At 39.5% G+C, this 288,358-nt stretch overlaps 7 protein-coding genes and 1 long non-coding RNA gene across 8 annotated transcripts; 4 read left to right on the top strand and 4 right to left on the bottom strand.

The window, feature by feature from the left end:
• Positions 1 to 104,402: 104,402 nt before the first annotated feature.
• On the bottom strand, positions 104,403 to 108,313 carry mrpl22 (mitochondrial ribosomal protein L22). Its single transcript, XM_056262360.1, has 7 exons — positions 108,264 to 108,313; positions 108,124 to 108,166; positions 107,824 to 107,959; positions 107,610 to 107,675; positions 106,427 to 106,504; positions 106,201 to 106,270; positions 104,403 to 104,681 (listed from the first exon to the last, which is right to left on the bottom strand). Exons 1-7 carry the CDS (start codon positions 108,289 to 108,291, stop codon positions 104,473 to 104,475), a joined length of 630 nt encoding a protein of 209 aa, XP_056118335.1. The 5' UTR covers positions 108,292 to 108,313; the 3' UTR covers positions 104,403 to 104,472.
• A 537-nt stretch (positions 108,314 to 108,850) lies between these two features.
• On the top strand, positions 108,851 to 142,455 carry gemin5 (gem (nuclear organelle) associated protein 5). Its single transcript, XM_056262308.1, has 28 exons — positions 108,851 to 109,065; positions 109,152 to 109,306; positions 110,818 to 110,999; positions 111,103 to 111,254; positions 112,862 to 112,963; positions 113,066 to 113,198; positions 113,284 to 113,446; positions 115,261 to 115,473; positions 115,566 to 115,651; positions 115,863 to 115,945; positions 116,300 to 116,436; positions 116,518 to 116,591; positions 118,612 to 118,793; positions 123,475 to 123,614; positions 124,108 to 124,279; positions 125,519 to 125,734; positions 125,877 to 125,993; positions 126,414 to 126,536; positions 129,217 to 129,312; positions 129,414 to 129,551; positions 131,022 to 131,169; positions 131,262 to 131,381; positions 133,583 to 133,793; positions 135,525 to 135,779; positions 137,926 to 138,088; positions 140,376 to 140,826; positions 140,908 to 140,986; positions 142,199 to 142,455. Exons 1-28 carry the CDS (start codon positions 108,924 to 108,926, stop codon positions 142,367 to 142,369), a joined length of 4,404 nt encoding a protein of 1,467 aa, XP_056118283.1. The 5' UTR covers positions 108,851 to 108,923; the 3' UTR covers positions 142,370 to 142,455.
• Positions 142,456 to 145,348: 2,893 nt separating this feature from the next.
• On the bottom strand, positions 145,349 to 156,846 carry cnot8 (CCR4-NOT transcription complex, subunit 8). The gene is made up of 7 exons (XM_056262307.1): positions 156,726 to 156,846; positions 155,852 to 156,048; positions 154,666 to 154,859; positions 152,332 to 152,493; positions 146,433 to 146,577; positions 146,238 to 146,348; positions 145,349 to 146,154 (listed from the first exon to the last, which is right to left on the bottom strand). The coding sequence occupies exons 2-7, from the start codon at positions 155,966 to 155,968 to the stop codon at positions 146,026 to 146,028; spliced, it is 858 nt and encodes a 285-aa protein (XP_056118282.1). The 5' UTR covers positions 155,969 to 156,048; positions 156,726 to 156,846; the 3' UTR covers positions 145,349 to 146,025.
• A 4,219-nt stretch (positions 156,847 to 161,065) lies between these two features.
• Positions 161,066 to 161,351, top strand: LOC130095545 (uncharacterized). Its single transcript, XR_008808124.1, has 2 exons — positions 161,066 to 161,187; positions 161,233 to 161,351. It is a non-coding gene; the product is annotated as an uncharacterized LOC130095545 (long non-coding RNA).
• Positions 161,272 to 214,448, bottom strand: wwc1 (WW and C2 domain containing 1). The gene is made up of 22 exons (XM_056262294.1): positions 213,483 to 214,448; positions 202,565 to 202,674; positions 201,261 to 201,464; positions 199,039 to 199,115; positions 198,722 to 198,801; positions 194,856 to 194,985; positions 191,868 to 192,014; positions 191,674 to 191,744; positions 190,425 to 190,667; positions 188,622 to 188,711; positions 186,567 to 187,135; positions 184,571 to 184,688; positions 184,318 to 184,485; positions 175,200 to 175,392; positions 174,974 to 175,114; positions 173,989 to 174,053; positions 171,318 to 171,465; positions 171,041 to 171,205; positions 170,837 to 170,929; positions 162,676 to 162,906; positions 162,465 to 162,583; positions 161,272 to 161,585 (listed from the first exon to the last, which is right to left on the bottom strand). Exons 1-22 carry the CDS (start codon positions 213,599 to 213,601, stop codon positions 161,519 to 161,521), a joined length of 3,348 nt encoding a protein of 1,115 aa, XP_056118269.1. The 5' UTR covers positions 213,602 to 214,448; the 3' UTR covers positions 161,272 to 161,518.
• Positions 214,449 to 217,164: 2,716 nt separating this feature from the next.
• On the top strand, positions 217,165 to 220,991 carry arl10 (ADP-ribosylation factor-like 10). Its single transcript, XM_056262306.1, has 4 exons — positions 217,165 to 217,359; positions 218,392 to 218,572; positions 219,434 to 219,609; positions 220,773 to 220,991. The coding sequence occupies exons 1-4, from the start codon at positions 217,222 to 217,224 to the stop codon at positions 220,938 to 220,940; spliced, it is 663 nt and encodes a 220-aa protein (XP_056118281.1). The 5' UTR covers positions 217,165 to 217,221; the 3' UTR covers positions 220,941 to 220,991.
• Positions 220,992 to 225,187: 4,196 nt separating this feature from the next.
• On the bottom strand, positions 225,188 to 227,413 carry nop16 (NOP16 nucleolar protein homolog (yeast)). Its single transcript, XM_056262305.1, has 5 exons — positions 227,239 to 227,413; positions 225,774 to 225,882; positions 225,630 to 225,684; positions 225,424 to 225,530; positions 225,188 to 225,325 (listed from the first exon to the last, which is right to left on the bottom strand). Exons 1-5 carry the CDS (start codon positions 227,343 to 227,345, stop codon positions 225,188 to 225,190), a joined length of 516 nt encoding a protein of 171 aa, XP_056118280.1. The 5' UTR covers positions 227,346 to 227,413.
• A 1,560-nt stretch (positions 227,414 to 228,973) lies between these two features.
• Positions 228,974 to 288,103, top strand: grk6 (G protein-coupled receptor kinase 6). The gene is made up of 16 exons (XM_056262302.1): positions 228,974 to 229,175; positions 242,743 to 242,838; positions 268,193 to 268,305; positions 272,271 to 272,348; positions 272,591 to 272,691; positions 273,782 to 273,874; positions 274,426 to 274,489; positions 275,968 to 276,108; positions 276,654 to 276,844; positions 276,940 to 276,977; positions 282,385 to 282,474; positions 282,559 to 282,767; positions 283,663 to 283,800; positions 284,287 to 284,424; positions 286,115 to 286,249; positions 287,932 to 288,103. Exons 1-16 carry the CDS (start codon positions 229,124 to 229,126, stop codon positions 287,980 to 287,982), a joined length of 1,728 nt encoding a protein of 575 aa, XP_056118277.1. The 5' UTR covers positions 228,974 to 229,123; the 3' UTR covers positions 287,983 to 288,103.
• The last annotated feature ends 255 nt before the right edge of the window (positions 288,104 to 288,358 follow it).

The following is a 288,358-nucleotide window of genomic DNA, read 5'->3' as shown; positions in this document are numbered from 1 at the left end:
AAAATCGTCATCGGATGGTGTGCGCGGAGGCTCCTTGTGGACGTCCGTGTGCCCCCCATTTTTTGTGACCGCGCAGACAAGTACGCGCAGTCATTATAGGTTAAAACCGCGAAAGTGCTGGAAAAAAAATGGACGTCCAATTTGAAGAGAGGCTGTGAAGAAGGCTGTGTGTACTGTGCATGCGTGGAACGCGTTCACCGAGTGGACCTCAGCAGACAGTATAAATACAAGTAGTGCGTGTCCGTGCTGTCCATATTTGTCCATGTACGCGTCTAAACTGGAGTATAACCGAGCCTTAAAGAGGACATCGCCTAACCTAGCTCCTGCGCTGTAACCTCCATAGCCCGGAGGGCACAGTTGGTTGCCGAATGCAGTTCCTGCAAAAGTTCTGGGTCAGGACTACCCTCGTGCGGGTCTTTTAACGCTTTGGCTAGGTGTACCTGGAGGATGGCTATAGCATGCAGGGCGGAGGTGTCCTGGGCAGCAGCAGTGTAAGCCCTCGCAGGTAGAGATGAGGTAAACTTACATGCCTTGGACGGGAGTCTCGGCTGATTCCTACAGGTGGTGGCATTTTGTGGGCATAAATGCACCGCAATCGCACGCTCAACCTGTGAAACATCCGAGAACACCCGCACTACCCCACTATCGAGGGTAGCGAGGACGGAGGAATGGGGCGAGGTGGAGCGGGGCCCAAGAACCAATCATCTAGCATCCGCGAGCGCTTAAGTAAGGGCAGTGGTATGTACTTGTGGTGGAAAATTTAAACTATACATATATTAAACTAACCAGGTTAGACTAACATCTAACCTAATTTAACATCTAACATTTGTACAGAATGTACTGTACGAAACCAATGGAAAACTTGTGACTTTGAGTGTGTGTGCGTGTGTGTGTATAAATAACATAATTTGGGAAATTAAACTAGACAGGTGTCTAAATTCGAAACTAAAAACAGAGTTTGGTTACCTAGTAACCAAAGGGCTTGTCAATGAAGAACCAATCAAATTAAGTAAAGTTTCATGTTATTTTGCCATACCTCCTTATTCTATAAAACTGTTGTATTTGTGTTTACTGGTGGGATTCTTAATGGGATTTGTCTGAGATCCACCGGCCATGCTTATTGCTTCTTTTTGGGAGATTCTCTGAGAACTGCTCGAGACTCCCGGCCGTAATAAAGAATATTTAAAGGACAATTACTCAAGTCTGTCTGTCATTAAAGCTGCGCAGCAAGAGAACAAGTAAGTTAGAATGATTGGCTCTAGACGCTGTAGTCGACTGGAGACTCGCTGGAGATTTAGACGGATGCTGTAGTCGACTGGAGACTCTCTGATGTTAGGGAGCGGATGCTGTAGTCGACTGGAGACTCGCTGATGTGTGAACGTAGCTAACGTCAATTATATTTAGACGCGCTAGCATATAAGTTATACTAGAATAGTTAGTCTTAGGGAGACGCATCTAAAATAGTTAGGTTTGAGGATAGAAAATCCATAACATACTCAAGCCCATAGTCTTCAGCATAAGAAGGCATAAGCCCGCCCTCCGATGCTGCAATTGATAACTCATCATTTCTGCAAGCCCCAAATGAGATGCTGCATACACCCCACAACGCAACGTCATGTGGCGTTACATCGAGTGATGCAGCGTCAAACTTATCCAGAAACCGGAGGAACTGAGCGTGCTGGGGAATGGGAGGTTGGTGGGGATTTACCCAGCGAAAGCACTGCCATTGAACTCCCCAGATCACCCTCAGTGCTCGCCGCCGAGTCCTCGTTCCCATGTGTAGAAGGACCAGGAAGAAAAGCGGCTGAGGAGGCTCTCGGCCTCTTAAAGAGATACGAGAGCCGGAACCGCAATGTTCCGATGGACAATCTCACAGCGAGAGCATGAACCACCCACGAACACTGAAAACCAAACACTGAACACAGCGATCTTGCCCGTCAGAGGGAGAGAGAAATCGCCCACAATCCAGTTGGATACGGACAGAACGGCATTTTTTAAAAGATGCGAACCTCAGTGTAAATGCTCTTTTAGAGAAAATTTGCTCTTAAATAAGGAAATTTCTCTTTTAGGCTGCTGAAGCACCCAGGGGAACTGTCTTGCACTTATCGGTGCACAGTCGAGAGAGACCGCTGTATGTGAATATCCAGTGTACATCCAGCAGACGAGGTTAAAGGGAAATCGCTTCTCATGCAAAAGATGCACTACTTCGGCTCAGAAGAACAAAGCTGAAATGTGCATTGTATGCTGGCCGCCTTATATACCTGTATGGGGTGTGGCCTTGCATGCAAAATTTGCATACAAATTTCATTGGCCATTTCTGATACTCTCAGAGGTGATTGGGGCTCCCAAAAGTGACCCCCAACCTGTCAGTTCGACACAACGTCAAACGTGACCGACAGAAAGGGAACTGTAAAATTACTGTATAAATTTAGCAAATTGCTTCCTTATTCATTTTTGTATTAGGTTAGGATTTGAACTTAAGTTTAACAGTTTTGAAAATCGTATGTAATGGTGCAAATTGGTGATACATAGTGTTTGTGTCTGAATGAGAAAATAATCCATGTTATTTGGAAGATGAAGTCATTGAATGTGTGAAGAGTTTTGAAAAAGTGACCTAAGGATTGAAAAATGGGTCCTAATGACTGTAAAAATAAAAAATAAATAAAAACACTTTAGGAGACTCCTGCACTACAGTACATATAAAAAAAAATCTTGGATTGTTAGCCACAACAAAATAAATCCAAGCATCCAGAGAGTTACATTCCATGTATTTGATTTAGGTTGTAATAGGCTTGTCGTTGAACAAGGGAAACAAACTCTATATTTTCTAGAAAGTGAGATCGATTATGCCATGAGAAGTTGTTGTAGCCATGGTATGCCACTCAGAATATAGATAACAGGAATTTGCATGTCTGTCCAGATGTTGGGAAAAGTTTATTTGATTTATAGACAATGGAGTTGTCATCACGAGCCGTTCTGTTTATTTACTGCCGTGAGCAGATGCCGAGATTCTGGCAGTTTGAATAGTGATGATCAGACAAAGTTTTGCGCTGCAGCTCAATGTGAGCTATGGTATGGAAATTAGAGATGAGGACATACTTTATATTATGCAAGTCTGAATAACATGGGTGTTCCTAATAAATAAAAAATGCATAAAAAGGTAACATAACTTTTGAAAAAATATGTTTTAAATCATGTACACTCACGTGAGATAAAGTATAATGAAATTGTCATGTGCCGGCAGAGTAGGAAATCCAGGAGAGATGGATCTAAATGCAGGTTTACTTTAATAATATAAATGAAGGTAATTACCAAGTAACACAAGGAAACATGGAGATAAAACTGAAAACAACTACACACAACATGCATGGAAGGACAACAACCGGCAAATACACATAGGAAACACTGGGAGCAAGCTAGAAACTGTCAGGGTTCTGTCACTTCTATCTAGTCTATTTCTTGGTTTTGCGACAGAGCCCTGACACTCCTGTTTTGTCTTGTCTGTGCCTTGTTTCATGTACTTTCATGTCATGTTTTGTCTTGTGCTGTGTTGCATGCAGCTTGTGTGTATCACTGGCTAGACTAGAGTTTTGGGTGAATAGACTTTCAATGGAGGCACAGAATCTTTCAGATTGTATTAAAAATATCTTCATATGTGTTTCAAAGATAAATGAAAGTCTTAATGGTTTCGCAATGGCATGAGAGTGAGTAAATGATGACAGAACTTTTTTTTCTGGGGGGTTCTTGGCCCACACACACATTGCAACCACCCCAACTTACCCACCTCATGTCTGACCCAACTTACATCTTAGATACGGAGCAGTGCCTGGAAAGAACCTGGAATTAAAACAAAATGTATCCTATTTAATAGACATCTTCAATTGTTTTAGTATGTACGGTCTAGCTTGTATGAACGTTTACACCAGTGCCAAGTTTATTTTTTAACTGCAAGAATAAAATTGTCAAATGTACCATATTGAGGAAGCGTATGAAAATCCACATGGCAGAATTCAATCTGCCACCCGTCATCCATCAAGTGGACAGGCTTCTAATCAGACAAGCGACCTCATCAGCTCCATCCACCAGTCTCTCGATCTCCATCGCATTGGGCTGTAGGGAAAATGAGTGGCTTGGGGGAGATATAGACATCGAGATATGGCGACTGATTATATCTCTCTCTGTCTGAAAGCGATGGAGAGGGAGGTGGCCCTGGTTGAGACAGACCAATCTGTAATTCCCCAGGATGTTAATGAGGCCACTGGGCTGGTGATGAATGCTGAGGTTAAGACCAATGATGAGCCCTTGCCTTTATCTCCCGCCCTTGTCGCACAAAATACAGCATGATCCTTGCCTTCTCGCCACTCAAGGCCCTACATAGATCCATCACGGCCTTTGATTATTGATTGACTGTCGGCGGCAAACACCAGGGCATCGAGAGGTCGTGCCCTTCTCATCTGCCACCACGCTGGCTCCATCAAGATAAGCCTCATTCTTCACCATTCACCTCCCATTGTGGGGCCTGCAGTCGAGCGATCGTACCCTCCCACCCTCTGGATAACCTTGCGGGCCGGCTGTTATTCTTGATGTCACGGCACTGGAAAAAGGTGATATTTCAATTCGATTGAGTGGTTTTAATGAGAATGTGTTGGGAGAAACTGGGTGGATTGATTTGTTTTGTCTTTGGTTCGCCCTGTTTCTTTTACTGAATGAGGCACGTAAATGGACAGCACAACAGAAGCATTAGGGGGGGGGAATTCTAGATTATGATGAAAAAGGAAGAAACATAGTTGGAAGAAAATATGAGGTTGAACATTTTATGGCACACAGGAATAAATATTTGAGCAAATCAGAAAATATGAATGTCACATAGAGCACTGTTTAAACTTTTACATTCATTACCTACTCATAAATGATCCAGAATGAAGGTTTGTAGTGGTACAAATTTATGTTACTTGACATTTATGGCCCTCTAAATGAGATCTTTATGACTAACTATTTGCTGGGTTTATGATAGCCTATGTGTAACACGCGCGCTTAGCGGTCTTAGCACAGAATTAATTTCTATATCTCGGACCAGATTCAGAAGACTACTAAGTTCGAAAGCCTGTGTTGCAGCAAGACAGAGGGAAAGAACCACATGAAACAGATATAGTATAAAAAAAGGTAAGTATTTTTCTTTCTTTCCTTTTTACTTTGAAATGATTAATTCAGATTAAGGGAAATAGGACAAAACAACAAGAAAACAACAAAAATAAAACAATAGTTTCAAGGTAAATTACACAGGAAAACCTTCAAAATAATTCCTGGAAATCAGTTTCACTCAAAACCAAATGAATACTTAACTTAACTCTTTTGACTCTTTCAAAGAAAATTTCAAAAACAAATAGAAAATAACAAAAAAACAAAACAATAGACTTCAAAGCACAATACTCAATGACACGCTGAATAATATCAGGATTGACTCAAATGAATAGAGTTCAACTCAATGTTCAGTTCACTCGTTCAGTGTCCTTTAGGAACTGCAAGGCAATTCAAAGTGAACAAATGAAATGGGAAACTCCTTCACTGATGCAACGATGTCCTTGAGGAAAAACAAAACACGAAGGCATATACACGTGGGGTCCTACCACCTCGATGAATGTGTATGGAAATGTCCAAGTTCAGAAAAATCAGGGCTGGCTCGCCAGTATCCACCAACACCGAGCTGACCTCGTTGACGGCAGAGACAGATTTCAGCTCAAACTTCTCGTTCAATTCCACAAGTCATCACAACAGGAACTCGACATAAGGGAAAAGCAAGACAACAAACAAAACAAAACAAACAAAAAACCCAACCTTGCAACACAAGGCAGAAAGATACAATTAGTCACAATCAATTCCCTTTTCACACATTAACATTTCAACTTGACCAATTTCTCATTAACAAATCCTTTAAAAGGACTATATATACACATATCACTGCTTGTGGCTTCTTTACCCTTAAATAAATCCCACAAATGTGAAATAAATTGGAGAAACGACATTTGAAAATGACGTGCACTAGGTTAGCTTATAGCTCGCACCACATGGCTAGCAAAACCTCCACGTGAGCTACATTACACTCATTACGTCAATGAAATGAAAAACCATAAATAGCCACTTTTAGCAGTAGATTAATTCTCAATAAATCACTTTAAATCACATTTCTTAAACACATTTCTCAAAACTACAACAGTATCATTTAAACCCATAAAACACAGAACAAATGTATATTATGGCTGATCAATAATTCACTCACCAAGAACGGGTATTAATCAATCGGAAACAAATCCTAGACAAGCTAGGAAACTAGGACAGATGCGATCCTCTGCTGAATCCGCAGGATTTCTTATCTAATATTGTCTTTTTATCAGAATCTACATGCATTTCACTCACGCAGCCATTTCACTCGCGGCTTTCTGCGACAACTTTCTTTCTCACTCTCCCTCGCGCTAGTCATGACGCGACAGCTGAGGGCGGGGCAAATCCGAGTTAATCGAATTAATTTATTTTTTAGTTTGTCACATTTACATGTTTTATTATTCACATTTAACCTCCTTTTCATTCAAATAAAAGTAATAATTTACTTATAAAAACCTAACTTCTGTCTTTTTCTTCCTCTTTCATAGGTTTGGTGTGCGCTCTAGTAACCTGGGTTACACCCTCCCCTCTGGAATATATGCAAGTCCCGTTGCATCTAGACGTGGATTACAGGGGCGACAACTGACTCTTCTAAGGAAGAACTAAAAGCCTCATTTAGGCCCTGCAACAAAGACTGGATTATTAGGGTGAGTGGATTCCCTAACTGGGGATATTCAAACTTTTTAGGGGGACGTCGCTCTCTCTGTGAGCGTCTGAGGGTAGATGTGTCTTCAGGTTCAGCACTCCTTTCTTCAGCTTTAGTGTCTTCAAAACAACTCTCTTCATTTGAGATCAGATTTCTTCCTACACTACCTAACTCAGAACTACTTGGCATTGTCTCAACCAATTGAGTAGGGTAGTCATCCAGAGATCCAGGGGATTGTTCTGGTTCTGGTCTCTGCTCCACTGAGACATCTGATTCACTACAACTTGATTCAATCTCATCTGCACATATTCCTCCTCCAACAGGTTCATCCGATTTTTCCTCCACAGGTTTCCATTCAGGTAAGTATTGTCTTGCAGGCTCTCCAGAGTTACTCTCCACAGAATCTTGAGCAGGTAAGTTCTCCCTAGCAGGATTAGGGACAGGCAAGTCAGATACAACTTCTCGAACACAAGGTAAGTGTTCAATGCCCGTAATAATTTTAGTTTCAGAGCCCAATGTTCTTCCAGGTACATAACAGGGAATTCGCTCATCTTCAGACTCTGAGCATTCAGAAGCAGACTCGGACTCCTTTATCCCTTCATCAGGACAAGCTCTGGTTCTAGGCCTTCGAACTTCTTTCTGCTTTGGTCGTTCTTCTGAGTTGTTTGACTGCAAAAACCCACAGGGCAGCAATAAATCTCGATGCAACGTCCGGAGAGGACCATCTTTCCTTTCTGGTTGGACAGTATATACTGGTAGATCTCGAATCTTCCTGACAACCACATGAACATCGCGTTCCCATTTGTCAGCCAGCTTATGCTTCCCTCTCAATCGCACATTCCTTACAAGAACTCTGTCACCCTCCTCCAATGTTGAAGCAACCACACGCTTATCAAATCTCCTTTTGTTACGTTCAGCTACTTTCCCTGCATTTTTGGTAGCCATCTCGTAACTCTCTCTCAACCGACTCTTGAGATCTCTCACATATTGAGAGTGAGACTTGACGGGAGTATCTGCTGGCAATCCAAAAGCCAGATCGACAGGTAAGCGGGGTTGTCGTCCGAACATGAGTTCATAAGGAGTATACCCAGTGGTGTCATTGCGGGTACAATTATAGGCATGCACTAAAGGCTTTACGAACTCCTTCCACCGAGACTTCTTTTCATTTTCCAGTGTCCCCAGCATCTGAAGAAGGGTACGATTAAATCGTTCCACAGGATTGCCCCTCGGGTGGTATGGGGTAGTTCTCACCTTGTGAATTCCTGCAACCTTGCACAACTCCTTTATTGTGTGGGACTCAAAGTCTGCCCCTTGGTCACTATGCAGTTTCTCCGGAAACCCATAGTGTACCAAGAAATTATCCCACAAGCTTTTTGCAACGGTTTGGGCAGTTTGGTTTCGCGTTGGTATTGCAATGGCATACTTAGTGAAGTGGTCTGTGATAACTAGAATGTTTTTGGTGTTGCTCCGGTCTGGCTCCAAGGACAGAAAATCTATGCACACCAGCTCTAAGGGCCTGCTAGTTTGGATGTTCACCAAAGGAGCTGCTCTTTCCGGAGGTGTTTTTCTGCGGACACAACGCTCACAAGTTTTTATCCTTTCCTCCACTGCCTGTGACATTTTCGGCCAGAAGAACCTTGACCTGACGAGATCCAGGGTCCTGTCAATACCCATATGACCCATGTCGTCGTGGAGGCTCCGTAACACCATGTCTCTCAATGTAGTGGGCAGTGCCAACTGATAGCAAGAGGCTCCACACTCCTGTCTCCTCCTATACAGCACCTCACTTCTCAGCTCGAGACGGTTCCACTCTTTTAACCACAAACCCATGGTAGGGGGTTGATCTCTCAGATTACGAGGTTTCACTCCACTCTCCAATGCTCTAATAACAATCCTCATTTCCGGATCTTTCCTCTGTAATTCTGCTAAGGATGTTTCTGAGAGATGAGGAAGATCTGGAAGACCATGTTCCTCTTCATACTGGAATTCGTTTGGCAGAGCGTCCTCATGTTGAGCAATGGTTTCAACCAAGGCAAGAGAAGAGTGAGAGGGACTGGGACTTTTAGATGATCCGATCACCTGATGCCTTTCACAGATAGCTTTTATTGTGTCTGCCATGAAAACAGATGACTCATCTTCTGGCTTCATGAGATGATTAAATGTGAACTGCCTTATCCTTTCTCTCTCCTTTTGAGAAATCAGGTCATCCAGAAGTTCACCATGACATCGTCGGGATAAACCATCAGCATCCTGGTTTTGATTACCTGCTCTGTACTGCAACTTAAAGCTGTAGGTTGACAAGCTGGACAGCCAGCGGTAACTGGTGGCATCAAGCTTCGCTGAGGTTAGGATATACGTCAAGGGGTTGCTATCCGTTACCACAGTGAACTCTACACCATACAGGTAGTCGCTAAATTTGGAGGTGACAGCCCATTTTAGCGCCAGAAACTCTAGCTTGTGAGCAGGATACCTGCTTTCACCCTTGGTCAACCCTCTACTGGCATAAGCTATGACCCGCATCTGCCCTTCCTGCTCCTGATATAAAGCTGCACCGAGCCCGGTGGTACTGGCATCGGTATGAAGCACGTAGGGAAGCTTGGGGTTAGCAAAGCCCAACACAGGTGCAGACGTGAGTTTGCCGATTATGGAGTCAAAAGCACTCTGACAATCTGGAGTCCATCGATCACCGAACTCTTCCTTGGGATTGAAGTAGCTTCCCTCCTTCGGTTTCTTAATACCTCTCTTCCTGAGTGGAGGATATCCCGCTGTAAGGTCGGTGAGAGGCTTAACAATCCTGGAGTACTCTCGCACAAACCTCCGATAATATCCAGCGAAACCTAGAAAGGACCTCAACTCTTTCAGGTTTGTTGGCTTCGGCCATGTCTCCAAGGCTTCGACTTTTGCCGGATCCGTTTCTACTCCATCTCGTGAGACTATGTGACCTAGATACTTTACTGACGTCTGGAAGAATCGACACTTATCGGGTGACAATTTCAACCCATACTCCTTCAGTCGGTTTAGAACTTGCAAAAAAAACCGGGACTCATGTTCTTCCAGAGTTTTTGAAAAGACTATGAGGTCGTCGATGAAAACCAGCACTTGCTTCCTGTTCAGGTCTCCCATGCACCGTTCCATCAACCTCTGAAACGTGCTTGGTGCGTTGGTAATTCCCTGCGGCATCCGGTTGAATTCCCAGAATCCCAGTGGGCAGACAAAGGCGGTTTTACACTTATCAGTCTCTTCCATTCCAATTTGATAGAACCCGGATTTCAAGTCGAGCACAGAGAACCAATTTGAGCCGGTAAGTGTTGAAAAGACCTCCTCTAGGTTTGGTAAGGCGTATGCATCCTTAATCGTCTGTGAGTTAAGTTTTCGAAAGTCAATACATAGCCTTACTGTACCATCCTTCTTGCGGACTACCACTATGGGTGACGCAAATGGAGACTCAGACTCGCGGATCACTCCGGCCTCTAACAGTTCTTGAAGGTGCTTTCTCACGGCGTCAACATCTTGAGGATGTATAGGTCGAGCTCTGTGCTTGAACGGGGTGTTGTCATTCAACTTTATCTGATGTTTGACTTTTTCAGTGCTGCCATAATCAAGGTCGTGCAGAGAGAAGACTTCAGGCATGGAGTTCAACAGCTTTGAGATCCTCTCTTTCCAGCTCGTGGGCAAGGGAGAATCACCAAATTCGAAGGTAAGGTTAGCACAGTTGGGCGACGGTTCCTCAGCTGTGAATTCTAAACTCTGGTGCTGCTGATCTATGATCTTCTGAACTGCATGAACCTCTGCAAGCACAACTTTAGGAGGGACTTTTATGTCGGTTCGCGTTCCATTTCTCAGCAGAACTGACAATTTGGAGAGTCGTTTTCGAGGTAAGGTATGCAAACAGTTTGCAATCTGTAGACCACTTGGTAAAGGAATAGATGGAGGCTCAAGAGTCACCCACTTCTCTGTGTGGGGACCATATAGGTGAACAAAACCATCCAAGACTACTGTGCTTCCTGCAGGCACAACTTCAGGGGAATTTCCTTTCAACTTCACATAACCCAGAGTCTTACTACTGGCTTGTCTCCATCTAGCTTCTAGAACTTTGAGTACGGCTTGGTAACCATGGAAACTTGACTGAAAGCTAGCTGCATTCTCTTTAGCACATTTGCTGTAAAGCACATCTAGGGAATTGGTTCCAACTAGAATCTGGGAAAGGCTGGTTAAATCTGGAACCACCAGAGCCAGAGTGGGAACCTCAACTTCAGTACCAGTGAGCACTTTGGGAAATTTCAGTGTTAGCTCAATGTACCCCAGATATGGCACAGACTGTCCATTAGCTCCTTCTACCTCCAGCAAGTCTTCCAACGGCTTCAGGGGGTAGTCTGGCAAATTGGCTTCATAAATCGACTGTGGAATCGTGGTCACCTGTGACCCTGTGTCCAACAGGCAATCTACTTCTCTTCCTTCAATGGTGACCTTAGCTGTGCATTTTATTCCCACTAGTCCCTTTGGCAAGCGTTTCAATGGTGGTGCTTCACGGCTGCTCGTATCTATCAATTTGTAACATTCAGGGCGACAGTCTGAACATCTGGTCTCCATATGCCCCGCTACAGAGACCTTCTTCAGTTTAAAGGCTGGGCTGGCCTCCCATGCAGAGAGTCCCATTGGCTTTGTCGCTCTCTTAATTCAAGTCGCTTCTCTTCGACTTTGGCAGGATTTGGAGCGTTTTCGCAGTTGATAGCTAGGTGCCCATCTTCTCCGCACCGGAAACAGTACCAGGGTCGTGGTCTGTTAACTCTCAGCTGGCCCATCCTGGGACCTCTATCCGTTTCTGTGTCAAGCGGTCTCCGACTGTTAGGAGTTTGAGGCATCTTACGAGTGGCACTTTGCGCTTGTAGCTCTGCGATTTGACGCTGCAGCCTCGCAACTTCTGGTTCTTCTGCATTGTTCCGTTTCAGTCCCTGAGTAACCGACACTTTTACTGCTGCTACTTGAGTACACAATTCTCCCACCATCTTCTTCAGAGCGGTCAATTCTGCATTTTCGGAGTGACTCTTGGGATTTCCCCGATCAGGAGACTGCTTTAAGGCAATGACTTGGGCTTGGATTTCTGCGACTTGCTTCTTTAGAAGGCTAGTTTCCGAGCCATCAGAACTGGGCACATCACATGAACAGGCTGATACTCGGTTAGAGAGTGCTCGTGACTTTGGGTAGGCATTAGGGGGTTTTGTCATCCCAAGATGCTTCCTCATCCGTTCCTCCTTAGAGGCGTGTTTGTCTTCGTGGGTTCGAATAAGCACTGCTAGTTCAGCAAAAGTGGGTGGTTGGACTTCTCTTTTGTCAAGCTGAAGGTCGGCAATGAGACGATTGTCCCAACACCCTCTGCAGAATTGTTTCAGAAGGTAACGGTCATGTTCACTTTCTGCTATGCCACCTCGCCTGATTGCAGCACTCAGAATAACTTGCAAACGATGTAGGTAGTCTGACGGTTTCTCACTCTGATTTTGTAAAGTGCCCATGAGTTTGGCCAACAACTCGTCTCCGTCCTCGACAGAACCATAAACGGACTCTAAGAGCTTAAGATACACAGCAGGTAAGGCTGGAGGGCGCACATGTTTTACAATGTCGGCAGCTGGAGGTAAGAGACTGTCGAGGATTTTTCTTGTTCTGTGCAAGTCAGAAATGGACGGATCATTTAGCAAGAAGTCAACGCTCGCACGCCAGGTGTCGAAATCGGGTTCGTTGGGAGGGCGAGGAGACCTCCCTGAGAAGACTCTCAGACGGATCGAGGTTTGCTGTGACAGGGTAGCTTCACTTGTTTTCACTATGTGTTCAACCACCATTCTCTGAACACTGGGTGGGTCCACAATGCTGGTGGGGAACACAGGGCAGGTTGTCACGGTAATACCTTCAGTGGTAGTTTCTGGAGAAGGGGGAGGAACAAACGTTGTTCTGTTCTTGGTTGGGTTTTTAGGTTCTGAGCTTTGAGTTGGTGTCACTTTCAAATTAGTCATGGGGCTACTTATTGACGATGGGGCGGTGGCCTCTGCACTCTGTGAGTCACTGCTAGAACCATGACAGCTCGCTTGCTGAGATTCTGCTGGAGCTTCATTTTCAGAATGGGTCTCTCTGAGTTTCTCCAATTCCTCTTGAAGCACACTTTGGAAGGACATTCCACTTTCTTTAGCAATGGCCTTCAATTCCTCAAGATATCCTTCAGTGGCAGTGCAGATAGAAGGTTGAGTGTAGACAGTGGCTAAGGCACGCACTCGGAAAGTAACGCCTGGGTCAGTGAGACTCCCCAAAGTCAAGGGTAGGAAGGAGAGCAAATTTTGGATTGCTGAGTTATGATTATACTCTATGATGGCATTTTGGTGAAACTCTGAAGCTGGGTCATCAATGATAATGTTACGGCTAATTGAACCAAATCTTTCTAGGTACATTTCTAACTCATTGTCTGTTTCAGTTAACGTAAGGCCTCCGACTATGAGCGCGTTTGCTACGTTAACGTTCTCCCGCTTCACAATATCCATTGTAACAGTCGAAGTTTTCGATAAGTGGTTTCTCTTGTTCTAATAATTTCCCCCTTTCTGTCTCTTTAACAGTTACCCTTGCTGCAAGACTGACTCCTGGCTGGCTCGCCAACTTCTATGTAACACGCGCGCTTAGCGGTCTTAGCACAGAATTAATTTCTATATCTCGGACCAGATTCAGAAGACTACTAAGTTCGAAAGCCTGTGTTGCAGCAAGACAGAGGGAAAGAACCACATGAAACAGATATAGTATAAAAAAAGGTAAGTATTTTTCTTTCTTTCCTTTTTACTTTGAAATGATTAATTCAGATTAAGGGAAATAGGACAAAACAACAAGAAAACAACAAAAATAAAACAATAGTTTCAAGGTAAATTACACAGGAAAACCTTCAAAATAATTCCTGGAAATCAGTTTCACTCAAAACCAAATGAATACTTAACTTAACTCTTTTGACTCTTTCAAAGAAAATTTCAAAAACAAATAGAAAATAACAAAAAAACAAAACAATAGACTTCAAAGCACAATACTCAATGACACGCTGAATAATATCAGGATTGACTCAAATGAATAGAGTTCAACTCAATGTTCAGTTCACTCGTTCAGTGTCCTTTAGGAACTGCAAGGCAATTCAAAGTGAACAAATGAAATGGGAAACTCCTTCACTGATGCAACGATGTCCTTGAGGAAAAACAAAACACGAAGGCATATACACGTGGGGTCCTACCACCTCGATGAATGTGTATGGAAATGTCCAAGTTCAGAAAAATCAGGGCTGGCTCGCCAGTATCCACCAACACCGAGCTGACCTCGTTGACGGCAGAGACAGATTTCAGCTCAAACTTCTCGTTCAATTCCACAAGTCATCACAACAGGAACTCGACATAAGGGAAAAGCAAGACAACAAACAAAACAAAACAAACAAAAAACCCAACCTTGCAACACAAGGCAGAAAGATACAATTAGTCACAATCAATTCCCTTTTCACACATTAACATTTCAACTTGACCAATTTCTCATTAACAAATCCTTTAAAAGGACTATATATACACATATCACTGCTTGTGGCTTCTTTACCCTTAAATAAATCCCACAAATGTGAAATAAATTGGAGAAACGACATTTGAAAATGACGTGCACTAGGTTAGCTTATAGCTCGCACCACATGGCTAGCAAAACCTCCACGTGAGCTACATTACACTCATTACGTCAATGAAATGAAAAACCATAAATAGCCACTTTTAGCAGTAGATTAATTCTCAATAAATCACTTTAAATCACATTTCTTAAACACATTTCTCAAAACTACAACAGTATCATTTAAACCCATAAAACACAGAACAAATGTATATTATGGCTGATCAATAATTCACTCACCAAGAACGGGTATTAATCAATCGGAAACAAATCCTAGACAAGCTAGGAAACTAGGACAGATGCGATCCTCTGCTGAATCCGCAGGATTTCTTATCTAATATTGTCTTTTTATCAGAATCTACATGCATTTCACTCACGCAGCCATTTCACTCGCGGCTTTCTGCGACAACTTTCTTTCTCACTCTCCCTCGCGCTAGTCATGACGCGACAGCTGAGGGCGGGGCTAATCCGAGTTAATCGAATTAATTTATTTTTTAGTTTGTCACATTTACATGTTTTATTATTCACATTTAACCTCCTTTTCATTCAAATAAAAGTAATAATTTACTTATAAAAACCTAACTTCTGTCTTTTTCTTCCTCTTTCATAGGTTTGGTGTGCGCTCTAGTAACCTGGGTTACATATGCAAAGCTTGTAGCTATAATCAACATGCTGCCACATGCGTTCATGTGAAGCAAGGCTATTTAACTAGCTTATTGTGTGTTATATTTTAGCTTTCAGTTCAGTTTAAGTTTGTGTGTTTTGAAAATGACTATTTTGTTCATTTACCATAATACCACAAATTATTCAGTCTGCTCATGATGACATTTGATCCTCACATGCTTTATTTTGCGATAAGGACCGACTAAAATTTATAACATTACTCCACTATCAAATATATAAATAACACAAAAGTTTGAGGTCAGTACGATTTTTTTTTTTAAAGAAATTAATACTTTTATTTACCAAGGATGCATTAAATTGATCAAAAGTGAAAAAAAAAAAAATTGTTATGAAAATTTTTTTCAAATAAATGCTGTTCTTTTGAACTTTCTATTTATCAAAAAATTCTGAAAAACATGGTTTCCACAAAAATATTAAGCAGAGCTACGGTTGATAAATAACAAGAAATGTTTCTTGAGCAGCAAATCAGCATATTAGAACGATTTCTGCAGGATCGTGTGACACTTAAGACTGCAGTACATTTTTTTTGTTGAAATTATCGTATCTTACTTCTGGAGAGCTGGAACATAGACACAGTTGGAAACAGATTTCTCAAATGAGCAGTCAGTTATGCAGACTGTCCTTCATTGTGTTTTTTAGACTTACGGTAGAACATGCCTGCTCTCCCAATTTCAGATTTATCTCTGCACGGGTTTGTGGCAGAAGGAGCACTCACATGATAGCATCTTTCATACAGTCTCCTGTATACATCTGGTGAACTAAGGCACCGGTGCTTCTCTGTGCCGCCTGCAGCCAAGGGACATGGTCATAGGAAGGGGCGGGGGTGTCAATTTCCTGTTTTATCGCTTCAACAACGAAACCTACACATCTCCAGCGACATCTGGGATGAGCTTAACCAACCCATGCAGAAAAAATGTCAGCCTCCTCCCTGTCTCAAACAGATTTCCAACCCCTCTCGTTCCTCAGAACTCCCCTCCTGCTTATTTACACACTAATAGCAGGTTGGCGGAGTGAAGAAAGAACACCTACAGTCAGTGGTGTGACCCGGTGAAATGCAATAGCAGAGTGTAATATCCTCCCAGTGTGCCATTCACCCAAATGGAGCTTGATGCGGGTCGCAGTATCCACAGGAAGGTTCTCAGTGAGCAGTAATGCTGGGCCAGATTAATCGCATCCTGGAGGAGCAATAAAAAGATGCTGACTGACTCACATCTCTGAGTCGGCGTTCATTCAGCTTTGACATTCAAATTCACCGTTTCCGAGCTGCTTTCGTTTGCTCAATGATTGCGAGGATTCATTATAAAGTTCCTGAATATCTTTCATGGGTTGCTTACAGAAAAACAACACATTTTTTGAGCCCACCGCCTTATCGTCATCCAAAGCTTCACCATCAGATCAGTAGGCTTTTTCGACAAATTTTAATTAAACTTGATTCATCATAATTGCTGGCAAGGTACAGTAAGAGGCCACCGTTGAACATGAGGAAGTCGAGTGTGATTTGACACCCCCCACAAAAGCCGATGGAACTGACTGCATTTTGACTTACAGTAATTTAGTAAAATTGCATCCCATTAATTGGCAGGCTACAACAATTTAACTATGGCTATTCATCTAGATACATAAAAAAATGGTGTTTTCATTTCAAAATGTTTTCCATCCGCACTAGTGTTTTCACACATTTTCCAAAAGCATTCGAAAATGCTTAAATCATGCATGCGTTAAACATGATAAAAGCTCCCTGAGATGATACATGGATGTCTCATGCTATTCTTCTGACATGATCATTTTATAAGCAAAATACCCCACTACTTACCGATGCATCCAGGACACACACAATCGCCATTCCATGTATGCTATAAAATGCAATTACCCTCATTTTTTGAGACAAAAATGAGATACTCATAATTGCAAGAGAATTTTCAGTCATCTTTGCAGGAATGTAATAGAAAGATTGTACAAAGTAACATTTATCTTTAGCAACACTGTGAAAGTAAATAGCACATAGAAGGCACATGCTGGTATAACCATAGTTTTATATGGGTACAATATGAGTCACATGACTAAACATGCCTCATCGCTTTCGAATACTACTGTTTTCACATTCAACACTACAACATGAAAACTAGGTTTTCTGATTTATCCACAGATGTTTCCAGTTCTTTAAATAAAGTAATAAGTATGTCCAACTTTATCCGAATACATACAGTATATTGTAAACATTAACACCATGAAACAATGTGTATTGTAAAAAAAAAAAGTGCTACAAATGAATTTGACTTGACTGTACTTGGCAAAAGATTTGTACTCAAAAGAATTGTGTGTCTTTGTTTAGTCAGGAAACAGGCCTGATAAGAGCCAAACACCATAATTCCACTGCAGGCACATGGTCATATTTCACTCCAGACACACACCATGGAATTTCCTCTTCTCTTTATTGACTCGGTTATTTGTCATTCTCTTTGCAAAGGTGCCCGGCAATATTTCAGCAGACGTGTTGTTACTTTTTTTAATAAAAATTCTAGGTGCGAGGACACAGAGGCCCATGAATACATATAAAGCAGGACTTGATGTTCTTTGATGCACTGATAATTTTACTTAGGCTTGAAAAGAGCTCACAAAGCGTAAAAATATTCTTAGCAGGCCCTAACACTCCATGCCCAATAATTAAAAAAAAAAAAACACGGCCATATAACAAAGACGAAAGCTCTTACAACAACAACAAACCCTCAATATGCTTTAATGTGCTTGAGTTAAGACCGAAATGCAAAACGTTTTTCATTTCGGTGTAAAGAAAATGCTGCCTCTACGAATTCTGGAGCCATTCTTCACTCTGCATTATCATTTTGATGCCCGCCATCTGTTCCCCTTTCCCTTCACATCTCTCACCAGGTTTGTTCCACCAGAGCGCCATAAGGCGAGAGAGGTAGGGAGCAGGTGAGACTGTGGAGGATACGTGGAAATAATGAGAGCTTAGGTGAAGAGGTGGAAATTTGCTTGTGTGGGATGCTTCGCTCCATGACCTTTTTATTATTGGTATGTTGTGTTTGGATTACTTACAGCGCTTTGTCAGACATGAGCGTTCGTCTGGTTATACAAATAATTTGAGCAAAAGATTAATGTTTAGCACTTATTTCAACATACATACATAAATTCTTCTGTAATTCTTGCATTATTTTAGTCCAACATCTTAAAGGAGCTGGAAGCGATGCTATCTGTTTTGCTAATGCAACCACATGTGCTCTTTCCAAAACACCAATAATGTCTGAACTGTACGTAAAAACTTTGGTTTTAAACTGTAACCATATACTTAAAGGGTTAGTTCACCCAGAAAAAAAAAAAAAATCCCATAATTTACTCCACCTCAAGCCATCTTACTGTAGGTGTATATGACTTTCAGCTTTCAGCCAAACACAATCGGAGTTACATAAAAAAATATCCTGGCTCTTCCGAGCTTTATAATGGGAGGGAATAGTAACTGAGATTTTGAAGACCAAAAAAGCACATCCATCCATCATAAAAGTAATCCATACGGCTCCAGGGGGTTAATACATGCCTTTTGAAGCGAAGAGATGTGTTTTTTGTAAGAAAAATATCCATATTTATATATCCAGGTTCCTTAAAAGGAATAAATATCCAGGTTTGTAAACTATAATCACTGGCTTCCGGTAACGGTTGACGCAAGTCGAGTTCTGGTGGAAGAGTGACCTCTGACCCCGACATACATTTTTTTTACAGTGAATTTCTGGCAAACAGAATAATATAGAGAAGTATAAATTTTAAACTGACATGAAGAATTTGATCATATTTTCTAAATATATAAGTAGCCTATATATAGTTAATTCAATATGTAGTTAATTCAGTGATGCCGTCTTTCTCCCATGGTTAAACTAAACATTAACATTTTCAGCCTCAGAGCGGGAACATTAATCATGTGTAGGAAACTACAGTAGTGTTTCATTCGGTTCAGCTCCTCCAGCTGACTCGTATTCTTCACATAAGGCTATAATCTAATGAGACTGGCTTGTTACACTTTTCTAACTAGATCTTGCTGTTTCCTGCTAGTGCCTAGATTTTGATGTTGATCATATAAGATGTAATGCGGCTATCCTGTTGTTAATAATTGTCACCTTGTTTGTTTTGTTTTTTCTCACTTTCATCCTTTTTTTATGGCTGAGTATGTTTATGCACAGATTTTTTTATAGTGAAGGAAAACAAATATTGTCATGTCTAACAATCACATGGTGATTTTTTTCCCGCATGCTAATAATCTGCATTAATAAGGTTAAATCATAGAAATGAAATATGACAAGACATCATTTCATTGTAGCAACTACAGGACGAGAAAAAAAAGCGAATAAAAAAATCAACTCACTTCTGTGTTTTTGTCACATGTCTGTCCTGTCTTGTGATGCACATGGGTGTTTTGTTATTTTGAGCCATGTGCTCTTGTCATTGTTTGATCCCTCCCCCTTGTTATCTGGTTATTGGTTTATTTGTTCCACCTGTCAGCCTCGTTACCCTCCTTTGTTTGCCTCCCTATTTAGTCTTCCTGTGTTTGTTGTCCTGTGCTCGTTCGTTGTTTATGTTACTTGGGATTTTGAGTTGTGTGTTGTTCTGTTCCTGCCATGTCGTGTTTCTGGATTTAGCAATTAGTTTATCAACCTGGATTTCCTTTGTTTGATTTATGTTTTACTTAATTAAAGGCTTTCACCTCTGCATTTGAGTCCTCGCTCCATTCTCCGCAACGCACCCGTGACAGAACGAACGAGCCATCATGAGGACTCAGCGGAGGAAGAATTCAAAGGAACCACCAGTCTTTCCTTCATCATGTCCGCAATACGAACGGATTATGAAATTCAGGGAATTGACCTCTCTTCGGCAACAGGGGACTAAGGTGAGGGACTTTGCCCGGAAGTTCTCTGCAGTGGCAGTGGGACTGAAGCTTAGTGAGGGGGCTCTGAAGGATCTACTTAATTATGCACTTGATGACCCCATACCTTTTGGTATTATGAGAAGTTTGCAGAGTTTGACGTTTGGGGAATTTATAATACTCCTTGAACGTCATGAAGTTCCTCCTGATTCAGTGGCCTGGGAGAATCCATCCTTGGTGGGCCGAGGGGATCTGACTTCGGTGGTCTCAAGCCCGGTGGTCCAGGAGGATCCGGCGCCGGTGGTCCCAAGTCCGGGGGTCCCAAGTCCGGGGGTCCCGAAGGATGCGACTTCGGCGGTCCCAAGTTCGGTGGTCACAAGCTCGGTGGTCTCAAGCCTGGTTGTTCAGGGGGACTTGACTTCGGTGGTCCCAGGTCCCTAAGGAGGTGACTTCAGTGGTCTCAGATCCGGTTGTCCCAGAGCGGTTCCCTAACCCTGCAGCGCCACCATTGGTGGCCGAGGAACCTATAAAGACCGTTCGCTCACGTAAACGGAGAAGGAGGAAAGCTTCCAGTCAACCACGAGATCCGGAGGTTGTTCCGAAGCCTTCAGCCGGGACCTCGAAGCATCCAGTGGGAACTGCAACCGAGTCACCCAAACGCCTTGCTCTCCCGGCGCCACCCAAGCGTCTCGCCCTGCTGGCGCCACCCAAGCGTCTCGCCCTGCTGGCGCCACCCAAGCGTCTCGCCCTGCTGGCGCCACCCAGACGTCTCGCCCTGCTGGCGCCACCAAAGAGTCTCGCCCTGCTGGCGCCGCCCAGACGTCTTGCCCTGCCAGCGCCGCCCAAGATCCTTACGTCTGTCGAGCCAGAGACTGTTCGTGTCAGTCACGCCGAGCCGGCGTTTCACGTCAGTCACGCCGTGCCAGAGACTGTCCATGTCAGCCACGCCGTGCTAGTAATTGTCCACGCCAGCCACGCCGTGCCAGAGATTGCCCACGTCATATCTGCCCAGCCAGAGCCTGTCCCTGAACCTGTCTCTCTCCCCAAGATTTGGTTGCGGGGGGGCTATAGGTCACCACCCTGGCCGCCCGAGGGGTCTTCGCCGCCCTGGCCGCCCGAGGGGTCTTCGCCGCCCTGGCCGCCCGAGGGGTCTTCGCCGCCCTGGCCGCCCGAGGGGTCTTCGCCGCCCTGGCCGCCCGAGGGGTCTTCGCCGCCCTGGCCGCCCGAGGGGTCTTCGCCGCCCTGGCCGCCCGAGGGGTCTTCGCCGCCCTGGCCGCCCGAGGGGTCTTCGCCGCCCTGGCCGCCCGAGGGGTCTTCGCCGCCCTGGCCGCCCGAGGGGTCTTCGCCGCCCTGGCCGCCCGAGGGGTCTTCGCCGCCCTGGCCGCCCGAGGGGTCTTCGCCGCCCTGGCCGCCCGAGGGGTCTTCGCCGCCCTGGCCGCCCGAGGGGTCTTCGCCGCCCTGGCCGCCCGAGGGGTCTTCGCCGCCCTGGCCGCCCGAGGGGTCTTCAGCTTCGCCCTGGCCGCCCAATGGACTGTCCGCTTCACCCTGGCCTCCCATTCCCCCCTGGTCTGTCCCACCTTGGTCTGTCCCTCCCGTCCCGCCCTGGTGTTTCCTTCCTGTCCCGCCCTGGTCTGATGGAGCGTCTGGTAGCCGCTCCGTAGGGAGGGGGTAATGTCACATGTCTGTCCTGTCTTGTGATGCACATGGGTGTTTTGTTATTTTGAGCCATGTGCTCTTGTCATTGTTTGATCCCTCCCCCTTGTTATTGGTTTATTTGTTCCACCTGTCAGCCTCGTTACCCTCCTTTGTTTGCCTCCCTATTTAGTCTTCCTGTGTTTGTTGTCCTGTGCTCGTTCGTTGTTTATGTTACTTGGGATTTTGAGTTGTGTGTTGTTCTGTTCCTGCCATGTCGTGTTTCTGGATTTAGCAATTAGTTTATCAACCTGGATTTCCTTTGTTTGATTTATGTTTTACTTAATTAAAGGCTTTCACCTCTGCATTTGAGTCCTCGCTCCATTCTCCGCAACGCACCCGTGACAGTTTTGCGTCATTCAAACGCAAGTTAACATCTAAAGTTTGCAGAGGCTTTGGCGGAATCCTCCAAACACAGATATAAAGAAAAACGTTTTAATGGCGCAGGATAAAAGTCTCCAATTCAACATTTCTCTTGTGAAACTGCCCTGGATGAGCAATCCTTAAAAACCTTATTTTAAAAGTCTTTATAAACTTTATCTATAAAATTCTGATGAAATCTGTGATCGAGACTGAAATAAACTCTTTCCCCCGTCATTTCCTTCCCAAAAATGAAACTCCATGACCCTCGTGAACTCATCCAGACAGAGGAAAAGCTCTCCCCCTGGGATTCACATTCCCCCCACTTGTTTTATCCGTAAGCAGTAGGTTAATTTAATTACTTTTTGATAGAGAGCAGTCAATTTCACAGTCAGGCACCTAGCAGAACCTAAAAATTGTGGCCCCATAGGTATGATATATGAGGCAATAACCTATAATGTAATGAAGTCACCTTCAGAGCAGGACCTCTGTCAGTGAAGTAATAATGAATTATAACAAGCATAATAGTATTTGGGTTTGACATGGCAGGCGCTGGGTAAAATGAAATAAAAAAAAGAGTGAGTTACACTCTCTGGAAACCGAAAGTTCACCGGCAAATCCATCAGGCTGGCACTTTCATTGTGGATCCCACAGAAAGACATATGCTAGGGCAATGGATCAGTCGTGATCCTCAAGGTGGTGTTATTTGAATGTATAGAACCATTAGCATAATACGTTTAAGGGTTTCTTGCATTATTTATCTTCACCCAGGTGCCAAACAGGGCCTTTTATAGGACCATACATGTATACATACTGTAGTATAATTACAATATCTTTTGAAGAACTTCTTTATTATTGTATTGTATTATATTATTTCACATTAGCTATAATTGTGCTTTTAGCAAACAAGTGATGCAATAGTATTTTACTCCTACTTTATTCTACTATGTATAGATTTACCTTTCTGTTGGCTGTTTGTTTAAGCTTGTGATATTGAGCCTAAATTATACAATACACTCAGCTCTTGTGAGAAAAATGTCCAGATGATATTAGAGGTGTATCTATTTGATATTCATTGGCATGCTGGTGGCCAAATTACCCTCACCCATCACTAATTAGACTCTACATGTCTCAACAACCATGTGTTGAATATTTCTGGTGTGTCCAGGCTTCTATGTGTCTCCCTCCCTTTCTTTCTGTGACAAAAAATTGTGGTGTCCATATCATATTTTATTCCACCTTGATCTGCTCTTGGCCTTGGCATCACCATCCAATCATTTGTGTGTAAATTATGAATGGCGGGAGGGGTTTTGTAGGTTCCAGTTCCACCCACACCTGGTGTGGTGCAAAGAAGCAATTCTGCGAATCTTCTGAAAACGAATGGCTTTACTGATAAAGTCCGATCATTAGCGCATTTCTTTTTCCTATTTACAACATGACAGCAACTGCAAGTTAATCAAAAATGAGTGATATGTCTTGGTAAAATGGGCTGAATAAATTCAGACAGTTCTCTTATCTATTCAAACTAATAAAAGAAAGTAGCAAACAGCATCTAAATAGGCATATTTTAACCTTTTTTTTCTATCATTATACATCTGCCGACTAATCTAATAACAATTCTGCAAATATTTGTGTCAGCTAATGTCTCTCACTTTTCAGCTAATAAATAATGCAGTGTATTTACATGTTTTGAAGGCAATTAGTTTGCAGAACTAGAAAGGCCTTCATTCAAAAACAGCACAGCGGTAATTACTGTGCTCCGACTCCAAATCAAGAAACGCTTTTCCTTCTGAAAGGAATAACAAAATGGAAAGCATATAGATGTGACGGTCATATAACAAAGCGGGTAGAGTGTTGTTATGAGCTGAGAGGGCGTCAGATGAAGGACCGGTGGCTGCTTGAGCTGATAATGAGTCTCTCAGCTGTCTGAGTGGACCTTTGTTGGGTTCACAGAGACTTATTACAATGTCACCTCACTCTCATCTATATGGAGGACAGGTTAGGACATCACATCAGTGTAGCCAGTTAAAAAAACAATATTCAGTGCCTCTCTGAGTGGAAAGTACAATGGTTTTCATTTAAATATTAAACAAATATTGGCTATCATCAGATATGATAAATAGCTTTGAAATAAAATAATTGGCCTGTTGATGACACCCAGAATCACATGCTCCCTCCTATTTACATTTATGCATTGCATTCGGCAGACACTTTCATCTTAAATGACTTGCTTTCATTTACAGTGTGTTGATGAAATGATTTGATACTGCTACTGTCACACGGCTGTAGTAATCGCTCGAAGATGAAGAAGTATTCAAATAGCACCGTTTTTATTAATCATTCCACAAGGAAGGAGTAATAAACAGAGACACCGGTGTTGGGAAAAGTTACTTAAAAGAAATGCATTTCAATATTGCATAACTCCCTAAAAAAATAACTAATTGCGTTACTTAGTTCATTTTAATGAAAAGTAATGTTTTACATTACTTTTGCATTACTATTTCTCACTTGGGCTAGACTTTCTCATTTGCTTTATAACAACAAATATATTTTTGGCAAATGTAAAGGTCCACTCCTTTCACACCAAAAGTAAAACGAATAAGCCTCAGGCTGCAGTAAACGCAAATTCACGCCTGCACAGTAGAGGGCGCAGCTAAAACAAACCTTTCAGTTGTGCTGCCGTTCTGGATTGTAGAATGATAGGATGCAAAAGTAAAGCATTAAAAAGTAAAGTATTACTTTACTCGTTACCTGAAAAAAGTAACCTGATTACGTAACTCGCGTTACTTGTGATGCGTTATCCCCAACACTGAGAGACACAACCACATAAAACCTAGCCGATAACCGATTAACTCAAAGTGCAAACTAAGGGCTATAAATGCAGGGAACAAACAAAGGAAAATAAACAAGACACAGGTGCAAATAATAAGTAACCATGGTAACAAACAAGGACATACAGTAATCGGAAACCAAGGAAACAAAAACTAAACAGAGATGGCAAACAGGAGCTGACAACAAAGGGTGGGAGTCCTGGTGAATGGATGTGGTCGAGCTGACGGAGGACGGAACCCTTGGGAAACCAGCGGAGGAAGAACACGCGGCGGAGCAGACAGAGGGAGGAGCCAGAGTGAAGCCTTGGTGAACAGTGCAGGCAGAACCTGGGGACCGACTGAGATGGAGGCCGGCGAGGTGAAGACCCAGGCGGAGCCGATGGGACGAGGCCCAGGATAACACGGCTGGTATGGTAGGCTGAGGCAAAGCCGGAGGGACGAGGGAGCCTGGTGGAGCCTTAGGGTTGACAGACCACGTTGGAACCAAGGTTGTGCTGAGCAAAAAGGGGGATCCGACAGGCTGACCGGCTGAGCTGGAGTCATGGGCCTGAAGGCCCGATTTGAAGCCGGGGAATCCGCATCTACGAGCCGAGCTGGAGATCGGGAGGCCTGAGGCGGAGCGGGAGAGCTGGACGGAGCCAGCTGAGAAGGGGAAGAGTCGAGGAGCTGGACAACACCAGTAAAGTGGACGGGAACAACAGAGGAGTAAGGATTCCGGACGGGACTGGGTCATCAAGGAAGCCCGATGGGTCAGGCTGAGGAGGAGAAAGTTCGGGGCTTGGGAAATTGTTCCGTAAACCACAAATTAATTAGGTTAACGGAACATTAACCTAAATGCTAAACTAATATTTAGCATTAAAAAATGAATACATTTTAAACAAACAGATGTAATGCTATTAAACAGTGTAACCATCATGTAAAACATTTCAGACACAGCCTTAGTTTCCTTGGTCCTCATTTATGAAATAAGAGTACGACAGAAAATTGACCGTTCGCAAAGACCCGCCCCCCTTAGTTACTGTCGCTATGTCCGACAAGCTACGCTGCTCTCACACACACACACCATGTTCTCATGCAGTGAAAAATACATTGTGGACTGACAACATGCTGACAGACAGGACAGACCAGGTTACTTTTCGGTTACTTTTGAAATTAAACATATTAAACAAAATCTCACCTTTCAAATTTGGTCATTTTTTTAAAAGAAATTTAAACAATAAATACCATTTTGTGGCTCTTTAATGTGTCATGACAGATCGCTGTAGAGCATCAGTTAAAGCTGCTCGTGATCCGATCATCTCTTCCTTCTAGTTCATTTATAGCATCAAATAAACATGAATGAACATAAGAAGGAATGTTGTTTTAACCGCAGAAAGGCATCTGTACATTCCGTTTTTCAATTTGAAATCCTCCCATGTTAATCTACTAACTCTCCTGACTGCTTTGTCGGACAAAATGGCGCATGGCGAAGTATGATTGGTCAGATCACCTGTCAATCAAGCTTCCTGCGAAGGGTCAATTTGGGTGTACGGTTGTTTCCACACAAAACTTTGCATTTATCAATCTGGACGTGAGAGGTTGCTACCACACCGGAGCTCATCAACTGCTCATTAACCCTTAAACGACAAGATTAGAATGACAAATTAAAATTAAATTAAATTAAATTAGAATATATGGTTGTCTGTGACCCATCTTCGGTCAGTTTTCTGTTTTGAATTTTTTTAAATCACAGTTTCATCGGAATGGTACAAAACTTGGTGACTTTTATTGCATTTGGAATGTGAACACACAAATAAATTGAGGGCATGACTCGAGCAGGCTAAGTGGTCATGAAAAAAATAGTCACACTTGTGCTCTTCGGTCAAAAATGACCGACTATAGGAAATGAATGGGAAACTGACAAAAACTCAAAAATTCTAAGAAATTTTGTGTGTACAATACCACGATGCAGGAAAAAAGTGCTCAGTAATGAAGGGGTGAAACTCTAAAACATCAAGAGTGCAAAACACACACACACATACCCACTCACACACACAAACATACACACACACTTATACACAAACTCACCAATGAATTAGTGTGACTGTAATAGAACAAATATGTAAGATAAAATCAATAATTCAACCACAATGCAGTAAAAAAGTGGACAGCAAGGAAGGGGTTACACTAAAACATCAATAGTGCAAAACAGACCCACCCACTCACACACACACACACACACACACACACAAACACACACATACTCACACAATTATACACACAAATGAACTGGTAGGGCTATTACTTTACAGCATAAATGAGTCAAAAGACTGAAATAATAGGTTGAAATTAGATCAGAAGCTGTGAAAAAGCATTCCTGTTTATTTTTGTATTTTTTTCTGTATTCAGGTTTGACTGTAATAATAATAATAATGCAAAAACGTGTACACTTCAAATAAACATAAAAAAAAAAAATTATAAACCTTGACAAAAAGTATCATTTGAGAATTTCTAAAAAATACATTCAAATCCACATCTTAAAAGTAAGTACTTTTGTCCAAAAACTACTAGAGAATTCACAAGTCTCTCCATAGAGAGCTATACAGCAGTAGTGTAGCCAGAAAATCATATCTGGGTGTGCATAAGAAAAACTGGGTGTGCCACATTCATTTATTGTCAGATTAATATGCAACAAAAAACCTGACCCGGCATATCACTAACTTTACAGAATTGACTGGGCTGATGTGTAAGACTACTCAGCCTCGCCACATAACCATAATACTAGGCCTATATACAATATAACTCAGGGCTCAACATTAAGGCTTTTCATGTGCTTGTCCTTCGAACAAGTAAATCGGTCATTCACTTGTCCAAGTAAAAAAATTGCTTATATAGAAAAATATTTTTTTGTGTGTGTTGTAAATTATAATTTATTCTGAAGCAATATTCTCATCAGTGTTCAGTCAGCTTTTACATATTTAAATCTGCATATGTATAATTTTTTTATATATATGTATGAGCATTTTTCCCTAAACGTTTTAAATAGGCTATATGTTTCATCTTTCATTTTAAATTCTTTATTTTGATCAATAAATTCAATTGGAATAACAAGACACTATATGGCTGTTACCAATCAAATTAATTAATTTACACTGAACAATTACATCTGCATTAAATAATGTTATGAGTTTATTTTAGATATTTTTTGAATATACAAATATGAAATATGGAAAATAATGATAGCCTTTTAAACACGAAACTAAACCACCAGTAGGGGGCGGCAGGTGACCGTCTTAATGAGTGAGTTATTGAGTCATTTATTCAAATGATTCGTTCAAACGACTGAATTGTTCAGGAATGAGGCAGTTGTTTAATGGGCCATTGAATCTTTGACTCAACCGATTCTGTTAAAGCGCTGAATCATTCAGTAATGCGGTTATGTATTCCGATGATATGCGCTGTGGTTCTGCTGTGATCTTTGATTGGAACTAATTTCGCTGCTCAAATAGAACAAAAACATTGTCTAAAATGTAAGTGACTTGATATTAATTACTTTTTTATTGAACTGTCATATGAAATCAGTGTCACATTTTCAATCTTGATGGACCTGGTATTCACTACTCGTGGTCGTGTTTCTTTGTGTGAACTGCGCTCATTTGTTTTCATTTCTCCTCGTGAGGCTGCGCGAGCCTCAACAGCGCAACCGTTACCATCAGACAGTCAGAGGCTGTTTGCGGATTGGTTGGCAGTCCGAATGTCGGCAGATATTTTGTTAACGATAATAATTTAAAAAAAAATTTTAACTTACAAATATTGTAAGTAAATGACAACAATAGTCCAAGTTTAGAAAAAAAAATTTATTACGACTTTAAAAAATAATTCTGCATCTACTTTTAGGTGTGCCAGCTGCCACTGTGGGTGGCACCTGCACACCCTGGCACACCCGTGGCTACGCCTATGCTATACAGGCATCTAGTGGTAACACCATGAAATTAAATGTTTTATTTTATTTTCTCTCAACAGATGGCGCTAATCTGACTCCAAAAATTGGATTTAAAAGGCCTAGTCTCTATATTAATCTGAAATACTGCATTAATTGAAAAAAATATTGAAAAAAATTTTCAATGGCAAAAATGAACCATAATTATTGCATAAATATTAATAAGTACAATCAAATCCTCTCAAAATACCAAAAAATATATATATTATTGAACACAAATATTTATGGAACGTTCTATTGAGTTTCGCCTCTTGGTACTTCTATACTCTTTGCCCCAAGTGTGTGCCTGTTAGTTACCATAGCAACCTATTCTGTCCACCTGCCCCTTGTTCATTCACTCATTTAGTCTTTGGCTGTGTCGGAAATCGCCCCCATATACCCTCATTCACTATTCTCTACATTAGTATAGAACTAATATAGTTCACTTGAGGGAGTGAATGAAAAACAAGAGAGCGAACACTGGTTGTGCCGAAGGGCTGCCGCTTTTGCATAGTTTTTTGAAGTTTTTTGAAACTTAGCAAACTGGCCCCTCCAGTAGTAAGATGAACATATTGTCCTGACCTCTGTCATGGAAAATATGTATGAACCTTAATTAAACAATTTAATAATCAAATAAAAATGACTTTATTACGCTGTGGCCACATTAACCCTCTGGGGACCAGAGTGTTTTTGGGGCCCTTTGGATGTTTTGACATGCTCTGACATTTGTGCTTTTTTCAGTTGCTTATAAACATATTAATGGCACAGGTGAAATTAAACTCTATTTAGCACAAACAGGTCTACCATAATGTGTGAGCAACATGTATGTACATGTTTGTATTTTTGAGAGAATATTGTTTATGCGTGGTTATTGAAAAAACTAAAAAATAAAGTTTTTGAAATAAGGACACAAAAAACATACTAAATATGAGTCCACAAGACTTTTGACTAATGTACGTTGTTGCCTAGAGTTTTTGCTTCAAAATGATCTGAAAATCATCCTTCCTAATCATTCACATAAAACAATAGATTGTTTTAAATTGTGAAAAACATTTTTTTGTTTGCCAAGGCAATATGCGGATGGGCGGAACGGCCCAACCCCTATCATGAATAATTAAGTGGTTCTCAGACAGTGACCCTGCATAATAATGAGCCTTTCATTCAGGGGTGTCACACAAGAAAGAATGTAAGGACAATATATATATATATATATATATATATATATATATATATATATTGTCATTGCATTCTTTCTTGTATATATATATATAGCCTACATGTATATATATATATATATATATATTTTGTCATTGCATTCTTTCTTGTATATATATATAACCTACATGTGTATATATATATATATACACACACACACACACACACACACACACAAACACACATATATATATATATATATATACAAACAATCAAAATATAAATGAAAGGCAGAATCACATTTTTATTCATACCTGGAAACAAATCCTGGTCAAATGCTATATGGGCCATTCTACAGAATTGGTTCAAAGTTACAGTTGGAAACATCTTGAAAAGAAAATAGTCTTTTCCCATAAATGTCTTATAAAGTATTATTTTTTAAAGTAGACCAATACAATAAAAATTAACCAGTCGCATTTCAAAGTCGCTCGCGAAATGACCGCCAGGTGGCGCAAAGGGACATTTATCAAAACGTAAGTGGGGCTAATGTCAATTAACAACAGTAAGGATGAAATTCTACAAGTTATGGTAATTTACAAATAAGCCTACAACAAACATTTATTTTTAAACAAATATTTTTAAATATGCAACATGCACGTTTAAACAACAAACAATACAATCTGAACCAGCGCTCCTGTATTGAGACATGCAGCGCGTTTCAGTTACGATCCTGGTTCCAGTGGCCTTAATACATTCACGGCTTTTTAAAATGTCACAAAGCGTTTTGAGATGGTTTTGAATGAAATATTGAAGTTTATAATTAGGGTATTTTGGCACACCACGCCGAGTGGCTATGCATTATTCTAAAATCTGGCTTTATTCTGGCATGTTGAATTAGAGTTTGACAAACGCGGCGGCGCGTTCATTTGGATTTATTTTTCTCATAACAGCTAAAAGAACTTACTGCGTAATTGTTGGTCATACAGATAAGATATCATCTTTTAAAACTGTAAAAGGTCTACTTTTATTCATGTAGGTAGGCTAAAGTAGGCCTACACTCACACAGGCTAACGACAAAACGTTTTCTCGCTCATGTGAGAAACAAACGTTTGGGCATTTCTCAGTGAGGAAATTAATAGCCGAGCGGTAGAACTTACGATTCATCATCAAGATGACACGGGTTCAAATCCCGATCAAACATGGTCTACTGCAAATTTTATATTTATTAATGCAGAGAGATTTGTCTAGCTCTAAAACTCTGTTACGCCATACAGTTTTTTGGTTATATTTATAAAATAAAATTACCATGCATTTCCATTTTACACTAGGAACAATAGTATCGAACACAACGACGTTGCATCTGTACCAATCGTACGAGGCTACCAATCGTAATTTCAAAAGCAGTTCTGTAAAAAAAGTAATTTTACATATATAGCCTATATATATATATTTTTTTTTATTAGGCCTATTATTATTATTATTATTTTGATTCCCTACAACCTAGAGTTTTTAAAAACATGGTTTTAAGTAAAGTGTGATTTGCCAGAGGGGACGGGGATTTCCTTCTGGTCTAAACATCCCTGCTTCTGCTGAATTATTTGAATCCCCACACCCCTCCCTCCACAGTAATCAATGCTATAGGCTACTTCACCAATAGACCATATCAAATATAAAATAGAGATATGCAACAAGCACGTTTAAACAACGACAAACAATAAAATCAAAACCAGCGTTTCAGTTGTTCATTAGTTCAAGTGGCCTTAATGCATGCACGGCTTTTCAAAATTTTACAAAGCGTGTTGAGATTATTTTGAATGAAATATTGAAGTTTAGAATTAAGTGTTTTGGCAGACCACGCCGAGTGGCCCTATGCATTTTTCTAAAGTCGGGTTTTATTCGAACTTTTGCTAACGACAAAAACAGTTTATCTGTCGTCTCTGTCTCCGGGAACTGCGCGTCACAAAAATGAACCGAAAGCCACTTCAGCTCAGTCACTATAAGAAATCGGCTCTGTCTCAAGCCTTTAAATGTCTAAATATTCTGGCTAATAAATGTTATCTGATTATGTAATCCATATGAAAACGAGAGGTACAGAGGATGTACTCAAACATGTAGCCTGTAAGCGCTTCCCAATGAGAAAATGACAAGGGTGAAAATCTCGCTCTAATTAAATGTAGCAGGCTAAATCGCCCTGAATTAAAATGTAAAAACAGATCAAATAATGTATTTGTCGAAATGTTGCGATATTGTTTCATTTAAGTTCATAATTATTCAATACATGTTATTTAATTTAGCAGCATTACCACAAAGCACCGTGGTTCGATATTTATTTGAATAAAAAAATAAAAAATAAAAAACTTAATTCACAAATTGCATGCCTGGTTGAAAGGATCCAAAGATCCATGTAGACTTTAATATTGAGTTGAACATTTTGTTCATGAAAACAAATTAACATGCGTTTTTTTCAGATTATATTTAGTTTTGCTTGGAAAAAGCTGGCCCAAACCAGTTTTATTTCATCAATTACTGAAATAATGAAATATTTAGTAATAAACTTTTATGATAGAAATATCACTAGGCTACATGTAACTAAATCATTTAATTCCTTCATTATCAACACTGTCTAGAATAGCGATTTAAGTGTGAATTGCGACTTCTCTTTGTGTTAAGTCAGCCTCAGACTCCGATAGCCTGTGGGGGGTTGGAGGGACAGTTCAGTGCTGTATCGAGCGCGCAGGACAATAGGCATAGGTGTTAATGTTCCTCTTTCATATGGAGAGCGAGGGAGACTAAATAAACTTGTTAAAAAGAGATTCAGCGCGAGAGAGGCAAAGAAAAACGCATGTTTTAATTTAATTATGTTGCTTTGGACAATTTTCGTTTTGTAGGCCTACTGTTTTAATTGTTTAATATAGCTGTCATTTCTTTGGCAATACAAATTTAAAATGTCGCAAGAATAAGATTAGCCTAGTGTTTCTTATTTTGCATCGCAAAAGAAATAAACTCTAAACCCGATGCAACCCTGTTTTAAATTAAAAAAACTGTCCCGACACTTTATTTAAACCTTGAAATGTTCGAACTTGGTTTCAAACTTAAGTAATTTTAGTGTTCTTTTACATTACACAATAATTTAGCAGACTAAAGACGAGCTTCTTCATTTTCATTTTCTGATGCAATCGGCTGACAATCTTCCTTCATCAGTTTTTGTCGTTTGTGCAGCGGCTGCGGTTCTACAGGAATGTAGCAAATTTATGTTGTAATAATAATTAAACAAAACTCTTGACTTTAAATAAGTAAACAGTTATAAACAGTTAGCTATTTAAGCATCAAGAAGGTTAAATATAAACGCTGTTGGCCAACATCAGTTAACAACATGTATGCTACATTGAGATTCGATCTCGAGTCGATTGAAGCTCCTCGAAGCTCGTGTTGTTGCGTTAACCTCTGAGCTATCGTCTGTACGTCTATAAATGTTTTTATTGCAATGTTTTACTTTTTCATTATTTATTCAATTTCATTTCAGTAGCCTAATTTCAGTATTGTGATTATGAATTATTTTAACTATACGTTTCACTTGTTGAATTCATCTGCTACCAGCTTTCAATCGCTCTGAATCAGTGCGGTGCGGCAGCAGATTACGCATTAGAGAGAATAAACAAACACTTTTCAGAGTCTATGATTGTAGCGCCTCTTGGCGGTAAAAGGCAGAAAATACACCCCAAATTTTACCGCCGCGGTGGAACGGCTGATGTGGGCGTTGTCATGGCTTGCCTCACATTTGCGTTTGAATAGCGCGCGTCCTCCGTGGGCGTGTCAGATTAACGCGTAATGAAGTGTAATGAGCTGGGGAAAAAAAATCTGACAGCACTCTCTTTTCGTACAGATTACATAAACTGAGAATATTTGTTTTTTATATAAATTACATCATTGAAAAGAAGAGAATTCAAGCTTCATAAAGAAAAATCTCTCGTGCCTGTATGACAAGTATTTGCAGAGTTAGAGTTAATTTTTCGGACGTGTTTCAGAATGGACTGCACTGACAGAGAGAAGGCAAAACTCGCATCATGTTTATTTTTCTTTATTTGACAAAAAGCACAAAACTTTGTTTTTATTGTGAGTATACAGAAAAATAATAGACAATTAACAAGATCGATTGATGTATAACACTTATATGTACGATCAAAATCAACAGAGTATTTTAAGTCTATTTTTCTGCTATGTGAAAAAAAAACGGCAAAACGCGCGGGCGCGTTTCTGGTCCCCAGAGGGTTAAACAATATTACTTCCTGTATTATTTATTACATTGTGGCCACATTATAGACCAGCGTTTTGGAAAATGGATGGATGGATGATTCAGCTGCAGACGCCATCATCTGGTCAGATGCGGGAACTCATTTGGCACACGACTCTCACAGTACATTATGAGTATTCCCTAGCTGTTGAGAGTTCATCGATTGTACACTCGTATTTGCGGTGCATTGTGGGATTGAATGAGTGCCTTCGAAAATGTCCACTATGGTTTCGGACACCACTACTAATAGCTGTCCCCTCCAATAGAGCCCTATTTAGGGGTATGGGACAATTTTTGACACAGCCTGTGTGTATATACTCCCTGTTCAGTTCAGCTTCTTGTCCGCTCTTACATCTGTTAATGGTTAGTGGTTGTTTATCTCCTGCTTTTTATATCCTCCCGTTATCCTGAGTGTTTGTTATTTTCATCTATTGCTAATTAAAGTTGAATTCTGCATCTGCCTCAACTAATCCTTGCTGCAACCATACGGGACATTAACGCAGCACTGGGAAATTTTGAATCTGAATGAATATGGTGAAGTTTTCCTGGGTTAGATGTCTGAAAACCTGAACTAAACGTGCCATGTTATTAAAAACCTGTCAAAATATTACATATTTTAAAGAATTTTTTTGACTTGGGGGTTTACAAAGATCCTTTCTTTAATATCATTCCTGTTTTATGATAACAATATGTAAAAAAAAAAAAAATGAAATTTTAGCCTTTTAATTTACTGCAACCTCTTTTTTTTAAGCTCGATTAAAATTTTGAATTTTCTAACCTTTTCATCTACAGTATAAGAGGTGTGCTCAAGTTACATGTTGTCCATATGCATTTTACTTCATAGAGATCTGGTCAAAAAGTGTTATTGACTCTTACGTATATTTTTCTCTTAAGTATTTCCATGTTTGTACATGTATATATGTGTACAGGAAAGATAGAGGAACGTCTCAGGTTACTACTGTAACCATAGTTCCCTGAGAAAGGGAACGAGACGATGCGTCACTTGACGCTTTGGGAACGCCCCCAGCGTGAATGCGTCTGAGCATCAATGTCAACTAGTCCAATGGAAAGAATGAGCGTCACGGGCGGGTGACGTCATGACCAGGAAGGCATAAGAGCACATCCGGTGAAACGCGGCATTAGCTTCAAAAAGTCGAAGCAAGCCGATCACAGGGATGCAGGAAGTATGGCAGGGTGACGCATCGTCTCGTTCCCTTTCTCAGGGAACTATGGTTACAGTAGTACAGTGTTAATTTCGTTGACGAAAATAACGACGAAAATTATTCGTCAACGACATTTTTTCACAGACGAAAACGAGACGATAACTAAATAAAACCTAGTTTTGAATGACAAAGACTATGACGAAAATCTATTGACATTTTCGTCAACGAATAAAAACTAGACGAAAATGTTAGATAGTGACGATTTGGGAAGCGATCCGTCAGAACTGATGTCCTGCGTGTGTGGAAGATGCGCACATTTGTAGGCTACTGTAACGTGATCTACCCATGTCATAAAACGTTAAAAAATGTGAACGTATGAGAGAATGAGTAGGGCAGACATATAGATCTCTGAATAAGAGTGACGATGCAAAAAAGAGCTCTATTCGGTGCGGTTTTCTGTGCGCACACACCTAACCCGAAGCGTGCAGTCATGCACAATACACCTACAGCGCGCGAGTAGGCTACTGAATTGAGCTCTCTTTCGTGTCTGAATGGAGAAATACACAACAGTATGTCTAAATGTCCGTTTTGGAGAGTATTCATGTAAACTATGCTGGTTATGTCTTAAACTGTGAGTGTGTCGGATGTGCATCAGTGCAATTGTATCCGCATGTCATTGGACATGATCCGACGTCTTAAAGTGACAGTGGCAATAAACCTAATGCGGTCTGTGTCCTTAATTTTGATCAAGCAACAAAAGAAAAAGAGAAAAGCATTCACTGTTTGTTAATAGCTTTAATAAGGATTAATTATATTTAATTCATACAAATAAATATGTCTGCTTGAAAGAATAAAGAATGATGTGTAAGTAGTTATAAGGAATGAATATATCATTCATCGTAAAGAAGACTGTGTTGTACTTTAGGAAAAGTGGTTTTATTTCATTTTAAGATATTTTTTAAGTCACAGTAGTTAAATCTGTATCTGTATTGCATGTTCAAACTTAAAAATCATTCATATTAATAGGTTAATAGATGTTTTCTCCGGGAGTATGGGTTTGGAAATTTTAGAGAAATTCTAAATTAACGCATTACAATTGAACTAAACCCATTATATTTTAGTCGACTAAATCTACTGTAGATTTAGTCGACTAAAATGTTATTGTATTTCGTCGACTAAAACTAGACTAAAACTAAAACAATTCAGATGACTAAAATATGACTAAAACTAAATGGCATTTTAGTCAAAAGACTAAGACTAAAACTAAATCAAAATTTGCTGACAAAATTAACACTGCAGTAGTAACCTGAGACGTTCCCTTTCGAGGGAACTCGCGATGCGTCACTTGACGCTTTGGGAACGAGAAAACCCAAAACGCCAGAATTCCAAGTACCTGAGTGTCAGTCTGTTGGAACTAAGCACTAAGCACCTGAGAACCTGGGGCAGCATCCAGGTCCAAACTGTAAAACCTGACGAATGTGAGCGGTGAAGACCAGCCTGCCGCATCACAAACGTCTTGGAGAGAAACCCCAAATAACAAGGCTTTAGAGGCCGCCATACCCCTCGTTGAGTGAGCTCTGACCACCAAGGGACACGGATGGTCAGAGTACTCGTATGCAAGTGAAATAGCCTCGACTATCCACTTACTAACCGTCTGTTTAGAAGCAGGAAGACCCTTCTTAGGTAATCCAAAGCAAATAAATAACTGGTCGGACTTCCTCATTGAAGATGTCCGATGAACATAAGTATCCAGTGCTCGCACTGGACACAAGAGGTTCAGCCTTTCCTGGTCCGCAGATGTAAAAGGAGGACAGAAACCTGCAGCACAATAGGCCTCGGAATAATGGTAGGCACCTTTGGAACATATCCATGTTTCGGGTAAGAATGCCTTGGCCATCCCCGGTGCACTCAAGGCAGGTGGGGACCGAAAGGGCCTAAAGGTCTGACTCTAATAGGGACGAAATAGCTAGCAGAAAATAGTCTTAAAAGAAAGGAACTTCTCTGAGACCAAATCTAAGGGCTCGAAGGGAGGCCCAGATAGGCCTTCTAGAACTATTGCAAGGTCCCAAGCCAGCACCCTAGTGCAAGTTGCAGGCCTCAGCCTCAAAGTGCCACGAAGGAAACGAGTGATCAGGGGGTCTCGACCCAAAAATGTACTACCCACCAGGGCGTGGAAAGCCGCAATGGCCGCCACGTATACCTTAAGCGTGGAAGGACATAGACCTGATACAAAGCGTTCTTGCAGAAACTCGAATACTGTGTTTACTGAACAGTTAACCGGATCCCACTGACGCTGGTAACACCAAGAAGTGAAAAACTCTCGAAATAGTGAATATAGTTTCCTCGTAGCGGGAGCTCTGGAGCTTAGAATGGTCTCAACAACCTCGGTTGAGAGACCACTCTCTATGAGTTGGGCCCCCTCAGAGGCCAAACCCACAGTTTCCAAATCCCCTGCCGGGGGTGCAATATTGCATCCCCTGCCTGAGACGGAAGGTCTCTCCTGATCGGGACCTCCAAGGGAGGTCCGTCGAGGAGAAAAATTAGGTCCGCAAACCAAATTCAGCTCGGCCAGGGTGGTGCTACTAAATAGGCTTATTCCATCCTGGCGGAATCACTCCAGAACTCCTGGGAGCAGAGCAACAGGGGGAAATGCGTACAGACGTAGCCTCAGCCACGTCTGCACCATAGCAACCAGCCCCGAGGGGACTGGTTGAGTGAGGGATAACCAGAGTGGACAGTGCGTCGTATGCTGAGACGAGAACAAATCCACTTCTGCCTGGCCATAAAACTCCCATATTTGCTCCACCGCCTCGGGGTGGAGTCCCCTGGCCTCAGCCCCTGCCTCGACAGGGTGTCTGCTCCAATATTCTGGCCCCCCTGGAATATATACTGCCCTCAGACAGCGTAATTTCCTGAGGGACCAAAATAATAGGCCACCAACGTGTTGTCTGTGGGTCAAGAACCAGAGTTTCCTCCATATAACCAAGGCGCGGGGATACTGCCGCGTGATCTTGATCGTACGGAGTGGGTTTCCCCTCAGGGAGAACCCTCTGGTCCTGAGCCACCACTGTAAAGGTCTCACGTACAGCAGGTCAAAGGGTACCACATTGAACGCTGCTGCCCTGAGGCCTAACAGTCACTGTTTCAGAACAACACATGATGGCCCCTCAGGTCTGGGAGGAGATGTCTCAACGCATTGAAGACGACCATCATCTCTAGGCAATTCATGTGCCAAGCAAGATGATGACTCCTCCCAAGCCCTGAGCTGAGCGGCCTTCCAATACCGCTCCCCAGCCGGTGAGGGAAGCATCTGTCGAGATAGCAACTCGATGGCAAAGAGCTCCCAACACCTCGGGGAGAACCCTCTGGTCCTGCGCCACCACTGCAAAGGTCTCATGTACAGCAGGCCAAAAGGTATCCCGTTGGACGCTACTGCCACAAGACCCAACAGTCTCTCGAACTGTTTTACAGTGCGTGAATGGCCTAGCCTCAGCTCTTTTGTGGCTGTTAGGATAGCAGCTACACGAACGGGCGACAGAGTGGCCCGCATCGTCACTGAATCCCATACCACACCAAGGAAAGTGGTTCTCTGTACTGGAGAAAGCACACTCTTCTTGGCATTGAGCCTCAACCCCAACATCTGCATATGAGCGAGAACGACACCTCGGTGCCGAACCGCTAACTGTTCTGATTCCGCTAGAATCAGCCAGTCATCTATGCAATTCAGAATGCGTATACACTGCAGCCTGGCGGGGCCAGAGCTGAGTCTATACACTTCGTGAATGTGTGGGGTGATAGAGCTAGACCGAAAGGAAGTGCCTGATACTGGTGTTCTTTGCCCCAAAGAAAACCTCAGGAACCTCCTGTGCTGAGGGAGGATGGAGATATGGAAGTATACGTCTTTTAGATCTATCGTGACAAACCAGTCCTCGGATCTGATTTGAGTCATGATCTGTTTGAGTGTCAGCATCTTGGACTTGAGTTCCAGCACCAAACACTCCAACAGACGAAGATCTAGTATGTGACGCTGCTCTCCATCCTTTTTTGGAACAATGAGATAACGACTGTAAAGACCCGACGCAATGTCGGGTGAGTACACCTGCTCTATAGCTTTCTTTGCTAACAGGGCCTTTACCCCTTGCTCCATTACCAGAGAGATTACCATTACCCATAGAGATATATTTGGCAGTAGCTTCCGCGCTGCCAGAAAATCTACCAAGGGAACCAGCCCCTCGAGGCTGGCCTCTGGTGTAATAAAGACAGCCAGTTCGGGGACCTGAAACATACTGGCAGGAACCACCCGAACTGACTGTTTTCGAACCCCCCTCAGAGGGCGCGAGTCCGACGCAATGTCGAGTTGACGCTGCGCCAGAAGCTCGCTGGAGAACGCTGCGCCCCGAAGCACCAAGGGTGGCGGGGTTGGCAGAACGGTCCCCTGAGGGCACAGAGATGGAAAGGGCACCGTATAATGAGGTGTACACCATTCCACCCCGGTTGGGGCTGCCCTCACCGGCCCTCACCCAGACCTTTTCTTTTGAGCCGCAGCCTTCTCAGCATGAAGAACGGTCCTCGGATCCGGCTTCTGCTTTGAAGGCTTTGGCTGCTGTGTTGTGTATGAGAAACTAGCCGGCTGGAGCTGCTCACGCCCAGCAGCCCCAGTGGGTTGGACATAGCGAGGGAGAGATTATCTTGTATCTTTCTCCATGATTCCCATCAAATTGAGCCAGAGGTGTCTCTCAGTGACCACATTTCTTTGGCTGCCATCCCTGAGAGATAAATCTGAGGCCCGACGGAGTTCTCAAACCCCATCGGGCCAAACTCCCTCACTTCTGTCCAAATACCACAGCAGGTCAGCCTGATATGCTTGCAGCACTGCTATAGTGTGCAAGCAGGCTCGTGCTAGACCCACTGCCATATATGCTTTTCCCACTAGATTAAAAAATAGTTTTCTTTAATGGTTTAGTGAGAGAAGCCGACGCCTTCAGGGACGATACTGAACCGGGAGACATAGCTCGCAAGTGTCTGTTCTACCCGGGGTATTGCCCCATAGCCATACTCTCTCAACCCCCAAATATCTGAATATACATGAATGTGGGGCTAAAAAATGAGTAAGGCTTTTTCCATGATCTAGACAGCTCGCTGTGCAGATCGGGAAAAATGGAAGGCCCCGTGATGGAGGTGGAAAAATAGAGGGAAGGAAACTCGTTCAATTTATTTTAAGGACGAGTGCCCCCTTATTTCTGCTGGCCATTAAATATTTAATTTATCTACAGCCTTAGTAAACACCTCCACCAGCTTATTATTATATATATATTTTTTTATATACATTCTTTATATATATACACTTTATTTTATATATAATATATAAACTATCATATGTATATATATATAGGCTATATATAATTCTCATACGCTGGGGAAGAGATGGCAAATCCACTTCCCCCATGATTGTGTACACTTTCAATGCCCAGCACATCTACCTCCTCGGAGGTAGAGCACTGAAGCATTGATTTCTCTCCCCGGGCGGAAGAGACCGCAGCGCGGGCTTCCGAGACCGGAGAGAGAGCACTGGATCCCTCATGGAAAGGTTCACGAGTTCACACTTACATCAATTAAACAGAGTAAAGATTATGCGTATTTGGCGTGCTGTCCGGGGGGAGGGCTCCGAGCTCGGAATTTTGCCCGAACCCAGAGTACTCCCCCCGTTGTTGTAAGAGTATTAGGACTATAAGTGAGGAGATGGGGTGGTGGAGGGATGCTGTTAAACTGTCAATGAACGGAGGTAAGTTTGCTGTATATATGCACAGCGCTTAACTCGTTGATTAAGCACCACTCGTGTCTAATTAGGTTTGATTATCTGAATGTGCTCCAGGTGTGTTTAATTAGGTTTAATTATCTGAACGTGCTCCTCCCGAACTTTGTTAATAAAACATCATTTCACGAGTTCACACTTACATCAATTAAACAGAGTAAAGATTATGCGTATTTGGCGTGCTGTCCGGGGGGAGGGCTCCGAGCTCGGAATTTTGCCCGAACCCAGAGTACTCCCCCAAAAAGGCAAAAAGAGCAAAGAACAGCCGCCAGACTAAAGACCCCCCAAAACGCAGAGAATTTGGCGGGCTGGCGTTTTGAGAATAAGCCTGGTTGCTTGACCAGGAGGGCCTGCTGGCTCACGAACGGGGAGCAGTCGTAATTTGGAACAACAGTCGGGAGGGCTCGCACCGTTTCTCGACGGGAGTAGCTCACAGCGTCAGACAGGCGAGCTCTACCGGCCGATGAACAGCGTGATTTATGCCGCCTGACCAGGAGGGCCCATGTTGCTTCTGGCGGAAGCAGCTCACTGCGCTAGGCGGACGGGCCCTATTGGCTGACGAATGAGGAGCAGCAAGATTTGGGAATGATGGGTGATCTCTGCCGACCGATGGGCGGGGAGCAGCGAGATCTAAGATGGCCGACCGATAGGGCCCATGTAGCTTCCGACGGGAGCAGCTCACAGCGTCGGACTGGTGGGCTCTACCGGCCGACGGCGGAGTGACAAATTTTGGAAGCCCGGCCGGGAGATTTCTTGCTGGGTCTGCTGGGAAATCAATACCTGCTGGATGGGAAAGAGGAAACATAGATGAATGCTACGTCCGCTGGGAGACCAAAACTTGCTGGACGGAGAAGGAATAACAGATGCATGCTATGACTGCTAGGAGACCAATGCTCGCTGGACAGAGGAAGAGGAAACAGATGCATGCAACGTCCGCTGGGAGACCAATGCTCGCTGGACAGAGAAAGAGGAAACATAGATGCATGCGACGTCCGCTGGGAGACCAATGCTCGCTGGACAGAGAAAGAGGAAACAGATGCATGCAACGTCCGCTGGGAGACCAATGCTCGCTGGACGGAGAAAGAGGAAACATAGATGCATGCGACGTCCGCTGGGAGACCAATGCTCGCTGGACAGAGAAAGAGGAAACATAGATGCATGCAACGTCCGCTGGGAGACCAATGCTCGCTGGACAGAGAAAGAGGAAACGTCTCGGTTACGTATGTAACCCTAGTTCCCTGATAGGGAACGAGACGCTGCGTCAAACGCTGCGGGAACGCCCCTGCGTTGTGCGTCATGAAGCACGTATGGAATCAGCCCAATGGAGAGATGAAACGTCATAGGCGGGTGACGTCATCGACCAGGAAACTATAAAGCACCCCAAAAACACAAGCGCATTAGCTTCTGATAGGCTTGAAGGAAGCGCTAACGGGAGTGCCGGGAGTATGGCGGAGCGACGCAGCGTCTCGTTCCCTATCAGGGAACTAGGGTTACATACGTAACCGAGACGTTCCCTTTCAAGGGAACTTCGAGCTGCGTCAAACGCTGCGGGAACGCGAATACCCACGTCGCCATAGGACCAAATGACCGTCATGTGAGACTAGCGCACAGAGGACGAGAGCACCTGTGCCCCAGGGGTAGAGCTTAAGTCTAGGTCATAGAACTTAATAAAAGTATGCGGTGAAGACCATCCAGCCGCATCACAAACATCACTCAGGGAAACCCCCGACAAAAGAGCTTTAGAAGCAGCCATACTCCTGGTAGAGTGAGCTCGGACAACCAAAGGTGAAGGCTGGCCAGCCGACTCATAAGCAAGTGAGATAGCCTCGACCACCCACTTGCTCATTCTCTGTTTAGACGCAGGACACCCTTTCCTGGGTGGCCCGAAACATACAAAAAGTTCTTCTGATTTCCTCCACAGGGCAGCTCTGTGGACATAAGCGTCTAATGCCCTAACAGGGCAGAGTGAATTAAGTTTCTCCTGGTCCGATGACATAAATGGAGGAGGACAGAAAGCCTGCAGAACCGTAGGTCTAAGGATATTAGTAGGGACCTTAGGAACGTAACCTGGTCTAGGATGCAGAAAAACTTTAACCATGCCAGGTGCAAATTCCAGGCACGAGGGTGAAACCGACAGAGCCTGCAAATCTCCGATTCTTTTTAGTGAAGAGATAGCAAGTAAAAAGATAGTCTTAAAAGTGAGAAACTTCTCGGGAACTTCTTCGATAGGTTCAAAAGGAGCCAGGGAAAGACCTTCTAATACAATGGCCAGATCCCAAGTCGGCACCCTCGTACGAACTGCTGGCCTCAGCCTCAAAGTGCCACGGAGGAAACGAGTTATAAGCGGGTGTCTCCCAAGAGAAACTCCACTGAAAGGGACGTGGTAAGCAGCTAGTGCCGCCACATACACCTTTAGTGTGGAGGGGGATAACCCTGTGGAGAAGCGCTCCTGCAGGAATTCCAGCACTGCACCCACTGGGCAGTTAACTGGGTCCTGCAGGTGTTCTCCACACCAAGAAGTGAAAAGTTTCCACTTCAAGGCATAAAGCTTCCTCGTGGATGGAGCTCTGGAGTTAAGAATGGTCTCAACAACCTCGGTTGAGAGACCGGAGTCTATGAGCTGGGCCCCCTCAGAGGCCAAGCCCACAGTTTCCACAATTCTGGGCGGGGGTGAAGTATCGTGCCGCCCGCCTGGGAGAGTAGATCCCTCCTGACCGGGAGCTCCAAAGGAGAACCGTCCAGGAGAGAAATCAGGTCCGCAAACCATACTCGGGCCGGCCAGAACGGGGCTACTAGTAGTAGACTGACCCCGTCCCGGCGGACCCTCTCCAGAACTCCTGGTAACAGAGCAATCGGGGGAAAGGCGTACAGACGTGACCTCGGCCACGGCTGCACCATAGCATCCAACCCCAGGGGGGCTGGATGAGTGATGGAGAACCACCGATGACAATGCGTGGTCTCCTTGGAAGCGAATAGGTCCACCTCGGCGCGACCGAAACTCAACCAAAGGAGCTCCACCACCTCGGGGTGGAGTCTCCATTCCCCTGGCCTCGGCCCCTGCCTCGACAGGGAGTCTGCTACCACATTCAAATACCCAGGAAGATACATTGCTCTCAGAGATAGTAGCTTCCCTTGGGACCACAGGAGGATCTGACGGGCCAACTTGTAAAGCCGGCGAGACCGCAGGCCCCCCTGATGATTTATATAAGAGACCACCGACGTGTTGTCTGATTGAACTAACACATGATGGCCTCTCAGGTCTGTTAGGAAGTATTTCAGAGCCTGAAACACAGCCAACATCTCTAGACAATTTATGTGCCACGATAGATGATGATCCTGCCACAGACCTTGGGCTGGGCGACCACTCATGACCGCCCCCCACCCTGTGAGGGAAGCATCCGTCGTTAGCGTTATGCGACGACAAAGAGCCCCCAGCACAGGACCTTTGGATAGGAACCAAGTTTCTCTCCACATGACCAGAGCACGAAGGCAGCGCCGCGTGACTTTGAACGTGCGGAGCGGATTTCCCCTCGGGGAGAATCCCTTGGTCCTGAGCCACCACTGTAGCGGTCTCATGTACAACAGGCCGCAAGGTATAACGTTGGACGCTGCTGCCATCAGACCCAACAGTCTCTGAAACTGCTTCACAGTGAGTAGCTGGCCTAGCTTCACTTGTTTCACAGCTGAGAGAATCGAAGCGATGCGGGTCGGAGAGAGTCGCGCCCGCATCGAGACCGAATCCCAAACGACACCCAGAAAAGTGGTCTTCTGGGAAGGAGATAATACACTTTTCTTTGCGTTCAGCCTCAACCCCAACTTTCTGATATGAGCGAGGACGACATCTCGATGCCGAACCGCCATCTGCTCCGTCTGAGCTAAAATCAACCAATCATCGATGTAATTGAGAATACGAATGCCCTGAAGCCTCAGAGGCACTAGTGCTGCATCCATGCATTTCGTGAAAGTGCGGGGAGATAAAGCTAGGCCAAACGGAAGAACCCTGTACTGGTACGCCTCGCCCCCGAAGGCGAACCTCAGGAACTTCCTGTGTTGTGGAAGGATGGAAACGTGGAAGTACGCGTCCTTCAGATCTATCGTGACAAACCAGTCCTCGGATCTGATTTGAGACACGATCTGCTTGATAGTGAGCATCTTGAATTTTAGCTTCCCTACTGAGCGATTCAATATGCGCAGGTCTAAAATTGGACGCAACCCCCCATCCTTCTTTGGAACGATGAAATATCGGCTGTAATAACCTGACTCCAAACTGGGAGGAGGAACCCGTTCTATAGCCTCCTTTTGAAGGAGCATTTTCACCTCTTGTTCCAATACCAGAGCCTGCTCGGGGCCCACCACTGTGTGCAGAACCCCTCTGAATTTTGGTGGACGACACCTGAACTGGATAGCATAACCCTTTTCTACTGTCTGCAGGACCCAATGAGATATTTTTGGAAGGCTTTTCCACTCTGCCAGAAATTCTACTAAGGGTACCAGTCTCTCGAGACTGGCCTCTGGTGTAACTTGAGCAGCAAACGCAGCGCCCTGTAACGGCGCACCGGCAGGGAACAACTGGTTTGACCGCTCTGAGACCCTCCTCAGAGGGAGCGAGCGTCCCTCGGGAAACCGCTCGCTGGGATCGTCTGTGCCCCGGCATAAAGGCGGGGTTGGCAGAACGAGCCCCTGAGGGCACCGAGGAGGAATGGGCACCGTAAAAAGAGGTGAACACCTTTCCGCCTCGGTGGGGACCACCCTCAGTATCCTGAACGCCTTGGCGTCAGGACTTCTTCTTAGCCGAAGCCTTCTTAGCCAATATAACTGTCCTCAGATCAGTTCTATTGCTAGAAGGCTTCGGCTGAGAGTGTCGCGGCTGAGCCCACTGTCCAGCAGGGGGAGCACGAGACGCGACACTCTGCCTCTGCTGCGCTCTATGTGATGAGCTCATAGACGGCCGGGGCTGCTCCCGCCCAGCAGCCCCAGGGACGTGAACTTTCAGGGGAAGAAACTTTTTAAAAGCTGCAGTTTGTTTCTTTTCTTCCTGGAATTTATCGATAACGGAATTTACAGCATCACCAAACAAACCCAGGGGAGAGAGAGGAGCATCTAAAAGAAAAGCTTTTTCTTTCTCTTTAATATTGGTTTGATTTAACCACAAATGTCTTTCTGCGGCCACCAGAGCTGCCATAGAACGACCCACTAGCTTGGCCGATTCTCTGGTGGCACGCAGGGATAAATCAGCAGCCTGACGCAGTTCGCGAACTACGTCAGTACTGACCTCCTCACTCTCACTCACGTCCCTTAGCAGATCAGCCTGGTATGCCTGCAAGATTGACATAGTATGCAGGCATGACGCAGCCTGACCTGCTGCCGAATATGCTTTACCCACCAAAGCCGAGGTGTTTCTTAAAGGCTTGGTGGGTAATGCCGGTGCCTTAAAAGATGATGCTGCTTCGGGGGAGAGATGGCTCGCAAGCGTCTCTTCCACACGAGGCAAAGCACCATAACCATGAGCCTTGGCTCCCATTATATTTGCATATGTTGAAGTCTGGGGACTAAACACTCTATATGACACCGGTTTTCTCCATGATTTCGACACCTCGGTGTGGAGATCATGGAAAAACGGCAGGCACCGGCGTGGAGGCTGCACACGTGACGGCAAAAATCTCTCATCCAACTTTGATTTAGAAACAGACTCCTGTCTAGTCACTGGCCATTCAATACTGAGTTTTTCAACAGCTCTTGTTAAAACCTCCATAAGCTCATCACTTTCGGGAGTGTGGGGTGGCGAATCCTCCACATCTCCCTCAACACTGACAACATCCAGCTCCTCAGAACTGGATAGCTGCAGCATTGGTGCCTCTGCCCGAGCGGATAAACCGCAGCGCGTGCTTCCGAACCCGGGACTGAGGCACTGGATCTCACAGGTGAAGGGAGAGATAAGGCAGAGCCCGTCTCAAACCCCGCTGTGAGATCCATCTGCGATCCCCACGATAAGCGCCGCCGCTCTGCCTCGGCAGAAGCGGGACCCGAACCGCGGGGAGCGCGCACCGAACCGCTCTCCTCAAAGAGGAGACGGCAGACGCTCGCAATGCTCACAGTCTGCCCCCTCGAGAGCAGACTGGGCATGCTGAACTCCCAAACAAACAACACAAAGATCATGTGTATCCCCGCTCGTTAAATAACGCGAGCAGGGAGGAACACACTTCCTAAACTGTTGTTCGTCCGCCATATCTCTCAATATAAGGATAAATTGTTTGTGTGGTGCAGGGTATGTAAAGACAGACAATATCACACAGGGACAGATTCACATGTAGCGCGACTGAAAGCACAGAAGCTAATGCGCTTGTGTTTTTGGGGTGCTTTATAGTTTCCTGGTCGATGACGTCACCCGCCTATGACGTTTCATCTCTCCATTGGGCTGATTCCATACGTGCTTCATGACGCACAACGCAGGGGCGTTCCCGCAGCGTTTGACGCAGCTCGAAGTTCCCTTGAAAGGGAACATAGATGCATGCAACGTCCGCTGGGAGACCAATGCTCGCTGGACAGAGAAAGAGGAAACATAGATGCATGCGACGTCCGCTGGGAGACCAATGCTCGCTGGACAGAGAAAGAGGAAACATAGATGCATGCAACGTCCGCTGGGAGACCAATGCTCGCTGGACAGAGAAAGAGGAAACATAGATGCATGCAACGTCCGCTGGGAGACCAATGCTCGCTGAACAGAGAAAGAGGAAACATAGATGCATGCAACGTCCGCTGGGAGACCAATGCTCGCTGGACAGAGAAAGAGGAAACATAGAGGCATGCAATGTCCGCTGGGAGACCAATGCTCGCTGGACAGAGAAAGAGGCATCAGGTAGGGGTTTTAACAGGAATATTAATTCTGAATAGTGAGGTACTGGAGAGGAGACATCACTGCGGCGGCAGTGGAAAAATAGCCAGAGAAACAGAGCTCCTGCGGGAGCAGAGACATCACTGCAGCGGCAGTGGAGAAACTTACCTGGAGAAAAAAGGAGCTCCTGCGGGAGCAGAGGAGACATCACTACTGCGGCAGTGGAGAAAATAGCCAGAGAAACAGAGCTCCTGCGGGAGCAGAGGAGACATCACTGCTGCGGCAGTGGAGAAAATAGCCAGAGAAACAGAGCTCCTGCGGGAGCAGAGGAGACAAAACTGCTGCGGCAGTGGAGAAAATAGCCAGGGAAACGGAGCTCCTGCGGGAGCAGAGGAGACATCACTGCTGTGGCAGTGGAGAAAATAGCCAGAGAAACAGAGCTCCTGCGGGAGCAGAGGAGACGTCACTGCTGCAGCAGTGGAGAAAATAGCCTGAGAAACAGAGCTCCTGCGGGAGCAGAGACATCACTGCTGCGGCAGTGGAGAAAATAGCCAGGGAAACAGAGCTCCTGCGGGAGCAGAGGAGACGTCACTGCTGTGGCAGTGGAGAAACTTACCTGGAGAAAAAAGAGCTCCTGCGGGAGCAGAGGAGACATCACTGCTGCGGCAGTGGAGAAAATAGCCAGGGAAACAGAGCTCCTGCGGGAGCAGAGGAGACGTCACTGCTGCGGCAGTGGAGAAAATAGCCAGAGAAACAGAGCTCCTGCGGGAGCAGAGGAGACATCACTGCTGCAGCAGTGGAGAAAATAGCCAGAGAAAGAGAGCTCCTGCGGGAGCAGAGGAGACATCACTGCTGCAGCAGTGGAGAAAATAGCCAGGGAAACAGAGCTCCTGCGGGAGCAGAGGAGACGTCACTGCTGCAGCAGTGGAGAAAATATCCAGAGAAACAGAGCTCCTGCGGGAGCAGAGACATCACTGCTGCTGCAGTGGAGAAAATAGCCAGGGAAACAGAGCTCCTGCGGGAGCAGAGGAGACATCACTGTTGTGGCAGTGGAGAAACTTACCTGGAGAAAAAAGAGCTCCTGCGGGAGCAGAGGAGACATCACTGCTGTGGCAGTGGAGAAAATAGCCAGGGAAACAGAGCTCCTGCGGGAGCAGAGGAGACGTCACTGCTGCGGCAGTGGAGAAAATAGCCAGGGAAACGGAGCTCCTGCGGGAGCAGAGGAGACATCACTGCTGTGGCAGTGGAGAAAATAGCCAGAGAAACAGAGCTCCTGCGGGAGCAGAGGAGACATCACTGCAGCGGCAGTGGAGAAAATAGCCAGAGAAACAGATCAGATTATTTTATTTAATGCCATGTCGGCATTCAGAGCTATTTTCATGGCAAAAATTCAATTACAAAAATACAAATATCATATAAATACAATAAAAACAAAGCAAATATAAACAACAAGTCATATTATATAATTTTAAATTAACATGATAAAAAAAATCCAAAACCTTTTCAGGCATAATCTCATTAAATATGTCCTTCAATGAAGAACTTCATAAAAGAGCATTCTGCTTGCGGTAAGGCCAGAACAATCTAATAAAACAGGTTTGACAGATAAGGGAATTTTACAAAACATACACAAAGTTGGGTCTTCAACTTTAAGCAAAAAAGCATGGGTCAAACTTGTGTCCAGAGAAACAGAGCTCCTGCGGGAGCAGAAAACTTACCTGGAGAAATGAGCTCCTGCGGGAACAGAGAAGACATCACTGCTGCGGCAGTGGAGAAAATTACCTGGACAAATTGAGTTCCTCTGGTGTGAGGCTGAGCAAAGGGAGGAGTAGATTGGGGCCTGGTGGGCCGATGCTCGTCTTCTTGCGCGTTAATCAAAAACGCGAAGAGGAGGTGAGAGATTAAATCCTTGCAGGATTATGCGCATCTGAAGTTTAAGTGGCCGAGCAAAGATAGCAGTTCGCGTTTTAGAACAGTGGGAAGGTGGACGAGATCAAAAATATCCTATCGATTTTTTCTTGTGCAGTGAGGCCTGGAAAACAACTGTATCCAAGTTAATGCCCAGAATTCAAATGGACGAGGCTGAACCCATGGTTTTAACCTGTGCAATTGGAATCCCGAGCTCAGCAGAAACTGTACGGGCTGAGAGATCGATTATTAAACGTACGAAAATGTTCTTGTTTTCTCAGTTTATTTTGATCATTTCCATGGGTCATATTCCCTGCCGATTTGTTCGTTCTGAATCAGAAAAACCAATAGTGAAACTGTGGGTTTAAACTAGCCTACCTACTTTGAAAAAAATAAAAATAAATACCTTTATGCTATAACTTAAGTTTCTAAGCGATTTTTGTAAATAAATTGCAGGACAGTGTTAACGAAAGGTTCTTAATGATTCTGTGTGCAATCTGCACGTAATGTGCGACCTATTGTTTACGTGTGAGTTTACAACAAGGAAGCATCGCGTTAATGAACGGCAAATCATTTGTACGGAAACTATTTAACGCGTGTTCCCCCGATCAAAATTAGTATCCAGATAGCATAACTTGCTCGTGATTCAACAACTGAAGTGATGCGAAGTTCAATTAGGGACAGAAAACGAAAAGGTTTTGAGCTGAGCACTCACAGTTGACCCGGCAGATGTTGAGTGTGGACTGACCGGGACTGAATCTGCAGCGCGGCTTACTTAGGGCGCCCTGAGGCTGGAGGAAGACCCGTTCCTTCGAATTAAGAGGGCGGCATTGCCTTATGACCATTTCTCTATGGCAGGAATTATTGAATGGTCCGGTTTAAAGAAATACGCGGAAGTAGATTGCGGATGTTTCGCCCGCGGTGGCGAGGACCCGTTTGTTTGGCCTGACGCCCACGAGATAATACCAGAGGATTGTGGCAAAGATTCCTAATCCTGAAGGACGAAAGATTCTTCATCAAACGGGAAGAGCTCGATTCGGACATGTTAGGAAGGTACTGCGGGGCCAAATGCTGTTAAACTGTCAATGAACGGAGGTAAGTTTGCTGTATATATGCACAGCGCTTAACTCGTTGATTAAGCACCACTCGTGTCTAATTAGGTTTGATTATCTGAATGTGCTCCAGGTGTGTTTAATTAGGTTTAATTATCTGAACGTGCTCCTCCCGAACTTTGTTAATAAAACATCATGAGGAGATAAGATCCGCAGATCCTATTCGCGATCCACAGGAATGCATTCTCCGCACTGCCTCGGCAGACGCGTGTCCTGCACCCCGAGGATCGCGAGCCTGGCCACTTTCCTCGAAAAGTGACAGGCGGGAGTGGAGCATACGAAGCGAAAGCTTCTCACAATGTTGCAATCAGCCCCCTCGGAGGCTGATACCGCATGCTCCACTCCCAAACAAACTACACAAAGCTCGTGTGTGTCCCCACCCGTTAAATAACGCGGGCAGGGAGAAGCACAGAGTTTGTAAAGTTGTTTCGCCATAACTCTTCCCAATAATATCGAACAGACAACAATAAATAGACAGAGACAGAGTAACACAGATCGCTTGCTGAGACACAGAAGCTAATGCCGCGTTTCACCGGATGTGCTCTTATGCCTTCCTGGTCATGACGTCACCCGCCCGTGACGCTCATTCTTTCCATCGGACTAGTTGACATTGATGCTCAGACGCATTCACGCTGGGGGCGTTCCCAAAGCGTCAAGTGACGCATCGCGAGTTCCCTCGAAAGGGAACTAGTATATTCTTTCTGTACTGTGTATCCATTCACCCCCAAAAGTAAAACCCTAAATCTCACACAGCATATTTAATCTACTGTATGTGGGACCCATCCCACCCTCCAGTTGCACTGAACGTCATCATTAAACTCCTGGGATCTACTATCTCACTCGCCTCTGTGGTTCCTGTGGGCTTAAACCAATTAGCGAATCCTCTTTATCTCAAATGACCAATAAATCAGTCGGCCGGTGGACTGTGAATTGGCCGCACACCCAAATCTATAGAGCATGTACGAAGGACGCCAGAGCTCATGATTAATACCAACCGAGCAGCCTCCATAATGGCACCGAATATATGAATAGGATGTGTATGTATATATTACATTTATATGAGCCCATGCTTCATAAATCACCTGTAATATGTGGTAATTTGTGGCCAGTAGGATGCAAATAATGCAGAACCATTCAATGGTATTGATGTTTTTGTGCAGCTGATTGCATTGTCTACATGCCATATGAAATCTGGTTGTTTTTCATCAGCACAAAAGCTTGTAATTCACGGTTCCATTTTATGTTTGAGTGGTATGCAAAATTTCAAGGGGTATTAGCGAAAGCCCCCGCATCTTCCATTTTACAACTCAATTAAACGAGACGAGAACTGCGGCGGTGTATGTGATTAACTTTTTAATCTGGCCACAAACTATGAGAGGCATTTTTGGAGAGCAAATTAAAGTGACAAGAATTTGCCCCAAGCAATTTCTGCTGATTATCTACAAAGTGAGTGCAACACAATCAGACAGTCAAACAATGGTTCATTTTTCTCATAAAAGGGAGATAAATGAAGCTTTGATGACTGAAAATGATCACGAATGTGCTATTTGCAGCTGCAAAAAAAAAACGGCTCAGATATACTGTCGCATATTCTGAGGATATCTCGTCTTACGCCAAAGATAGAATTTTTTTGTGTCACTCTCCAGATGCCAGGTCTCTAAAACTTAACAAACAATTCCTTTCCAGAGAAAAGAGAGTGTTGGGCACTTCTCAGAATCGCAGCTGCCATTGATTAAACTTCTGGCTACATGAAATAAATGCTTGAATACAGGTTTTAGATCTTTTCTGTACTCTGAATGCATCCAGCCTTGCCACACAGGGTCAAACACTTTTACAAGCAGCTGGAGGGAAGGACGTTACCGAGTGGCACTTTTCTGGAGGAGTTATTGTGTTATCGCTTATCGTTTCCTCTACATTCATGCCAACAATAAGCCATTAGCTGCCACTCTGCAAAGAGAGACACTTTTATTTTATTGTTTATCAAAATGTTTTGGAGTATGACAGCTGACCTCTTGGAATTGAATCAAGTGGACATGGTTTGAAAGCATTGAAAGTCCTTACTTTCCTTCATTGAAAGCTAATTCTAGGACTATTAAACATGTACATGTCTTAAGTGATGTACAACTGGTGTCATAATAAAAGCATAAAACCTGGTATGGTGATCAGAATCTTATTTCACCTGAAAAGAGGTTTATTTAGCAAAAACCGACTTGAAGTTAAGTCAAATTAATTGCATAGCACCTTTTACAATACACATTGTTTCAAAGCTGCTTTACAGAAAATTGTGATGCTAATATTTATATCTGCATGCCTTCTAGTCACATTTAACAGATTAGAGCTGTTATAATATTGGTACTGATTTCTGGTACAAGCTAATTGTGGTTTATTATGATATTGTTAGTTATTAATAGCAATCATGTTTAATTTTAACAGGAAGTCCATTTGTGCATGCATATTATTTTGCCACTGGTGACAATTATGTACACAAAAGAATATTCTTATCAATGGATGCATGAAATGAGCAAAAATTCAGAGATAATGCCTAACCACTTGTAAGTTAAGACTGTATGATATTCTAATCATGCTCATCCAACTTTATAATTTACAAATGATTAAGTCGCATTCCATATTTGTTTCTTCCCAAGAACATTTCCCTCTAATTGTCTTATGCAATTACCCATAACGGCAGGGGGAGAAATATCATTTTTTTAATTGTATTGTTTTCTCTGGGGAAACTAGTTGAGTATGATGTTGTATATAATTTTAAGATTCAAGCCAAAAACCTCTTATGAAATATACTCTTCAGGGCTGCACGATATATCGGAATTATCGAATTATCGCAAATGTAGGCTATATTGTGATATGCATAGCAAAGGCTTGTGATAACTGCATTATTTTCATACTTCAAAAGATTACAAAAAGTCCAAGTTTTAGGTCGTCGCAGACGGCAGAAACTAAGACTGGGCACTTGTTTTCATGTTATCACTGTGAAGCGCTTTGATACAATCTGTATTGTAAAAAGCGCTATATAAATAAAGGTGACTTGACTTGACTTGACAATGACTTGTGACATGCTTAATGCTATTACTAATAAATGCAGTAATCGAAGTACTCATACGAGAAAGCCGCCTCTCGGACAGCATGTGATCCCGAATTCAGTTATCTTATGCAGATTATATGGCCACATGCACACAAAAATGATGTCAAAATGCCTGTCTTGGTGAGTATTCGCGTAAACACAGTCAGTTATGTCTTAAGTGGAGTAAAAAGTTGAGAAAGGTAGTGCAACTTGAAGTTGGGTCCGTGCAGCTCTTAAAGTGACAGCAGCCTAATAAACCTGCTTCCGTCTGTGAGCTTAATGTTATCAAACAACAAAAGACAAAGAGAAAATCACTCACTGCTCTTGACGAATAACTTTTGTCGCTTTAATAAGAATCAGTATATATTTAATTCGTACATGATTTGATTTGGAAAATTATATTTTTTGAGATAATTAACATTTATTTTATACACTTAAAGCATTATCGTATCCCATAGCGAATATCGCATTAACGAGTTATCGCATATCGCATTTTTCTTCAGTATCGTGCAGCCGAACACTTATCAGGAGGTTAGTGAATCATTATTATATGCTTTACATCCATCTTCTCCGAAAAAAAATCCCTAAAAATGAATCCTGGATTACCACTGAAATGATGCTGATTTTGGGATACTAAATGTTTGTACATTATTTAATGAATTTCCTCTTTCCTTCTTGATATTTAAAAAAAAAAAAGCATCTTTAGACAAAATCCTATAATGGATAGGGATCCTGTTTATTTTAGTCTATTTTATTTAATTTACAATCTATTCCGCACCACATCTCCTATCCACTTAAAAGCACAATAACACTTAACCTCAGGTTAATGACTGCAACCAAATTGGCCATCTAGACTTAAATATCCCATGTGTCGCAAAACAGTAAGCACACCAGTTTTTGGATTTATAAACTTGTAGAACATATAGTGATATGTTCAAGCCAATGATCATAGGAATTACAAATATATCTTTTAATTTGATTATGTTTTTATTTCACCCAAAATCACTTAATAAATTCATGACATCATAATTGAAAACCATTCACAAAAGGGCTTTGTTCCAAAAGCTAGTAATCTGCTGCTTTGTCCTCCATCTTAGATGAATTTAGTCACTGAGCTCATTGCAGTCCATTATGGGATAGCTCTCAACAAAATTGGTAGTACTGCCATCAAATGAAAAGTTTGAGGCTAAAAGCAAATGATTGCTAACTGAAGCAGTGTAATACTTTAAGAAAACATAGCATTGCAAAAATGTTTCGTCATTCTTTTGGTTTTTAGACACATTTATTCAATCTTATGTCTTACATTATTAAAGCTAATGCATAAGAATTTGGGATCTCGGTAAATGAATGTGACACTGTGTTTGTGTAAACATGTCGTGCCTGTAATATTTAAATAGCTGTATTTTTAGCCCTCTGGCCTAACTGCATCTTTCGGATCTTGCTAAAGTGTTTCTACCGGGTATTGGTTTTAATCTGGTCTTTATTTTGATTTCATTCCAACTATTCTGAATCATTGTTTTGCTGCATGGCCCAACCGTGTTTTAGCTCACAGACATTTAAGTGACAGTGCAGTGTTTGCAGGATTCTAGATTCAACAAGTCAAATGGAAATGTTTAAATGTCTCTCGAATGTGTGGAAAACAGGGATGTTTCATCCAAGGAGGCAGGGGAGGGAATGCCTCATCAAAAAAACTGAGATGAGAAAATAATACAAAAATAAAAGCATAAATATTACAAAATTTGACATTTAAACATGTATAAATCACTAGTTTTTCTAAAGTAACACTGTGCAACAGCGACACCAGCAGGTAAAGTTACAGCGGGAAGCAGCATCTCTCTAGCCTGGGAAAACCCAGACAACTTCCGGCAAATTTAGATTTGCTCTGAAAGTTAGTCTGGCAAAGAGCTCATTCAAGCCCATTTCCAATCCGTCGAAATCGAGGCACCAATCAGAAACGTTGGGGCGGCCTTTACACGATGAAGACAGCGCTGGGATTTTGAAGCAGATTCTGTAGCCTACATTACAAAGATGGATGCCGCCGTCAAACATCACTCGTTCGAATCAGCTATCGCATCTGTTTTAAGCGATTTGAACGTTTCCTTTTTGTTAAAAACCGAGCAAAGAACAACACTCGGAGTTTCACCGCCGCTCTGCGTACGTCATCTCCTTCGTCGCTCTGATTGGTTTTAGGTCTATCCGCGATGTCCGTTGGTGACGCCCCTCTGGAAATGATTTGTCTATGACGCTTTGCCAGACCATAACTCAGTTACAACTGAGAATGGTCTGGTTTTAACCAGGCTAGCGTCTCTCTTGCCTCCTCTGAGACCATTGAATTTTAGGCTGTGCCCCCTATACCTTCATTCACTATTCCCTATATTACTCCACCAATATAGTTCACTTGAGGGAGTGAATGAAATCGAGTGAGCGAATTCAGACACTGAGTGTGCCGGAAAGGCTGCAGCTTTCGCATAGTTTGTGTTTGCTGTTTAATAATTATTTGAAACTTTATTTAGCAAACTGGCAGCAATTTAATAATCAATTAAAAAGAAATGTATACCTGTATGACGTTATGCTGTAGCCACATTGGACCAGTTTAAAGAAAATGCATGGATGGATGATTCATCTGTGGCCGCTATCTTCTGGTGAGGCGCTGGAATTAATTCGGCGCGCGACTTTCACAGTGCATTATGGGTATTGAGCGTAGATCAAAGACTATACATATGTATTGTGTGTATAGATACACACAAACTAAAGTTAGAAAAGTGAAGTTAGAAAATAATGTTTATTTAACCAGGAAAATGTGACAACATTAAGTGTAACTGGGACATAAATTTACATTTTATTTTTAAAAAACAAAACTGTGAGGACCTTGCCTCCTCATTTCAGTACACAACTGCATGCCACTGGTGGAAATACAGCCAGACAGCAGCATGTAGGATGACTCCTCACCTATGTAGCGCCCTCTCCCTGAGATTTAAGCGGGAGGGGCCCTGGGTTAGTTTATTGTTAGATCTCTCTAAATAGCCCCTGAAGATTATTAACTTTATTTCAATAAACCCCTATCTCAATATTGGTGTGCTTAGTAACAGACTAGAATAACCACAACTCTTGTAAATGAAATAGAAACTTTTAGTAGTTTACTCAAATAAAATAATGAAATTCAAATAGCAATTGAAAATAAAAGTTAACCCTTTAAAGTTTTACAATAAAAGGATCTTTCCTCCTTTCAACTCAAATTCACAAATACAACACTGTATTAATATTCCCTGTGGAAAATAATATATCACTCTGGTGTTTTCTCAATATAACAGGAAATAAGATGGACAGTAAATACACAAACTGCCCCAAATATAACCAAGGAGACAATGTGTTGATTACTACTCAAGTCCAACGAATCTTTGTTGTCTCAACACAAAGGTTACTATTCACATTTAAACGTCCCACAAAAGTAATCAAAACACCCGGGTGTTAGCGTTCAAAATTGCAACAAATAAAATAAATACCCCGTTGCAGGCCTGATACGATGCTGGGGTTCGTTGAGGCACAAAACAGATTGCCGCTTCGCTCAATGAGCAGGCAAAATAAAATGCTGTCTTACCAATGTTAGTTCGAGCCGGCTTTCATATGACGCACTTTCAACAAAAGAGATTTGGTCCATGATGAACTGACGGCAGATCGGCGAACTCGTCCAGCGTTGCCAGAGGAACCACTGAGAATTCCTGGTATCTCAGGGCGCTATCTGGGATGTCTTCTAGGTTTGGCAAGAGAAGCGGCACACAGTAGTTTTTCACCAACGCGACCTCGCTAGTCTCTCACATGCATAGCACGGTTTCTTGAGAATACGTGCGCTACTCGGTCATTCGACTATCAAAGGGGAAATTTCTATCCCCTCACGTTCAAACAACCTTATACCAACATTAAATCAGTTCTCTTATGGACAACCGTCATAGGATGGTATTTTTATACTCACTCTAACACTCAGACACGTTCTAACTTTTCGACCTCACTTCTCCCTCCCGGATCTTCCTTTTTTTCATCTCTCCTCCCTCCCCGCCAGCCTTTAACCAATCACAACTCTTAACAATGGCAAGTACTTTTAACATAACACTTAATCATACATGTTTCTTTCTTTTCAATCAAAATAATATTATACATACAATTAGGGGAAAACAATAAATAAAATATTAGAAAATAATATTACCAATCTAATTGAATAACTTCAACCGGGCTTCACCCTCCCCCTTTTAAATGTCTGGATGTCCCCATACAGACTGGTAGACTACCTAATATTTCCTTTTAGAATGATACCTACATTACTGCTTTACGTTTCTTGTGATTGACTTTCTTGCCTATTTGAATGATTACTCCTCTGTGAACAATAGTTAGGGGCTGATCTTTTGACCTCCCTGGCTCATCATAGGTGAGTTTAACAACTGGCTTTACTCTCCTTTTTTCCCTAACTGGTTCACTTTCTTCCACTTCCTCGCTTGAGTCTTCTTGACTTTCTTCATCATTTTCTGCAGATGAACTGGGCGAACTTGAAACGTCGCTCGATGCATCCTCTTCATGTAACAAGTCCTCTTCCTCAGTACAAAGGCCTTCCTGGATCAGGTTCCTTTCCTGGCATACAAATTCTGACTGTCTGGGCAAAGTATCATTCTTTTTCAGCGTTCCTTCCAAATAGGATCTGTAAGATTTTGAAACATTGTATTCAAACTCAGATGAGGTCTCTGAGGATGATGCATCTTCATTTGTCAGTACTGAAGCATCAGCATTAGTTATTTTCTTTCTCCTCACCGGGTTTGTTTCCACTTTGTTTTGAGGCCACCGCACCAGTTGCCCTATGGGTAACAGATGGTCTCTGTGAAGTGTTCTCACCCTTCCGTTTCCTGTTTCAGGTTTTACCCGGTATACTGGTATATTTGGGAGTTTTTCACAGATTACATAGGGCACTGGACTCCATCTGGTTTGAAGCTTGTGTTTCCCCTTCAACCCTAAGTTCTTGATCAGCACGCGATCCCCAGAATTCAAGGATTGAAATGACACTCGCTTGTCATATGATCTTTTATTTCTTTGATGGACTTTGTCGGCCTCTTCCATTGCTAACTGATAAGCCCGTTTCAGATCTTTTTTCATATTGCTGATGTACTGTGAGTGTGACGCATCATTCAACCCATCTGGTGAAGTTCCAAAACAGATGTCTACAGGTAGCCGGGCTTCTCTCCCGAAAATCAGGAAATAGGGTGAGTACCCGGTAGCATCATTCTTGGTACTATTGTAAGCATGCACCAAGTATGGTATCTGTTGGCTCCAATTTCGTTTCTTCTCAACACTCAGGGTTCCAAGCATGGCTAAGAGGGTACGATTGAACCGCTCAGGCTGCGGGTCACCCTGAGGATGATATGGAGTGGTTCTTGATTTTCTTATATCAAGCAGGTTCAACAACTCCTTTATCAGTCGACTCTCAAAATCACGACCCTGATCTGAGTGAATGCGTGCTGGTAGGCCATAATGAATGAAGTACTTCTCGACCAGTATTTTAGCAACAGTAAGAGCTTTTTGATTCTTACTGGGAAACGCTTGTGCATAACGTGTGAAGTGATCTGTAATTACTAACACGTTGCCTAAACCTTTTGAATCTGGCTCCACTGAAAGAAAATCGATACACACCAAGTCCATTGGTCCACTACTCGTTATCTGATGCAGTGGGGCAGCTCTTTGACATGGACTCTTACGAGTAATGCAAGCTCCACAGTTCTTGACATATTCTTGCACATCAAGAGACATCTTGGGCCAGTAGAATCGATTTCTCAAAAGTTCGGTAATCCTTTCTACCCCTAGATGACCTAGATCCTCATGCATAGCTTTAAGAACTACTTCTCGGAACTTGGTGGGCAAAACCAATTGAAAGAATTCTCTATCAGACTTTTTAGTTACTCGCTGAAGCAATCCATCTTTCATCAGTAATTTTCCAGCTTCATGCCTCAATGCCACCACCTCGGGGTCTGTTATTTTGGTTGACCATTTTCGTTCCTTCAGGGCAGTTATCGCCTGTCTCACAGTCGGATCTTCGTTCTGAGCTTTTATCAACTCCGGTTGAGACAGCAACTGTAAAGAGTTAAGCTCCAACCTGGTGGGATAGGCATAAGCTTCTGGTATGGACTCTGGAGGGGCTCCTAGCTGTTCCACATATCTGGGATTGGCTTCAAAGTACATCTGAGGACTCACTCGCTGACATATGGACTTTACACCAGACACAGGTATGTCCCTCCACTTATTAGCTTCATCCTCATCCACGAATCTTCTGGACAACAAATCAGCATCTGTGTTGTTCTTTCCAGGTCTATACTGAATGCTAAAATCATACGTAGCAAGAGCTGCTAGCCACCTGTGGCCTGTCGCATTCAGCTTAGCAGATGTCAACACATATGTGAGTGGGTTGTTGTCGGTTCTAACATGAAACTTAGCCCCATACAAGTAATCGTGGAATTTGTCCACGACTGCCCATTTCAAGGAAAGAAATTCCAGCTGATGAATGGGGTACCTTTGTTCTGCTGGTCTCAATTTTCTGCTTGCGAAAGCCACTGGCGGCAATCCTTCCAGGTGCTCTTGATATAACACAGCCCCAAGGCCCTTCAAGCTAGCATCCACATGGAGGATGTATGGCTTACTGGGATCTGCAAAGGCTAGAACAGGAGCATGTGTTAAGCAATGAATTATCTGCTGAAAAGCGGACGTGCAAGATTCATCCCATCGATCTCCAAAGGGCTCTGATTCCTTGAAGTAGATCATACTCTTTTCTTTTCCTGCCTTCTTTCCTTGTTGTGTCGGCGCATAGCCCCTAGTGAGCTCAGTCAATGGCCTAACGATGGAAGAGTAATTAGCAATGAACCGACGATAGTAGCCACAGAATCCTAAAAAGGACCGCAGCGCTTTCAGGTCCGATGGTTGGGGCCAACTGATCACAGCCTCAATTTTGTCAGGATCTGTTGCTATCCCCTCGTTGGATACTATATGTCCAACGTACTTCACTCGGTTCTGGCAAAAATTACATTTGTCAATGGATACCTTTAACCCTGCCTCCTCCAAACGATCCAGTACTTTCATGAGCCTCTCCTCATGCTCCTCCAGAGTCCTTCCAAAGACTATTAAATCGTCTAGATACACCAAGACTTGGAGTAGGTTCATGTCCCCGACAACCCTCTCCATTAGTCTCTGGAACGTCGCTGGCGCTCCAGTGACCCCTTGTGGCATCCTCTCGAATTGAAAAAATCCTAATGGACAGATAAAAGCAGTTTTTTCCTTGTCGGCTTCTGCCATGTCTATCTGATAATAGCCACTTCTTAAATCGAGAACAGAAAACCACTGACTACCTGCTAGACAGTCCAGGGCATCATCAATTCTGGGTGTTGTGTATTGATCGGGGACAGTTCTTGCATTCAGGGTTCGATAATCAATACACATCCGGACGGCTCCATTCTTTTTCCTTGCAATCACGATTGGGGATGCATATGGGCTGCGTGACTCTTTAATAATACCAACAGTCAAGAGGTCTTGGAGATGTTTCCTCACATCGTCTATATCTGCAGGTGCTAGACGCCTAGAACGCTCTCGAAAGGGTCTTGAATCGGAAAGCCGTATGTTATGCTCTACTCCCTTAGCGAGTCCTACATCCCACTCGTGAAGCGAGAATACTTTGGTTCTTTTGCTCAACTTTTGTTGGAGTCTCTCCCTCCATTCTGATGGAATGGGTGAATCCCCAAAGTTGAACAGTGTTGGATCAATCATCTCATCAACAGTCTCACTCACCGAAGAAGGGCTAACCGGGTCTGCTAAGTACAAATGGCCAAGGACAGTCCCTACCGGAATGGTCACTTCCTTCATTGATTCATTCTGCAAGGGCACCAGTAACTGACTGTTTTCCATTGCCTCACTTGGCACTATAACGGTTTGTACTAACACTCCAGCCGGAAGTGAAGTCACAGAAGACGAATCTATCATCAGTACACTTTTCTCAAGAGGCTCTGTTATTTCCACCTCACATTTTGCGCACCACTCACCTCTGGGCGAGAGACTCAGGGGTTCTGGACCAGACCACTTCACACATCCAATAGCATCATCCATGTCAAAAGGTATAATAGCTGTCGAACAAGATGGAATATCCTTCTCTAAGGTGGGCTCAATTTTAATACCCAAGGTATGTGCAATATCTGTTCCTGTTGACTCTTTACATAACTGGGCCAAACGGGTGAACAGACTGGCGTTGGTGCCGATGATCACAGCAGTCTGGTCAGGGCTTGTGGGACCAGGACAAATCAGTGCCAGAACTGAAAGACTTTCTGAGCCACCCGTAGCTTTCTCTAGGAATTCAATGTTCACTACTACATACCCTATATACGGATAACTGGAGTCACTTAAGCCCCATACCGCCAATCCAGACACAGGATGGATTGGAACCTCAGGTAGATATTTTCTGTACCAATTCTCAAAGATTATGGTCACTTGGGACCCACTGTCCAATAAAGCAGAGCATGGCTGTCCATTTACACGCAACTGTACAGTAGAGGGGGGTCCAATCAGTCCTTCTGGAATTTGCTTTCCACCAACTGAACTAACAGCACTTTTTTTCGCTGAACAGGAGGTATTACTCTTTTCTGTTTCTGAGGGCATTTCTTTTTGTCCCCATTTCATTTTTCTGTTTGACCGAATCAATTTCTGAATGACTTTATCCTTATTCTCAGGATTTTGACATCGTGGTGCAATATGCCCTTCCTCTCCACAGTTGTAGCAAAAATACTCTTCTGAGTCATTGTACTGCTTTCTTGGATTTACCAGTGGTTTCATTGGAGTACTGGCATTCAGAGTGAGCGCTGAAACCCCATCTTGGTGACAGTTTTTCCCTGTGACTTTACGTTGTAGGCTCTTCACTTGCTTCTTGAGAACAGCGATTTCTCCTTCCTGTTGAATGTCACTGGCATTTGTTTTAAGACTGGAGGTGGGTTTGTGATCTACCACAGGCTGCGACTGAGCTACCATTGTGGCAAACTGGGCCTTTAACTCTTTGATCTCAGCTTTCAGAGTTTGAATCTCTTTATGCTTACCATCCGTATCCACACTTGTACTAATTTTTTGTACCCTTGTGGTCAACTTTGCACGAGAAGCTTCATATTCTTCTTCAGCCCGGATTTCACTTAACAGCTCAAGAAAATTAGGAGGTTTTGCCTTTCTTTCTCGAAGTCTCAAATGAAGCATCATCATGTCAGCGCCAATGGCACCTCTCAGCAATTGTTCAACACGTACTCGATCTCGGAAGTCCGCCGGTATGCCACCCCTCTGAACCACTTTGGTAAGGGCACGCTCCAGTCTCCTTAAGAAATCTGACAATTTTTCTCCTACTTGCTGCTGTAACGAACGGAAAGCGAAATACAAGTCATCACCTGACTCGGCAGATCCAAACGCTCTTTCGAGGGCATCCAAGTACTCCTCTGGAGTGACATCAGTGTCAGAATCACGCACAACTTTGACGATTTCTAATGCAGGCCCTCTTAAACTCTCAATGATCCTCCTTTTCTTTTCTTTGACCGGACACTCACTTTCTTCTACCATCAAACATGCTTGTTCCATCCAGTGTTCAAACGGTTCCTCACCTGCAGGGGTAGGTATCGCTCCAGAGAACATCCTCAAACGTCTATAACCTCCTACTTCACTTGAAGTCTTTCCAGTCTTTTCTAACAGATCTCCAACAGCACGGATAATAGCATCAGGCGAAGAGTTTTCGGATGCAGAGGATGAGAACATGGCCTTAATATCCTCAACTTTTCTCCCTTCACTCTGCAGTAGGGTGTGCACTTTTCTAGCAAAGTCCTCAGAACTAGTATCATCTCCATTTGAGGTGACAATTTTCCAAGGTTCTGCTCCAGAAACTGGCAAGACTTCAGGGGGTACTAATTTTGGATCAATTTTCTCTTTACTCTCACAGAGAACCAGGAAACACTTGAGATTATCTCTGAACATCCTACCTCTTACTCGTATGCGACCCAGGCACTTGATTGTCTGCATTGTCTCTTCAATCTGTGCTACATCCAGATCCACAGGTACAATAACCATTAAAGCATGGTCTTCATCCAATGCTTCTCCCCTGCACCAGCCCCTAAGCTCTTCTCTAAACTGCTGCATTTTGATTGTTGTTGTTTTTTCCCCCCAATTTAAATAAAGCTAAATAATATCAGAGAAAACTATAAGATCCCAGCGGTGCCTCCATTTATGTAGCGCCCTCTCCCTGAGATTTAAGCGGGAGGGGCCCTGGGTTAGTTTATTGTTAGATCTCTCTAAATAGCCCCTGAAGATTATTAACTTTATTTCAATAAACCCCTATCTCAATATTGGTGTGCTTAGTAACAGACTAGAATAACCACAACTCTTGTAAATGAAATAGAAACTTTTAGTAGTTTACTCAAATAAAATAATGAAATTCAAATAGCAATTGAAAATAAAAGTTAACCCTTTAAAGTTTTACAATAAAAGGATCTTTCCTCCTTTCAACTCAAATTCACAAATACAACACTGTATTAATATTCCCTGTGGAAAATAATATATCACTCTGGTGTTTTCTCAATATAACAGGAAATAAGATGGACAGTAAATACACAAACTGCCCCAAATATAACCAAGGAGACAATGTGTTGATTACTACTCAAGTCCAACGAATCTTTGTTGTCTCAACACAAAGGTTACTATTCACATTTAAACGTCCCACAAAAGTAATCAAAACACCCGGGTGTTAGCGTTCAAAATTGCAACAAATAAAATAAATACCCCGTTGCAGGCCTGATACGATGCTGGGGTTCGTTGAGGCACAAAACAGATTGCCGCTTCGCTCAATGAGCAGGCAAAATAAAATGCTGTCTTACCAATGTTAGTTCGAGCCGGCTTTCATATGACGCACTTTCAACAAAAGAGATTTGGTCCATGATGAACTGACGGCAGATCGGCGAACTCGTCCAGCGTTGCCAGAGGAACCACTGAGAATTCCTGGTATCTCAGGGCGCTATCTGGGATGTCTTCTAGGTTTGGCAAGAGAAGCGGCACACAGTAGTTTTTCACCAACGCGACCTCGCTAGTCTCTCACATGCATAGCACGGTTTCTTGAGAATACGTGCGCTACTCGGTCATTCGACTATCAAAGGGGAAATTTCTATCCCCTCACGTTCAAACAACCTTATACCAACATTAAATCAGTTCTCTTATGGACAACCGTCATAGGATGGTATTTTTATACTCACTCTAACACTCAGACACGTTCTAACTTTTCGACCTCACTTCTCCCTCCCGGATCTTCCTTTTTTTCATCTCTCCTCCCTCCCCGCCAGCCTTTAACCAATCACAACTCTTAACAATGGCAAGTACTTTTAACATAACACTTAATCATACATGTTTCTTTCTTTTCAATCAAAATAATATTATACATACAATTAGGGGAAAACAATAAATAAAATATTAGAAAATAATATTACCAATCTAATTGAATAACTTCAACCGGGCTTCACCTAGAACCAAGGCTGTTTTCTGCTCCAGCACAACCGTTGCCTGCTATTGTCATTATGAATAATGTCGCATTGATCTCAGTGGGCTCTTGAAGTGCGCTCCACGCATTAATGAAATTCGCAGCTCCACTCATGTCAGGATCCAACGCAAACAGCTCGGAGATGAAAGTCGTGGTATCACTGAAAGCAAATTCTCTTTGGTTTTCAACATGCGTCTACGTTTAAAACATCAGCACCAGAGTGTAATGGCATGGAGAACCGTGCCAAGACAATCGCTTTACAAATTTATTTTAGATAACTTGCAGGATCAGACAAATATGAGCGTTGCAATCATGAAAAATAACATAATTTACTTTAAACCTCTGTAGATCTTCACAACAGTTTGGACCTCTGTGAAAGTGTTTCTTCAATTTTTAGCATATTTTTATGTCCCAGGGGGTTGCTTTTTACGCTTTTCTTTCTAGAGCCCAAATTTTATCTTGTTATTTGATTAGACCATCATTTACCTTTGCTACTTTTCAGTAACTTTTTTTGTTACATATGATATGTGAAGAAAAAGAAAAATCCAATCTGGTCTCATTAGAAACTATTTTTACGATTTGGTAAATTTATTGGTGAATTCCTATGAATTTGTATGACTTGATTCATTCAAGAACATACATGCATACATAAAATAAAAAAACGTAAGCATGAATTTTGTCATATTCATATTTGTGAGATTAAGTCAGCCGAAACAGTTTTGAGGTTAATTAATCTAATTTTGTGTCTCTGGAAAATATACATTGTATTATGATGAATATTTTTTTGTGTCTTTTTGTTAATGAGGGATTTGTGGACACAATGTTTTTGGATTTATGGAGTAAAAGTTAGTAATAACGTCTCGGGTTACGACTGTAACCCTTGTTCCCTGAGAAGGGAACGAGACACTGCGTCGATGACGACACTATGGGGAACGGCCCTTAGAATAAAGCGTCTGAAGCATGAATGAAACTAAGCCAATCCTATTGGCGTTGCGTGATGCACACACGGAAGCTACAAAGGGACGCCGGCACACAACAGCGTAAGCTTCGCGATGAAGAAAGCCGCTCCCTGGCAGGAGGAGGAATGGCAAAGGGGCTTTGCCACGCTGTGTCAAGTGTCTCGGTCCCTTCTCAGGAAACAAGGGTTGCAGTCGTAACCCGAGACGTTCCCTTTCGAGAGAACTCGCACTGCGCCGATGACGACACTATGGGGAACGAAATGCCCACTATGCCACAACGAAACATGCCTGTCCCAGTGTGAAGCTGTCTCAGGCACAACTAGGACGAGAGCACTCGTGCGCCGGGTGTAGAGGGGAGGTCCAGACTTTAAAATCTCATGACTGTGTGCGGAGTGGCCCAGCCAGCCGCATCACATACCTCATGAATAGGTGCCCCTAAAAGGAGGGCTCTAGAGGACCCCATGCCTCTGGTAGAGTGAGCCCTCACGAAAAAAGGTTAAGGCAAACTGCGCACCTGATTGTCCAGGGAAATAGCCTGAACAATCCAGTTACTGATGGTCTGTTTGGATGCGGGAAGCCCCTTCTTGGGCGACCCGAAACACACCAGCAACTTGTCAGCCTTCTTCCCCTGAGAAGACTACTGAACATAGATGTCTAGTGCTCTGACAGGGCAGAGTAAATGAAGTCTCCCATCTTCCGCCGTCACATGTGGTGGGGGATGAAATGCCTGCAGAACCGTCGACCTTGCCATATTAGACGGCACCTTAGGGACATAGCCCGGTCTAGGATGCAAGATGGCCTTAATTCTCCCAGGAGCAAACTCCAGGCACTGCAGAGATATGGAGAGCGCCTGGAGATATCCTACTCTCTTAAGAGAGGCGAGACCTTAAGGCAAGGCGAAAGACCACCTTAAGCGACAGGTTCTTGGCCCATAGCCGACTCCAGAGGTTCGAAGGGGGACTCAACCAGCCCTTCGAGAACCACTGCCAGGTCCCATGTGGGAATTCTGGTCCGAGTTGCAGGTCTCATCCTCCAGGCCCCACGGAGGAAACGTATGACCAACTGATGTCTTCCAGGAGGCCCATCACTCAGAGGAGTGGGGAGGGAAGGAATCTGAGCTATCAGATGAGGACCAGATGAGCCGCATGGGCCAGTCCACTCGGGGCCATCCCCGGGCCTCGGCCGACCTCTCAAAAAGGTCCAGGAATGCCTCCGGATCATCCTGGGGCCCCATTTTATTGAGAGGCAGGGGCGGGGCCGAGGCCGTAGCTGGATCGGTGACGGCCCGAATCTCCTGGTCGAGCCAGCTCCGGAACAGCTCGCGGTCTTCTTGCTGGCCTTGGAGAAGCAGCTGGAACCGCTGATCTTGCTCCTCCTTCACGGCCAGCAGGGCGTGGTGTTGCTCCCTGTGAAGACCCGCGAGCGTTTGGATGAGGTCCGCAAATGGCGTTCCTAGCGAGTTCTGCATGGCGGCGGCAGTCTTCTCCTTTCCGCGTTTCGGCACCAGAGTAGTCAAACTCAGCGTGTAGGGTGGAGGAAGAAGAAGACAGGGTCGGCAGAATTGGGACTCGCACTTCATTCAGAAAATAAAAGAAACAAAAAGGTACGCTCGTGCGTCTTCTCCGTAGTGCAGTACTACAGCAAACATATAAGAAACACTCCGCCTGCTGTACCAGCTCACGCTGTATGTCTCCAGCTCTCAAGGTTCAGTCAAACGATCACTCTTCCCGTTTCATCAATAACTCCGTCCATTCGGTCAAAACTCTTTCGCTCTCTCATTCCTGGCAGCTTATATGCGGTCTCCACACCAATCACTGCAATCAGACACAGGTTTTCATCATCTGCACTTGACCTACTTACCGCACAGCTCGCTGACTCGTCTCTCGCTACAGACTTCGCGAGACCACGCCCCCCTCGCCACAATTATAGACAGATAAACATAAATAAGGCTTCTGGGGGGTATTCCAGAAAGCCGGTTGGGTATATTTAAGGGTATGTAGGCGGATAACCTCAACTTTCGGTTCCAAAAACAGAGGTAACTTTCAGTGTATGTAAGTTACTCTTCTGAACATAACCTGCTCCACTGTTAGTAACCTGTAAGATCTTCGTTCATCTCAGGAACACAAATTAAGATATTTTTAATGAAATCCGAGGGGTTTCTGAACCAGCCATAGGCAGAAACGTCATTGCAATTTCAAGGCCCAGAAAGGTAGTAAAGACATTGTTAAAATAGTCCATGTGACTACATTGGTTCAACCTTAATGTTATGAAGATAAGAATACTTTTTGTGCACAAAAAACTAACAAAAATAACGACTTTATTCAACAATTTCTTCTCTTCCGTGTCATTCTCATACGCTGTTGATGTAGTGTACACAGTGCAGAGCTTCTGGGTTCTACTCCAGAACGCCGGCTCATTATTGGCCGACGCTGTTCACGTGAGAACCACGACATATGCGTGTGATGCTGACGCAGACCCATCACCTAAACTTCATATTTCAAGCTGCCGCGACTTCTGTCTCCTCTTCCCGGTGGCGGAGGGGGTAAAGAAGTGAGCGGACAGCTTATTCGTTTCCATAATATAAGAGATGTCCTACTCACCAGACTCTGCAGGGGACGGTAATCCAGGCACCGTCCGCTGAAGAGTGTACCTCAAAGGTGAACTATAGTTGGCTTCTCGAAGCATAGCTGCGTGAAGGAGAAAGATTCTGAAGCAATTGGCACACAGCGCTGGCTATATAGAGGCTAGGCCCGCCCACCGCCGGACGCCATTGGCTATTACAAGTACAATAGCTTGATTCTATCAGGCTTCAGGAATTTAGGAGAAAGGAGTTTCCCCAAAGCGTAAGCTATTATGCAATGTCTCGTTCCTTCCTCTCAGGGAACCACGGTTAAGTTGAGTAACCAGAGACTTTTTCACTTTGTGTCATTTTTGAAGCCAACTTTGGAGGTCCCATCCACTTCCACTGTAAAAACTCACAGAGACGGATTATTTTTCAAAAAATCTCAATTTGTGTTCCACAGAAGAAATTAAGTCATATACATCTGGGACGGCATGTGGGAGTAAATGATAAGAGAACTTTCATTTTTGGGTGGAGTATCCCTTTAAAAAAGTAAATAGGCTTCATTTTGATTTTATGTTGACTTTCACGTGGGTCACCTTAAACTCTGGGCCCACCTAAACCTCTAAACCTACCTACGCCCATGTACATTGAGTGTTTGCTCACCTGTCACTGAAGGGCTTTCTTTCACACTAGCATCTGTAACATGACATGCTGGAGAGAAGCTCTCCACTGCCATCCTTCCCAGGGGGACTGTCTCATTTGCTTGATGCTGCTGCCGCTGAGGTTCTCTGATAATAAAGGACAATGTCACAGCCCACACAGCTCCACTACCCCGCCACCCCAAACACACACACACTTAAACTCCTTCTTCGCAGCCGGACCCGCCACTCAAATTAATCAGCCTGAAACGGCATCATCCCCGGCAACTCTGTCACCACACGAGTCGACAGAGATGTTCCAGACGCTTCTCTGCTGCCCGTCCGGCCCGAGTCATCATTAGTCCCAGCAGCCACAGCTGCAGCCGAGAGCTCCACCTGCCAATTAGGGGCACCTGTCCAAACACCACTGCCAGTCACTCACTGCTCACAGTGCGAACACACCCCCGCAGTTCACACTGAGCCGGGGCACTTTGACATTCTCTGCCGTTTTGGTCTGAGATTTTGCAGAGGAGGACAAAGTAATGGCTGGATAAATAAACGACTGTAAAGTGACAGATAAGTCAGTTATTTATGAGTAATATGCATTCAGAGGTTTTTAAAATGCCTTGCATAAAGGTAATTAAATATCATGTTGCACTTTGTCATATGTTTACACCGTGGTTCCATCTGTAAATCATGTTCTGTGCCAATAGGTGTGTCATGTAGAATAGATGACATTGAGCTGTAATAGTTGAGTTTTTGGTAAATCCTGCGACACCTGACTCTGTTACAGTGTTTTCGTGAATGCTTGGAGCAGAGGCAATTGTAACCGTGATATCACCATGAAATCAAAATGGACAATTTTGTCATTTTGTTTTGTCTGTTTTGTCATTTTTTTTTAATTCACGTGCTTTTGAAATCTTTGAACAAAAAATGTTCCCGCCCTCTTGCAGCAATAGGTGTGTTCGACTTGAAGCAGCGCTACACTGACTGATCAGTGTATGACATCAAAGTATCGCAAGAGCAATTAGAGAGCAGACGGTTCTGTATGTTTTTGAATCACTCTTGCGGTATTTTGATGTCACACACCGATCAGTCTGAGCAGTGTCGCTTCAAGTCAAACACACCTGACATCTCTTCTCTGATGACGTGTTTACTGGCACGAGGGCGGGACAACCTGTTACTCACATAATATTGACCAATAGCTAACCACAACAATCCAATCAACTCCCAATGGACAAAATCAAGTCCCGCTTTACATTTGTTATTTTTTGCCAGTGTCAGGTCCAACAAGCGATCAGGTAGTTTCAAACTCAGAACATTGTGTATATAAACGTAATCTATAGAAGATTATGAGAGAGTCATTGAAGTGTGTTCAATTTATTCTTGGTTATCTTCAAAAGCTCTCGGCTGTCATGAGCTGTTTCTCTGTTTATCTCTCTAAACAGGGGCTACAAACCTGCCATTAGAAGGTGATTGAGTGAGACCCCCAGCCTCCCACCCATCACCTTGTGTATTCATGCTGTGTTGTGCGGAGGTCATCATCCTAACCTGAAATCATCTTTATGGCCTCCTGCACGCTGTGGATGTCAATAAAGTGCACTCTGAGTCCACTGTATTGGGACACTTTCATGCTCTGTGAATTTAACCCCTAAAATGGCTCTTGGAAACCACTAGTGTAATGGACAACTCATAAACCAGCTTTTAATGGGTCAGAAGCTTTCCTGCGATGCAAAGTATAGATTATAGACAGCCACTCAAATCTAGAATCTTTTCTGCAAATTTTTCCCTTTTATTTACATCATTGTCAAATTTATAATTGGTCCAAACCCCTATTCAAATCTTTAATTTTCAGAAATGTTCTTTTTAAATCGTTTCGAGTAATTGAGAGGAAGAAAATTCAATATGAATTGGATTGTCCAGTGTTACATTTGAGAGAAGCTTTTTGAATATTGCTTCAGCTTGCTTGGCTGTCAAGTCAAGTCACCTTTATTTATATAGCGCTTTTTACAATACAGATTGTATCAAAGCGCTTCACAGTGATAACATGAAAACAATATAACAAAGTTTGTTTCTAAAAGAAATTGCGTCAACGTCCACCTTAAGTAAGGCAGATCAATAATATTATTGAATATTAAATGTCCCCAACTAAGCAAGCCAAAAGCCAAGGCAACAGTGGCAAGGAACCAAAACTCCATCAGGTGACAGAATGGAGAAAAAAACCTTGGGAGAAACCAGACTCAGTCGGGGGGCCAGTTCTCCTCTGGCCAACGGAGGAACAGTGCATGATTCGGGCAGCATAACAAGTCAGATTGGATCGGAACATTTAGAGTATTTTTTGGAAGTCCAAGTATGCACGCCGGTCTTAAGACGAGTTGTTGAGGCTGTAATGCTGACGAAAAAATAAAATGTACAGTTTGTTATGCTACACCATTGCTTTTTGAACAAAGTGTGTTGTTACTGTAAAAGCTACACTATTTTGAAAGCAGCTGAGCTACTGGCAGGCTAGCATCACTACTTTTAGTTATATAAGGAAGGCTAAAAATCCCAATCCATGACATCAGAGACATTTTTGAGCCATGACTTATTACTGATATAATTCACAGGACAGTGATTTGACTCTATTTTACCTGGCCATTTTGCTGTATAATCATGAATATTTTAAAGAATTATACCCTATAGAACTTAAATCTAATTTGACCTAAATCTTTAATTTTAGTTCAATTTAAGTATGTTTATGAAGGAAGTCTCTTATGCTCACCAAGGCTGCATTTGATCAAAAATACAGTAAGAACAGTATACTTGGAAATAGTATTTGAATTTAAAAATGTTCTATTTGAATATATTTTCAAATGTAATTTATTCATTTGATGGCAAAACTGAATTTACAGCAGTTATGACTCCAGTCTTTAGTGTCACATGATACTTCAGAAATCATTCCTTTATGCTGATTGGTAGATGTATGTTTAGTTTGTTTGAGTTTAGTTTTAAAATCTTTTAAAGATTTATTTTGGGCGTTTTTGCCTTTTATTAGGATAGGACAGTAGCTAGATAGGAAGTGAGGTAGGAGACAGGATCGGGAAAGGTCTAATACAGAACTAATACATGAGAAATATGAGAATGTGGTGGAAGAAACATAGAACATCTCTTTATTGTCTGGCTGCAATCTCTTTCAAGACTCCATGTTTTATTGCTGAGAGGTGGCTCTTTTTAAGCTCAGGAGATTCTCAAATATCTCTCTTTTTAGTATCAACAGTGTCTCAGATATCAAATAACTTCACTCTTAATATAGGCTTAAACTCTAAAGAAAAACAAATATGAGCACAGTGAGTGATGTTGTTGAGAAGACAAATGTGAGCGATCCAGAGTCTCTAGCTAAGAAGAAAAATCTGAGCACCGGTCGTGTGTGATGTTTTTAAGATCTCTTCTAAAACTTTAAAGGAGACAAATGTGAGAGTGTTAGAGTTTTTGTCTCAGGAGACAAGTGTGAGAAGCAGGAGACTTAAGCAAAAGCCTCCATTTGATGTTAAAATAACCTCATTTTTGTCTAGGAGAAACGTTTGAGATGTTAAAGAGATCTCTTTTTTTCTTCTTCTTCTTCTGGGATTCCCTGTGTATAGGCCTAAGCCTTTAAGCTTCATTCAGACTATCAGTCCAAATCTGATTTTTGGGCATATCTGATTTCTATACAAATAATAGGATTTGGACTGACTGTGCCCAGCAAGCAATTTTTGCGTTTAAAAGACGTCTAATAGCCGTCCAAACACAGCCCTGACGTCTAGGCTAAGACAAGGCAAAAGTCAGTGAGAATTGAATAGACGTCTAACCATAGCTCAAGAATAGACGCACAGGCTACGCATAGAACATGTCAAAGAAATGAAACGAAACACTGTTGACTTTTTTCTTGATGGAATATCATACATCTCGACCTCGTAAGTTATTTTGGCAAAAACAACATGTAATCAAATTCAAGGTTATTTTGGCTAGAAGTGGGATACTCATAGCTGGACTATATCGGGTCTATATAGTTAACCTAGATGGTGAAATGACAGCTATTGCGTGCTGGGTGTGAACGTAGCCTTAGTTCTTACAGTTCTTTGTTCGGTGTCATTATTTTATGTGGTTTTGCTATTCTGTTTCCCTAGAGATCTTGTGCATATTCCTTGTTGGGTTTAATGTTAAATACTGTTTATTTGATATTCTCCTGCATGCATCGCACAATGTAGCACTTTAGGATGATTTGGGGTTGGAAACATTCAGACTCACTATTGCAAAGACAAGAATTGTTCATCAAAAACACATTTTTTTATCCACTGTATATTTAAGAGACAGGCAGCTATGGAACTGTCTCTAGTGGTTGCAGCACTGGGATTTTGGAAAAATATAATTTCTTGAAAATTCAGCAGTAACCTTTTCAAATGAAATGATAAGGGTGCGACTGAGAGGTTTTCATGCACAAACTGCACTATTTCCTATAAATGACCTGTCACTACAAATGGCCAGAGTCCATCTTGGGTTTCTTGGGGGATTGCCATACAAAACTGAATCTTGAATCAATCATGACAGTGGTTCTAAATGAAACATTTTATTTCTACTTAAATAATTCATGTAGGATGAACTTTATTGAATCAAGTTATTTTGACACATGCAAGTTTAGTTGAGATTACACCATTTAGTTTAGTTCATCCTACAGTATGTTTCCATCAAACTCTTTTAAATACCTGATAGAACATTAACAAGTCTCCCCCTTTTCTCATCTTGCTAAAAATGCATAAGATAGCACTTTATTTCAACATTTACTCTCCCTATCCAGCCCTGTGCAAAGCATGATGGGAAGAAACCCTGTTTCATATTTGATCGAGATAATAAATGTTCTTTCAACATGAAAACCTTGAGTTTTGAGTACAAAGAGTAAAGGTCCTTGCACACTGAGTCTGAAATTCTTTTCCCAAGATAATGGACCCAATATTTCCTCTTTCTTTTTCTCTTTTTAAGAAGAGAGAGGACAACAAATTTATCCTCACTGCTTGAAGACTCCATTTTGTATTTTTTTGCGATTTTTTTCGCAACGGATTAATTAATGCGCAATCAGACTCAGTGTGCAAGGTTTCTGTGCGTGACGAATTTTTACTACGACGAATACGAAAAAATGCATACGAACATTTCGGACTCAGTGTTCAAGGACAAACTGTTTCAAGTCAGCTTACCATGAGGCAATCGTGTTTGAACAGGAAAACGAATACAATGGTGTTAAATCAAAATTAATTATTTAAATAAAGTGAACAGTATTTTAATGAGTATTGTCTGAATGTTAAACTCATCTTTTTAGATTAGCCTATCCTGATTGATTTTAGTTATGTTATTGGGTAATTTTACAAATCACTTTTTACTTTTTTGGTTGTTTGTATTGTTTACTGTGTTGTTGTTTTTCCTCTGTACATTTATGTATTTTATTATTGTAAGGTGTCCTTGAGTGTCTTGAAAGGCGCCCACAAATAAAATGAATTATTCCCAGATAGCATGTAATCATTGAAACAATGTTGACTCAGTGTTGATGCGTCAACGCTAATTGCATTGAATTAACGTTACAAAGTAATGTTGCTTTAGTATCACTCTTGCACCCTCATGAGTTAATGTTGAAAAAATGTTGGGAATTCAACCAAAAATCAATGGTAATAGTATTGATTCAACATTACAAAGTGATATTTTATCAACATCACTTTTGCACCCTCAGTTATAATGTTGAAATAATGTTGGGAATTCAACCAAAAATCAACGGTAATAGTATTGATTCAACATTACAAAGTGATATTTTATCAACATCACTTTTGCACCCTCAGTTAATGTTGAAACTATGTTGAACAAAAAATCAGTGGTAATGCTATTGAATCAACGTTATATGATTGATTATACATCACTGCTGTTGAATCAATATTGAAATTAACAAAAATAATCAATGGTAATATTGTTGAATCAACGTTACACTGTGATGTTGAATCTACATCACTGCTGTTGAATCAGCTCTGAAATTAACAAAAATAATCAATGGTAATATTGTTGAATCAACGTTACACTATGATTGATTCTATATCACTGATGCTGAATCAATATTGAAATTAACAAAAATAATCAATGGTAATATTGTTGAATCAACGTTACACTATGATGTTGAATCTAAATCACTGCTGTTGAATTAACACTGAAATTAACAAAAAATAAACTTTGGTATTATGGTTTGATCAGTGTTACAATGTGATGTTGATTCTAAATACATTTTGTTGAAAGACTGAAAAGGAATGTCAAACAATGTTGCCATCTGATGTACCAATTAATGTTGAAACAGCATTAATATTTCAATCACACTTCAATGGTGCGTCAACAAATTCCTGACCATTTCAAAATTTGTCGAAAACCTTTTCAAATATAAATGACACCTTTCCAGCAGTTGAGTCAATTTATTTTATTCAATCAATCAATGACAACAAATATATTAAAATATCATTTTTTTTAAAGAAAGGGGGAGAAATAGGACAAAAGCATTTCAACCTTTGAAAATAAAATTGGCTTCAGAAGTCTGATGTCATCATAACTACAGGTCCAGCGGTTCAGGTTTTTAAAAATCTGTCTTGCATCATCAGATTCTGCCTCTTTTCCTTTGGGTTCTCTGGAATCTGAAAAAGAAAGCATGATGTTACTCAAGAACGAATCAATTCAGTTGTCATCCATACAGTCACATTCATTAATGTTAATATACTAAACACAATATGATTATTTTTGAACTTTTTTTTTTAAAGTCACTGAAAACAAAATATTCTAACTACGATTATAGTATCGTAAAATTCTGTTTATTTATTTCTATGAATGCTTTATTATCAAAAGAAAACACTAGGGGTGTCGGATTTATCTCCAGCCCTAATTAAACACACCTGAGGCAGTTAATCAAGGTCATCAGATCAATGAACACTTCCAGGTGCTGGAGCTAAACTCTTCATGAAGAGGAACAAACACCTCTGAGCTATAAGCATTAAATATCTCAGGCCCTGTCCACACGGACACGGGTATTTTTATAACCGTGACTTTTTTTACGCGGTTCGGCCGTTCGTCCACACGAAAACGCACTGAAACCGAACATTTTTGAAAACCCCTGCCAGGGTGAGGATTTTCAGAAACGCCGGTTACAGTGTTGTCGTGTAAACAGTGAATCCGGGGTTTTTGCCTTGCGACGTCAGAGTGTGCGCCGTTATCAGCTGTGTTTGACACCAGATTTGCGCTTCTGATTGGCCAACGTGGCTTTAGGGTTAAGGTTTATATCGCCGCCTGCTGGCGTGGCATGCTCTTGACCGCGCTTGATTGCGTGTTTTTACGTTTTCATGTAGACGGAGACCGAGCATGTGTGGACGGGATTTTTTTTTAAAACGCTGTAGGAAAAACTCCGGTTATAAAAATACCCGTGTCCGTGTGGACATGGCCTCAGTTCATTTTCTGTGAAACTACAGCATTCAAATAACACTTTTTGATCTTGTAGAATAAAAAAGATCTTAGTTTTTTTCAATGAAAATTTATTTAAAGAGATAGTTCAGCCCGAAATGAAAATTCTGTAATCATTTACTCACCCTCAAGTTGTTCCAAACCTGTATGAGTTTCTTTCTTCTTTTGAACACAAAATAAGATATTTTAAAGAATGTCGGTAACCAGAAAGTTGACGGTGGCCATTGATTTCCATAGTAGGAAATAATTACCATGGAAGTCAATGGCTAACATCAACTGTCTGGTTACCGACATTATTCACTCTATCTTCTTTTGTGTGCAGCAGAAGAAAGACATTCATACAGGTTTGGAACAACTTGAGGGTAAATAAATGATGACATAATTTTAATTTCAGGCTGAACTATCTCTTTAAAGCTGCAGATTCACCTTATGTAGACCCCAATCTCTTTAAATATCACAAAATAGCCATGTCAGTCAGTTTCTTAATAAACACTAGATGTTTTTTTGTTATTGTGTTTCAGTGGAAACAAGCTAAACTGAATGGAAATCAGTTATTTCTCAAATTTGATACAGATTCAGGAATATGAATGATTACCTGTGAAAGCAGTGATAAGATACAGGATATCATCAAGTCCCAGGTCAGGTAATTATGCTGTCGACAACAACTCAATGTATGATCAATGTCAGCATTATCAGGAGGGTGCTTTTTTAATTGTCCAGCTTCATCTGCCTTCACTCCTACTAAAGGAGCAATGTGTTCTGCATGCAAACACTGACCGATTCAAGACATGGGCTATGTTAACATTCTTGCTCATGTTCATGTCTCTTGCACCTTAAGAAATCTGTTAAATGACATAACTTTATTCAGGAAATTCCTAATAAACTTTACTAAAGCAAGATACATTTTTTAAGAATGTAGAAAAATAGATGCTTTATTCAAACACTTTAATAACTTTGTAATCTAATTACAGTGAGTAACAACACAAATCAAACGCAAATAAGCATGCAAAACAAAGGAACAGAGAAATAAGGTAGATGCACCATTGTTTGAAACTGTGCTAGAGAAGTCATGTAAGTATGTCAGGTGATTCAACAAACAAGACTTCCGTATAGGATGCACCTGTTTTCTCTCTAATGAGGAAGCATTAGACTATAGAGGGTATGCGCATGACGTCACCGTCGGCCGGAGTGAATGCGGTCACGCCCACAAGTGGCAAAAAGACTGAGCGGCAGCATTTGTTTTCAGCGTGAATGCCGTGAAAATCACACAAAACACATCTAAAATGGGAAAGAGCTTTGCGATTGACTGTACAACTAGATTTGACCAGAAATCTGAGGTACTGTATATTTTTACAGACTGCAAAAAGCTACAGAACAGACTATATTCTGCATAATTGGATGTTTTTAAATAAACACTGACAAAAAACTATACAAGTTTTAGGGCTGGACGATATGATGATATACAGTATAACATTAATGTAAGTGATCACTCGGATTTAGACCTATCTATATTGTATTTATATAAAACGTTTACAGGCAAATTTTCTACATTTATTTCCCCGGCGTCGAAATCACATATAAATGTCAGGAAACACGATTCCTGGCTGCATGTCAATATCCATGGATCACTGGATCTTTGATAAGTTGTAAGGAACACTATATCGAGTCCAACTTTTAGTTTAAACTGATAATAGTTTGTTTTACTCGCGTTAACGCAGTTTCCCCTATTAACTCCAGTCACGCAGCAGCTCTTCTGCCACTCAGTCCCGCTGAGGGGGGCGTGTCCCGGCGGGGAAGTGACGTTAATGCATTCCCTCTATAGAGTCTAACAAACTATTATCAGTTTAAACTAAAAGTTGGACTCGATATAGTGTTCCTTACAACTTATCAAAGATCCAGTGATCCATGGATATTGACATGCAGCCAGGAATCGTGTTTCCTGACATTTATATGTGCCTGATTTCGACGCCGGGGAAATAAATGAAGACAATTTGCCTGTAAACGTTTTATATAAATACAATATAGATAGGTCTAAATCCGAGTGATCACTTACATTAATGTTATACTGTATATCATCATATCGTCCAGCCCTAAAACTTGTATAGTTTTTTGTCAGTGTTTATTTAAAAACATCCAATTATGCAGAATATAGTCTGTTCTGTAGCTTTTTGCAGTCTGTAAAAATATACAGTACCTCAGATTTCTGGTCAAATCTAGTTGTACAGTCAATCGCAAAGCTCTTTCCCGTTTTAGATGTGTTTTGTGTGATTTTCACGGCATTCACGCTGAAAACAAATGCTGCCGCTCAGTCTTTTTGCCACTTGTGGGCGTGACCGCATTCACTCCGGCCGACGCTGACGTCATGCGCATACCCTCTATTGAAAAGTGCACATGCAAAGACAAAAAGGGGCGTTTACCAATCAGTGGCCAATTTCAAACTACAATACAGGTAAATGTTTTTCAACCATTTTTCAACAGACTTGCTAAAATCATGAAGGCCCACCCCTAAACCAAGCCCACAGTGGATTACAGCAAATCGGGTAAAGCGGTTGAAAATGCCCATTGTGGTTTGAAAACGCCCCACTGATCGAGAAACACCCACTAGTGTTCTGCAGAGATACGCCTGAATGATCTTGTGCTCATCAACTACAAATCACTGTTAGTTCAATGTCACTGTCTCCACCCATGTGTGCTGTTGGCTTTCATCAAAATTTCAATGCTGATCCAGCTCACTTTAAACATTGAAATGTCAATCTCAACCAAAATGATGGTTTAGATCAAAACTCAACATTGTATCAATGTCACCATGCTATCTGGGTTATTATTATTATCTCTAATATATCCTTGATTTTGTGTGTTTTAATGAGGAATGACATTGATTGAACTTACTATAGAGTATATTTTCTTATTTTATTTTCGGTTGATTGTGTGATATTATCTTTTTAATAACACAGCAAATCAGCACAATATGTCTGCACAGACTGTAAGAAAAAAGTTTTTTTTTTTTTTTTTTTTTTTTTTTTACCAAAATCTCAAAGAGAAATCTCCTCTACTTTTCCTTTCCCTTTGTCAGCTAAGACATCCCTCAGCTGAATAATATCTCAACAGTTATGACAGCGAGGGTCATCTCATGTCAGTACGCTCTGAGAGGCCTTTTTGTTTTCATTTCAAACAGACGAACAGCTCAAATTAGTGTATTTCATCTTGCTGGAGTTTGAAGCCTTTGATGAATATCTAAGTGGTGTCTGGAGCCACAGGGCTTTTGACCAACCTACAGCTCCATTGATATCCATCTTGCTGCCAGTCGCTGTACAGGGATAGAAAGAGAAGCACTCTGCCATGGAGAGCTGGAAAATGACAGTCACTTATCCCCTCACTTCATTATTCAACACGGTACGAGTTAAGTCTAGTGAGACATGAGACATGAACCTCACAGGTGAGGCGCCTTTGTCCTGTTAAAGTACTTCAGAAGAACCGTGAGCTGGCGAGTAATTACAACTGAAATGGATGTATTTAACCCAGAAGTGAATAATCCGTGCTGCTGAGAATGCAAGGAAAATTTGAATGCTCTTGACTCTTTGTATTTGGCTCTCCCGGGGACTGTTTTGCTTTCCGAGATCATGTCCGTCATTGCCCGGGGCAGCTGTGGCATCTGCAACCGCCGGAATGTCTTTGCCACAGGCGATGAAACTTTGGCCCTCTCCCGAAAGATATCGGAAGTGAAAGAGTTCAAAGACGAGACTTTGTGTTCTTATTCTTTCGTTCCACCAGAAGTCACAGCCAAATCTCCCACTGAAAAAAACGAAAAGCGTGATTATGCAATTTCATCAGTTGCCTGCAGTTCCAAATCATTGAATTTCTGATGATCTCTTCCTGGAATAAGAAATTCACACTTTACTCCTTGCTCGGTGATCAGTGGAGTACTCCATCAAGGTCTTCTCTCTGTCTCTCTCATTACACTTCTGTACCAAATCACGGAGGATTCCGTGTAGGTCACCAGGGTCTCCACATTACAGTCGGTGTAATTGAAAGGACTGTGATGAGAACCGTGAGCCTGGTGCAGAACTTCACTGATGCATGACCACACCTTTTCTTCAGAAAATGTAAGAAAAGACACTATTAAGAGCGTTCAGGCCAATGTCAAGTGTATTTCACATGTTCACTTGTGTATTGAATACTCACAAGTTGGTCTACAAATGAAAACACTGCTGTTTTCAAACACAACCGCAAGTTACTTAAAGCGCTATTTTCTAAGCATTGAAGATTTATGTTTCGTAACATTTATTTGTTACGTTGAGATAAATCACTCAAAAAAAAAATGGTCCACTTGAGTGCTGTCCTTAATACACAAAAAGAAAGTCAGATTCATAAATCGAAGATTATAGCCTGGAAATAAAATATAAAACAAAATAAAATATTGTCTGGAACAGGTTTGTGCTTCATTCCGATTTGAGAACGGCATTTAAATTCCAATTCAATTCCTGATTTTCAATTGAGGTAGAAAATGGGATGCAATATGGATGGATGGATGCAATATGGATGGATGGATGGATGCAATCAGGGCCGTAGCTAGAGGATTCGGGGCCCCCTGAAAAAATATTGATGTGGGCCCCCACCACCCTCCATCAATATCATATACTGTACAATAGATGAACATGGAGGCCCACATAACAGAAGATGGTGATGTTGTTGTAAAACCTTTATTTTAAAAGTTAAATGTTTATATAAAAATTACAACTAATAAAAACTAACAAAAAAGCAAGAAATTGTTAAATAATAATAAAACCAATTTTTAAAAAGTAATAATTTTTTTTCCCCATCAGTCTGTTATAATTCATAAATCAAAAAGTAAACATTTAGAAATTGACAAGAATGCAGTCTAATTCAAAAAATAAAACCATTCATTGTCTTATTTTTTAATAAAGATAATATGGAACTGGTAATATTATTAAATAAAGCGAATACATTTATTCATCCAAGTGCAGTATTCGTGTTTTCTCGATGTTTTAAATATCATCAGCCGGCAGGTCAGATGCATAATGCAATGCGTCGTGACTCGTGTATTTTTTTTAAAACTCTAGTAACAATAGTGTAAAAAGACAGGAATTTAGACCACGTAATCATTCGGTCGATTGTGGCGCGCACCGATAATAAGAAATGACTGTACACGGCAGACTGTAGACGGAAGTTTTCTAATTCCCAGCGAAATAACAATATATAACCGGTCTTTAAGAACGTCTTGATCGACTGGGATACAACCACTCTCCTTGCCTCCCTCTCCGTCTTTTCCTGGCATTTCTGGTTCCCTGATTTATGTTTTCTTCAGTCTTCTTCATATTTTTCAGTCAGTCAGTCTCCTGCTCTTCCACCAAGTTCATCGTTAACTTCAGGCTGCCGCCTCAACTCTGATTGGTTCTGTTCACGAGCTGGGGTGGGACTTACAATTTTATTGGGTCCATCTGATGTTTGTCACTGACTCTGACTGAATAATTAATAAATACTTTAGGTTGGACTAAACCATTTTTATGGAGGTAAGAGAAGCAGATATTTGGAAAAATATTTACCCAAATTGCACGTTTTTGTGGTTTTCATTTAAATCTCAGGCATACAACTAATATAAATATTAGAATTATTCATACTACAGGGGCCTAAATAGTATAACTGCTGGATTTTGTGGGGCCCCCTGGGCAGCGGGGGCCCCTATAATTGTCACCACCTTTCACCCCACTAGCGACGGCCCTGGATGCAATATGGATGGATGGATGGATGGATGGATGGATGGATGGATGGATGGATGGATGGATGCAATATGGATGGATCCAGGATGGATGGATGGATGGATGGATCGCCATAGTAGGTAAGCAGTCTGGCAGGGACACCAGCATCCAAAAGACAACATATGCTGTTTTTTTTTAGCAGAGTCAATATTCATGGTCCAGCTGTCAAGGATTTTTTTGGATCTCAGTAAGCCGAGCTGTAACTCCCTGTGATAGCTGTTAGAGGGTGGTTTCATTTGATGATGGTGTCATCCAACACTCAATGCATAATGCAGGGAACATGTCAAAATTATAGAGCGTAACGAATAAGTGACCGAGACTGAGAATTTTCCTCCTAATGGGGTTGCCTAGAATGTGATCCAGATGCACATTACTTTTTGAAGGGCAATAAAAGGGGGATTCTTGATGGTACTCTCAGGCAAGGAGAGAACATTATTAGTCTCAGTTCCTGCAGATGTAAAGAGAGTTTGTTCCTTATTTATCTCCTGTCGGCTGCAACTAGATCTCCGGCAAGTCGACTTCTTGAGATAATACATTTCCAACATTCGTAATGCCACCTTAAGTGCCTCTAGAGGAGTACAGTAAATTAATAGGCTGCATACCTCGATCTCAGGCAATTACATTACCCACTGATTTATGAAAAAACAGCCACAAATGGGACAGTAACCTTGAGCCTGTGAAATCCAAAGTGAATTGAGTATTCATGGAATTCGAGTCCCCGCAAGAGAAACTTCTGGGCGAGCAAACTTTTAAGAGTATGGAATACTTATCAATACAGCCCATGTCACTGATGGCATAGTCAGTCTCCACAGAAGTAAAGGCTGGAATACACTACACAACTTTTAAAATAGGAACAGATTTTAAAACAGGCAGTCAAACACTTGCTGACTTTGTAAATGGTTAGAAAGGAAAAACGTCTCTGGTTACTTGCGTAACCTATGTTCTCTGAATAGGGAACGAGACGCTGCGGAAAGCGCAGTGGGATATTCTCTGAATGTGCCGATTGTCTGAAGCCTTATAGAATCACGCCAATTCATTGGCTGATGGCGTCCGCGCGATATGGCTCCGCCCCGACGCTCTTACGTCGCATCATTACATATTCGCGCGCGCCATCTGCTCCTCAAATTTCTCTGCCGAAAAGAAACTGTCAGCAGCGCGAGGAGCTTGGCCGCTAACGCAGCGTCTCGTTCCCTATTCAGAGAACATAGGTTACGCAAGTAACCAGAGACGTTCTCTTTCATAGGTTCACTCAACGCTGCGGAAAGCGCAGTGGGAACGGACTACCAAACTCGCCAAGCTAGAGCGCTTTTATAACTGGTAGATAAAAGAGACAACGACCGAAATGAGTTCAAACAGAAAGAACCTGGGAACCCGGGGTCATGTCAAGATCCAAGCTATAGAACCTTACAAAAGTGTGCGGAGAGGACCAGCCTGCCGCAACACAAATATCCTCCAAAAGTGCTCCTCTGAAAAGAGCTTGAGAAGATGCTACACTTCTGGTGGAATGTGCTTTAATGCTAAGAGGTGAAGGCAAGCCACGCAAGCCAACGAGATAGCCTCTGTGACCCAGTGAGAAATCCTCTGCTTTGATGCAGCAAGGCCACGGCGGCTAGCACCAAAGCAAACCAGAAGCTGGTTAGATTTGCTCCAACCGCCTGAGCGGTCTACATATATCTTAAGAGAACGAACTGGGCAGAGCAGGTTAAGCTTCCTATCTTCCTCAGACGAAAATGGAGGAGGGTGGAAAGCGTTAAGGTTAACTACCTGTGAGCGGAAAGTTGAGGAAAGAACCTTGGGGACATACCCTGGTCTCGGCCTCAAGGAAACTTTGACCAGGCCAGGGGCAAAGTCCAAGCAAGACTCGCTAACAGAAAGAGCTTGTAAGTCTCCCACCCGCTTTAATGAGGACAAAGCTAACAAAAGAGAAACCTTGAGAGTCAGAATCCTCTCCGGAGCTGACTCCAAGGGCTCAAAGAGGGCTTTCGTCAAACCCTCTAGGACAACAGAAAGATCCCATGAGGGAACTCTAGGGGAGCGAGCCGGTTTCAGGCGCTTCACCCCACGCATGAAGGCAGAAACTAACCTTAATTTGCCCAGGGGAATCTCATCCGATTCCCTATGCGCTGCAATAGCCGCGACATAAACTCTGAGAGTGGTAGCGGCTGCTCCAGCAGCAAACTTCTCCTGCAGGAATTCCAGTACTGAACCAGCAGGGCAGTTAACTGGGCTCCTATCATGTGCTAAGCACCAAGTCTCAAACACCCTCCATTTGGAAGAATATAATCTCCTTGTAGAAGGGGCTCTAGCACTCGCAATGGTCTCCTGAACGTCAGTTGGGAGACCAGAGCTTAATGCCGACGGCCTCTGATCGGCCAAACATACAGCTTCCACATGTCTGGGCGAGGATGCCATATCCTGCCCTGTAGCTGGGACAGCAGATCTTCCCTGACCGGGATCCTCCAGGGGGAAGATTCCAGTAGAGGAATTAGCTCCGAAAACCATGGCTGAGATGGCCAGAATGGAGCTACCAGGAGGAGGCGGACTCCGCTCTCTCTCACTCTGGCCAAGACCGCCTGGATCAGTTTGATGGGCGGGAAGGCATAGAGTTTCTGCGTTGGCCAAGGGTGAGCGAACGCATCTATCCCCAATGGGGCCGGGGGACTCAGGGAGAACCAAAGCGGGCATTGGGACGACTCTTGAGATGCAAAGAGGTCCACCTCCCCCTCTCCAAAAACCTCCCAGATCAGGGCCATCGTCTGGCGGTTCAACATCCATTCCCCCGATCTGAGTTTCTGTCTCGACAGAAAATCTGCTGCGAGGTTCAGAACCCCTGGGACATGAACCGCTCTTAGAGATAGGAATCTGCTCTCAGACCACAGGAGAAGGTGACGCGCATGCCTGTCTAGGGTGCGCGAACGAGAACCTCCCTGCCGGTTCACATGAGACACCACTGCCATGTTGTCTGTTCTGACAATGACATGGTGACCCTCCAGAAGAGGGAGGAAATGATGCAGAGCCAGAAAAACGGCTCTTAACTCCAGGCAGTTTATGTGCCAAGTGAGAGCCTCTCCGGTCCAGACCCCACACGCTGGTCTGCCCTCGAAAACCGCTCCCCAGCCGGTGAGAGAGGCATCTGTCGTAATCATCTGGCGACGAGATACCGCACCCATGCTGACCCCTTTCCAAAGAAAAAGAGGGTCCCGCCAAACTGACAGGGCTCGAAAGCAACTGCGCGATACCTTCAGTAGGCGAAGGGTTGACCCGGAGGGTCGAACCCCTGAGAGTTTCACCCACCACATGAAGGGTCTCATGTGGAGTAGGCCCAGCGGTAGCACGGAGGAGGCCGCAGCCATAAGGCCCAGCATCCTGCGGCAGGTGCCCACAGACACATGATGGCCTAGCAAAAAACGAGCCAAGCATGTCATCAAGCTGGAAATCCGTGCAGGGGCCAAGCGGGCCTGCATGAGAACGGAATCCATGTTCACCCCCAAGAAAACGGTGCTATGAGCCGGAGCAAGAACACTCTTCTCCGAGTTCAACCTCAAACCGAGAGACTGGATATGACTCAGAACGATGTCTCTGTGGTGGGGCACTAGCTTCCTGGACTGGGCTAAAATAAGCCAATCGTCCAGGTAATTTAGAACACGGATGCCCTGGAGCCGCAATGGGGCCAGAGCTGCATCCATGCACTTTGTGAATGTCCTCTGGGCCAGAGATAGGCCGAAGGGAAGGACCCTGTACTGGAACGCCCTTTCTCCAACGGCGAACCTGAGGAACTGCCTGTGTCGCTGTACAACCTGGATGTGAAAATAAGCATCCTTTAGGTCTATCGTCCCGAACCAATCCCCTGGCCGAATCTGAGATATGATAGCTTTCAGCGTCAACATCTTGAATTTCCCTTTGTAAAGGGCGAAGTTCAGTCGGCGGAGGTCCAGTATGGGACGCAAACCGCCGCCCTTCTTCGGGACCAGGAAGTAACGGCTGTAAAAGCCCCGCTCGGTTTCCCCTGGAGTAATCTCCTCTATTGCTCCTTTGAGAAGGAGGGAAGAGATTTCCTGCTGAAGTACAGAAGCCTGAGTGGCGCTGTCTACTACAGTAGGAAACACCCCGTTGAAACAGGGGGGATTGCGGCAAAACTGAAGAGTGTAGCCGAACCGAATTGTGCGAAGAACCCAAGACGATACCCCTGGTAAGCCCTCCCACTCTGGAAGGAAATGTGATAGAGGAGGAGGGATGTTGTAATGCAGACGACATACCTGAGTGAGGGTGCCGTGCTGACGCTCCTGGAGTAAAGAGGTTGACTGTGCAGGAGGGCCATCGGCGTCCTGGCACGTGATGGGAGTCATCGATGCTGGGGTCATGGTGACTAGATCCGCCTGCTCCGGAGGAAAACGGAAAGTGCCTCCGAGGGTGCGGCCGGCAGTTATAGAGAGTGTGGGGGGTGAGGGGAGAAAGCAGAAAGCGTCTCCTTCCTCCCGCACCGGACTGAGTAGAGAAGGTGAAATATGACCTGCACTTCGAGACACTCTGAGTGGCGAAAGTGACAGGGCAAGGAAAGGAGAGCTGGGAGGTGGGCAGAAACGCTTGCGCGGTCTGACCCAACCTTGAGGAAGCAGAGGAGCTCTCCTTTTTCTGACCGGAAGGTCAGGAACGGCTCTGGGCCGCCGGAGCAGTCGGTTTGTCGGACCGCTTCAACTGGAGGCGCATGTGAGGCCGTTGACGGGGAAACGGGCGACCGCGGGCTCCCCAAACCGTGGTAGGTGGGGGATGCCCCGGTTCGCTTCTTCTGGAAGAGAACTCCGGTCTATGAGAGGGACGTTCTCTGGGTCGCACCGGGGGGGGAGCAGAAGGTTCCTTAGCCCTCCTGGGCATGAACTGTCTGAACGCAGCCGATTGGGATTTGGAGGAGCGGAATTTCTCAACCACTGTGTTGACCGCCTCACCAAACAAACCAGTTTGAGAAATGGGGGCGTCCAAGAGGAAAACCTTCTCTTTGTCACGGATCTCCGTGAGATTAAGCCACAAGTGGCGCTCCACCGCAACAGAACCAGCCATAGAGCGACCTATAGCACGTGCGGTATGCTTGGTGGCTCTTAAGGCTAAATCCGTAGCCTTACGAAGCTCCTTGACCGCTTCAGGAGTCACGCCGTCGCCCTCATCCATTTCCTTCAGGACGTCCGCCTGGTAGGCCTGAAGAATGGCCATAGTGTGCAGGGTCATGCCTGCCTGCCCAGCCGCCATGTAGGATTTCCCAATGAGAGAGGAAGTAGTCCTACATGCTTTAGAAGGGAGGAGGGGGCGCGACTTCCAGGACGACGCAGACGACGGAGCAAGATGGTCGGCTAAAGTTTCCTCAATCGCCGGAATGGCGGAATAGCCCTGTTCCACAGAGCCTACCAGGTTGGTAAAATCAGCAGCAGCCGCATTAGTGAGGCGCGAAGAGAAAGGCTGCTTCCAGGATCTGGAGATCTCATGATGCAGATCACTGAAAAATGGCAGCTTCCTCCGTTGAGGCCTAGAATTAGGGCCACTGAGAAGCCTTTCGTCAAGTTTCGACGACTGAGACTCACGTGGCTCGTCGGGCCAATCAATAGTGAGCTTCTCCGTAGCGCGCGAAAGCACGTCAACGAGCTCAGCGTAGGCCGCAGTAGGCCGCGCTTCCTGGCCGCTCGGCGGGATAACCTCGTCGGCGAGAGTAGGCCCGAAATCCTCGGAGTCGGAAGCCTCGGTAAAAAGTATATCCTCCAGCCCGAAAGAAACCGCGTCGCGTGCTCCCGGGCTGGGGCACAAATAATCGTGTGAAAATTCGACTGGCATGCCTCGCGCGTGCCGAGGGGAGGGAGGGAGAGAAAGAGCGGGGCTCGTCTGCTCGAACTCCACATCCTCAAGCTCTACATCCGAACCCCATGTCGCGGATCCTCGAGAGGCCTCGGGAGCGCGACAGGGGGAGACGAATGATTCCCTCTCAAAGACCGCGAGCCGCGATTTGAGGGTTTTGAGCAACAAATTTTCACAGAATTTGCATTTAGACGATCCTATAACTGCCTCACGTGCATGTGAAAAACCCAAACACTTAACGCACTTACTGTGTGGGTCGTCGTTAGCAATGTAACGAGCACATGGCGGAGTACAGCGTCTGTAATCCATGGCAACTTCACCGTAAGGAGAAACAGAGTTCCGCTTGAACAGTCGCAGAAGCGCCGAGAATAATACTTAGATGTAGCTCAGAAAAATCACGAGCGAAGGGCAACGTGACCGCTTCGTTCTGAAGGTAGAGAAATCTGAGGAGCAGATGGCGCGCGCGCGAATATGTAATGATGCGACGTAAGAGCGTCGGGGCGGAGCCATATCGCGCGGACGCCATCAGCCAATGAATTGGCGTGATTCTATAAGGCTTCAGACAATCGGCACATTCAGAGAATATCCCACTGCGCTTTCCACAGCGTTGAGTGAACCTATGAAAGAGAACTGGGCATCATGCACAAAACGACTGAGGATCATACACCACCAGACTTTCAAGCGGTTCCAAAAAACCAAACTCATGCAGAACCTTGCGCCTCATTGCTAGGAGACGCATGACAAATGAAAACAATATGTGTTCTAAAATCAGCTCAAAATATCAGACACATTTGTTTTCATTCAACTGGACAGATTCATAATTTGAAGCAAAAAAAATTGGTTTCACTTTATTTTGATGGTCCCTTTAACACATTCTGTTGACTACTAATTCTCATTAGAGTGTTAGTAGAGTATTAGTAAACTGATAGGGTTAGGGTTTGAATTAGTTGACGGATTGCAAAGTTACTTATAGTCAGTAGAATGTCTGTTGGCGGACCATCACAATAAAGAGTTGGCAGATATTAAGACAGTCTACTAATACACTAATGAGAGTTAGTAAACATTTAGTTGCAAAGTTACTTACCGGTATAGCCAACATAATGTTCAAAAGGGACCATAAAGGGTTACCAAAAAAAAATTGGTCTGAGTCCATCAAAATCCCTATGGGATTTTCTGTCAACTCCAGACTGGCTCTGACTTTCTGTAAACTGACGTCAACTTCTCCAGATTGCAAATCGGGGCAAAAGTCGTGTAGTGTATTCCAGCCTTAAATCACATGAGGCTTATTTTTGTCCATTAGCATTAAAATTATATTAAATATTAAGTTCAGTTACAAAACTACAAAACTTTTAAGCTGCTCAATGAAATATGCTATACTCTGTGTGCAGCATTATAAACTAAGTGGTAGGTTTTGCAGCCAACAGCAACCTTGTTTCTAAATTGTATTGTGTCTTCATTAAATTCTTTCACCTCTTGAACACAAACCCCCTGATGGTATTCATCTGCCACTTCCATTGTCGATATTTAATCAGCTATATGACTTGTTGTGATCAGCACACTTGCCTTACGGCTCTGGGGATATGAAATAGAGGAACAACAAATGCATCTGATGGACACTTTGCATGATTTACTTGTCAGTTGCATGAATTTGCCACAAGCTGGCGAGCCCCCAATAACAGATTAAAGCAAGGCCTGTTATTGTTCGAAGCCTAAAGAGCTAGTGACAGCTTATTGTCTCAAGAGGCTGAAAAGAACCGTCCGAGTTACCGCCGCTGGACTTGTCACCACGGCGTGTCAATATTCTGACAAATCGGCTGTGCTGCTTTCATCGTAAACATTATCTTTAGCTCTTCTGCGCATTTATGCATGGCGGGGCAAGAGGCCGGTAAATCTTGGACTAGCTGCTTCTGTCCCGTTTCTATTACAAAAGGTAATGAGGAGAGGCTGGAGGTGAGAGTTCTCATCCACCCGCAGTAATTCCCGGGAGCATGTTGTGCTGCATTTGGAATCTCACAGTGGATGACTGCACACCTCCTGTATTCGGCAGCTGTTAAGTCCTTGCTCTTTTTCAGCAAGTGCTGGGAGAGTATACTGCAAAAACTCATCAGGACAAACAGGCCTTAATGCATGCGGCATTATAATGAATATTACAACATTAAGGTACAGGTGAACCATTTAGCCTTTGAGAAACTCAGCCCAGACTTTTGTGAAGGTGATGGGAAGGGGAGAAGTCGTTTTAGCTAGTCACTTTGGCATCAGGATCCCCGTTGAGTGACAAAACACTTAAATTCTCTGCTAGAGTATACACTAAAAATGCTGTTGCCATTAGACAAGGGCAAGATCAATTTGGGGGTGTCAAAATGGGCCTTTAGAGGTAAAGTGATATTCTGAAAAGCTTGACACCGCTCAATTTGGCAGCTATAAGGTAAGGTCTTGTTTTTATGAGACTAAAGATTGCTGACTCCATAAAGATCAGTACCAGAGAGTCTCGGTTTCCAGAATCTATTCCCTCACGCTACATACAACACATAGAGTGTGGCGCATGATGTGATGCTTCTAGGGACACGACTGACGCATTTGTTCCTATTCAGAATCTTCTGTTCCAAGCAAATCTCATTTATGCTGGCAAAAGCATTTCTCTGGGTTTCTGTTCCTGCTGTTGTTGAAAAATTTGCCCAGTTGTGACAAGAAATCGTTAGAGTATTTCAGCCAAATCTTGCACAGGCAACAAAATGCAGCCTTACTTTACTGTAGCGTTTACGCGACGTGGCGGGGAGGGAAGACAGACACAGGGAGATTACGGACACGTGATTTTAACAAGCTTTTATATGACAAAACACAATGCATTTAAAAGGAACTGAAAGGGAGTAAGGAGTCGGGCAGAGGGTTGTGTAAGTCACTGCTTCAAAGGGATAGTTCACCCAGATATGAAAATTATGTCATCATTTACTCACCCAAATATCATTCCAAAGCCGTACATTGATCAGGAAAAAAAACAGGGCCATACTCAAAAATAAAACTTTCCGAAACGTATACGAACCCTGAAAGGAATAGTTCACTTAAACTTTTACTCACCCTCAAGTTGTTACAAACCTGTATGAATTTCTTTTTTCTGCTTAACACAAAAGAAGATATTTTGAAGAATGTTTGCAACCAAACAGTTGAAGGACCCCATTGATAAAATACTATGGAAGTCAATTGGGTCCATCAACTGTTTGGTTACCGTTATTGATTGTTCATCAAATTAGATGACCATGCACAAAAACAAACCGAGCAATACAATAAAACAGCATACGGAAATGTAAAAAAAAATTAGTGAGTGCAAACATTACATATTTCTGTAAGGAAACAACAATTGAATCCACATTAAATCTTTGGTTTCGTAATCTGCTTCGGGTTCTTCCACAGCTGCACTTGGAAAGCAGCATTATTCAATGTCCTAAGATATAAGATCATACATCGCCACTTTGACACAAAGCAATTAATATCTTGAAATGTCCTGCAATGGATGATGACAAAGAAGGACAAAGGCAGTTGGCAAATATCCTGTTGTAGTCACAGAGATTAGCATATGTGCACAAGTAAATTGCAGTCCACCCATAGAGACGAGCTGTTCATGATGAACTTGATAAATGGCCATTAGCACATACACAGGGGTCAAGTGTGCGGGGGTCACAGATTAATTCTCACCGACAGGAGAAAAGGGGATGCAACTGTCTGGCTAAATAATTGTTGGTTTTCTTACTGTATATACTTGATTTGCAGGGTCACTGAATGTAAGCTAAAGGCTACATTCATGATTAACTCATTCACTTTAGTCATGAGGAAAGTGTCCTTTGACCTACCCTCTGTATTGATTTATGAAAATAGGGCGGTTACACCGAGTGCTTATAATTAATAAGCATGTCATCCTCATATGTAGGCAATGAAATATGACAGGGCTTAAAGAGTTTACCCAAAAATGGAACATTGTGAAAAATATTTCGATTTTTGTGTTACGGAAGAAATACACCCCTTGAATGTTCAAGGACACCGAACCAGCTAAAGAAATGACCAAAACCCCTCTAAAACCAGCCTGCTAAACCAGGTATAACCAGGCTGGAAGACAAGCCCACCAGCTTAGGCTGGTTTTAGTTTTTTAGGGGTTTTTTTGTTGTTGTTTTATTTATCCCTTTGAAGAAGGCTGGATTGAAAGTTGAGTTTTAAAACTTCCATTTTATCACATAGGTTGTTTAAAATGAAGAAAATGGCATTGTTATTTTGCAGACAGTCATTTAAAGGCACAGTATATAAGTTTCACTGCTAGAGGTCGCGTATTCAAAACAACGGAAAAAAAGACTTGATGATGCAGTGATGGAGCGTGGAATCATGGTAGTTGTTGTGTTGACCCCCATGGCAGTTTCCGCTTTATGGGGTTATCTTTGGCGAAAGAACCCCCAGCAAACGATAATGAATAATTGTGGTCCATCACGAATGTGCAAAACAAACAACTGTTGCTTGCTAGACCCTACCAGAGATCCTCAGGTTTGACGCTACAACTACTACTTTCGCATTTTTTCAGGAAGCGTACTGTGTTTCCATGGTTTCTACCATATGACCATAAGACACAATGACACAGGCCATGTCACTGGTTAAAATTGTCGATTTCTCTGGATTTAAACATTGTTGATATATAACAATGTTCTAGTGGGGTTTGGATATTTGGTAGCACTTTATTTTACAGTCCTGTTCCCCATGTACATACTATGTACATAATTGTATATATTACAATAACTGGGAAATAACTAGGTACTAACCCTGAACCCACCCTTAACCCATGTAGTTACCTTATATTAAGTACTTTCTTAGGTAACTACACTGTAAGTACATTTAAGTGCACGTACTGTAAAATAAAGTGCAACTGGATATTTTAATGCAAAAAATTGCACATATTGTACCTTTAACCCAAGGGCACAATGATCGAAGTCCAACCGACTAGCTGGGCGAAATCTCTGAGATGATATCTCTATATCACGCTTGTAAACATTTACGACTAGGCCTCAGCATTTTGAAAAAGTGCTCATCATAAATGTCCTCGTTGTATATAACCGATGCCTGGTGTCTCCCGTGTGTTTGTGCACCCTGCCCCATATGTCATTTTGATCAAAGGGAGAGTGTGTGTCAGAGAGAGGAGCTGGATCAATCTGAGTGTTTCACTCAGGGCTTTCTTCAACCCTGAGCTCTGTAATCACCTGCTTTAATGATGCCCAAGAGTCGCCATCATGCAGCCTTGACTCTGTCCTGGCACTTGGCAAGTCAGCAGCTGTGTCCTTACTGCTCCATGAGCAATCATGTCCATGAAATTCTCACCTTGTGTTGCTCGTTCCTGCATAGGGAATAGAAGTGTTTTATATGCAAGAATACACAATTAAAGGTATGCTTAAAGGGATAGTTCACACAAAAATGAAAATTCTGTCATCAATTACTCACCTTGATGTTGTTCCAAATATTGTTCGAACCTGTAAGACTTTCATTAATTTTTGAAACACAAATGAAGATCTTTTTGATGAAATCTGAGAGATTTCTGTCCCTCAATTGACAGCTTCGCAACTAACACTTTGACACTTCAAAACATTCATAAAGAGATTGTAAAACTAATTCATGTGAATTGAGCTGTTTAGTTTAAATATTCTGAAGAGACTCGATCTCTTTATATGATGAAGAGATTGAATTTAGGCTTTTATTCACATATAAACATTGATCTGCAAACATAAACAGAAGCTCAACCTAATCTGCTTGATGCTTAAGAACAAACCTCATTGGTTCTTGCTGAAGCTCAAACGTACTGCGTAACATGAGAACAAACCTCATTGGTTCTTGCAGAAGCTCAAACGTGCTGCGTAACACAAGAATGAACCTCATTGGTTCCTGCTGAAGCTCAAACGTGCTGCGTAACACAAGAATGAACCTCATTGGTTCTTGCTGAAGCTCAAACGTGCTACGTAACACAAGAATGAACCTCATTGGTTCTTGAGGAAGCTCAAACATGCTACGTAACACAAGAATGAACCTCATTGGTTCTTGAGGAAGCTCAAACATGCTACGTAACACAAGAGAATGAACCTCATTGGTTCTTGCTGAAGCTCAAATGTTGCTGCGTAACACAAGAATGAACCTCATTGGTTCTTGAGGAACTAAGCTAAAACATGCTACGTAACACAAGAGAATGAACCTCATTGGTTCTTGCACATCAAGCGAACATGCTAGAGCTTCTGTTTATCACAACTGAGTTGATGAAAGTTTATATGTGAATAAAAGCCTACATTCAATCTGTTCATCATGAACTATACCTTAAGTAAACTTTTAAAAGTGCACTGTAAAAATGTAAAATTAAATGTTTTACTGTAAAGCATTTTAAATCAAATTAAAGGGATACTCCACCCAAAAATGAAAATTCTGTCATAATTTACTCACCCTCAAGTTGTTGCAAACCTGTATGAGTTTCTTTCTTCTGCTGAACACAAAGGAAGATATTTTGAAGAAAGATTGGAACTTTGGCACCATTGACTTCCATAGTTTTTTTTTTTCTACTATGGAAGTCAATGGTGCCAAACAACTGTTTGGTTCCAATCGTTCTTCAAAATATCTTCCTTTGTGTTCAGCAGAAGAAAGAAACTCACACAGGTTTGCAACAACTTGAGGGTGAGTAAATGATGACAGAATTTTCATTTTTGGGTGGAGTATCCTTTTAAGTTGTTTTAATAATATTTTGTTGTGATTTAAGGAAGTACACAAATTTTGATGTGTTGCACTTAGCACATGTACTTGATTTGAATTTTAACTGTTGTGTGTTATTTGAGAAATTACATCAAAGTATAATAGAAGTAATTATAGAACAGTAGACATAATTATGAAATTACATATAAAGAAAAATTCCATAATAACTTCTATTTAGTCCTAATTAAACTTCAAAAGTTCAACTTGCATCTTAACTGCATTTCATGTAAATTTAAACTAGAATACATGTCCATTTATTTAGCATGAAACGGAAGTTGCGATAGTCTTTTCGTCCCTATTGTGACGTACAGTATATCCAAGAGAAACAGCTTCTCGAACAAGAAAAAAACGTTGGCAAGGGACTTGATTTTGAATGGTTTACTTTTGCTGCAATCTCATGTGAGTGACAGATTGCCCCACCTTCACGCCGAAAAAACATGCAGGTGGGAGGGGAAGTTATTTTGATTAAAGATAATGAGGGCACATGTATAAAAAAAAATAATAATGATGTGCACGGATAAATAATTTATAATAAATACTGCAATAACATTGTGTGGCTGTAATGATCGCACAACGCAGGAAATCATATCACAAAGTCTTAACTTGGAAACATGCAGGAGAATACAGGAATCAAACTCCTAGAATACTACCACACAAACATAAACGAGACTGAACAATGAACAGAGGATTAAATACACAGAGATTGATTAACAGAACTAAGAACAGGTGTGTGTTATAATCAGTCACCGTGGAAACTAACTGGCAAACCAGAACATGGCAAAGTATAAAAAAACTAAAAATAGAAAGTAAGAGCAATATTCCATAAAAAAATAGGACTGTCAATTTTGATTTCTTGTTGACTTTAAGTATTTGTTATTTGTATTGTTTAAAGTAGCCTATATTATTCCCATAAGAAGTACTTTTTTTAAAAGTATACTAAAGTGTACAGTTTTTTCACAAGGGTTTAGCTGTCAGCGCAAAGTGTGTTCCAAAAGACAGGCACATTATGTTGCCTTCTAAAATATCTTATTTTGGTCGAATCCCATGTATTCTCCTTGGACAATGCAATCCCAGAATGCATTGTGCACAGTGAAAAAATTCGTTCAAGATGGCAGCCAGGCAAGAGACATGTTGATTATAAATTTATTTCATTTAATATTCAAAAGAAAAGTGTCAATTAAAACCAATCCATGTATTTATTTGCTTCCAGTATAGCATTAGCAACATGTTAACTTCAAACTCTTCAAAAAATTAATTGAAATCAATTGTGAGTTGAGTCTCCCCTGCAAGTGTCACTAGTGTGGCAGACAAATTAGGGCCTATTCATAGGTGTCTATTCAGTAATGAACACCTTAGAATACTAATAAGATTAGAAGGTGGCTGTGGTCTAGATAGCAAGGCAGCTCACTTGGTTTTGGAACCGAGATATAATGTAATGTAATTTAAAGACAAGAAAATGAGAATCTGAATGAGAATAGGATTTTATTGGCAAGTAAAATTGCCCTTACAAATATTCTGACTTGTCAGTCGCTGACATGGGCCATGGCATTTAATAAGAAATGGTCTGCAGTCTTCATAATACTTAAATACAAGTGAAATAAAATTCCATTAGAATCTTCTCAGAACCTTATAACTAAAAACAAATTCTCTGGAAGTTATATTGATTAACATTCATACCATAGCGTACCAAGTACCAAAAAAAAAAAAAAAACATAACTTAAAAAAGAAGGGGAGGAAGAAGAAAAAAGCAATAAATGAATTTATCCTATTGGGGCTGAGAGCAATTAGCATCAGTTCCTTATGATCCCATTGCCACCTCTCAAAGTTGTGAGAAATGTTCAAAGCGATTATGATTTTAGTCATTGTGAAGGAACACCTGTAGAGAGCAAACCCCTCGGGACAGTGAGAAATGTCAGCACTGAAATTAATTAAGTAAAAGCTTTTTTCCAATTATTCATGAACAGTCTGCAGTGAATCCGTTAGCTTAAGTGATGATGGTATCGTCGCATTAGGGTGAGAATACTGAGGCTCTCGAGACAGCACACTCAAATAACTCAAGGCCATCATCTTTAGTTTTTTTGCCAGCAGTTTTTCATTGTGGTTGTAAAACTAAGCCTGTGTTGATTTAAAGAAAACTTGATAGCTGAAACGTTGAAGATTCGAACCCCACAAGAAGTTCAATTAAATAGTGAAGTATCTGTGGACAAAACTGTCTGTTAATATCTGTGTAGTGCGTTACATGACAATAGTTTTGCATATTAAACATCCCTAACATATTTTGTAATCTACAAGAAAAAATGTATAAAAACAGTTTTTTTTATATAAAAAGTGTCAATAAAAATAATTGCATGTACAGTAGTCAACATTTAAAGTGGAAGTTTGAATGTTGACTACTGTATTTCATGCTTATTGCAATTATGCATTGTTAGCTTAGCAACATGTTAATGCTAACTGGATATATGTAAACATCGCTTTAAATTTAGCATATTAAACTTAAATTCGAACTCTAACATAACATCATCTTACATCGTCTAAAACTTTTAAAGTGCCACTTCAGCTAAGAGATCAAACTTACATTATCAATAATGAATCTTTTGAATAGCCTTCTTGTGTTCTGCAAATAGCTTGAGGTTTTGCTAATTATTGTACAATAGCCCTAAAATACCTCCAGCCCGGGGAACATTATCACTCACAGAAGAACGTAATAGAGGATCAGAATGGCTCCTGGCTAAAGCACTAACCGCTTTAAAAACTTCCATGGCTTACAATACATTCTCAAATCAATATTTCATTATCTGGATAGAGGGGAAATGTTAATATAAAAATAACTTTTGCAGCACTTACACTGAAAGTTTAGCTGAAATGAAACATTGAGGTTGATGAAATGTTCATACTTTGTTTCGCCGCAAGTTCAATGCTGCAACATACAGGACAGTAAGACGCACTGAGGTAACAAAAAACAGTTACATTATCAAATAAGCCTTTTGTTAAAAATGTTTTAAATGGAAGAAATTGGAACATTTCAGCCATTCCACATTGAAGTAGGCTAATGCTAAAACTGTAATGTCCTCAGCAGTAAAAGCATGGTCTTTAAAAAGTAAATGGGGCTCTGAGTAAAAAAAAAAAAAAAGTCAATTGATTTAAGACAAGTGAGTGACAAGATAGATATATTGGTTAACAAAATCAACCTTATTTAAAACCTAAAAATCTGAAACTGATAGCATATTTTACCAACTAAATAGCCAGTCTTCTATTCACCTGTTTCAACGTGACATTGCAGTGACATTTATTAAAACATATATGTTATTAGTGTTATTAGTGTATTTAATAAATAAAAAAAATAGAACGGAATAGAAAAGGTTTTCATATTTGCTAATAGGATGTTATTGAGAGAATTGTATCGAATTCCAACAGCGACACCTAGAGACTGGTATGAGGAGGAAGCGTCTCACAGTCAGAATGTTGCTCTGCATGTTTTATTCCTCTAATTAGAGTTTGAGAGAGAGTACGGAGTTTTCAAATTTAACAAATGAAAAACGAGAATAGAATCAGGAACCCTGAAATGCAGTAATAGCACCTTGCTCATACTGGTTATTAACTGAATAAATTGCTTTTCCTCTCATACACATTTTTAAGCTCGTAAACTATAGTGACTAAACTGATTGCAATTTTATCTTTGCGTTTGATGCAAATTAATATTCATTTTCATAACTTGGAATGTAACAAAACAAAAGCTAACAGTTACCATGACGAGATAGTTCAACTCTAATTTCTGTCATCCTTTACTCACCCCCATGTTTTTCCAACCTTATGACTTTCTTTCTCCTTTCAAAAAGAAGATATAAATCGAGATTTTTTTTCCATCTATGGGCACCAAAACCGTTTGGTTTCCAACATTATTCAAAATATCTTAAGATCGTATAATATGGTTCATGTTTGGAACAACATGAGAATAGTAGCCTAAATGATGAAATTATTTTCATTTTTGAGTTAACTATTTCTTTAACGTATATGGTTTATATATATATAAAGTTTGGTGGATGGTCTAAGCAGGAACACTTAGGTGGAAAAAAAGTGAAACAGTGGTGTGGCTTTTACTTTGGGCCTCAAGGGCAAAATATCCCATAGTGCCTTGTGGTTTGGGCCAAGTGGTTTCTGCCACAGATTTTATTAGTAAGCCGAAATCATTTGTTACCCCCACAGGCTGATAAATGAACTTCTCTAGGCACTCCCTGAAAACAGTGGACAGCTCAAAGTGTTTTCCTTAGTGTTTCTTTTCTCCTGCGTCAACCTTAAATCTGTACATTACAAAGAATTACATTTTTTTCCAAAGAAGTTAAGGAGGAATATTATTTTTTTAATACCCAGTAGGCTTTAGTTTACACCAAAACGATAATCCATTATTTGACTTGCTGTTGCTAGTCAGGCAGTTGGCCTGCAGTAACAGGGGACATGCTAGTTCTAGAGAGGTTTTCATTGGACAAAATATCTGTAAGGTAAGTCATCAATGTTTTTGCTGCAAGACAAATATATTTTTTGATTTGTTAGTTTATAGATGACCTGAAGGACTTAAAGCCACTGAAATGCCTCAGATGCACATTTCACATTGAACCATATGCAATATGTAATGCGCTGAGGTAAAATGCTATGCACATAGCAACTAAATTGCTTAAATATTGGTTTTGGGTCTAACAAAATGTCTCAGCGCATGTCTTATTCATCATCATTTCTCATGCAGATAAAGATTTAAAAATGGATCAGGCTCTTGCCCTATCTTGACATTTAAATTTCATGTTTTGTGATGGGTTAGGCAAGTCTCTAAAACCAATGACGAAATCCCTGCAAACCAACTGTACTTTATTTTCAACAAGAAGAAACACTGAGCCCATGATATTTAGTTTTCCAAGAAAGCCGTTTACAGATTAATCATTTTTTATAGACTTACATAAATTAACTCGAGGTCTACACAACATTAATCTGCACCTGATTATTATATTTTCTACATTTCCCCCTCTTTCATTCGTGTTTATGTATAGGCTATGTGAGTGCCCATGCTAAACCTGTAGCTATGATGCTACGCTACTCTGAGTGGTGGTTAGCGCACAAAATGCATTTGCTAGTTGGTTACTTACACAGATATTTTACGGTATGACTTGTGTCTGTCCTGTAGTGTAAGATTATTGGATTTATTTATGTTTATCATCCGCCATAAAAATTGTGTTTCGGGAACACTTAGAAAGTAATAGCACACCTCTCCTTGTAAATAGCCACATAACACAGTGCAGCAGTCAGCTTCCAGAAGTAAAAACCCCATTGATTTTCTACAAAGGGGAATAGAGTGCTACAGGGATAGACCACAGCAATATAGGCCGATTAGTGATGCTAACATAGCCTACTAGTCAATTATTATTTGAAACAACACACATCAAAGTTGCCTACTCGGGTTAAATTCAGGATACAAAAAGCAATATGTATTTTGACATGGTTTCCAACTATACTCCGAGAAATGTGAAGACAACCAGTATTTCTAGTGCTACGTGTTGAGCGGTAGAAGTGAAGGTGTAAACCAGGGCTCTAACCTGAAATTGAGGGCTCTTGTCCGTTGAAATTGGGGCCAGGAGATAGCATTTTATTTGAGACCACACCACAGGCCTCAGGAGCAGAGCTATCTAATAAGAGCCACACTATGGGGAACTATGGGGACATTAACACTGAGCGCCTCAGCACTGTAAACCTGCTCTTACACTGATTCAGGTTTGGGTTCCTCTAGTGATGGCTGGGGTTTTAATGGCTTAATATCAAGCCTGATACCAGACCAGTGTAAAAGGGCATGGTATGCCTGCAGCATCAAACCCCAAAGTTCCAGTGGTGGAAATTGAACAACATTTGCAGTAAACAGTATAGAGCCAGGATACAGCGCGATAGTCTCAGCCTCAGACGTCACACCCACAGACCGTTGGCTGAATGTCTCATGCATAAGGCAGTGGTTCCCAACTCTGGTCCTGGAGTACCCGCAGTTTAGATGTCTATCTAATCAAACACACCTGATTCAACTCGTCAGCTCATTAGTAAAGACTCCAAGATGGGTGAGTCAGATAAGAGAGACATAAAAAAAAAAAGTGCACTGTTGGAGGTCCTCCAGGACCAGGATTGATGTGATTTCCCGGGAGACGTGTGTGTCACATTCTTTAACGATCAGCCTGGAAACAAAGCCAAAACCCCCTCATGGAAGAAGAAAACTTAGGGGTGATTTAAGCTAAAAACTGAAAACTTTTTATGCAGTTTGGCCATTCATTTACAATGACGTTTTGGGGGCCTGAAAATGCAAACGTTTAAAAAAAATATATATATATCGCTATTGTCTCTGTGCAAACTGCAAAAACACGAATTTGTGAATCTTTTCTTTTCCTTTAATCCTCCCTTGTCAGGTTTATGCTACTCTAAGCAATGCCTGAACTTTGTATTTTGAGTCCTACTTGTTATTTGTACCTCTTCATGATGACTCGCTTGCTGTATTCCTCATTTGTAAGTCGCTTCGGACAAAGGCGTCTGCTATATGACTAAATGTAAATGTATAACAAACAGTGAACTTTAAAGATGAAGCAGAGTAGGATCCAATTGCCTTACACAAGGCAACAACAAACAACCAACAAGGAAACTATAAACAAAAGAATATACTTAAGTGTGAAATGTATGTAGTTTTGAAACACTTACATGTTACTTACAATTCAATGAAAAAGTATAAAAGTTTAAACTTATATTAAATGCAATTATAATTATGATTATACATAATATATTTCTAATTGCAATTTAGTATAAGTCAAATATTTGAACTTTAAATGTAATATCAAATAACACTGCCGTTAAAATTATAATTAGTACTTTAGACGACACATCAACAGCCTGACAAAAGATGATTAAAACATGATTTAAAATGTACTTTAAAGTAATACATTTAATTTGGCATTATAAAGTGCACTTTTCAAAAAAGGGTTAAGGGTGTTAAGAAACATTATGAATATGACCTGCAAGTATAGTTTTTTAACATTTACATTTAGGCATTTGGCAGACGCTTTCATCCAAAGCGACTAACATTGCAAGGTAAACATTTGATCAGTTCTTTCTTTCCATGGGAAGGAATGCTAAAGTGCCATGTTTTACTGTTTGAGATAAACAGGAAGATACTGTATTTTAACAGTATATTTTAAATATGTTTATGATTTGAAGTATACACTATGTGCATATTCAATCCAAGGCACATTTCTTTTTCACCATTTTTAGTTAATCTGGTGGGATGTCAAACATTAAGGCCTCGCTGGTTTTGGAAGGGTGGGACACTCTTACGATCTGATTCAAGGTTTACAAGGTCTCGGCTGATAGATGAGGGAAATGCACAAAGCAACACTATTCCCTCAAATTATAAGCCATTAAGGAGCTGCTTCAATTTCACCCTCCTAATTTAATGAGGGGGACTAATGACACTGCATAATAGGATCGAGGACCGTGCCGGTTTCAGATAGAACAACCAGAGCTGGAAGGGTTTCAGGTAATTTGGCATTGAATATTTTTGGGCGAATTAAATCCACTTTCTATAAATAAAAAATTCATTGCATTCCTCCCTGTGCACAATGTTTTATATATTCATATAATTTATAGGCCTACCTGACATACAGCATCTGGGACCACTAGTGAAAAGGCTTTCTTTTCTTTTCTTTTTTTTACATTCTTTTCTGATTTTGCACAAAAGTTTCTTTACAATCTGAGTTGAATTGAAAAATCTGAATTACAAAATGTCGTAGTATTTGGTTTATTGTTTTTGCTGAAATGACAGCAGCACTTATAATGATAATCATGTTCTCCAGCATGATTTGAGAATGTTCCAGAAAACATCTGCCAAGACTTGGCTAATAATAAATAAAATAAAGATAGAATTAGTCCATATGAAGGTTTGCATTGTATATGTGTTCAAATCTAACCACTTCATAGCTGTGTATGGTCTACATTGTGACAAATTGATTTTTGACAAAATTGAAACCATTAATTTGAATGGGAATCTCCTAGTGCCGGTGTGTGTGTGTGTGTTTATTCGTGTGTTTCTGGGGATGTTATAGTCTCATGCCTTCATTTGTGTGTGTATGTGCTCTGGACTGAGCCAGGTTTTGTTTTATTAATGAAAAAACAAAAAACATTGCCCCATTTCCCATTAATTTCCATGACGGGTCAATTTGACCCGCGGGGACATCGGATTAAGGATTTTTTTTTTTTTTTTTTACCACAAAAAAAATTGACTGTCATTTTTTTTGTGCATGTTCCCCAATTTCAGGTGGATGAAGATTAAGCAAGGTCTTGTACCATCTAATTGAGCACTCATATTTTGAGAAAGAAAAAATCAATTTAAAGCCATTTTGGGTCAAAATGACCCAGACATTTTTTTCCTTCAGAAAATCTGCCATGTTCTATACCTGATTTTGCAAATTAATCGATATAGAATCGAATTACAAGCTTGTGAATCACAATCAAATCGTTAAATTCGACCCCAACATATACATAATGTATATATACAGTATATATAGATTCATACACATTGAACCACAAGCTTAAACAAAAGCTGTGCTTGGCATGATTTCTTTATTCTTCAATTATTATTTACATGAACACAATAACAATGTTAATTTTACACTACAGTGAGTGAATAATTGTTCGGTTCCTCAGTTGCTCCACATACTCCTTGGCCTGGTCGAATCCGGTCTTCTGCTCGACGTTGGGCGGCACCCCCTCAACCAGCTTTACAAAGTAGTGGCAGTGCACTTTATCCATGATGCCGAACATGCCACGTCCATGATAACGAATGCGCTTCAGGTATTTTCCTTTGCCAGAGAACGACTCAGCTGTAGAAGTCAGGCCGAAGAAAATATAATTCAACTGTTAGAATGACTGGTTTACCTTGAAATCCAACAGCCATATTTACAAATAAATAACTCAAAATATATATATATATAAAAAAGTCAGAAGCATACATAACAGATAAAACATAAAATATTGGAATTAAACAAAAATAATAATGCCTTTTCATGCAAAATATGGATTTATTTTGTCTTTATCCAACAAAACATTGGTAACACTACAATAAGGGTTTATTTTATTACATTAGTTAGCATGAACTAATAATGAACATTACTTCTACAGCATTTACTAATTTTGGTTAACGTAAATCTCAACATTTACTAAAACATATTGAAGGTCCAAAGCTGTATCTGTTATCATTAGTTAATGCACTGAGAACTGACATGAACATTAACAACGATTAATAAATGCTTTAAACATTTAGCACTTAGGCCTAGTTCATGTTAGTTAAGGCATTAACCAATTATTAACTTATTGTAAAGTGTTACCAAAACATTTAGCAAGAAAAACCACCCATTATTTTTTCTCAAAATAGTTTTCAACAAAACGATTTTCACAAATTTTTTTTTTTTTTTTTTGGTTGAGACATATTTATTCTTAAAACTTTGAAGTTTCATTTCAGCATAAAACTGATTAGCTTGAAACCATTTTTTTGAAAGCATGTCAAAGGACTTTTTTTTTTTGCTAGCGTGTCAAGACGATCGCTTGTGAATTATTTTTTTGGTTTAATGAAAAGTTTACGATCTATGGATTGGATCGCTGATTAATGACAAATGCTTATGAAAGCAGGGTAATGTTTACAGAATATTTAAGATAAACTTGTACTTGTGTACATTTAAAAGTATACAAAAAATGTAAAAAAGATGCACAAAAAAAAAAAAAAAAAAAAAAAAGGTCTAATAACTTTGATGTTAATGTTTGCCCATTTTTTTGAAAGCATGTCAAAGGACTTCTTTTTTTTTTTTTGCTAGCGTGTCAAGACGATCGCTTGTGAATTATTTTTTTGGTTTAATGAAAAGTTTACGATCTATGGATTGGATCGCTGATTAATGACAAATGCTTATGAAAGCAGGGTAATGTTTACAGAATATTTAAGATAAACTTGTACTTGTGTACATTTAAAAGTATACAAAAAATGTAAAAAAGATGCACAAAAAAAAAAAAAAAAAAAAAAAAGGTCTAATAACTTTGATGTTAATGTTTGCCCATTTTTTTGAAAGCATGTCAAAGGACTTCTTTTTTTTTTTTTGCTAGCGTGTCAAGACGATCGCTTGTGAATTATTTTTTTGGTTTAATGAAAAGTTTACGATCTATGGATTGGATCGCTGATTAATGACAAATGCTTATGAAAGCAGGGTAATGTTTACAGAATATTTAAGATAAACTTGTACTTGTGTACATTTAAAAGTATATAAAAAATGTAAAAAAGATGCACAAAAAAAAAAAAAAAAAAAAAAAGGTCTAATAACTTTGATGTTAATGTTTGGCATGTTTGCGACTTACCAATATATAGATTTGATTTGTATTCCACATTATGATTCTTGATCGCCATTTCCTGAGCTTCCAAAAGAACCTTTAACACAAACATTTAAAACCTTATAGCTTCTTAAAACGGATTTCGAAGTGTGACATTTAATGATCACATTGTTTTCACAGCAAAAACATATTTTAATCAATATTATTTGAGCAGTTCAATAGACATTTTCAAGTCATATCACTGTATTTTTACCTCTTTGATTATTTTAGCTCCCTTCTTGTCGTTGAACTCGAGCTGAGTGAGTGCCTGGTCAATGGTCATACCTCTGAGCTGTAGAACACATTCATCACTAAAATATTCATACCATCATCATTACTCCATATGCCGTATTATATAATTAGCAACATTAGGAGTATAACGGTTCTCGGTTTAAAAAAAATGTAATCGTACTGTTCTCCACCCACGGTTCGGCACTCACTTGCATCGCGGTTCAACTCAAATCTGACTACGCATCTATAATTTGGTTTGTTGAAAATAGCGATGCGTAAAACCGACAGAGTGAACTCGCTCGCGCTGTGAGAAGATTTGTGTGTGCACTCACCCGAAGCGCACACACGGCCAAAGCCACGTCTCGGACAGCGCGCAAATATTAAGTTCTCTTTTAAGTCTTGCGCTTGACCAGACAAATTCACTCAAAAATTGTGTCAACATGCCCGTCCTGGCAAGTATCCTAGCAAACGTAGTAGGTTATGTCTTAAGTGAACGTAAACAGTCGAGAAAGACAAAGCATGTGTACAGTATCAGTGGATTGGATCAGTGGATTATGTCTTAAAGTGACAGCAGCCTAAACATTTATGTTAATCAAACAACATAAGACAAGGAAATCACGTACTGCTCTTGACTGATTAGCTTTTGTATCTTTATTAATTATTGATGAATCTTTATTTCATTTGTACAGTTAAGATTATATGCTGTTATTTTACATTTGATAACTTTATTCAATTTCTGCACCAGAAAGCTACTGTTAGCTGATCGGAACGTGCGCACTGTTGACGTTGACAGGAGCGCGGATTGATAGAAAATAGTGCCGATTAAAACTGAGGTATGAATTTTGACCGGCGTGTTTTTTGTGTGGTAAATGAATCAAGCTTTGAAACGCAAATAATTTTTTCACGTAAAAACGCACAGTTTTGTGACCCCGGAAAATAACCGGGAGTACTTTATTAAAAAACTTCCAGCGGCCAGAACTCTGACCAGGGAGGTGACAACAGAGTGGGTCAGTGTGTATGCACTATAGTGCTGGTAAGGATTGCATACACTTCATGTCTTAAATGGGCGAACTAACCCTTTAAACCTTGACCCTAAAACCTGGATAAAAACCGAACCGTGAGCTATTTGAACCGTCACACCCCTAATCCACATATCACTCACTCACCAATTTAGCCAAGTACCACATCTTGTCTTTGCTGTATTTGATCTGACGTCTGCAGTGATGGATCTCCTATTCCACACACACACACACACACACACACACACACACACACACACACACACACACACACACACACAAAACACAAGTCAAACCCAGCATAATTTAATGAACTTCATTCATTCACATATTGTAAAAGTGAATTAAATGTATTACTAACAGCTGGTCTGCGTGGTTCATCTTTCTGTTGTGGTGGATATACAGTCAGATTTCTCCTTTCCCAGTGTTTGCTGTTTAACTCTGGGCTTGTGTGAAGACATGACACTTGTGGTAATGTAGAGGAAGATCCAAGCAACCTGATGAAAAGAGCAAGATAGACCGAAAAACATTAGAGAATACATAGGCTGTGTCTCAACACCTAGCGATCTATTTTGATGGCCAGAAATATTATTTATCGAGATAGCTAGTGACACAATGTGTGTCCTTTCCTTTGCACAGCAACTGCATGGGATCTTCTTACCTAGAGCGAATATGTCCACAAGCACGACCAATGGAGGCTAAACCTGTCGATAATGTTCATATAATTCCCAGTTAAACCAAAAGCAACTGAAATGCCAATATAAATATAAATACAACGTAAGTATATTTGATTTGACTTACCAGCCCATGTCACTGCGGAGGCCGCCATATTGATTGTTTAAAGATGTCCGATTCGTGAGGGAATCGTTTTGATTCGGATCTTTTAGATGAGTCGGTTGAATACAGTCAGTTAAAAAAAAAAAAAAATTGTGAATTTTTGTATTTTTTGAGTTATCAAGGTTGCGTAGTTACTTTGTACGCAAAAGAAGTACTGTGTAATATTAATTAACCACATGTAACAGAATCACTAAAATGGTGTTTCGAACCGGTTCTTTGAAACGAACTATCCGAAAGAACCGATTCTCGGAAATGAGAGGTTGAATACTTTACGACCATACGACGCTGCGCTTTACGGCAAGTGTCACTGCAAATTAGTTTAAAGTTATATTTTTTATTATTAATGGAAGGATTGTTTCCTACTAAAATATTCACATGACAAATAAGGCCCACTAAAATATTTTCCGGCCAACATGTTTATTGAATGTTGGTCTTAAAAAAAGATTTTACTGTCTCTGTGGTCCCTTCTCGCGTTCCGTATAATGTTTTACAACACACGCTGTCGTTATTCGGCAGCTGGTGTGTTTTCGGCAGCATGAGTACATGTGAGAAGTGAATTCACTGTCTGTCACCATCCGTGAATTAGTTTTCTTATCTTGATGCAGCGATCACTTGCTCTTTATAATGCACCAAAGACATCTGCCAGCCTCTCCAAACTGGTACTGTTCACGCTGCAGTGACATAAATGGAAATGGAGTGCTAGGTTTTGGAGCAAAGAATACAGTCTATCTGCTAAATGTGACCGCAGCATCTCCAGCAGTCACAGGTAAGAGCCCGGTGCTTTCATTCAGTGCTTTGCTTTGCGTTTGCAAAACCACATCGATCTGATCTGATCAGTCCTTCTTTCTGCAGGTGAACTCAGTGGACACACGGAACGAGTTTCTGGTTTTGCATTTTGCTCCTATGATGGACAAGAACACATTTGTGCCAGCACTTCAGACGATAAGACAGTCAAAATCTGGGATTCTGAGCAGAAAATTCTGCTGAAAGAGCATAATGTTCACCAAGTGAGTGAATATTTTACCTCCCGTGATTTATAGAGTTGTGACTGGCTCACAAGTTGTTCTAGATTGTTCTAGATTGCAGCTTTCTATCTACACCTTTTCACTTTTCACCAGATATACCAAGAGTATAACGATTTTTATTTGCCTTGCCCACACTTACTGTCTCCACATCTAACTAAATATCTAATTAAAAACATGTTTGTTTAAATATACATTTAAATAATTATTATACATATAAATATAGAGTAACTAATATAATGTTTATTTATATTTTTCATTAAACGCTTTTTCTTTACAAAAGTTTGAAATTTTAATTTCAAATGGATTTTTAATTTTCGGTATTATAAAGAAATTTTACATTTATAATGTAACTCCATGACAACCACAATATCAAAACTACTTTTGCTGAAATATTTTCTACCCATTTTAAGACTATCACTGGTATATTTGACAGCCGTATGTCAGTCAGCTAGAAAAATCCACACTGGTGACGTTTAAATAAGCAGAGTTTTGGGGCTTTATCTTTGTTAAAAATGTTGATTTTTAATTTGCAGCAACACTATAGTATATCTATAATGTATTCCATGAAAACCATAAAAAAAAACATTACTGTTGCTACATATTTAAATAAGCAAAATATGTGTGGTGGAGTTACATTTCTGTGACCTTTATATCCATAAATATATAATACGACTATATATCTTTTTTATAATATATTCCATAAAAATAAGCATTGTCAATTCTGATTTCATGGTGAAAAAATACTAACTTTTTAAGTTTGCATGTCATAAAACACGTTCACAGGGCCTAAAATTAACACTTGCCAAGCGCCAAATTCAAGTAAAAATCAGCATGGGTGAGTATATGAAATGCCAAGTTGTCTGGTAATATTTTTATGAATACTTGCAATGTTGTGAGAACATGAACAAACGCGAACGACGCTTGCTACAGTTGGCGGGCCACTGCTGCATCATCACAAAAGTTTAAGTCTTGTCAATTGAAATACTCAAACATACGCGAAAGGGAACTCAATTAGTTACTCTCTGTGTTGGAAATTTTATTATGCAAACATCTTCGCGCCAATAAATCCACGTCTCAGACAGCGCGCAAATACTGAATTGAACTCTCTTTTACGTCGCCTTGCGCTTGAAAATGCCCGTATTGGCGAGTACCCTCGTGAACATAGTCAGTTATGTCTTAAGTGAACATAAACAGTTGAGAAAGAAAACGCATGTGTATCAGTATTCCATCCTTGCATTAGCTCTTAAAGTGACAGCAGCCAAATATAAACTACCTGCGGCTGTCTGTGTCCTTAATGTTAATCAAACAACAAAAGACAAAAAAATCACTCCCTGCCCTTGACTAAATAACTTTTTTAACTTTAATAAGGATTCATCCATGTTTAATTTATACAGTGAAGACTGTTATTTTACATTTGATTACTTTATTAATTTCTGTACCTGCAAATGGCAAACAAATGTAAATGGTGGTGACTGTGTTCGTGTTTTGAACAGAGCACCATCACTGCGGTCCACTGGTCTCCAGTGCAGAAACTTCTGCTGGTCACAGGAGATGAGAAGGGCATCGTGGTGTGCTATTGGTTCAGCAGTAATGACACCCAGAGCTTCTTCCCTGAACCTCGAACGATCTTCTGCGTGTCCTGCTCTCCACATGAAGAAAACTACATCGCAGTGGGGTAGAGGCTTGTTATATTATTATTTAATGTGCGTTCATTGTGATCCTAGAGAGACCCTGACTCTTAAGCGATGCTTGCTAATTGTATATGCTTCCTCCTTAAGGTACAAGGATGGAATGATAGTAGTAATAGACATCAGTAAGAAAGGGGAGGTGATTCATCGCCTGAGGGGGCATGATGATGAGATTCATGCGTTGGCATGGTGCCCTCGTCCCAGAGAAGAGCCTCTATACGGACGATCAGAAGAAAACGCAGGTAAGCAACTTCAAGATCCGTCTTGCCTCAGTCAGTAAGTTAATACTGTTAAAGGTAGGGTGGGCTATTTCAGAGTGGCTAGCAATAGCAACCGAATGCAATGATTGGACGAACATTTTTTGGTCCTAAGATTCCACCGATATCCTATAAGATATCCACAGTAAATATAATAAATAAAAAGATCATATAACATTATGTGATGTTACATTTTTTTAAGTAAATGAATAAAGGGTTTCTCAAATGGAGGGAACTGCAGGGGGTTCGTGATTTGACGATAAGCTGGTTAATTCAATCGCATGTAACATTAAAATAAACAAATGGGGCTGCGCAATTAATCAAAATAAAACATTAGTGATAAAATCACAATGACAAAAACAGACAACAAACTTACTAAAACATCAAAAAACAGAAAATATTCAAACAAAAATGTATTCAAAATATTAAAAACTCAATGAAACTAAAATATCGCCTCGTTCATTTACATGCGAGCAGCTTATAATGGCGTGTTTCAGAGCTACTCTGTTCACAGTAAATGCTGCGTCTCATAAATTACATTTCTATTTTGCGCAGCGAGTTTAATGTGCATTTGGGAACAAAATGTGCACTAGGTTCACATAATTTCCAACATTTTTGCGAACCGCACTTGAGTTCCATCTTTTCAGCGGTCTCAGTCCGCTTCCAAATTAACTCTGGTGCGGTTCGAATGAAATCTGAACGCAACGCTGACAAGAACATGTAAACAAACCAAAAATGGGACAAGATGCCACCCTAAAAAGGACAGAATGCTCAAGCATACCTGTTTTTTTATCGTCATAGACTTATGACGGGCTTGTAGCCCATCACAGTTCGGTACAGGCGTCAGAAACGCCGTCGTCTTGCAGTAGATCTTCGTTTATGTGTGTGTGACGGATGGATTCCTGCCACTGTTTTGACTCCTTTGCACATTTGATCAACTCTTCACGAGTTCTCAGCTGGTCAAAATACCATCATATGGAGCTACCCACATACAACGAGTGCATTTATCCCAGCACACAGCATTGCTTTGGATGTTCGGTAAGTTCCGTCGCGAAATATGCGTAATAAAAAATCCGACCAATCAGGTTGTGAACATATACCTATGCCTTTAGGTTTGGTATCTTTAGGTTCGGTGTTAAAATGCAAATGTGAACGCTAAACAGACCAGGGCTAAATGTTTTTTGTTTTGGTCGGGACCAAACGAACCAAGCAAATCGAACTACAAGTGTGAACACACACACAGTTTACATGATTTCCTCAATATTCCCAGTAAAAGCTTGAGAATTTGACATGTTCAAACCGTTTGAAAATGAAGAATTTAAGACATGCATACAGTATTTCTGTTGTAACTAGTGTCAGTTGGTTCCTGTGAAGAGTGAATCCAAGTATGAACCATGTGACCATTACCTGACATCGGAGAACCACGAACATGCGAATGTGTCGTTAAATTTTTGAAATATTAACTTAAAATCTCAGAGGGTACTTAAATTAAATATTTGATGTCTAAGGAGTTCGGCTGTCAAAAAAAAGTTTTGGACAAAAATAGATTGGACAAATAAAAAAAAGTGACTTGTCCTTGACTCTTTCCGTAGATGGAATCAATTTGGCGACAGAAGGAGCAGAAGTGGGGTGTTACCTGGCGTCGGGTAGTCGAGATCAGACTGTGCGGATATGGAGCACAGCCAGAGGCAAAGGTGACAAAGAGAGATTCATTACCCAAAGATTGCACAGACATAACTGGTTTATGGTAGCTTTCAGGTGCAGTGTCATTGAGGTCACCGTGTGTCTCTTCTCAGGTGTAATGACGCTGAAACTTCCCTTCCTGAAAAGACGAGGAGTGGGAGTTGATCCAGCGTTGAAGGAAAGACTTTGGCTGACAGTCCACTGGCCTAAAGGGAGACCTTCACAGATTGTGTCCAGCTGTTTTGGGTATGTTGTGTTTGGTTATTGTGTGTTGGAGGATGTTTTGTAGTAAGCGAACACGAGTCGAATCACTGTGAATGTTGTCGTGCAGCGGTGAGATCGTAATGTGGGATCTCATGAAGTCAGGCAAGCAGAAGTGGAGTCTGTTGGGCAGTTCCCCAGACGGAGAGAATCATAGCCGTATCGTCTTCAACATGAGCTCGTTTCGCTCAGGGGACAGAGAACTTCTGCTCAGCACCTCAATGGACCGAGAGGTGAGATCTTCCTCCATTAGGATGTGCTTGTAAAGCATTTTCAGCAAACTCTGCTAACACAATACAGAATAAATAATTTTTTATTTCTCCTTACAAAAATACCTTTTTCTAAAACTGAGTTATGATATTATCATGGAATTGAAATGTGATAATCTTTCAATATCATGGTATACGAGTATCATCAGTGTATTGTGATACCACCACAATACTTTTTGTAAGTAACATTCTCCACAAATGTGTGAGAAGTAAATATATAATCCATAATTATTTGGGTTGCACTTTATTTTACAGTACATTCAATTATGTGTACTTACAGTGTACTTGCCTGAAAGTACTGGTTAATGTAAGGTAACTACATGGGTTAGGTTTAGGAGAAGGTTCAGGTTTAGTATCTAGTTATAACCTAGTTATTGTAATTACTATAATATGTACTTGGGGATCAGAACTATAAAATAAAGTGCTACCATTATTTGTCTATTTGTTAAAAGAAATTGCTATTACAATAATAAGGTGGAATAAGTTGTGGGTGAATGTAGGGTATTTTCACCCCAAATTCAGAAATAAATACTAAATTGCTATATTAAATAAAAATATTAAATTATATTTTGCATGAAGGAAATGTATTCGTTGTACAATTGATACATTTACCATAAAAGAAAGTTTATATTAGGGCTGTCAGTTAAACGCGCTATTAACGGCGTTAACGCAAACCCATTTTAACCGCGTCAATTTTTTTATCGTGCGATTAATGGTCTTTTTGGCCTAGCAAACTTTGTAGTTTTTTTTTCACATGCTTTTGCAACAGGACGTGGCATGCGTGGCGCTGAGCTATGAAACCCATTCATTTCAATGGCTTGCGCCGCGCGAGGACGTTTTGAAAGCGCAAGCGGATCTAGCTAGACCGGAAACAAAACAACAGGCACGGCGCCGCACACACTCGTTTGGGCTTGCGAGCCGGCCAAATAGTTGGTTAACGTTACGTTTTGAGTGGATGACGAGCGCGAGATGCCAAAATGGATGCCAATAAGATTCTGAATGGAAAATTTACTTTTAAAAAGTTGCCAAATGGTCCCATTGACAACACCAAAGTGATCTGTGTTGTCGTTGTGAACTGAGCTATCATCATCGCAGCACGTCCAGTCTGAAATACCACTTGATGATGGCCAAGCACACACACACACAGCTGATGCGAATCCTCCGCCCCTTTGAAAATATCACGACCTCGTCGGTATTTCTTTCACCCTTTTGTTGATGGACAGTGTTACATTGTGTGAGAGATTATTTGCTCCAATTGAGAATGTTAGTGTGAAATTAAACACTGTATATGCCAGTGTTGTTTTCAATAAAAAACATTTGCACAAAGCAAGCCGATCCACTTTTCCATGTTGATAAGAGCATTAAAATGAGAAAAAATAATGGGACAAAAAGAAATCAAGAGACATTTAGAATAGATAAAAATGTGCGATTAATCGTGAGTTAACCATGACATTAATGCGATTAATCGCGATTAAATATTTTAATCGTTTGACAGCACTAGTTTATATACACATTTCAGTCATGAAACACTTCAGAGCAACTGGTTCCCCTAAAGCCGTCTGCATGGCCAATTGGTCTAATGTAAAATATTTGTTTCCAACACGAGCTGGCTCAACTCAATGAGAATTTTCCTAGCCCCCCTCCTTCCCCAGCACCACCTGCCTAGTTCTGCCAAGGGGCTCCATATAATGCTAAAAATCTTATCATGTTTAATTCTATTCCAAGATTTGTGATGATTTTTATTTATATATTTATTCTGTATGGATGTCTCATTTCAGATCAAGTGTTGGGACCTGGCGTCTCTGGAGTGCTGTTGGACTCTGCCCACTCTGGGTGGGTTTGTGTACTGCCTCAGCTTCTCTCCGGTGGGCACCGGCTGTCTGGCTCTAGGGGTCGGAGACAGCATGATTCGGGTCTGGAACACCATGTCCATTCAGAACCAATATGACATCAAGACATTCTGGCAAGGGATCAAATCTAAAGTCACAGCTGTGAGTCAGATGGGTATCATTCACAGTTATATTTCCCACAGTGTCATTCAGTTAGTTTAAAATCAAGCCCCCCCCCCCCACTTCTCTTACAGTTGGCATGGCATCCACTAAAAGAGGGCTCCCTGGCGTTTGGTACCGATGATGGTAAAGTGGGCATATATGAAGTTTACTCTAACAAGTAAGAGCAACAGTCGTGCTTCATGATTTTCGAACTGTATTTATGCATATGAAATCTTGCGATTCCTTAGGTTTGTTTGGATGCAAGATTCAATCATAGAAAAAAAAAATACTTTTAGAGTTATGGCAGCGTAATTCAATTAAACTTCCAAAATACGTTTAATAAAATGGAAAATCACACATTTCACTTAATTATTTGTTTTTACGCTCAGACCTCCTCAAATCTCAAGCACTTACCACCGCAGAACCATCTACTCTCTTTCATGGGGCCCTCCTGTGCCGCCCATGTCTTTCGGTAAGTCAATTCATTAAACGCATCCGCATGACCCAGTAAACATTGAACTTGAAGTGGCGCCAAGAACAATCCTTCAGCAATAAGTGATGCCCGGCTCCTCTTTAACGCGCTCTGTAATTGAGCGAGCGTGAACAAAATGCTCGCTTTGCCTCCGTAGAGTTTGTTGGGTAATCAAGGAATGAAAACATAATTTCACCCTGCTTGCTGACAAATGACACGTTCATCACCGTATCCATCTCCGATGCTCGAGGGGCTGGAGATAATTGCTTTTGTTTGTTCAGAGGGGTTTGTTGAAGGGATGAGCAATAGTAATGGTGATGTTCCCGCTAATAATTGTGTACGTGTGTGGCTCAGGGGGATCGGGAGACAAGCCGTCCTACAGCTTATACAGCTGTGCCGGAGAGGGGGTCATCTTCCAGCACGACCCCTGGAAACTCTCAGGGGAGGCCAGTAACATTGACAAACTCATCCGAGACACTAACAGCATCAAAGTAAGATGAGAAATCGCTCGTTCTTATTTGTCTTTATTAAATTTGTTCATATTGATAAAGTTATTCTATTCTGTTCTTCAGCACAAGATCCCCCCACACACAGACCTTAGCTGGAAGCCGGATGGCAGCATTTTGGCCATTGGAAATGAAGATGGGTAATAATGTTAATCAAACCATTGTTAATCATTTTCTCTTTGAGGTTACCTTAATTGGTAACCCTTTACATTAAGTTTTAATTTGTTAACATTAGTAATACATTAATGTTAATTGTATTAATCTATTCATAATTTATTAATTAATATACTATTTGTTCTTTATGTATTTTTGTTTTATTCATGATACATTTATTTTAATTTATAAAACATGAAATCTTTCAAATATAGTACTATATGCTACCATTTAAAAATATGAGGTCATATTTATTTTTGAAAGAAATGTATACTATTAAGTCAGTAAATTAGTGACAGTAAATACATTTATACAGAAGATTTATATTTCAAATAAATGTTGTTCTTTTGAGCTTTCTATTCATCGAATCCTGAAAGAAATTATAATTTTTTACAAAAATACTAAGTATCACAACGGACATTCAAAATTGATAATAATAAGAAATGTTTCTTGAGTAGCAAATCAGCATATTAGAATGATATCTGAAGGATCATGTGACACTGAAGACTGGAGTAATGATGCTGAAAATTCAGCTTTGCATCACAGGAATAAATTACATTTTAAAATATATTGAAATTGAAAAGTTATTTTAAATTGTGATCATATTTCGCAATGTTACTGTTTTACTGTATTTTTTTATTTATTCATTTAAGCGATTTACATATGAGGAGTACAGCAAACGATTCATCGTGAAGAGGCAAACAAACGCAAATGCTCAAAATCCAAAGTTTCAGACATTACTTAGCGTTGCATAAGCTAGAATAGGGAGGAATTAAAGGAAAGTGAAATCATAGATTTTTTTTTTAAATTAAAATATTTTATCAATTTTTTTTTAAATGCAACCTTGGTGAGCATAAGATACTAAATAAAAACATTAAAAAAAAACATTAAAAAATCTTACCAACCCCGAACTTTTGAACGGTAGTGTTGTTTTTACGAATTGCATTTACTTTTAAGCTAGAATAATCAATGCTGTAAATGTATTGTTTATTTTTTATCTTACAACTCATCTTACACATTAACTAATGCTAACAAATTGAAACTACTTAGAGTGTTGTTTTGGTTCATTTTCGAATAAGGAGACAGAAACAATTGTATATTCAGTAGGAAATGATGTAGGACGGGGCTTGAGTGTATCCATCTGGATTTAATTGGGTCATGAGGCTGAGATATTTCTTGTTAGGATCATTTTTCTCATTCCACATGGATTTAGTTACAACATCAGAAAACATCAGAGGTGGAGAAATGTAAGATTAAAAATGACACATGAATTGTGCACAATAAGACCAGAATCTATTTTGATTTATTTATTTATTTGTTTATTTGACAGGGACATTGCACAAAAAATGTGTTATGGTGCGTTCACGTGCTATGGAAAATGTGATATTTTCCACTTGTGAACTGGTATTTACCAGTGTGTTGCGTTCAAGTGCTTTTGTTGTCGTAATGTGGTAAAAAGATGGAGATCCAGACCTGTTATTTAGATAAAACTATTTTAGATTGCTTAAGTCATCTGCTACATCAAGAAAATGATTTATCAAAACTCAAACGGTAAATAATATGCTGTAGGCCTATATTTTCTAGAATCTAGATCATGAATAGTTCATATTTTTACCATTCACGACTCTCGCGTTGCTCTCCGCCATTTTGAAAAGGTCAAAGTTTATCTCATCTCGGCAACTCGTGCATCAAAATATTCTACGAGCTGCCCAGTGGAAAATACCACATGAGGGGGTGTTCATGTGCATTTTCCACGTCGGCTTTTGGTATTTACCATAATTACCATAGCACGTGAACACACCATTACACAAGACAGAGATAGCTTTAAGCTAGTTTTCATCTGCAGTCCCTGGGCAGAGGAAAAATGACAGTTTTTTTTTTAAAATTTAGTCTTTTAAATATGAAATAATATCATATGCAACAATATTTTAGAGTTTTATGCATCAAATAAAGCTCATTATCGGTGGTTATATTAAGTGTCTCACTCCATAAGTGTTTTTGTTGTAGGTCTATAGAGGTATTGAAGGCCCCCATGCTGAAGCTCTTGTGCACAGTGCAGCAGCATCATAAGATCATAAACTCACTGCGCTGGCACCATGAACACTCATCTCAGAAGGAGCTGCAGTATCTGCTGGCGTCCGGCTCCAGTAATGCCACAGTCTACGTCCATGACCTCAGGAGCGCCATAGGTGAGAGAGAGAATCGGCTCTTCATCATTGTTGGAATTCTCGTGTTGGCTATTCTATGCATACAACAACAACAAAATTACATACTTTTCACAGTATACATAATATGTAGTACTGGCAGTGTTGGGCAAAGTTACTTTTAAAAGTAATGCGTTACTATATTGCCCTACTCCCTAAAAAGTGACTAGTTGCACTACTTGGTTACTTTTTATGGAAGGTAATGTGTTACCTTACTTTTGTGTTACGTTTACTAACCTGGTCTGGGCTTGCTTGTTTGTCTTTTAATTCAATTGAGAACTCTTTTGTGGCAAATGTAAAAGTCCTTTCACTCCAAAAATGAAATGAAAAAGCTTCCAGCTGAAGGGATTTCAAACCTGTACAGCAGAGGGAGTTCAACACTCTTAAAAAAAAAAAAGAAGAAAGAAAGAAGTTAATTAGTCATTTTTGCTTATCAATATGGTTGAACTATATCATCAAAGGTCAGCAGCAAAGACATTGGTTAATAACGTGAGATTGACATTACATTAACATTTATTCATTTAGCAGACATTTATCCAAAGCGACTTACAAATGAGGAGAGCAATAGAAGCGGTCATACCAACAATAGGGCAGCAATGTGACCAGTCCTAGTTAGTACAGCACAGTACACATAGCAAGGTTTTTTGTTATTTTTATATAGATATAGAATAGTAAGTGTTAGTATTAATGGGTCAAGTGTTGGGTGAAATGGGTGAACTCAGCAGCTCGGGTTGAGTTATGCAGGTCATGTCACCAGCAGGGAATAGTCCAGGTAAAGGTCTGTGAAAGGCAGAGGTGGGAGTAAGTCACACATGTGCAAGTCACAAGCAAGTCTCAAGTCTTAAAGGGGTCATATAATGGTACATGCACTTTTACAAGTTGATTGTACTGAAATGTGTGTTGGCAGTGCCTGTACACAACCATCATATAATGATAAAAATCCATCCAGTGTTTTTGTTTTAATCTCCTTATATGTTTTCCCCTGCCTCAAATTGAGCCGTTCGTTTTTGTGACGTCAATAAAACGGACGCCCCTCCCGCGATTGTTGATTGACAGCAGTGATTCAACACAGACCCGCCCTCGCTCGTCCTGTCAATCATAGTCCGCGCGGATCGGCGCGGTCATTGTTGATATGCTGGAGCACTGTCTATGAGCAGAATGGCGTCTAAGCGATTGTGGTGTTCTGTTCTTGGGTGCAATAACGGACACAGCAGTCATTTTAATGTTCCTAAATCCGAACCGCTGAAGACGCAGGGGCTGAGTTTGTTTTCGAAGGGAATATTCCCCACGAGCAACGTCAATGCTCTCATGTTTGCCGAATCATTTCTCAGTGGACTGCTTTATAAACGAGGATCAGTGTAAAGCTGGTTTTGCTGAGAAGCTGCACCTGAATAAAGGATCGGAACCTATTCGTCTTCCTGCTGAACCTTCAGAAGAACTAAAGTGAGTGTAACGTTTTATTAATCTTTATATTAATATTTATATAATCTTTGCAAATCGCCAGCTGCACGCTTCACGATGAATGCGTCGGTTTACACTCAGGGTACATTACAGCATGTTTTCTATGTACAACGTTCTCAATATAATTCATAATCCCACGTTTATAATGAACAACGTGTGGTTATTGTGTTATTGTGTTACAAACGGTGTATGCGCAGAACAGAGAGGCGGAGTGAGCAAAGCTCATTATCATTTAAAGGCATATGCACTGAAACGGCGTGCTGAAAACAGAGCTGTTTTTGACCAGGTAAAATAAGTGTTTTCTTACAATACTAATGAGAATTTTTAATTAAAGTATATTACAAACTTTTAATTTAGACCCTAAAGAATCATATTAGCTTGTACAAAAATGGCATTATATGACCCCTTTAACCTTTGAGTCTCAAGCAAGTCCAAGTCAATTTTTTATAAAAGCAAGCTAGTCAAGTCAAGTCACTGCCTTATGTCAAGCAAGTCAAGTCAAGTCGTAGCTTGGGTCACAAGTCACTGGCAAGTCATACAAACGTTTGATGATTTCACTGAATTGATATATTAAAATAAGTTAAAACTACATAAGTTGTGGACTATGGTTTTATTTGCAACATATTTTTTTTAAATATGCATTTCCACATACAGCTGAGTGGTTACTACAATAAAAATCTAAAAAATAAATACAATTTCAAACTACATAGCCTAAAATGTAAATGTAACTGAAATTAGGCCAACATTAAAGCATGAAAAAATAAATATGCCTCAAACATTGCAGAAGACCATTAAAAGGTACTAAACAATTCACAATTCAAGTATAATGGTTCCTATGCCACCAAATGGCATTCTTCAAACTGGCATCCCCTTTATATAAGTTATATAACAGCCGTTGGCATTTAGCCTATTATGAAGTTAAAACCGCCAATAGGTGGCGCCAAATCACCGTCTTAATGTACGAGTCATAGAAGCAGTCAACTGATTTGTTCAAAATGACAGATTCGTTCTGGAACTAATAAGCAACTAGGTCACTGAATCACAAATACGCATAACTCTTTCTGTGGCTTGTTTGGAACTATTGTCATTGGAGAAATAGAGCAAAAACAGAAAATATTTGGAATATTATGTCTAAAATGTCACATCACAATATTCACTCTTTGTTTGAACTGTTTTATAAAATCATCACATTTGCAATCGCGCCAATAATCTGGAAATATTTTTTTATATATGTTATAATTATGAAAATAACTCATAGGGCCATTTTTCCACCACAGTTTGAATTTTGGGTGCATATTAATTCTGCTGGCATTTTTTGCCACCAACCCCCTGATAACATTAAGAGAAACATAAACGACAAAACTAACAGTTTTCTATATCGTTTTTCGTCATTGGAAAGAACAACATTTTTGGCTTTAAAGCAAGATTTAAAAAGAAATTTGGCAAATGTTATACAAAACATATACCATCATTAATTATCATTTGAATATTGACAACATTAAGCTACATTTGAAAACATAATTGTGTATAAAGAGGCATGCTGTTTTGACCAATATTATTCTCTCTAGATTTAAAGATAGTCAAATTAACTATAACAAACAGGTTTAACAAGCCATAGCTTACTTTTAGACGTGGTGAATGAAGTTCGACTGTTCGAGGTTGTGATGGTCGTCCGATATCCCTTGCCAGTTATTATGCGTACAACAAATCTTCTTGCATGAATATGGTCATTTTCTAGTGTTTATATCCAAAAAGATACGATGCAGGGAGATGTTTTTGTATTTAGCGCGCTCACCGCGATGTAGGCTATTTCTGGGCTTGTGCAGCGTCACGCAATCGCGCAGAATCTGATGACTGACGTCAATGGTTCCGTTGCTTTCATTTTGTTTATCAATGGATGTTGCGATGATTTATATAAAAATGTATATCAAGTCATTCTCGAGTCATACAGTTCAAGTCAAGTCAAGTCTCAAGTCATTGGATCTCAAGTCAAAGTCAAGTCGAGTCATTTTCTTAATTTAGTCAAGCAAGTCTCAAGTCCTTAAATTTGCGACTCGAGTCTGACTCGAGTCAAGTCATGTGACTCGAGTCCCCCATCTCTGGTGAAAGGAATTTTGGGATGGTACCACAAGGTGCCGTTCACTTGCAGAACGCAAGGTATAGGGAGGCAGAGCCTGTGGTTGGTCTGCGATTGGCAACAAGTGCAATTTTACAAGGAGAGGTGTGATGTGCGCACTCTTCGGCTTGTTAAAGACCACTCTAGCTGCAGCATTCTGGATCAGTTGCAGAGGTTTGACAGTTGATGCTGGATGGCCTGCCAAGAGCTTGGACAGGGAGTTGTGTAGCATGCTCCAATAGGAAGGGCCTGATCTTCCTAATGTTGTATAAGGCGAATCTGCAGGACTGAGCAGTTACAGCAATGTCATCAATCACAACTCCAAGGTTCCTGGCTGTCCTTGATGGAGTTATGGTTGACGAACCCAGCTGAATGGAGAAGTTGTGATGAAGTGTTGGGTTGGCTGAGACCACAAGCAGTTCTGTCTTTGCAAGGTTGAGTTGAAGGGTGGTGGTCCGTAATCCAGCAAGAATTGTCCGTCGGGCAGGCTGAGATGCGAGCAGCTACTGTTGGATCCTCTGGCTGTAATGACAGGTAGAGTTGTGTGTTTTCAGTTATTGGCTGGAACACTGTTTGTTTTGTTTCATGGAGCGGGTTGCCCCAGTTTGTTTTTGTTGCCGTTTGTGGAGCCTGGGCTGTCTACAGAGACTGCGTTTTTTTACAGTGTGTTCAGGGGACAGGCAGCTAGCGGATAGTGAGGAGATGTTTGCTGTATGTGACAAAAAAAGTTTTGGCCTAAAAAACGTGTGACATCGCTTAGAGCACCTTTAAATTTCTACTGTAAAGTAGCTCTCCAGTGTGTTCATGTTTGACCTCGACGGACTGAACAGAAGAAATGAACCAGAGAGAAGATTTCCACATCAAAGAAGGCAGCGCCTTAAAGCCACACCCATCTATTACGTAATCCCCACTGACCAATGGTAGTTCGAAGGTGTTTTTGGAAAGTTCGCTTTGGCAAGCTTCAGAAATGAACTTGTTTTGGCCTGATTTTGCTCGGTGACGTCACAATAGTTCATTCTTCGATTTAGCTTGAAGTATATCGGGGCTTTGAATTTGCTTGTTTTGCTTATTAAGGTTTTTCACTTACAGAAACCCCATCAGAGAATCCAGTGCTGGTGACTGAACCTTTCAGAACTCTCTCTGGTCACACCAACAAAATCACCGGCCTAGCCTGGAGTCCCCATCACGATGGGCGTCTGGTGACAGCATGTTATGACGGAACCTCTCAGGCAAGTTACACTTTTATTTATTATTTAAAACATTTTTTAAAAGGTTTAAAAACATTTTATGTCGCAGTAATATAATCGAATTCAAGGTTATTTTATCTGGAAATTTTATGAAAATATGGTTTATATTAAAAGGGGTCATGATATTGTTTTTTTAATTATTATTTGAATTGTTCCTTGAGGTTCACTTATAATTTTAACTTTTAATAATTTACTTATAATAGTTTTTGCACAAAAAAAAATATATATATATATATATATATATATCAAAATGAGCCATTTTTGGAGATTGATTAAATAAGTGCTTTGTTTATAATGAAGAGGATGTTGAAAGCTATGAAACTTGCAGAATGTACAAAGACCTATTATATGTCAAAAGGCAAATTTGGTTTCTTATGTAACGACCCCTTTAAATAGTCATGCGTTTTGTATAATCCATCGTCTAGAAAAAATACAAATTAAATTTCATTAGTGTGTAAAAACGTATTGTTCACAGGTGTGGGATGTGCTGAAAGAGCAGCCGGTGTGTAACTACAGGGGTCACTCAGGCCGACTGATGTGCGTCCAGTGGTCCGCTGTTCACCCAGATCTGATCTGGACCGGTGGAGATGACTTCACCCTCCAAGAATGGGCCATATCCAAGCAGGAACACGTCACACCTCCCAAGAGTATGCATATCATTATATTCAACTAGTGATGCACCGAAACTTCGGCAAACAAACATATTCAACGGAAACAAATTTTTGGTTTTGTCCGAAACCAGCCAAAGTCATTGCCTGAAACGTTGGTTTAATTAACACTATTATGGAAGCTTGTTTCCGCCACAGAATAACACATTTTAAAAGATAATTGCGACTTTTTATCTCACAATTGCGAGTTTACATCTCGCTATTCTGATTTTATAACACGCAGTTGCAATTTTTATATTAGGGTTGGGCATTTTAAACAAAAATAATATTCGAAGATCGCTGGGTATTATTTGAAAATCGCACCCCTCCCCCACATGCACGCACGCATGTATAGGCCACACACCAGAGCATGTAAGTGGAGCGAAGCTGAGCGGTGTGATGCTTAAATATACCTTAAACTTAAACAAGTTTCATATTTATGTTTAAATAATATAATGTTGTTTTTTAATTTCATCTCTGTTGATTATTTGAAAAGTGAAAGGCATGAGTAAGATAGGATCATAAGATGCGCAGTATATCGGGAGACATATGGAGTGGGTCAGACATGATTTTGACCACTTCATTAAGTTCTGTTTTGTAGAAAGCCTTTCTTTAAAGTGAATTTTGTTTTGTATAAATTGTATCTTAATTTTAATCTTTAATGTTTCATCAACCAATTGCCTGGATTTAATAAATAAGAAGCACATATAGCAGACAATATAATCAGGACATGGAGGCAGAATATTAAAAATATAAAAGGAAATATTACCACTCCGCTCACATGCTCTGGTGTGAGAAAATGTGTAGGCATATCGTATTCTGTTGTCTGAGAGTTGATTGACAGCTTTTAGATGCGTTATTGGCAGCGTCACCCTCTGGTTACATGAACGTGGCACCGAAAACATGGGGATTTTTTAAAAGGCAATAATCGCACAACCTATTCGATATAATATAATAATAAAAACGTGACTCATCCCTATTTTATATCACGCAATTCTGAGATAAAAAGTCGCAATTACCTTTTTTATTACTAAATAATTGCTGTGAGCTTTCAAATTCTGTCAGGTTTAATCACAAAATTCAAACATTAAGTGTCATTTTGTCACTCTTTAATGTGGCATGTGGCATCACTGTAGTGCCTAAGTTCAAGTGGCATGTGAACCAATCATTTCTTCCACTTTACTACCAGACCATGACATAAATATGAATATACGAATACTTTGATGTTTTCATCAACAGGTAAAAAACGTGTTGAGATAGAGAAAAAGAAAGGACCTCAGAAAAAGCCCAAGAAGAAAAAGAAGGCCCCAGGAAAAGGAGGGATGAAGGCGGAAGAAAGTGAATTAGCTTTAGGTGAAGAAATGAAAGGGGCGGCAGGCAGCGGAGCAGAAGAGGGCCAGTCAGACAATGAGGAGGAGGAAGAGAAGGAGAACACAGACGCTCCTTCCGTCACGGGTAACGGCCCGTCTTTCTCTCTTTCATCTCTCGCTGTCTCTTCCGCTTCCTCTCGCTTTTGTGCTTCCAGCGCCGTCTTTGAAATGTCACTCCGGCTGTCTGGGTGTTGTGTGATGAATAACCTTTATCATTGGGGTCACAGGCTGGTCCAGAGAGAGCAGTGTGGACGCACGTGGCACTGAGAGGGTTCAGAATGGAGAAAAGTTCATCCATGCAGTTAAAAGGGAGGTCAAAGAGGAGAAGAAAAGAGAGAAATCAGGTCGGTCTCTGCCTTAATGTGTGCGGTCAATATATTCTTCTTTCCCACTTGGATGTCTTTAACTGCCATGTACTTGCGTCAAAAAACTATGGATTCTTTTTAAACGTATCATGCAAAAAAAAAAACTGATAATAAAACGACATTGTTATTAGTTCCATAATAATTCTCCTCATTCCATGCTCTATTGCTTGGCAACTGTTATAGCAATTATTATTAACAGTAAAAAGTACATTTTTCTCATATGACTTATTGTTAATTAACAAATTAATCAATGAATACATTTAAATGAATACATAATTAAATAACTCGGGTCTTTAAAACCCTGTGGTGTTTGTTTGTCGTCATCGACATCAAACCTGCTTTGAGAAAACGGAAACATTGTAAAAGCTCTTATGTTATATCATTTGTTGTTCGTTTTAGATCTGTCTTTAAAAAAGAGAAAGCCTCGCTCCATTCTCCCGCTCAGTACTTCTATGGATCACCGACCCAAAGAGGAACTTCAACAAGACTGTCTGACGCTCGCTGCTGTGAGACACTCGCATGGTAAGTCAGGAGCCCAACATCCGGCTTAAAAACATGTAGAAACATTAAAGGCCCATTCACAACAAGAACGATACCGGTCAAGACTGCGACCAAATGGTTCAATTTTGGACCTTTTTTCTTGCTGGTGTGACTACATTTTGTTAGAGTTTGCACTGGTACGACCACCACGATGCCCAACTGATAAGAGCTGCCATTTCTGTTGCATATTAGAAACCGTGCTGCTTGTTCGAGCTGCGCAGCGCGGACAGTTTGTCAGCTTTCCGCAGTTTATACTAGACAGCGCATCGCGAGCTCACAACAGTTTTACTCGTGGACCGAGCTGGATCACATGACACCTTTACTACACAGCGCTGGGTGATCCAGTGAGAAAGTGTTTGGATTCACTGCAGTATTAAAGGGATAGTTCACTTTGAAATTAATTTTTGGTATGTTTTAGCTTACCTCAAGGGCATCCAAGATGTAGGTGTCTTTGTTTCCACAGTAGTTTAAATTTTGATATTTTTAGGTCAAACCGTTCTTGTCTGTCAGTCATATAATGCAGGTCTATGGTCACTTCCTCAAAGAGCATGCACAGAGAAGTCCAAATTAAACATGATTTAATGACTCGTAAATGTAAGTACACATTGATGGCCTAAGACACGAAACGAGCGGTTTGTGTGAGAAAACCAACAGTATTTATTTAGTTTTTACCTCTTGTAAACACAGCCACGTCCAAGTGATCTGAGGGTGCCGGCGCTTCGGTCTTTTCCGGAAAGCGCCGGAAGTGATCTCTCGCGCGTGTACGTCACTCATTGTTTACACAGAACAGAGATTGTAGGTAAGACGGCTAATTAAAATGGTACTAATTTGCGCTTATCCGGGATGTTTAAACCGTCGTAAAAGAAAACAATTTAAACTTTATTTTATTTTTATTTTAAATTTAAACAATTACACGCGCGAGAGATCACTTCCGGCGCTTTCCGGAAAAGACCGAAGCGCCGGCACCCTCAGATCACTTGGACGTGGCTGTGGTTACAAGAGGTAAAAACGATATAAATACTGTTCGTTTTCTCACACAAACCGCTCGTTTCGTGTCTTAGGCCATCAATGTGTACTTACATTTACGAGTCATTAAATCATGTTTAATTTGGACTTCTCTGTGCATGCTCTTTGAGGTGGTGACCATAGACCTGCATTATATGACTGACAGACAAGAACGGTTTGACCTAAAAATATCAAAATTGAAACTACTGCGGAAACAAAGACACCTACATCTTGGATGCCCTTGAGGTAAGCTAAAACACACCAAAAAATAATTCCAAAGTGAACTATCCCTTTAATAACATTACTGCAAGATCTAATGAGAAACATTCAAATTCAGTGCAGAATTTTCTGTTATTAACCATATCAGGTCAAAGAGCGTTGACCTGGAAACCAGGAGAAACATTGTTCCATGAACGTATGAGTTATGAAAGGCTTTTCAGTCCACAAATCACCAACATTTACCATGGATTTAATGTAGTTACCATGGTATTGTGGCAGAAATAGTCGAATGTTTTTACTGTATTCATTCAGGGTTCGTACAACCTTTTGAGAGTAAAATTCAAGCACTTTTCAAGGACTTTCAAGTGCTTCACACTTTTTCCAGCACTTCAAGGCTCTAAATATTATCCAATTTAAGTGTTATTTTTAATGTGATGACTAAAAATAATCAAAAAAAAAAAATCTAGAAAAAATCATGTTACTTTTGTTAATAAAAGTTATTTTTATCTGCATCTCAACTCAAGCTCAGTGCTTTACTGTCAAATGTGCATTTCCAAGAAATAGACATGTAATAGTATTAGTACTGCACTTATTAATGCAATACAATAGTCATATTATGATTAATTACCTTTATGATTAAAAATCCCCCAGCACTACCAAATCAGGTGCTGGTGCCACCATCTGTAGAACTCAGTGGCACCGGTGCTAACTACTCTCAAATGTTAGTCTGGAGCCCTGAGCTATAACTATATTAGCAATAGCATAGATTAGATGAAATAGTTCTGTTTATTATAAGCTCGCTGCACTTATGTCATTTGCCACGTTAAATGCTCCAGCTGATTTCTTTCTGGCTGTTAATGTTTTTATCGCTCATCAGCTGGGAAAAAAAATCATTCTGAAAGTGATTCCAAATCATTAATTAGAAAATAAATCTCTGAAATGTTTACTATGGTATAATAATGCAGTTGTCCTGCTGAGAAACTTTCTGTCGCAGAAAAGGCTTGTTCTTCTGTGACAAGGCAGATGAAATGGAACAAGATTAATTGAATGATATTTGTGAACTTTCTGAAACATTAACAAAAAAATTTAAATGTTGTTTTGGTCATGTACCAAAGTAATACCATGGGATTCTATTATTTACTTTGGACTTTCATGTTCACTACTGTTCAAAAAAATGTGGGGTCTGTATGAAAAACAATAAGTCTTTCTTACCCCAAACATTTGAATGGTAGAATGGTAGGTTTATGAATATGGAAATCATTCATTTCCATATACCAAGTTACATTTATGGTATCAGATGGTATTATCGCTGCAGTACAAGCTTTTCTTCTCATGTAGATCAATGAGGAATTTAAAGATTTTAACTTCTGCAATGACAAAATGAGAGTAAATATGTGGTTATGTCTATAGCGCATTTCCTGTCCCTTCTGCTCCTCAGGGCAAAGCGGAGCTTGTGTTCCAGGATCTGGAGATCATATTCAGCTCGGCCTGTTCACAGACAGGGATGCCCTCTACAGGATGTTTCAGGAGGAGGGTGAGTCCCAGTGCAGGGTCAATCTCTGCTCGGATGCTGAAGATCTGAGGTGAAGCAGTGATTTGGAAGCAGTGTTAAGTTCATTGTGGTGTTTTGGACAGAGGAGAGCCACGTGGAGGCTGGTCATTATGACTCAATGGTGTATCTGAGGCTGTGGAAAGGAGACGTGATTGGAGCAATAAATGTTGCTGTGGAGAAAGGAGAGCTGACTGACCACCTCCTCAGTTTAGCTCCAATGGGTGAGCCGTTTTGTGGTGTTATGACTGCTGAGCAAATTTTTAGTTCAAAATTGTATCATTTAATTTATACAATTATTATTATAATATTTGTATATTATTGTTTTTCTTTTTACTTCAAAATACTTGCTAATACTTACTAAGAAAAATATCAATTTTATTATGAAATTATTTTGATAATTATATTTTTAAAGTATTATTTTAATATATTTATATAAATGGTTATTTTTTATTATTTTTAAACTTCATGCAGAAAATGTTGTGGGGTAAAACAAATATCAAAAAAAAAAAGAGAAAATGTCAAGGTGGTGTAACTGTCCAGAGATTGTAAAAAAGAAAAAAAGGTCTGAAGGACTTGGAACATTTTCTTGGAAAAATGCTTAAAGTGTGTGGTGAAAGTCAAGCTTTTACTGTTGTTTATATATCTATGTGGTGTTTTAAAGGGATAGTTCACTTTGAAATTAATTTTTGCTATGTTTTAGCTTACCTCAAGGGCATCCAAGATGTAGGTGTCTTTGTTTCCGCAGTAGTTTCAATTCTGATATTTTTAGGTCAAACCGTTCTTGTCTGTCAGTCATATAATGCAGGTCTATGGTCACTTCCTCAAAGAGCATGCACAGAGAAGTCCAAATTAAACATGATTTAATGACTCGTAAATGTAAGTACACATTGATGGCCTAAGACACGAAACGAGCGGTTTGTTTGAGAAAACGAACAGTATTTATATAGTTTTTACCTCTTGTAAACACAGCCACGTCCAAGTGATCTGAGGGCGCCAGCGCTTCGGTCTGCGCAAGCGCCGAAAAGCGCCGGAAGTGATCTCTCGGGCGTGTATGTCACTCATTGTTTACACAGACGGAGATTGTAGGTAAGACGGCTAATTAAAATGGAACTAATTTGCGCTTATCCGGGATGTTTAAACCGTCGTAAAAGAAAACAATTACGTATGCTCGCGCGAACTCATCCGGGAGTGGTGAGTTTTCACTTCCGCCGTTGACCGAAGCGCCCGCGCCCTCAGATCACTTGGACGTGGCTGTGGTTACAAGAGGTAAAAACTATATAAATCGTTGATAAAATGATATAAACGCTCATTTGCATATTCATAGAACCGCGTATAATAAATGAGGCAAGAATGTAGTTACATTCAAGGTATTTTAAGGCATGAAGAAATGTTTTTTTCAAGGGAAAAAACGCTTGAATATGTCATTTTGGTGATCAAATATGAGTTTTAGGGGATACAATTATTGACTACAGGGGGACTTTAATCTTTTATCATTTCTTTTAAAAAATGCAGTGAAGCAGTTTTCAGAATATTGGCCAGTCAGTGTGGTGTAACCAGCATGCAGGAAACACATGTGACAGGGAAATCGTAGAAAAATTAGTTTTGTGTAGGTTTAATGTCCAGTAGAATAACCCCAAAAAGATTTCTCCTTTTCTCCTGGACATCTTTATTTGTCATTGACCCTCTCTCAGCGGGCTACCAGGTGTGGGCCAGGACTGTAGAGGCATATGTGAAGCAGCTCTGCCACCAAGAGCAGTTCCTCAAAGCAGCGTCACATCTCGTCTCCATCCATAAACTCTATGAGGCCATCAACCTTCTGAAGGGCCACCAGTTCTACCGGTTAGAAACATCACGATAAGCAATTGTTTGTCATGGTAATGGTGTTTGGCCTGAGTAGAAGGTTCACGTTTGTTTTTGCAATGAATCTTCAGCGAGGCCATCGCTTTAGCCAGAGCCAGACTCCAGCCAGAGGACCCTGTGCAGAAGGATCTCTACATGAGCTGGGCTGCAGTGCTGGAGAAGGATGGCCATTATGCTACTGCGGCAAAATGGTGAGTGAAAACACATTAGCATATACACTCACCGGCCACTTTATTAGGTACCCCATGCTAGTAACGGGTTGGACCCCCTTTTGCCTTCAGAACTGCCTCAATTCTTCGTGGCATAGATTCAACAAGGTGCTGGAAGCATTCCTCAGGGAGTTTGGTCCATATTGACATGATGGCATCACACAGTTGCCGCAGATTTGTCGGCTGCACATCCATGATGCGAATCTCCCGTTCCACCACATCCCAAAGATGCTCTATTGGGGTGAGATCTGGTGACTGTGGAGGCCATTTTAGTACAGTGAACTCATTGTCATGTTCAAGAAACCAATTTGAAATGATTAGAGCTTTGTGACATGGTGGAAGTAGCCATCAGAGGATGGGTACATGGTGGCCATAAAGGGATGGACATGGTCAGAAACAATGCTCAGGCAGGCCGTGGCATTTAAACGATGCCCAATTGGCACTAAGGGGCCTAAAGTGTGCCAGGAAAACATCCCCCACACCATTACACCACCACCACCAGCCTGCACAGTGGTAACAAGGCATGATGGTTCCATGTTCTCATTCTGTTTACGCCAAATTCTGACTCTAACATCTGAATGTCTCAGCAGAAATCGAGACTCATCAGACCAGGCAACATTTTTCCAGTCTTCAACTGTTCAATTTTGGTGAGCTCTTGCAAATTGTAGCCTCTTTTTCCTATTTGTAGTGGAGATGAGTGGTACCCGGTGGAGTCTTCTGCTGTTGTAGCCCATCCGCCTCAAGGTTGTGCGTGTTGTGGCTTCACAAATGCTTTGCTGCATACCTCGGTTGTAACGAGTGGTTATTTCAGTCACTGTTGCCCTTCTATCAGCTCGAACCAGTCTGGCCATTCTCCTCTGACCTCTGGCATCAACAAGGCATTTCCGCCCACAGAACTGCCGCTCACTGGATGTTTTTTCTTTTTCGGACCATTCTCTGTAAACCCTAGAGATGGTTGTGCGTGAAAATCCCAGTAGATTAGCAGTTTCTGAAATACTCAGACCAGCCCTTCTGGCACCAACAATCATGCCACGTTCAAAGTCACTCAAATCACCTTTCTTCCCCATACTGATGCTCGGTTTGAACTGCAGGAGATTGTCTTGACCATGTCTACATGCCTAAATGCACTGAGTTGCCGCCATGTGATTGGCTGCTTAGAAATTAAGTGTTAACGAGCAGTTGGACAGGTGTACCTAATAAAGTGGCCGGTGAGTGTATATAGTGTATATGTATACTGTGACCTCTTGCATGTCAAGAGAGCAAGGAAAATTAGATTTCTCAATTCTTGATCCCTTTAAATGGTCTGTTTTTTTTTATAGGGTGAAATGAATTATGCATGCAAAATGTTGGGCTGCTAAATATTACATTTTTGGTAATAAAGTTAATAATTTAAAATGTACTTTCTACAATTAAAGGGATAGTTCACCCAAAAGTGAAAATTCTGTCAACCCTTACTCATGCCATTCCAAACCTGTATGCATTTCTTTCTTCTAACCACAAAAGAAGATATTTTGACTAATGTTAATAACTAATGCCGAGTTCACACTGCGCGATTTTCAAAGTAGTCGGGTAACTGTTCTTTTCACACTGCACGACTCTCTGGGGTAACATTCAGTTCACACTGTGTTCACACTGCACGATGGATCGGCGACAGTAGGTTTCACACTGCATAACTTTACAAAAGAAAGAATCGCAGGCAACTCTGTCTGGTCCGCAAACTACGTTTCACAACCAAACACACACGCGAGAAGTGATAAGGAAATAACGCAAGATCACGCGTGGGTGAGACTGGAGTTCGAAAATCGGGCCTTGGCATAAATTGGTTCGGTTCCCATTGTCTTCCACTGTATGCACAAAAAAATCCAATGGAAGTCAATGAGAACCGAAATGGTTTAGTTACTAACATTCTTCAAAATATCTACTTTTGTGTTCAGCGGAAGAAAGAAATGCATACAGTTTGGAACGACATGAGGGTGAGAAAATGATGACAGAACATGTCTTTTTGGCTGAACTATCATTTAACTGGATCTCAGTCAATATGTATATACCATATGATAATATTATATGTATAATATTGTGGTATGATTTAAATTTCTGTATACAGTCAATGGGGTAATATAATTGAAACTGACTAAAGATTTTTTTTTTTGACTGACCAAAGTATTTTCTCCTTCACCTGTCAGTTACCTCGCCGCAGACTCGAGCTTTGACGCAGCTAAAGTCATTGCCAAGAAAGGGGATGTGATGTCGCTGAAGACAGCGGCTAATCTGGCGTGGGTATCAGGAGAAAGTGAGCTCGCACATTCTCTCTCTCTGAGGTGCGCCAAAGACTTGATGCTTTCCCAGGATTGGGCCGCAGCACAGGAAGTCCTGAGGACGCAAGACTCGCTTTTGGTTTGTTTCCAGCTGTTATTATATACAGGGTTCCCGCGGAGTCTTAAAAAGTCTAAAAAATACTTAAATTCAGAAAGTGAAATTTAAGGCCTCAAAAAGTCTAAAAAACACAAGTTTAGGTCTTAAATTTAATTTACAAGTTTGGAAGTCTTAAAATTCTTACCTCCGTTCATTTTGTTAATTGTGGTCAAGCGTTGTCCGCCGAAAATAAAACGTTGGTTGTTTTGTTTGTTTTCTAGTAGGCTACGTGATGATGATTATCCCATTGCGTGATCACTGCAGGTATAACTCCTGTAAAGTAGGTGGCGTTATGTAACCCGCGCCGCCAATAAAGTGAAGGAAGTTGATTCACTAGCTACCTGCCCGCCGAATTCGTGCAACGTTAAGTCAGGGCTGTCGTCGAGCGCGTAGTTTTCAAAGATCATTGGGAAGTGTGTGTTTAACAAGATTTGGTATAGCGGACTTCATCAAGAGAGATCTAATTAACACCATTAGCGGACCGTATGTCTTGATGTTCGTTGTTTACTCATTAAACTGCAAGAAAGAGATGATAATTTGGTGGATGATTTAAAAATATTCGTTAATCAATAATCATCTGTAAATTGTGTAGTCATTTGAATGTAATCATAACGGTCGCCTGAGGGCGCTCAACGACCACGTCATCCGTAAGCGTGAGTTTCTAACAAAAAAACAACAGTTTACTAAAAAGAATAAATACATTAAATAATTTACCATTGTTAATTTGTGTTTATTTTTGTTTGTTGTTTTTGTATTTAACCCTTTCACACGTAAGTTTAAAATATTCTAACTGATCCCCAGCGTGAGTTTTTCTAGGCGACCGTTATTTAGAACCTGTCACTTTAATGTTTCCATGGTGACGCGTCATTGCTTGTCACGTGACACAGCGCAACCACAACACAGTGCTGAATGAATGATGATCTGCTTTGATGTCATTTTCCCTTTTCTATTCAAAATATTCACAAATGTATTAGCTATAACATGAAACACTGATATTCCGATTGTCAAATATGTGCAAGTGGATGTGTTTTGTTGTTTAAACACCTTCATAACGATCGCGTTAGTTGAGCTGTTTGTGCGATGGGCGGAGCCATGTTAGTTTACAACACGTCAATTCCTCAACTTCTCACGAAATACATGAAAGTGGCCGGAGAACTGGGAGAAGAATAGTGTAAAATGTAAAGCTACTTACACAATGTGTATCTGATATGAATAAAACGTGTCGTCTTATTATAATGGAAAGGATTATTATTGCCGCTTCCAGAGACATCAGTCAGTGTGTGTATTTTACAAACTTAAAATATGTTTAAGAATTTCTGGGATCATTCTAATGTTTCAATTTATGTGTCGTTTTGGTCTTAAACTTCACACATAATGGTCTTAAAAGGTCTTAAAAAGGTCTTAAATGTAACAAACTGAAACCTGCAAGAACCCTGTATATATAGATATACATGTATATTCAATAAATTAGTAAGCTAAACTGGCACTGATATAAATTCATTTACGGTTTTATAAGGGAAGACAAATATATTTTCAAGTGTTGTCTTTTAGTGTTTTTTTTTTTTTGAGGCAAAATTAATATAAAAGACAATAAAATATCTAATATATGATAAATAATTCATATTATTACTATGAATAGTGTGTTTGTCTAACCAACAATTATCAATGTTCAGTCAGTGTACCTAAAGCATCTTTGTCTCCTCTTCTTCACAGGGTCACAGACTGATGTTCTGTGTTAATGAGATCCTCACTCAAAGACTGGCAGATACAGATGTGGTCACCTGGACCGTGGCTTCTTCGCACGCCTGGTCTAAGCCCTGTGAGGAGAACTTTCTCTCCACGGTGCACAGAGTGTGGCAGAGCGAGTGTGGAGTGGCGGCTGTTGACCTGGTCAAAGTGAAAACGCTTCATCAACAGCTGAGAGCCGTCGAGAATCCTCCTGCCACCACTAGTGTTCCCATGAAGCAAGTATGTGTGAAAAGAAGTTGCCAACTGATCTACTTGACACTGTTGACAGATTAATATAATATAATATATTTCATGAAATACATAGACAAAATGGATGATAATGTTGAGCTGAGCAGCATCTGTATATAATACAGATGTGCCATATCATACGTGCGATATGGTTCTGTATAAACACTGTTGTGATTTATGGCTCTATATAAGCACTGTTGTGATTTATGGCTCTATATAAGCACTGCTGTGATTTATGGCTCTATATAAGCACTGCTGTGATTTATGGCTCTATATAAGCACTGCTGTGATGTATGGCTCTATATAAGCACTGCTGTGATGTATGGCTCTATATAAGCACTGCTGTGATGTATGGCTCTATATAAGCACTGCTGTGATGTATGGCTCTATATAAGCACTGCTGTGATTTATGGTTCTATATAAGCACTGCTGTGATTTATTGCTCTATATCAGCACAGCTGTGATTTATTGCTCTATATCAGCACAGCTGTGATTTATGGTTCTATATCAGCACAGCTGTGATTTATGGCTCTATATCAGCACAGCTGTGATTTATGGTTCTATATCAGCACTGCTGTGATTTATGGCTCTATATCAGCACTGCTGTGATTTATGGCTCTATATAAGCACTGCTGTGATTTATGGCTCTATCAGCACTACTGTGATTTATGGCTCTATATCAGCACAGCTGTGATTTATGGTTCTATATAAGCACTGCTGTGATTTATGGTTCTATATAAGCACTGCTGTGATTTATTGCTCTATATCAGCACTGCTGTGATTTATGGCTCTATATAAGCACTGCTGTGATTTATGGTTCTATATAAGCACTGCTGTGATTTATTGCTCTATATCAGCACAGCTGTGATTTATTGCTCTATATCAGCACAGCTGTGATTTATGGCTCTATATCAGCACAGCTGTGATTTATGGTTCTATATCAGCACAGCTGTGATTTATGGCTCTATATCAGCACTGCTGTGATTTATGGCTCTATATAAGCACTGCTGTGATTTATGGCTCTATATCAGCACTGCTGTGATTTATGGCTCTATATCAGCACAGCTGTGATTTATGGTTCTATATAAGCACTGCTGTGATTTATGGTTCTATATAAGCACTGCTGTGATTTATTGCTCTATATCAGCACTGCTGTGATTTATGGCTCTATATAAGCACTGCTGTGATTTATGGTTCTATATAAGCACTGCTGTGATTTATGGTTCTATATAAGCACTGCTGTGATTTATTGCTCTATATCAGCACTGCTGTGATTTATGGCTCTATATAAGCACTGCTGTGATTTATGGCTCTATATCAGCACTGCTGTGATTTATGGCTCTATATCAGCACAGCTGTGATTTATGGTTCTATATAAGCACTGCTGTGATTTATGGTTCTATATAAGCACTGCTGTGATTTATTGCTCTATATCAGCACTGCTGTGATTTATGGCTCTATATAAGCACTGCTGTGATTTATGGTTCTATATAAGCACTGCTGTGATTTATGGTTCTATATAAGCACTGCTGTGATTTATGGCTCTATATAAGCACTGCTGTGATTTATGGTTCTATATCAGCACTGCTGTGATTTATGGTTCTATATAAGCACTGCCGTGATTTATGGCTCTATATAAGCACTGCCGTGATTTATGGCTCTATATTAGCACAGCTGTGATTTATGGCTCTATATCAGCACTGCTTTGATTTATGGTTCTATATAAACACTGTTGTGATTTATGGTTCTATATAAGCACTGCTGTGATTTATGGCTCTATATAAGCACTGCTGTGATTTATGGCTCTATATCAGCACAGCTGTGATTTATGGCTAGCGTAAAATTGTGGAGGGAGGCGAAACACAAAAGCGAGTAATAAAAAACTGCACCCACTATTTGAACATTTACAGCATGTGAGCATTGCGAGGCTGCGAGCGTGTGCGTGTGCGTGCGAGTGTTGAGATGCACTGTAGTACTTAAAACAGCTGGTGGCCACATCAGATACTGCCTGAGATGTATATATAGATCATCAAATAGTTTTTCAGTGATCAGGACTGACAATAAAAGCTATTATGAGAAGTCTATTTGATGTCATCGTCAAATTCACTAATCTTCCGCTCATTTTTTTATTCCTCAGCTCTTATCTCACATTTCATTGGACGTGACACTGTGTGCTTTGAGTCAGCTGTTGTGTGATTGGCCGTCTACTCTAGAGGAGCTACTGCAAGCTCTGACTCGAGGTTCAGAGGCGGGACACTTCACGCTGATGGCAGAGATGTGCCAGCTGCTTTTACCACAAGGTGAGGTACACGGCCACAGATACACTGAACACCAAAATAAAATCAATCCAAGTGAACTTTAAAGTCGCCATGAACCGGAATTCTCTATCATTTTTTCTTTCCTATCGTGACGTATATCCCAGTGAAAAGGTTTCCTGGATGCACTTGGCCGAAAACCGAAACCAAACTTTTTTTTTTAAAGTAGCTTTTTTGCATAATTGTATTAATATTACTTTTTAATGAAATTCAATAATTTCAATGACAAATCTAAATCTGTCACGCGTCAACTGGACCCATTACAGACTCAACTCAACTTTATTTATAGAGCACTTTCAACACCACAAGTGGAACCAAAGTGCTGTACAGAAGGTATAAAAGAGAAAAATAAAAACAAAGACATAAAACAATGCAAACATATGACATACACAACTTACAAAGCATTATCAAATGCTAAAGAAAACGAATAAGTTTTAAGCGCACTCTGAAAAACACCCAATGAAGGACAAGTTTTTACAGACAGAGGAAGGTCATTCTAGAGCCTAGGAGCTGCAACAGAGAATGCCCGATCACCTTTATATTTTAAACGTGAGAAGCAATTGATCATTAGAGCGCAGAGATCTACTGGATTGACAGCGGCTGATTAAATCGGTAACATACTCAAGTGCTAGGCCATGCAGAGACTTAAAAACATACAACAACGCTTTGTATTGAATTCTGTAACGTATGGGTAACCAATGTAATTTAATTAACGCCGGAGTAATGTGCTCTCTCTTCTTAGTACCCGTTAAGAGTCTGGCAGCTGAGAAGCCTGACTCGCACCCAGATACAACACATTATAATAATCCAAATGGGATGACACAAAAGGCATGAACAACCTTCTCCATATCATTAAAAGAAAGGATAGATTTCAATTTAGATATTGATCTAAAATGGAAGAAACTATTCTTAACGACAGCATTGATTTGCCGGTCAAATTTAAGCTCAAAAGTCAAAAATGACACCAAGGTTCCAAGGTTTTTTTTCCCAGTAAACAACCCCAGGCAGTCATCATCCACACACCCCTTATTTGCAAATAAAATCATCTCGGTCTTATCCTCATTTAATTGGAGAAAGTTATTCTCAAGCCAACACTTAACTTCGGCCAAACATGCATGAAGAGACTGAATGGCACATTTATGCCCTTGTTTCAGTGGTAAATAAAGAGACTCACTTGGTTAAAGCTGGTTTACCATTTCTTTCCTCTTTAATCACTGATATCATGCATACTTCACTTCTTTCTGGTACTGTCCCTACTGCACTTAAAACTGCTGTTATAACACCTATTCTTAAGAAACCTGGGACAGACTCAAAGAATTTTGATAATTTTCGTCCCATTTCGAATCTGCCGTTTCTGTCAAAAATCCTAGAAAAAATCGTTGCTATCCAGCTCTGTGAACATCTTTCTTGTAATAGTTTATATGAGGAGTTTCAGTCAGGGTTTCGTTCTCATCACAGTGTTGAAACTGCACTTGTAAAGATTTCCAATGATCTATTACTAGCTGCTGATGCGGGTCTTTTATCAATACTTCTACTTCTTGATCTTAGTGCAGCATTTGATACCATTTCGCATTCTATACTCTTGAGCTGGCTGGAATCTATTGGAATTACCGGTATGGCTTTAAGCTGGTTTCGTTCCTATCTCACGGACCGCATTCAATTTGTACAACTTAAACAGTTTAAATCAAAACCCACCTATGTTGTCACTGGTGTTCCCCAGGGTTCTGTATTAGGACCTCTTTTGTTTATTATTTATCTTTTACCAATTGGCATCATCTTTAGGAAATACGATATTCATTTTCATTGTTCTGCCGACGACACCCAACTTTTTTTTACCTTTTTTCAAAGTTTCCCTCTTCTGCTCTTGGTGAGTGCTTAAGTGAATTAAAAAATTGGTTTTCAAGTATTTTTCTAAAATTGAACAGCAGTAGAACAGAAATTCTTCTCGCTGGTTCAAAAAATACAATAACTAAGTCAAATATTTTTTTCTGTGGTAATTCCTCTGTCTAATCGGGTTAAAAGTTTGCGTGTCATTCTTGACAGAACATGCCAATAAAATAAAATAACCAAACTTCTATTGAAAGTAACACCTAAATTGTACAGAAAATGTATTAATATTAAATATCAGTATATTATTCTTAAGTTCTATATAACAGAATCAGATTTAACAGATTTTATTTTTAACCAATTATCCAAATAATGTATAGTCCTACGGCGGCTGAAATTTTGGTGCATCCCTAATTCAAATCTTTCATTGTCGTTTTTGTCGCAGGTTTGGAGTCGGTGGCACTTTACAAACAGAAACTAGACCCAAGTGACGAGAGAAGCTTGATGATTTCTCAAAGCGTGGAGGCTTTTGTCTGTTATCAGCTCGTGTATAAGAAATGGTGGAACTACAGCGATGAAACTTCAGCTTTGACCAATAACACCATCAGCAACGGTCACCGTTTAACAGAGAACAACCACAACGAAGATGAAGCAGACTGTAACAGAGAAGCTCAATCTGAAGGCACTTTCTCTGACGGCTTCTGGAACGTTCTTCTCTCTGAACCTCACGCCAATCTTCAGGCCACCCAGAGAGCCATAGCAGAGATTCAGAAGAGAGTGACGAGCCTGATTCAGCAGCACAGCCAGTGTAAAGAGACTCACGTGAGCCCGGAAGCTCCTAGTACTTCTCAATCTGAAACCTCAGAGGAACGTGGAGGATCTGCTAGTGGAAGCAGGTATTTCTGATGCTGTATCTTATGCGCTTTGATTCAGGTGCTTCAAAGAAATGTCTAACAGCTCTTTTTGTCTCTCTCTAGCAGTGAATCACTCTCTACACTGACTGCCCAGGTCGCTGAACACCATAAAGTGCTCACTGCCATTCCTGAGCTGCTCAGAGTAAGACACTCAGTTTTCTGAAAGGGACAGTTCACCCAAAAATGAAAGTTCTGTCATCATTTACTCAAACTCATATAGGATTTGGAACGACTTGATTTTCTTTCTTCTGCTGAACACAAAAGAAGATATTTTGAAGAATATAGGTAACCAGACAGTTGATGCTCCCCATTGACTCCCATTGTTTGGAAAAAAAAAAATGCTATGGGAGTCAATGGGGAGCATCAACTGTTTGGTTACTGACATTCTTTTGTGTTCAACAGAAAAAAGAAAATCATACAGGTTTGGAACGACTTGAGGGTGAGTAAATGATGACAGAATTTTCATTTTTGGCTGAACCCCGTAATGTCTGACGTATAAAATGATAGTCAGAAAAAGTTTGCATATGTGTTTTTTGCCGAGTATCATATTTGATACATCAGGCTTTTATGGCTCATTAAGTATGATATAGGAGAAAACTGAGATCATACGAGTAGGAAAACAACACCTCAAATTTATTAAACTGAGCACAAATATGCAATTTGGAGCAGTTGCTGATATACAGTAGTCAACGTTTAAAGTGGGTCAAAACCTTTCATCAAAGTTATACATGAATTTTGATTAATACCTGGTCTTGTCTAAGGACAACTTTGATTAACTCTTTTTGATCCACTTCAAATGTCTGTATATTACCAAAAAGTAAGTAAGGTTAAATTCTGATAGCTTGAAATGTTAGATGTTAGATGCACAAATAAACATTCCTCAAAAGCCTGATGTATCATATATGATACTCGCATATGATGAATAATAAAGTAAACCTAAGTTGCTGCAGTGTAACTGTTCATTTTGAAATATTACTAACAATATAAAAAAATATTCTTACTTTTATTTGATCAAAATCGGTAAGGATTTCACAACAAAATACTAAAAGACCTTCTACTTGAATTATAAACTATCAATCAGATGATAGAAGGTATGTAGTAAATTGCGTACAGCGGGGTTTTTCAGCAATGTTTAAAACATTTTGACAATTTGGAGGCCTTGGAAATTTGTGTCTCAAATATGATGATGGAGGCTAATTTCTTATTGTTCAGACAGCTGGTTCAGTGTTTGGCTGCTTCGCTTCAATTATGGGAGCTTTTCTCTATTGACAGCCATTCAAGAGTAGCCATGTATTCTGACCAAATTGATTTCATTTCATGATAGAATTTTTTTATTTTTTCTCTCTTATTTTAGAAATACCCATTTCCGGATGTCATGGAATGTTGCATCGTTTTTCTGCACATGGAAAAACAGTTGACTCTGTTTCCACAGCACGTCTGTGCCGAAGCCACAACTTTGTTGCGCAAATACGGCACTACAGAATCGCTCTGTAAAGCCTGGCAGAGACTGACACTGTCCAAATAGCACTTAGTGTTTTTGATATGCAATTACTGTTGTTTGATATGTAAAATTCACTTGACTTAGTCTGTAATAAAACAAATTCTCCCACAGTTTACTTTTTTTTATTGAAGCAATAGATTCTATTTGACCAAACTTTGTCAGCCGAACCCCGTTGACTTAAAATGTTTATTTGAAGCACCCTCTAATATTTTAAATTAATATTTCAATAATTTAACACATTTGCATGTTCACAGATCTTTGATGTCAGTTGTCACATGACATGCAGATAAACAAATTGGGGTTTTTTTGGTGTAGTTTTTCATTTTAAAATTCTTTTGACACTTGATACATTAATATATAAAATATATATATATTTTAATCAATATGAAGTCAAGTTTAAAAAGTAAAAATGTAAAAAGTAAAAACGAAACAAGTAGCGACAATCGTTTTTTTTCTCCGTATTGTGACATACATTCGAAAGAAACATTGAAAAAGGAAAAAAATAGTAGTGTGGGACATGGTTTTATCCTTCAGTTGTTGATTGGCTGGAGGCAGATCTGAATGCAAGACACAGCAGGTGTAGCTAGGTGTCAATGTACGGATCCAGTACTACTGTTTTTCTTAAATGTTTACGTTCACTTAAGACAAAACTGTTTACGAGGATATTTTGACATAATTGTGTATATTTGAAATATTTCAGGTCTTTTATTGTTTTAATACTGATGATTTTGGCATACAGCTCATGAAAACCCAAAATTCCTGTCTCAAAAAAATAGCATATCATGAAAAGGGTCTCTAAACGAGCTATTAACCTAATCATCTGAATCAACTAATTAACTCTAAACACCTGCAAAAGATTCCTGAGGCTTTTAAAAACTCCCAGCCTGTTTCATTACTCAAAACCGCAATCATGGGTAAGACTGCCGACCTGACTGCTGTCCAGAAGGCCATCATTGACACCCTCAAGCAAGAGGGTAAGACAGAAAGAAATTTCTGAACAAATAGGCTGTTCCCAGAGTGCTGTATCAAGGCACCTCAGTGGGAAGTCTGTGGGAAGGAAAAAGTGTGGCAAAAAACGCTGCACAACGAGAAGAGGTGACCGGACCCTGAGGAAGATTGTGGAGAAGGACCGATTCCAGACCTTGGGGGACCTGCGGAAGCAGTGGACTGAGTCTGGAGTAGAAACATCCAGAGCCACCGTGCACAGGCGTGTGCAGGAAATGGGCTACAGGTGCCGCATTCCCCAGGTCAAGCCACTTTTGAACACAGCGGCAGAAGCGCCTGACCTGGGCTACAGAGAAGCAGCACTGGACTGTTGCTCAGTTTTGCATGTCATTCGGAAATCAAGGTGCCAGAGTCTGGGGGAAGACTGGGGAGAAGGAAATGCCAAAATGCCTGAAGTCCAGTGTCAAGTACCCACAGTCAGTGATGGTCTGGGGTGCCATGTCAGCTGCTGGTGTTGGTCCACTGTGTTTTATCAAGGGCAGGGTCAATGCAGCTAGCTATCAGGAGATTTTGGAGCACTTCATGCTTCCATCTGCTGAAAAGCTTTATGGAGATGAAGATTTCATTTTTCAGCACGACCTGGCACCTGCTCACAGTGCCAAAACCACTGGTAAATGGTTTACTGACCATGGTATTACTGTGCTCAACTGGCCTGCCAACTCTCCTGACCTGAACCCCATAGAGAATCTGTGGGATATTGTGAAGAGAAAGTTGAGAGACGCAAGACCCAACACTCTAGATGAGCTTAAGGCCGCTATCGAAGCATCCTGGGCCTCCATAACACCTCAGCAGTGCCACAGGCTGATTGCCTCCATGCCACGCCGCATTGAAGCAGTCATTTCTGCAAAAGGATTCCCGACCAAGTATTGACTATTGAGTGCATAACTGAACATAATTATTTGAAGGTTGACTTTATTTTTTGTATTAAAAACACTTCTTTTATTGGTCGGATGAAATATGCTAATTTTTTTAGACTTTTGGGTTTTCATGAGCTGTATGCCAAAATCATCAGTATTAAAACAATAAAAGACCTGAAATATTTCAGTTGGTGTGCAATGAATCTAAAATATATGAGTTTAATTTTTATCATTACATTATGGAAAATGAACTTTATCACAATATGCTAATTTTTTAGAAGGACCTGTATAAGAGGCGATATAAAACAGCTTCCATGCAGAAGTTCTCTTTGGCGCTTAAAGAATATCAAGATTTGGAATTGATTTTCTATTCCCAATCCTACTAACGAACTAGCGACTTGCTTACGGTCCTGTGGGATTGTGGGAAAACGCCCACCAAAACTAAGCCTTCCAACTTTAAAGGAATGTTTCACCCAAAAATGATCTGGTTATTTACTCACCCCAAGACCATGCATATGACTTTCTTTTCTCAGCCGAAGACAAATCAAGGTTTTTGGAGGGAGAAATATCCTGTTATGTTTTCATGTAATGCAAGGGTGCCGAACATAGACCATTTTTGACGGTCCACAATTTAATATTTATAGCTTCAAAGGGCTCCACCTGACAAATAAAGGCCTTTAACAGTCATTTAAGGCCATCAGTCATTTTCAAAAAATAAATAAATTAGTTTTATACTTTTTAACTAGTTTTTTTTTAAATTATAATAAAGTATATGAATAATGCAGTGCTATCGTGAACTTGCTTTGCAGAGCTGGACCATGGTGAGCGTTTGTAGAATACATATTTTCGTTTTGCTAGAGAACACCCTTATTTGTCAGCTGGGGTATTGTGGAGCCCTTTGAAGCTGCCGAAATATGGATTTTGGACTGTCAAAAACGGTCTACGTTGGGCACCATTCACCTGCATTACATGGAGAAAATATCCTCCAATGTTTTCCTCTAACACCTCAATTTCTCTTCATCGGAAGAAAGAACTCTTAAATCAAGAAATTCCATTTTTGGGGTGAACCATTCCTTTAAAGGCTGCAAACAAAGGGTCAGTTTTCAGTACACATGCCTTGTAATTGGACATGACATCACTGTGGCGATAGAAAACATTTTAATACACAACTGCCTCGAACAACAGATACAATAAAAACACGTACCACAAACAGTCGAGATCGTGTGACGAACAAATTTAAAACGGTTACATAGGACCAGTGGACTTGTGTTCTCAAAGATGCCCCAAACCTCAATCTAAAATGTATTTATTACAGGAAAAATGCTTAAAGATAGCAATCTCTTTTTGAAAGTTTCGATCTTAATATACATACATGCTGGCTTGTTTTAAAAACACAACCCCAAAGTCACGTGTTCCAACGTTGAGAAGGCATTTCCTCTTATCGCAGTGATGATTCAATCTCAAGCCTTTCCAGAAAATATCAAAACATTTCTAAAAAGGACAGAGCATATTAAAATGCCTGGAGTCTCGTAAGCAGTAAGATACACAAGCGCTGGTCCCATGCTTAAAACGATGGTGTTTTTAATACTGTAAAACAAAAGATAAAATGTTCAAAAAAGCAGCCGATGGGAAGAACAGGAGCACATCTAGAGTCCTGGAACGTCGTGGTGTGATGGACTACAGAGCAGAACAGAATCGGAGATTAGCTTGTTTGCATTTCCCAATGTCCCTTTAGAATGCATGAATCATTTGAAATCATCTTTGTAAAGAACAATGCTGAGTGGGATTAAAACAAGTGCGTCATCCACTTGGTTTTAGTCAGTGCTTGTTGTTGGCTTCCTCCTGCGAGGAATTGGAGATTCCGTTCTGACTTTGAGAGGAACCGGATCCCAGGCCATAGAGTCGCCCACAGTACTTGGCATCGTCGATGTTGTCTTCAAAAAACAGCTGAAGAAATAAAACATGACGGCAGAATTAACGATCAGCTAAGATGCCAGCATCAGCTATGGTCTCGGTTAGAAAACACCAACCTCTTTCATGCGGAAGAAAGCCATTCCAGTGAGCAGCGAGTCCGAGCCGGCCTGATGCTGCCTGCCGATCCTTTTCAGCTCCAGCTGGTCCGCAACCTCCTGAAGTCCACCCTAAACCGAGCAAAACCCACTGATCATCTTCAACAATGACCAATCACAACATCTATACAACACGGGTTACAGCGCTTGACATACCTTGAGGTTTTTGCAGCTCTTCATAAGATATTTGACGTCGTAAATGGCTGGGAAGAAAAGGTTTAAGATCTGAAAGAACTCGTGTTCCTCTTCTGGCAGCCGGGTGTCTGTGAGGAGCTTCACCAGGTATCCAAAATCATATCCACTAGTGAGGACACAGAAAACACAAAAGATCTCACTAGGGGCCAGATTTGCTGAAGAAGAGCAAATTAAAGAAGTTCCAGGGTTCCTACGCAGTTTGGAAAAGTATGAAAAAAAGAAAGCAGAGTATGGAAAAATATTAGCATTTCCAGACTATTGACCCCTATTTAGTTTTCTATAATAGAAAATTAAGAATTTATTGAAAATGAATTTATCATACAACAAGTGTGTTTTCATGGTAGCCGTTTAGCGATTGTCAAAAACGACTGAATTTATTCAAGGTGCACTTTTTCATTATGCAAAAATGCATGTTTTAACCGTTTTGGGTTTCTTCTCATGATATTCTTAGCATTCTTACAGAGCCACTAAAAGGATCTTTGCAAAAATAAAAAAATATGCAGACTTTCGTGTGCGCATGAGAAACCATTCAACTTAGCATAGACAATGCACACTGAGCCACCTATTGCACCATCAGCCCGTTTCACTGTGTGGTTTCTTGGCTGCCATAGAGTATGTGTTAAAGCAGACCTAAGGCCTTAAAAATAGGGTAATGTACTGCCCTAATGAAAGCCAAATTTTGACCACTTTTTTTTTTTAGCACCAGTGTTTTTATAGACCCTTGAACTTGGCAAATAGGACAATGCACACAGCGATATTGTGCCATAGGCCCATTTCGTGTCTTGGTTTCTCTGCCGCCACAAAGGATGCATTAAATTGGACATTAGGCCTTGATATTAGAGGTACTACCCCAAGGAAAGCCCATTTTTGAGCAAATCGGCCTAGATTTCTATTAATTCATGTGGTTATTTGCTCTTTTTCTTCATAGATTAGCTTATAGTATATAAAACTAGAAATTGTAATGCGTAATTGTAAATTGTAAGCATGCAAAAAAATTCCTGTGTGCATGTGAATAGTTTCTCAAGGGCCCGATAAAGTTTCTTGTGTGCATGCAAAAGTCTGTATATATACACTACTGTGCAAAAGTCTTTGGCACTTTAGTATTTTCACCCCCAAAAAATAGGTTTTAAGCCAGCTATTTATATATTTTGCTGTAGTGTGTCAGCTTACATGTCCAAAACATACATTTTGCTATTAATGGTAATAATCCAGTGAGTGACAAGAGCCGGTATGATCTGATCTCTCCATCATCAAGCCTGTCTGTGATTACATGAAGAAACAGAAAAAAAACTGAGATGGACTAAATGCAGAAGAACTGCAGCAATGTCTCCAAGATGCTTGAAACCTTCCTGCAAAGCTACAGTACTGCGAGACGTTTTAGGCACTTGTGTAAAAATGCTGTAAAGTGAGGATGCTTTCCAAAATAATGTCATAAATAGATTTTATTTATCAATTAGCTTCTATAAACTGAATCAAATCCATATTTGGTGTGACCACGCTTTGCGTTTAAACAGCTGTTGTCCAGGTACACTTGCACATAGCTTTTCAGGAAGATTTCTTCAAGAGTCTTGGAGACGTTGCCGCAGTTCTTCTGGATTTAGTAGTTTTTTAGATGGACTCGATTATGGTGAGATCAGATCTCCGTGTGGAGCACACTGGCTGTTGTCAGACTCCTTATGCATATAAAAATCTCACTGGATTATTACAATGGCAAAATAAATGTTTGGAAATGTAAACGGATATTTCCTACTGACACTACAGCAAAAGATATAAATAACAGTCTTAAAATAAGTTGTACAAGTATCACTTGTACTTGTATGAGACTTGTGTTTTTTTTCTCTCAGTAATGCAATATTGACCTGGTTCGTATTATTATTGTTCGAACGTATCATTGTTCGTATCAAGTCTCCTGATCTCGGCCTGTCGGTGGACTGTTTTAGCCAGAATAAGCTGCAAAATGGAACAGACTTGACTCTAAAATCATTGTGTGTAAAAAGTGACTCCTACTACATGTGTGCTCATCTTAATATTTTTAAAAACATTTTTAAATAATTTACCTTAGGTTTTTTTTAACATAAATATTAAGAATTATTAATTCATTCATCTTTCGTTCTTTGATTGTAATCTAACCTGCTGCCATCTGTCATTGATGTTGGTCACTTGAAGGCACAGATCTAATAAACTGATACGCATCCGAACTGTTTGCATTCACTGAAGATATAAACAACTGTTTATGAAAACCTTGTGTGTACTTGACAGTTTAAGCGCAATAAGACAACACAACTCGCGCTCTGTCACAGGCTTTTAGTGTGCACGAGCTTCGGCTGTTGCCTTATTTTGTCCGAACAACGTGCGAATAAACAGTTTAACTCTTGACACATAAGAGGTCATTGTACTAAAACAAATATCCTGTAAGTTTTAGAACCCCAAACTTCCCCGGTAGTACAAAAGCAGCTTTTATTGCACAGAAAACGACTCAATTTTTAATTTTAAACCATTTCACCAGCCCTAATTTGTTTATTTCATATAAAATCGCAGTATAATCGCATAGGCTTGACATCGCGATTACGATTGCGATATGATTAATGGTGCAGCACTAGTGAGTATCCACAAACACAGTTGGTTATGTCTTAAATAAACAACCAGTTGAGAAACGAATGTGACAGTATAATGAAAACAGCACATGGATAAGTAGCACTAGCTCTTAAAGTGACAGAAGCCTAATATGTGTACATGTCAATGTTGATAAAACAACAAGAGATAGGCAATTAATTCAGATTCCTTACAATTAAAGCCATGTATTTAATTTATACAGGACTAAAAGACTATCCAGTGTCATTTTACATTTGTTTACTTTTTATTCATACTAGTTAGACCTACCCAAAAAACGTCTTTATTTTATTTGTATCTTTATTCTATTGTATCTATTTGTGCTACTTTTTCTTAAACAAACATTTAAGCGAGCAAACATTTAAGTGAGATAAATGTAATTTAAAAAAATAGTCTGTAAGTAACCGTTTTTACCATGTGTCACTATTGTCCAGTGTTGGGCAAGTTACTTTTAAAAAGTAATTAGTTACAGTTACTAGTTACTTCTTCCAGAAAGTAACTAAATTAGTTACCCAGTTACAAATTTTAAAAGTAACTAGTTACTTGAGAAAGTAACAATTGCGTTACTTTCAAGTAAAATTAAATTTTAAATGCTCAAATGTGACCCCACATCTACCCCTCTTTAACGGAACTTAAAATACATGTGCATGTTCAATTATTTATGATAAATCTGAATATTATAATGAAATGGACACTTAATACAATACATTATTAACAGAAACATGAAACATTGTACACACATCTAAAAAAAAAAAAAAATGTTGCTGTGGGACAAAGTGAGACTAGCCTCCAATCAAATGCCATGTATGCAGATATTATGTTTATATAGTGGATCAATGCAAATAACACAATAGATGTTTTGGAACTTTTGATATTTATTGCCCCTCAACAGGCCACAACTGGGCAAAATTAAATTAAGCTTGTTAAGATCGTCGCCATACCTGTCTCTCGTTGACTGACTGGCTTGTGTTGTTCCTTGTGTGTCCTGTCCTGTCCGACTATGCGTTATGATTCACAATTCATGAGCGTTAGCCGTTAGTGATGATGGGTCGTTCGCGAATGAGCGTTAGTGATGATGGATCAACTCGTTCGCGAATGAGCTTTTGATGGGTCGTTCGTGATTCGCGAATGAGCCGACTCTAAGACCCGGGTCTTTTAGGTGAACGTCGGGAGCTGGCTCGCATATCTGAAGAGCCGACTCTATTTTTACAAATTTAGCCTATAGAAATTCAATAATTATGTAATAAAAATTTAAATATTATAGTCAAAGTCATTTAAAGAGCCGTTTGTGAGCCAAAAGAGCCGGCTCTTTTCAGTGAGCTGAGTCAAAAGAGCCGAATGCCCATCACTACTATGCGTGCTTTCGAACACCCGCCCAACTCTACCTCTGATTGGCTTACGATGACATTTTACTCTACCTCAGCCAATCGTCAGCATTTATGCGCTTGTCTCGTGCTCTGCCCACTAACCAAGGAAGAACAGTAAAAAAAGTATTTGCCTCTCGCTCAGAGATCTAGTTGGTCTGATGAAAAAAAAACCCAGCTTCATCAGTTATAGTAACGCGCCACATTTTTTGCCAGTAACGGTAACGGCGTTATTTAAATGAGAAGAGTAATCAATTAGATTACTCGTTACTGGAAAAAGTAATGCCGTTAGTAACGGCGTTATTTATAACGCCGTTATTCCCATCACTGCTATTGTCTGATACAGTGCATTTATACTGTAGCGCCGAGGTCAAACTGCGCATAGTTCTTTCCTTTGCTTCAGCATTTATGGGGTAAATGAGTAGGATTATCGGGAGAAAGCATTTAGATCAAAACCATAACAAAAGAAGCGTTCTCCAAGCCATTAACTGAAATCCTGAATAAAGCTTCAGTGAGCGACATCTGTTTTGTCATCAGTAAAACAAGTTTCATTTTATTTAAAACACTACACTGCAAATGACAATGTATGTTTTTCACTTTATCGAATAGGATGAACTATGAATAGCCTTCAGTATTACAAACAATGGCACATTCATTCATAATTCCATTTACACAAAACACCGTAAGTCATTATTTTTCAATTATAACTGTGGTAACTCAGTCCTTAAATTGTATTTGCCACAACCAAGACTTATAAAGCTTATGTAATATGCATATATGTTTCACACTGTTGGCAAATGTTTCAACTATGTAACAAGATCTTTTTCAACATCAAACAAGCATAAATGGCAGGGACCTTGAAAATTATTTCTAATATGCAAAACTGTTACCCAATCATAACAGTGGGGGTTTACTTCCAAGTCTTGAATTCAGGATAGAAAATAGCTTATTCTAACTTAGGATGTTTTTGATGTAAAAATCTTGATAACATAAGTGGACTAAGGCTGCAACTAACGATTATTTTTGATAATCAGCTAATCTGTCGATTATTTTACCGATTAATCGAGGGAAAAAATAAAAATATTATTATACATTAAAATTATTATTAAAATTATTTTAAACAATATTATTCCGCATCCTGCCCAATGCGGTCCTCCAAACAATGTGTAATATAAAATGAAAAATGCCAGTGGCCAAAATGTCCCTATAAAAGCTACGCTGTACATTATAAGCTGAAAGGGTTAAAATATAAACATTGCATTCCAAACCTAAAAACAACATTGCTTACTATTTTCAAGCAGATATTAAAGAGACTAAATTAAAAATGACAATAATCAAACACAAAATGTTAACTTGTATGAGGCATGAAGAACGCACACATTCACTCGTCTGAACATAGTTATAGTACATTAATGTGCTATTCCAAAATAAGTGCCGTTACTGTTACTGCTCTCATAAATATGATTACTTGTGTTACATGTCGAATATTAAACCTACACTAGTTAATTTCTAACAAAAAAATTTATTTTAGTCAGAATTATTGCGCTCCGTCTGTTTGACGCGACTAATCGATAATCAAATTCGTTGACGATTATTTTCATTACCTATAACAATTGATTTTATGGATTAGTGGTTGCAGCCCTGAGTGGACCCCAGAGAACATTATAAAACTAAAAAAAAGAAATGCAGTTCATGACCCCTTTAACTTTGTGATGGCAAAGAACTGCGTGTCACCCTTCAGCTGTGTTGCTAAACATGTGATGTGAATGTTGGACAGTATGTTGGGACGGCGGTGCCAGAACTGCAACTGCCAGAATGTGTGCTGTAGCACGATAGCTACAGTATTGACACATTTGACCCAAAAAAAGCAGTGATTTTTCTATTACCTGTGAAAGGAGAGCCACTTGACATTTTCACACAGCACCAGGCCTGACGTCATCAGGAGCTCTGCGAAGTAGAGTGTGTCGATGCCCTCCTCCTCGTGCTTCTTAAACTGCAGCCCAGAGTTCTGGAGGAGATCTATGGAGTCCTGGGAGTACATGTCCTCTCTGCAAAACACAGGGCCAAACAACACCACCATTACCATCACAGGCTCAGGCTAAATCTGTAAAACCCTGTTTACCCCTGGTATTAAGATGCGTTTTGGTCGTTCTTATCATAACCAGACAAGGGAGACACACATTCCCGTTTACACCTGGTGTTTTAATCTGTCTCTTTTGTCCACTTTCAACCACTTCTGTCCTGATTTCTCCATGGGGAGGGTTTAGAAGTGGGAAATGTATGTGTTTTTTCAGATCTTTTGATTAAATAAGCTTGCGCAATTTATATGTGAACACGACAGGAGACGACGGAAAAACATACGGAGAGCAGCGGCTTTCGTTTCTGCTCTGACAGCCGCAAGACCAGCCGAACACTGAGTGTGTGTTAGAGATCAGGAATGGTGAGAGAACATTGCGCTTGGTAAGTTTTTCATCTTCAAACCAAGCTTGGGTCTTCAGCCGACAAAGTTTAAATCCTGTCTGGCTAGAGCGCTGCCAGTAATGTTTACACATCAGGTCAGTAGCGGAGATAAGACGGTCTTTTGTGGCCATTCCAACACTTTCGAAGACATGAGCGTTTACACTACGAAAGCAATCCGGTCGAATGAGTTTTCAACTCCCTCTGGAAGTGGTCTAAAGTGGACAAGCTCAAAGCGTTTTAGACCCCGTTTACACCTGTATTCACACCAGCAGAGGTGGGAGACTCGAGTCATATGACTTGACTCGAGTCGCAATTTTCTGGACTTGAGACTTACTTGACTAGATCTCTGAAAAGACTCGACTTGACTTTAGACTTGCTCCTTGTGACTTTAGACTTGACTCGGACTTGTGCCTATTTACTTGAAATGACTTGTGAAAAAATTGTGTATTTTTTATTCATCATAAGAGGGAGCGCGGGCGGTAATGCACTCACTCTGTGTGTCCGGGTTGAGGGAGAATAAAACGATTCGCGGGACTCCCGCAAACTATGAATAAAACATAAAAACTAATACATTTTTATTCATCTGTTGCAGAAAAGCAATAAGAACAATTTTTACAAGATCTATTTCTAACATGTTTGCAGTGTTGAGCGATGTAGCCAATCACAGACTTATGTTTTGATTTCTAGGAACGCAATGGCCAATCAGAAGCATTTACGATAGACTTCCCTCACCGCTCAAAACGGACTTTTTGTTCAGTGCTCAATTCTGTATGCTGGCAAATCCTCGAATTATAACAAACAAAGTGTATATATTATGAAAGCTTCATTGATAATAACAGAGATGTGTGAGATCGCGATGAACTGATGTCAGCTTTTTAGGAATTAGGGCACGCAGTCATGCCAAACCATGGACGCAGGAGCTGCTTGCTTTTATGTCTAACAGTGGTTTGTGTGTTAATGCTTTAATAACAAATAATTTATCAGGAGCATTTATGCTGATGTGTATGGTGGCGACACATAGGCTAAATTAAAAGTATTCGGAGGTAGCTAGGCTACAGAAAAAAAGTCTTTTTGCGGGCGGGAGCGGGACAAAACATAAATGTTGCGGGCGGGAGAAAGTAATATAGAAAGTAGTTGAGAACGTCAGTTATAACGACCCACGTATTAAAAAATAGTCGGGTTTAAATCATTTAAATTATTAGATTTGTTTTCTTAAAATTTACATATAATATTTTGTGTTATGGGATCAAATCACCTGCATATTTAGAGTAAGAACATACAAACTTTGTCATACAGTACTAATTTAGAATGCAATATCTTTTTAGTTTTTTTTTTACAAGATGGGAAAAGTTGTATTAATTCTTGTTTACTTGTGTTTATTTAATTTATTTTTATTTTAGAGCATTTAAAGTGCTTCTTAATGCTGATTTATTTATTACACACAAGTGAATTTATTTATTTTTGTAACCCATCAGCCCTCTGTGTCTAAATAAGTAATAAAAGTCCCAGAGTTAAAAAATGTGTAAAGCCTGTGTGCGACTTGGTATGACTTGATGACTAAGTTGCGACTTGACTTTGACTTGCAATGTTAAGACTTGGACTTGCATTTAGTGACTTACTCCCACCTCTGGTATATAGCATCATCCACTTGTGATCCGATCGACCAAAATGCATCTTAATACCAGGTGTGAACAGGGCCTCTGACACAAATATCAACATAAGAGATGAGAAGGGTTAAGCAAGTAATGCTGGACACCTACGTCAGATTGAACTTGAAGTTGAACTGCCATGTTGTGGTTCCAGGCGGGTAGTCTCCCTCTTCATTCATAAACGTCAAACCCAGCTGGATGATTTTTAAAAGGTCCACGTTGCACCTCAGGAGCTGGTACTGATAGTCAACAGTACTGCGAAACTCTCCAATGGGACGAACTACAACGCCAGGAAACTCTGTGTCCTGAGGATCCAAAGCACAAATCTTCAGCTCATATTCCTGTTAAAGCGCTTACACTACTGTCAAACATTTGGAATCATTTATATATTTGAAAGAAGTCTCTTATGCCAAGGCATTTTTTATCAATACAGTAATATTGTGAAATATTACAATTTAAAAGAACTGTTTTCTATTTGAATATCTTTTGAAATGAAATTTATTCCTGTGATGGCAAAGCTTTATTTTCAGCATCATTACTCCAGTCTTCAGTGTCACATGATCCTTCAGAGATCATTCTAATATGCTGATTTGCTGCTCAAGAAACATTTCCGGATTTGCTGCTTCATACTTTTTGTTGAAACTTTGATGCACTACTATTCAAAAGTTTGGGGTACTTTTTTTTTTTTAAGAAAATGCTTTTATCAAGGATTCAAGGATTAAATTAATCAAACGTGACAGTAAAGGCACTTATAATGTTACAAAATATTTATTTTGCAAATACATGGTGTTCTCTTCATCAAATAATCCTGAAGAACAAAATAATTATGGTTAACCACACAAAATATTAAGCAACAAACGGTTTTCAAATCTAAAAATAAGAACTATTATTAATAACAGAGCACCAATAATAATAATAATTGAGCATCAAATCAGCATATTAGAATGATTTCTGAAGGATCATGTGACACTGAAGACTGGAGTAATGATGCTGAAAATTCAGCTTTGCATCACAGGAATAAATTACATTTAAATAGTTATTTTAAATTGTAATAATCTCTCACAATGTTACTGTTCTTATTATATTTTTGATTACTTAAATCTAACATTGGTGAGCAGAAGAGACTTCTTTCAAAAACAAATCTTACCAACCCCAAGATGTTGAATAGTAGTGTATATTAACAAAAATGTGCTATTTGACCTGTAACATTGTCTCAATTATCATTTTAAAGTTATTATAGGACATTTTCCCACATCATTAGTAGATTGAACAACAACACAGGCGCGCACACACACACCATGGCGATGTAGTTGTAGTTTTGAATGATCTGTCGGATCTTCCTCATCTCCTCCTCCACATTGCTGGCCCATACCTCACAGATAATTTGACTGGTATCTGCAAGTGCGGCTGGCATGATGATGATGATGATGATGAAGGCCGAGGAACTGATCGAGTATCCCAGCGATCCTGAAGCTCTCACAAGGAAAATAAACTCTGCCAGGAAGAGCAATTGAGTTATCATGGCATTTATTCTGATTCGTCTCTCATGAGCATGGAAATATATATATAAAAAAAGTACATGAATATTAATGAAAGACTGATGAATATTAATAAGTGTTTGTTAACTCAATCAAATGACTACTCTAGCAACTTGAATCTTATCAGGGATTGTATAGTTAATTGACTTTCATAGAGGACATAAGACTGAAGTAAGTTGGGTGAATATTAAATCAAATATATTAGTGAATATTAACATGCACAACGTTTCCAGACCCAAACAAACAACTAGTAAATCGGTTATCATTTATTCAAAATGTAACGCTAATGGGAGAGGAACTAACATAATAACCATATATGTTATATTAATTAAATGTTCACTAACATCTTAAGTCTAATCTAGATAACTCTAACCATTCACAGGCTAGTATCTAGTAGCAAATATCTAAAAAATTATTTGATTAACGTTATACATCTTATTTGTTCATAAAGTAGTAAAAAAAAATTAACCATGATTTTGGTGCAAGGGTTTGATATTAGCTTAAAACGCTAGCTTCTGTTAGTCTGCAGCCGCCAAACACGCTGACAAACAACATTTCCTTTCCAGTCAGAGTATGAAACGCTACTAAACAAATATCATACGGAGTAACACAAAGTTTCAGACGACTATTTACCTGGCAGGTTGTTAGGTGTTCTTCAGCGTAGATGTAGAAGCCGCTGTGCAGCTAGCAGTAGCAGCGACTCTAAACACACAGCGCGCTGCTTCCGGTTCCGCGGGGTTGTGGGAAAATACCCGCCAAAACTATAGCCTTTCAATCGTTGGCAGTGGGGAAAAAATACAGTCACAAAATGATTTATATTAAATATTTTGTATATCCTAAATACACACACGCACGATGGATATAAAGTTTAGATTTTTTTAAGTAATATATTGTATTCTTTACATTTACATAGTTTAAATGTTTTAAAGCGACAGTTCACCCAAAAACGAAAATTCTATCATTTACACGCGCTCAAGTTGTTTCAAACCATGTATGAGTTTCTTTCTTCTCTTGAACACAAAAGATATTTTAAAGAATGATGGCAAGCAGACATTTGACGGCACCCATTGACTTCCATGGTATTTGTTGGGTTAGCAACATTCTTTAATATCTTATTGTGTGTTCAACAGAACAAAGAAACTCATACAGGTTTGGAGTAAATGATGACAGAATTTTCATTTTTGGGTGACCTGTCCCTTTAAATTAAACTTTGAACTTGGATATAATGGGCAAGAGGTAGCGTGAGTGTTTGTCGTTCATCTATGAGCAAGTTGGACCAACTATTATGTTTATATATATATATATATATATATATATATATATATATATATATATATATATATATATATATATATATATATATGCCATTTTTGAGAGTCAGTGTTATTTGTGTACTGTCTTTTTATAGCATAAATTGAATCATTTGCTGAAAATGCCCCATATGTAGTCTTCTTTCTGATATTTTACTGTTAGTAACTGCACGTAATAGTTGGAATGAGAAAAAAACTGATTGGCCCCGATCTCAATACAGATAAATATATTAGAAATTTGTGAGAGTAAAAACACAAACACACACAAAACATTATAAAGATTAGAAGAAAGGAACTTTTTATATTTGTTGTGAAACTACAAAACATACTCTTGTGCTGGTGATATATTTACAATTCTGGTTGACAGTACAGTGTCGATGATAAAATTCACAGCTTTCAAAAGTCTCACAAGAAAAAGAAAGACAGCACACCCAAATCACAAAAGTGCAATAAATACAAGCTGTACTTCTCCAACCATCGCTGTGATCAGATCAGGGTTTTTTTCATCATTAATACAAGAAAAAAACAAACAATTAAATGCACTGGAGTTTTCAGAATAAAAGTCCTACTGTGTACAATAAACAAATGAATCATTCATGACTACCAGCATACTGACAGCATTTTTTTTTCTCTCTTTTCATTATTTTAAGCAAGTATTACATGATTTAGGCATGATTGGACCAAGCGTCCAAATAAAAAATAAAAAAGCCAAATATTATGTCCTTATGAACCTCAGATTTGATAGTCGAAGAGCACCTAATCAATCAAGACAATTCTCTCTCCAACACATACTGTGAACGGTAAGCATACTGTACGACCAGTGAAAACATAAGTCAATTTCTCTTGTTCGACTACTCTCAGAATCAGCTCAGCTGTAGTGTTTCCAGGTAAACAGTACACATTTAAAGGGGATATACTGTTTCCCTCACATTCAAATAACCATAAATTGGTAAAAACAGGCAAATCTGAAAAACTCTGGTAAAAATAATGATGATAAAAAAGTACCTCGATTAAAAATGCCAATGTGAGAAATATACATCACGCAGCAGCGTATTAAACTGAACTGGGATGTATACGTTTGGCAGTGTACTGTCTTAAATGGGTCAAAATAATAACATTAAAAGAGCTGAAACAAAGACAAAGGAATGGTTGTACTCTAATAAACTAGGTCTAACTACAGGATCTACGAGAAAACGCGCTGCGGAAGACAAAACAACCGAGTACAATAGCTTTAAGGTGAAAGCTATAAGATGCTTCTATTTGAATTGGGTACGTGGCTAAAAGCTTTTGGGGCAGCACTTCAGTTGGGTTTGTCTGGTGTCAAAATAAATATGGGAACATCTCCTAAACCAATTTTAGGTGAAATTACAATGGAGAGGAAATGACGGTTTCAGAACGAGTGCTACAAGTAAATACAAGTTCAGTTCTGTCTGTACGCCGCTTGGTGGAGCAAGAGACTAGGCCACATGCACGTGAGCATTGCAGATAAAGGATGGCTTCTGGATCATCCGTAACAGATTCCACACTAGTTTCGGACATTGTGGTATCATTTCGCCACCTATACGTGTTTATGAATGCTACTACAATTCAAACGACATTATTAGTTGATGATCTGGGGTTGAGCAAATGACAGTACATTCGATGCTTCCTTGAGAAACAAAGGCATAATGAAGCACAGGAAGATCTACATGGAAAATATGAGGCGTTCCAGGAGGGAAATGCAAAACAAAAAATGTCGAGAGCACAACTGTATGATTGATTTCACGTAACATTTGAAATGTGAGCAAAATCAATGGAATTGGGCTGGTAATGCCATCCATAACTGGTTAAAATTAAGAAAATTATATAAAAATACTGTAAATCAGTATCAAATAAGGGGTCACATGACATTTTAAAGTGCTACATTCATTCGGACTAACATCTTGGCCCGTGATGCAAAGCTATCGTTGAAAAGTTGATTTTTATGACATGGCGGTAACATTCACAGTCACATACTATCAAGATACTGTAGATGAAGAGTTTAGTGAAAATCAATAATAGATTAGCATAGAGGAAGCGCTCATTTACATAACGCAAATCACCAGTGACTCCCTCCGTGTGAGTAAATGGTACACACAAACTCTGCAGTGGCGTGCGATACATTATTAAGTGTTTACAGGGAGAGCTGGGAATTATCAACTGTGTGCCTTCACAGCTGTCAGTGGCCTAGATGTGTTCCCGTTTCTTTGCCTCGGGGAAGATACGCTTCCAGATTTCAATAGTTTTCTTCATAAGCGTGGGAATCTCACGAAAATTGTCCAGGTCGTATTTTTGGAAATAATAATAATAATAAATAAAAATAAATAAATAAAATATGAGATTACAGAAATTTGTAATTTGGATTTTCATGACAATTCTCCCCAAATCTAATGTACTGTAATGAAAAAAAATAACAACAACAACAATAATATATATATATATATATATATCATTCTTTTCCTTCACATTAAAAGTCATATGAATTTAGGGGAAAATGCACTTAACTGTCATCAAATTAATCTCACACTGCAAGTAATTTGAATGGTTTTAGGTAAATATTATGCAAAATATAAATTCCTTTTTCTTTTTCTTTTTTATGGTGTGAAATATGAAACATTTTTGTGAGATTCAACCCACTAAAGGCTCCTTACTGGTATGTAGCAATACAATTATTTTATTTTGGGATTTTGACTGAATTTTCAAGGCAATTCTCTACAAATCGAGTGTACTGTAATGCAAAAAAAAAAAAAAAATTTTTTTGATAATTCTTTTAAGTAATGAAAACATATTTAAATATGGATATATATATGATTAAATAAATTACGTTCTTTTCCTTCACATTACAGTCATAAGAATTTGGGCGGAAATGCACTTAACTGTCGACAAATTAATACTACGGTAGATCGTAAGTCATTTTAATGGTTTGGGTTAAATTTGAATGGTTATCTAAATCTTATGCAAAATATAATTCCTTTTTTTCTCCTTTGTTTATAGTGAGTCAATAAAAATATATTTGGTGTATCAATAAAAATATATCAGGGTTTGACATAAATGAAATGATGCTACCGCTTTTGTTTTGAAGCTTATTAGTCACATACAAAAGCCAACGTGTTGAAAGACGTGAGGGCTATTTTTAGATTAGAAGAGGTCCGAACCAGTAGAAATGATATACTATTGCAACAGGCGACTGTAGAAACTAGTATGGGAAATTGATAAAACCGAAAAGGTCGCCTTGAAAGTTTCCAAAGATGTAACAAGAGCTGGGAAACAGGGTTTCACTTCAATGGGATAGTATGATCTTTGCGTTCACACAATGTGCTTATTTGCTTTATTCTCTACATCAATGCCTTTTTCTATAAAGTGCACGAACTATCTGATATTCTACCTGAGAGTCTGTGGAACTAAGTGCAGTTTCTACATCATTTTACGAACATTTGCACTAAACGTGTCTTTGTTTGCATGTGCAATTAACAAAACGAACACGGAGCTGTTAGCAATCGATTTAGTGTACTAACCGGTCTAGTTAACACGTCATGCTTTAGTTTCATGCTTCCTAACATCTGTAACCATTTACACAATTGCAAAAATCTTGAGACTGTCGAACATAAATGTGGACAAATGTGCTTGTTTCTAAAGGGACGAGACTGGAATAGCAGGATGTATGCCCATTCATTTTGTCATAAAGTTTGAGTCCTGAACCCTTGTGCTATGAACAGAAGTAGTACCGTAAGTATCTGTATTCACATCTTCAAGAGTTACAGTAAGCAGTCCTGCCCAATAGCAGAGCAGCATGTTTCACACTCGTTTCAAAGACGCACGCACTGTTGTTTTCGACTGACCACTCAAATACCTAGAACAGATACTGACATACTCTTGTTAGTAACAGAACATGGTGAAATTTCAAAAATAAATCTATCTAAAAAAAAAAAAACACGGATCTATACAATTTCAGTTTTGAGAGTTACAACCCAGTGTTTTAAAATGACATTTTTCCTGCCCAACATACATTTTCCTGTCACACCATTCTTCATTATTCATAATACTGCCAGATGTCAGTTTTGTCTCCATGGAAACAAAAGCAGTTGAGAAGAATATCTTCTACACGTCGTCGGCTGGTAGGTCAGGAACGTTTATCTTCGCTCTGGTGAAGAAGGCCATCTTTTCTCTAAGAGAGGTTACAGCAGACAATAAGCAGAGCTTGAAACAGGACGGTGTCAGATATAAAACAATTACTTGACATTAGCTCCGTTCCAAATCCTAGTGAGCTGCCTTTGAAAGCATTTTAAAGATGCTCATTTTGGCATATTTTAAGGTAGCATCGCATATATCCTTCAAAGGGAAGGCATTTCCATTATAGATTGCAATGAAGTTGGTGAAATAAATCATAAATAATCGAAAAATGGTTCAACGTCTTTGAAAACTACGATCTCTTTGTGAACTTTTTGAAGAGTCAAAATGGTAGTTGGACTGTCAATGGAGGGACAGAAATCTCTCAGATTTGGTTTCAAATACCTTAATTTGTGTTTCGAAGATGAACGAAAGTGGAACGGGTTTGGAACGACATGAGGGTGAGTAACTAATGACAGCATTTTTCGTATTTGGGTGAACTAACCCTTTAATAACTGTGGAAACGCATCATCACAGTCTGTGAAAAATGTTCATTAGCAACTTCAGACAATTGGAATCAACTCTGAGCTGATACTCCTGTGAAGATCAGGTGAAGAGGGCTATTTCAGCGTCACATGGAGTTGCTCCAGATCAGTCGATTATGGGCTTTCATTTCAGTTTAATATGCTGACTTAGAAGGTAGCTGCCTATGTAGGCAGTTAGAGAACAAGGCAGCTCACTAGGTTCCCCAATAACCTAAGATAATGTTTAGGATCAGTGCAGAAACAGTGACTTGGATGCATACAGAGAAGTTCTGCACACGCAGTGGTTTAAACATCACTGTATTCGTTCTGTACACGTGCATAACGAACCGAAAAGATCTGTACTGGAAATTTTTGTGTGTACCGTTACACCCCTATTAGCAACAGATGCCCACCTAAAGGACTGGACTCCAGGGACCTCCTTGAGGCTCTGTCCACGGATCTTGTGCACATCCTTGGCCGCCGCTCGCATCATCTTCTCTACCCTCTGTTCCTGTAGCTGCTCTTCCTGGGTCTGAGGAGAGAATGGCGAATCGAAATCAGAAGCTGGACCGGATGACGTGCCGTTTGTGGATTTGTTGGTTCTGGAAATCTACTGGGACTGACCTGTCTCTCTGCATGTTTGAGCAGCAGACGAAAGCGCTCGTCCTCCTGTACCCATGCGGGGAGGACGTGCTGGCCCTTCAGACGGGCGTTCTCCAACTGCTCCTTTAGCTCCCGCAGCACACGCAGTTCCTCGTTCAGTCGGCTTTGCCGTGTGCGAGTCACCTGCAAGTCTAACTCCAGATCCAGAGAGGTGCGCAGAAGCCCGTCCAGACCTTTGATCTGCATTGGTGGCTGTGTGTGTGAAAGAGAGAGAACAGAGGGGTGAAAACTTATTCAATAGCTCTGTTGTGTCATCAAGGGCCAGTTCCTTTATGTGTCAGCAATAGCTTGTTTTCATATGACGTCACACCACTGCGTTGCCATGGCGCGAAATGCAAATGGGGGGCAGGAAGTGATTTGCTGTATTTAGAAAGCACTATAACAAACTCAAAGTGCCTATGTTTTGCGTCGTTTATGGTTACTTAAATCGATCAAACCACGAGGAGTTTTTATCGTGTACCAAAAGTTGTTGTTCATAAGGGGGGAAAATGCAAGAAATTGACCGAAAAACTCCGGAAAAACAGCTTGCAAACCTACGTCTGCGGTCGGGAGGAGCCGAATGGGAAAATGCCCGTGTGTGCAGTGATCACTTCGTCAAAGGTGAGTTAATACAACTTAAGTGGCTATGTTTGTGTAACGTGTAAGTTAACGTGTAACGTTTCCGAACTTTGCAAAGTCAAAGTATGTCTATAAGACGAGGTAGTTGCTGATATCTACTGCCTCGATGGCAGGAAAATCTTTCAATTCAGTTGAAAAATCGCTCCTCTTCATAACGTAAGGATCACGTACAACATATGTTTGATTTTTTGTTTATATCTTCTCTTGTAATAGTGTGTAAAGTAGTACAGTACGGACTTTCCTCCATCTCGTCCATTGCGCTCTTCACTCCCTGCCCTCCATCTGAATTCCGCGCTTCATCATAATCACGTGACTGAAACCCAGCTATTAGACTTTACTTTTCTGATTTTAGACTAGTCTTAAAAGCAGTTTATGCAACCAATCACAAGTCAAAAATCACTGGTCCATACACAGCATTTAACATGCTTTGAAATGTTTTAGTAAAACATATACGTAGATAAACATTCTTTGTTGTTGTTAGGACCCAAACATCCGTGAGCACTAATGCAAATTCTTCTTCAAAATCGTACAGTTTTTCTCAATCGCTTTGGCTCAATTCGCAAGTTTTTTTTCTCTTGAGTTCAGATCTCTGATCAGTTACTTTCTTGTTCACATCAGATTTGAATTCCTTAATGATTTAAGCAATAACTGAATGAACATGGTTTGTTGATCAAAACTGATGAGTTGATTCTCAGTGAAATTGTCAAACTCCACAACTTCTAAATGTTCTTTCCTCGTGGAAGCCTTCACATGCAAAATGATCTATTCAATTATTAAAATCTGCCAGACATGCATGTATATTCCATAAATATCTATGACATTGAATGTTTGTGACGTCTACTAAATTGGCAAATGGCCTGCCATTGTAAATGAAGTACCATTTATCTTACCAATCAAACAATCACGTTTGAAGGAGAGGTAATAGAGTGGGTAAAAATTAACAAGCAATTGTGAATTTTCAAATGAAGCACATTTCCATAAAAAATAAATGTACAGTATAAATATAAATGTTTATATTTGTCTATTGAATTTTCCCAGTAAATTTGTACCTACTGTAGACATCTGTATCTAAAAAGCTCAGTGTGAGACACAAGAGCATTCAGCTAGACAAAACTGATATTGTTGTATAGACATAGAAAGCAATCAGTGTCAACAAAAAAGCAAAACAAACATGAAATTTGTAAATAACAAATATTTCCATGAGTGACTGCATGATTTGAAAAAACATCTAAACATTCTGACCAGTGTGGCTCACATGATGAAAAAAAATGGCATTGGCCATTTTACTGACACAATAACTACGTTTTGAAGCATGAATTGTTGAATGTTTTGAGTGAGTTACTACATTTTGCAGACATGCAATAGAGTTGTGATGTTCCATTATGATAATTGCACATTAAAAACAAAACAGCAGCCAATATATATATATATATATATATATATATATATATATATATTGTCTGCTGTTTTGTTTTTAATGTGCAATTATCATAATGGAACATCATGTTGTGTGAGAGGGGGAGTGGTCTCAGTGTGCAGTGTGAGAGGGGGAGTGGCCTCAGTGTGCAGTGTGAGAGGGGGAGTGGCCACTCAGTGTGCAGTGTGAGAGGGGGAGTGGCCACTCAGTGTGCAGTGTGAGAGGGGGAGTGGCCACTCAGTGTGCAGTGTGAGAGGGGGAGTGATCTCAGTGTGCAGTGTGAGAGGGGGAGTGGCCTCAGTGTGCAGTGTGAGAGGGGGAGTGGTCTCAGTGTGCAATGTGAGAAGGGGAGTGGCCTTAGTGTGCAGTGTGAGAGGGGGAGTGGTCTCAGTGTGCAGTGTGAGAGGGGGAGTGGCCTCAGTGTGCAGTGTGAGAGGGGAGTGATCTCAGTGTGCAGTGTGAGAGGGGGAGTGGCCTCAGTGTGCAGTGTGAGAGGGGGAGTGGTCAATCAGTGTGCAGTGTGAGAGGGGGAGTGGTCAATCAGTGTGCAGTGTGAGAGGGGGAGTGGTCTCAGTGTGCAGTGTGAGAGCGGGAGTGGCCACTCAGTGTGCAGTGTGAGAGGGGGAGTGGCCACTCAGTGTGCAGTGTGAGAGGGGGAGTGGCCTTATTGTGCAGTGTGAGAGGGGGAGTGGTCTCAGTGTGCAGTGTGAGAGGGGGAGTGGCCTCAGTGTGCAATGTGAGAGGGGGAGTGGCCTTATTTTGCAGTGTGAGAGGGGGAGTGGCCTCAGTGTGCAGTGTGAGAGGGGGAGTGGTCTCAGTGTGCAATGTGAGAGGGGGAGTGGCCTTATTTTGCAGTGTGAGAGGGGGAGTGGTCTCAGTGTGCAATGTGAGAGGGGGAGTGGTCTCAGTGTGCAATGTGAGAGGGGGAGTGGCCTTATTTTGCAGTGTGAGAGGGGGAGTGGTCTCAGTGTGCAATGTGAGAGGGGGAGTGGCCTCAGTGTGCAGTGGGAGGGGGAGTGGCCTCAGTGTGCAGTGTGAGAGGGGGAGTGGCCTTAGTGTGCAGTGTGAGAGGGGGAGTGGTCTCAGTGTGCAGTGTGAGAGGGGGAGTGGCCTCAGTGTGCAGTGGGAGGGGGAGTGGCCTCAGTGTGTAGTGTGAGAGGGGGAGTGGCCTTAGTGTGCAGTGTGAGAGGGGGAGTGGTCTCAGTGTGCAGTGTGAGAGGGGGAGTGGCCTCAGTGTGCAGTGTGAGAGGGGGAGTGGCCTCAGTGTGCAGTGTGAGAGGGGGAGTGGTCTCAGTGTGCAGTGTGAGAGGGGGAGTGATCTCAGTGTGCAGTGTGAGAGGGGGAGTGGCCTCAGTGTGCAGTGTGAGAGGGGGAGTGGCCTCAGTGTGCAGTGTGAGAGGGGGAGTGGCCTCAGTGTGCAGCGTGAGAGGGGGAGTGGCCACTCAGTGTGCAGTGTGAGAGGGGGAGTGGCCTCAGTGTGCAGCGTGAGAGGGGGAGTGATCTCAGTGTGCAGTGTGAGAGGGGGAGTGGCCAGCGGCTACAGAGGCAAAAACCAATGTGTGATTCTTTTACCGATATATTTAAAGATATCTTTTGCATTTCTAATCCAAACAACGTCAAACGTGGCACTGCACTTACTCGTGCCTGTAGCAAGACACGTCAAATTTGAAATCCATCGGACTAACAGTTCGAGAGATATGCGCATAAAAGACACACACACAAACACACACACACACAGACAAACAGAAAGACGTTCCTGTAATTTATAGATAGATATAATATTCAGAAGTAAACAGCGTAGCAGTTAACATCCACAAATTAATAAGCGCGACGATTCAGGGAGCAGGCTACACAGTGAACTCCAAAAAAACGCTACGCTTGAGCAAACAGTTTGTGAATAGGCTACTACAAATGATGGCCGTGAGTAAAATATAATATTCAGAAGTAAACTGTGTAGCTAACTTAACCCTTTCACGCGTACGATCACACCGGTGTGATCAGTCTTGGCTGGTCCCTGGAGCGTACGATCACACCGGTGTGATTAGAACGGTCAGTGCATCACGTGATCAACTGCTAAATTCAAACGTGCTTTCGCGCGTTGGCTGGTGCTGAGCCAGAGACGGATGCGCTCAGTGCTGTCATATATCACAACTATTGAGTGTTTTCAATCACATAATGTTTATTTTAGGTTTCAGACATTTAAATACACATAAGTACTAGCAAAACAATGATTTTGAGTTTGTAAAATACACACTGATGTCTATGGAAGCGGCAATAATAATCCTTTCCATTATAATAAGACGACACGTTTTATTTATATCAGATACACATTGTGTAAGTCGCTTTACATTTGACCCTATTCTTCTATTGACGTGTTGTAAATCCAACAGATCCGATTCTCTGAACTGTAAAACAAACTAAAATGGCGCCGCCCATTGTGCATACAGCTCAACTAACGCGATCGTTATAAAGGTGTTTAACCCTCTGGGGACCAAGAACGCACCCGTGCGTTTTGCTCGTTTTTTTTCACATAGCAGAAAAATAGACTTAAAGTACTACCATAATTTCTGGTCATATAGAGTTAAGAAATATGAGAAAATAAACTGTTAAATGTCTACTTTTTTATGTGCCCACATACAATCGAAATAAAATATTGTGGTTTTGTAAAATAAAGAAAATAAACAGGGTGTGCGTTCTGCCTCCCCTTCTCCGTGAACTTTTTTTCTGGAGCACGTCTCTTAAACTTAAACAAAACTCAGCTAATACTATTCACCCAGGCCTGAAATGTATATCTTTATAATCATTTAAGTTTGTACTTTTAAATGAGCTGATTCAAAACTAAAACAATTTAGTTAGTATTTGTACATACATAACAAGATGTCCAGTTTCTCAAACGCTTGCTCATTATTTTTAATTTGACCACGCACGCCCACAAAAGAGACTGATATGCAAATCTCCATGAAGGAACGCGAACGCGCTCATTACCTCAAAAACAATGCACCAAACTTCACTCCTCTCCTCTGCTTTTCGTCGAGTTCGGAAGACACGCAGTGAGCTTACATTGGATTTAGTTACATCAGAAGAAGAACGCGCTCATTACCTCAAAAACAAAGCACCAAACTTCATCAGTCCTCTGCTTTTCTTCGAGTTCGGAAGACACGCAGTGAGCTTACATTGGATTTAGTTACATCAGAAGAAGAAGAACGCGATTTGAAGACAAGAAAGATGTAAGGTAAGAAATGTATTATGAATTATATTAGTTAGTGTTATTGTTGCATACACTTGACATTCCAGTTGAACTGTTGCTAGACTAAAATTTATGAAATCGATAGAACCATGTTGAAATATGAACTATAGCCTAGACAGGGGCAGGAAATGTATTTGTCATGTACGACACGAGGATGTTTTTATGTTTAATAAAACACAGCTTTATGTTAGGCTAGTATCAGTGTTTACTCTAATATGGTGAATATTATAATGTTTAGAAACATGTTTGCTGTTAAATACTGTGTTTGTAACGAATGGAAACATTTGAAGTAAACGTATCCATATATTTTTTTCTAGTGTACTGAAGTTTTTCTTTTTAACGATTTATAGGCCGCATTCTTGGCTATTGTTATTATTATTAACTAACTGAAATAAAACCATGTCTATATGGTGAAGGGTGTGTGATAGAAGTGTCCAGACGTATGCACCCTGTATTTTAAAGAAGAACATTTAATTATTTGCGATACATTATTCATTCACAAATAATTCAGGGGGATTATTCATGTCCCTAAAGGTTGGAGTTTTTCTCATTTTTTTAATTAAGGCATTAAGTAAGTAAGGCATTAAGATTTTTTATTCCTCGTTTTAGTCAACTTTAGCATGGGTGTGTTCACTTATTCTAAGCAGTGTGTGTGTATATATAATTAAAAAGCAATTTTAACCAGAAAAATCTACAATGCATGCCCAAAGTCGTGCAGCCATATAGTTTCTCTTGATATCAGCATGTTCACAGGTGTTTATTTTATTTTTTACAGGGATGAGATGCCACTGATGAGTCCTGCTGACTTCAACATTCACAGGAGACTGTACGTGAACATGGTAAAATGAAAAATCAAACACTTTGGAAATGACAGGTATGTACTATGTTTCAGGAATGGGACAATCCTGTGTGACTGTGCAAGCCTCTGTCTTTAGATCAGTGTGTTTACTAATGTGCTTTTTTTGTCCTTTGTTGTGCATCTTTGGATTATGTTGTGTTGTAAATAAATCCAAACAATCTAAAAGCCTTTCTTTTTTAAATCTCCTCATTTTTTGTGCAAGGCTCCTCGTAATGATAGGGCCTGATAGCACCTTATAGGGCCATTATGTCTTTCTCAGGTGTGAAATGCCATACATATTAATGAGAGATCACGCCTCCTCGCATTAAGCTTTCTCACACTAAACACGTCATACACATTATAAAAGACTTTATTGACTTATCTGAATGAGTAGTCAGGATGATTCTCACATAGTTTTGGAGCAAATATTCTAGACTATGTGATACAATTTTCAAAAGTCTTGTGAATAAATAATCAATATGTGTTTTGTGGCCTTATTTCAGAAACTTTTAGTTTTAGTTTTTTCAATAACCATGCATAAATAATATTTTCTCAAAAATACAAACATGTACATACATGTTGCTCACATACTATGGTAGCCCCGTTTGTGCTATATAGAGTGAATTTACACCTTTGCCATTAACATGTTTATAAATAACTGACAAAGCACCTTTGTCCCCAGAGGGTTAAACAACAAAACCCATCCACTTGCACATATTTGACAATCGGAAAATCAGTGTTTCATGCTATAGCTAATACATTTGTGAATATTTTTAATAAAAAAGGAAAAATGACATAAAAGCAGATCATCATTCATTCAGCACTGTGTTGTGGTTGCGCTGTGTCACGTGACAAGCAGTGACGCGTCACTATGGAAACATTAAAGTGACAAGTTCTAAATAACGGTCGCCTTGAAAAACTCACGCTGGGGGGTCAGTTAGAATATTTTACACTTACGTGTGAAAGGGTTAATGTTTAGCTGACAGAGTGTTTATGTCAGAATGTTTATTTTTAAACCACAACCTTCTAAGTGCTTCTTTTACCGATATATTTACCGATATCTTTTGCATTTCGAATACAAACAACGTCAAACTTGGCACTGCACTTACTCGTGCCCGTAGCAAGACACCTGTCAAGTTTGAAATCCATTGGACTAACGGTTCGAGAGATATGCGAATAACAGACACACACACACACACACACACACACACACACACAGACAGACAGACAGACAGACAGATGTTCCTGTAATTTACTGATAGATAGATGAGATATGTGATATTTTTATATTACTGCTTTAAAGGGAGGTGGTACTTTATCCCCTTTTAGGAGACTTTAAAAGCCTGTACTATAAATCATTAAAGCTCTCTGTACAGTCCTCATTAGGCAAATCAATTCAGAATTACACTCTCACTATGACACTGCTTTAAAAGACTCAATGTAATGTGTCTCCTAAGGCACAGTGAGAGCAAATCTGACCTTTCTAGACTATTTGAGGCCCTCTGGAGGGGCTCAGCAAACCCATTTGCTCACTCTGAGACTGTGCTTCATTAACACTGACCTCAGGTCAGCACAGAAATGTCGGTATTAAATATTAAACTGCTGCTAATAAGCCTAAACTCCCCTTTCTAAGGAAAGTGTTTAGCTTTAGGGTTAGTGAAATGCATGCAGTTTCCTAAGAAAAATCCAAAGGGATCCCTAAATGGAATTTAATTCCATTTCTGTTCTGTTGAGATTAACTGCACGATTTATATGTTTGGGGGCCTATTTGAGATGGTTGAAGCGTGTTTATCAATTTGAATTTTTGGATTTATTAGGATTATTATTTCATTAGGACAATTTTCATAGGATTTGCAGAAGAAATTAAGCATCAACCTGAATGTAAAGCATTTTTTTTAGCTATTAAAGGACCATGGGGTCTCTGAACTGGTCATAAGATCATAAGAATCATGAGATTTTTAGCCAAACGAGTGGATGTGAATGTGTAATATTTTCATGTTACCTTCTTCATTCGAACACTGCGTCTCTCAGAAGCGTTCCGGACGAATGGAGATTTCTTAGAAAGGGTGGAGCTGTCACTGTCGCTGCGGTTGATCTGGTGATTTAATGAATTTGGGCATAGGTAAAAAAAAAAAAAAATAATAATAATAATATTGAGCTCTAATAATAATTTTAAATATCTAAATGTGTGAATCTATGTTCTCACCCTGCAGATATACTGGCTCTGAGGTCCAGGTGAAAATGTCTTGGACCGTATGATGGTGTTCCCTCTCATGAAAGGGTTTTGCTGATGAACATCGTGTCGTCGCTCCTTGGGCCGAACTACAGAAGCAGAATGGGGGAGTCCGTCCACACTTGTCTCCTTATTCACCTTATGAGGCAAAGAGAGGATGTCATTAAGTTTCATTGGAAAGGTACAACAAAAACTTCTATAAAAGCAATGAGAAAGTTTTTGCTGTGTATAAATGAATCATGGCTGTCACCTTTTCCGTTATCACTGCTGTTGGTCCAAGTTTAACCGGCTCTTCCTCCTGTTCCCACGGGCATTCATCGGGATAGAACTCCTCACCCTCCTCAACATCACTACCTTCTCCATCCACAAACACGTCACCATCTAATGCCTCTGTGGGCCTGTAAGATCACAAATATGCCATTTGACACCAGGGTTATTATGGCTTATTACAAGCAAAGAATTACATAAATACAGCATATTCTGCAAACACCCCTTTTGTGCGCCATGCCTGTCCAATCTCAAACATCAAAAACACAGGTCTTAGGGGAGCTTGTGAAGGCATGTCTCAACAGGTACATATAAAGGAATACTTTTAGCTGTGTTGCTATGTTTCATGAGTAAGCAACTGAGTAGGCAAACACTCTCTAGAGCGAACGCGAGCATCTCGCTTATAATAAAGCCATCCGGTGTATATCTGCACCGGCAGCATTTTTGACATGTCGTGCCACAACTATTTGAGACTGCATACACTGGACACGTCAAAAAGAAAAACATATAAACAGGAACAATTGTCTTTCTGAACGTGCACATGATGATGTTGTACTGAAACGTCCATTGCAGTGCGTTGCATCGCAATGCCCCATTCGCTTTGACGTGTTCATGGCCTGGTTGTTTAATCTTTAAAGGTTCGAAATTTGGCTTGCACTCCAGTACCCAAAGCTGAATGATTTTCCTGTGTAACGCGTCAGTCATGGTCCCACGCCGGCTAAACAAACACTCTCAGGCTGCGCCTGCTACAGTAGCCACGCCCCAAACTCTCTCTATTGGTTGAGCTGGAAAGAGATTGACAGATCTGAGCAGACCGCTCAATCTTTTCTCAATGTTTACTTTTGGGAGAGATACAATGAACAATAAACTGGGTTAAGAGAATGTATTACAAAAACATAAAACATTTGTTTTTAAGTAACATAAAAAAACTTACATACTTCACCTTTAAGTAATTTCATTTTATCTTCCGAAAATGACTACTTTTAGTTTTGCTTTCCTTTAGTTTCCATCTCTTTTAGTACCCACAAATGCTATGTACTTTATCTATATATTCATCTGCATTATACTTACAACAACACAATTACTATCAAAGTTCAAGTTTAATTTGTCCAATTAAAGTAATTTCTTTGTAAATGAATGTAGTTTTCTTAAGATGCGGTCACATTAGCAAAACTTCCCAGACAAAGAAGGTCCATTATCCGACCGTTATTAATATTTTGACCCATGAAGCAATGCTTACTCACTTCCAAACTTAGCAGTTTTATATTAGTCAACACGGTGGATTTAGAGTTGAACAAACTTGAATCGAATGCGATGCGAAATCCATGAAAATATTTTACCTCGTGCGAAATTGTAGTTTGCATGCACGGGGCAAGGTTGTAGAGTTACATTCAAGCTATTTTAGGGAATGAAGAATTTTTTCAAGGAAAAAAACGTTTAAAGATGTCATTTTGGTGATCAAAGATGAGTTTAAAAGAACAAAATTATTGACTACAGGGGGACTTTAACACAATTATTAAGCGTTTTTGGGCTGCTTGTTTGAGCTTGATATCTGTCAACACAAGTCAAGAAGAGTAAAGACATACAGAAGAGAGTAATGCCTCTGATGTGCATTTAAATACGTCATTAACAACTAGTTGTTCAGTTCCGTTCCGTACACAGAATTTAGCTAAAACGAAAAAGTAAAAGCTAATTGCTAAACTGTTTGTGTGTTCAGAACTGAATTAAGCAATAAAAGGTGAACCGACAAACGGATTTAGCTGTAGTATGTACGTGGCCATAGTCTGTTATATTAAAATCTACTAACACATTTAGAAGCTGCAATTACATTTACATTATTTGGCTTTTTTTCTTTTAGTTAGCGAAAAAAAAAAAAAAAAAAAGGTAGTTTTCACTGTTGTAATCAGACCATCAGTACTGAAAGTCACAGTGCTCCGAATTAAATAGAAAGTTATTGTTGTGTTTTAAGAAATGCAACTGAGTTAAACCGTAATGATCCTAAAAGAGCAACACTTTTACTTATCTAGTCTGCAACCTTTCAGAAGCGAGTGATGGTGGAAAATGCTCTCGAAAAATGCTGCCATGCCACATTCCTGTCTTTGTTTTTAATTTCCATGACAGGTGGTTGTGGTTGAATCATCGTCTAAAACAAACAGGCATTGTAAAGTGCAGTTTTGGTTCAAATCATGAGACTGCCCTTCAGCCAATCCAAAAGAGGCAAGGTGAGCTAATTTCGATACACGTGTATCGAAAGAGTCCAGAAAATGACATGAGAGAGGAAATATGCCCCTCAGTATTGCTCATGCACAGTCCTTGGATCAGTTGTTCATCCTGTTTATGTTACTAATGTAATTTTGGCGGAGCAGATCAAACACCAGGGAAAGTGAGTCATCGTGTGCCGTCTCACTGTGATAAATTCTCACGAGACAGCAGAAAGGAGGTCAGTCAATAAGAAAATAGGGGTTGGAAAAGGAAGAGAAGGAATATGAGATTCAAACAGCTTGTTAATTGCTTGTGTTGATCCTGGGTGGGATACTGGGTATGATGTGAAACCCAGACTCTCACTGACACATTGTTAAGGTTAACAGCTGTGCTGAAATGGATTAAAGCTTATTATATTGGTGCTTCGTCACAAGTGGTGGCAGGTAACGTACCAGTCCTCCACAGGAACGTTCTCCAGGTGTGCAGTGGCGGTCTCTGAGGTGCTGGGAGCTGAAGCCTAAAAATAAATAATAGGATAAAGATTATGATGTATTTAAAAACATCCTTGATTTAGGCTTTTCTGCAATATATTACTTTAAATGTGTCTTATACCTGTTGGTAACAGATGCATGCTAATTGTATCTAATACTTTCTAAATGTAATACTTTGGCCAATTATTGGCAAAATGCAATAAGGCACTTTTTTGTGAATAGGGTACAATTTTGTGTCCTGTTATTGTTTTAGATGCACATGATTTTGTTGGAAGAAACGGATAAACTATTATTTAACATAAAATTAACCTAGAATGCAAGGTAGATATATAAAAAATTCCTCGTAAAATGGTGATTTTGGTCTGTCCCAACTTGGAGGTTTTGATCTTCTCCACTTTATTCAACAATTCATCAAAACAAACTACATAATAATTTTCACTGTCAAAACTAAAAAATTTTAATTTTCAATTGAATTAAATTAAAGTAATAATATAATATCACCATCTCACATTTGTATTATTTTATCTATTTAATGTTGATGTCTATTGAAGTTTACTGAAGTAACAAAAATCATCTCACAAGATAAAAGAGCTTCAGGCCTTATTTTGTGCCTTATTCGTGGAAAGTACCAGTAAAATCTAGATATAATAAACATCATAAAAGAACAGGCTGTTTGCAAATTCAAAACTGCTGATAAGAAGTGAAGCAACTAATTCTATGTAATTTGATCATCAACAGTATTAGAAAGCAGAAAGGACTTTTTGGGCAAGAAATAATCCATTTCTTCAGAAAGAACTGGATATAATATTTATGAATACTCCATGTTCCTCGATGAGCTTAGCAGTTTGGCAAGACCATTTCCAAGAAATGTTAGTAAAGCATTTAGCTGTGGTGAGGTAAAATGAGTTAAGCATTGTGAGTGTGTGTGTGTGTGTGTGTGTTTTACCAGCTCCTGCTGAGCGGAGACCTCTGTTTCCTTGTGCTTTCTATCCATTTCTGGCATGTACGTGCAGTTGAGGAGGTTGTACCACTTGGTGCACCACTCCTCTGAATACTCCTCATCAGCCAAACTGATCTGAGCACCAGCCTTTCAAGACAAAAAAAGACACTTTAGACACTTTATTGATGTTTATCCATCGTGCTGTTTGCTCAATCTCAGATCAGACACTCACTAGACAGTCTTCTCGGCCAGATTTGCTGGTGGTACAGACATCAATGCGTAGGGTCTTCTGTCTGAGAGCAGTGGAGGACATCTGCAGGCTAAACGCTTCCTTGAGCTCTACGGGTTCCTGCGGAAGAGCGCCGTGGGTGCGGAACAAACAGCGAACGGGCTCAGAGCACGGCAGCACCACCACACGAACATATCTGCAATAGATTAAACCCAACAGAAGTTAAAATCTAATCAGAGATGGGGCCCTATTTTAAGGATCTAAGCGCATAGTCTAAAGCGCACGGCGCAAGTGCACTTAGGGCGTGTCCGAATCCACTTTTGTTAGTTTGACGACGGAAAAAAGGTTGGTCTAAAAGCGTTGTCCCCATTCTCTTAATGAGCAATGGGTGTGTTTTGGAGATGGTCCTCACTGCACGACATCCAGGGGGAGGAGTTGGATCCAGATCCAACTCCTCCCACCTTACATATACCTAAACCTACCCATCTCCGACCCCTGATCCCTAACCCCACCCCTAATCCTACCCATCTCCACCCCCTGATCCCTAACCCCACCCCTAATCCTACCCATCTCCATCCCTTAGATCTGGATCCAACTCCGCCCCCTGGATCTCGTGTACTGCAATGAGGTGCAACTGGTGTTTTGGGCATAACGTGCAATACACCAATCAGAGTGTAATTTCCCATTCCCTTTAAAAGCCAGTTGCGCTCGAGCCATGGCGGATTCGCTATTTACATGCAGGAATTTGCAAGCAGAAAGACTCCAGAGAGCAAACGGATCTGCTCGTGCGCGAGGTTAAAGAGCGCAAGCAACCCATCTACGGGATGTAATGGATTTTTTAATGAATCATAACTAACATTTATTTTTCTTGCAGGAACAACATCCATATGCTTTTGAATCTTAAATGTTTCCAAACCATTTGGTCGAAAACTCGTGACTGAGTGTGTGAGTGTATAGATAACAAATAGGGGAAATGAAACTAGACAGATGTCTAGGTTTCAAAACTTGTGATTATGAAGTAATCACAAAAACAGAGTTTGCTTCTACCTAGTAACAGAAGGGTTTGTCTATAAAGAACCAATCAAATTGTAGTGAAATTATGTAATACCGTATTACATAATACTGTAAACTGTTGTATTCTTTTTGCGGGTGGGATTCTCTCTGAAATTTGTCTGAGATCCTCCGGCCGTGATTAAATCATATTTTAAGGCATTGTCTGAAGTCTGTCGGTTATTATTGCTGCGCAGCAAGTTAGGGTTAGGCGATTCGGCCGACGTCGATGAGGAGACGCGCTAGAGTATAAATTATATTATTTAACGGGGACGTCGATTGTAGACGAGACCCAGATAAACTAACGACGACTGTAGACGTTCTGGGACGTCGATTGTAGACGAGACCCAGATAAACTAACGACGACTGTAGACGTTCTGGGACGCCTATTGTAGACGAGACCCAGATAAACTAACGACGACTGTAGACGTTCTGGGACGTCGATTGTAGACGAGACCCAGATAAACTAACGACGACTGTAGACGTTCTGGGACGTCGATTGTAGACGAGACCCAGATAAACTAACGTCGACTGTAGACGTTCGGGGACGTCGATTGTAGACGAGACCCAGATAAACTAACGTCGACTGTAAACGTTCTGGGACGCCGATTGTAGACGAGACCCAGATAAACTAACGACGACTGTAGACGTTCGGGGACGTCGATTGTAGACGAGACCCAGATAAACTAACGTCGACTGTAGACGTTCTGGGACGCCGATTGTAGACGAGACCCAGATAAACTAACGTCGACTGTAAACGTTCTGGGACGCCGATTGTAGACGAGACCCAGATAAACTAACGACGACTGTAGACGTTCGGGGACGTCGATTGTAGACGAGACCCAGATAAACTAACGACGACTGTAGACGTTCTGGGACGCCGATTGTAGACGAGACCCAGATAAACTAACGTCGACTGTAGACGTTCTGGGACGTCGATTGTAGACGAGACCCAGATAAACTAACGACGACTGTAGACGTTCTGGGACGTCGATTGTAGACGAGACCCAGATAAACTAACGTCGACTGTAGACGTTCGGGGACGTCGATTGTAGACGAGACCCAGATAAACTAACGACGACTGTAAACGTTCTGGGACCTCGATTGTAGACGAGACTCAGATAAACTAACGACGACTGTAGACGTTCTGGGACGCCGATTGTAGACTAGACCCAGATAAACTAACAACGACTGTAGACGTTCGGGGACGTCGATTGTAGACGAGACCCAGATAAACTAACGTCGACTGTAGACGTTCGGGGACGTCGATTGTAGACGAGACCCAGATAAACTAACGACGACTGTAAACGTTCTGGGACGTCGATTGTAGACTAGACCCAGATAGACTAACGACGATTGTAGACGTTCTGGGACGTCGATTGTAGACGAGACCCAGATAAACTAACGACGACTGTAGACGTTCTGGGACGCCGATAGTAGACGAGACCCAGATAAACTAACGACGACTGTAGACGTTCGGGGACGTCGATTGTAGACGAGACCCAGATAAACTAACGTCGACTGTAGACGTTCGGGGACGTCGATTGTAGACTAGACCCAGATAAACTAACGACGACTGTAAACGTTCTGGGACGTCGATTGTAGACTAGACCCAGATAAACTAACGACGATTGTAGACGTTCTGGGACGTCGATTGTAGACGAGACCCAGATAAACTAACGTCAACTGTAGACGTTCAGGGACGTCGATTGTAGACGAGACCCAGATAAACTAACGTCGACTGTAGACGTTCTGGGACGCCGATAGTAGACGAGACCCAGATAAACTAACGGCGAATGTAGACGTTCTGGGACGTCGTTTGTAGACGAGACCCAGATAAACTAACGATGACTGTAAACGTTCTGGGACGTCGATTGTAGACGAGACCCAGATAAACTAGCGACGACTGTAAACGTTCTGGGACGTCGATTGTAGACGAGACCCAGATAAACTAACGACGACTGTAGACGTTCTGGGACGTCGATTGTAGACGAGACCCAGATAAACTAACGACGACTGTAGACGTTCGGGGACGTCGATTGTAGACGAGACCCAGATAAACTAACGACGACTGTCGACGTTCGGGGACGTCGATTGTAGACGAGACCCAGATAAACTAACGTCGACTGTAGACGTTCTGGGACGTCGATTGTAGACTAGACCCAGATAAACTAACGTCGACTGTAGACGTTCTGGGACGCCGATAGTAGACGAGACCCAGATAAACTAACGTCGACTGTAGACGTTCTGGGACGCCGATTGTAGACGAGACCCAGATAAACTAACGTCGACTGTAGACGTTCGGGGACGTCGATTGTAGACGAGACTCAGATAAACTAACGACGACTGTAGACGTTCTGGGACGCCGATTGTAGACTAGACCCAGATAAACTAACAACGACTGTAGACGTTCTGGGACGTCGATTGTAGACGAGACCCAGATAAACTAACGACGACTGTAGACGTTCTGGGACGCCGATTGTAGACTAGACCCAGATAAACTAACAACGACTGTAGACGTTCGGGGACGTCGATTGTAGACGAGACCCAGATAAACTAACGTCGACTGTAGACCAGGGATGGAAATTAACTTTTTTGTCCACCGGCCACTGTGGCTGGTGGATTTCAAAATCTACCAGCCACTCAATGTTTTTACCAGCCACTTTCTTGTTTTTAACCGACAATGTGTAACTGCATGTGAAAATTAATACTACAAGAATACTTAAGCAGTTTATTTAATCTCAAGTCTCAATGAAATACTGACATTTTCTCTTTCTCTCACCCTCGGCCTCATCCACCTAATCTGTCATTTATTTTTGTTTTGATGATAATTTGAGCCAGCCTCCAAAAGTAAATAACCTGTCCTGTGATTTTTTTTTCTCTCACACAACACTCTCCAGACACGGATTTATGAGCTATAGTATGTTGGTTGCCTTTACATTAGAATAATATTTAATATAATCTAGATATGAAATGGAATAAATAGCATTCAATACAAAATGAATATGTCTCATATATTGAAATCAAGTTTTATGTGATAAAATATTTGCTTTGTTGTGCATTAGAACCACATCAGGCATTTAATACAAAATAATTTATTGAAGCATCCAGATACTTCACCACGTGACAGCAGCTAGGCTCCTGATTGGTTAACGCGGCGCGAATTGACGCCAAAGTTCAGATTTTTCAACTCGGGCGGCAGACGCGAATTCGCGTCAAACGCGTGAATGCACAAAAGCACTCAATAAAATCATGCGCGCGGAACGCGTCAGACGCTCGAACTTGCCGCGCGAATGAGGCGTATTCGCATCTACCACGGCGCGCTCTACACCTCATTCGCGCCGTAGGAATTTTTTACGCGCATAACGCGTCTTTGCATTGACTTAACAATGAAATCACTCGCGCCAGACGCTCTAATCTCGTTTGGTGTGAACGCACCATGATGTTTTCTCTGCAGACCTCTACACCTGCGATGTAACGCCACATTTTTGTTTGAAGGTGTGCCTCCTCTAAAAGTGTCCGCCGTCCGGGTGAAACAGTATGCTATTTTTATTTACCCGCCACGGTGGCCGGTAGGTGAAGCGAGTTTACCCGCCACAACACAAAATCACCCGCATTTGGCTGGTGGCGGGTGCTAATTTCCATCCCTGCTGTAGACGTTCGGGGACGTCGATTGTAGACGAGACCCAGATAAACTAACGACGACTGTAAACGTTCTGGGACGTCGATTGTAGACTAGACCCAGATAAACTAACGACGACTGTAAACGTTCTGGGACGTCGATTGTAGACTAGACCCAGATAAACTAACGACGATTGTAGACGTTCTGGGACGTCGATTGTAGAAGAGACCCAGATAAACTAACGACGACTGTAAACGTTCTGGGACGTCGATTGTAGACCAGACCCAGATAAACTAACGTCGACTGTAGACGTTCGGGGACGTCGATTGTAGACGAGACCCAGATAAACTAACGTCGACTGTAAACGTTCTGGGACGTCGATTGTAGACTAGACCCAGATAAACTAACGTCAACTATAGACGTTCAGGGACGTCGATTGTAGACGAGACCCAGATAAACTAACGTCGACTGTAGACGTTCTGGGACGCCGATAGTAGACGAGACCCAGATAAACTAACGGCGAATGTAGACGTTCTGGGACGTCGATTGTAGACGAGACCCAGATAAACTAACGACGACTGTAAACGTTCTGGGACGTCGATTGTAGACCAGACCCAGATAAACTAACGACGACTGTAAACGTTCTGGGACGTCGATTGTAGACGAGACCCAGATAAACTAACGACGACTGTAGACGTTCTGGGACGTCGATTGTAGACGAGACCCAGATAAACTAACGACGACTGTAGACGTTCGGGGACGTCGATTGTAGACGAGACCCAGATAAACTAACGACGACTGTAGACGTTCTGGGACATCGATTGTAGACGAGACCCAGATAAACTAACGTTGACTGTAGACGTTCTGGGACGTCGATTGTAGACTAGACCCAGATAAACTAACGTCGACTGTAGACGTTCTGGGACGCCGATAGTAGACGAGACCCAGATAAACTAACGTCGACTGTAGACGTTCTGGGACGCCGATTGTAGACGAGACCCAGATAAACTAACGTCGACTGTAGACGTTCGGGGACGTCGATTGTAGACGAGACTCAGATAAACTAACGATGACTGTAGACGTTCTGGGACGCCGATTGTAGACGAGACCCAGATAAACTAACAACGACTGTAGACGTTCTGGGACGTCGATTGTAGACGAGACCCAGATAAATTAACGACGACTGTAGACGTTCTAGGACGCCGATTGTAGACGAGACCCAGATAAACTAACGACGACTGTAAACGTTCTGGGACGTCGATTGTAGACGAGACCCAGATAAACTAACGACGACTGTAAACGTTCTAGGACGCCGATTGTAGACGAGACCCAGATAAACTAACAACGACTGTAGACGTTCTGGGACGTCGATTGTAGACGAGACCCAGATAAATTAACGACGACTGTAGACGTTCTAGGACGCCGATTGTAGACGAGACCCAGATAAACTAACGACGACTGTAAACGTTCTGGGACGCCGATTGTAGACGAGACCCAGATAAACTAACGACGACTGTAGACGTTCTGGGACGTCGATTGTAGACGAGACCCAGATAACCTAACGACGACTGTAGACGTTCTGGGACGTCGATTGTAGACGAGACCCAGATAAACTAACGACGATTGTAGACGTTCTGGGACGTCGATTGTAGACGAGACCCAGATAAACTAACGACGACTGTAAACGTTCGGGGACGTCGATTGTAGACGAGACCCAGATAAACTAACGTCGACTGTAGACGTTCTGGGACGTCGATTGTAGACGAGACCCAGATAAACTAACGTCGACTGTAGACGTTCAGGGACGCCGATAGTAGACGAGACCCAGATAAACTAACGTCGACTGTAGACGTTCTGGGACGTCGATTGTAGACGAGACCCAGATAAACTAACGTCGACTGTAGACGTTCAGGGACGTCGATTGTAGACGAGACCCAGATAAACTAACGTCGACTGTAGACGTTCTGGGACGCCGATAGTAGACGAGACCCAGATAAACTAACGGCGAATGTAGACGTTCTGGGACGTCGATTGTAGACGAGACCCAGATAAACTAACGACGACTGTAAACGTTCTGGGACGTCGATTGTAGAAGAGACCCAGATAAACTAACGACGACTGTAGACGTTCTGGGACGTCGATTGTAGACGAGACCCAGATAAACTAACGACGACTGTAGACGTTCGGGGACGTCGATTGTAGACGAGACCCAGATAAACTAACGACGACTGTAGACGTTCGGGGACATCGATTGTAGACGAGACCCAGATAAACTAACGTCGACTGTAGACGTTCTGGGACGTCGATTGTAGACTAGACCCAGATAAACTAACGTCGACTGTAGACGTTCTGGGACGCCGATAGTAGACGAGACCCAGATAAACTAACGTCGACTGTAGACGTTCTGGGACGCCGATTGTAGACGAGACCCAGATAAACTAACGTCGACTGTAGACGTTCGGGGACGTCGATTGTAGACGAGACTCAGATAAACTAACGACGACTGTAGACGTTCTGGGACGCCGATTGTAGACGAGACCCAGATAAACTAACGACGACTGTAGACGTTCTGGGACGTCGATTGTAGACGAGACCCAGATAAACTAACGACGACTGTAGACGTTCTGGGACGTCGATTGTAGACGAGACCCAGATAAACTAACGACGACTGTAAACGTTCGGGGACGTCGATTGTAGTCGAGACCCAGATAAACTAACGTCGACTGTAGACGTTCTGGGACGTCGATTGTAGACGAGACCCAGATAAACTAACGACGACTGTAAACGTTCTGGGACGCCGATTGTAGACGAGACCCAGATAAACTAACGTCGACTGTAGACGTTCTGGGACATCGATTGTAGACGAAACCCAGATAAACTAACGTCGACTGTAGACGTTCGGGGACGTCGATTGTAGACGAGACCCAGATAAACTTAACGACGACTGTAGACGTTCTGGGACGTCGATTGTAGACGAGACCCAGATAAACTAACGTCGACTGTAGACGTTCGGGGACGTCGATTGTAGACGAGACCCAGATAAACTTAACGACGACTGTAGACGTTCTGGGACGTCGATTGTAGACGAGACCCAGATAAACTAACGTCGACTGTAGACGTTCTGGGACGCCGATTGTAGACGAGACCCAGATAAACTTAACGACGACTGTAGACGTTCTGGGACGTCGATTGTAGACGAGACCCAGATAAACTAACGACGACTGTAGACGTTCTGGGACGTCGATTGTAGACTAGACCCAGATAAACTAACGACGACTGTAGACATTCTGGGACGTCGATTGTAGACGAGACCCAGATAAACTAACGACGACTGTAGACGTTCGGGGACGTCGATTGTAGACGAGACCCAGATAAACTAACGACGACTGTAGACGTTCTGGGACGTCGATTGTAGACTAGACCCAGATAAACTAACGACGACTGTAGACGTTCTGGGACGTCGATTGTAGACGAGACCCAGATAAACTAACGACGACTGTAGACGTTCTGGGATGTCGATTGTAAACTAGACCCAGGTATACTTAGGTCAGGTGCGATATAAGAAAAATCTACCACAGCGACAAGCAGGATTCCACCATATCTTTATGTACACAATAATAATCTTTTACATTGTAATCCTTTTATTTTTTATATTTGGCATGTTTGTGTGCTGCTGCGCGTCCCTGTGTGTGTAATTAGCAGAGTGTACGCGTTGTAGACCTGCCTATAGGCTCACATTACTAACGCGCTCTTTAAATAACAAAAAATAAATAAATACTGCTGCGCCATTGACTTTAGACCAAGTTTTTGTTGGTCAATGGCGCAGCGCAGTCTATTTCAGTTGCCTCGAAATAGCAACGAGCCAACAATGCGCCTGAACACACCTCGTTTTCAGACCAGCACGCCCAAGGGCGCACAAATAGTCGCAAATGCATTTGCTATTTAAACAACGTGGCGCAGAACGTGAAAATGATAACTGCATAGGGCTGAAACTAGCAAAAAACACTTGCGTCGTGCCTGGCGCCGCATTGCACCGGGTGTATGGTAGGGCCCATGGTCTTTAACGTCCGAGCTGGGCATGTACATGCCAATGCATCTCAATTTCCCAAGCAAAAATGCAGGGGTGTTATGGTGGCCTGCTGCTACATTTTGTGTAAATATGCATAAAAGCCATAATAAAAATGCCTGTTCTGACTTTCAAGCACTGTCAGGTTTAATTATTGTTGTGTATTGATCCACAATCATTTGCGAAAGACTCGCAAAGTATCTGTGAATCAATTCCTCCACTTCATATTACCATTTTACAACTATTGAACGGGTTAATTCCATTTGTAAAACCCTGCACATTTCCCTTGCAGAGGTGCTTCATCAAAATTACATCCTGCTGATTAAAATTAATGTCTCTCCATCAACTTTAAATGAAGCTGGCTGAGAGAGCGCAATCCTTACATGTTCTGGTTGGCTGGCAGGGAGAGCGCGCTATAGTTGGACAGCTGCATTACGAACACTGTGAACCTCTTCTCTTTCGCTTCATACTTCAGGCCGAGTTGGATCTGAGCGCTGCTCGCCGAGCTCACGTCATCATAACCCAGCAGCTGCTCGACAGGAAGCCCAGGCCTGGGGGGAATGAACAGCACCGTTTTACTATCCAAATCAGGGTCTGTGAAAAAACATCACTTATAATAAACCTCTAGTGGCCTACCTTTTCTCTGAGGGTTCGTACACCCCACTGTCACCTGCAACCGATTCGTCAGACACTGCCGACGTTACTCCCGCCTTCTTCGGTCCAGGCGCGGACACCCTCGTTTGCGTAACAGAATCTTCAAGCACAGAAAAAGGGCGAGTAGAAATGTGAGAATGTGTCACTCTGGAAAGGTTTTAGGTTCCTGAGCTCGAGTGAGTTCACCTGCTGGGCTAGCTGGGAGTGAGCTGAAAATCTACCCTAACGTACTAGACGTTCAGAGGGTTTCTCTAGTTTCAGGTGGAATTCTGGGTTGCCAGTGACAAATGAAGTGTGTCCATGATGAAGGAAAAGGAAAAATCTTGCAGTTCTTCTTAGACAACTTCTTGTATTCGTGTTGGTTAACAACTGTATTCTAATCATTTCCTTCTCTGTACGGCCGTGATATTTCACGTAGTGGAACTGCACAAAGCTTCTAGGTTGTACGTCACGCATCACACACGACCAGCGTCGGCCAATAGTGAGCCTACGTGTGACGTGCAACCTAGAAGCTTTGCTCAATATCACTACGTGAAATATCACGGCCCACAGAGAAGGAAATGATTAGTTGAATAAAGTCGTTATTTTTGTCTGTGTTTTTGCGCACAAAAAGTATTCTCGTCGCTTGATAAACTTAAGATTGAGCCACTGTAGTCACTCGGACTATTTTAACGATGTCTTTCATAACTTTTGGGGCGGTCAGTTTCGATCCCTTAATATGGAGGAATGATCCAGCTCTCAGATTTAATCAAAAATATCTTAATTTGTGTTCCGAAGATGAACGAACGTCTTGCGGTGTTGGAACAACATGAGGGTGAGTAATTACTGACAGAATTTTCATTTTTGGGTGAACTAACCCTTTAATAATCAATTAATCAATCGATTTTTCCAGATTAGCCCATAGATCTAACGATTATTTGATAAATTAGCTGTTGTCGCTATTTGTTTATAGATGTGAGTCGTAAAATGTTTTGTTCATTCCGCAGTTTAAAATAGCTGCTTGAATACATATTTGTATGAACGAACAGCTGATAACAACCGTATTCGAACTCCGGTACCCGAAATGACGGTATCAAATATGGCAATGTCCGTAACACAGAGAAGTTTTAGAAATGTGACACTGCGTCACTCTGGACTAAGTGTTATTAATAGTGCCTATTAAAGGCACCCAAAAGTCACCCAAAAATGTACTCATCCTCAAGCCATAGGTGTATATGACTTTCTTCTTTCAGCCAAACACTGGAGTTAAATTAAAAAAATATCCTGGCTCTTATAAGATTTATAATGGGACTGAATAATAACTCCAAATTTGAAGCCCAAAACAGCGCATCCATCCATCATAAAAGTAATCCATACAGCTCCAGGAGGTTAATAAAAGCCTTCTGAAACGAAGCAATGCATTTTTATTTCCATTATTTCCATATTTATAACTTTATAAACTATAATCACTGGCTTTCGGTGACGGCCGTACGCGAGTCTAGTTCCGTCCGAAGAGTGACCTCTGACCCGACGCATGACATATTGAAGAACGCGGAAGCGCAGAGGATCGAGCAAAACAAAACACCGGTCAAGAATTAAAAAGAATTTTTAAAAAGAAATGTCAGAGGAGCTTGAGTTTGTTGCCCAGCCCTGTTAGTTTGAACCGCGAGAGGCGTCAAAGCTTACGCTACTCCTACGTCCTGCGTCGGGTCAGAGGTCACTCTTCCACCGGAACTAGACTCACATAAGGCCTCTACCGGAAGCCAGTGATTACGGGTTGATAAAATTATAAATATGGATATTTTTCTTTCATATTTTACAACCTGAACGAACCTTGCCTTTTCATAAAAAGGTCAAATGATCTGATATTTTAAGACTTGTTCACCTTGATACACAGTCATGAGGGTCTGCACAGTGTTGTTCGCACCACATGACTTTGATTTGGTAGATCACATGACGCATGATTTTGATGAGCAATAAAACATTTTGAGCAATGTACCTTTCGAAGACTCTACTGCGGCCATAATGCTGTCTTGTTTGTTGTCACGGTAAGCCAGCTGCCCCTGCTGCTGGTCCTCTTCTAGCCGGAGCTCCATCAGCCTGGTTTGCAGATCTAAATCCAACTGTGAGGCCGGGCCAGAAAAGGCCTCTCCTGACAGGAAGGAAGCATCAGTAACAAGGGGCGAGCAAGGAGGAGAGAGGGAAGACAGCGAGGAACGCGGGGACAGGGAGCTCATGGAGTGAGGGGTCTCCGAAAGCCTCAGCACTTGTGTTCTCTGGGCCACCCCCGACCCGCCGCCCACCTGCCCGGAGGATGAGGAGACCTCATTCTCATGGATGGTGGTGATTGAACTGGAAGGCCTGTAACCAGAGGCGCTTCCATCCTGCAAAATATAGTCCAGTTTGTCCTGGAAGTCAGGGTCGCCCAATTCGGGCTGCTCCAGGTAGATGTCGGTGAAGCTGAGAGAGGAAGTGGAGCCCAAGCTGGAGGTGGCCAGGGATCCTCGGCTGGAAGTCAGCGATCCACGGCTGCTGCCCGAGGAACATGACAGCGTGCTGGCGGACAGACTGGAGTTTTGACGTCAAAGGAAAGAGACAGAAGGAGAGAAGGAAAGTTAATCGGAAAGCAGCTCCGGTTCATGCTTCTTCCCCCTCCCCCCAAAATCGTCTCAATCTACTCTATTTCAAATCTTGACATCAAATGCCTTCTGCTTTAAAGCAAACATGCTAATTAAGGCGTAGCAGGCTCACAAGTGCAACACACAAGGGACTGTTCCTTCATGCAACATGCCTTTGATGTGCCTCAACTAGACGCCGAGCTATGAATTAGGCATTAGTCATAATAAAAAGTAAGGGCAAAGCTATTGTTAAAGTTAACAAGAGCGCTTTGTTGCATAGTTTTACAACTTCAAAAGTCTGATTCTTCTGATATTCTAATATAATTGCAAAGTCATTACATCATATATAGTATTGCAAAGTCATTACATCATATACAGTGACGAAACATCCTTATGATATGCAGCTTCCTCTTACTGCTAATATCCAAAACTGCCAAATAAATTAGTTACATTTACAAGTTATTTTATTATAACTTTCCCGCCATTAAAATGTGTTTTAAATGTTCTAGGGATGCACACTATATCAGTATCATATTCGTTATTGGTCAATTTACTGTATTTTTACATTAAGATTTTCTTTGTGGAATATTTAATGCTCACTAAAAAAAGATATTTCAACCAAAAATAATAATTCTGTCATCATCATCAACCTTGCATGCTTGATGTGCGATAAGAAACCTCATTGGTCAAACTGAACTGGTTTGAATTCCTACGTTTTGAGCTTGTTTATCATATTTGATGTGATCCATGTATGTGCAGAGATTAAAATAGCCTAAATTAAAAGCCTGCTTCATCATATAAAGCGACTTGATGATACGTATGGATTATTTTTATAATGTGTTTTAGAACTTTTTGAAGCTTGAAAAATGGACTTCTGATGGATAGACAAAAATGACTCGATTGTAAATAATAATAATGAGAATTTGATGAGAATATCAATACAATATGTGTTCCAAAGATGAACAAAAGTCTCTGGGTTTAGAAAGACATGAAAGTAAGTACATTTATTTCATTTTTGGTTGAACTCACCCTTTAAAGTTACTCTTTAAAAGAACTAATCATTTCATAACACCGTTAAATGTTTGACATATCTTAAAATAAATATAGATTTTTCATATTGTACATTATAAGATTATAAATATTATGTCATTATATATAGAATTATAATTTCACCTGTAGCATATCAAATGATTGATTTGAACTTTTTTAGTATATAGTATAGACTTTTAATACTTTTTCAATTTAATGTTAATAACTGACATTTATGGGTTATTGGCAGTAACAGTAATGTGACTATAATTATCAGTTTATCAGTATTGGCCAGAATTGATTAACATTGGTGAATCCCAATTAGACAACAGGGAGAAAAAGTAAATATTTTATGTTGTCCATATTATGAGTGTCCATTTTATGTAAATGTGAGGTTTGGACGATACCTTTTCAGCTGGGTGTGCAGGGAAGACGCCAACCTCACTGTCTCCTCCAGCTCCTTCACTAGTTTGTTTCTCCTATAGTGCAGCCTCAACCTGAGCAAAGCAACACAGAGAACTTGGTGATTCAGTACTATGGTGTGTATATATATATATATAAATTAGAAAATAAGAAGAAATGTAAGAAAAATTTAAATCAACCCCATTCATTTTCTTAATGTATAATCTTTCGGTAGTTCTTTTGATAAAATGATGTCGGTCTGTTATTCAACAGCAGCGCATGAAGAAGGCATCTATTGTGTTCAACCTAGATCCAGCGTTTGTGCAGCTCAGGTTACAGGAAGAGTGCAGACGCCAAGCTAAACGAGGATACAGTATCTAGAGTAGAGAACAAGGAAGGACCCTGTTCAAATAACCGAGAGAACGAGTGAGAATAAGACCAACAGAAAGAGAGAATGAAAGATAGTGAGTGAATCAAGCAAAAAATTGATTCTCACCTAAGCAACCTGATCTGAAAACACAGGTGGTTCTTCTAAGGCCCTGTTTACACCTGGTATTAAGATGCATTTTGGTCGATCGGATCACTAGTGGACGTTACTAAATACAGGTGTAAACGGGGTCTTAAGCCCCGGGACACACCACCAAGCTGACGTCAAAGAACTAGTGCAGACGAAAGCTGACTGTGTTTTCGCCTCGGCCCAAAAAACTGCGCTTGAACACACCAAAAGTGCTAAAGGCGACTGTCAACTAGCATGTGCGTTCTACTCTTGCGTCAAAGTAAATATGAGTCTATCAGCAGGTGTCAATATTCGTCATTCAAAAAGGGAAACTGAAACTAGGTCTGCTGAAATACAAACCATACACAAAGCAGCGCTTGCTTGTCGTTTTGAACATTAATCACACTGATCACTTTCTTCATTCCAGTTGGTTTATGTTATTATGAAAGTATTTGTGCATTCGAATGCTCAGCTAAGATGACGTAAAATTATAACAGCCTTCTTGACTTCTTAAACGTCTTTATACCAGGCGTAAACAGGGCCTAAGAGTGCAAGACTTGCTACAAACAACAAGCAGTAAACTAATATGAACCATTTTTATGAACCATTTGCATACATGACGTTCAATTTCTGCCATTTTAGGCCTTGATTTACAAAACCAAATTGCGCCCATTATAATGAATGGGACATGCAGCGAATTAAATGGACAAAGTGAATGCTGTGCTCCTCATTTTGCTTAATGCCAAATATCTTTGCGAGTGCGGCCTCTGTACATCAAGCCTTCAGTCAACATTTTTAAGTCTAAAAGAGGCTTTTAGAGTTGGTTTGTGTGTATCCACAATAATGACGCCTTTATCATTCATGCTAGAATAGATTTTTGAGGTGAACTGCTCTAACATGCAGTCGAGGAAAGGGAAAAACATTGGGTCAGATGTGCATTCCTGCCGTATATTGTGTAGCCTAAAGAACTAAAGATCAGGACAAAAATATTTTAGTTTCCAATTCTGCAAAGGGCGATCCTCATTTCCACACTTTCTGACCAATCATTTCCATGATTTTTCAAGGAATTTTCCATGACAGTTACAATCATTTGCAATGGATGGATAAGGATTTTTTTTTTTTTTTTATAACCGAAAAAATGGATTCGATAGAATATAGAGAATCAATTTCCAGGACTTTCTAGATAGCATGAAGGCCTTCATTCCTGCATGAACTTAACACGTTCCCATTCTATGGTGCCGTTGTGTAACCAAAGAAATACACCACTGGAACCAAATACACGGGGCTCTACTGGCCCAGTTAACCATCTCACCTCTCGGTCAGTGCTTTGCTCTGGTTGTCCCGTGCAGCTTGCAGGTCCTTCTCGAGTCGTTTCTTTTCAGATTCGATCTTCTCTGCCTCGCTGGGTGCGCGCTTGCGCGGCTTTACATACTGCAGTTCCTTTAGCAGCTCTTCCTTCTCGTTGATGAGGATTAAGCGATCTCTCTCCGGGTCCAGCAGGCCCGGCCATGCCTCGCTATCCAGCTTAGCAATCTGGACCTCAATATTTGCAATCCTGAGCAGCAAAGTGAATAAGGCAATGTAAAGAAAGTTATTGAGAGATCAATACAGTGACAGGTTGATTTCAAAATCCATTTACAGCCTGATTAGTAGACAAAATTTTGTGAAAAAATTCTTTCCGTGTGCATTTCATTTGCTTACAGTGGGGCCAAAAGTCTGAAACCACTACTAATAATATATATATATATTTTTTTTTTAATACACACACATCCACTCTCAAATGAAAAAATAAATATATATATACTGTATATACATTTATATATATATATATATATATATATATATATATATATATATATATAAATCACCTGTATTTGGAATGCCCTTTGGTTAATTGAGATTTCTGAGAAATTTAATTTTTCATACATTTTCTCTTTTTTTTATGTCATTATTATTTCTTTGTTTTACAATTTTCTAAACCGTATAGTTTATTTCCAGACTTAAATTACATTTTGGATCACAGATTTCCAGTGTGGCATCAAACATTTGGGTAAATATATATATACATATATACACAGCCGTTCAAATGTTTGGGGTCTTCTTCAAAGTTTTTAAAACAAGTCTCTTCTTCAAGGTTGCATTTATTTGATCAAAATACAGTAAAAACAGTCAATATTATTACAATTTAAAATAACTGTTTTCTATTTGAATATATTTTAAAATGTAATTTATTCCTGTGATGCAAAGCTGAATTTTCACCATCATTACTCCAGTCTTCAGTGTCAGATTGTAATAATATTTAGTTTTTTGTCATTTTTGTATTTTTAATCAAATAAATACATCCTTGGTGAGCATAAGAGACTTCTTTTAAAAGCATTTAATAAAATTGTATCAATCCAAAACTTTTGAACGACAGTATATATATATATATATTCTCACACACACACACAAACACATACATACATAGTAATTTAAATATTGGCATTACTGATTAAAAAACTTTATTGACCACTTGCTACAAACTAATAATTTAGAAGAAAATTTAGAAGAAAAACAGATACCTTCTTTTCGCCTCCTCATATTTCAGGCTCAGTCGTACCTTCTCAGCCAGTTTATTTGAGCTTGATACAAACTAATAAAAAAAAAAAAAAGACATTATTCTACAAATGACTTGGACATTGTGAAACCACTAAGACACCAAAGTGATTCATCATTCACAAGCATGTAAAACCCAGCACTGAAGGCCGTCTCTCACCTCAGCAGGGATGTCTGTTTGAGACCCGGCGTCCGAGTAGACACGGGGCAGAGAGAGGTTTGAGTTGGCCAGGGACGGATTGCTGGCCCACAGGTCAGACTGAGAGCCATAATCTAACTGGAAATCATCCTTCAGCACAGCCAGTTTCTAAAAGAAAAACACAATAACCAGATGTCAGCGTGTGATTTTGTCCCTTTGAGCAACATAGTGAGGTCAGAAAATCCTTGACCTCTATTTACCGTTCTCTCACAGATATTCATTGCAAACAGAACATTTCTGAGATGACAACTGCCGACAGGGGCAGCGAGTCTACAGGAAGGAGAGTTTATTTGCAAGAAAGAAACACAAAGCTATGAGTGAGCATGTTACGGGCGAACACACGCATGACGAAAGAGGTCTGCCAGCTGCAGTGGGGGGTATGCATTATTTACTATTGCCCGCCTCTCCATATGCTTGTCGAACAGTGTGAGGAATAGCTGGAAATATATAAATAAAAAATGACAAAACACGAGGGAATAATACTCAAGGTAAAAGGGGTAACCTTGGGCTCACCGAGAGCAGAAAAGCTGTTTAAACACTTCATATTCTACTGTGGGAAGACTCCATCTGCCAAACGCACTCTACCGTTCAAAAGTTTGCGGTAAATTAGTATAATTTTAAATAAGAACTGAATATCTTCATTGTTCCCAATAACTCTATTTCAAATAAATGCTGTTCTTTTGAACTTTCTAATCATCAAAGAATCCTGAAGAGAAAAAAAACTGTATCACGCTTTCCACAGAAATATAAAGAAGAACAACTGTTTTCAATATTTATCATAATAAGAAATGTTTCTTGAGCAGAAAATCAGCATGTTAGAATGATTTCTGAAGAATCATGTGACACTGAAGACTGGAGTAATGATGCTGAAAATTCTGAGAATTTCTTAAAATTCAGCTTTGAAATCCCAGGAATAATATTAATATAGAAAACAGTTATTTTAAAATTATAATTCGATTTCACAATATTACTGGTTTTACTGTATCTTGATCAAATAATTGCAGGCTTCGTGACCATAAGAGACTATTTGCTTAAAATTTTAAAACAAACTATTTATTATCTACTGAACAGGCTTTAAAATGATTTACAATATATAAAACAGTTCATTTAAATTGTATTTATATTTCATATTTATGGAGCCTTGGTGAGACTTCAGGTGAAATCCAGCGCCAAACTTTAGTGTGAATTTTACAATTAAAAAGCATTTACTATGCTGTAAAAAAAGATAGAATTAGGGTCTATGGACCAAAGGGTGATGTACAAAATAGGAAGTCTATAATAAGTTTTTAAAAAGGGGGATTTTAATTTTGATGGGGCCTCAAACGCACTGCCAATGGGAAGCAAAACACATTGTCTTCACTGGCTTCTTTAAATTTGTGTTGCTACAATTAACAAGTCCAAAAGTATAAACAACACGGGGCAAACTAAACAAGATTTGTACATTACGGTAAGTGGGTGCAAACCAAATACATAACCAAATATTTTCTTTAGGCCTACATGTCAAAAGCAGTAGGTTCACAGACAAAACATTATGCAAACAAGGAAACTTCACACTCCGCAATGCTAGTGCAAACACTCAGCGTGAAAACAAACAGACCCTAACATTCACCCATATCGCATTACATGAATTAACATTATAACCAAATAATCCACTCGCTCATTTTTTCTCTGAACCCCATAACGTTATGTGTATTTTGGGTTGAGTTGCATTCTGTCCTCTTTTAATGTGTTTTTTTTTTTAGTTGTATAGACAAGCTGACCTTCTATACTCTATTTAAATAACATTTAGCTAATTATTATGTATAGTTTTTAGGAACTCGTAGACTACATGGAAAATTTGTACTTTTTAAAAGAAAATTACAAATCACAGGACCAATAAAATGAACTAGTGAAGGCAAAAAAGCCTTTAAAAGTGGTCAATAAATTATGAATTACACATTCACATACATCTAAATTCTTGACATATTATGTACATGTTTTGCTTAGATGATCTGACATACATTTTTGTAAAACTTCATTTTAAATTGGGATTTTTTTTAATGTATTTTTTTATGAAGTGGACTGTTGTGATTGCCATGTGAAAACAAAAACAAAAATGCAGTGACCAGTTATATTTTAAAGATAGTAAGGTAGTACATATGTATACGACATTAAAAAGTTTGGGGTCGGTATGATATTAAAATGTCATTAATTCCTGTGATGGTAAAGCTAAATTCTCAGCAGCCATTACTCCAAAGTCACATGATCCGTGATACTTTTTTTATCCAGGAATATTTGATGAATGGATAGTTCAAAAGAACAGCATTTATTAAAAAAAAAAGAAAAAAAAGAAGTATTTAAGATCACTTTTGATCCCTTTTGCCATTGAAAGTAATTATTTTGTGAAAAGCGTGGAAAAAGGGGCACGGTTCACAAAGTTTGAGTGTCCTGCTTCTATGTGCCAATACACAACTGTATTTTGTCAAATATTTACATACATTTTTTTTGTGGTAGTACGAGACAAATAATGGCTGTAAAATAATTAGTTTGTGATTGTCGTCTTCAGTGAAAAGCCCCACCACACTTAGCCACTCCTATCTGCTCAAACACATTAGCTTAAAATGACAATAAGATCATTTTGCAGCAAGTAGAGCATTTCACTGCAGTTTTATTTGAATAGATTGGTTTGCCTACTTCTCTAGTGTGTACTTATACAAATAGTCAAGCCAACGATAATTCATAATGGCTATGTACACCTGGAACTGGGACAAAAAAATGTCTCAGTTCTCATTAGGACATTCTCTGCAATGTCCTAATGATGAAAGTATGTAGGAATGTGTTCCCAGAACGCTCTCAAGGTGTAACGATTTGTCCTTTCGTGACCTGGGCGACGTTTAAAATGCTTCTTTCAGGGTGTCATTGCTCAGGGAATGTACTGAGAACTCAATAAAGGTTCAAGGAGATTTGTACCCGCATGAGCTCCTGTTTCTCCTTCTCCCCAGAGCTGATGGCATCTTTAATGGTCTTCACCTCCTTCAGGATGGCCTGGGCTTCATGCAGTTTGTAGCCATGCGAGGCACTGGACACTTTGTGATCAATTCTGGTGAAAGACAAAGAAAAAGCATTCAATTAGAAATCATTTTAAATCATCCAAATTATTTTTAATGACTTAGTTGAATCATCACACTCGGAATCTCTGAAGAACTGGGAAACAATCAAATGTATCAATGAAACATTTTTTGGAATCGGTAAAGGCCAGCTAAATTTGTAGAAAAGTCTAATTGCAATTTTTCTGATACATTTTTTTTATTGCGATTTAAAATGCTATTTGCTGTGCTTGTTTGAAAGGTTGCACATTTTTGCCAAAAATGTTGTGATTATATATCAAAGTGACTATAAAATAATAATAATAGAACTGTAATTATTATTATTATTATTACTACTAAATACAAACATTACACAAAATAATAAATATTAATATTGTTATATTCCACTGTAAAATTACAAGAATCGAGTACTTAAGAAAATATCATTATTAAGAATAATTATAATATGTATGGCTGTCTTAATTTCTCTATTTTCAAATGTTAAACCATCAAGCCTATATTTTGGTGGAAAACCACAGGTTATTCGTATTTTTCTCATTACAAGTTTTGGAAGATGGTTGGCATATGTTGTGTTCCCAAATGTATGTTATAAATCTGCATGGCATGAGTTCTCGTAGACCGCACTAACGGCAAAATACTCATATACGCCTCTGTTGAATGTTTTGCTTGCGATTTCCTGGAATGTCAAGCTCCAGTAGAGCCAAGAATACGGAGGTGAGGGGGTGGGTGGATGGTTCTGTTTAGCAGAAGAGGGCATGTAAAGCAAGTCATCAGTAAGTCATGTGCGGACCTGAGTAACCAGTTAGTCCGCATTCCTTTGGGCAAGAGAGCGAGGGAAGCAGTCAACAGGAATCAAGCCCAGCATCTCAACGCCCTTTTACATACAAAAACAGCCCAATCCAAAGCTTTATGCCAATGTCTTCCTAAAACAGCCCTGAGGGGAAAATATCTTAAAGAGGAATCTTAAAAGTCACACTACAATAGGTTTTCATGCTTGAATGTTCAAAAAACACATTATTTTACCACCTCTCTTCCCAGTCTGTCTGTAACACTCAGTTTAGTTCCAGTCTCACTGAAGCCCCTCCTTCTGAAAAGTGCAATGTGCTCTGATTGGTTGCAACTATAAACGAGGCCTCGCCCCCTTGTCACGCATTTCGAACTTCGTTTTATCCCTAAACGAAGAACGAAAAAGAACCTCGCTGTGAGTATATCGGGGCCTTAAGTGCTGGACTGGACTGTCAACATGGTAAAACGATACTAGATTTGAGCCGCAACAGTTTCATGGGCAGCCTTTGACATCAACAACCAAAGATATGGTTATTTGGACATTTCTATTTTAGTATTGATTTTCCATGCTGTCAGCAGACCTGTTAGAACTAAATAATTTTCCAAATATAGCTGCAAGCAGCAATTAAGGGGCCAAGCACAAAGAAGGCACGATAATATGTCATGCCAGCATGGCTGGGAGCATCACCAACTGCAAAAATGAGCAATTAAAGACATTTTAAGATGAGTCAAGTCAATATGGCTGAAAAATCAAAAATACAATCACTAGTAATTTGATTTAATGGTTAATAATGTTTTTACCAAATTGATGTGGTGTGGTCAGTGTGTTAGACAATGACAGACATAATGTTTGGGGTCATTATATCAAAGCTTTGCAGAGGTACAGCCTGAGATGCAGCTTGGCATTATGCCATCAAATTCATTGATGCGGTGTTTCGTCAATCAACACGAAATCTATAACTTTTTGCTGCCATGGTCTAAAGATGATCTGACTCGAATTTGGTGAAGATCAAAGCAATGGTCAAGGAGCAGTTTGAAAAAGTAGGTTTTCAAAGAAAAAATAAAATGGCGAAGAGGAAGTTCGACTGACTATGGAAAAATGTGTATCTATGTTGTCCCCATGACCCAAAGAATCTATCAAGTTTCATTACAATAGGCAAAAATTAATCAAAAGCTGTTCGAATTTTTGTCTTAATTTATAATATAATATATATATTATTCTTAGAGTACCTTCAGGGCATGGTGCCGATGGCACATACGATATGTCAATGCGTCCGTAAGATTTAGCATTTTACAGATGCGCAAAATGGCCGATAAGAGACAATTGGTTGTCCTTCGACTCGTTATGTCGCACTGAATCTAAAGAGACCACTCTTGAGTTTTCTTTTAGGCTAAACCACTCAGAAGCTATAAGCAAATATAGCCATTTTTTTATATCTCTTGACCACTAAGTGGCACTGCGCCAAAACTGTGCAGATACCCTCAGGTCATGGTTGTCATAACACACACCAAGTTTGGAGATATAGCCTCACATCCATTTTGGCATGCTTTTTGTGGAATTCGTTCAAGCATTAATTCGAGAATGGTTTGACGAATGAACTTGAATTCCGTAACTTTTTGTCGGTATGGTCTGAAGATGATGTTTACATTTTCATGAAAATCAGAGCAACGGAAGAGTTTGAAAAAAGTCTTTTTTTTTTTCTTTTTTTTATTCTAAATGGCTAAATGACTTCATATGGTGCAATCGAATCATATGGTTCAATGGTTATTTGCATAAACATGAGTGCAACTTTGGACAGTTGGTGGCACCAGAGGGATTGATATAGAAACTCCAAAATTCAGATTGTCCTCTATCTGTGTGCCAAATTTCACAACTTTTTACCACACAGTTCTATGGGCTGCCATAGACTTCCAGAGAGGAATAATGATGATAATAATAACACTAACTATTACAATAGGTGCCTACGTGCTTAATAGTGATCTTCATTCAAATGACCCCAATATCAATTCTTAAAACCTCAAGACAGTGTATCAGTAGATATACACTATATAGTGTTTTACTTCAAGGCAAGGTATGTCTTTCAATTGAGATGTCCTCGAGGATTGCACGCAAAAATAAACATACAATGCAAACAGTGTAATCCGTTTCACAAACTCACAAATTCGCATGAACCGGTTCGTTTTAGTGAATCAAAAGCACACAACGAAATCAGTCTAATGTGAGTCACGAACAAATGACTCCTGTGTGCTGTGAATCAAAACATACGCCATGTGGTCCGATTCCCAAAATGAATGACGGAAATGGAATTTTAACAAAAAGGTTCATGATTTTTTTTTTTTTTTTTTTTCTAGCAGTTTAATTTAGAGTTGAATTATTTTTTTTATATATTATATATTTTATTACATTTAAGTCATCCTGTTGCCACCTTGGAAGTTTGCTAAGCCCCCCAGGCTGAGAACCACTGCTCCACGACACTGCACTATATATTTTACAGCATTAGCTGATAGGCCTATTTCTTTTATATTTAATCAAATAGACATTCTAACTTAAATATATTCAAATGAATCAAAATTGTATTGAATTAAAACAGGAAAACCTGTATTAATACCCAGCTCTTTCAATCCATCAGTTAGGAATCACTGGACTAGTCAAGTAGTTGTTCAGAAAAAATCGGGTGGATTTTGAAAATAACTATATGAAATATGAGGTGCATGATGTTTTGAAGAACAATAAAAATATCATATCGACTTTTACAACAACAAGAGAAGACAAAAAGTGAGCTCACTTCATCACAATAAAGTGCACTCATAAAATGGCAAGAGATAAGATGATACATTTTTGTCTTGAACAAAGACGAGGTGTTTTCAGACTGGACTGCTTTTAAACAAGAAAGCGATCAGTTGTTGGAACGTGATCGTGCAGTGAGGTCAGGTTACACTTACTCTTTCAACGTCTCAAAGCCTTGCTCCTTATAAAGCAGTTCTTGCCTCATAAAGGCCAAATCTCTCTTCAGCTTATTTACCTGAACAAAAGACAGCAACAGAGAGAAAGTGAGCAGGAGAATGAACGAGACACTTGTGTAATTACAAGACGTCTTACATTTGGCTTTAAATATAATCTCACTGCCTGTCGTCACATCTGAAATCCATGATGTACGGAGTGCTACAAATATTACACCCAATTCATGTCTTTCATAAACAAGATAACATTCACAGCAAAAGAAATCAAAGGCTCCATGTTAAGTGGAAGAGCTTCTTACCCGGCTTTTTGCTGTAACAATCTCCGCTTTGAGGATTTCAGGGTCATATTTACTGCTTGATGAGGATCTGGAATTTACTGTAGGAAAGATAAGAGTTCAAAGGCTTTATCTTATCTGGAAAACCACTCGACACGGCTCTGGAATTCCATAGTGATTTATAATATTGCTACAGACTGTCATAAATCTGCATCCATTTTGTATATTAAAAAAAATAAAAATTTGCTTGCAAAAGATGTTTGAAGAGTGAAGGCATTGCGGGTTGGGCTGCACAAGTATTTTAAAGTTAATTCAAGATTGTAACCTCATCAACTAAGCATGCAGCTCTCGCTGTCTTATCTCAACAGATGATGTTTTAATTATGACAGTTTACTGATTCTTGACACGTGGGACAAAACAAGTCCCTCAACTAAAATGATGTTCTCTTTACTCTATTAAAATTATGGCAATAACATTGCCTAAAACCACCTGTCCTCAGACTATAACTTAGTACTTCATTTAGATTAATGAATATTAGGGATGCACGATATATGTTCATTTGTAATGTTATCGGCCCGATATGAAAATTTGCCAGATAAATAATGGATTATTTCCTTCAGCTGAGACACTTCAGATACGCTGGTTTTGAATTGCTTGAAATATGATTAGAATCACTTCAAAAAAGGAAAATACAGTCAAGTGCAGCATCTATCAGGCTCTCAAAAAATATATCAAAATTTGGATTTAGATTTATCGGCCAATATATCGGTTATCGGCTTTCAAATATAAAGAATTATCGGCATCGGGCAAAATTTTCATATCGGTGCATCCCTAATAAATATACATGTTAAGATAAAGAAAATGGTATTTTCCATAGGGCTGTCAACATTAACACACATGCGATTAATTCAAAATCCTTCAAGAAATTAAACAATGTAACGGAAATAAATTAGTGAAGCATTACGTAATTTATGTCACGCAGTGAGATGATCTTGTAACCCTGATATGCAGAAATTTAGATTCTAAACTTTTACCCGATTTCGCTTCACTGTTTCCGATCAGATCTACTGAACTCATTCAAGCATTGAACACAAATTCATTCAAGCATTGAGTCCAAAAAAGCACTAATTTAAAGAAATCCAGGCTGATTACATCAGAGATGGCAGAGAGAACAGTGACTCGTGACCAGTTTTCAGTGTGTTTCGCTTTAAAACACGAGCTCTGTCATATTCCGTGATTGATTCTGTAGAGCACGAGATTAAGCAAACCAGTGTCTCGCTAGTAAAGTTTTGATTTTCAAGGAAAAGGCAATTACGGTGACGTACAGGAGTTGTAGAGTAAGCACGCACGAGTCCGTCATTTTGATGCGCAAACAAATCGTGCATGTGCGATCGTGATGCAATGATCACACGTATTTATTCACACACACATTTCAGCACATTCACGCTGTTTCCACACACATTCAGGATAGTGTTTTGATTTGTCATGTGTGCATGTGTGTAATTCTGAATAAATGTGTTTACTGTAGTAGGTATATGCAGTCAGGTTAAGGCGGTTGGTTTAAGGGTTTTTTTTTTGGGGGGGGGGGGGGGGGGGGGGCATCTCAATGTATTCCTGCTTGGTTTCGCAACTTGACAATATAAACAAGCTCTACACATACCGTGGTACATACCATACACTGTGAGTTCTGAAAACTTGTTTTTTTTCCCTGTAATGTTGTTTGTGCTTTGGTGTGCATAAATGTATTAATTATTTAGTTACTTGGAGTCTCCAAGTGTCCTAGACACCTACATTTACCTTGAAAAAAGCTTGAAGAAAATCCAGTTTTGTGAGAATCCTTTTAAATAACCTCTATTGACAGCCCAACTTAAAAAAACAAAAAAACACTACTATGTACGAAGAACCTGAAGGGACATGCTGATGAAAAAAAATTTGTGTTTGCTCCCTAAAATTCTGCGTTCCCCCAAGAAACATTCAAATAAGTCTTGATTAAAATAAAACAGATAGACCTGAAAGTAAGTATGAAACTGTCCTGAAGATGTCAATATTTACATTTTATGTTTATATCTGGCATAGTTGACCTATAGTGAGTGACGACTTTCATGAGCTTGTGAAAGGAAAATAATAATTATCATGTTGCACTTGTACAGATTAATCAAAAACTTGTGTCAAGAATCACTGTCAAGTGGCTCATAAGAAGAGTCTTTGACAGACTGTTAAAGTGTGTATAGAGGCACAAGTCTTACGGCTGGTCTGTGAGGCCGCCTTGTCCCTCCAAGCATCATTTAGCTGCCGATATTCCTGCTGGGCCAGGTGAAGTCGCTGTTCTTTGACCTGGTAGATCTCCTTTTGGGCGCTCAACGCATCCTGAACCACGCTCAGATAATCCCGCAACATGAGCTCCTGCTCCCGCTGCCACTGAGCCCGTGGATCCTCCAACTGGGTGCTCTCTGAGGGAAGCAGAGAGAAGATAGAAATATCTTGAAAGTTTATGAAAAAAATACACTACAGTTTGTTTGTTGTTGTTGTTCTGGAAAGAAGTCTCTTCTTCTCACCAAGGCTGCATTTATTTGATCAAAAATGCCGTAAAAACATGCATATTGTGAAGTATTATTACAATTCAAAAGAACTTTGTTCTATTTTAATATACTTTAAAATGTAATTTATTCCTGTGATCAAAGCTGAATTTTCAGCATCATTACTCCAGTCTTCAGTGTCACATGATCCTTCAGAAATCATTCTAATATGCAGATTTGCTGCTTATGAAACATTTCTTATTTTGAAAACAGTTTTTTTGCTATCTTTGTTAATACTGGGTAATACTTTTATTCAGCAGAGACGCATTAAATTGATCAAAAGTGACAGTAAAGACAATTATACTGTTAACTAACAAACGATTTCTATTTCAAAGTTCTGTTGAACTTTCTATTCATCAAAGAATAATGAAAAATAAAAATGTATCCTGGTTTCCACAAAAGCAAAAACTGTTCATCAGTGCTGTTATTGTTAACGAAAATTAAAACTATTACAAAACATTTTTTGTTAATTAAAGTAAAGCTAAAATAAAAAATAAATATTGGATGAAAAACCTTTCTTTTTTTTAAAAAGCTTTAATTGAGGTACTAAAACTGAAATACTAAATTAATGCTAAAAAGAAATATCTTCAAATGAAAACTGAAAATATAAAATAAAAATATTTATCAAATTAATTTAAATATTACTAAAACAACACTTATTTATTACAAGTATTTCTAAAACGTTGAAAAAAATTGAAATGAAATAAAATAACGAGTAGGTGTGTCCAAATGCTTCATTTGAAATTGTTACAGAATAGCACAAAATCCTGCGCATTGGTGACAAATTATCAGCACAGAAATGTGTTTCATAAATGAGGCCCACTGAATCAAGAGTTTCAACCCTCAAAGGCATGTTTTCATTTACGTCCAATTATAAATATGCCATTTCATCTGTCTAAAACCCACAAAATCACAGAACAGACACTCTCTACTCCTATGTATGCATAAGGTGGGCTGCAACTTGTTCAACTTACTGGTATTGTGGTCGACATAATAGGCTCCAACGTGGGGGTCGTGGGCCTCCTCCCATCCCACAGGCAGCTCATCTCCAATACAGTCAGCAAAAGTCAGAGGCTTAGTCTGCCTGCAAAATCAAACAGGGAATCCATCTGTCAGTCAACAGCCAATCAGAGAGAAGACAGCGGGATGTTGGACCTCCACCCTTCATGATTATTTTCCATGGGATGTCACTCACTGAGAGTTTGAGCGTGGCGCGAGCATGTGTGTGTGTGTGTGTGTGTGTGTGTGTGTGTGGGGTGGGGGGAGGGGGGCATCAGAGGAATGTCGGGCTATTCACCTCCAGTGTGCTGGTCGAGCACAATAGCCGGAAACCTAAGCCGGGCATTCCACAGGCCCTGCTGACCCATCGCCTGGAGGTTTCTGAGGCAACACGCTGTGGCTCTCCAAGCCCAGTGCTTTGGATCACCGCAGAGCAATGGGGACACTCACTTGGCCGAAAAGAGCGACGCTAAAACTTTTATTAGCAGGCGCACGCTAATGCTAACAAAGTAGTCTGGCTGAACTTCAGTGGAGAGTAATGCTGGCACTCGCTAGCTAGACTAATCAATTAAAAAGAAAGAGCTTGTTGCGGTTTTAGAGTAAATTCGAAGAGCCTAAGAGGTTTATCACTAACCTGATATAAGAATGCTAACCAAAGGCATTAGGTAACAATAATAATAATAAAACAAAAAAAAATTACATAATTTATTTATATATATTTTTCCAAAGAGGATCTATTTAAAAAAAATTGAAAGCTTACCAAACCAAAACTTTTGAACAGTAACAGTGTGTACAGAAACATACACAAAAATACCGGTCAAAATATGGAATAATCAAGATTTTTTGAAAGAGGTCTCTTATGCTCATCAAGCCTGCATGCATTTCATCAAAGTACAGTAAAAACAGTTATATTGTGAAATAGTACGACCGTTTAAAAGACCCGTTTTCTATTATACTTTAAAATGTTATTTAATCCTTTGACTGGCAAGGCTGAATTAATCTAGTCTTCAGTGTCACATGATCCTTCAGAAATCATTCTAATACGATTTGATGCTCAAGAAACATTTCCTATTATCATCAACGTGGAATTTTATTTGCAAACCACCTGATTAAAGCCTGAACAATAGACCAATTTTCAGTTGGTAAACATGGTGACGTTTTTATGTGGGCGGAGCTTAAGTGGTGGCAGAACGATCCCTCTGGCCGCTTCACTAACGTAAAGTCTGCAAGTTTTGTTAGCTTGTTTTTAACAATGACTGGAGAAAATCCGATTTTATCTTAATGTGCAAGGTCACTCACTGTCCAGGACCACGATTGTTATTTGCAAAAGTTAATTTTAATCGGACGGAACCAGATTGGCCGACCCGTACACTCATTGAGGATCTGACAGGATTAACGTTAACGTTACCTCCGGTTGAGTGGCCTGACTTCTACACCTAACTTACCTGATAGAGAAACGGAGGGCATGTAAATCTTTAGATGCCTATAACTATGTGCTGAATGGTCATGTACAAGACTTGTGTGGTACGATCTGCAGTTCTGCCTAGCCAGCGCCGAGAAGACGACAATGTAAAGAGGGACATTACGGTGCAATTTTAATGAGGTGAATATTTCTAGAAATAAAAAATTGCAGATAAAGCATATTAATTTTTCATTGATTCTTGCACCCAACAACACAACAAGATGACATTTAATAATAAGAAGAAGAATTTAAGATCCTTATTTTGTAGCCGAATCTGTGCTGGTTTGTATTTGCCGCCTCCAGTTTTCTATGGCAAGCCCTTTTAACATTTAAAAGCTAAGTTTGACTATCCGGAATTAACATTGTAGATATCAACAACGTCTTTCTGACTAGTCGTAATTACATTTTGGATAGTTTGTATTATCATTTAAGATATCTGTAACGTAATTGTGACTAGTCGAAAAGACAGATAGAGATATCTGTAATTCAGTTTTGACTAGGAAAAACTGAGTTACAGATATCTGCAATGACGTCATTGAAAACGACATTCAACTCGTCACACATCTTAAATGACAATTGCAGATATCTGTAATTCAGTTTTGACTAGGCAGAATGAAAGTTAAAGATATCTCAAACATCATTATGACAAGAGCAAATTATTTTGCATGAGGTTGCTCTATTTTAGATATCCATGAATACGTAATTTCCCCTCCCCGCCATAATCAAAGAAGAAGTGGGTTAATTTCCTTATTTCTATGAATGGAAGAAGAAAGCAGCAGTCATGGCATTGGCTGTAATCGAAAAATACCAGAAAATGTTTCCAGCATGACACAAATTGTATTCATTAGCATTAGCCTGCTGGTTTCTCAAAAATATTGGCAACATGCAATGTTTGCCATGCATTTTTATGATCATGCTTAAAATTACCGTAGGCTATTGTTGATGTAGGATTTACGCATGAGAGAGATTCACCCTAATTCACTTTAATAAAGATGCTTACATGCATGCTATTATTGCCATGGCAGTGCAATAACATTAACTTCCTTAGATGAGAAAAAAAAGTTCTTAGTTCAGATTAGTTCTTATTTTTTATTTTATTTTTTAACAGTAAAAACCCATGATAGCCTGTAGGTATTGATTTCAGGTTAAAACAGTAGCTAACAGCATTAAAAACATGCTCTGCTCCCGCCTAAAGTGGGATGCGGGCCTAATTTGCATACAGATATCTGCAACGTCATTTCGCCTAGTCAAAACTCTAATTCAAGATATCTGTAATTACATTTTGACTAGGCAGAATGAAAGTTACAGATATCTCAAATTTCAGATATCTCTAATCAAAATTAATTTCAAGATATCTATAACTTGATAATAGATATCTACAATTAAATTATGACTATCCCTAACTCCAGTTTGAGATATCTACAACGCCATTTTGACTAGTCATAATTCCAGTTACAGATATCTACAACGTCATTTCGCCTAGTCAAAACTTAATTTAAGATATCTGAAAAGGAACATGTAGATATCTTGAATTGAGGTTAAAGGTTCTCTAAGCGATCCTGGGTGACGTCACTTCTTGTTGACGTTCGAACTATTGTCAAACAAAACGGAGGCTAGCTAGACCCTCCCTCCTCCTCATCCGCACACTAACCCCCCAAACCACACCCCCAAACCCTTCTTGTCGGTCATTGGCTGGAACAGTTTGTTATGTTTTGGGGAGCGGGTCGCTGCAGTTTGTTTTTGGTGCTGTTTGTGAAGCATGGGCTGTCTACAGAGATCGCGTTTCTTTACAGTGTGTTCAGGGGACAGGCAGCCAGCGGATAGTGAGGAGATGTTTGCTGTATGTGACAAAAAATGTTTTGGCCTAAAAAACACATGACATCGCTTAGAGCACCTTTAATTAAAGATATCTTGAACTGGAGTTATGACTAGTCAGAATCAAATTGTAGATATCTCAAACTGGAATTACAGATATCTACAATTCAGTTGCAGATATCTGTAATTCACATAGTGGATATCTCCAACTGAATTGTAGATATCTGTAATGATAAACCCCATACAAATGAATGGCAAACGTGATGTCATTTGTCCTAGGAAGAATGTCTTTGTGGATATCTGAAATGACAATTATGGATAGGAAGAATGTAGTTGCGGATATCTGAAATGTTCTTTTTGACTAGGCAAAACTGAATTACAGATATCTGCAACACATATCCCGCCTAGCTGTTAAATGTTAAAATGGCTTGCCATAGTTTTCCCTTTGTTCTGCCACCAGCTAGCGCCGTGATGTAACTGTGACGTCGGCTGAAAATTGGTCTATGGGTCAACCCAACACCATGGGTCAACCAAATGTGGTTTAATCATCTATCACAAATGTCGCTTTTGTAATATTTTGTAAACAAAAAAAAAAGATTTATTTCTTAACCTATTGTGTGGACAAATTAGTTTTTTCCCCCCAACCACTGCAAAAGATTTACGTTTGTGTTCAGGGCAGGCATTGTTTTCATGCATTAAAGGAATGTCATATTTCCCCCATTTCAAATACTTCCACTTTCAGACTTTGAGAGGAGTGTTTTCTAAAGCCGTTCCGTCCAGCAGCAGGGTTACGGTTACGCAATAAATTCAGCTCTCTGCTCCTCAGATTATCAGGAACATTCCACAATAAATCTGATTTGTGCAGCATATTAAAAGGATTAAACCATTTCCACAAAAAAAGTCACATTAAGCTACACGCAATATATAAATGTATTGCATAAGAAGCTAAATATCAAACCAAATGGCATCTGCAAGCAAATGATGCACAAAAGTTTCTCACAACTATTTAATTTACTAAAGCCCCATATAATACCCACCACTGGACTCTTTACTCACTAGTTGGATGGCCCTCGCTACACAATCGGCGCCTAAATCACTGGTCTCAATTAATTTACAAGTCCATACTAGGCAAAACACCATCTTACCTAAGTACTTTAATAACCATATCAGTGCCTGTATTTAACCTGCGTTCAAGTAAATATATCTTTTTAGACTCTAGTAAAGCCCGCACCTCCTTTGGCCGCTCTTCTTTAAAAATTTCGGCTGCAAATGATTGGAACACTTTACAAAAGTCTCTCAAATTAGAATCCACTGTTTCGATCGCTACTTTTAAAGTTTTACTGTCAAATTTATTGACGGACCACTGTACATGTTGATGTTGATGCTCTTTGCGAACAAAGACTTATGTATTTTTGCACATATTCAACTAAATGGCTGTCACTGCATTTATTTGCACATTATCAATTTACCCATGTTGGACTGTACTATTATCCGACTGCTATTTCTTTTGCACTGCCATTGTACATTTTTAAACTATCAAGTTTTTCAATTTTTATATACTGTTCAGTACCTTTTAACTGAATCTGAATGTTTTCTATATTAATGACTGTGTAATTGTATGTTGGTATGTCATGTGTAATTTTATGTCGCCTTGTACCTACGCCTTATCTTGGCCAGGTCACGGTTGCAAATGAGAACCTGTTCTCAACCGATTAACCTGGTTAAATAGGATGGATGGATGGATGGATGGATGGATGGATGGATGGATGGATGGATGGATGGATGGATGGATGGATGGATGGATGGATGGATGGATGGATGGATGGATGGATGGATGGATGGATGGATGGATGGATGGATGGATGGATGGATGGATGGATGGATGGATGGATGGATGGATGGATGGATGGAAACTTTCTCGACGGATGGATAGATAGATAGATAGATAGATAGATAGATAGATAGATAGATAGATGATAGATAGATAGATAGATAGATAGATAGATAGATAGATAGATAGATAGATAGATAGATAGATAGATAGATAGATAGATAGATACAAGCTTAGCCATTTTTTATTTCATATATAGCCAAGCTGGGTTTCGTTCAAATCATCTTACAGTCGTGTGCAATAAATGAGCGCAAGCTGTTGTCTTCCCCTGTCGATTCAAGACTTTCAAAGAGGGTGAAACTGAACTAGCTCCTTTTTCATGTTATGAATAATGAAACTGTGCTGAGAGACCCCCACCGGCCTGTTCTAAATTTAACTCGGAGAAAAGAAACTTCTGCAACGTAACAAAGACCACGGCTGCAGTGAGAAACGCTCGTCTTTTTCTCACCCCATTATTCTCCAATCTCCAGACTCATTTATGGCTCACCTGACTGGATGTCATCAAACTCTAGGCTTAACCCTGCATATCTGAGATCTTCAAATACACCAGATCTAAGGAAACTCAAAAGCCCCAAAGCATGCCGTGGAGATTTCCACATTAGAATGATTAGGAATGAGCAGAATGAATATGCCGCAATGACCTGCTTTTGTGATGTAAAACAACAAGAACTGCAGAAAGGCTTCAGAAAGGTTCTCTCTTGAAGCTCTAGCGAACCTATGAAGTCAAAGACCCAGAACCCACGGTCTAATGCGAAATGACAAAGCGCACAGCCGAGTGCAAACACAGGACATAGCTCAACGATGAGTCAGACACTTTCATTCAGCGCACTCCATAAATTCCCCGAGTCATTTATGAGGCTCCAACTAGCAGCGCTCAAGGTCCGACAATAAAAGTGCGCTGCTACACCCCGACGGCGGTCTCCTATCAGAGAGAGCCAGATAACATTCCATTTACCTGAGCGCATGTTTTCAGCATGTCACGCTGAGGCAAAACAAAACAGTTACGCCCAGTGTGGGACATGTGGGCAGTCCACAGGAATGCTTTCTCCGCATTTATGCGGTTGGACCTTCATCGCGTTTGCAAAGAAAACAAATGATGAGGCATTTGATTCTTGTCAAAGTCTGAGAGCACTACTGAACATCCTCTAATGTTGCATTTTTCCTATCTAATCTATTAAATCTATTTTTGTTTCAAATTATATCATCAGCAACAATTTGAGTTTAAAGTTAAAAATGTACATGAAATTCAAAAAGTCTAAGACCCTGTTTATTATACCTGGTATTAAGATGCGTTTTGGTCGATCGGATCACAAGTGGAAGTCTGAAACGTATTGAGCTTGTTCACTTTAGACCACTTCCAGAGGGAGTTGAAAACGCATTCGACCGGATTGCCTTCACAGTGTAAACGCTCATGTGGTCGAAAGTGTTGGAATGGCCACAAAAGGCCGTCTTCTCTCCGCTACTGACCTGATGTGTAAACATTATGGGAAGCGCTCTAGCCAGACGGGATTTAAACTGTCAGATGGAGACCCAAGTTTGATTTGAAGACGAAAAATGTACCAAGCACAATGTTCTCTCACCATTCCTGATTTCTAACACACACTCGCTGCGATCGACGAAAACACATCTTAACACCAGGAGTAAACAGGGCCTTAGTATTTGGCTTGCCCTCTTTTCGCTTCTATGACAGTAGCACTTGAGCTTACATAAAGTGCCTAACCTGATGATCCATGTTATCTGACATTTGGTTAAAGGGATACTCCACATTTTTTGGAAATAGGCTCATTTTACAACTCCCCCAGAGTTAAACTGTTGAGTTTTACCGTTTTTTGAATCCATTCAGCCGATCTCCGGTTCTGGCGGTACCACTTGTAGCATAGCTTAGCATACATCATTGAAGTGGACAAGACCATTAGCATTTCTCAAAAAAAGATAACAAAATTCTTTATCAAATGTATAGGCAAGACAAGTAGTTTGTTTAGGCATGGTTTGTAGGGAAATTACAAACCTGCGCACATTTATTCAAACGAATATAACTATAGAATCAATTTTTAATGCGCATGTGAACGCCATCAGGTCACAGGTTCGCGTTTGAAGTCTGTTTAGAGAACGCCGTCGTCTTAGTGGCCCCTAATGTAATAACAAATGATCATTTTGCTGGAAGTGAATCAATCAAAACCAACTTTAGCTGGAAATAACATTATTCAAAAATCGCTATAAAGCCAAAATAATCTCTGTTACCGGAAATTGTATGTTTATCTCTGTAAAGCTGCTTTGAAACAATCTCCATTGTTGAAAGCGCTACATAAATGAAGATGACTTGACTTGAATGACCTAGAAATGTAAAATCTGATGTATAATATATATATTTATATATGCCTTTATTTCTAGTAATATATTAATATTAAAGCATACACATATATCCGTTCTTCTAATATATTGTTTTACATGTTTTCTAAACTTTGTTTATTTCCAGGCTCAAGTTTTTAAAAAAATCAATATGATCTTACATTTTTGTAAGGAGCCGCTTATTATTTCCAACACAAAAGTTTTTAAATATAATTATTTCACATTTATCAACATGTCCCTTTACAGGCTCCATACTTTTGTACTCCATTGTATCATTTTGCTTTGTTGCTTTTCTGACTTTATAATATATATTATATTGTATTGTTATTATTATTATAAAAGCATAAAAATAATACATTTTGCTATACTATTATTAGTACACAGATGTGCTAAACAGGAAAGTGTAGAGGTGAGAGAGCGAAGTGGGGATCAGGGTTCAGGACGTGACCCGGATCATCCTCAAACACTTCCCCTGAGCATGATGTCACCACAGAAAACTACAGCAATAACACTCAGTGATTAGATTTCAATTACAGGCACTTCCAATTTGTACTTATGGATCCCTGTAATCTTGAATATTTGGATCCATTCTCAAGCAGAAAAACAAGATGACATACAGCGGGCAGCTGTGAATAGAAGCACTGAAAATTAGGAACCTATTTAATAGGTAAACAAACGACATAATCTCAGTACGGCAAAACACAAAACTGATTTAGCCTGCAAGTACTAAAAAAAAGCAATAAAAAAATATTGATGTGATGTAACTACAACCAAAAAGCCAAACTCAGCCAGACAAACAGCAACTACATGAAGATCATTACTAATAACATTTTGAATGCATGTAAATTACTCAACCAAAACCTCAGATAGGTTTAACAATCTCAAGCAGCACATTGTTGTTATTATTATTATTATTATTATTAATGAATGACTGGACAGGGCAGGCAACACCTCAGCGCCTCTGTGCATTTGCCTCAAGAACGCTGTCAAATGGGAGCTCATTACCAAGAAGAGCTACAAACATCAGATCTCCCTGTCAACTAACTGTTGCTCAGCAGTGGAGGAGCAGCCGTCTGAGAGATGGGGGGAGACGGGTCTGCTGACAGTTTTGGGTCAGGATTTGAAATATTTGTCATTTTTAATCAGCGCCTTTGATGCACCACACTGTGCAATAACAGACCAGCCGACCAGGCATGAGCGCGGAAACGTCTGTTGTGCCTCAGCTTTTGTTTCCGTGCAGTTGCTCAACTCAGTGCCATTTCAGTACACACTAAATTCTATTGGAATAAGAGTGAGGTCCGAAATTCTGTCATCATTTATTGATTTATCTTAAATATTTCTTATTCATTTTACATCAAAATTTCACATACATACACAACCGGTCAAAAGTTTAGAATAATTCAGATTTTAATTTATGTTTTTGATAAGAAGTGTCTTTTGTTCACCAAGGCTGCATTTCATTTATCAAAATAAAAACAAGTTGCATTGTGAAATATAACTAAATGAAATATAAATCTATTTGAATATATTTTAAAATGTCATTTATTCCTGTGACAGGCCAAACTGAATTTTCAGCATCATTACTCTTCACTCTTCATGATGATGAACACAGTTGTGCTACCTATTTTTTTTTATGGAAAAGTGATGCACTACAATTCAAAAGTTGGGGTAAATATATATATATATATATATATATATATATATATATATATATATATATATATATATATATATATATATATATATATATTTAAATAATAATACTTTAATTTAGCAGGGATGGATTAAATTGATCAAAAGTGACAATAAAGACATTTATAACATTCAAATATTATTTCAAATAAATGATGTTCATTGAACTTTTTTTAATTTTCAATGAACCCCCAAAAAATTATTACGGTTCCCATAAAAATATGAAGCAGCAAAAAACTGTTTTCAACATTGATAATAATCAGAAATATTTCTTGAGCATAACAGAATGATTTCCGAAGGATCATGTGACACTGAAGAATGGAGTAATTATACTGAAGATTCAGCTTTAATCACATAAATAAATTAGTTTATTAAAATAAAATATTAAAATAGAAAAGTTATTAAGTTATTAATTATAAGTTAAAATAGAAAAGTTATTAAACCGTATATATTATATTATTTTTACATTTTATTTTATATTAAATTTAATATTTTACATTATATAAATAAAGGCAGAAATACATACATGAACGTGCATGTATGTATTTCTGCCTTTATTTATATAATGTAAAATATTACATATAATAATATATATATTTATAAATATACATATATGTTCATGCATGTATTTCTGCCTTTATTTATAACCCCATTTATTAATACACACAAAAAAAAAATCCTAATGTCATTCCAAACATGTATGACATACTTTCTTCTGTGAAACACAAATGAAGATATTTTTAAAAATATTTCAACTGTTTTTGTCCATACGATGAAAGTCTATGTCTAAAGCAGCATTGCATACTTTCAATGTATGTATATATATATATATATATATATATATATATATATATAAAAAAAAAATGTTTTGTTTATTTTTTACCACACACAGAGAAATATCATCATATATATATAATATCTTTCAAAATATCTTCATTTGTATTCCAGAAGAAAGTCATCCTGGTTTGGAATGCCATGAGGTCGAGTAAAAGATGACAGAATTTGTTTTATTTTTGGGTGAACTATTCCAAAACTTTGACAAAAACGTAGCTCTTATACCGAGCAAACAACTGTGGAATGCATCAAAAACTATTTGACCATTCTTGTTAAAGTTTGCACAGCTCGGGTGCACTTTGATCCCGTGAAAGGGATTTGAGGGAATCAGCTGTGGGCTTCGCTCATGCTAAGGAATGTGTCCCAGGTACTTGTTTACAACTTTCTGCCATCTTGGTTTCCTGGCTACAGGCAAACCAGTTGCACCACACAAAGAGGACAAATATGCGGTCTGTTTGCTATCATCTTTCCATTTCTGTGCACGCTGTAAATAACTGAAAATCCAAAGAAGGGAAGGAAAAACACCCCAGTGCACATACCAAAAACATACCAAACCTTGAATATAATCTTAAGCATTCCTGCACGGATTTTGTGTTAAAGTCCAGGAAGACTTAAGTGGTAAAGCTGGCACTGATCATGGGTTCCAGGATGAAACAAAGCAGTAGTTCAACACTGAAATGCAGCCCATTTTTGATGCTTCGACGTGTGTATTATTGCGAATTGAGGATTTAAAGAAGAACACATTCAGTGAACTAACAGCTGTACACATGAGTAATGGACTCAGCGTGCATCTGTATACTGAGTAGTATGCAAGTATGCATTCCCAGAACGTGCAGTACTCAACACATACCTATCCCTTGGGTCAATCCAACTGGTGGCTTGATTTATATGGTCTATATAATAGACCTTCCCGTCAAAATCTCGGGCCTCTTCCCAACCCTCTGGCAATGGTAACTCCTTCCTTGGCATGACCAACTAGTCTCCATGTAATTTTCTCTGTAAGTCTTCTAAGTTGATTTGAAAGCAAACCATGTGTTGCTTTGCGTGGACTAAGTTAGTCCAAAAAAGTTAAACCCCACGCATAGGGAAAGTGCCATTAATTAACCACTGACAGATGTATTCCATATCATACGTGTTCCAATATTCCAGTTCAATTCGTGCAGGCTATACCGAGCATTGTTTCCACGAGCAAACGCTGTTAAATGAATGGACGAGGGTGTGATGCTCTGAATCGCGTAACTTTGCCGCAGGAGTTGCGCTTTTATGTTCAGAAACTCCTCGTTTCTTGTGCATTCTCGGTCGAGTACGCACTACATCAAACAGTCAATCATCTTTACTCGCGGAGATTGATGGACGGTTAACTTGCGCGAGACGTCAAAAAACTTTCAAAGGTCGTGCGCGAGAGTTTTCCTCCAAGAAAAAGAAGTCGAAAGTCGATTTTAAAGTCCACACAATTCCCTCCGAGCAGAAAATATAGCTAATTTTCCAGTAGTCTCCACATATGAGCGAGTCTATGGTGGGGGGTTTTCGCTCAGTGTCTGCCCACCATGTTTTAGCGACAACTGTGCTAGCCTGTTAGCCCAAAAGCTCGTTGTATATAGGCACCGCACACAGTTAGTTACTCCACACAAACGTTTTCCGTATCTTCGTGTTTTGCCGATGCATTCCTATCACCTCCGGTGCATTTCGGCAATTTCTTTGGAAAAAGTAGCGCGTTTCTTTCTCATTTGTTTCCAAATGTTGTGTTTTCCTTTAAGTGGCTGTGTGCGGTTCTCCCCCGTAGTCAAGCTCGGTCGCTATGCTGCGGTCGGAATGGATTACGTCATACAGGTGATGGCCGTAGTCCTTCTAGTAGCGGAGCACATTCAGATTAACCATTCTCCTCATGACAGCCAATAGAATTTTTTTTTCTTTTTTTCTTTTTTCTTCTTCATATCCTTACACGGGTTAGAGCATAAGAGCATAACTATATCTTATTTTATAAATGCTATGTCATCTGTAGCGGACACCAGGACTCCAGTTGTTTAAACAAATAAAAAGACATGAAATGGGATTTTGTTTTCATTCACCAATCAGTCTTTTTTTTTTTTTTTTTTTTTTACCAAACTTTGTATAAAGATGATTCTCAACGATGTTATGAAAGTTATAACGGAATGAATTGATATACCATTTTACTTTATGCAATGTGGCCATAAATGTGTAGTAGGCTACCATTCAATACAACGTATCTATACACTGTATCTAATCTGCATATTATTGTGTTGTTGGGGCAACGTGTAATGAAGAAATAAGTATAACAATGGGAGAAGTAATTGGCAACATTTTCAGAATGATGTCTAATATTTCATAAGAATATTGATATATTGATTTCCCTATTCCATTGTGTCTCCCAGAATGCCTGATAGGTTCTGGTGTCCTCTACAGTGGACATGTATGAAATCAATGCCATGTTTTGTAACAGAAAGAACTGTTTGGTTTCTGACATTCTTTAAAATATCTTCTTCAGCAGAAGAAATAAACTCATACAGGTTTGGAACACATCGAGGTTGAGTAAATTATGACAAAAAATGTCATTTTAGGGTGAACAACCCCTTTAAGTTAATGGCCTCTTTTGGATACATTTATCACATGTCCTGGAATTAAGGATCTGATCAATCTTTAAGTGTATTTTTGATGTGGACAATGAGTGTGATGATAATCAGAGTTGTGGGTAATTTAATGTAACGCAATTTACGTAATCAATTACTTTTTTAGAGTAACTAGTAAAGTAATGCATTACCTTTACATTTAAAACAAAATATATTAGTTATTTTTTAAATAAGTAACGTGAGTTACTGTGTTTTCCCATTTATTGACTGACAGCTGAGAGAAATCAGGAGAAAGTGCAGAGGTGTTGTGTGAACATGACGGGTTATTGTAGTTCTACACTAAATGTACTCATCTCACTTGCACAAAAACAGATTCAGTATTCCTCAAAATGAATAAAAACTGTGAAATGCAAACTCAGAATAGTATGCAAACCTGCAATAATTAAATATGTTAAATTGCACAAATATTAATCTCACCCAGAATGGCAGCACAGCTGAAAGGTTTGTTTTAGTGTCGCCCTCTACTGTACAGGCGTGCATTCGCATCTCTAACAGCCTGAGGATTATTCATGTCACTTTTGGTGTGAAAGAGCCTTTGCATTGGCCAAAAATAGAACTGTTGTTGTTGTTTGTTATTGAAACAAACAAGCAAGCCCAGCCCAGATGAGAAAAAGTAACACAAAAGTAATGTAACACATTACTTTACATAAAAGGTAACAAAGTAACACAATCAGTTACTTTTTTAAGGAGTAATGCAAAACATAATGCATAACTTTTAAAAGTAATTTTACCCAACACTGATGATAATGATGTGAGACTGTAATAACATTTGATCATTTTCAAGGGGGTTAGATAAGCCTTGGACTAGTTGACACAAGTAAGCTAGCAGTTAATTAACACACACACACACACACATATATATATATATAAAATAATTGTGTTGTTTTTGAATTATTCAATTCACTTAATAAAGCTACTCACAAACCATAATTTCTTAAAATGTTGTAATTAATTAATTAAAATATTAATCAAATAAATAAAAACATGAAATATAATTTATTTTTGACTCAAAACTTTCATTAAAATGAGTGTTGGGATTGAATCTAATGATGGCAGTATTGGGGACAGTGATTATTTGTCATAAATGCTATGCATACCAAACTAATAGAAAATATGACTTTTTAAAGTTCTTAAAAAATGCAAAGTATACATTTTCCCTTATTTTGACACTCTTTATTATAAAAAAAGCACAATATAAAAGTTGTAATAATTTATCATTTGATACTAGGATGATATTTTTTTTTTAAACTGCCTCGAAACAGAAAAGTTCACTTAACTAAAGAATCAATGCAAAACAAAGGAACCAAAGTTAATCCAGAGGTGTGCTAAAAATGCAGCGGTATTAGCAGTCGTAAACTGTGTGTGCATGTGAATCTCTACCAAAAATAATTTATGTCAACACACAATATTGTCAACACAAGTTCCCCAAATTTCAACTAAACAACGCCCTCCAACGGCAAGTATAATGCATTACCTATTAGGTTAGTTTAAACTAATGTTCTGTTTGCGGTTTTTTTTCCTGTCTCCTGGTTAGTTTTGTAATTTGTTTTTGAACCAAAAATGTGTTTCAATATACACCATAGTTTAAGTGACACACACACACACACACACACACACACACACACATCATAGTTTAAGTGGCACATACATACACACCACATTCCAACATAATTTATGGACAGCAGAACTGTTAAATCGAACTGTACACTTTTTTTAATTAGTTATACATTAAAATACCAAAATACCAATACCACATTTTTAATACCAAGCAAGAAGTGAAGGTTCTCCTCCCCTCAACTGTCACCCGCTGGGGTGAAACTGGGCGCGTGCTTTTCAAAACAATCCAGGGCGGATCACGTGCTGCACTGGAGAGCAAAAGCAGCAGCTCGCGCTCTGCTCGGTCACACACACTTCTCTTCAGGTTCAGGTTCAGGTGCGCTCATGGTTGTACTGCGTCATATCTCCGTGGCGTTCAGCGCCGCGATGGCTGCGGTCGGGACCGCGCTGTTTATCGCACTCAATGTCTTTTATACAAGACGGGTATGGACACCAGAGTCAGACTACTGCACGTTTCGAGAGGTTAGTATAAAACGAAAGTAATAGTTCCTCTTTTTATGATACCGCTTGTCGCGCGTGACTGATGGAGACAATCATCAAGGGAACTTTCAGTTTATTGAACTGTACACACTACGTAGCGACTGTATGTCTGTGTGATTTTGGATTCTGTGTGCATTCGTATTCTATTTTGAGAAGTCACAGTATCTAGATGATATAAAAGTAATTCTGTTAATTTCTATTTATTTGTAATGCTTTTTTACAGTTATCTCTAAAAGTGCAATACCAATACCCAGCTGCATCCGAGAACAAAACAACTGTTTCAAACGAATTATATTGCTTATTATCAAAACATTACTGTGTTTAGATGAGCATATAACCTACGTGGTTCCCAAGTTCATGGACAACTTGAAAATATCAGAATTTACGTGTCGTGATATAAAATCATGTATGGAAAAAAAAAAGTCATGGAAATTTCTATACTAAATAGTAATATTCAGGTCTATGATATTTCAGTCAGCAGCTAGATATTGACCTTGGAAGAGTAAATCTTGTTTGCAGGTGGTGATGTTCAGTTGTTCCTTTGAGTTGGTTCATTCCAATGAATGAGTCAAACCAGTAAACAAAATGATTTATGATGAAACGATCATGAAAGTTCATGATAGTGGGGTAAAGTATATGGATTATTCATCATGAATATACAGTGCCACAAAAACAGTGTGACAACGTTTGATGTAGAGTGCTTATTTAAGATTAAAGGGAAAATTATATTATTATTATTATTGTTAAAAACAATAAATCAGGCATAAACCTGTTTTTTCCCCTCTGCGACATCAACAGAATAGCCAAAGTAACAGAAACGGGGTCGGTCTGTCTGTTATTACACAACTAATACCCTAATTAATGATGGCAAAGGCTTTGACTATTTGCAGAAATTGCAAAATTAATCCCCGCTTTATGTGCTAAAATCCCAGGAAAAACAGACTTTAAATCCAGTCCTGCTGTATTGCTCATTCATTTCCCTGCCTTCTCTTCCATGAATGTGTGTATGTTTAGGAGGAGGAGGAGGAGCGGAGTGAGAAGCAGGTGCTTGTTCTTGGGTTGGACGGCGCTGGTAAGAGCAGTTTTCTGCAGGATCTGAGTGGAGTGGGCCACAGGACGGGCTCCCGGAAGCCCACGCGCGGCTTCAACTTCATCAGCCTACACACACCTGCGTGCCAGCTGGACTTCCTGGAAAGTACGAATTGGTGCCAGATCACCCTTTCCTCCTGCACACCTTTGTGAAAAACAAGTACACTTTAGCGAGTACTTAATACGGAAATAATCTGTGTTCAAACTAGATTCATCTCGATAGCGTCCCATACATTGACAAGCATATAAACATTCACCACACCATGCTATCTAGATAGTCAGCTTGGGGAATTTTGTTCAAATACAGGCTATTTTTACTATGTATTAAGCATACAATACATTCAAAATGATTGTTCATATATGTAAGTATGCACTACTTGCAGCAATCGTTCTCCCCTCCACCACGTTTAAAGTTCATGTCACGCCCAACTCGGAAACTTGGGTATCAAAATTATCCCCAAGTTTCCCAGTGGTATATACGACTTCATGTCCAATTTTTAACAAGTAAACTCAATACGATAATACCGAGTTTCCTGGTTACGAACTATGATAATTACGATAGCACACGAAGGCAGCATTAATATCAACACATCAAAATTAGTATACTTCTTTAAAGCTCAACAAAAGATTATTCAAATTATTACAAAGTGCACTTTTTAAAAGTGTACTTTAATGCCAAGATTAGAAACGCATGAAATGTTTTTTTTTTTATAACATTTATAGTATATTTGCATGTACAGTTTTTGAAGTACACTGCAAGTACACGTTCAATACAATTAAGCACACCTCTTTTTCAGAAGAGTATGTTCATATTACTCATGTGGGATACTTGTTCTTGCTCTCAAAGTGATAATGACAGACTCAGTTATTGCCTTACCAGCCATTTCGTATTCTCGTAAAGCCTGTTCATCTGTGTTTATGGCAGTAATAACGCATTACAGTTTATTCGATCACCTTGTTCCGTCAGTTGGAGGTGGTAAAGACTTGCGAATGTACTGGGTGGATTACCTGAGGAAAACACACATCTTGGTGTACGTGGTGGACTCCTCTGATCGAGGCCGGCTCCCTGAGGCCAAAGACGAGCTCCATCGGTTACTGAAAGCAGACACTGATCTTCCAGTGGTGGTCTTGGGAAACAAGCAGGTGACCAAAAGCCTCAGTTCGTAGTTGAACTTTAACCCTGTTTAGTGTCGGAAAGGCTTCATATTGATTCCCACTGTGTTTTTCTGGTGTTTTTCCCCCTCTAGTTAAAGGTGCTCTATGTAACTTTTAGCGGCCTCTAGTGGTGATGTTTCAGATTGCAACCAAATTTTACAAGAGCGCTCGTGCTCGAACTCATAGACAATACCGTCTATTACGCAAATATCTCGGCAAATACTAAACGGATTCGGCGAGCACCGAGCTCGTTGGGACCATCTAGTCGAGCTGAAAAGAACCATATAAGTTCCATAGTTTTTGGTGGTGTTTTCGCGGAGATATTAGCCGAAAACCATCGGGCGCGCTGCGAAATTGCGGACGCCGGTGACGTCACGATCTCAGAAGAAAATCGCTCGTATCTCTGGAACGTAAAGACCCAGAGAGCTCAAATTCGGGGGAGGAGGTCCCAGGGGAACCCTTGCCCGAACGCTAGAGTGGCGGGCCTCGGGGATGCCCCCTACCGGATCGCCATTCGCTGGGACCCCCGATTTCGAACGGCTATAACTCGGGGAGCCGGGCGAGTTGGACCTCGGGGGTGGGCTCGTTCGAAAGGCCCCGTCCAGCACTACGAACGATTAGTCTTGGGAATATTGATCAAAGATTGACTGAGATATAAACCGAAAAACGTGCGCCTTTAACCGGACGTAACTCCCTGACCGTCTAGACTGTATATAAGGAGAGAGGCTCGGGAGCGCGCATGCACGTCACATCCGTTGGATTTCGCCGTAAATCCGACCCGGAGACTTCACATAGAAATAGGAATACTGGCCTTCAGAGGTGATAGCAAAACTCGACAAGTGGATCATTTTAATGTGTGATTACATCCCCTTCACACACAGGCAATAAAAAAAGGATTCATTTTAGTAGAAAAGTTACATAGAGCACCTTTAAAGGGATAGTTCACCCTATTTTGAAGAAATAGTTTTTGCCCATACAATAAAACGGGTCCAAAGCAGCACTGGACCAAAAGTTTTTTTTTTCCGCAAAAGTAAGGCATACGGGTTTGGATATTCACTTGTGGGTGAACTATACTTTAAATAGAGTAGTAAGCTCCCTGTTTTTTGTTTCACTGTGAATCTTGGCTAAATTGCTTTTGATACCCTCACTAGGATAAGCCCGATGCTGTTAGCGTGCCGGAGCTGCGCGAGGCTCTTTCCCTGAGCTCTGTGGCGGATCAGAGGAAGCTCTTCCTGCTGGAAGCACAGTCGGGATCTGACGGATTAAGCAGAACCTGCGGCCTCCAAAAGTTCCAGGACCTGCTTCTGACATTGGTGTGACCGGTTGTGTGATTAAAGACTGGCAAAGGGATCTTTTGTAACGAGGGAGCATTCCATCTTCCTTGAATCGTGCGAGAAGTAAGGAACGTTTCCGTCAGGATAATGCTACTTAAGGAGTTGAACAAACACTATTTTTTCAAAATGAGTACTGTGCTGATGTGGGCATTATTGCTGCTAGTTACAGTGCACAATATCTTACTTTTCATGAATATGATTATATTCAGTATTACAAAGAGTGTATTATATATTATGTTTTATCTCTGCATGTGGAGTCATATTTCCAATAACAAACTTATGTATTGCTGACAAGTTCTCCTGCTTGCAACAGGAAGTATTTAGCTTGGAAACGCTATATATACATACAGTACCGGTCAAAACTAAGTCTGGAAACATTACTATTTTGAATGTTTTTGAAAGAAGTATCTTGTGCTCATCAAGCCTGCATTTATTTGATCAAAAATACTGAAAAAACTGTAATATTGTGAAATATCATTAGAATTTAAAATAATGGTTTTCTATTTTAATATACTTTAAAATATAGTTTTCTCCTGTGATGCAAAGCTGAATTTTCAGCATCATTACTCCAGTGTCACATGATCCTTCAGAAATCATTCTAATATGCTGATTTGATGCTTAGTTATTATTAATGTTGGAAACAGGAAATTATTGGAAAACACTGCAATAATTATCCAATCATTGACTCAATCAATCAAGTATTTGCCTATGGAAATCCAAACAGCGACTTTTTTTGTTTTTGTTTGGTAACAACAACTTTGGACTTTGGTCAGTGTATATATGAATGTATGTGTATATCTATGTATATAAATATATGTGTGTGTGTGTGTGTGTGTGCATATGTGTATATATATATATATATATATATATATATATATATATATATATATATATATATATATATATATTTATATATGTGTATATAATGAATTGTCTGATTTAAATACAAATTAATTTAAAAATATGTTTATACTTCAGGACCAATTATTATTTATTTATTTTGTTGATATGAGAATTAAGGGCATGTCTGTAAATATCATGGCAATAATGCCACAATGGAAAAACATTCAAAAAAACTGTTTTGATGAGAAATATCTTTTTTTCTGAAAAAAGATTTTGCTGAAATAGGGACATTCCATGAGTGATTAATTCAACTAATCTTTGGGAACGCTTTTTGCCTCCAGCGTGTCAGATTGTGCTGATGATAAGTAGATACCTCAGATAATTCTCTTTTCATAACTGTGATTCAGGCTGCAAACTGAGATGTTGTGTTGAATTTGCACGGCTGTTCAAAAATAAGGCGTCTTCACTGTGAAATCAATAGTCTGGTTATGCAAGTGGTTTGAATTAGCATCAACAAGAGCTAGTGGTATGAAAGAAGAACTATATGAAAAGTCTCTTGAAATACAGCTTATTTACCCCATATTAATTGCAAATTACATTGGCTACAGATACTCCTACCCTGGAGATACATGGACAAAATAAAATGCCCTATGAATGTAATAAATGTCAGTTTTGTAATGAAAATGCAGTGCATTTATAGTCTTGTGAGGATTTCGCAACGCTGAACAGTTGCTGTGAAGATTTTTTATTTTAACTCATTCACAACCATGCTATGCAGCATGTGACATAAAATAAAGTGATGAAGCAACACCAGTGTCTATAGGAACACTACAGCACTGAAAACATGTACAAACCTCTGTAATTATTCTGTATTAAAGGCGTTTAAAATTTAACACTACACGTCATTTTGGCACAATGTACTGCAGAAAACAATTGACATGTCAGATAAAAAAGACCTTTAAAAAAATCGTGTGATTATATATTTTTTTAAACATTATTTATCCTAATGTTGGTGTAATTAATTTTGCGGTCACATTTGCCATTTTTCGTCAAAATTTTACAGGCAAAATCCAGTAATTTCAATAGAAATCTGCGTGATTGGGGTATTTTGCACAAGGACGAAACATTTCCCCACACAGATTTCACATTTCCAGGTTTCTCAGAAGCGGAAGTCGTCATAGTTGGGTAAACTTCTATAGCGGTGAATGCGAGACTACATTAAATATATTTTCCACAATAGTGTTTTCACAACTTTCAAAAAGAGGGGGAAAAATATAGAGATTGGCAGTCAGAAGAGAGAAAGGCGTCAATTTTACCGTCACTTCCATAGCCGCTGTATTAAACACCCTCACAGCCGTGGTATCTAGGTTTTTTTTTTGTAATTTGTATTTATGTATACTATTTAATGATAATATTTAAACAAAAACTTGCAGGATTTATGATGCTGGTGACCGTTAAAACGCGTCATCAGTCTGTGAGAATCCGAATCCGGCTGGTGAGCCAATTTCTGTGATAAAGTTTGTTCTCTTGAACATATGAAAACTCTACTTTATTCCCAAATGTTACATGGGTCATTCAAGTTGTTGACACAAGATAAATCCATACCCTTGAATGGAAACATATTACTAAAGACTGGCGTAATAATGCTGAAAATTCAGCTTTGATCAAAGGAATAAATGACATTTTACAATATATTAAACTAGGAAACAGTTATTTTAAAATGTAATAATATCCCACAATATTGCTATTTTTTACTGTATTTTCAATCAAATAAATGCAGCCTTGGTGAACAGAAGACTTTTAAAAGACATTAAAAATACTATCCCCAAACTTTTGAACGGTAGTATATGAACACAATAAAGCTCTTTAAAAAACACCTCTAAATTATTTCGATATGGCTGAACATATCCCAGATTTTTCCTTCATGTGGCACTGTATCAGATTGTTGTTTTCAATCCTATGTATTAAAGGGATACTCCACTTTTTTTGGAAATAGGCTCATTTTACAACTCCCCCAGTTAAACTGTTGAGTTTTACCGTTTTTTGAATCCATTCAGCCGATCTCCGGTTCTGGCGGTACCACTTTTAGCATACATCATTGAAGTGGACAAGACCATTAGCATTTCTCAAAAAAAAAATGACCAAAGAGTTTCGATATTTTTCCTATTTAAAACTTGACTCTTCTGTAGTTACATCGTGCACTAAGACCGACGGAAAATGTAAAGTTGCGATTTTCTAGGCTGATATGGCTAGGAACTATACTCTCATTCCTGCGTAATAATCAAGAAACTTTACTGCCGTGCCATGAGTGCAGCAGGCGTAATGATATGACGCAGCGCCTGAAAATAGTTCCGTTGTGTTGACGGAAAGTACCCTATTTTCACAGTAGCACCTCAATGCAGTACATGAGATCCACGGGGAGGAGTCGGATCAAGATCTAAGGGGTGGAGATGGGTAGGATTAGGGGTGGGTTTAGGGATTAGGGGGCGGATATGGGTAGGTTTAGGTATATGTAAGGTGGGAGGAGTTGGATTTGGATCCGACTCCTCCCCGTGGATTTCATGTAACCATCTCTATTTTCAGGCGCTGCGTCATGTCATTACGCCTGCTGCACTCATGGTACGGCAGTGAAGTTTCTTGATTATTACGCAGGAATGAGAGTATAGTTCCTAGCCATATCAGCCTAGAAAATCGCAACTTTACATTTTCCGTCGGTCTTAGTGCACGATATAACTACAGAAGAGTCAAGTTTTAAATAGGAAAAATATCGAAACTCTTTGGTCATTTTTTTTTGAGAAATGCTAATGGTCTTGTCCACTTCAATGATGTATGCTAAGCTATGCTAAAAGTAGTACCACCAGAACCGGAGATCGGCTGAATGGATTCAAAAACGGTAAAACTCAACAGTTTAACTGAGCCTATTTCCAAAAAAAGTGGAGTATCCCTTTAATTTTATTTGCCAAAACACACTAGACATATCCATTAAAAAGTCAGAATTAATCAATTGTAATTTATGAGTTTATATATGTCTGCATTTCACTCCACAACATACAATTACAAATGCAAAGCTTATATACATCTACAAATACTCAATTTGCTCACTCGATTCACACAAACACTTAAAAGTTAACGTGTTCTTGAAGATGCCATAGTAGAAAGTAACTGTTGAAAATCCTCATCCTGAAGACTCCCTAGGTTAGGTCTTCAACTGTCCTGCAGAGTTTAGCTCCATCTTTAAACAAGCACACCTGAACCAGCTAATCAAGCTCTTCAGGATCCCTTAAAAAATAAAATCACAAGCAGGATGGATATAACCTTTGCAGGACAGTGTGTTTCCAGGAGCAGGATTGAAGAGGTGATATTCTGACTAGCAGTTCTTCACCTTGACATCACGTAGACTTCTGAGATTGCAGAGACGCGATGAACGCGGCATATTCCTCGGGATGACACCGTTTGAATAATTCCACTTTCCGTTTGATCTGCTTCGGTGTGTCCTGGTAGTAATTCTTCTCGTCCCTTGCCATCGCCTGAAATGTCAATAAAGCATAATCAGTTCTGTGAACTCTATCTGAAGAGCGTTACTTGTGCACAAGAAGGATCATGGATATATACGGCTCTCTTTGACCTTGTAATCCTCATTGTGTTCCTTCACCATGTGTTGAACATATTCAATCATGTCGGTGGAGCATGTGGTTTTGTCTTTCCCACGGAGACTGGCCTCTGCCTCCATTTCTGCAGGCGAGAAACCAAATCATATTTGTGCATGAAAAATATTACTACATCTCATTCTCAATAATAACAGATTTCATAAGCACTGGTTTCGAAACGTACCTTTAATGACATAGGGTTTCAACACAATTGCCTCCATTGGTTCACTTTTCGTGTCCTGAAACATCAGATTAAAGCAATTGGTTGTCACGATCAGGCAGTATTTGTAGAAACACACTGTAACGGCGATTCAAGCTTGATACTTGCCTTTTTAGGTTTAATAGGAAGCATGCCCTTGGTCCCAGGCGACAGCCCCATGTCTTGTAGATTTTGCCTCACTGTTTTGTGTTCATCCCAGGCTTTGCGTATCTGAGGACTTGTTAGATAACCCGTTTCATGACAAACTTCATAATGCATAACATTGGAGAGTAAAAGTCAACGACAGATGTTTCAAATGACAGCACCCTTGTGAAAATACACTTGAGCATACTTTTAAAAAGACTAACCCTTGGGCATCCTTAAGGACATTTTTGTCTTTTTCCTGTTTTTTTATTGGAATTTTACTTTCGCCCCTCTTTAATAAATCGGTTTTAAACGAGGTACACAAAATAGTTGCACTCAGAACCTTAAGAAACAAAATGTCCCCATTGAAAACCATTAAAACTGCCAGTTTTAATCCCAGGGCCATTCAACTATAAAATGATGCAGTCTTTGACAATAGGCTTTCATTCTGTTGGCAAGGCTTCACAATTAAAATGTGTACTATTTTTTTTTTTTACCAGATGGCTCCTATAAAGCTAACACTTGCTTTCATGTTTTCTGCCTCGTTGTATTATAGTCAATTTGGATAAATTATGCAGCAATAATTGTGCGGGTTTGTTGATGTGGATGTCAGAGAGTGGTTTGTATACTAAACAAAATTGTGTGTGTGTGTGTGTCATTTTTGAGAGAGAAAAATTACTACTGTACTGCAAATCACAAATCCCATCTTTGCTGGCATCTAAGTGGTACTTTGCCCAAACTAAATCTTACTGAAAGCTAATTTGAGATATCAACTTTTGTTTAGATTTATGGCTATTAAATATATATATTTATATGTTTGTTATTAAATATATATTTTATATAAATTTCAACAATAATATGCCACGGGTCTTCTTTAAAATGAGACCAAACTTAAGTCTGTGCTCCAACGTTTACATTTTTTGAGGACCTCAGAGTAACTGTTTTAAATTGACGCACAAAAAATAATTTTGTTATAAAGAACTCAGCAAAATGAATGCAAAGTTTTCAGACTCTTAATCTCAAGTTAATTGTAATTAAATTAAAATGTATTGTAGATTACATTTAAATTAAATGCAACGAAACTGATTTTGACACACTTAAGTACATCTTTACATGTAATTGCATAATTACTTATACTGAAATATGACTAAAGTGTACAGTCAAATGTACTGACATGCATTAATGGTTACTACAATACGGTATGTTTTAGTTTAATGTCGTTTCTATTGAAACTTTTGTGCCATGTATTAAAATATGTCAGTGCCATTGTTTTTGACAGTTTTATTTTTCTAAGGCATGTTTATAAAAGCTACCTAAATGTCCTAAATGTAACTAAAGCCTAACCTAAGCCCTATATGTGAAACCAGGCCAATAACTTAAAAAGAAGAAAAAAAACATTGTTAGCTAGATAGCCCTTTCTAGATGGCATTTAGCACGTCCCTGAACTTACCATTCAATTTGCGGTTTCTCCTTTCTTCTTAGCTTCCTTTTCAGGTTCTTCTTGTTTTTATTGTAATCAAACGTGTTACGTTTACTATTTTTCTTGAGTTTACCCATGACTGTAAATTAAAACACCAGTCAACAACTGTCTTAACACTGTAACACGCGTGTTTGAGGAACGCGGAAGTAACGACTTCTTCTCCAAAGGGAAAACACATCCAGATGGTTCCATATCGCCACCTGCCGTCAAAGATGGAGAGACGAGCTTTGCCTAGTATGATTGTGAAATATCATGTGTTATCAAATTTTTCAATGTGTTATCGCGAATAGAGAAGAGTGTGGATAGAGAAGACTTTAGGTTTCATTCATGCTACCTTTATTAAGTGGAGGCACAGAGGAGGACGCAGCAGTTCGTGATAGCACGTTTTGATATAATTGAAAAACACACTTCACAGCGTTATTATTAGTAGTAAGTTGTATTATTAGTATTTATGGTTTTTATAATCATTATATTAGAAAAAAAAATGGCTTTTCAATAATTAGGTATAACCGATTACCTCTAGATGGAGATATAAACTAAGCTTTGCAAAACGCACAAGTACGAATGCATTTCATGTAAATACAAGTTCAGAGCTGCATATAATCTGTTGTTGTGGCACCCCGTATGTCTGCAAAAAAAAATGTTGATGTCATCAAAGAAAAGACATGACAGATATTGATAAATAGACAGCGATCAGCTTATATATTCAGCAATATGGTTAGAATAATAATAATAATAAAACATCGTATAATAATAAGCAGATATATGGGGATACGGAAACATATAGCATCTTACAAAAGACAAGTACGAACATGCAAAAGTCTGATTGAGAAAGAACGAAACCTACTATGGCGAAGATTTGGTCATGAATATTAAACAGATCACGTGGTCGATGTTTTTAAAGACTTTTTACTACATAAAGCAAATGTACAAACATTATTAGGACAACAATAATGAGCATTAAAACAAAAACAAACAATATATATATATATATATATATATATATATATATATATATAAAATATTGTACACGACTGTTTTCATCAAATCAGCATAATTAGAATGATTTCTGAAGGATCATGTGACACTGAAGACTGGAGTAATGATGCTGAAAATTCAGCTTTGATCACAGGAATAAATTACATTTTAAAACAATGTTACTGTTTTTGCTGTATTTTGGATCAAATAAATGAAACCTTGGTGAGCAGAAGAGACTTTTAGAATTATTATAAATAATACTTTTGGCCACCACTGTGTGTAATATATATAAATATATATATATATATATATATATATATATATATTATTTATAAGAATTCTAAAAAAGTATATACCTCTTGTCAGCCTAATCTTATAAATATTCAAGAGTTAAGCTTGGACTATTATTTATCTAAGCCTTCATATTGCCTAGTCTAACATCTATCATTTGTTATTATACTAATACTGTACACCTGATTGAAAATATGTCAGTTCTTCGTTTTATATGTTAAATCAATCACATACAGCGTAAAAGTAAAGCTCTTTTAATATCTTCTTCTTCTTCTTTTGTTTTCCACAGGACCGTTCGAGCAGGACGCTCCGGGTCGGTTACCAAGCAACGTCAGCATGTCTCATTAATATTCATGAGCTCAGCCTTTGCCATAGTAGGCTCTACGATCGACGCAAGTCCGAAGCTTCTGGGCGGGGAATCAGAGGAGCGAAACGGCAGAGCTGAGAGTCATTCAGGGTTAATAATATTCCGCCGTGGGGGGGAGCGGGGGAGGACACACATACACATACACATACACACACACACATACATAGCCAACCCGGCGACGAGGTTGGGCCTGCGGTGCCTGCCTGCAACCCAGGAAACATGGAGCTCGAGAATATCGTGGCCAACACTGTTCTGTTGAAGGCGAGAGAAGGTAAGACATGACAGCCCGTCTGATCATTGTCACTTTTGACAGCTGTGTTCCTCAAACGCCGTGCTATCTGGCTCAAAAAGATGGGGGATTCCCCCAAAGGAAGTTAGGCCAAAAAAGACAAGAGCAATGCAAAGAATGCATGCGTTATGATACTTATTTATTTACGAATCAACCCGAGAGTTGATCATGGTGTGTTAATTGCTCGCCGCCTGCTTTGTGTTGTGTTCCTAACCTTGAGCAAAAAAAGATGAACCTGTCAATCATAAAAAAAAAAAAAAAAAAACACATCTCCGTTTCGGTCAAAACCCTGTTTGTGTTTTATTTTACGACATTTCTAGTGAACAGTGAGTTTCTGTATAAAGGAGAAGCGATAAACACTGTGTTGTCTGTAGTGTTATATATTGACAACAGTCATTAGTGTCTGTGTGCTCGAGATAAGCGCCTGAATTAACTGAACCTCTGAATTAACCGACCCTCTGATTTTTGAAAGTGTTTTACAAAATAGTGATCTGTCTACCTACTTGATAGTCGAAAATGGTGTCTAGTAGGCACTTTTAGTAGTTTATCATTTTTTTCTGCAGGTGTATTTCTCAAACATGAGGGAATCCTGCTGTATTTTCTCCGTCCGTGTTCGAACTAACGTTACATTTGCTACGAAAACGAACAATGGCAGCCACAAGGTCTCTAAAAGATCGTTGTGATTGTAGTTAATTTTATTCTGTAAACTAATACATACAATCAGAGTAAGAAGCATGTGGTATTTTTTGTAGGTTTACATTCATTACAAAATACAACAAAAAAAAGTTTTTAGTTAGGCCCTTACTAAACACACCAGGCAATGTATTACAAATGACAGTTGTTAACATTAGGACATTTTAAAATGTTGAAAGCTGTCTTATTCCATAGATGGTTTCAGTTTTGTCACTGCTGTATGATTGCCTAATGTGTTGTTTCCTCCTTTTTTAAGATGATATTTAGCACTAGCTTATCTAAGCAAGTTAGGCAGAGCTCTATATTTATGTTGTACTACATTCATTTTTATTTTATTTTAGGAAACTTGCTTGTTTATCTGATCAAAATTGGCTTCGCAGTATTGTAATATTGTCGTATTTATTATAAATGATTTATCTGTGCACATCATTGATTCAAAATAAATAAATCTTTCCCCATAATCCTTAATCAAATTAACTTTCCCTCCCTCTTGAAGCAACATCTCTTCTCTGATGACACGTTTACCGAGGGCGGGACAACCTGTCACTCACATGAGATCAACCAATAACAAACCAAAACCTTTTAATAAATTTTTGTTTCATTTGGGAATGAAACATCACAATTGGGAAGAAAAGAATATTGCAATTTCTGTTTCATGGCAATTTTAAAGTTTAAAGGATTAGTTCAACCAAAAATGAAAATTCTGTCATAATTTACTCACCCTCATGTTGTTTCAAATCCGTAAGACTTTCATTCATCTTCGAAACACAAATGAAGAAATCTGAAAGCTTTCTGTACCTCCATTTACAGTCTAAGCAACTACCACTTTGACGCTTCAAAAAGTTCATAAAGAGATCGTGAAACTAATCCATATGAATTGAGCTGTTTAGTCTAAATTTCCTTAAAGGACAAGTTCGGTATTTTACAATTAAAGCCCTGTTTTAAGATCGTTTCTGATGAAATAGAATGGTTAAGATTGTTTTTTAGACAGATGCTGCTGTCCCGAGAATTTTCGGATTCTGTGGTAGCACCCCCCACCTCTACAATGGTAGCATAGGTGCACAGGAACAATCCTTTATAAAACGCATACAACTTTAGTTTCAAAGACGTGAAACTCACCGAGTGGTCTGGGGTGTTCACTGATATGCTCACACAAAAATCGCTGCAAAAGATGCTTTCCAACAGGTTTTATCGTAGTTTTTGTACAACTCCATTGACTTGTATTGTATGTTCTGTGATGTACGGTATTACTCCGCCGCCGGAAACGGAAATGGGGTTGTTTGTATTCTTTCTGTAGTCTTATGCAGTCGTGGTATCGTAGGCTACACTATACAAGTGGTTTGCTTGCAATTGGCAAAGGTGCATATCGCCACCAACTGGGCTGGAGTGTCTATTATTCAAGCTCTCAATGGAAGAATGTACGGTTGTGAGGCGTTCGGAAAAATAGGTCTACAGTTTTACAACGAATGGTAAAACACCTGTTGGAAAGCATCTTTTGCAGCGATTTTTGTGTGAGCATATCAGTGAACACCCCAGGGGGGACAGCAGCATCTGGGACAGTGCAGTGTCCCAATTCTTGGGACAGCAGCATCTGTCTAAAAAACAATCTTAACCATTCTATTTCATCAGAAGCGATCTTAAAACAGGGCTTTAATTGTAAAATACCGAACTTGTCCTTTAAGAGAACCTGTTGCTTTATGATGAACAGATTGAGTTTAGGCTTTTATTCACATATAAGCCTTGATCAGTGAACAAACAGAAGCTCAACCAAACCTGCTTGATGCGTGAGAACAAACCTCATTGGTTCTTTCTGAAGCTCAAACGTGCTGCGTAACACATGAGAATGAAGCTCATTGGTTGTTACTGAAGCTCAAACGTAAAGTGTAACACAAGAATGAACCTCATTGGTTCTTACTGAAGCTCAAACGTAAAGTGTAACACAAGAATGAACCTCATTGGTTCTTGCTGAAGCTCAAACGTGCTGCGTAACACATGAGAATGAAGCTCATTGGTTGTTACTGAAGCTCAAACGTAAAGTGTAACACGAGAATTAACCTCATTGGTTGTTACTGAAGCTCAAACGTGCTGCGTAACACAAGAATGAACCTCATTGGTTCTTACTGAAGCTCAAACGTGCTCCGTAACACAAGAATGAAGCTCATTGGTTGTTACTGAAGCTCAAACGTGAAGTGTAACACGAGAATGAACCTCATTGGTTCTTACTGAAGCTCAAACGTGCTGCGTAACACGAGAATGAACCTCATTGGTTGTTACTGAAGCTCAAACGTGCTGCGTAACACGAGAATGAACCTCATTGGTTCTTACTGAAGCTCAAACGTGCTGCGTAACACGAGAATGAACCTCATTGGTTCTTACTGAAGCTCAAACGTGCTGCGTAACACATGAGAATGAAGCTCATTGGTTCTTACTGAAGCTCAAACGTGAAGTGTAACACAAGAATGAACCTCATTGGTTCTTGCATGTCAGGTGAACATGCTTGAGCTTCTGTTTACCACAACTGAAGTTTAAATTGTGGTAATCAGAGTTATATGTGAATAAAAGCCTAAATTCAATTTGTTCGTCTTATAAAGTGATTGTGTCTCTTTAGAAAATTTGGACTAAACCACTCATTCAATTCATATGGATTAGTTTAACGATCTCTTTATGAACTTTTTGAAGAGTTAAAGTGGTAGTTGCGTAGCTGTCAATGGAGGGACAATAAGCGAAAGTCCTACGGGTTTGGAACGACATGAGGGTTAGTAATTAATAACAGAATTTAAATTTTGGGGTAAACTATCCCTTAAAGGTTCAATATGTGGGAAATTTTTAATAAAATATCCAAAAATCACTTGCACAGTGTGATATATTTCCTGCAGTTGTGTACTTACAATATCCCAAAAGTCTCCAAAGATTTTTTATTTCAGAGAAATTCCTATTTTAAATAAGTGGCCGTCCCGGAAAAAAATGTCGCCTGTCAATGACGCAATATCCGCGCTTTCCTCGGTTTCCGCTCGTACTGCCATAGCCATGACGTAACCATGGCGACAGACGCGGACAACTGCATAGTGCGTAACGTTTAGCTGCACACTGTTGTTGTTTCGTTCAATCATTATGGACCATGGCAAGCAGACTTTGGGACAAAAAAAAAGGAGAACTAAAATGAGGATCAATATCGGCGTGGCGTTTTCGAAATGCCGAGAGCTCCATGTCCGCGACTAACTTGGAGGAGCAACACCGCTCTTGCATATACTTTATTAGACAGGTGAGCAAATGTACATAAAACAAAAGGATGTATCTGTGTTTCCTTGCAACACATGCAACTGTCAATAATATCACTTATAAACAATGCGAGATACATAGGCCTTTATGACGTGACTGATCAATCATTATGCATATGTTGATTCACCTCAAAAACTATCAAGTGATCGTTATGCTGATGAAAATTCACAGTTATATTGCGCTTTGTACTTTGGTAATGCTTTTTATCACTTGTGTTTTGACCGAGATTATGGCAGTGCAATTAAATACAATCGGATATGTGTTTTTAAACAATATTTAGCCATTACTTGCAAATGTTCGTTCAAATTTACTTTGAGTACGATTGGTTTGAACACGTAAAACAACACGGCATTAACGATAAACATGTAAAACTGCGCAGCATTAACCCAACAAATCATTTGACAAATAGCTGTAACAGGATAATATAGTATAACATTTCGCGTTCCTTGCAGTTAATTCATTATGGTGACATAAAATATTGCGGTCAGACGATAAGTACCTCATCCGTGATCATGATTCATTAATTCCATAACATCTCTGGATGGTGAAAACGACATCTCCCATCGTTCAACTCTCCCTCATAGCGTCACCAAGCTTCGCCTTTGTTATTGTTGGTAACTGCGCCCTCTTGTGGCGAAAAATTCCTACATATTGTACCTTTAAAGGAATTTGACGGTTAAGTTTTGCTCAGTCTCAAAATGCTGTTAATTATTGCTGAAAATAATTTTGACTTCTACCTCAGTCTGTAAAAACGAATTAATAAAAAGCGATGACAGAAATGCACTTGCAGTGGAATTTCTTGTACATTTTGGACAGCAGACATCCATTGAAAGTGCGAGGTGCAGTTACATTTACCGTTGCATGGTGAAATTCTGCAGACAAAATTGAGTCATTCCAATAGAAAAATATGCAATTCACATGAGGGCAAAACGTTTTTGCACGTTCAATTTGGTCACACAAATTCTCTGTGCTGACCAACATATAGCTGCATGGTTTGATGCTATTGACAATATAGAAATTTTGCTAATTTGACTTCACCTTAAATGCACCCTAAACACATTTTTAACTTCTTGTTTACTCCCTTATACTCTCTACTAGAGCTGCACGATTCTGGATAAATTAACAATCAAATTTTTTTTTAGTTTCAAACAGATCACGATTCTCCTATGATTCTGAACAGACAACTAAACAAAATAACATGTAATAAAATGCTACAATCTATTTAAAGCTGCAGTCCGTAGCTTTTTTGAGGTTAAAAATGATCCAAAATACATATTTGAGAAAATACATAACCAGCCAGTGTTCAAAACTATCTGCTTGCCTTAGCTCGATTCAAAACGGTAAGCTTGTAATAATGTTTTTAATTCCAGTGATTGACTGGTGGATTTCCGCGGGAGATTCGAGCATGTCTTTGCGTCATTACGTCACATCTGTACACATAAAGAAGAGTCTCGGCTAGTATAGGCTATATTGCGTGTGAGGATGCTGGAGGTGGAGATTTATAGCCTTTTTTCACAGCACTTGATATAATTAAACTTAGCAATTTGATGGTGGATCCAGAAAGGTTCAAACGACAATCACCAGTGACAACAGATTCACTCGTTGTAAATTATACATATACAACATAATAAATTATTATGTTGGTCATACTTCCAAAAAGAATAATCTGTGATTCTGAATGTCAGTATCCACACCGGCGTGGTGACTGACAGCTGCACATTCTCCTCAAACATTGTGTTCATCCGCGCTGTGCCGTGTCGAAGTACAACTCACGTAAAGTTGATAATTCCGCGAATGACTGCAATTGCAGATTTCGAACAGAGATGGCGACAAAGAGGAAAAACTGCGGACTGCAGCTTTAAAATGTTTAGCCTAATTAATCTTTTTAATCTATAAACAAAAAATTGTTTTGAATGAATGATTCAATCATTCACTTATAGGGCTGCAGGATTATTTGAAATAAAATTGCGCAATTTTATGCTTTAAAATGCTTTATGATTAAACATGACTAATAAACACACGACTTTGGTTTATCTGAGTTCTTCAAGCCTTCTCAGGTATTTCATGATGATAAAATATATGTATATATATATTTTTAAGATTTATTTGACGTTTTTGCCTTTTATTGGATAGGACAGTAGCTAGACAGGAAGCGAGGAGGGAGAGAGAGGGGGGGGGGGGGGAGGATGGGATCGGGAAAAGTCCACGAGCCGGGACTCGAAGTCGGGTCGCCCGAAGCGCAACGGCGCTACATATCGGCGCACTTGCCCACGAGGCTATCGGCACTGACAATACATTTATAATGCAGTGCTGCTAAACGACATAGCCTTTATCACTGTATAGAATACTATGAAATAATATATTCTCTGCCTCATTCTATGATAAGAAGCCATCAGCTCAGTTATTTGTGAGTTTGGAGTAAAAACATGTTATTAAAGGTTCTCTAAGCGATGACGGGTGACGTCACTTCTTGTTGACGTTTAAAGTATTGTCAAACAAAACGGAGGCTAGCTAGACCCTCCCTCCTCCTCATCCGCGCACTAACCCCGCCCCCAAGTCCTTCTTGTCGGTGATTGGCTGGAACTGTTTGTCATGTTTCGGGTTAGCCCAGTTTGTTTTTGTTGCTGTTTGTGGAGCCTGGGCTGTCTACAGAGATCGCGTTTCTTTACAGTGTGTTCAGGGGACAGGCAGCCAGCGGTTAGTGAGGAGATGTTTGCTGTATGTGACAAAAAATGTTTTGGCCTAAAAAACGCTTGACATCGCTTAGAGCACCTTTAAAGGAGTAGTTCACTTTAAAATGAAAATTACCCATGCATTTTCTCACCCTCAAGCCATCCTAGGTGTAGGACTTTCAGACGAACACAATCAGAGTTATATTAATAAATCTCCTGGCTCTTCCAAGCATTATAATTGCAGTGAACAATAGATTGAAGCTCAAAAAAGTGCATGAATCCATCATAAACGAACTCCACTCGGCTCCAGGGGGGTAAGGCCTTTAATAAATTATAAAGCTTGGAAGCGTCGGGGACCCAGGGTGTTTTTTTAATATAACTCCGATTGTATTCGTCTGAAAGAAGAAAGTCATATACACCTAGGGTGAGTAAATCATGGGTAATTTTCATTTTAAAGTGAACTAACGTTACTCCTTTAAATGTGGTCTTTCTTTGGACAAGAGGTTTGTGATCGTACGGATCAGGCCCCACGGTTCAGCACGCATGCGATTCGCGGATTAACTGCTAAATTTAACCATCTTACTTAGAGTTAAAGTTTATAATTTGGACGTGTTTCATCTTGTTTCGTTTTACACATTCAAACCATTTTAAACGCGGAAGAAGATGCGAAAATCGGGACTCGCGCGTTTTCTGTGCGCACTCTCACAGCCGCGCGCAGAGAGAGAGAGAGAGGCGCGTTTCAGATAGCACTCGAACACCGAATTGATTCCTCTTTCGGGTTTCCTTGCCTTTGAACGGACACATAAACACAAAATTATGTCAAAATACTCGTCTAAATGCCGGTCTCGCCAAGTATTCTCTCGTTTATGTCATAAGTGAACAGTTGAGAAAGAAACCGGATGTTTGTCAGTTTTTTTTTCCGTGCATTCGGGAGCCTAATATTCCTTCCTACTGTTGTCTGTCATTAATATTAATAAAACTACAAAATACAGCTTTAACAAAGACTAAACTATATTTCATTTCTACAGTGAACAAAGTGCTATTTTACATTAACATTTAGGCTAAATTATTCATTTCTGTACCTGAATACTAGCTAGGCTACTGTTAGACTTTGTTATTTTGTTATTTAGTATTTATGTCTGCTTGTAATAAGCTTTAAGTAATAAATGAAAAGCAAAGTGACCCCCTACCCCCATATATATATATTTTTTTTTTGCTGCTCCGAAAAAATGATCCGATCCACACCCTAAACATTTAACATTTAACTTCTTGTTTACTCCCTTATAGTCTCTTCACATCTTTTCTCCTTACATGACAGGATGTAGTCTAGTCATGTGCCCAGTTTGATTCTTAAAGTTAAGCATATCTTTTTTAACAATGGAGGTGTTTCATTTCAATGCAGGGAACCCACAGGGTTTATAGGGCTCGTTCCACTTTTTCTCAGAAGAGCTGTCACACTGAAAGCACAACAAGGAAGAAGTTTTATATGCTATGTTCTATACTTTGTTGGTGATTTATATCGTGAATAGTGTGATGAAAGCGAGGCCTTTTTGGTTCGTGCTGGAGGCAAGTTTTGCACACAGTGAATGAAACCACTTCACCTCTGCACTGCTGCTGCATAAACAGTATATTTCACAAGCCATTTGCATCTTGGCAACTTCCCACAATGATAATGACAGAGGTTTGCTACTGTATCCGTACCATCGTAATCTCGCCACTGCAAACCATTTGTTTGAATTGCAAATAGCACACTTTGACGTTAAAGCAAAATAAACGCTGTTCTACTGAACTTTCTATCCATTAAAGAATCCTGGGAAAAATATCCACAAAAAGTTTCCACAAAAAACTGTCTTTACCAGTGATTATAATAAGAAATGTTTTTTGAGCAGCAAATCATATTAGCATATTAGAATGATTTCTGAGCATTACGAAATGGTTGCAGCTTTGCCATTACATTTTAATATGTATTAAAATAGAAAGAGATGTTTTAAATTGTAATATATTTCACAATATTGCTGTTCTTCCTGTATTTCTGATAAAAAAAAAAGCAGCTGTGTGTGGTGAGAATAAGAGACTTCTTTCAAAAACATTAAAAAAAATCTTTCCGGCCCCAAACCTTTGAACATTATATCTTTTTTTTGGTAACACTTTACAATAAGGTTCATTAGTTAACTACCTTAGTTAACATGAACTAACAATTCTTCTTCAGCATTTATTAATTTTAGTTAATATTAATTTCAACATTTACTAATCAAAGGTTGCAGTTGTTAACATTAGTTAATGCACTGTGAACTAACATGAACAAAGATGAATAAATTCTATAACAAACGTATTGTACATTGTTAGTTCAGGTTAGTTAATACATTAACTAATGTTAACAAATTAACCTTATTGTAAAGTGTTACCAATTTTTTTTGTTTAGCTACATTTTATGTCTGTGAAATAATCACTGTCCGCAAACCTGCTTTCATAATCATCACCACAATCATTTTAGCAAAAAGTTTATATTTGTTATCATGGCACATCTCTACTAGCACAGTTCAGTGGCAGTTTTATGGTCAAAAATGTAATTTGATGATTTTTACATCATGATCATTTGTTTGACCTGCATTCAGCACACTGCCTGACTTCACTTCACGTATTAATTATTGTCGAGTTCTATCTTTGAGGTAAGTTGAGGTGCAAAGTCTGGGCTTTCACAGCAGGTTTTGATTATGTAAGATAATGAGGTTTCTCAGCTGGGCTCATCTAGAGTCTCTTATGTGAGAAAGGCTTTGTTGTAACGTACAGTCGTGTTTTGAACTCTTATCAGATCGCAGTCACAAGCTTCTCCCGTACATATCTTCTGCCCTCCCATCCTATCCCATTAGCGTCGAACCTATTCTTCAAATTCTCTCATAACCTAGCAACAATGCAAACACCTGGCCGTAGCTTTCACGAGAGTCCTCTCCAATCCGACGAGCGTGTCCCACGCGCAGCATCGCTTCCTGACCTTTCTCCGCGCTGTCTGTTGACAAGCACCTGGGCCAGTCATTCTAATCGGGGAGCCCGAGCTGCCCTGATGACGTCAGCTAGGACAAGTGCGGGCCAGCGGGACATTCTCACGGCATCGGCGTGATTCTTTTCCTGAAATCAATCCAGGGACGTATTAGATGCGAGCTGAATGTAAAGATGTACGACAGGGACTAAATCTTACGCCTGTTCATGATAGACCGGAATATTTCAAATTGAATTTGATAATCATTTAAAGGGGGTCCTATTTTTCTTTTTTACATGTTCAACTTTCTTTAGTGTGTAATGTTGCTGTTTTAGGTTACAAAGCACACAAAGTCACTCCAAAGCAAGTTCTTCTCTATACCTCCTCAGTAAGCAGTGTTTCTGAACTCCCTGAAATGCCTCCATTGTAGTCTTGAGTTTTTTTTTCATGGGAATGTACACGCCACAATGTTCCTCATTTAAATAATTCCCGTCCAAGGCGTATGCAAAAAAGGGGGGATGAGGCCTGGTTGAGTTGTGTTAGTAGTATGTTGTCACCATGTCCAAGAGACACTGTTTTTTCCAAAGGTTGTTTAGGGTTGATCAGCTTGTTGTTCTTGATTGTCATTGTCGGACTCCGTCTCAAACTGATAATGGCAAAACTGACGCTATAGTTAGCGTAGTTACAGTAGTGTTCAAAAATTGGGGGTCTGTAAGATTGTTTTTTTAATGTTTTTGAAAGTATCCTATGTTCACAAAAACTGCACTTATTTGATCCAAACTACCAGAAGATCAGTAATATTGTGACATATTATTACTAGGGATGCACGATATAGGATTTTGGCCGATATTCGATATGCCAATATTTTCAAACTAATTTTGCCCGATGCCGATACCGATACCGATATATTTGTATTTTTTTTAAGTGCAAAAAAAGCTTATTAAAGCTTCTATTAATGTTCTCAGTCAAGAGCAGTGAGTGATTTCCTCTGTTTTGTTGTTTTATTAACATTAACGGGATAGTTCTCCCAAAAATTTAAATTGTCATCATTTACTCTCTCAAGTTTCTTTCTTCTGTTGAAATTATAAAAGTTATTTGGAAGAATGTGGCTAACCAAACAGTTGCTGTACTCCAGTGACTTCCATAGTATATTTAAGCACAAGAAAGAAATGAATCCAGGTTTGAAACAACATTAGATAGACAGAATTTTTATTTCTGGGTGCAGTATCTCTTTAAAGACAAGCGGCAGAATATTATTACTGTCTCTTTAAGAACTGCACGCGAGTAACGCGACGCGTCTAATATACACGCATTTGACAAGCAGATTTTCTCTGTTTGCTTTCACTTTAGACATAACCAACTTTGTTTATGTAAACCTTGTGTGTATTTGACAGTATCAGCGCAATAAGACTCGAAAGATTAGTCCAGTATGCAGGCGCTGTGACAGGCTTTTAGTTCCTGTGAGCGTCGCGTGTACGCGCTCAGAAAAGCGGATGTTAGAACAGCGCATCAGCACGTGAATGACATGTTTACCTAGCAAGACTTTGACGCACATGCAAACAATGAACTTTTGTGAAATGCGGTGTCCCGTGAGTGTAACTCTACCTCTGCGTTTACATGTGATGTGATGTGATGTGAATGTACGTCGCGTTGTACAGTATGTTGAGATGAAGGCGCCAGAATTGAACTGATAGAATGCACGATACTATGATTTTTCTTCAAAAGCAGATAGTGGAGACATTTTAATCGCCCACGATCAAAAACCGTGAGACGCACACCCCTAGTTGGAAGTTTAAGTTGCTGGCGCTCATGCTTCGTTCACGGTCGTCACGTGCGCATAGGAAACACGCCACCCTATCGGCAAGACTCATCGGCAGAAATATTCATATCGGCCGATGCCGATGATGGTCATTTTAAGCTTTTATCGGCCGATACCGATGTTGTCCCGATATCATCGTGCATCCCTAATTATTACAATTTCAAAAACTGTTTTCTATTTTAATATACACTACCGTTCAAAAGTTTGGGGTCAGTGAGAATTTTATTTTTATTTTTTTGAGGAAAGAAATCAATACTTTTATTTATCAAGGACAGTAAAGACATTTATAATGTTACAAAAGATTCTATTTCAAACAAATGCTGTTCTTTTGAACTTCCTATTCATCAAAGAATCCAAAAAAAAAAAAAAAAAAAAAACTGTACAACTGACAGACCAACAACTGTTTCAACATTGATAATAATAATAAATGTTTCTTGAGCATCAAATCCTCATATTATACTGATTTGTGAAGGATCATTTGACACTGAAGACACTGACACTGGTGATGCTGAAAATTCAGCTTTGATCACAGGAATAAATTACACTTTACTATATATTCACACAGAAAACAGCTGATTTACACTGGAATAATATTTAATACTATAACTGATTTTTGTTGTATTTTTAATCAAATAAGTGCAGCCATGGTTAGCAGAAGAGAATTCTTTTAAAAGTATTTAAAATCGTACCGACCCCAAACTTTTGAACAGGAGTGTATTTTCAAATGTAATTTATTTCTTTGATGGAAAAGCTGAATTTTCAGCATCATTACGCCAGCTTCAGTGTCACATGATCCTTCAGAAATCATTATAATATGCGGATTTGTTGCTCAAGAAGCATTTCTTATATATACATATTATATAACAAATCTAATATTTACATTTTTATATTTATAGTATAATTATGTACAGTAATATACATGATCAAATCTAACCTGCTCCATAAAGTATGCTAATGTGATTGTTACTTCATTTGAATCACAATGTGTTACATTGCATATTACAGTTAATTTGCCATCATGGTGTTGATGCTCATTTACAGGTTCATAATTGTGTTTATAGGGTCTACTAGAATGTGTACATTATTTAATGTTCAAAAAAACACGTTGCTTTTATTATCATTTGTATTGTTGCAATTTCAAATAAATGCTGTCTTTTTTAACTTTCTATTTATTAAATAATTCTGAAAAAAAAAAATGTATAACAGTTTCCACAAATATATTAAGCAGCACAACTGTTTTCAACATAGATAATAATAAGGAATGTTTCATGAGCAGCAAATCAGCATATTAGAGTGATTTCTGAAGGATCATGTGACACTGAAGCTGGCGTAATGATGCTGAAAATTCAGCTTTTCCATCAAAGAAATAAATTACATTTGAAAATATATTAAAATAGAAAACAGTTTTTGAAATTGTAATAATATGTCACAATATTTACTGATTTTCCTGTAGTTTTGATCAAATAAGTGCAGTTTTTGAACCCCCAACTTTTGAATGGTAGTGCTTTTTTTTTTCTTTTTTTTTTTTTTTTAATCGTTGTTTTTGTATAATAAAGGATCACTGTCCGCAAAACTGCTGTCATTATCGTCACGGAAAACATTTGAGCTATTTAATCCCGAAACGTTTCTATTTTAGATATGATTGGTCATAATTTTATGATTTTTACATCATGATCACTGAGTAGGTTTATTAAGTGTCATTATTAATCTCTAAGCATTTTAAAAAATGTCTTTATATTTCCAGTTCAAAGCTATCTGGCGTATTAAACAGCCTTCTCTTAAACGGGAGAAATGTTGTTACCATCACACAGGATCAAACATCCATACCATCACGCATTATACCAGAATCCACTTGACAAATCTGAGAAAAGTTTTGACATCCATGAAACAGTTTGAAGAAGTCTTATTTTTCAAGCTTTCAAAAGTGTCCTAATTGAAGAATTACCCATATATGGCCTATTATTATTCACATAATAGGATAACATATACGTATTCATATCCCATTCTGTCTTCTAAAGCCCACCTGTGTTAAGATAGTAATCTAATAGCATTTTAGAGCCTGTATGCAGTTCCTGCCTCTAATTTGATCTTTGCTTGATTCCTTTGCAGGAGGGGGTGGGAACAGAAAAGGCAAGAGCAAGAAATGGAAACAGATGCTTCAGTTCCCTCATATAAGCCTGTGTGAGGAGTTACGTCAGACTATAGGTACACAGCTCACGTTTATATCAAATATGTCATATATGTGTTGATATGCAAGTCACATTCATGTCATATAAACTGTTCACTCGTATAGAAAAAGTTGTTTCTTTTTTTCTCTGTCATTTTATTGTGGCTGTTTTGTGGTGTCTTAAAGCTATCTGAAATGTGATTGGTATTTTCCTTGCATATTGCCATATTTCTCTGCAATCTTAAATTGCTGTGGTTCGCCTGGTAAACTATACAATGAGTGAAAAAATTACATGGATTTATATTGATGGAATGTCTTAAATAGTATAGCAGAAGTCTTAATTATCATTCTTAAATTTGGGGACAGAAAAACAGGAATCACCATATATGATTATTAATCTTCAAAAAAAACTATGATTCCATTTAATTAGATTCAAAATGTGGTGCTGCTGCGCGTTTTACAGGCTTGCGGTTTCAGAGCATTTTCTCAATTATTGAATACCTCACATTCATGCCAAGTGATTGCTTATGATGAATGTTGATGAATTACGACAGTGCTGTCTAGACTGTAACATAACTTTATGCTGTCTATACTGTAAAATATTGTGAATGGTTATGAGTGCACATTTGATCTCCCTCATCTTTTTGAATGAGCAGCTGAAAGTAAAGCATAGACATTTCAAAATAAAAATCCCAGGTGTATTTCGGGCTTGTTTATAATGAAAAGTTCCTCATTATGCCATAAATAAATAAATATTCTTCTGGTTATTATTTGTATTTTGGTCACATAATTATTGGCTAATATTAAAATTCTGTATTATTTTGTCTGAAATAAAATTATTACAAAAAAAATCATTTTAAATGCGACAATTTAAAATAATTTATTTTTATTAATTTTATGAATGTGCAGTATGAAAAAAGGGAACCAGTGTTATTATTAAAATGGTTCAGTTAATAAAAATCAGTGTGTTAACATGCACCCTCATAATGCGATTATAATGGAATTTTGGCAATATTGCGATTAAACTATCTCATCTAAACCCAATATTTCGATCAAACTTATGCGATTTAAGCTCATAATCGTAGTAACCTTATTCGCATTAAACCATGTGGCGTACACTGATTTTAATCGCAATAAACAGGCATGTTATAAATTATTACCTTAGGCCTTGTCCAACTTAATACTTTTTTGTTTGAAAACGCATCTTTTTCTCTCCGGTTTGGCCTTCCGTCCACAATTAGACGGCGTTTTTATTAATGAAAACAAAGCTATTTGAAAACGCCGTTTTCGCGTTGTAGAAGACGTTTACACGACAACAAACAATATGCTTAAAAAGGAGAAGCTTTTCCTTTGAGTTTTCCGCGTGCAGACGATACCATTGTCAAAACGATCTGTCACACGGATCTGTGAAAATAACTAAAAACGCTGTATTCTGCTGCCAGGTCATTAGATGGCGATGAAACACTATACACTGAACGCGTAATACGCATGAGCATGACGTCATCGTCTTCAGAGATTCGCGTTTTTGTTGTTTACACGGAGACCATTTTCAAAAACTTGCACTTTGAAACCCATTTTTAAAAGTTTGCGTTTTCAGCTACCCGAAAAACGCTGTTGTCGTGTAAATGAACGGCCAAAACGCATAAAAAGTTTTACGTTTTTAGTTGAAAACGGTCTTGTTTTAGGCCCCGTTTACACGAGAACGATTCCGGGTGAAAACGTAAAAATATTTTATGGGATGTGCCTTTCGTTTACATGGCAACGGCGTTTTGGGGGCTCAAAAACGCAAAAAGGTGAAACCACCCTCCAGAGTGGAAATCTTAAAAACGCTCCACCGTCGCGTTCCCGTCTAAACGGTAAAAACGCAAATCTGCTCACGGTGGCTCTCGTCGCGTACGCGTTTATGTCACATGCATGCGCAGGAAAATAACAACCAACATGTCAGATTATTTCCATACGTCGGACCTTCATGTTGCCCTAGCAGCTCTGAAAAACATACAAGAGTCTTTTCAGCAGTTGTACAAAATATTCTAAGATATTGGTGTTGTTGTGTGGCAGTGCTTCACATTGCCACCTAGCCGCCTGGAGTGCATACTACATCGAATTTCACACACTTTTGCGTCACCATATGCACGCGGATTTCCCAACCATAACGCTCGTCTAAACGCAGAATAAAAAGTGATAACGCAACGCCACTTTTGCGTTCTCTCTTCAGATCGTTTCCGTGTAAACATAGCCTTAAACAGCCCCTGAGACGACGTTTTTATTAATGAAAGCGAAGCTTTTTGAAAGCGCTTTCCAAAGTGGATAAATTTGAAAACTGCGTTTTGGTGTTGTAGTGTGGACTGTGAAACCGGAGGTACTTGAAAACGATGACGCATGTCATGTGATGCATATTGTACTAATAGATATTCATGTTTACACCGGTTATGTGCCTGTTATGTGCTATTCATTTTCACACAGTTGCTAAAATATGTTACTTTGCACACACTCTCATATCACAGTCCTGCAAAGTTGACTTCAAAATTTACTCGCATTTGCTGTCCTGTGAATGGTGTGATATTTTGCTAAATAAGTTTTCTCTTCTACAAATCGCTAAACTCTGTCAACACAACCCGGCATTGCGATGTTCACGAAACTCCAAATAATATCCAGTGCGTCCATAAAAATGTATTTTGAATTTGATGTGAGTAGATTTAAACAATGGCCGGTAACATGCATACTGTATGCCTATCTGAGTGTTGCATAACCATAATTAATTAATTAGCAAATAATCTGAATAATCAACCATCTGACTGCGATTAAGACCTTACTCTGGTTATTAGACATAATCGCATTATTGGTGCCCATGTAAACGTATGACGGCAAAGGTATGCACAATTGAATATCCAATATTGTTCTACACCAACATTTAAAAAAAATAAGTGTTTTTTGTCATGATTCCCTATACTTGCTAGGGTGTTGTCTTGGACTGGGTGGTTGCTAACAGAAACAACATAAAAACAGAAAATAATATCATGCATCCGTTGATTTAAAAAAAAAAATTAAGCACATCTATTCTCAACAAGCTGAGAGAGAGAGAGAGAGAGAGATGTTTATTTGTTACACTGATAATTTACTTGTACTTGAAAATTGAAATTGTGACATCATTTGTATTTTCACAAGTTATTTAGGTGCAAGTCTTGATATTTGTGTGTTGGAACAGGAAGTGTTTCACTCGTTGTTTATGGCATTCAAGCATAGGCGGAGCTTGTGTAAGACTGGGCAAGGTTTAGCTCTCCTCTGGCCACAGACTAAAGACTGGTGTGGAATCTTCTTACTCAATTCACTACTCACTGCTGCTGCTTCTCGTTGCTTTTAGAGCGAAGAACTGCCCATAACTGCTGGTCTAGGATCAGTTTTCACCGTAATTCTGGCGAAACAGATTTTAGCGTCAAAGGTTTCTGTTTACAACGTGTTTCGCAGCGCTGAGCAATGTTGCCAATCACAAACATATCAGATGATTTTTTGAACATAATTAGACGTGTTAAGAATCCACTCACCATTTAAAGTTCTGCACGCTCGCAAATCCTCTCATTATAAGTTAATTTATAACAAACAGAGTGTAGAAATGATGTCCTCTAAAATAAGAGATTTATTGTGCTTCATTGATTATAACGGAACTTTGTGAGATCGCGATCAATTGAGGTGACAATTTCTAGGCTTATAATCCATTCAGAATTTAAATAAAACTTTTTTTGCTGCATTGAGGCAATGGTTATTTTTTAGGGGTGTAACGATACCCTCATGTCACGATTTGATACATATCACGATGCTGAACTCACGTTTTTTCTCACACAGCAATTTGTTCTTTTTGGGCGAACTATACACAATACATATTGTCACTATCCACGATACATATTGTTGTATTTTTGCATTGCAATATATTGTGACACGTCACATTGTTACACCCCTATTATTTATTATACGGATTGGCTGCCATGCTAAATCACAAACGTAGCCGCTTTAATAACAAATCATTTATCGGGAGCATTTATGCTGGGATGTGTAGGTTGTTGCTTGATAACACGTAACTTGAAACCATTTCATGACATACTATTTAAAATGTGTTTTTAAGGAGGAAGCGCATCTAACCTTACCCTGGAGTTGGTTTACCGTCCGCCTATACAAACAAGGTGTCGCACATGTGCAGAGACTAGCGCATGCATAGATTCACACACAAAAACACATTCCCATATTGTGTTGTCTGTTCGGCTCCTTCTGTGGTCAATACATTAGTCCAGCTTTTTTGCAGTCTTTGTAAAGGTTATGCATGGAATAAATATTGTATAAAATTGTGTTATTATAAATGTAAACCGGGATGTTGAGAATGTAGGTTGGCCACAGAGTTTCATGCGTCAGTTGACAGGGTAAGTGTGCGGCTGTTGTTGAGGAGAGGAAACTGTGGCCAGGCCAGAAAGAGGAAGTTAACTGTCATTTTTTTGACGTTAGTCACTTAATTCTTCTCAAGATGAGAAAAAAAATCTGTCGATTGTGCAGTTAATGTCTTTGATTTTGCACCGGGAATGTAAAATTCAGTACATTTTGCAGATGCGTTGTGAATTGAATTGTTTAGACTTTAACATTTTTATTTACAGTATGTGTGCCGCCATGTGACCCAAATTTTGCTGAATCAGTTTCCTTTAGATGTCACATAGATGTTCTTACCAAATCTACTGTTGCAATGTGTATCTGCATGCTCTCCGCCACTGCACCTCCCAACTCAGTTCATTTTAAAAGGAAATACAACAGAGTTCAAAAACATTCATGAGTGTTAAAGTCCCCTGTAGTCAGTAATTGTATAAATCCCTTAAAACTCTAGCCTGGGAAAACCCAGACAACTTCCGGCAAATTTAGATTTGCTCTGAAAGTTAGTCTGGCAAAGAGCTCATTCAAGCCCATTTCCAATCCGTCGAAATCGAGGCACCAATCAGAAACGTTGGGCCGGGCTTTACACGATGAAGACAGCGCTGGGATTTTGAAGCAGATTTTGTAGCCTACATTACAAAGATGGATGCCGCCGTCGAACATCACTCGTTCGAATCAGCTATCGCGTCTGTTTTAAGCGATTTGAACGTTTCCTTTTAGTTAAAAACCGAGCAAAGAACAACACTCGGAGATGTTTCTCCCCCGCTCTGCATACGTCATCTCCTTCATCGCTCTGATTGGGTTTAGGTCTATCCGCGACGTCCGTTGGTGACGCCCCTCTGGAAATGATTTGTCTATGACGCTTTGCCAGACCATAACTCAGTTACAACTGAGAATGGTCTGGTTTTAACCAGGCTATTAAAATGTATCTTTGACCACCAAAATGCTGTATTTAAATGTTTTTTTACTGTGAAAAAAATGTATTCATGCCTTAAAATAGCTGTAAATGTAACGCCTTCACATACACTCCATGGGTCTCATTCATGAAACACGAGCAGAACCAATTTTTGTGTAAATCGTGTGTAAAGTGGTTCTGCCGTAAATTTTCGGATTCATTAAAATGTTCGTATTTTCCAAATGTTAGTTGGTACACAAGAAATCTACACCTGCTCCCAGCCACGCGTAAATAGTGCGGTTAACACCCGAACCTTTTGCTCATTAATAAGGCTGCATTTTAATTCGGGTACATATTTGCACAGCATTTTGAAAAAATATTATATATAGTAATTAAATACGGTTTTTCTTATTATGAAAGCCAGTAATGGCATCTGCGATGGTGTTCCTTCTCCAGTTTGAATAGGCCTACTATTTTTCCGAAGTGAACTAATTCGTTTTTTGCTCTCAAGCTTAATGTCGAACCATTTTCTTCTGGGAATGTTCGATTAACAGATGAAACTCCATTAACTGCATCTGTAATATGCTGCCAAGCTTCCTTTTTTTTAGGACCCGATACGCCAGTATGTACGCTTGAAAATAAAATGTGGCGTTTTGAATGAACTTCTGATAATAAAACTTCAATTTCTGCATCTGAGAAATTTTTTTTTCATTCGCATTCATGTCATAATATGATGCCCATATATAGTTGTCAGTCGGATTTAATGGGCGGGAATCGCGGGATTTATGGTAATTGAGAATGAACGTGCACGCGCATCCCATTTACGACTGATTGGAATTCATTAACACACATTTCACTATCACATCTGACGTTTACGAAGTATTTGTGAATCAGGAGAAGAGTTTTCGGGAAGGTCTCTTTACGTGCAAATCACTCGCATATTTACTCTTATATTTACAAATGTTTCATGAATGAGACCCCATGTGCGTATGCAGTGCGTGTTGCGGTATTTTCAATATTTGTATTATCAGCGTCTTTTATAAAACAATATACAAAAGTTTCAGCATTGCGATTCTATTTGTACACAGTAGTTATAGGTCTTTCACCGCACCTGGAACGCATTGCCGGACCGCATCCGCATGCAGTGTGAAAGCTCTAACCTGTTAACATGGGTGGGGGAAAAAATACGCACCGCATACACACTGTAAAGTATGTGTGAAACAGGCTTATCTCTACACCCTTGCTTCATTTAGTATACGTGGATGTATTTAGTATACATTTGAATATTCAAATGAGCCCCGCCTCCACTCACTCATACAGGGTCGTATCAGAATGCATTTTATGTAGTGGTCGAGCCATATTGTTTTTTTGATTGCCGATATCTTTGGGGCTGTTTACACCTGGCCACTTCATTCGTTTTCTCAGATCGGATAGCTATCTGATTGATCAAAACGATTCCATTTACACCTGGTCACATATATGTGTTTTTGCAAAACGGATATAAATCCGATCTTCAATTCCCACGCTATATGCAGATTTAATGGAGTGCACGTCACCGAAAGCAACAGATATGAGCTGCATTTTATTGATCATTCATCAGCTAAAATTTCTAAATCAAAGACCGCAATAAGAGAGCGCGGCAACAGCCCTGGTAAGATCATTTAGTTTCTTTACTTTTAATGAAGATGATTGTGTGTTAAGCTAGGCTGCGTTTACACTTGGCATTAGCATGCGACCTGTATCCGGATGTTGTCCACATACCCTTTAAAAGACATTAAAAATGCATTACAGTATTTTTTTACAAATAAAGTAATTGTTTTAGAATATATGAATATGAAAAAAGAAGTAAGCACTGTCACAGGGGACTCCGTAATATGGTAAGTTTGTGCACACTGGTAATCATATTTTTTTTCATATAAAAACAAGGTAACACTAATTTTACATAGAGCACACAGTGAAAATGCCATGAATAGTGTTGCACGGTGCACCGATACTTCAAAAGTATCGCGATACTCGGAAATTAAAAACTTCACGATACCTAAATTTATTAGTATCGATACTTCTAAGAATGACCGCGTTCCAGATTTGTAAGAGAGTATTGCATGTTGTATGGCGTTATTATCCTGTCAGATGTCGAGAGCGCATTATTGTAGCGCGAAAGTACATTAATATTATGCGCGAGCGTGAATCTCTCTGCTCGCGCGCGGAATATGATGTGCGCGAGCGTGAATCTCTCTGCTCGCGCGCGGAATATGATGTGCCCAGCGCAAATCTCTCTGCTCGCGCGCGGGAACTGGGCACGCGCTCTCAGATACACTTCTCTTGTAAGAGTTCTCTCTCTGGGCTGATTGGGCTCGCTACCTTGCTCAGAGAATATGCCTGCACTTAAAACGTGTTCAGTGCAATCGCGAATTGCTCCTCTTCCCCAGCTAACAATTTTAGGTTATAAGAACGTTTTCATAACGTTCCCATTAAGTTATAAAAACGTTATTTCTGAATGTTCTAGGGAGTTTCAAAAAGTCCAGTTTTTTAGACGTTGTATTAACGTTATTTCTTGGTTATAAGAACGTTCAATTCTCCCTTTATATAAACGTTGTATTAACGTTCTTGTTTGGTTATAAGAACGTTATTCAAACGTTCAATTCTCCCATTATATAAACCTTCTCTTAATGTTTTTCTAAGATAATGAAAAACGTTTCATTCAATAAAAAAAAAAAAACATTAAGAAATGTTTTAATAATTATTAAAACCTTTCTTAATGTTTTTTATATAACAAGGTAGCCTATATAATAGGCCTAGCCTATATGAAGAACCTAAAATTAAAAAAAAAAAGACCCATGAATCATGTCTACAATATGTGTAATGTAGTCCACTGAAGTCGAGTTGAATTGAACCGAAGTAGGCCTATAGTTTATTCCAGTAAACCGATTTGGGTTGAAGTGACCATATGAAATTAACATGAACATAAACTTGGACTAAACATAGAATCACCAACAATGGTTGCCTACAGGGAACAAAGCTAGACAAGAGACAATGGGAACACAAGGACAAGGATTATGACCAAAAACAACCAATGACATCCACAAGTTAAAGTTAATTTAATTTATATAGCTCATTTATACAACAATTTCCAAGTTTATGTTCATGTTAATTTCATATGGTCACTTCAACCCAAATCGGTTTATTGGAATAAACTATAGGCCTACTTGGGTTCAATTCAACTCGACTTCAGTGGACTACATTACACATATTATAGACATGATTCATGGGTCTTTTTTAAAATTTTTATCTTAATTTTAAAATCTGAAAGTTCTTGTTTTAGGTTCTTCATATAGGCCTATTATAGGCTACCTTGTTATGAATGAAACGTTTTTCATTATCTTCGAAAAACATTAAGAGAACGTTTATATAATGGGAGAATTGAACGTTTGAATAACTTCTTATAACCAAGCAAGAACGTTAATACAACGTTTATATAAAGGGAGAATTGAACGTTCTAACGTTATTATAACCAGGAAATAACATTAATACTGTTTACATAATGGGAGAATTGAACGGTCTTATAACCAAGAAATAACGTTAATACAACGTCTAAAAAACTGGACTTTTTGAAATTCCCTAGAACATTCAGAAATAACGTTTTTATAACTTAATGGGAACGTTATGAAAACGTTCTTATAACCTAAAATTGTTAGCTGGGGAAGAGGAGCAATTCGCGATTGCACTGAACACGTTTTAAGTGCATGCATATTCTCTGAGCAAGGCAGCGAGCCCAATCAGCCCAGAGAGAGAATTCTTACAAGAGAAGTGTATATGAGAGCGCGTGCCCAGTTCCCGCGCGCGAGCAGAGAGATTCGCGCTGGGCATATCATATTCCGCGCGCGAGCAGAGAGATTCACGCTCGCGCACATCATATTCCGCGCGCGAGCAGAGAGATTCACGCTCGCGCATAATATTAATGTACTTTCGCGCTACAATAATGCGCTCTCGACATTGGACAGGATAATAACGCCATAATGTTGGTGTGTGCAACGCACGCTTCCAGTGCCTCCCTATGGACGTCTGTGTTTTTCTCCTCATGCGCGTGTGACAGGGCGCGTGAACTGAACGAGCAGAGAGAGAGAGAGAGAGAGTGAGCGAGCCCCGGTCGCGCGCGCGCACTCTCTCTCTCTCTCTCTGCGGAGCCAGGCGAAAGTATAAACAAGGCTTCACCGTCTCAAAACTAAGCGCTGTCTTGCTCTCTCTCTCTCTCCCTCGCACATATTAATCAAAATAATTCGACACGATGGTAAGGTCGGGAGACTAAAGTTTCATGTGGAGCATTCGGAGTTTTTTTTTCTTTTTTTTCTGAATTACCGCTGGGTGTAAATTGTGGTAAAATACGTTGCCTTATCTTCTCTGAATCGTTCCGCACATTCAGCTGACATAAACCACACTTTAAATAAACGAAAAAAACTATCCAGTCATGAAATGTTTTCTGTGATGACAGTGGGATGTAACCGCCTGGATAATCACACAACGCGCACACGTCCGACACGTCCAATTCGCGAACTAATGACTCATTTGAACCGATTCGTTTTAATGAATGGTTAAAACAACTGATCTGTCTGAATCGGTGTATAACTAATCGTTAACACTTTGTAATAAGGTTATATTTATACATAAATTACATAAAACAAATAAAAACACTTGTTTTTTCCCCCCGAAAAAGCATATGACTACTTTTTTCCACACAGTGCTATCATGAATCGATAAGAGAATCGTTAAAGAATCGGATCGATAAGCAGAATCGTCAGTGGCATTGATATTGATAAAATCTTATGTTTCTTACGATAACTGAGATAATGCTGCTAAATTTATTTATTTTTTTACCTTGAATGTCATTGCTCTAATTTATTTTTTATATTTTTCATATTTCATATTTTGTTCAAATGGTTATTATAGCCTATCTGCTGTTCAAATGTTCATTTATTAGTGTGTTATGATTGGAATGTTGTCCCAGTTTTAAAATAAAGCACAGCAATGATATTTGAGAGTGTTTCTCCCTTTTCAGGAAAAGTATCGAAAAAGTATCGAAATCGCAATTCTTGACTTGGTATCGGTATCGAAACAATAATTTTGGTATCGTGACAACACTAGCCATGAATATGACATAGTGGGCAACTGGACATAGCGCAGCACATTTTAAAATGAAGGATTTAAAGTTTGTCAATCCAGTGAAGCTGAACTCTACTCCAGTCCGCATTCAATTCGCACGACCCGAACGTCACGCACAGTAACATGTTCATGCAGGCTACAAATGCACACTTCAGAAGATCTCACAGCTGGATTCAATTAAATCTTCAAGGTTTGTGAAATTAAATGTTTATTAGATATAGAGAGATTTGTTTAAATGATATAGATGCGTATTTGCTGAATATTGACGGTAAATGAGAAAGTATTATATTGTTTGCCTGTTACTAATAATATAAAAGCAAATGCTTTTTTTTTTTTGTTCGCAACATTTTTTCGCATACCGTTTACTTTTTTTAACAGTTCAATCTAATAATAACATGTTAGATATGACTGTTAAACAGAGACCCTAAAGTTTAAAGGGGAACTTGGCAACTCTAGCCATTTCTTCGCTGATTTTCACTTTTGTTGTCGCATGTTTTCTCATCGAGCTCCCCCTACAGCTGTGCGGCGTATATTTTCACAACACTGTCATAAAAAAACTCACTTGCAGCACCTTCCTCCCACTTTCTACCGCTGCTTATGTGCATGTGTTATTATCGGAGCCGGCCAACTTTATCGTGTGGACTGTGGAGCTGTGTCTACCGAGTGGGTAATACATCATACACAGCATCATAGAATTATGTCGAATTGCCATAAAGCAGTTCGTTTTTCTGGCTCGTTCTCGCTTCTCACTTCTATTTCCAACTTATCAGGACGCGATATTTTTTTTCCCAGGATGGTAGGGGAAGGTACCACCTTTTTCGCCTCTGATTGGCTAGAAGGGCTCTCCTCCGATTGGTTATTTGATTTGGCCGTGAAACGTCATCTCTTCAGATGAGAACTTACACATATACACACACACTACACACACACAACCTCTAAACCTACCCATCACACACACACTTACCCGACCCCTAGTCTCGCGTAGCCAGACCTTCAGACTGACGGCTGAAGGTCTGGAATTCATAGCAGCTTTCTTTGGCCAAGGCCCGCCCATAAGGCCGTTTGACCGACATGTCAAACAACCAATTACAGTTCGTTTCGTTCAGCGTCACATTTCGGGGCGTGCAAATGTCCCCACAACAACAGACCGGCGTGCAACAAGTCAGTCAGCATAGAAAATCAAAGAAGGAGAAGAAAACAAGCAGTAAGTCATTGATCTGTTCGTGCACGTATAACAACAATGGTGTGCACTTCATCAACAGCCATACCGATGAGACGCTCGCGGTAAACATCTGTTTGAAGCATATCTCTCCACTGTTTAACACCCACAAGCAATTCTGGAGAACCGAACACAATACTGAATCGGCCAGCTGCGATGTCAGCGTCTGTTGTTTCATGTTTGCCCGCAAACGCGGCTGATATCCCCTTCGCGGTAAGGTACTTCACTTGATCTTCCATAATAGATAGGAGGGGACACACAACTAAAATTGGATCTGCTGGGAATCCTTCTAAATGCTGACAAAGGGTCGGCCAGGCTTGGAAAATAATACTCTTCCCAAATCCCGTCGGCAAACAGGCTAAAATATCTCTTTTTGTCTCCACTAAGTGCCTCAAACAAAACTCCTGGACATCTCTTAAAGAGTCTATGCCGTGAACCTCGCATATTTTTGAGAATCCTACGTTTAGCTGATCTTGATAAATGCTCATTGTCACTCACGTAAACACAACAGTTTTTCTTCCGCAATCACACGTCTGCGCCGGTCTGCGCTTTGTTTCCCGGCGGACCGAAAATAAACGCGACACTCGCGCCCCCCGGAAATCCGATAAAATTCAACCAATCAGATGACGACTTCGACATTCCTGAAGTGTTTCCAGTTAAGTGTACGATATGCATCAGACGTTTAGCCAACGTTCCGTGGGCGTGACGCCTGAGGTTGAGACTACCCGACCCCTAAACCTACCCATCACACACACACACACACTAACCCAAATCAAATAACCAATCGGAGGAGAGCCCTTCTAGCCAATCAGAGGCGAAATAGGCGGTACCTTCCCCTACCATCCTGGGGAAAAAAATATCGCTACCGGGACGTTAGTCCCCATGTTGCAAGGTTGGTTTTCCGCCTGGGGGGAGCGGGGAAAGTCACCATTCTCTCTAGAACAGGTTATTGAACCATTCAAATGATTTCTAAACGGTTTTATTAAGTTGAAATAGTTGCCAAGTGAAGACGAATAATCTGATATGATTAGCTTTTTGTTTGACTTTGTTATCAAACAGCTAATAATGTGTTGCTAATGTTACACAAAGCATGTTCCCGTTTCTTACCTCAGAATCAGACAGAGTCACCACTGTCTTCTAAAGCATCCTTAGAAACGCTTTGAACAACTCAGAACATCAGTGGAGAAAGGCATATAGTTCATCATAACATCATAAACATAATTCACATGCTATATTGCTAAAAGTATCTGATTTTTCATATCAACAGAAAAATATACCGGGATATCCTGGCTTCTCTTGAGACTCCCCTGCTTCACAGCATAGTTAATGATGATATGCTAATGCCCGCCCCCCTCGTGACGTGATTGGTTATAAGGTAGTTTGTGACGTAAGAAACACAAATGATTTCAAGCCGGGTTTTTGAGACTTACTTACTACACAACACATTGCTTATGGGGTGCACAAACTACAAGACATTTGCTCAAGAGGCAGTCCCGACCAACAGCAAAAAGTTTTCCCACATAAATTCATCCAAGAATTACAACATAAAAAGCATTGATACTGGTGCCATAGAAACGCATAATTCCCTGTTCGAGGACGTGAACAGCTCCGAATACAATGTCACAATGTAATTACGTGAACGCGGCAACTGATCCTGGGGTTTTGCCACAGATCTTGGAAATATGTCTGCTACTGCACAATCCAGCTAAAAGTCTTGTATTGTGTGAGCCTGCCTTAAGATGAAGTAATAACACTTTAGAATAATGTTTTCTTCCAGAAAGTGGTGGAAGAAACTCGAGGTGTTACGCAATCACTCTTAACTTCCTGACAGTTGCTGATTTGATCTCGAGTGTGTGCAATGCCAGGGAAACGTGCCATTTCCTTCTGTTCAAACAACAAAGACTTCTTGTATCTAAATAACATAACTAAAAATGCTTAGAAAGGTAGAATTTCACATTTTATTTTGAAAATGTAAATTTTCCATGACTGTGCAAAAGTGTGTGATGATTCAAGGATGTTGTGTGTGATTTATAGTAAGGCTGGCTGAATTTGATTATTATTATTATTATTATTTAGTATATTCGGACTGATACCTAAGCTAATGAAGTTATGGTCAATATCATATAAATGGCTAATATCATATTAAAAAATCTGTACTGTTTTTCAATCAATTGTTTTAAATGCTACAATTTAGGCATGAAGCATCATAGCATTATAATGAAAGTATGAAAAATTCAAAGCAGTATTATTATTATTATTAAACAGATTTACTAGTGTTATAATTAAAATGATTACTGTTTTTAAAGATGAAAGGAATAGCCTAGTTCACTTAAAAATGAACTTTTCCATCAACTGTTTGGTTACCGACATTCTTCAAAATATCTTCTTTTGTGTTTAGCATAAGAAAGAAACTCTTACAGGTTTGAAACAACTTTAGGGTGAGGAAATGATGATAGAATTTTCCATTTTTAATTGAACTATTCCTTTAAGTAAATGTTAGATTATCAAAGGCATTCACAATTGAATATCCAATACTGACCAATACCGATAAATAAATAAAAAATCGGATAAATTGCCAATTATGATACTTGTATATCATACTTACCTTGTTTCCATTTGACATGATACGTGTTTTGATTTGTTTTTCTTTTTTTTTGTCGCCATGATTCTCTATGATTGCTATATGTGGTTTCCAAAAGGCCTGTGTCAAAGAGTTCAGTATTCTGGCCCCTACGTATGGCTCAGTTTTCTGCTTCAATGGAAGTTAAGGGCATAATATCATGCATCTGTTCATTTAAAAAAATATACAGTATATGCACATTTCTTCTCAACAAGCTATGATTCGAATTATATATCATTCATGTTTGTAGCACAAACAGTGTGGGATGAGTTACGTGTTGAATTTACTACTTAGGGTTAAGATTTTGTTCACATCCTGCAGTAATAGTGAGGTTCTCTTTGTAAGCAGCACTGTTACTGTACAGTAGACATACACAGACGTATAATTGAGGAATGGGGTTTGGGGAGGGGATGGATTAAAAGTACCTATTAGTTTAAATCCAATCATATAATTTCCTCTGAGTTGGAGCCTAATTTATCCTAATGTCACCAGATTCTGCAAATGAGATGTGGTTTAGATGGGAATCAGCCGTGGGCCGCCCAGAAGTCTACTCTGGGAAAACATTTCCTCTTGATGTTGAAGAAAAGCTTTCTCTGTTTCCCATTAGCCTGGTATATTAGCGCGGTACCTGACATAACTAGAGTTCTTTGGTGAAACAAAGTCCCATGAATATTAATCAACTTGAGTTGGGCAGGAAGTGAAACACTTGGTGTGTGTGTGTACTGTGCCCATCGTGCATTTCATGCCTGTGTCTTTCTCACTTACTTCCTGTTTCCTTTGTTATAATTACTGTCTCAAACCATTCCACGAAACAGCTTCAGGTTTCTTTAGTTAGCTAATGGAGTTCTAATCGAATCTGAAAACCTTATTATTATTATTACTATGACCAATGCCATTACACTTTTGTGAATAATCCCATGTTTCTTGTCTCAACTTTGGTGCCTTTTAAGTGTTAAGAGAGTCATGCTGGCTTCGCCTTAGGTGTCTGAAAAAGGAACTTGAGTGCAAAACCACAAACGAAGGACCAAACAATATAAACATTGAACCGAATGCCTAAAAAAGACATAAAGGACAGCTTTGGGCATCTCTGATTATTTTAAACCTTCCATGCCTGGGGTGTTCCCATCCCATTTAATGTGCTCCATTCAATAATGCCTCTCTTCATCATTTGAAATTGTGAACACGTCATATCTTGCCACATTGCTTCTAGGGAGGCTTAAGATCAGTGCTTTCGATTTTTCTCCACGTTGTCAGCAGTATTATATCAAAATGTTCCTTACGGACAAGTCTGTCCCTAAATAATGAAGCTTTCTCTTACAGGTTTTATGTTTGATAATGTGCCTCACAGTGAATTGTGCCAAAGAACATTATGTACATTTATTAAGTGTCAAAACATCCTAATAAACAAAAAACCATGAATTACTTTTATTAGCATGAAGAACCTTAAGAGTTTCAATGACGAATCAGAATTTCTTCAGTGTTTTGAAGGGGGGGAAAAAGGTTGTCTTTGTAATCTTTGATCAAAATATTAAGAGCTTGCGCTGACTCTGAAATGACTTTATTTTTCAGGATGATGTCATCTAGGCCAAAATTATAGGTGTTAAAACTTATGTTAACAAATAGCCAGATAGCAACTTCACTATTCTTTTAGACTACTAGTATAAAAGGCATGTTAACCTTTATAAGGACCTTTTTGTAAACCTTATTAATTGCATGTCATCTTTTATGTAAAATGTATATATGTAATCTATTCGTGCAATTAGAAACAACACACTGGGGCTGCTGTGAATTAAATTAAATCATTATCTTTATTAAGTTATCATTATGAACTAAATCCATTTTTGCACTGAAGTGACATTTAGATGTATTGATTATTTGACACAGACTGTTTAATGCAGCTCAGAGGTGGCATAAATGCAATTACCCTGTAATGACAATTGCATAAATAATACAATGAGATTTGTTTTCAAAATCAAATTCTGTATATTGAAATACCAAATGATTTTTTTTTTAAGTGGCAGCAATTCCCTGTATTAATGAGTGAGTCATTGAATCATTCATTCAAATGATTTGTTCAATACGGCTGATTTATTTTGAAATGAACCAAGTGACTGTCTTTACGAATAGGTAATTGATTCATTCTCTTAAATGTGTGTTTAATGCTGACATATAATTAAAAAATCTATTGTCTTTTCAAATCTTCTATTGCATGTCAATATATTGAGTTGGCTCGTGCTTTTAATTTTTCGCGCTTCAGAAATGTGAAGTAATTTCCAGCAAGGGAGCATAGTGAGCGTTGATGCTCCCTGTTTTTGTGGTGCATTGTGGGATTTTTCTGTGAGCAAATGTTACAGAGCACTGACAGCCCTTAAAATGACCGACTCTGATCAGTGCCCTGACTACTGAAGTAGGGAGCTGATTGAGACGCACCCTAAGTTAGCAGGCTGTTTGTCTAAAGGTATGCTATGCTAACAGGCTAATTGGTTAACCGTAAACAAAGTCCCTTTAACCCTCTATGGCATGACTTTTTATTTTTTGGGGGAAAAAATCTTTCACCCCATTTTTTGGGAGCTTGGGGGTCCCTGATAATATATCCAATGACAAGTCATTTCACTCGGCGGCCATCTTTGAAACGCCTCTCGGGCATGCAAGTGCAGCTCCTATCTCTTTGAATGGGGAAACATCAAATTCTCCAAAACTGTTCACCAAGCTCAAGATTAAATTTCATATTTGAAATCCCCAATGAAATCTGACAACAACTGTCTCATGTATGTAGTTTCTAAACGCTTGAATCATGACAGAAAATGAAAATTTTCAGGCTGGATCAAACTAAAGCACATCCTAGCATCTAATGGCAGCTGCAGCGATGCGATGACTTTACCAATCAGCGATTGGCTCTTATTTAGAAGGTGGGACTTATACCGCCATATTGAGCGTTGCACTTTTTCCCATTCAAAACAATACGAGTGACCCGTCTTGTGTTTTTCTATAGTCTTTGCCATAAACTAAGTGCTAATCAGCTAATGGCTAGCAGGCTAGCTATCTAGAAGTATGCTAATCTAGCAGGCTAATCTGTTACTGTTATGCTACTGATACTATTAGTAGCATAACAGCTTTAGTAGTAGCTTACTGATATAATAAACCATAGAACTGCAAATGTTTGAATGGACCATTTGTAGCTACTGTTATTTAGTAGAATGTGACCACTTAAGAAGACATTTATTGTCATATTTACATTTTGAAATACTCTCAAGGATGACCTTGATCTTGATTTTTCATATGACTCAATTCCTGGGATGAAATTTTCTTGCTCTCCACAATCAACTGCAAACTGATAATCAGGTCTGGCTCCATTCAACGCTCATTTTCATGATCCAATCCTCCAAGGATAAAAACAAGTACTTTTTGTTTGTTTGTTTCTTCTGGAAATATATCATTATGGAAGTAAAATGGGTTGACTATAATTGTTGGATACTTTTGAAATGTTTTAAATGGCAACCGCGACAAGATATAAACGTGGATAAAGAATGCAGATAGATAAAAAGGTTCAGAGGACCATTTTTCACATCTTTACGCAAGACAATGCTTCCAAGCTTGTTCAGTCTTGTCTAATTGTTCTGTTTTGAATTCATTGGTAATCTCCTGAAAAAGGTCATTCGGGAAAGCCTTGGGAATTTTTCGCCTTGTTGTTGTGTGACATCACCTTAGGGAATTGAGAAAACATGTCTGCATTGACTTTTGTCAAAGGTCATGTTTGAATTGTTTGTACGAGAATGTGTCTATTTTATTGCCATTGATTCATAAGCTTAGAAGTTGTCTACATGGCACTTCAGGCCAGACAAAAGCAGATGTTCAGCCGTTTTTCTCTGTTTTAAAGCACACCCGCTTGGGCTGGCACCTCGAAAAGCTCTCAGCTTCCGTCTTTAAAATGCAAGGAACCAAAAAATAACCTCAGCAAATGACAACATGCCCAGTTGCACATTCTAATCCACCCAAACACCTTGGGTTTTACTTTCTCTGCACACAGTTGTTCTACCAGACAGGAAGACTAACTGATTTTCACTTTTGACATATATATATTAGTGATGTCAAAAATTGAAATAATCTCAAATCTTTCTGTAAGTAATCGCGATTAATTACGCCTAACATTAATTTTTTTAAAATATATTTTTATATTGTAATAATTTGACATTTAATCTCCAAATGAATGCAGAAACAACATATTTGTTTAATGGCATTTTATTTTTTTAAAGAAGGCCAGTATCACTGATACCAATACTGCTACTGATGTTTTTTTGTTTTTTTCTCAATTTTAGCCATTAATTATAGCCATTCAGCATTTCAGTATAATTGAATGCAGTCAATTTCAGTGAACTTATAACAGTCTTCACATAAACCCATTATAATAAATGTCACATTTACCTGTGCCCCTCAATTTTTCAATTGTCCCAGTCAGGCCGTTTCAGATTTTTACTTGCCCTGTCAAAATGCACAGAGAGATATTGTTTTCATATTGTTTTTGACCCATGTAACCTTGTAAACAGTGCTTTAAGATTTTCAGGTAGGAAATATACAGACATTGAATAAAGTTATCAAACACTTCACAGTCTGCACTGCATAAATTATAAATTAAATATAGATTAATCATTATTAATACTACAAAAGTTATTCAGTCAAGAGCATTGAGTGATTTTCTCTTTCGTTTGTACTTTGACTATTCTTAATGACAGACATCAGCTGGTTTTATAGGCTGCTGTCACTTTAAGATGCCGCACATGAAGCCCTTGTGACACGCATCCCATTTTCTCTTTACGTTCATTTAATACCTCATTTAACTCGTTTAAAGACTGCTTGCTAATTTTGTGTGTTTTTGACCGTGCATGCACTGTCTGAAGCGCGTTTCTATGCTCACGAGTGTGTGTGTCGCACAGACAGGGAGTTCACAGACGCGCAGCAGTACTGCACTGCGTTCTCTTTTGTGTCGTATCATGCTTGAATGGTGTTAAAGCATTTGCATGAATAAGAGCGTGATCACAATATGTAACGCTAGCCAAAGGATGACGGAAAAAAAAGAATGCTCATTTAATTGTGTTGAATAATTTTAACGCGTTAAAGACCCACTCCGATGAAAATAATGTTTTTCTAGGTGTTAACATGTTCTTGTGGCATTTTTCTGATGTTAGAGGACATATCTTAAGAAAAATAAGCTCAAAGTTGTATTTCTGAGTATTTCTACATTCAAATGGCTGTGAATCAGTAGCAGACGCTAAAATGCCGGCTAAAATAGACTGGAGTTGTGACGTAGTAACTCCACTGGGCGTCTCCACACGCGACGTCTTGGAGTGAAATAGTGATCGGTGATAAATTTGATTAACTTCGGATAATAATAATTAACGTGTATATAATACTGTTGCCCGGTATTGGGGGTGTAAGCTAGCGGGAGAGACAGAGCTCTCAGCAACGGGCAGGGGGAGGGTCGTCTCCGTGCCAACGGCTCCGCCCACAACGCAGAGGCGAATTGCTAATGAGCTACTGCCGCTCTGCTGAAGCGAAGTCCCAGAAAACGGCACAGGTTTTGTGATTTTTTGCTAAAAATGGCATAATCATAATTTAAAGACCACTGGGAATGTTTAAAAATAGCTCAAAATATGATCGGAGTGGGACTTTAAACTAAAAAAAAATTAACGCATGTTAACGTGTTAATTTTGACAACACTAATATACACAAATAGATACAGTGTGTATGTGTGTGTGTGTGTATGTATATATATATACACACACACACGCGCGCCACACACACACACACACACTGTATATTGTGTACAAACAGACATTATGAGCCCATGGTTTCCATGTCAGGCTCCAGTGGGCTTCTGTCTATATGGTTTTTGTGAGCCACCGTTAATGAGCCTTCAATTCAGGTTTATGACATTGACTATATTTCCCTGGCTGTATATTAGACTTTATCACAGAATTGCCCCCACTAGCTAAACAATGGCAAATGAAAGTCTAATATCACCCAGTGCTCTTGGAGATTTTAGCATGACGTTGACCTTGTTAAACCAGCAAACAAACTCCATCCTGAAGTCAGCATGAAATCAAATTGATTTCATTGATTTTGACTCATGTAAACTTGTTACCATGCCACCATGTTACAATACCACAGCAAAAACTACTAGCCTAGCATATGCAACATTTAACCAAATGTTGTTCAAGACAAGTTAAATAAAATAAGAACAAATAAACAGATTACAAGCAATAGCACAAATAAGTACAATAGAACATCAATGCAAATGAAATAAACAGTGCTTAAGGTTTTTCAGGTAGGTCTAACAGTAGTATTCAAGTATGAAATACTACAGAAATTGAATTTATCAAACGAAAAATAACACTGCGTAGTATTCGCTGTATAAATGAAATAGAAAATAATCTTACAAAAGTTATTCAAATACTTTAATTTTAAAGCTACAAAGGTTGTACAGCCATAAGCTGGGAGTCATTTTCTCTTTCTTTTTTGTTGTTGTTGTTTGGCATGAAAATTAGACAGCAGCATAAATATTAGGTTCTTGTCACTTTAAGACTGAATTCATGAATCTAATATAGTGAGACATCCATAACCGACTTAAGACATAGACCGACTGTGTTATATGCCATAAGATGCGAAAGAGACCTTAATTCAGTATTCGCGCGCTGTCGGAGAGGATGCTTTGGGTTTGCGCACAGAAAACCTTTATCAAACAGTGCGCAAGTAACATGTTGAGTTCTCTTTCGCATGTCCTTGCGCTTGAATGATTCAAAATTGCTTGAATATTTCAATTGGGAAGATTTAAAATGCATGCAAATGATAAACTTTCGTTCCCAGTGACAATTAATTCAATTCGACTGCACGCTGTGCCCCCGAGGCCATCAGGTTGTCCTTATTTCCGAGCCCTGATTTTAGATTTTTTTCCTGATAGTTCAGGTTTCTTGCTCCAAAACAGTCGTAATTCAGCCTTACATCACAATTTTTGGTTTCAGTAACATGCAGTGACGAACTGTGTACTAATACACTAAATTGGATCAATTTCGATTCCATTTTTGACTTTAAATAGAAGCTCACTGTGATTATCTCCTAACTCATTTTTTACCATTCACTAACAGGTCACTAAACCCCTCTTAGAATTAGCAATGTGACGGAGCGAGACCCTGTTCCGAAGGCCAATCTCTCCATCTTTTCTGATGACTAAGTACACTCAAAGGAAGCCTTGTGACTGTGAATGAAACCATGTTACTGCTCATTTAATCATTTCCATAAAATGGGCATAGGGGGTCAAACCTGGTTTGTTTTTAAGGTTTTTAATAGTGTTGTATAATTGAAGTACACCCCGGATAGGGGAGGAGAGGAAGATAAAGCGGCCCCATTTCATAATCAATTATTAACAACATATAATCACTCACAGTCTAGTGGCTACAACTGAAGACAGTTTGAAACTCATCACAAAAGCTTAAAGTAGTCAATCAGAAACCCACTGATGTAAACCACTGAACAAAATGATGCACCACACGTTCTACGTTTGCATGCAACCAAATAACCCGTTTGTAATCGGATTGACGACTCGATCGGACTCAAGCCTTCATGTAAACACCTTAATCGATCCAATTGAGCTCGATCTGAATGAAATTTCGGGTGTGAAGGGTTGGGTGTTTCCTATTCTGATCCAATCGATAGGACATGTAAACACTTGATCGGATCGAAAATGCGATCATGTTGTGCATGTGCATGTAGCCAGTGTGTGATAAATTGTCTTTTTATGACACTAAACTGTATGACGTAATCAAATACAGTGGCCCTAAAAAGGATTTGAACACTTACACCACAATTACAATGCCACAATATAACAAAATATCAAAATACAATTATTTTAAAGAAATAGAGCTCAAATATACTTTTTAATCTGTAAATTTAGGCTTTTAAAATATGAAGCAATTAAAAAAAATGATTGAAAATAATTGAAAAGTGACTTTTTGAGAAAAGCTGTAGCATAATTTGTTTGCAGATGCCGCTTGGTTTGATATTTTGTATCTAATGCAGTGAAATTCTGATATTTTCAAGTGTGGCTTAAGAGTCCAAATTTTGGGCCCAATGTTTATTATATTTTTATTTGGATAAACATTAAAATAATAACTAACAATGATGGCCAGATGTTTAATGAACCAAAAGTATTAGTTGGGTGACTTAAAAAACATAACAACTTTATTTGAACATGTAGGCTAGTACATAACATGCTTTGACAAAAATAAGAAAGTTTTATAAAATGATTATCCTTTCAGCCTCAACCTCACATAATTCGTTTTTATGAAAAGGATGTTAAAATTATAAATGTGTATTGTATCCGCTCCATAAACAATTCTACATAGGCTTCCTTATTATCCAAATTTTTAGAATGCATATTAGCTTAGTTTCCGTTAAAATGTACATTGAAAAAATCCGATTTTCACATTGATCTGAACAAAAACAGCAGACAGGCTGAATAAAAATGATGTAAATCCTCTCTCTGACAGTAGGTGGCGCTTATGGAACAGCAGAAATAGAGCTGTTTCCCCGGTAACCTTTGTAAACAACGCTTATAAACGCTAGTTATTAATTCGGCATTACACGGAGGGAAGATGAAAAGCAAATGCCATCGAAACTTTTCTGAAGTCAATCGTTTCCCAATTTGAGATTCATATAATTCATTCAATCATAAATTCTTGCATATATTTTCTCCAAGCACTCTGCCTTCCAAATGTGTTCGAACAGCCACAAAATGAAAATAACAGGTGTAAACAGGAAAACTGATTCTTGTGATCAGAATGACCAAAACGTGTCTTAATACCAGGTGTAAACAGGTCCGAAATGTCTCTTTTTGTTCTACACAAAATAAGAAAGAAAGAAAGAAACATGAGTTTGCTAATGAGGGGTTAGTAAATGAGAATCAACAGCGTCTCCACAATGTATGGTGGTGGCAAATATAAATCTGAAGACAAATATTTCTCTAAAGAGATCTCATCTGCTCTAATTAAAACAAGCGTGTATCAAGAGCAATAATGCTGATTGTTATCTGCACTCTGCAGTACAGCTTGGCGCTTTGTGCCAGAAGCATTATGAAGGAGCTGTAAGCTCTCCGTGTATTTATGCGGCATTGCTATCAATACCAGCCTCCTACACACTGCTTCTATGTTGCTGCTGCTGGTCCACACACTCCCATTTGCCTCTGTGTAAATCCTGCTGTCTCTTTGCATATACCTGAGCAGCAAATGCAAATCTCAGCCACTGGCCATAGCCTTCCCACTCTGTTCACTCAATGCATTCTGTCTTCATAATCACACTCATTTCAAGCACTCCGTCGTCGGGTGTGTGGCCAAAGACGTGGTCTAGAGCAGCTGTTACGGTCGGAACCTTGTGGTTTGAAATCTGCCTCACCTTACGTTACTTTAAGGCTAAATTAAAGGCATGTTAGGCTATACTTGCTTTATCTCTAATTGAAAGTGCTCTATATCAATTTGGGCAATCAATCGACCAGTTTATTGGCTGTAATTTGCTGGATTTTGAGTGAATATTGTGTAAAATAAGTGGTCTTTTCATTTCAGAAATTCCTTACACAGAACAAACTACATAAATTAAATGATCCACATTGTGTTGACCATTGGCCACCCTGATCTCTAGACAGTTCTATGGTGGTCCATAAAATAAATAGAAATTTTAAATGAAAACATGAAATGAAAGGGAATTAATGACAACAAAATTATTTTTTAAATAAAATGATTTTTTTCATTCAAATACAATTAGTTTGAATAAAGAATAAAATAGATGTTACATTAAATAAAATGACATTTTAAATATAATCTAAATGTTATATAATTTACAGTGAATTCAAATAAAACATTTTTTTAAACTAAATTAAAATAAAAATGTTATTAAATTTTATTTTGATTTTTTTTTTTATTGAATTAAATTAAAATGAAAAAATGTATTCTATTTTTTTTTATTCAAATTAAATTACATTCAGGGCTCCAGATATGTTACATTTTATATTTTATCACATTAAAAATAACATTTAATGTTACATTTTTAAATAATTTCCATGCAAATACCCATGAAACTGTGTTGACTGTTTGTTACTGTTTGTTTTTGTTCTGAAAAGTTATATAAAAATAAAGTTTAAAAAAAAGTGCTCGAATTTCACTCTAAATAGGTTGTACGAACCCTGAAATGACTATTTCTGCCACAATACCATGGTTACAGTTAGCGTTACTACTACATTAAATCCATGGTAAATGTTGGTGATTTGTGGACCGAAAAGCCTTTCATAACTCATACGTTCATGGTACAATGTTTCTCCTGGTTTCCAGGTCAACGCTCTTTGACCTGATATGGTTAATAACAGAAAATTCTGCACTGAATTTGAATGTTTCTCATTAGATCTTGCAGTAATGTTATTAATACTGCTGTGAATCCAAACACTTTCTCACTGGATCACCCAGCGCTGTGTAGTAACGGTGTCATGTGATCCAGATCGGTCCACGAGTAAAACTGTTGTGAGCTCACGATGCGCGATGCGCTTATTAAATAATAAACAAGTATGCAAATAATAAAACTGGTACAGGCACTTTAAGTCTCAATGCTCAGCGGCGCTCAATGATTTCTCAAATACCAGTAATTTCTCAAACACTTGATTTTCAGAGTGAAACCTGTGTGTCATGCTGTTCTAGATATCCGTATCGGCCATTGCAAAACCCGGTCGACCACCACTCTGGATGCAAGTACTGTGCATTTTCTCGGAATATGGCTTAAACGCAACAGCTTTACCAATCCTGGGGTGTGCCTTTGATATTTTGATGATGTTGTCGATGTTATTATCCATTTTGTTGTGGTCAACTAATGGTTTCGTCTCTTCAGTTTCCTTTCCAAAGTGAAAAGAAGAGAGGAAAGTGCTATTGATTTTTATTGTATTCATTGATTGTCCCAAATGATATTTACTCATTTTCTCTCTCTCCCTCTCTCTGCGAGTGTGTGCTTAACCCCACCTTTTCAAAGCCCTTAGTCACTGTGTTTCGTGTTGGTCTCTCTTCACAGAGAAAGACTACAACAGCCTTTGTGAGAGGCAACCAATCGGCTGCTTTCTATTCCGTCAGTTCTGTGATACCAGGCCGGAGTTGAGGCGCTGTGTCAAATTCTTGGACGCTGTGGTGAGAAGCAGAACGCTAATTATTCTTCACTTCAAAGACAAAACGTGTTTGTTTCTTCCCCTTTCATCTGCAAACCAACCTGACTTACTTACAGTGAAATGTACAGTTTTGGAATAACTTTTGTCCCTATCGTTCCCTTACCCTGACCCATAATATACTGTGAGGTCAGTGTGGTGTTTAGGTACATCTATGTAGGATTTTAAAACTTGCTACGATTGCCTTTGGTAAAAGCTACAACTATGGAAAGAGCCTTTAAGGTCCGTTCACACCGAGGATCATAACTATAAAGTTTTAATAATCACTCTATAAGAATGAGGAAGTCCACACCCCAGCAATACAATAACGACACAGAGGAACAATATCATTGGAATCACTCTCAGAACTATGTTTTTCCACATAATGGAAGATAAAAACATTTATCAATATGAGTAATTTGCACTAAAAATAGACCTGCCCGAAAATTCACAAAATCTTTTGTAAACTTTAGATTTGATAGTTAAAATGTTGTATGTTAATGAATTCCAATAATTCGTGAATACGGCGCACGTTCACGCTTATTTACAATTAGCATAATTTCTGGCCATGAATTACAACTACATTCTTTTTTTGTACTGTAATGTTGTGGGATATTTGGACTCCTTTCCCAGGTTTGGCTCCAGTATATTGCAACAAAATGCAAAAGAGACTAATTGGCCATATTCCGAAAAAAATGATTCAATTAAAATGCAAGTTTGCTGACAAATACTACTTGTGCTAGATTAATAAAAAGGAAAAAAAGACATTTTTTCAGTCATTTTTTATAATGAAATGTATTGTCACTATTAGTTTACTAATTAATTTTGTTATTATAGAATAGCTAAAAGATTACATACTACATGTTTTAAACTAATGCTAACATACAAGACTTTAGTGTTACTAAAAATTATGAACTTTCAAAAATGAGAGACCAATGAAATGAATACCTTATTAAGTTGTAGTTAGTGTATGCTTTTCCCTGTGAGCATTTTGTTTTTGCATAGTAAAATAAAAACTGTAGCTGTATTTTGCCTGTATCTTGCCATTAATTATAGTCATTCAACATTACAATATAATTGACAGCTATCAATTTCAACATTTATTAGTCTTTAAATATAACAACTTTTAAATTAAGTGAACTTAAATCAATCTTCACATAAAACCCATTAATATCAATCCTGTACATTGAGTGATTTTCTCTTTTTCTTTTGTTCTTTGATTAACATTAATGACAGACATCGGCAGGTTTTTTAGGCTGGTGTCACTTTTAGACCTGACGCATGTGACGCAGATCCCATTTTCTCGCAAATCTTTACGTCATTTAACTCGTTTAATACCGTGCTTGGGAGGATACTCAACAAAATGGGCATTTTGGTAAAATTTTGTGGGGGGTGCTGTCTGAAGCGGTTTTCTGTGTGCACTAGTCGTGTGTGTCGTTGTGCTTGAATGGTGTAAAAGCATTTGCATGAATAAGACCGTGGTCATATAATGTTACGCTAGCCAAAGGAGGACAGGAAAAAAACGGATGCTGCGTTATTTTTAACGCGTTAAACTGAAAAAAATGATCGCATGCGTTAACACGTTAATTTTGCCGTACCGGACTTTTAATATAATTACAGCATGTGCATACAATAAACAGAATGTTATCGACCATTGGTGTGAACGCTAATATAATATTGTTATAGTTCTTGTTATGGGTGTGATATGTTTCAATTGTATATTTATATTTAATATTAAAAATGCATTTTTAATATTAATTTAAAATAAATGTAATTTAAATATAATTTATTATACATTTTTCACACTTTTTCACTAAATACTTTTGTAATTTTGACAAAACTGTAAGACAGTGGCAGTTAATAAATTTACCAAGCTATCAAAATTAAAAAGTTGACAAGAATTTACAACCAAATTTCACAGAAAACCAAATATTAAAGTTTGCATAGCATTAAAAGCATTTACATAGTCAGCAAATGTACGGTATAGTGCTGGCCCAATAAAGAAAGTGAAATTTCCTTCAAGTGTACTCTTACACTGACCATCATCTTTGTGGAGTTACTGCTCATGTATAGCTTTTCAGTTCCATCAATTATGAGCTTCCTTTTCTGTTAGCATATATCGCGTCTTTTGCACGCTCAAGTTCGTTATTTCAAATGTAGGCGCGCGGTATGCGCACTCATAATGGAAGCGACGCGCTCGTTTTTTCCATGAGCGTACGTCCGCCCCGCATCGAGATAAAAACATCTCAACTTTTCAGAATGCCACAAGCGCACCATAAGCGCACAGTAGGTCACGTGACAAGAACCAAGCGGAGCGCAACCGCCATAGCGCTTTGGAAAAAGGAGAATGCGACGCGCCCAGCGTTTTCTACGCGTTTTAGGCGCTATATGTGAATCCGGCCTTATAAGGCAGCTACTGTACCTGTAGACAGTAAATAGCATGGTAGCACATAAGAATTTGGAACAGAGCCTATGTCTTTTGAATCAAAGTGATTGTAGATTAATTTCACTACTAATACAGTTCATAAAAACATCTTCATAGCCTGCCTCTTTTCCTCCACCCCTTTCCTGAACAGGAATGCAGGGGTCACTTGCACCACTGCCTTTAACCCGAGTGAATGCCCACCAGCAAGTTTAGCCTGAATTTATTTTCCACACCCATAACTTAGATGTTATAGAAGGAGCAAGCAGACTTGCGACTTAAGATTTAAGATCCGTTATTATAAAACTGGGCTTGGAGATACAATTACATTGAAACAGAGAGTACCAGACCTTCCACTAAGCATTTAAAACTACTGATTTGAGATCAGTTCTGCCATCCAAAATCCTGCGTTATTGGGCAAATCTTCTCTTCGTAAGTATTTTGCTGTGACATGCTGTTTTAGATATGGAATGCAGACTATTATTAAGCTTCAACATAAACATCAGAACATATGGTCTTGCGTGTACATGCGCACGCCCACATGAAAAACTTGCTAGTGTTTGCTCCACTTTTAAAGACCTTGATACTGCATGTTCAGTAGAGAAACTGTTATTTTGTTAATAAACATACCGGTAAATCTTTTCTGAAGCAAATGTGAGCGTTGCATTTTCGTGTAAAACTCGCTGCTAGGGTGTTGTGGGTGTTTGCCAGCGCATTGGTATGATTGCTACAGTGGTTGCTTGCTGGTCCAAATCCAAAAATGGTCCCCTTCTTCAATATTTGCATGTTTCTCAGAGACTGAGGCCTCAATAAGTTGCATGTAGGAAATTATCAAGACAAGTAAATGATTGGGATGCATTTTAGTAAAATGGAAAGGCCTTCAGTGTTTAAGATCAGAAAGTAAGGCATTGTAAAAATGTCCCCTCATATACAGAAGATTACGCTGCAATGTAATCTTTATGATATAGTACTCTGTTTGTCATGATGATTTTGGATAAAATCCTCAGAAATAACTGTATTTTACAGCTTTTCTTAGGTTTACAAATTTAAAATGTACATTATTGGCTCTTTTTGTTGTTGTTTTCCGTTTTGTTTTGTCTTTGTTTTTTATTGTTGTTTTTTTTTGGGGGGGGGGGTTGTTTTGTGTTGTGTTTTGTCTTGGGTTTTATTTTGTTTTGTTTGGGGTTTTGTGTTGTGTTTTGTCTTTTGGTTTTATTGTGTTTTTTGTTTTGTTTGGGGTTTTGTTTTGTCTTGGGTTTTATTTAGTTAGTTGCTTTGTTTTGGATTTTGTTTGGGGTTTTTTTGTCGAGTTTTGTCTTGGGTTTTGTTTTATGCTTTGTTTTGTTTTTAAATCCATGCCTCTGTAAATTAAAAAGTGAAACGGAACTGAAATTGAACCTGTATTGAGTGATGATAATGCAAAATCATAAGTGTATAAATAATGAAGAATGTAGATATAAAACAATATGACATGTTATATGCTAGTTACTTGTTATATGTTATATGCTAATGTTTCTCCATAATTTCAGGTGGAGTATGAAGTAGCGCCAGATGAGAAGAGGAAGGAATGTGGACAGGAACTTCTAGACACGTACCTCAACCCAAAGGTATCGAGAAGATTAGCACAGGGAACACCTAAATCAGTCTCTTATATTAGTGTGTGCTCCAAATATATTAATTTAATGTATGGAGTTTATCATGATTTCAATGTGTGTGTTTTTTTTTTTTTGTTGATTTTATTGACAAGTTTCGCAGTGAATTTTCCCTTTGTTTATTGTATAATTCATGAGCATGTATGCGTCTATTAGTGCTAAGGGATAGTTTCACGCACTGATTGTTCCATTTGCAGTCAGAGGACTACATCCCTGAGGTAACAGAGGAGATGGTGACTAAGTGTGCAGAACGCTTGCAACAGGAGGCATGTAAAGAGCTCTTCATGGAGTGTACCAAGTGAGTCTTTTAGACAGGAAACACACATATTATCCCATTAGACAGCACTGGTGGTAGATGCAACTACACTGACACTGTCTGACAAACACAAGGCATCTGAGCAACACATTTCTGAGGGAAATGAAATCCTGCGCAATTTCATGCGAATTAATTCAAGTGTATCTTGGCCGATTTTCAACCTGTTTTGTATCGTTACAATGTCGGTAGTATATGTAATTGAACAATGTTTACTCGTTCTCTGTTAACCTGGACCTGGAAATTCATGTTTATTTGTCTTCAGAAGTCCACCGGATTACGTGCTTTGCTTTATCCAGCAGACTTTTGAAAGCTCCAGGGCTTTTACGAAAACTAAAGATTACTTTACTAAAGATTTACTTTAGATACTTCCGCATTTCTTTATCCCTGTCCACAGACAGCTGGATCGACAGAGGAGTATTAACAGAACAGTTATTTCAATAAAATTGTTGTGTACCATGTCTACTCTTTAAACAGCTTTATGGTAATAAAAATGGCAACAGCTTTCTTACCTGTACGCAACAGCGTTTTGCTTCAGGGTTTTGGCCGGAACTGACAGAACAGCTGTTTCTTTTAGTATTCCCCCTCCGTGTTCGTGGTCATCCAGTTTGAAATGTTGACTACAAACACTGAGGTTTTTTCCGATTTTCCGCCACGGCCTTCCCTCCGTATTTACGATTCTTTGCAGCCTTCATCCACTTCCTACAACTCGCTGGATCCTTCACTGGAAACCTAAAATAACCCTCTACTGCTAAATGTTTACTCTTTGAATTCTTGCACGCTGGAACAATACAAGTTGACAACATTATGATTAAAAGTTTGCTAAGAGGTATTTCCTACTAAAGCAAGGGAGTATTTGACTCTGGTAAGCGTATCCATAGCACGCCCAGAGCATTATGGGTGTTGAAGTTTTCCTACCTATTTGGTAAAAGTGAAGACGAGCCTTTTTTCAAGTTTTATTGAAAGTCCATTTTGCCAGCGGGAATGTACCCCTTTAATGAAATCAGGATGCGCGAGTGAGAGCGTGTTTTTTCACTGTGCAGTAACTCTTTCTCTCCTCAATGTTCTCTTGTAGACTGATCCATGACTACCTGAGCGTGGCCCCCTTCGCAGACTACCTCGATAGTATGTACTACAGTCGCTTCTTACAGTGGAAATGGCTTGAGAGGTATAAAAACGGCACGTTTTGAACTTTTCGGTTTTGTTTATAATGTGTGAACTCAGTAATTTTCTGTAGTTCTGATGTTAAATGTGAGAAATTATATATAGCTAAGAAGTTTTTCTTCACCGCCAAGTAGAGTCTAATTATTCCTTTGGGTGCCATGATTTATTTATGAAGCTAAGCTTATAGAAACCAGATGTGAACTCTGAACTTGCTATTTATTTACTTTTAGTCATAAAAATGTCCTCTGACTGAAAGTCTAAGTCAGGCCTGGACAGTTCCCATCAAGACATTTTACAGAGAAGAATATGATATGCCAGAACAAATACTTTCACTGTCATGTACACTTTAAGAGGCCTGGTACACTAGCCATCTATTGAATACGAAAACCCCCTTAATTAGATTAATGCCGTGCGTTTTAACATTGTCTCTTGAGATATAAGCTTCTTGTAAAGGCAACAGGACTTTAAAAGTATGTTATAATTAAATAAGACTGGGTCATGTTCGTTCTTCTGAAATGTAACTTTTGTTTATTATTCTCTTCCTTTCCCTGACAGACAGCCAATCACAAAAAACACATTCCGTCAGTATAGGGTTTTGGGAAAGGGAGGCTTTGGTGAGGTGAGTCTGAAATTTTGCTCTGTTTATTGCAGAAACATATCAGGGTGTTATTAGTTATTATCTGGAATGCCACTAAATCAAACGCTATCTGTCCATTCCAAGGTTCATAAGGCTAATATGCTATTTTTGTTACACTATCAGACATAAATCCTTCAGATTATCATACATACTGCCAGTCAATGTTGGCAGATATAGAGAAAGCAAGTCTCCAATTCTAATTTCCCTACCAGATATCTAATCACATCGAGTCTTTTTATTGCCCTCCACTGCCCTGTGGAAGGTTCTTTTGGATAAGTCATATTTGACTATTTTTTTGCATTGTAAAATTAGTTTTATTTATTGAAATATTTTTCAACATGGTAGTAAATGTTGTATTGACCTTTTTTTTTTTATATGGTACTTTTTTATACTTATTATAGTATTGAGAATTATCATTTAAAATATTGAGAATTGCTACAAAAACTTTTAGAAAGTTAACATTTTAAGGGAAAACATCTGCTTAAATTACCTTGTTAAAGCCTTACATATGAAATAATAGTAAAACAAATATATATATATATACAGTTTATTGAATCTTTAGACAAAATATAAATAAAAAAAGTTTAAATATGTAATTTTTGTTAGTATCTTATTTGATACCTTAGGCTTTTATGGCTCATATAGTATATGATATAGGAGAATTTGGAGCTCATACTCGAGTAGAAAAAAAAACACCTACATTTTATTCAGAGGCCCAAACTGAGCAAAAATATGCAATTTCGAGCTATTGCTGATATTTATATGGGCAAAAAGTAAGTCTTTATAACAATATAGCAGACTGCTTAAATAAAATGCATATAAATATCAGTTGTCACTCTATATCTTTTTTAAAAAGATGATATTTAAATACTTATTTTCATGATCAAAGCTCTGTAGTTTTAATGGTTCCTCAGAAGCCTGATGTATCATATTTTAACATGATTTAAAAAAAAAAATTTATTATGAGGTAAACCGAAGTTGCTTCAGTCTAATAAGTGTTAATCTTGAAATATTACTAACGATGGAAAAGTTGTTCTTCTGTTTACTTTGTAAAAATCCGTAAAAATTTCTCAGCAAAAAAACACGTGAACCACGACATGAAGGGGGCGTTTTTAGAATTATACTAAAACCTTGCTAAAAATCTTTTTTTTTTCAGCAAAGTTTTGATCATGTTGATCATTTAGTGGCCCTATAAATTGATTTGCATATTAAACAGAATACAGTACATTCATTTGAGATGCAATGCAAACCAAAAACAATTACCAAACGGATCAAAGATCACTTTAATGTAACATCTACCCCTCTATCCCCCAAAATAGCATGAAATATCTCTGGTTAGAACAAACTGGCTTATTGTGTTGCTCTTAAACCTCATCATAAACGAAATGCGCATAAAAGAGAGAGTTACTAATAAATGAGCCTCTCACTTCTCCCACTGTGGGTTTTTTTTCGCCCCCAAGGTCTGTGCATGCCAGGTGCGGGCCACAGGGAAGATGTACGCCTGCAAAAAGCTGGAGAAGAAACGCATCAAAAAGAGGAAAGGAGAATCCATGGCACTGAACGAGAAGCAGATTCTTGAGAAAGTCAACAGTCGGTTTGTTGTAAGCATCTGTAGTGCTTGTTTTGCCCGTTTAAATGCGTCACATTCTTGCACCTCCTCTTTTTCCACACAAAAAACAACAACATGAAGTTGCTGTAGTTCCAATTTCTGTATCGGGCTGATTAGCTCACAGATGTCCTGCTTTCATGCGAGATCACGTCTGAGTTATCGTTCTGAATCTTGAGATCCGATGTCGAAAAATTGTAGTTTCACTATTTAGTGTTTACATTCAGAATCCTGCATTTTATGAAACGACAGAAACAGGAAAAAAATATTTTTTTGATGCTGATTCTCACCGGTCTTTCAAAACCTTAACGTCTGACCTAACCCCTAGTTTAATGAAATGATAACTTTGTATTTGGGGTTTGTGTATCCAAAGGCCTGACCTCGAGCAAGCTATTTTGAGATGTTTTGTTTGGCTATTATTCTCAGGATTTTTTCGTAATTTCTTCCTACATTTTTAGATACTTTCCCACGCAGGCTGTATCAAACATGGGAATTGTGTTTTGTAAATTAAACGATGTACCTTTCTGTTTTCCCGTGGAGGTGAGTCTGGCGTACGCGTACGAGACGAAAGACGCCCTGTGTTTGGTGCTCACGCTGATGAACGGAGGGGACCTGAAGTTTCATATCTACCACATGGGAGACGCAGGTTTTGATGAGAAGAGAGCCGTGTTTTATGCTGCTGAGATCTGCTGCGGGTTAGAGGACCTCCATCGGGAGAGGATAGTATACAGGTGAAAAGATTCAGACTGAATTTTGGTTTACAAGGGACTGTTTGCAAAAAATCTATATTTTAATTGACGTGCTTTCTTTGTTCGTCTTCTATCAGGGATTTGAAGCCAGAAAATATACTATTGGACGATCATGGTAAGTTGGCTACTGATGTTTTCTTTGCGATTGCTCAGCAAATTCAGCGGATAGTGTTATGATAATTAGTTTGACAATGGTAAAAGAAAACAAATTTCTCGAAGAAAAGGAATGCCACATGGAACGTCACATTCTGAACTGTAGTACTTATGTTTGTCACAAGAGGGAGTACATTGTATAATATTGTTTTTGTGCCTTAAAATGTAACATCCATGTTTATAACATACTGTCAGCTGTATATTTTCTTTTTTATCAAATGAATTTACATGACATGCTGCAGGGGTCCCAAACTTATGGAAAACCTGGAAATATCAGGGAGTCTAAAAAAAAAATTCCATCCCTAAAAAACTTCGAAATATATGGAAATATATTATATACATTATATATATTTTGATTAATCAAGATTAATTGCATCTAGCATAAACGTTTTTGTTTACATAATATACAGTATGTGTGTGTATATATTATTATTATTATTATGTTTATATATATATGTGTGCGTGTGTGTGTATATACATATATACATAAAGATATATGTATAAATATGTATGTGTCTGTGTATATAGTGTGTCTATATATATATATATATACACATACATACTTATATAATCTATATAAATATAATAATATATATATACACACACATATATTATGTAAACAAAACTTTTTCGATTAATCGATTCGACAGCTCTAATGATATAAAATGAGCCAAAACACTATGACCACCTGCCTAATATGCTGTTGGTCCTCCGCGTGCTGATAAAACAGCGCTGCACGCACTCGAGGCACCGACTCTGCAAGAGCCCTGAAGGTGTCCTGTGGTATCTGGCCTTCAAGTCCTCTAGGTTTTGAAGTGGAGCCACCATGGTTCAAACTTGTTTGTCCAGCACATTCAGATCATCAGCTCAATTGAATTGAGATCTGGGGAATTTGGAGAGGGGCAACACCTTGATCATGTTCCTCAAACCATTCCTGAACAATGTGTGCAGTGTTGCAGGTGCTTTATCCTGCTGAAAGAACCACTTCCACCAGGGAACACTACATAGACCCTATGACCAGCTTTTCGGCTCCATACCTAATCGATCTTCAAGCAAAAGGAACTGGATGAATTTTTGAATGCTACGATCCCAATCTGAATTTTGACTTGTGACGTAGCCTGAATCATAATGACACTGTTTTTGTTTGTTGGCCAGAGGAGAACTCTGCCATTTTTTTCTCCATTCTGTCACTCATACACACACTCCAGATCTGATGAACGACCTGCGGCTGGAAACCACTACAATGCAGTCCTGAAGTGTCAACTAGTCTCTCCCCTGTGAAGGCCTCCTTCCCTTCCCTTTACCTCTGTACAGAAAATATTTTTCCGGTTCACATGGCTATGCGGAAGCGATAAATAATTCTGTATTATAAATTTTTAAGGTCAGACAAGTAATTTGTTGAGGTCAATTTGTAAAGAAAGACTACACGCCTGTGCACATATTCAAACGCGCATACCTATAGACTAAACACGTAATATGCATGTGCACGCCGTCAGCATTTTCACAGGTTTGCGTTTTTAAAGCTTGCGCAGAGATAAAAAATATATATACACTGAACAAAATTATAAACGCAACACTTCAGTTTTTGCCCCCATTTTTCATGAGCTGAACTCGAAGATTGAAGACATTTTCAATATACACAAAAGGCCTATTTCTCTCAAATATTGTTCACAAATCTGTCTAAATCTGTGTTAGTGAGCACTTCTCCTTTTGCCGAGATAATCCATCCACCTCACAGGTGTGGCGTATCAAGATACTGATTAGACAGCATGATTATTGCACAGGTGTGCCTTAGGGTGGCCACAATAAAAGGCCACTCTAAAATGTGCAGTTTTACTGTATTGGGGGGGCATGATATTGGCAGGACCTGGAACACGCTGTCGTATACGCCGATCCAGAGCATCCAAAACACATTCATTCATGCTGACTGCAGGAATGTCCACCAGAACTGTTGCCCGTGAATTGAATGTTCATTTCTCTACCATAAGCCGTCTCCAAAGGCGTTTCAGAGAATTTGGCAGTACATCCAACCGGCCTCACAACCGCAGACCACGTGTAACAGGACCTCCACATCCAGCATCTTCACCTCCAAGATCGTCTGAGACCAGCCACCCGGACAGCTGCTGCAACACTCGGTTTGCATAACCAAACAAATTCTGCACAAACTGTCAGAAACCTTCTCAGGGAAGCTCATCTGCATGCTCGTCGTCCTCCGATTTTCACCGTACAGGGCAGATGGCAGACAGCGTGTATGGCATTGTGTGGGCGAGCGGTTTGCTGATGTCAACGTTGTGGATTTGAGTGGCCCATGGTGGCGGTGGGGTTATGGTATGGGCAGGCGTATGTTATGGACAACGAACACAGGTGCATTTTATTGAGGGCATTTTCAATGCACAGAGATACCGTGATGAGATCCTGTTTGAGCCCATTGTTGTGCCATTCATCCACGACCATTACCTCATGTTGCAGCATGATAATGCACAGCCCCATGTGGCAAGGATCTGTACACAATTCCTGGAAGCTGAAAACATCCCAGTTCTTGTATGGCCAGCATACTCAGCGGACATGTCACCCATTGAGCATGTTTGGGATGCTCTGGATCGGCGTATACGACAGCGTGTTCCAGGTCCTGCCAATATCATGCCCCCCCAATACAGTAAAACTGCACATTTTAGAGTGGCCTTTTATTGTGGCCAGCCTAAGGCACACCTGTGCAATAATCATGCTATCTAATCAGTATCTTGATACGCCACACCTGTGAGGTGGATGGATTATCTCGGCAAAGGAGAAGTGCTCACTAACACAGATTTAGACAGATTTGTGAACAATATTTGAGAGAAATAGGCCTTTCGTGTACATAGAAATAGTCTTAAATCTTTGAGTTCAGCTCATGAAAAATGGTGGCAAAAACAAAAGTGTTGCGTTTATAATTTTGTTCAGTGTATATGTTTTCTTCAAGGCTTGCACCTTGGAACCATAGACTGTAAAAAAAGATGGATGACCCCCCTTCGCTCTCTTCCATTGGTGAGAACTGAAGCCGCCAGTGTCCCGATATGGCGCTGACATCTTGGAACTTGAGTCTGCGCAGTAGCGATCTCTGGACTAGACCTGCGCAGTAGTGAGCAGGAAGTAAAGCCGCTAAATCAACGCTCCGCCCTCACTCTCGCAGAATGCACTCTCCCTGCACTTTTTTTAATTGGCCTATGTCTGCTCCGTTCCTCCGTTCTGCTCCAATTTTGATGTCTGTTGATTGCAGTACGACAAGAGGCTTGTTAAAATAAAGTAAATACAATCTCCTCAGTCCTCCGAAGATCCCGAAAAAAAAGTCCGTTGGTGCTTCAGTGATTACTTTGCTCAGAGAACCTGTCAATCACAGCTGTCAATCATGACGTTACACCACCACTTTTATAGCATCACGTAACTGTTTTTAAAATAAGTTTGTTTTTAGTTAGACACTTGAACTTACATCAGCGTGATAAAAACGACAGCAAATGACAGAAACCACCTTTGGAAAAAAGATACTTGAAGTGTAATTTAATTGTTTAGTTGGTCTCACATCCCGTTGAATAACATGGGGAGGCGGGGTTTATTACCTATACTAGGACCAGTCACCGGGGGGGCGATTGAGACGTTTTGGCTTCACTTTTCAGGGCTTGTGCGGCACGCTTGCTTGGAACCTATTTCAAGGTTTGCGTTCTCGAGCCTGCAGGCACTGTTGTTGTGCGAATGAGCGGGCCGGAGCGCGTTAAGGGTTTTCTGTTAGAACGGTGTTGTGCAAGCGGCCCCTAAGTTAATAACTAATGATCTTTGCATCGTAAGTGAATCAATCAAAACTAACTTTAGCTGGTCAATAACTTTATTCTAGAGCTGCTGTAAACCCAAAACAATCTCCGTTACTTTCATTTCCTATTATCACTGTAAAGCTGCTTTGAAACAGTTGATATTGTTAAAATCGCTATATAAATGAAGGTGACTTGACTTGGAGTGTGGGTTACTAGTTACTATTATTGATCTGACTGTACTGATGCTGCTGTAGGAGATCTGAACTGAGCTGGACGATGACATACATTTTTTTGCAGAACAGCTTTATAGATGACATGAACTAATTTTAATAATTGATGCTCTTCAGCTGAACAACAGCCGAAATTGCATAATTTTCCTGTTTTCACTGTAAAGCTATTTTGAAACTATCTGTATTGTATAAAGCGCTATATAAATAAAGGTGACTTGGCACAGACACGGCCGTCCATGTGATGTAAAAGGACTCATTGGACCACCCACCTTCTTCCACTGCTCCAAGGTCCAGTTCTGATGTTCGCGTGCCCTTTCGACGGTGGACAGAGGTCATCATAGACACTCTCATTGGTCTGAGTGCGATGAACTGCGTTGTGACACATTCTTCCCATAACCATTATTAAAAAATTGTCTTTGCCACAGTAGATCCTCTGTTGGCTGGATAGCTTTCGTTGCCCTCATGCATCGATGAGCCTTGGGCGTCCAACACCCTGTCGTCAATTTGTGGTTTGTCCCTCCTGAGACCACTGTTGGTAAAGTCTCACCACTGCTGACCGGGAGCGACCCACAAGCCTTGACGTTTCAGAGATACTCTGACCCAGTCGACCTGCCATAACAATTCGGTCCTTGTCAAAATCGCTCAAATCTTTATTCCTGCCCTTTTCTCCTGCATCCAACACGTTGATTATAAGAACTGATTGTTGGACTACCATCTAATCTACCCAGACATTAATATTTGGCCTTGTTTAGGAGATGATCAATGATATTCACTTCACCTGTGACTGGTCATAATGTGTTGGCTCATCTCACAATATTATTATTTTGAATGTCTTTTTGATCAAATAAATGCAGCTTTGGTGAACATTATGGGTCTTTCAAAAACATAAAAAAAATCGTACCAACCCCAAACTTTTGAACAATAGTGTAAATTGTATATTGTTGTGTACATATAAAAATAATAAATGATTTTGTAATATATAACATAATATAATGCAATATAATATAGCTTTTAAAGTGTTTGTGAGTTTATAATTTGTGAGATCATACTAATACTAAAGTCATTATCAAGTTGTCTCTAGAGATATCCATGGAAAAGTCAATGAAAAATCAGAAGTTAATTGATCAAAATGTGAGAACCCTTACGTTAATTGAAATCCCTCAAATGAAGAGAATTGAAGTATTAAATAGCAAAAAAGAGTTTGCTTTGTTTCCATATAACTTGTAATAAGTTATTAGTATTGAAAAACGATATATTGTAAATGCACTAAGCTTTTGAAGATATCTAGTGTCACAAACCACTTTTAAGCTTGCTTATGAAAGGACTAATATAACAGAGCTGTGATGTTTCTTCTCAGGTCATATACGTATATCAGACCTGGGCCTGGCTGTGCATGTACCAGATGGTCAGACAATCAAAGGCCGGGTGGGAACTGTGGGATACATGGGTATGTCTTTGCCTTTATTAACCTCTAAACAATATCAGCAGCAGAAGCAATCCATGTAACCTGCAGATGTCTGTCTCCCATCAGCCCCTGAGGTGGTGAAGAACGAGCGTTACACATTCAGTCCAGACTGGTGGGCTCTCGGCTGTCTCCTCTACGAGATGATCGAGGGTCAGTCACCCTTTCAGCAGCGCAAGAAAAAAATCAAGCGAGAGGAAGTGGAGCGGCTAGTCAAAGAGGTGGAGGAAGAATATTCCAGCAAGTTCTCAGAGGATGCCAAATCACTCTGTAAAATGGTTAGTGTCCAGTTAAATATGAATTATCCAATCCGGGGATGCCCCGATACCACTCTTTCCAGAATGAGTCCTATATCGATACTGTCAATTTTGCTACTCACCGATACCGATTACCGATACCTGTATTCTCATAGCATTTGTCATTTTTTAAAATATTGGGAAACCAAAAGAATATGAATCATTATGTTCAGTATCAGTATCTGTACTTCCCTAATCCAATCCAATTATTAATTATAATTAATATTATATAAATGTAGTAATCAGAATAATACACTGTGGGAAAAAAAAGTTGCTGCCTTAAATTTTTAAGTACAATCAACTTGAATATTTAAGTAATTTCAACTGACTTTAAAACTGTCTTTAAAATGACTTTAAAAAGTTAAAGCAATGCAAAGCATAATATTATGTTGTCATAACTTAACTTATAACTTGAAATTCTGTCATCATTTACTCACCCTCATGTCATTCCAAACCTGTAAGGCTTGCTTTCTTCTGCGGAACAAAAAAAAGAAGATATTTTGAAGAATGTTGGTAACCAAATAGTTTTAGTTCCGATTGACTTACATTGTACATTTTGTCCATACAGTGGAAGTTAATTGGGAACCGAAATGGTTTGGTTGGTTTTATAACAACCTGAGGGTAAATCTCTTACCCCTTTAAGGAAAGATTACATATAGTTGATACTTGATGATGTTGTAAGAAGCTTAAATGTATATATTTTTTTAATATTTTAATTATTTTATTTTATTTGTTTTGCTAAAATAATAGTCAATGATGTTGATATGGCATTAAAATAAATACATTTTGAACTACTTGACAGTTGTCAGAAAAGTGGACATGTCAATGAAGAAAGATGTACATATATGTTTTATTTTCTTTTTTTTTTTTGGTTTAGCTGCTAGTCAAAGACCCTTGTGAGAGGCTTGGCTGTCAGGGGGGCGGAGCCTCAGAGGTGAAGGCCTACCCTATTTTCCGTTCCATCAACTTCAAGCGGCTTGCAGCAGGCATGCTCGAAGCGCCCTTTACTCCAGATGTAAGTATTTTCTGAGACTGACACTTTTTTTAAACTGTTATTGGCAATATCAGTTATAACAACTATTGTTGTTACTATTACTCTTTCACTGTTTAAATGAATAGGTCACCCAAAACTGAAATTTCCACCATTTTTGTTTTTAAATAATTATCCTCATGTTGTTCCAAATCCATTTCAATTTCTTTTTGGCTTGGAATTCAAAAGGAGACATTTTGAATCATGTACCAGTCACTCTTTTCCTTGCATTTGCCGTGAATGGGAACTGGAGCTTTCAAGCTTCAAAAAGGACACAAAAGCACCATGAAAGTATCATGAAAGTAGTCCATATTAATTTTTTTTTAATTAATATTATTCATACATCGGCTTTGGGGAAAGAAAAGAACACAATTTTAATCACATCAGTGTGTTTTGCGAATGATTTGTTCATAAAATCAGACATGGCTTCTTGAATGAGACAACGTAGCATGATATGTTTCTCTGTTTCAGCCTCAGGCCATCTACTGTAAGGATGTTTTGGACATCGAGCAGTTCTCCACAGTGAAGGGGGTGGAGCTGGAACCCAAAGACGACTCCTTTTACTGCAAAGTATCCACTGGAAGTATTCCCATCCCCTGGCAAAATGAGGTCAGGTCACTACCCAGAATAACCTCAATAATTGTTTTACTCCGAACCCTGATTGCTGCTTTATTTTCTCTTGAGAACAAACAGGACGTGCACTTGATGTTGCCATTATGAAATTGACTTCATGAAATAAATAGGGACGTGTTATTTATATACTATTGGTATTTGTTCATATTTTGAATTAGTTTAAGTTTTAGTTGTACTTTTGTCACTTTTTTTTTTTTTACAAATATTTCTAAATAGTTTTGGTAACAATTGACAATAAGGTTCTATTTGTTGGCATTCATTAACTACATGATCTTAAAGGACTAGTTCACTTAAAAATGAAAATTCTGTCATTCTTCAAAATATCTTCCTTTGTGTTCAAGAAAGAAATTCATACAGGTTTGAAACAACTTGAGGGTGAGTAAATGATGACAGAATTTTCATTTTTAAGTGAACTATTCGTTTAAGGTGCGTTCAGGCCATGTTGTAATGCCCGTAATTACGTAATTTCAATATGTAAAAATCGTTCACGTCCTCATAGAGTTCCTAATTACAACTTGTAAGCTGGGAATTTTCAGAGAGATCCCTCTTGTACCACCTGACCGCTGCAGATTCATTTAGGCTGTAATATGCAGTTAACATGAACTAACAATGATAAATACTTCTAAAGCATTTGTTAATCTTAGCTAATGTTATTTTCAGCATTTATTAATACATAATTAAAATCAAATGTTGTGTCTTTATATTATTTAGTGATAAGAGCTAACATGAACTAAAAATGAACTAACATGTATTGCTTAGTTGATGCATTAATGTTAACTAATGGGACCTTATAGTAAAGTGTTTCCACAGTTTTAATGAATTTTTATTTCCATTTTAGTTTTATTTCACTTTAACTTCACCTTATTTCAGTTAGTTTCCAAGGCATTATTTCAATTTTCATTTTTCATAAGATATTTAATCTTAGTATTATTTATATAATATCATAGTTTTTTTATTAACAGTTTGAATTAGGTGTCATTTTTATATGTTATGTTTTTAGTTTAGTTTATTTCTTGTAATGTTGTTTTGCTTTTGAAAAGATATTTGTTAATTTAATAGTTTTCATTTTATTTCAACATGACAATAACACTGGACAAGATAAAATAATAAAAATGTATTAATAAAAATTTAATTTGACACGTTTTGTACTCAGTTCATGAAACTTAACATCCACTGCTAGAAAAAAAAGTGTAATTAGACGGTTGTCTCAAACCTTTGTAGTTACTGAGAGGTTATTGTCAGTCTCAGAACATCTGATGCATGAGGCAAATGTCACACAAAAAGTCGTCATCCGATTGGTTGAATTCTACATGATTTCCCTGCAGACGTGTGTGTCGCGTTCTTCACCGGTTTGTCTAGAAACCAAAGGCGCCAAACCCCCTCATAGAAGAAGAAAGCCGTCGTATTTACAACTGTGAGAACGAGCGCTTATCATGATCAACTAAACTCTGGATTTCCACAAATATGTGAAGTATGTGTAGTTCACAGCATAGACTCTTTAAAATGCGAAAAAGAGTTTCACACGCCAGTCTGTTACTGTAGGGTCATCGACTTCTGAAGCTCTGGCTACACAAGACTACTGAGATACAGACCTAGTGACAACAAGCCCCAGTTTATATTAGTTTGACTTTAATTCTGTGTGTTGTCATTTCATTGATCCATTCAGATGATCGAGACGGAGTGCTTTAAAGAACTCAACATCTTGAACTTGGATGGCACTGTGCCCCCTGACCTGGACTGGAGAGGTCAACCCTCGCCCCCACCCAAACAGGGCTTACTGCAGAGACTCTTCGGCCGGCAGGTGAGATTTCATCACATTCCTCTATTGTTCAAATGCATTGCTTTTGCTCCAAGACATTATTGTTTGTTCCATTAGTGAATGAGGTTCTCAGCCTAAGTGTATCTGAAACTTTTCGTGTCCTGTATTATGTTTGATAGTGAAATCGTATACGGGTTTGCAGGCGATTCTTGTTATGTAATAAAATATCAGTGTGCAGGTTTTCTTCCCCCTCTCCCTGCTGTATACTGTAATTAGTTAAGTATGAAATGATTCATGTAATATAGACAGATTACAAATGTATAACTTTTTAGAGGCTGTTACCTTTGTTCTCATTTGGCTCTTGTCACTCTTTAATCGATATGCAAACTAAATGTAAAGGCATATTAGCATTTTTTGGCACACAAATTTGTGTTTTACACAATGCTTGTATGCTTGTTGCTGTGAAATTAGAGGTGCACCGATTGCAATGTTCTTGGCCGATTCCGCTTTCCGTTTTTTTTTTGTAAGTGTAACCTGCCGATACTGATTTTTGCCAATTCCGATTTTCTTTCTAAGAACTATAATTGACAACATATACAAACAAAAATGTACTTTTCTTCAATGCAACATTTTATTTTCATAAAAATCCACAAGTAAAAAGTCAGTAATAAAAGAAGAACAAAAGCACAAATTGTAAACAAAAGCACAAATAATTGCAATAGAATAAAGAGAGATATGAAACAAACACTGCTTTAAGGTTTTCAACAGTAGGTTAATTTCTGTAGTATTTCTTACCGAAATAGTAAAGTAATCAAATGTGAAATAACACTGGATAGTCTTCAATGTAAAAATTAAATACAGATTAATACTTACGATTAAAGTTACAAAAGTTATTCAGTCAAGAGCAGAGAGTGATTTTCTTTGTCTTTTGTTCTTTGATTAACATGACAGACAGCAGCAGGAATATTAGACTGCTGTCACTTTAAGAGCTTATGCACGGATCCAACTTGCCTTCTTTCTCAACTATTTACATTCCAAAACTGATTGTGTTTAACTGAATACTCACCAAGACTGGCATTTTGACATAACTGTGTGTGTATTTGACCGTTTAAGTGCAGTAAGCCACTCATTTTGCTACTTGCAACTCGCGAGCTGTTTGAGAGGCGGCTTTATTTGCGCGCCACTAATTTAGATCAGTGGTGCACGCGCTTTTGGTGCGAAACCTGTGGAAATTAGTCAAATTATGCGCAATATAAGCACTATTTAACTGGTGCGAGTGCGTTAGAGGAGGCGGGTGTGTGTCAATTCGGAGAAAAGAGAGCGTGCAGCTGACGTTATTGGCCGAGAAGGCGGAAAATCAGCAGATTTCGGTCACTGGCCGGTCGATCGGTGCATCTCTATGTGAAATGGTAGAAACAATGTGAAATGGGTGGAATTATTTTTCAAAACCATTATTTACTACTTGTTAATGCTAGACTGAGGCAGGTAACATTGAGGAAGGAGCATTTTCATTCTTGAGAGCATTTGATTGGACAAGATTTGTATACACCCCTAAGTGCAAGATGAGTCATGCATTTTGGGGGGCTGTTTTCCAGGAAGAGAATGTCTGCTTTTCAACTTTTATAGCACACAGAATGACCTCCGGGTTAGTTATATCTGATAAGGTTTTTAATGCTGATAAATCCCAGTGTTTGACTGTGCATGTGTGTATGCTGCCCCCGCAGGACTGCTGTGGAAACTGCAGCGACAGTGAGGAGGAGCCTACGCGGCTGTGAAGGCGTGGCCTGCCTAGGGCTCCTCCCCCTACACCACTGAGGATCTCATTTGTTTACAGTTTTTGCACATTTGTATTTTTAAGATAGCTCTATATAAACATTGGAATGTATATTTTCACTATATAGCCATGCAGTGTATCTTATTTAAAGTCATTGAAATGAAAAGGACAGAAAAAAGGGTCCCAATTATTGTCCTTTATCGTGCGTGAAGTATGGAAAGGACAGCTCGTTCAACACTGCTCAAGTCTCAAACCCGGTTGAGCCCAACCGATCTTGTACATTTCGTAGGTATGTCTCGCAGCCTCTTTGCGCTTTTCTTTTCTTTTTTTTTCTGATTTCACACATGTACAGTATGCACTCTGAATATTTGTTTTAG

The sequence above is a fragment of the Rhinichthys klamathensis genome, unplaced genomic scaffold (genome assembly GCF_029890125.1).
Source record: "Rhinichthys klamathensis goyatoka isolate OS25496 unplaced genomic scaffold, OSU_Roscu_1.1 h1tg000191l_1, whole genome shotgun sequence".
Classification (NCBI taxonomy): domain Eukaryota; kingdom Metazoa; phylum Chordata; class Actinopteri; order Cypriniformes; family Leuciscidae; genus Rhinichthys; species Rhinichthys klamathensis.
This window is presented reverse-complemented; position numbering and strand designations above follow the sequence as displayed.

Excerpts from the sequence above, each read along its gene's own strand:
- mrpl22 (XM_056262360.1), bottom strand. The coding sequence starts at position 108,291 with ATGGCGGCCTCCGCAGTGACATGGGCTG. Across the intron at positions 107,960-108,123 it reads TGTGGACATATTCGCTCTAG|GTTGCTTGGATCTTCCTCTA; the intron begins GTAAGAAGATCC and ends TCTTTTCATCAG. Across the intron at positions 106,505-107,609 it reads TGTGGTACTTGGCTAAATTG|CTCAGAGGTATGACCATTGA; the intron begins GTGAGTGAGTGA and ends TGTGTTCTACAG.
- gemin5 (XM_056262308.1), top strand. The coding sequence starts at position 108,924 with ATGCACCAAAGACATCTGCCAGCCTCTCCAAACTGGTACTGTTCACGC. Across the intron at positions 113,199-113,283 it reads ATTGTGTCCAGCTGTTTTGG|CGGTGAGATCGTAATGTGGG; the intron begins GTATGTTGTGTT and ends GTTGTCGTGCAG. Across the intron at positions 113,447-115,260 it reads GCACCTCAATGGACCGAGAG|ATCAAGTGTTGGGACCTGGC; the intron begins GTGAGATCTTCC and ends GTCTCATTTCAG.
- cnot8 (XM_056262307.1), bottom strand. The coding sequence starts at position 155,968 with ATGCCAGCCGCACTTGCAGATACCAGTCAAATTATCTGTGAGGTATGG. Across the intron at positions 152,494-154,665 it reads AACTTCAAGTTCAATCTGAC|AGAGGACATGTACTCCCAGG; the intron begins GTAGGTGTCCAG and ends TGTGTTTTGCAG. Across the intron at positions 146,155-146,237 it reads CTTTCTTCCGCATGAAAGAG|CTGTTTTTTGAAGACAACAT; the intron begins GTTGGTGTTTTC and ends TTATTTCTTCAG.
- wwc1 (XM_056262294.1), bottom strand. The coding sequence starts at position 213,601 with ATGCCAAGGAAGGAGTTACCATTGCCAGAGGGTTGGGAAGAGGCCCGA. Across the intron at positions 194,986-198,721 it reads GGCTTTGAGACGTTGAAAGA|AATTGATCACAAAGTGTCCA; the intron begins GTAAGTGTAACC and ends GTCTTTCACCAG. Across the intron at positions 174,054-174,973 it reads TCTCCGCTCAGCAGGAGCTG|GCTTCAGCTCCCAGCACCTC; the intron begins GTAAAACACACA and ends ATTTATTTTTAG.
- arl10 (XM_056262306.1), top strand. The coding sequence starts at position 217,222 with ATGGTTGTACTGCGTCATATCTCCGTGGCGTTCAGCGCCGCGATGGCT. Across the intron at positions 217,360-218,391 it reads ACTACTGCACGTTTCGAGAG|GAGGAGGAGGAGGAGCGGAG; the intron begins GTTAGTATAAAA and ends GTGTATGTTTAG. Across the intron at positions 219,610-220,772 it reads TGGTCTTGGGAAACAAGCAG|GATAAGCCCGATGCTGTTAG; the intron begins GTGACCAAAAGC and ends TACCCTCACTAG.
- nop16 (XM_056262305.1), bottom strand. The coding sequence starts at position 227,345 with ATGGGTAAACTCAAGAAAAATAGTAAACGTAACACGTTTGATTACAAT. Across the intron at positions 225,685-225,773 it reads TTCCTATTAAACCTAAAAAG|GACACGAAAAGTGAACCAAT; the intron begins GCAAGTATCAAG and ends CTGATGTTTCAG. Across the intron at positions 225,531-225,629 it reads GAAACCCTATGTCATTAAAG|AAATGGAGGCAGAGGCCAGT; the intron begins GTACGTTTCGAA and ends TCTCGCCTGCAG.
- grk6 (XM_056262302.1), top strand. The coding sequence starts at position 229,124 with ATGGAGCTCGAGAATATCGTGGCCAACACTGTTCTGTTGAAGGCGAGA. Across the intron at positions 282,475-282,558 it reads GGGAACTGTGGGATACATGG|CCCCTGAGGTGGTGAAGAAC; the intron begins GTATGTCTTTGC and ends GTCTCCCATCAG. Across the intron at positions 284,425-286,114 it reads CCATCCCCTGGCAAAATGAG|ATGATCGAGACGGAGTGCTT; the intron begins GTCAGGTCACTA and ends TGATCCATTCAG.